This window comes from Lynx canadensis, chromosome D3 (genome assembly GCF_007474595.2).
Source record: "Lynx canadensis isolate LIC74 chromosome D3, mLynCan4.pri.v2, whole genome shotgun sequence".
NCBI classification, from domain to species: Eukaryota; Metazoa; Chordata; class Mammalia; order Carnivora; family Felidae; genus Lynx; species Lynx canadensis.
In genome coordinates, this window is record NC_044314.2 from 28,979,731 (window position 1) to 29,268,088 (window position 288,358).

Consider the following 288,358-nt stretch of genomic DNA (forward strand, 5'->3'; position numbering starts at 1 on the left):
TCTACTCTGGGGATGCAGATCCACGTTTGGTCAAGAGGAAGAGTCAAGAGTATGAGCTCATAAGGCTGAAGAAGTAGCCATGAACTGTGGTTTTATCAACGTGGTGTACACAGAGTAATTGTGGGAGCCAGAGAGCTAAAGGCTGAGGAATCAGGATCACAATGACTCTCAAATTTTTCAGGTTCTTTTGGTCAAAGCAGAAGCTGTGGACATAATCCTCATCAGGCTTCTGTACCAGTTTTGATTTGCCATGGCTCAACAATGGAATGGAGTGTATCTGACATGCAATTACACAGTTACAAAGGCTGTATATTTAAGGCCATGTTAAAATACCTCATGTTAAAACAGCCAAGATGAAAAGTCATATATTTGTTAAGACCTGTTTTAAATTTAAAGAAATTTAAGGGATAATCTATATACATGTTTAAAATATTAAAATGTATTTTTAAATTACAGGCAGAAGTCTCCCACCCTTGCTATATTTGCCCAGTTTTCATTTCTCCCAAAAAGTAACTCCTGTGACTAATTTGCCATTCATTCTTATAAATATTTTGGCATGTGTAAGTCAATGAGGTATATATTTTTTTCCTTTCCTTTTTACACAAAGTATCATACTCTAGGTTTTTTTTCTGTGTATCATTTTTTTAAGTAGGCTTCATACCCAGCATGGAACCCAATGTGGAACTTGAACTCACGACCGTGAGATGAAGACCTGATCTGAAATCAAGAATCAGACACTTAACTGACTGAGCCACCCAGGTGCCCCATTTTCTGTATATCTTATCTTTTTATCAGTATACCTTGCTGGTTTTTCCATATCAGTATAAAGTTTTCTCCTTCAGGAAGACACATTGTTCTCAGAGTAGATGAGATAGGAACACAGGATTTGGCATCAGATAGACCCAGCTTCATAACTTTCTATCCATGTGCCTTGAGTGGGTTTCTTAACTTTCATAAACTTTGAGTTTCTAAATCTATAAAATAAGGGCAAAAAATATTCAGTTTACAAAATTTTTATGAAGACCAAATATATGTGTGGACATCACATATCCTGATTTCAAACTATGTTATAAAGCTATCATAATCAAAATGCCATATTATTGGCATAAAAATGAATGCATAGATCAATGAAAGAGAACAGAGAGCCCAAAAAAAACCACAAACATGGTTAATTATGGCCAAGGAGCCAGGAATATACTCTAGTGAAAGGACGGTTTCTTCAACAAATAGTGCTGGGAAAACTGTACAGCTACATGTCAGAGAATGAAACTGGACCACTCTCTTATGTCACACATAGAAATCAATTCAAAGTGGATTAAAGACTTGAACATAAGACTTGAAACCATAAAACTCCTAGAAGAAAAAACAGGGGGTAAGCTTTGACATTGGTGTTGGCAATGATTTTTTGGATTGGAGATCAAAAGCAAAGGCAACAAAAGCAAAATAAACAAGAGGAATTCTATCAAGCTAAAAACCTTCTTCACAGCAAAGGAAGCCATGAACACAACAAAAAAGCAACCTGTGGAATGAGAGAAAATATTTGCAAGCTGTATATCTGATAAGGGGTTAATATCCAAAATGTATAAAGAACTCATACAACTCAATAGCAAACAAACAAGCAAATTATCTGCCTAAAAAATGGACAAAGGAACTGAATACTCTTTTTTCCCCAAAGAAGAAATACAAATGGTCAACAGGTATATGAAAAGGTGCTCAACAAGAAAATGTAAATCGAAACTACAATGAGATACCACTCACATCTGGTAGAATGGCTATTATTGAAAAGATAAGAAATAACAAGTGTTGGCAAGAATATGAAGAAAAAGGAAATCCTCATATACTGTTAGTGGAATGTAAATTGGTGCAGCCACTGTGGGAAACGATATGGAAATTCCTCAGAAAAGTAAAAATAAAACTAACATATGATCCTACAATCCCACTTTTGGGTATATACCAGGAAGTGGAAATAGGGTATCAAAGAGATCTCTGCATTCTCATGTTCACTGCAGCATTATTCACAATAGCTAAGGTATGGAAATAACAGAAGTATCCATCAGTGGATGAATGAATAAAGAAAATGTGATACACACACACACACACACACACACCCCTACATACACAATGGAATATTATTTAGCCATGAGAAAGAAGGAAACCCTACCATTTGCAACAGCATTGATATACCTTGAGGACATTATACTAAATGAAATGAGCCAGACAGAGAAAGACAAATACCACCATATATATGTGTGTGGTGGGAGTAAAACTTAAAGAAAGAGTAGAAAAGTGGTTGCAAAGGCTGGGGGGAGGGGGAAATAAGGATAGGTTAGTAAAGGGTACAAACTTTCAAAAACCAGATAGATGATAGGTAGGTAGGTAGGTATATAGGTAGGTAGGTAGATAGATATGATAGATAGATAGACAGAGTGGAGCCTTAATTACAACATTAGGGACATGAACATTGAGAGGGAAGAGAGAAAGGAAGAAAAAAAGTAGAAGGAAAGGGAGAGGATGAAGGAAAAATATCCCATATTAGCCTAATTTCCAGGTTCCTGCAATTTAGCCAATTGGGCACTAGACAGGTCAGTTCCCTCCAGTGGACTCCAGTTTTCTCATTAGTGGATGGTTTACAAAGTTTTGTTTGTACAATTAAGTTAGAATTTGGTACTATGAAAGAATTCATTAAACTTCCCAATTTTTAAATATTTATTTAACGTGTTTTATTGTGAGCCTACTTTGTACAAAGGGATTAGGAAAACAAACGTAAGACATGTTAGACATGTTTCTTTTCCTCAGAATAATCTACAGGCTAGATATGGACAGAGAAAATACAAAGAAGGGAGCCAAGAAGAGGAGAGAGAATGCAAGTTTTCCCTCAATTCTTTATCTGAAGGAAGCATACAGAAAGAAGGTTCCACTAGGAACAATGAGGTTGGCCATGAAACTTGTGCTAATGGTATGGCCAATGTCAGTTAATCACCATAGCTAGTATGTGTAGCTGGCAGTAAAGAAGGCCTAGTGAATGCGATTTTAATTTTTATCTTAGTGACATGTTGGGTAGGAGGGATCATCTTGGATCTAAAGCAGTGCAAATAGTAACACATACTCTGAGAAAATCTGGCTCAGTTCATCCTTGAACTAACAATTCAGTTCAATCCCATGGTTTCACATGCATGAGGCATTGGCACATACAAGCTGTGTAAAACTTGGTTAAGTTGCTTAGTTTCTTTCTTTTTTTTAATTTTTTTTAATGTTTATTTTCTTGAGAGAGATACAGAGCGGGAGCAGCGGAGGATCAGAGAGAAAGGGAAACACAGAATCCAAAGCAGGCTCCAGGCTCTGAGCTGTCAGCCCAGAGTCAGATGCAGGGCCTGAACTCACAAACTGTGAGATCATGACCTGAGCCAGAGTTGGACACATAACCAACTGAGCCACCCGGGAGCCACTAAGTTGCTTAGTTTCTTAATGCCTCAATTCCCTTATCTGCAAAATGGGAACACTAATAGAAGCCTACTTTCTAGGACTGTCCATAAGATTAAATTAGCTACTATGTGCAAAGTACTTAGAATAACACCCAGCACATAGTAGGTAAGTCTTGTAAAAAATACCTACCATCACCATAGCTATTGTTACTTAAAGCCAGAAACTGTGCTAATTGCTAGAGGTTATATGAAGATCTAGAAGGTAGCATCCTTGCTCTCAGAGAGAACGACCTATACAAAGGCTGAAGCCGCTGTCCTTTAGACTTAACATTTATTATGTAGGCCTGGGGTCCACTTGTGTTCTCTTAGATAAAGTACTTTTGATTTTTCCAGGCAACAAGTGCTCCCAGGTGATTAGGCTCTCTATATCCTTCCTGACTTTAGACTAACTTAAATCTTTTATATTGTATGTCAATCAGCTACTGTCCACGGGAGGTAGAGAAAGCTGATCAGCACTTTCTAAACTGACTGAAGAACCCCTAGACAAAATGATTAGATGTTCCTTGGTTTGATGCCAAAATGCTATTATTGTATCTTCACTTGGGAATCCAGGAAGATGAAACATTCAGTACATTCTTTCCAGGATGATACAATCCATACCAAGATGGGCACTGGCACACTCCTGTAGTTTTGAGTCATTTATAAATACCACCCCACAAAATTGAAAAGGGTAGTGACTATTCTCCTCAGGCAAACATTTTTTTAAGACTACTTTTTATGGCAATATTAGATTCACAGCAGAATTAAGAGGAAGGTATAGAGATTTCTCATATATTCCCACACATGCATAGCCTACCATGTGATCAACATCCCCCCCCCCCATCCCATCAGAGTGGTACATTTGTTACAACTAATGAACTTAAATTGACAGATTATAATCACCCAAAGTCCATAGTTGATATTTGGGTCACTCTTGGTGTTGGACATTCTATGGGTTTGGACAAATGTATAATGACATGTATCCATTATTACACATGTGTCTGTATATCCATGTACCCATTTTCACTGCCCTAAAAAGCCTCTTACTCTGTTGGGCAAATTCTTGATGGGTCCTTTCTTGTAGATGAAATAAAATCACTTTTTGACCAACTCTAAGACAAATTGCCAATATCCCAACTCATAAATTTTTGTTCCTTCCTTTCTTACTATCTTCAGACATTTTTCCTAAAAATAAACAACAAGAAAAATGGACAGTTCTACATGTTATACATTCTAGAGCCCCTTTCAACTTCCACCTTCCCCAAAAACCATTAGAAACACAAAAATGATCAGGAGTCAACGAGAGCAAAACCAGCTGAAAGTGGTTGATTTGCAGTTGGGTTTTGGGGACCAATTGCTATGATAAATGTCCTTTTAAGTAGCCAGTTCTGCAAAGGATATAGACTGTTTACATATGATTAATTAAGAAATAATTATCTTTGACTGGGGGAATATGAGACAATAAATGGACCATAAAAACTAAATAAATACTCAGGCTGCTGCCTTTAGTTTCAATTGGTGCCAGGAATATTTATGACTTTTATAAAAGACATGATAAACTCTCCCCCCCATCCACCCATCATTTCCAAAATCCAAAGGCATTGTGAAATCACTCTTGATAATTCTGTTTTTCCCATGTTCTCTGCCTGTGGATGTGTCACATCAAGAGCGTGTATTATTGCACAATCATTATAATATTTCCACTCTTTTTCTCTTGGTGAATGCCGTTGACCTAGGGGTCATCACCAATGATCTCCTCCACCTTATCTTCATCTCTTACTGGCATATAGAAATGGCCCAGTAAAGTTTCCTCAGTGCCTAGCTCTCCCCATTACAACCCTTCTTATACATTGCTGTCAGTTGAATCTGCCTTGGGCATGGCATTCTCATGCTCAAAAATAAGCAAATGCCCCCAGAAGTTCAGTCTTTTTCCTTTTTCTTTTTTCTCTAGGGAATAAGATCCAGACTGTTTAGTCTGGCCTTCAAATTGCTATCTTTCATGAATTCAAGCATTTATCATTGAATCCTCACATATGAGAAGCACTGTCTTAAGAATGTAAATACAAGTAATATGTGTTCCTTGATCCATGAACCTTATTGTTCCAGTAGAGTGGGGAAGGACATGTAAATAAACAAATGAGTGCAGCAGTGTTGGGTTCAACCAAAGAAATATGTACTGAGCATGGTGGATGCACACACATGAAAGAGCATGTAGCTGCATTGTTTTTGAAAGAATAGAAAAGTTTCCACCAGGAGGTTGAAACTTTCAATGAGAATGTTAAGCTGAAGCATATTGAATGGTGGTGGGTGATTCTCCAGAACACAAGGCAGGAAGGGGGACCTCAAGTGGAGGGTGTAGTGTGAAATAAGAAAATAACTTTGGGAGTGGCCCAAAGCTTAATGTGTGGAGTAGATGGGATAAGACAAGAAAATAAGTTGGAGACAAAAGCAGATCACAAAGGAGACTATCTAAAGAGGTGTGAATTACCCTAGCGTAGCAAAGGCAATCCAAAGACAAGTTTTAAGCCAGGAAGTAACATGATTGAATTTTCATTTTATATACATTCTCTGACTACAGGTGTGAGAGAGGGATTAGCAGAGGACAAGGAGGATTGTAGGAAGACTGGTTAGAGAAACTTTTCAAGGGGCACCTGGGTGGCTCAGTAGGTTGAGTGTCTGACTTTTGGTTTCAGGTCAGGTCATGATCCCAGGGTCGTGGGATCAAGCCTGACATCGGGTTCCATGCTGACGGTGTAGCCTGCTTGAGGTTCTCTGTCCCCCTCTGCCCTTCTCCCCAGTTCTCTCTATCTCTCTAAAATATAAAAAGAAAAGAAAACAAAAAAACTTTTCAAGAGTCCATATGCTAAGAGCTCAAACAGTAAATTGCAACAGTGCATTTGAAAGAATATTGATTTAGGGACTCGATGGACCTGAGATACTACTTAGAAACTATGTGACCCATGCCAAGTTATTTAGCCTAGTCATGCCTTAAGTATCCTCAGCTATAAAACAGAAATAAGGTTGTCTACCTCCTAAGATTTTGTGAAAATAAACTGAAATAATTTTCAAAAGATGTTTAATACAATGTCTCACATACAAAGGGACTGAATAAAACATAGCCATTATAAATGCATAGCAATGAGGATGAAAGGTGTAAGGATGTATATAAGCACTAAAGAAGCAGAATCTACTGGATAGGTCTTGGTCCCTGATTTCATGTTGAGAGTTAAAGAAAGAGGAATCAAGAATTATATTTCTTTTTTTACAAAAATTGATAGGTAGATAACAAAGGGAAAGGGGAGATTTTGGGGAAAAGTGATTAATTCAAGTGGAAATATCCAAGAGGTGGCTTGATATAAGCCTATGGAATTCACTTTCAAAGCATTAATTTATAGTAAATATTTGAGAACCCAGAGTATACTGATGGCAATGGAAATTTCAGAATTGGGTGAGATTGCCTAAGGAGACAATATAAAGTGAAGGGAGAAGATGACCTCAGAAGAAACTCTTAAGAACTCCAGCATTTAAAGAATTGAGTGGGCTAGAGAGCCCAAGAGTGGCTAGAGGGATGGGAGAAATCTGGAAATAGGGAGGACATCAAACTAGGAGATGAGAGCATTTGAGGAAGAAGAAGGGCATCATGGATAACATCAAATGTAAAAAAAAAAAAAAAAAGAGAGAGATTACATAAGAAAATCATGGATTTGCATTCATTTGGGTCAGAAAGCTAGGAAGTTATTAATGACACATGGTGGAGAAGTTTCCTTTGGCTGTTGTTATGGTGATTGAGATGTGAGCAGATGAAGGAATAATAGAGACAAGTACAGAATATTATTTGGAGGAGAATGTGAAAAAAGATAAAGAGATAAAGCATTGAGAAAGGATTTCAAAAGATGGGGGTAATAGAAAATTCATACAGGCTTAAGGAATGAACTATGAGGAAACAGCTTAAGAATACATGCTAAAGAGAAAATAACTGATGGATGAAGGCAGGAGAGGAAGAATCCAGATCACACACAGGTGAAGGGATGAGCTCTGAGCAGGTGGTGGAATAGTTCTTCATGTTGAAAAAAATATGCCTGTATGCATGCTAGCTATAGCAGTCAGAATAATCTCCCCACAGAGGTCCAGGCCCTAATCTCCAGAACATGTATGTCATGGTACCTGGCAAAAGGGACTTTGCAGATGCAGTTAAGGTTACAGACCTTCAGATAGAGAGACTATCTTGATTATCCAGGTGAACACAATATAATCACATGAGCCCTTGAAAGCCGAGAACTTTCTCCGGCTAAAGTGAGAGATATGGAAGTAAAAGAAGTTGGGGAAATTTGAAGCATGAGAGAGGCAACACGGAAAGCATAAGAAGAAATGCAGGCAGCCTTTAGGAGGAAAGACCAGCTCGTGGATGACAACCAGCAAGGAAACAGTGACCTCAGCCCCCAAGTCACAAGGAACTGAATTTGGCCAGGGTTTCAGGAAGGAACACAACCTTGCCAATACTTTAATTTCAGCCTAGTGAGACTACCCAGAGGACCCAAATAAGCCATGCCGTACCCAGGCTGTAACATACCGAACTGACTGCTGAGTTTGTGATAATTTGTTAAGGCAGCAATAGGAAACTAATACATCAGCTGATAGTCTACAAAGGAAAGAGGGAGGGCGGAGGTGGCAATGAATGCCCAAAGATAAACATTCCCTTGCACCTGCTTTTCAGTTATTCAACCAGTGAGACTTTTGACCTGCCCTGGTCATCTGGGTTCTTGTTGCAGATTTATAGCACAAAGGTTCAGGCAGTCATTGCCCAAAGTTGTGCTAACGTAGGGAGAGCAAGAGCAGAATATAACCTTTCCCTCCAATTTTATCCCTCACCGCCCTCTGTAGCTGAGCACGTCCCAATACATCAGTCTCCTGAGGATTCCTCACTTGTGATTGTTATTAGTTCCTAGAATTCATGTTAGCTTCTTGTTTCTACAGCTTTTCAAGAGTTGGTCGGTGGGAGGGAGCCAAGGACTGTCCTATTTCCCTATCCTTGCAGAATGGAATCCTTGGATCTGTTCTACGTGCCTGGATATTCTGATCTCATTTAATCAGATACAAACTTCACACGATAAGCGTTTTACTGCTGTTTAACACACAAGCAAACTAAATCATAATATGTAAGTAATTGCCCGAGGGCCAACAGCTAGTCCTTAACACAGACAGTTGGTCCTGGGCTTTCCTGAATGTGAAACCTGTTCTCTTAGGGTAGCATGCTGCCACAGAAATATTTGCATTTTAAGTCTTCTCATTTAATAAAGACAGAGATGTTGACCCCGGGCGAAGGTATTTCAAGTGTTGGAGATTCTGGAGGACTGACTGAGACGGTCCATCTTGTTAAACAGCTTCCTATTCTGCCAACTCATGGTGCTGGCCCAAAGTGTGCAGAGGAAACACTGACAGTTATGTTAGGAAAGCCAAAGGTGACTACCTCTAGAACTTTCTCAAGCCCAGGGTAAAGAGTAATTCATTGTTGCCTGTAATAGTAACCCTGGATGACTATGGGTAAAAGTTCAAGACAGCTCTCTACTTAGGTTGAAGCCCCGGGTTTGAGCCTTTTGGCCACCACCTGTCAGCTGCATGATCATGACTAACTTGAATTTCTGTGCCTTAGTTTCCTCATCAGGAAATTGAGGATCATAATGATTCTTGGTTTTTGTTTTTGTTTTTTTGTGGGAGATGTCTAAAAAAGGTGATCCTTTGGGGTCCCTCTAGCCCTAAAATATGGAATTCTCTGAATCCCAGTTGATCTTTACCAAGGGTCTGGAACTGTGCCACAGAAGATCTTCCCAGCTGGAAATTAAGCTAACCTGCTTGCATTCTGCATTTGAGTAAATCTCATGTCTTAAACATTTCCCTTTACTTAATGCAGTTTGACAAGCAGCAGTGAACTCCCAAGTTACCTCCCTGTGAATAATGTTCTCTTGCCTATCTATGTTGTTGTTGCATGTCGCAGAGGAACTCCATAAAGCTAACATATGACCCAGGTGTCAAAACACCATTTCAGGAAATAACTTGGAAATGAATTTTGATCACCAGGACACAGTCCATCCATTCAGCCCAGGGAGCCTTCGCGCTTCCTGTGGCTCACTCCAATCTGAAAATAGCATCCTAAAGCAAATGTGGAGGAAGTAATTAATTGTGTAAAATAACACAGAGATTTTACCCTGAACTGCAGAATCGCCTGTATTCCAACCCTGCCGGGACTTTCTTAAGAGCTATCTTTTCCCATAGTGAGGAAATTTAAGCCAACCATGAAAATGACCACTGGCCAAACTGCTCCTGGCCTAGGGAAGTGGAGCAGGCAGGTCCTAATGAGACATTAAATATCATCTTTCTTTCTTCTTTTCTTCTCCCAGAGCTTCTAAGTCTAGGAAAATGTTCTCTTTTTCCTCTGTCTTGGCCTCTCTCTTTCCTTCCTTTTACTTTTTTTCTTCTCTAGGTTTAGGATCCTTGTTCTACTACTTTTACCATCAGGTTTTATTGACTGAGATCAGATCATTCCCTAAAAGCAGGTTTGGATGGGGGAGAATATGGAAGAGGATAGGAAGACACTAGTTTTACTTCAGTGAATGCCCTAGAGAAAACAGAATGGAAGAAGCATATAAAATAGTAATTATGATAATGAAGTTAATAGGTAATACAGTATTATATTTGGTGAGAAATTGGTCTTTTCTGACTCCAAGACTCTGGGATTCTATAAAGACCACTGCTACTCAGGTCACTACTGCTGCTACTACCAATACAAATACTATTATTGCTACTAACAGTAATAATGAAAACCCATCTGAATTACTGTAACATTACATTTGTCACAGTGCCTTTCTATTTTTGTTTTATTTGACCCTCACAAGTATATAAGGCAGGTAGGGAAACTATGGAATTATTATCCCTCACTTTATTGACACTGGAAGCAGCTGGGCCTCAAAGAAGGCAAATGGTGCCACTCAAATGCACAATGGAAGACTCAGAACTGAACCCTAGCCTCTTAAATCACTGTTTGGGCTCATTGAATTATACATTACTCTAAGGCCTAATTAATGATAATAGGATCTTTCATGCAAACAAATTTTGAGGGCCCACAGGAGAGAGAACAATGGTTAAAGAGGTAGAGGAGGGAAAAGGCACACAGGGAAAATCTGTAACTGTATTGCAGTTGAACTTTCCCCACCAAAGGCTGCTTCTGCTGGGAGATACTTGTGGAGAGGTTTGGGGAAGACAACAGGCCAAACTTTGCAACCATTTCTCCTGGCTCAGCATTCCTTCTGTGTGCTGTCAGCAAAAAAGGAACAGACAGAGGTGATGTTTTCATTGAAAATCAATTTGCCCAATGTGCACAAGATCGCCACAACATGGCACCCAAATGGTCCAATTCTCTGTGATTTTCCGCAGAATTACCCTCCATTCGTCTTCACGGTCAACTAAGCTTATCTCTTGGAGAGAACAGAGTCCAGGGTGGCTGAGTTACACTCTGATGCCAACTCTAAAATTTCCTGTTGTCCTGACAGCTTGTGAGACATACAGGAAAATGCAGCATGTGCTGGTTATGCTAACAAGAGCGTCTGACATCAAAGCATCTGAAATCTAGTGCCAGGTAAAGAAAAGGATGTGTGTGCCAGGCCTGTATCAGGCCAACTATCAGTTTACCAGGAAAAATTTAAAGACTTTGGGGAGAGAAATAAAACAAAACTGACCAAAAACAACAAAATTCAGTTCTTCCTTAGAAAGAAATTGCACACTTTTTGGTTGGTGCTGGCTGCAAACCTAGATGTCTCCTGTCAGAATTTAAAAAGTCCTGATGTCTGAATAGTGCTTAAAGTCTACATAGTACTTCCTCCTTGGGTTCTACAATATCCCTAGGAGCAAGTTATAAGACACTTTATCACTATCTTCTTTGTGAGTAAACTAAATCAGAGTCTAGAAGGTTTTTCCAAAGCCACAAATGAGTTGGTTATGGAGTTAGGCCTTGAACCAGGCCCCCTGACAGCTGTCCATTGGCTTCCTTTTCCTCCCATGCCCTGGATGTTTTGTGTCATGCAAGCTGGTTCTTTATTTGATCTCTGTAATGTATGTAGTTCAGTGACTTCTCAAAGGGCACTGGACTAGGCACTGGCAGGAAGTCACAATTCTTGGTTTTCAGGCATCCACTGCCAGACTACAGTGCAGGGAACATGGCACTGTTTTAAGAATGCATTCTGAAGGAAGTAAGGCCAGGGGCCATGAAGCATAAATCCTGACCATCCAGGGGCAACTCACTCTTATGTGTTCCAGGCCCATATTTACCAGTCCCAGGTCTATTCTCAGGGCTGCATGTCCTCCTCTGTTTTGGATGTGGGCATACTCTTGAATTTTTGAATCTTGAACTTGTGCCCTTTATAGCACTGTTTTCTCTCTTCACAATCTAGAACCTCTCTACCAGTTTGATATTTCTAGCCTCCCTGTCACTACTTTTAATATTTTATGGTTACTTCTCTGACTTTTGATTATTTGACTGTCCAAATGCTTTCCCTGGACCAATATTTTTGGCTCTACCTTAGACCTACCACACAGTTTCTCTACCCCTGTTCTCTCTAGTTCTTAATAAATGCCTGACTTTTAACTAGTTAGACCCAGGGACTCTAATTCATTCAACAAATCCTCATGGTACACCTACCAGGAATAGCTGCACAAGCCTGTGCTGTCTCAGCAATGTTTGTAGGGACTAGTGTCTTCTTGGTCTAGTGAAGAGAGAAGATACTGAGGCATTTCATCTTAACATCTTGTCCCTATTTCAGCATTTCCAAGGCAGAATAAATGGAGCTGGATAGCATTCCCCACTTGGAAGGATGTTGGTATGACTGCTTAATAGATTTGGAAGGAGGGCTCTGTTGCAATTCTTCATTTCCTTTGTCTATTATTGCAGGTTTTCATTAACCTTTGAGGTTTCTTCATTTTGTGGTTTGCATTTTAAGCATTTTCTGGTTTTGAAACTGCCTAGCAAATAATTCCTTTTGATCCAACTGCTTCCCTCAATTACTATTATATTTAACTCTTTTGTAAAATAGCAAACTCCACACCCCCTGGATATCTCAAACTACCATCCCACCCATCTGTAGCCCTTATGGTTCAGGGTTTCATTTAAGAACTGAGCTTCATGCACTTGAGGAAATGGTCCACGAATGCTAGATTCTGCTCCTCTCCCCAGCTGTTCAGTCCTCTTGCTTCTCTAATCCTGCCTGAAAGGAAGAAGAAGAAACAAGGAAGGAAGGAAGGAAGGAAGGAAGGAAGGAAGGAAGGAAGGAAGGGGGAGAGAGGGTGGGAAAGAAGATAGATGAATGAATAGATACTTTGGATGTTTGCCATGTGGTTTCATAAACATGATGGCATACATCTCAGTAGTATACATCCTCCCCTCTACAAATCCTGCCTCACATGAGATTTCTGCATTTACTGTCCAATTCAGGATGATCTTTGATTCCCTCAGTCATTCAAATACTAGCACTTTATAAATTTTACTCAAAGACAACCCTGGACAAAAATATAAATGAGGCAATTTTGTATTGTAGTATTGGTAAAGTAGTTACTAACATTGATGGAGTACTGTGTCTTAGCAATTACAAAAAATCACTCATTATCTCATTTAATTTTTACCACAAGAGTATGCGGTAAGCCTGTTATGTCCATCTTACAGAAGAGGAAGCTGTGGTTTTGAGAGATGATGTAAGTTGCCTTCTCAAGGTGGCAGCATCAGGAAATGGCAGAATGAGACTGAATCCAGGTGTCTCTGATTCCAGGGTCTGTGGTTTCTCAGTACACTAATGAAAATGGTACTCAACTCCTGTGAGCTACCTCCTTAACTTTGTAAATACTTCAGGAGCCCCAAGTAACCCCTGACAATCAGACAAAAGGACTGGATAAGGACCCTCTGTTGATCTGTACGTTGCTACTATCTAAAGATTAATTTTCCTGTTTTTTAGAGAAATATATTCATGGAAGTTATAGTATTTCCTTCCCAGGGTCCTGGTCCTTTAAAGACCATGGTCTCAGCAACAGGGAGCCACTGAAGGTTAATCAATGAGTGGCAGGCTGTGAAGAAGGAGACTGTCATGGAGGTTTCATTCACAGGAGGGATAAGAGGGTTTATAGTGGGGAGGGCAGAAGGCTGTTGCAGCTGTTTAGATAAGATGTGGAGAGGCAGAGGTGATATGGAGGGAGAAGGAGATGGCCAGATGAGATTTTTGGAGGGTGAATTTTAGAACTGCTGGCTGCTTGAATGCAGGCAGTACTGTGTACTCCTGTCAGGAATATTTGCATTTTAAGAGAGGCTGCCTGGGGGAATTGCAGGCTACCTCCAGGGCAAGAGGAGATGTGTTTTAGGCAGGGGAGAGTTGCATCATCCTGTCTGCTGTCACCCCTGCCTGGGTGCAAGAACCTTGCTGCTCACCTTGCAGAAGCTCCAAGAGGTCTTGGAAGCTTATAAGTCCAGCTCCCAGGATAGCCAGATCCTGAAATTCACTGGGAAAGTACAGCCAATTCTCAGCCAAGGAATGCTGCTCAGTTAGGGAAAGGATTCACAGGGATTTAGAGGCTCCTTCCATGACCATTCTCTACTTCCAGAGCTAGGCTGAAGGGAGAATCTACATGCAAGTCAAAAACAGATTGATTGTCCCCTTCTGTCCTCTTAATTGCACACCTGTGAAATCATAGTATTCTAGAAGACTCAGAATGATGGAAGCAATAAGAAATGACAGCCATGGCATAGCATCCAACCTCTACCCAATGCTCTAATCTAATCTAATCTAATCTAATCTAAGAGAGCACCTAAAGCACTGCCTGCCATTCAGTGGGCCATCCAGAGAGATTGTTGCATAAGTAATAGTCTTTCCATAGAGATGTTCATTTCTTTCCACCTCAACATTTCCAAAGACAATGCCTTCACCATGTCCCAAGGTGGTATTTTGCATTGTTTGACAATTATATTAAGAGTAAATTCTTCTTGTCCTTTAATAAAATATTTCTCCTCTTAATTCTCCATTGTCTTGAGTTTTCACTGGAGGCACTCAGAACAAGGTTACCTCCCTTTCTACATGGCAAAGCTTCAGATCCTTGAAGACAGTTATTTTCCCACTGAGATTTCTGCTTGTGCCAACTCCAGCTGGTTTATTCAACTGTTCCTCTCAGGTATGATGTGGTTTCCAGATTCTTTACCCTTGTTATCCAGCCCTTCAATGAAAATCACTGGTAGTATTAGCAAGACAAGAAGTCATAGTGGTAGCAAGTTTAACAGTAGCAGCTTACATAATATTGCCAGGCATACTAATAATGTTTTCCACTTGTATTGTGGTTAATGAAAGATTTTCACAGCTATTGTCTTATTTTACTCTCATGGTAACACTGAGAGATCGATACTACAGTCTCTCATTTTACAGAAGAGGGAACTGACTATATTGCTTGCCCAAGTTCTCATATCTAGCACTCTGCCTTCAAGCCAGTATATAATACTCTGTCTGCTACATGTCTTTTTTAATGTGTAGCCAAACATTAAATGCTCCAGATGTGGCCAGGAACACCACAAATCTTGATGGCAAAAGAAGCAGAAGAGAAGGCAGAACCAAAACCAAAGAGCTGCCTGGTGTCAGGCGTGGGTAGTGTGTGAAGGAGTGTTGAGCAAGACTGATGCTGATGGCTGATGGTGTGTGCACATGTGTATGCATGTGTGTGCGTGTGTGTGAATGAGACAGATGGCAGGGGTGGGGGAGGAGAACAAGAACCCCAGGGAGTTTTCACTTAACTCCTCCCTTCACCCTCCCTCCACCTCCAGGCTGTGCACCAGACTTTCTTCCCCTTGGCAGCCAGGGGAGAGCCCTCAAAGCAGCCAGCTGGAGAGGTGCTCACCTAGGGCCCACTACAGATTCTTCAGGTTTGACCTGGGCCCTCCCTGGGCACTCGGTCTTCCCCACTTGCTCTCTTGAGTCACCAGTTTATGTTAGCCCCTGGGAAACACTTTCCTGGGTTTTCTCCCGGAAAATTTAACTTAATAAATTCATAATACATACTTCAGTTCACCAAACATACCACTGAACAGTGTTGGGCCATTGAATTTTTCTGCAGATTTCCAAAAGGCCAGAGCTTAGGAAGCATAAAGCACATATGACTTAACCGGCCGGCCCAGCCTACCTGCACTGGGAGAAATCAGCCCACAGTGGGCCTGGATGTGCAGAAACACAATGTTCCCTTTTGATGGGGGTTTCAAAGTGTTTGTTTCCTGGAATGGGGGCCAGCGGCCCAAGTGCTGCGGCTGGAAAAGGCCCTCAGGATTTATGAGCCTGCAGAAACTCTGTGTGCTGCTCATGTAATAAGAGGGAGACAGAACGTTCTGTCACCACGTCAGGTTCTCATGCACCAGGCCTTCTGGAAATGTTTCCCCAGTCTGAGAATTGAAGGCAGATGGAGGCAAGTGAGTTCTTTGGTTCACGTGCACCATCTTCTCTCCTTCTCAAATGCTATTCAAATCCAGCAAACCCAGAAGAACTCCAGGGAGAAAAAGCACAAAACAAACATTGCCCAAGGCAAAGTGTTCATACAAAGGCTTTTCTGATCCCTCTGTTACCCCAGGCTGACACCTCAATGGCTCAACTGCTCAGTCAATCGGTCAGTTAGTCAATCAACAAATACATATTGATCATCTCCAAAGGGGCTGTGACTAGCATTTGATAGAAGGGATAGAACAAAATCCTCAACAGAGGCTGTTGCTTCTAAGGAGGTGTTTACCTTAGGCACGAGTACTTACCCCAAGAGTGGAAATAATAAGAGACAGTTAATTATTAATCAGAACTAGATTACCTGGCTTTAGTGCCTAAAGGCTCCACAAGGGCAGAGAGGCGCCTGCTATCATCTGGTAGAACACAGGAAGGAATTCCGGAGGCCAGGAGGCTTTAACTGGACTGGAAACCTAGACACAATGGAAGTATCAAAGGGCCAGTAAGAACTCTCCAAATATAGTTATCTCTTGCTTTTCAAAAGTTTGTGTTATACCACTTCACTTTTATGAAAGACCTACATTAGTACCTGTTTTTGCTAGCCAAAAGAAATTCGAAGAGGATATTTGCTTTTCTTAAAAAAAAAAAAAAAAGAAATGCAAACAAGCATTCACTGTTTGTTCTGCAGCCAGCAGTTATGGTTCCAGAGGCAGCGCAAACCCTGAGCAGTGCAAGCCACCCCAGGAACCACAGTCAGCATCTTGGCATCAACCTCCAGAGCTTCACACTGTGCCCAAATGTTTTATCTCAATGGATTTTTGTGCATCCATTAGCAAGATGTGTCCTAAGGTATCAGAAAACCCTAAGAGAGGTTATTTTTGGGGTCTGGGAATGCTCAAACATTTTTCCATATAAATTAATGGTAGCAGCTTCTTCACTTTACGCCGTTTTGGCTTATGAAAGGTTTGAAAGGAACGTGCTGCTTTCAGATAGTGGGAAACCTGTACATACAGCCTAATCTAGGAACTAGAAGCCCCAGTGATTAAGGGCCCCTGAAGCATGGGATGAAAGTGACTGGGGTAGGAAGTTATAAAAATGAGATGAGATTATTGTTCCCTCTCTGGAGCTGAGTAAAATGCTACAAGGCAACGTTCCTAATGAGCTGAATCACGTGCAGACAATGTGTTTTAACTTCCTGGTGACCAATAGTTAGGTTAGCATGCCAGAGGCCAGCACGCGTTTTCTTATAGGGTCAGGCAGTAAACATCGCAGGCTTTGTGGGCTGTATATTCTCTGTTGTAAGTACTCAGCTCTGTGGTAGTGGGAATGCAGCCACAGACAATATGTTAATGAATGAGTGGAGCTCAGTTTAAATAAAACTTTATAGATAGACACTAAAATTTAAATTCCATGTAATTTTCATGGGACATGGAATATTATTCTTCTTTTGAATTTTTTTCCCAACCATTTGAAAATGTAAAAACCATTCTTAGCTTGTAGGTCATACAAAAACAGGCAGCAGGCAGGATTTGGCCATGGGCTGTAGTTTGCCACCTCCTGGTCTAGGAGAAGCAGCATTGTACTTGTGGTAGAAAAGGAAGGAAGGAAAGGAAGATGGAGAAAAATAGCACTTTTTAAGTACTGACATTTACCTCTATGTGAGTTTAAAGTCATTTGCTCCTTGCTTTCTTCACATAAGTAAGTCCTTGAAAATGATGTTCTTGAAAAGAACATCTCTTAAAAATATTAAAAAGGAGAGTATTGTTTTATTTTGTTTTGTTTTAATTGAGGGATGGTAATTCATAGCCACACTGGTTTGTGAATAGTTTATCTCAATTATGTTAGCCATCATTGGATATACTTTCCTTGAGGGCCAGCACCTGTGTTATGGCCACTGTATTTATATTGGCTCCCACAGACTTTTTTATGGAGTGGGCCTATGGTAATTTATTATTGTGTTGAATCAGCAAATTTGAGAGTATTCTATGTGCATAGTACTAAGCATTAAAGGGAGCACATAATGAAAATATAAGACTTGGGCCATAAACCATAAACCAATCTCTCTGGAATTTTGAATCCTGGTTTATTGTTTTTAAAATGTATCATAAATGCTCAGCAATTTCAGCCCCAATTTTCTTTCTTTTTAACATTATGATGCTTTCCTATTTATTCACTTCTATTCCCCACTGATCCTTTCTTCCTTTTCTGTGATGCCTTCCCCCACCATCCAGTTTGATCTCTCTGTTCTATGATCATAGCATATACATAACCTGCAGCATGTTTGCTTATATTTTCTTCCTCCTGTTTATGACACATGCCAGGGGATGCCTCTTTGCCCTTTCCAGAAGCCTACATCCTCACTTTAGGGTCAGGCTGGGGTCTTATTTTCACTGAGATACATTCTTTTTCTCTTTTTAACTCCTCAAATACTGGTATCCTAGACCAATCATTTTCTTTCATTTTGCATATCAGATCCATAGACAAAGGTGGAGACTACCTTAACTTGTGAGCACAGATGGCCTATAGGCCCCTTAAATTCTAGCCAGTAGTTAGCATGTGGCCACCGAGAATACACTTGTAAATATACTCATGTCAAATCCTTATGTCATTTAAAATGACATTAGAGGGGTGCCTGGCTGGCTCAGTTGGTAGAACATGCAACTTTTGATCTTGGGGTTGTAAGTTTGAGCCCCACCTTGGGTATAGAGATTACTTTAAAAAAATTTTACAATACATATGCAATACAATATATGCAGGTGTTATATGTAAGTGATGAATTACTGGGCTCTACTCCTGAAGCTAAGACAACACTCTATGTTAGCTAAGTTGAGGAAAAAAAGAGAGAGAGAGAAAACATGTATAAATAAAAAATAAAACGACACTAGAGAGGATAGGGATAATAAAGAGGATGGAGAAAGAAGGTTCAGAGAAGAGTGGTTGAGGGAAACGGGCAGAATATCGTAGAACATGAACCAACACTATTAACATGATAGGGAAACAGAAGATAGAGTGATGTGGAATTAGAAAAACTGTCCTCACCCTCCTCTCTTTCTCTTTCTAAAAGTTTAGGAAAACTAATTTGAAATAAAAATTAGAAACAGAAAAGTATCAACTTTTAAATCCTTTAAAATCTGTTAAAGTAAAAAGAGAATTAAGAGGTAGAATAAAATATACTTCAGCCTACCATTTCAAAATAAACTAAAAGATATGAAGTAAATGTTAAAACACACAAAAGAAGAATAGCATGAATTAGAAAATCTCAGAAATGAAGTGACAGGGACAGATTTGAAATCAATGAAAATATGTCACAAGTGAAAATGAAAGCAAAAGGAATACCAGAGTGAATAAACACAAAACAAAAATACTTGCAGAGAAATTGAAGGTTAAGTGGAGGAAACAAATTTTAGATAAAAAAGAAGTAAAATCAAGAGAGAAAAAGGGTATGTGATATTGTGACTAAAATTGGAGCTACACAAAGAAAATCCTGGAAGGTAACAGGAGTCCCTGAAGAAGAAAAACAAAGAAACAGAATAAATACTAAAAAATATGATTCAGAAAAATTTTAAAAATTTAAGTCACATAAAAAAAAATTTAAGTCACATATTTAAAGAAAATATTGACAAACACCAAAACATATTCTAGAAAAACGATTGGATTTTAAGGAAAAAGAAAAAGCAAGTGACTTCCAAGGAAAGAACATTAGATCATAATTTTCAAAAACAGCATTTCATTTCAGAGGAGATCTATTTCAAAGACAGAAAGAAGATTTGAGACAAGGATTTTATAAACAACCAATGGACTTGCAAGTGTAAAGGGCATCGATCCATTTACCTGCAAGAACTGAGGAAATTATACTCCCAAGAACCTTTTCTTAGGAATTTACTTGATTTTGAGCTTCAGACACCAAAATGACTAGAGATATTGACTGAGTTCTGGTGGTAAGTACTAAATAGTCAGCTACTTTTTAGAACTAAGATTAAATGTATGTCAAAAGGAAGCAAGTATATGTGCTCCTTATGTTCTAATAATGTGGACATAGAACAGCTATAAAGATGAGAGGAGGAAAGCTCATGTTATTTTTCCCCCACCTTTTAGAAATCATATTGATGATGGTTTTAGGTTATTCCACTGACCTTGTTGTATACATGATGTGGAGTAGAAAAAAATGAATAATTACGGTTATTCTATTTCATTTGCCTTTAATGTCCTTAAGATTCTTGATATGAAGGAAAAACATGGACATAAGTTTTAATAAAATCTCTTCCACTTCACATTTAGGAATTTGAAATGAATTTGATTTAGAAGCATCAGTATGAACATACACCACACACACACACACACACACACACACACACACGCACCACATGCCAAGACCAAGTTCATACTGATATTTTCAGTTCAAATTTATTTCAGATTATCTATCTATCCCTAGCGCTCATATTTTGGTCTTGAAATACCGTTTCCCACTTAAAAATGAAACCAGACAAAACAAGAGATCCTAGAGAAATGGCCCATTTAAGGCCTGAACAGAAAAAATTACAAGATAAGCTTAGAACATCTTGTCACATCAGATAGCCAAGAAGCTATCAAAGCCTACTAGGTTATATGAAACTGCTGGGGTTATACAAAAAAGGATTCAGGAGCCAACTTGAAGAGACTCCAATTGGCCACAGATGGGCTAATTTGAGCTTTAATAATGATAATAATTGGAATGGAATGAAACCCTTTAAATAAGTTTAAGTCCCTGAGTTCAAAATAATATTAAAAAAGATTAGTTGGTCACTTTTGGAGGGTGGTAGAGAACTAATTCATTTTCCTTAAAATAAAAGGAAGACTCAAATATTTATTTTTTTCTTTTCTTGTATAAACTGTACCATGAGGTAACTGAAAAGGAGACAAGGGAAAGCACCTCTTTATAAAACCATGCCAACTAATCAGTGAAAAGTAATGACAGTATTAAAATGTCACCACTCTTCAATCCCTAAAATTTAAACTCCAGGCATCAAGCATCAGTAGCTGTTAACATTACAGAGAGATAACCAGACAGTATGTGCCTCTTGATAAATGGATACATTTCCACCTACAATCTGTCCTAAGGGATCAGACCTGAATCCACCTATTTCTGGAATCAGCTCTGGATCTAGTTGCCAATTTGCAGGGGACTCTGAAGACAGAGGAACATGTTGAAGTACACCTGGAGTGTGCAGCATCCACACCATGGGCATCTCTGCAGGACAAATAGCCAAAATTCTTCAACATGAGCATGTAAAGAAGAGTAAGGGATGAAGGGGAGACATGTGGATTCAAAGAGACCTAAAAGACATACCAAATTAAAAAAAAATGGGTAAGACTAACTGTTCATGTCCAGGGATATACACTTGGATGATAAACCATAAAGAAGTGCACTGAAGTGATTTCTGTAAAAGTCCGGAGAATTTTGGAGGAAGAATTGGCTGAGTTGGGATGAGGAACATGGAAGCACTTCTGGGGTAACCTAATAGTTTCTATTTTTTGACCTGGGTGGTGCTTATAGAGGATTTACCTTACAATGATTCAAGAAACCATATTTTGTGTGGTTTCTGTATTGGTGTTGTATTTTACAATACAAAGTTTTTTAAAAAATGAAATGTCCCCAGGGACCCAGAGTGTTTAGAAAGCCTTTGGGGTTTTCATGGTTATTTCAAATCATGTACATTTCCTTGGTCACCAAGAACACAACGTATAACTGACACTCTCCTAAGCCAAAGGCTCTAACTCTGGCAGAAAGAAAAACAGAGCCTCTTTCCTAGCTATTTGGGTCATCACTACTCCACCCCAGCCTACATTAAGATGTGTGTGTGTGCCTACAGGGTGCCTGGGTGGCTCAGTTGGTTAAGCATCCGACTTTGGCTCAGGTCATGATCTCGTGGTTTGTGAGTTCGAGCTCTATGTCGGGCTCTGTGCTGACAGCTCAGAGCCTAGAGCCTGCTCTGGATTCTCTGTCCCCCTCTCTCTCTGTCCCTGGCCTGCTCACATTCTGTCTCTGTCGCTGTCTCTCAAAAGTAAATAAACATTAACAAAATCTTTTTAAAAAGATGGGTGTGAGAGGGTAGAGGGTGGTGATAGAGCAATGGAATATATATACACATAAACTGCTGCACTGAGGAAAATCTACTTATTTAAGAAAAATATATTTTAGTATTTTGAATCAAGAGAACAATAAACTATTAGGCACAAACAGCCTCTTTTAAGATTGTCACAGATATTTCAGGGAAATAAATATCTATTTGGGGATGCAGTGATAACATTCACAGGCCCCATCAGTCCCCTTGCATTCTCATAGGTGAAGCTTCCAAGGCTTCTCATGTGCCCACATCACTGCCTTTGGTGCCATTCATTTTCTAGGACACTTCTCCACTTTCCCTCACCCATCCCAGGTGAAGAGCTCCTTTCTGAGCTCTAAGGTCATTTGTTTTCCCTCCCCCTAAGCTCTTAAGATGTGAACATAACAATGGAGAGACTTGAGGAGTACCAAGGGAAGGTATGGTAGGACAGGGAAAAGATCAGACTGGGAGTCCAAGTCCTGGGCTCTAGGCTGGGTTCCATTATTAATTAGTAAACATGTGACTACGTCTGATTCATTTCATCTCCCTGTGCTCAGTTTTATCATTTGTAAATGGCAGGACTTGAGCTATAATCTTTCTCAGGTTTCTTTCAAAATAACAGTCTATTATTAATTGAAAGAGTCTTTGGCATGAAGAAAGGGAAACACATTACCAAGTGTGACATCACCAAGATTATGGTCTATTATAGAAAAGTACTTGGCTAAGAGTTAGCATGTACAAGTTCTAATCCCAGCTATGCCCTTAATAACTCTGTATTTAAAAAACAAGTCCTTTGTCTTGTTGAGCCTGTTTCCTCATGCTAAAATGTGAATAGCACTCATGTTTTAAGACTTTAAATATAAGTGAAAAGACAAATTACAGACTAGGAAAAAAATATTTGCAAGTCACATACTCAATAAAGCCTTATATGTAGAATATATAAAACATTCCCAAAACTCAGCATTAAAACAAATCTAATTAGAAAAGGGGAAAAATTCGTCCATAGACATTTCACTAAAGAGGATATACAGCTGGCAAACACATGAAAAGACATTCAGCATTTTTCGCCATTATAGAAATTCAATTTAAACCACAGTGAGTTATTACCATGTACCTGTCAGAATGGCTAAAATGGAAGGTAGTGATAACAAGCATCGAATGCCTACGAGGATGCAGAAAAACTGGATCATTCATACATGCTGGTGGGAATGTAAAATGGTATAACCACTCTAGAAAACAATGTATCTGTTCCATTCAAAACTAAAAATGGAGGGTACCTGGGTGGCTCAGTCAGTTAAGCATCCGACTTGATTTTTTGGCCCAGGTCATAATCCCATGTTCCTGAGTTCTAGTCCTGCATCAGCACAGAGTCTGCCTGGGATTCTCTCTCACTCTTTCTCTGCCCCTCAGCTGCTTGCATGTATTTTTTTTTCTCTCTCTCTCTCTCTCTCCAATAAATAAATAAAGTTAAAAATTAAAAAAAAAAAAACCCTAAAAATGGATTTACCACATATCCAGCAATTGATGCTTGGGGCAATTTTCCCAGATAAATTAAAGTGTATTTTCACCTAGTTATTTATATATCAATGTTGATAGCAAATTTATTTATAATAGATCCAAATTAGAAACTACCCAAACATCCTTCAATGGGTGAATAGTTGAAAAACCCAGTATATCCATGCAATAGAATACTACTCAGCAATGAGATGAAACCCACTACTAAAACACACAACTTGGACAAATCTCAAAAAAATTATGCTATGTGGAAGACAAAAAGCCAGTTTTAAAGGATAGGTGTAAGTCAACCACTTTGATACTGGTGTACTGGAGTTAAACAGAAGAGTAAATGAATGGCACATAACATGAACCAGGTTTTTCACTGTTGGAGTAGAAGGGTAGAGATGAACAAGGGAAGAAAACTAGAATGCTTCTGTGGTGACATATTAGACTTAGAGATACCGGTTTAGACTCATGTTTTGCTTAATGCAGATGGTTGCATATAAAAATATTTATACATAGTCTACATACACTGGTTGGTATACACATATAGATTTCTTTGTTTTGCCAGATAAGAGGCCCAAGAAGTTATGACACACCAATAGCAATATGCAAACCTAGTGCCGATATCTTGGCTTCTAATACCATTCTTTAATAAAAGGAGCTTAGATCCTTAGAGAAAAGATTAATTCTAGGACTGGCATAGGAAATACACAAGATGAGCCTGGAGCATCTTATAATGCCAGAAGATAAAATAGTGCTGCCAACCCCCACAAAAAAAAAAAAAATTGTGCACACGTAATGATGGGGATAATTCAAAGGAATATAGGAGCCAATTGAAAGAACTCCCAATGGTTATGATTCTAATAATGTAAGCAACAACAACAAAAAATGGTGGTATTAGAATATAACCCAGAATGTAAAGTCAATATCCATGAGTCCATATCAATAGAAATAAATCACTGAGTAACTGAATAAATGGGTATAAAAGACAAATTCAGTATGATTCCACCTATAAGAGATATCTAGAGTAGTCAGACGCAGAGAAACAGAAGGTAGAAGGGTGGTTGTCACGGGCTGGGGGGTAGGGAGAATGGAGAGTTGTTTAATGGGTACAGAGTTTCATTTTTGCAAGATGAAAAAAGTTTTAGAGATTATTTGCACAACAGTGTGAATATACGTAACACTACTGAAGTGTGCAGTTAAAAATGGTTGAGGGGCACCTGGGTGGCTCAATCTGTTAAGTGTCCAACTTCAGCTCAGGTCACGATCTCCTGGTTTGTGAGCTCAAGCCCCATGTCTCGAGTCGGGCTCTGTGCTAACAGCTCAGAGCCTGGAGACTGCTTCAGATTATGCGTCTCCCCCTCTCTCTGCTGCTGCTGCTCTCTCTCTCTCTCTCTCTCTCAAAAATAAATAAACATTAAAAAATTATTTTAAAAAATGGTTAAAATGATAAATGTTATGTGTATTTTACCACAATTAAAATTTTTTTAAAGATTTTAAAGGACATTTTCGGAAAAACTGATGAAATCTCAAGTCTATTTCAGCTAATAATACTATTTAAAAGTTAATTTCTTAATTTTGATAATTATACTATGGCTATGTAAGATATTAACATTAGGGGAAGCTGAGTGGAGGCATTAAATAGAATCCTGTACAGTTTTAGCAACTTTTCTGTAAGCCTGAATTATTTCTTTTTATTTTTTATTTTGTTAATGTTTATTCATTTTTGAAAGAGAGAGGCAGAATGCGAGAGGGGTAGGGGCAGAGAGAGAGGGAGACATAGAATCCAAGGCAGGCTCCAGGCTTTGAGTTGTCAGCACAGAGCCCGACATGGGGCTCGAACCCACAAACTGGGAGATCATGACCTGAGCAGAAGTTGGACACTCAACCAACCGAGCCACCTGCGTGCCCAGGACTAAAATTATCTCAGAATAAAAAGTATAAAAAACTCTCTCCTCTGTGCATAAGAATTTCAAATAATATATGTAGATACCCAGCCCTGAAGGAGAGAAGCATAATTCTTCATTTCTTTTTTTTTTTTGTCCATTTTAAAGTAGGCTCCACACCCAGTGTAGGGCTCCAGCTCATTACCCTGAGATCAAGAGTCACATGTTCTACCAACTAAACCAGGCAAAAGTCCCCATAACTCTCTGTATCTTAAATGTGGGTTCTATGTAGTGAATTCCTTCCAAAGAACAAAGTGTGAAAAACAGTGGGGAAACTGGACCAATACTTCCTCAGCCAGGTGGTCAAGGTTAAACTCAGCAGGGATAAGTCTTGATAGTATGTACACTTTACATCTGTGATCATCTTGTCAAAAACTTATGATCCCAGTCTAATGAGAAATGACATCAGACAAACCCAACTGAGGGACATACATGGCCAATACTCCTCAAAATGGTCAAGGTTATTAAAAACAAGGAAAGTCTGAGAAACTGTCCCAGCTAAGAGGAGCCTAAAGAGACATGACTAAATGTGATGTGGTATTCTGGAAGGGATTCCAGAACATAAAAATGGACATTCGCTAAAATCTAAAGACATCTGAATAATACATAGTCAATAATAGTGTAATAATTTGTTTTATTAACTATGACATAGATGCCATACCATAATGTAAGATATTAATAATAAGGAAATTGGCCTTGTTACAGGGTTTATGGGAACTCTGTACTATCTTCACAACTTTTTGTAAATCTAAAGCTGTTCTAAAAATAGACTTTATTTTAAAAAGGCCACATATTGCACGATTCCATTTATGTAACATTCTTGAAAGAAGAAAATTATCGAGATGGAGCACACATTAGTGGTTGCCAGGGATTAGGATGGTGAGGGAGGGAGTGGTTAGCAGAGGGAAATCTTTGTGGTGATGGTGCTACTGACTGAATGTGGGGGTGGTTACGCAGGGCTGTACATGTGATAACACTGCAGAGATCTGTGCGCGCACACAAGCACACGCGAGTTCGTGCATAATTGGTGACATCTGAATGAGCTCTGCTAATTGTGCCAATGTTAGTTTCCTGGCTTTGTTATTGAACTGGGGCTACATGGCATGTTCATGTGGGGTGGGGGGTGGGTTGCACCGGACATATTTCTGAGCATCCTCCCCTGAATCTAAAATTCTTTCCAAATAAAAGTTCCAAAAGTCTTTGGCATATTAGAAACCTTCTGAGACATCAGACGTCTACTAGTTTAGCAAATTATATTCATGGGGATGTGACTCGGAAACCACCTGACATGTTTGCACAAAGCTGTTGTCTGGTATATTAGTCAGGGTTCTGCACAGGAGGAATAGAACCGATAGGAGATTATATTTATATATAGACACAGGGAGAGAGAGAGAGAGAAATTGATTTATTATAGGAATTGGCTTACATGGTAATGGAGGCAGGGGAGTCCCACAGTCTGCTGTCTGCAAGGTGGAGGCCCAGGAGAGCCAGTGGTATAATGCAGTCCACATTCGAAGGCCTGAGAACCAGGGCAGCTGGTGGTGTGCATCCCCATCCTCTGACCGCAGAAGATATGCACTGAGGTGTTCATCTCGGCAGTGAGTCAGGAAAAAAAGAGGTGAATTCCCCCTTCCTCCTCCCCCTCTTGTTCTATTCAGGCCCTGGAGGCACCGGATGAGGCCCACCCACACCTGGGAGGGCCATCCACTTAACTCAGTCGACTGATTCAAACACTAATCTCACCTGGAAACACCCTCATAGACACACTGGAAAACAATGTTTCATCTAGGCCAGTCAAGCTGTGGCCAGTCAAGCTGACACATAAAATTAACCATCACGTCTGGTTTCACTGTTTTCTTCCAATTGTTTAGTTTGGGGATGGATTTGGGGTCTTCTGGAGTACAGGGGGAAATCGTGGGAGACTGGTCTTGGGGGTCTCAGGGGCAAGGGCAGCATAGATGGTCTGAGAAGGAGCAACAGAGATCATGTCTACCTTCCAGAGATATACAGAGCTCGAATTTCTTTTTAAGTTTTTGTTTTCACAAAATCACTTTTGTGAGAATGAGGAGATGTCGATCTGGGGTGCAGATGCCACACCGAGGGTGCACAGCTTGACAAGGAATGTGCAGGATGGATTTCAGCCCCCACTTCCTTTCTCAGCCAGGTCTGCTTGTGCAGGGAACAACCTGCCCAACCTGACATGGCAGCCCTGGCTGAGGATTATACTCTGTCACATTCGATATTATTAAGAACAGTAACCCAAAGAGTGGTTTTACAGTTTGTGGGTTGTGGCCATGAGACTTCCCAGAGGAGGTGTGGTTTCAATTGAACTTTAAAAGACAAGGAAAGAGATGAATCACTGGGTTCTACTCCTGAAGCCAAGACTATACCGTATGTTAACTAACTTGAATTTAAATTAGAAAGGAATAAAAATAAATAAAAAGTCGAGAAGTTGGACAGGCAGAGAATGGGAGCAGGAAGTTCACGATCAGGATTTGCTTAAATAAAGCTCAGCGAGACCTTGTCTTCCTTGCTCATCCTTACATTTTTGATGCTTGGCACTGTGTATAGGGAAGGAATTACGGAAGAAAGGAAGAAAAAAACGTGATTATATGTCCTCATGATTCTACTTTTTTTTCCCACTAATTTCTTTGATACCTCATGCCCTTCAATCAGATTAGCCTAGAATAGACTATGTTGAGGTGATGACCCCGACATATGACCATTACACAATGGTGGGGGTAAAAATGGAAAATAAAGGTGGGAGCTGTTTGGAAGGCACAAAATGACAGCATTGGAGACTTTAGACTTGGAAGGCACTGCAGATGTCCTTGATAGTTTAACCTCCCATTTGAGAGTAAGCAAGTGAAATGCCAATAAGTTTTGCACCTGGGCATAAAATTCCTTAGTGACCAAGCAGAAATACATCCCAGGTCTCTTGACTCTTATGTTACTGCTCTATTCACTAAAAACAGAATTACATTTTAAAATATCAAGCTTAATAATGAAAAGAATATGTGTGATTTCTAACTCTTTTGAGGTTTTACTATTTCTAATTTGTTACTTTCCAATTTTAGCATATATAAATGTCAATTACACTTTGAACTAGTCTTCTCTTTAATTAATTCTGTAAACAAAAGCCGTTGTGACACTTTAGGGAAGTGTACCACCACCACCGCCTAACAATTAAAACCCCAGATACGGGCTTTTCCCATAAAAGTGAAAGCATTAGTAGTAACAATGGAGGTGCACACCACTGTCTGCCTCCTTCTCAATCCCTTTCACACCCAGTCATTATCTCATATGACCTATAAAGAGCTTTCTATGACCTTGGGCAAATCCTTTAGCTTTTCCTATCCCATTGTCCTCACTCCCGATCACGTGTGTGACAGGTTAAATTTTTTGAAGTCGTAACTGATTTCCAATATCCTCGCTCTGCTACTGGTGTCCTCCCCCCATACAGGCAACTAGGCTGGTTTGTGCTCATTCCCTCAGGGCATGTATCTGACAGCAGAAAGCAAAGGGGAGACCAAAATTAAAAAGACTTTTTCCCCTGGCTTTTCAGTTTCAAATGCCTGGAAACTAGGAAAATAGAAAGAACTTGGGGCACAGAGAAACAATTTGGAAGGAAGTTGGAGCAAGGTTTTCATAGCGACCGTTCCTTTCTTTCCCTCTAGGTTAGAAGAGGGACCCTTAGGTCTGTAACTAAGGTTCTGCTATGCTGGTGGAATGGGGGCTTAAAAATTAATAATGTTGAGCTGCAGAGAAATTTAAAAATGTATATTCCTTCCACCCATCTATTTGTAGACTGAGGTTCATACCAGCCCCACGTGTGAACACATCTGACTTTCCCAAGAATCATTGTCAGCACATTGCTATTCTGTGGGCTGATTAAAACCCCCAAAGATGGGCCAATCCATTCCAAGGCAACTGCTTTGTCCCTGCTGGCGGGAAGAGATTAGGGACACTCTGGGAAGTCATTGCTGATTTCAGAAATACCACCAGCCTAATGAACCCGAGTTAGAAAGAGGACTATATAATGCTTTAAATTTTCCTGGTTCAGTGCAAGATAGTTGGCAAAGAGGGAAAAGAGGGCAAATTCTACTTTGTTAGAAGTGCTGACTAAATTCTCTGAGTCTCAGGAGGCTACCCAAAGCACTAGTGCTCTGACCATCCTGAGGCTTCCCTAATAATCTACTCCTGAAGACTTCCATTCATTCCACCAGACTTCGTTATTCCACTGTGGGTGCTCCACATACCGAAAGTCCTAATAAATGTCACGGCGGGACGGATTGATAGGGATGAGAGCTGCTCCTGACACTTCCTACATACCTTGTTGGATTTTGAAAGGAGTGCTCTGGAAGACTGCATAAAGAAAGAGAGTGAAAAATACATAAATATATGTATGTTTACATATTCTCAATGTACAATGTGCAAATTATACTTTAAAAGGGCTTTATAAACCAACTTGACTCTAAAAGCAAAACTGGAACAGAGTGGGAAGAGAAGAAAGTGCCAGCGTGGGGGCTCCTCGCTTTTTCGGAGGCCCCATCACTCTTACCACTTGCCACATTTGGAACTGCTAGCTCATTTTTCAAACACAGGCCTTGTACATTCCTCCAGAGCAAGGACTTCTTACTCCTGGCCCTTGTCCTCAGGGTCTTGTTCAGACTGGTAGACTTTGGCTAGGTGATCCATAACTGTCTACGGTTGATTAAGTGCCCTTTCCTATCACTCCAAACTTTAAATCCAGCCGGGGATCTATCCTTGAGATATCTGACATCATGGGATATTTAGTAAGAAAGCTTAATCCCCATCCATAATGTTGTAAAAATTTAGGACAGGATGGGTCTCCAACATTATCCAACATACTTTGATTGCTTTCAGCAGAGGTCTGACTGGTTCTTTGAATCTAGCCCTTGGCTTTACATCCAGGTGTAACATATTCTGAACAGTAACCCAGTAAATCAGACTCAAATCTTGCCCAAGATGTACTTCCCAGATTTCTACAAAAGGCAGAAGTTTGGTTAGAATTTTCTCAATGATTCTATATCCAGTTGGTGTGAGCAAAGACCCCCCAAATACTATTAAACTCCTTAGTGATGTGAACCAGATGGAAAATAAAACAAAAGAATTCACAACTCATGTTAGACTGAATTGAATGTCTTTAATTTCACACAATGAATAACATATGAATAGGATTAACTTTTTTTTTTTTTTTAATAGTTAAGTGCTCTATACTGTGCTAACCTGATCTGGTAGCGAAAAAGACTGAGCTTTCTTTTAGAAAAAATGTTTAAAACCCAACATCTAAGACCATGGAGGAGCATGACAGTAAAGCATGCCAGATGTATCTACGCCTCAAATAACAGCAAGTCCGTGTTCATTTTAAATGTACAAAAATGCTTTATGAATAAAAACTGTTACAAAAAGAACATTTCAAACAATGTACAATTTTCTTGCCTCTATATTCAATAAAATACAAATACATTTTTTGTTCTAAAATATGTTTACATACAATCAAAGTAGAACATGCAAATTACACTTTAAAAAAGGCTTTTAAAAACCACTTATGAATACAAACTAAAAATTAGCCAGCACGACTTGTAAGACAATCTTGTGCCCCATTTTTTCTTTTGAAATATATATATACATATTTAACACATCATGTGCATTTATTATTATTTAAGAAATAGATTTTTTAAAAAAGGAAGAAAAAGAAAGACACCAACCTAGGTTGGAACTGCCCTTCTGTGTTGACCAGTGGCAGCTCTTTTCAATTTTTCCCCCCTTTAGTGTTTATTATACCTGGGGAAGTGGGCAATAGATATCCAGGAAGTTTCTTCCTTGGTTGATATGTGCTTCTAAGACTGTTCCCCAAATGACTGAGTCCCACCAGAAGGAAGACTCATTAGTGGGGCAAACTCTCCAAGAAACAAGAGGCAGAGGGAGCCTTGTATTGTGGAAAGAAACTTTAAAAAACACCAAGAAAATGCTACGGTATATTACAGTTCGAGTTTCTAGGCACTGTGATGACATTATCTGTAAGCTCTGGCATTTGGACCATTGTGATACTATAGGGTAGTGTTGAGAATAATGTCTATATTTATCTACTTTTACATAATGAGAAGACTGAAAATCCTGCAATGTAACACTTAAATGGCTTTTGAGGCATTTCGGCTTCTGCCACCCCGTCTCTCTCCATGCTACAGTTGGCATTTAAAGGCTTTGGAAATATATGTATAGACTTTAGACAGTTCCCAGGTAAATCTTCCTAGTGGTAGGGAAAAAATATTCTCCAAAAACTCATTATCTGAATATTGTTGGGTAATAAGCTGTAGGAGTGGGATTTTCTACTAAAGTACTAAAACCAAATCCTTTATGATGTGCATGTAGTACATCACCTTATACTATAATTCTGTCACCACTTGCTTATCATATTTATAGAGCCAGCCCTGTGCAGAACACAAATTCCGACTGCCATCCAACATGGCCTCCCACTCCGAACAGCAGCCAAGTTAACATGCTAATCCTCTGTCAGCCCTTAGTCACCTACTCTGGGCTGTCAGTGGCTGTTGAGTCCCGGTCCTGCCAAGTCACAAACCAGCTCCTGACATGCTCTCCTTTCTTTTGACCTGTCTTCCTTGGGTTGTAGCCAGAGCCATGCTATTAGAGAAAGTTAAACTTCTCTTTCACATGAGATGAGGGGTTGAAAAGCAAGTGGCTCCTCAGCCACTTAGGAAGTGGATCAGAGACCCATCATCACCTTCAAGGAGAGGCTTTTACATCTCGATTTCATCCTTTGCTCACCTCTAATCAGATTCCCTGTAAGTGGGTTCATGCCTGCTTGCTGAAGGAAAGTATTCCATAAAAACAAAAACAAAGAACCAAGAGATTTCTTTATGAAATAATTGCTGGAGGTGTTTATGGAGTCCCATGCATACCAAATGACATCTTCTCTAAATAAAAATGCAGCCTCCAGAAGGCAGTGTTGGCTGGCTAGAGACTCCTCAGTCCGGGTCAAGATTGCTGAGTTCTCATCCTGGTTCTGCATCCAATGAGGTGAAACTAGGCTGGCCCAGTGTTGAGCCAGGACAGGAGAGGAGAGACTAATGGAAAGGGGTTACTTAGAAAATAAGAAAATGGTTGTACCAATGAGATGAGTTAAGTTAATGGAAAGTATAAGAAAAAAAAAAAAAGTAACATGATACTGAGCGGGGAGCTGGGCAGGGGAGAGAGACTGGCTTCCACCTTCCAATGGCTATTTAGCATGTCTCAGTTTGGGTCCTCTGTGGTTTTCTAATCTATTCTTAGGGTCATAAATGTAGAGGATTTGCATTTAAGTCACATGGCAACTGTAGAACTGAATTTATGTAGTTACAACCCTGCTATATCCCCCCTGGAATACCTTACGCTGGTTTGGAAATTCTAATGTATCCTTAAGTTATTTGACATTTCTCTCCAACTAGAAGTTAATGTCAATTAGAGTTTGGGTCCTTCTTTAAGAAGCTTAGAGAGTGCCAGCTCATTCTCTTCTGCAGGAAGACTGAGTCTACTCACAGACCTGTTTGGGTAAATGGTACAACACCAGAAGGAAGAAGGGCAAAAGAAAGAATGAAGGAAATGATTTTCAAAGTCTGGCAGGAGAGAAACCCCTTTATGGTTTAATTGGAATGAAAATGGTTGCTCTTTCATAGCCATGGTGGGGTGAACGGGGCTAATTTAAATCTTCCTCTCCGGTGACTTTGGAACCACTCAGACATGGCTTGGGAATGACAGATTGAAAGTGGCTGGTTTGATTTTGCTGTTCAACTTCTGTGAAATGCCAAAGGTGCACCTAGGTCACAAACGGAGTATCTATGATATAAGCTTTAAAGTACAGGAGGATGCATTCCTTTAAACTTACATATTGCTAGGATTAAATGTGACTGACCTAGTGGGTAGCAAATGATGTTAAGTCCAAGGTGACAGTGCAGAATAGGATGACTCTGTGGGTAATTTCAACCATTGTTGGTGCCATGACAGAGCAGTGATGTTGGCAAGCATATTAACTTGGGATTTTTAAATTTACTCCCATAGATACCCCATCCCTTATTCTCCTGTGTTCCCAGCAAAAATCCATCTCTCTCTAAGGAAACAGTGTTGTGTTTTGAAGTGATAATACAATTTCCAGCCAGTCCCAACTTCCTGTAAAGAAACTTAATTTGGAGGTAAACCAGATATTCTAATTCCCATTAGAAAATTGAATTCTGTCTCTCAGTGTCTCTCTTTTTATAATCTACCATGCCAGGTGTTTGATGTCTTGGGGAAGGTAAGGGGAGGAGGAAGGGAGAAAATTGAAAATACTTATTTGAAATTTCCACATCTGACTTTTAGAAAACATCTACGGCAATGGAATAACTTCATATTCATTCTGAGTCTTCTTAACATGTTTTACTTGAGCTGTGGAAATGGGTGATAGAGATGGAATATTTGTCCACGCTAAACCAATGGCTAGAGTACAACTTGGATGAGAAATGTACAGTTGAAATTGACCATTTAAAAGACGATTTGTCACACACAGTTTGCATCCATGCAGACTGATAGATTTATAATTACATTATGTACAAAAATGTTTTAGTTTATTAAGGCAACCACAATTTGGATACTTTGTCCAAGGTGGCTTGATACAATTGGAGTGGTGATACCCTTTGAGCATTTTCTTTTCTTTCTTTTTTTTTTTTTTTTTCAGATAAGAACACTTACTCCCATTTGCTTTTAACAAACAATTATCAAGAGATAATGGACTTATTCTATTGTCTTTTTGTTTCTTTTTTTTTTTTTTTTTCCAACAATCTATGATAGCTACTTGTATGAAGGTTCACATACCAAGGCATTGCCAGACATTTGTCTTTCTGGTGGGTCTGGGGTTTCAATTTTTGGTGATTTGTCAGTTATTCCATTTGCTGTGGGTTATTAAAACCGTTCTGTTCTGCCTATTCTCTGCTGATATGTTTTAAGTATAAAAATAACCTGATTGACACCCCGGCCAACATATCCTTGGCTGCTCTAAATCACTTATTAAAAAGGCTCTATCAATACTGAGTATCTGTTTCACAACGATTGGGATTCGAAGCCAAGTTCCTTGGGACAGCATGCCAAGGGTGAACATTACAACACACATAAAGTTTACATTATTTAGGTGTGTACCAAGGAAAAGAAGGCAGCAAGTAAGTTAATGAAAAGGTATATGGAAGTACAATGGGCAAAGGAAAGGTAGGAACAGACTATGCTAAGTATCAGTGTGTGATATAGCAGAGGCATACAGAAGAATATGAATCCATGTCTAAGGTTGCCTATCACTAGAATTCCACCTTCTGATGACGAATCCATCTGAGAAACTGTATGGTTAATGGAAAGATTCAGGTCACCTGAAGATGATGTTGGTGCCCCAAAGCCTAGCCAAGCTTGGAAAAACCAAAATAAAAGTAAAAACCAATTAAATGGAAATGGGTTACAACAAAGCCAGTTGAGAAATTTGCAGCTTTTCTCCCCTTGGAATGTTTCCTAATTGAGGGTGCTTCCCTTTCAATTTTCCTGGCCAGCAAATGCAATGGAATCAAAGGCGCACCTTGGATGCAGGAGGCCCGGTGGCTGTCAAAGAGCACCACCACCGGCTTTCTCCTCCTCGATGGGTCTTCTCGCCTGCAAAGGATCTAGCCATACTGAAGTGCCGCTTGGTTTGGAACTGCTGTAAAGCACAGACCAGCTTCTGTTGAAGGCGTCCCCCTGCTTTGCTTTCCCAAGAGCTACGGATGGCTCAACCCCGTCATCGGGCGCGATTCTGCCTGCCCAGCTTCTGGAGAGAAGGGCATCGGTGTCCCTGCAGCGTGGGATTCCGCCCCCACCCCGGCTCACTGCACTTCCAAGTGTCAGTTCCCCCAGCCCCAGGTTCAGACGCCCAGACCCACCCTAGGGAAGGCCATCGCTCTCACTCCCTCGGGATTTCCTCTGCCTTTTGGCCTTCACCTCCTCTTCCTGGGGCAGGGGCTGCTGCGGGGGCGGCTGCTGCGGGGGCTGGGCAGGAGGCTGAGGTTTGTGTTTCCTCTTCCCTCCTCCTCTGGGGGTCTTGGGCAGGGGTGGGGGCGGGGGCGGCGGCGGCGGCGGCGGGGGCGGGAGGGGCGGTGGCGGGGGCGGGGGCAGGGGCGGCGTCTCCCGGGCCATGTGGATGACCGCCTCGATGGTGGCCATGATGGTGTCTTGGGTGGCGGCCGGCTCCAAGACGAGCGGGCTCAGGCTCGGCTTCTGCCCCCTCTTGCTGGGAAGGTCGATGCATTTTTCCAGCACCGGCATTTGGTCTCTGGAGTCCTCATCGAACTGGGTGGGCTGCTTTCGGGGACGCCCTCTCCTCTTCTTGACGAAGTTGTTGCCTGTCTTTGATTGTCTCTGCAGCCGCTTGGCCTTCAGGATCTTGTTCACGTGGTCCAGGTTCTTCTTGGTGGACAGGATCTTCGTGTAGTTGCACATCTTGCGCACCTCGCACTGGATGGCCTCGATCTCCCGCCGCTTGAATCGCTTCTTCAGGGAGGAGCTGGCTGCAGGAGGGGAAGAGAGAAGATTGAGCACCAGATGCAAGCTGCCCTGAACCCAGCTATCGCACTGACAACTGGCATTATATTTGGCCAGGAAGATTCTGGAGGAGCGATGCTATGGATGTGACCCAGTATTCTAGTCTTCCTTTTCCTTGATGGAAACTGAAAATAGTACAAGTCAACATTGGTTGGCTATCTTCTGTGCACACAGCAATTCTATTTATACTATTTCTTGTTTACAACAATTCTGTGGAATGCTCTTGTTCCCCATTTTTAGGATTTAGAAACAGGCTTACTCCATGTAGGAAGATCTACCCTGGGAGTGAATGTCAGAATCAATATTCGCATTACCTGTTCCTATTATAACTTTTATTTTTTATTTAGCCCTTTGACATTTGATGTGATTCAATTTAGGATTAGGTTATGCTTTTTCTTTTTGTAGAAGATGTTGAATGAAAAAAAATGACAGTCCTTTATAACAAGCAATCTGGATCATTCACATGTACTATCGACCTCAAAAAAGAGATGCCTTGACCTCATGGGGAGCATGTATGTAAGTGTGCCTATTTATTTCTAACCCTCCTCTACTGACAGGAGGAAGGATTATTTTCTGGGACACCATCTCTCTGATTTCCCCCCCACCCTGCTCCCGCCCCGCCAATGTTCTAGACTTGTCTAGTTGCCTGATAGTGTCCAGTTGACCAAGTCCTTCTTAACCAATTCATCCTCCGAAAACCTCAAGGGAAACCAGCCAGGTGTTTCTGAATCACTCCCACTATTCCACTACTTGGCTGTGTTGTTTGTAAAGAGCTCCTTTCAGGTTCTGGTGGCCAGATGGACCTGTACTGTATGAGTCAAACCTCTAATCTCCAGAAGTCAGGTACTGCTACCGCTAAATAGCCTTCAGAACTGCTTTGTTTTGACGTTCAGACACTGTAAAGTGTGAATGGCTTCAAGAAGTAGCAGACCTTTCCTCCTTTAGGTTACTCTTTCTCCCTGTGCTGTTCATGAGCAGGCATGCATGTACGTCCATGTGTACACACACACACACACACACACACACACACACACTCAGGCACTCACACATACTCTTCTGCCCCATCTTCACACCATCCCCTCCCTTTTTATGAACATAAGAAGTGTGTCCTCACTTAGTTTTTTGCTGCTGTGATATACCCTAGATGCTCAACCCCAAAGATGCCTATGGAGAAGATGCTGACCCTACTAAACATTACAGGACCATGTATTACGGTTTTAGCATCATAGTTTCTTGTGTTATCCCATGTTTTTTCAACTATGTCCTAAGGAAATAAGGAGAGGGGGCACCTGGGTGGCTCAGTTGGTTGAGCATCTGACTCTTGATTTTGGCTCAGGTCATGATCCAAGGGTCGTAGGATTGAGCCCCTGCATTGGGCTCTGTGCCAAGCATGGAGCCTGCTTAAGATTCTCTCTCCCTCTCCTTTTGCCCCTCTTCCCTGCTCACGTGTACTCTCTCTCTCTCTCTAAAAAAATAATTAAGGGAAATGAGGGAAAAATGCTGAAAACATGGATACCATTCTCACTTATTCTTGGGCACTCCCACTTTATTCCTTTCCCTGCTTCACCCCATTTCTCTTTCATGCTGTGGCTGGCACCGAACTCCAGGAGGGTATTATTTGAAGTTATTTACGCCACTAGCTTTATGGAGTGGGAATCTCTGAGTTCCATAGGACAGGTCAAAATGTTACTGCTTTTGGCCCAAGGTCATTGTAAGACTTACTGAGCAATGAATAACTACTGAACAATCTTTAAAATAAGTTATAAAGATCAAAATAGAACAAAGCCAGAGTGAGGTTCTGAGTACAAAAATAAAATGTTTGTAGTTAGTGTTGTGAAAGAAAAGCGTTGCTCAATTGTAAGTTCTCAGATGCAGGGATCAATTTTTGTACATCTTTATGTCCCTCACAGAGCATAGCGTGGTGCCTTGTCCATGGACAGGATTTAAAAATTGTTTTTGGACTGATGAATCACACTAATCATTGTGCCTTGTAGTCAGAGTCTTCTCTAAAGGAGTTCAAGTTTGGATTTCTAAAGCATCCGCTACAAAAATAGGGACAGTAGGAGCTAGCAGGTCTCCATGTCCGAGCCAGGTGATCTATCTTGTCCACAAAGTTCATGAGTATTGAGAAGAAGTCAGAAAGACTCCACAAAACCTTTGGCATTATTCCAAGTACAAGTTTCATGTGAAGTTAACCCTTTCTTTGTATCATCTTTGGGGGAAAGAAAACGCTGTGTAGTATATAATACAGCATATATAGGTAGAAAGTAAAACATTTAGGAAATTAGTTGTCAACATCTGACTGACTAAAGATTGACTGGAAAACTCCATGAACTGCAGGTCATTTGGGAGAAATACAAGCATTGGTTTTGTTTCTCTCAGTGTTTTCTTTTTAGCATGAAGTGACAAAAAACAAACAAACAAAAGGAACCTGGTAGATAATACCGTATTCAGTAATTCATTGTATGCTGCATAATATGTTATTAAGCCCTTGTACTGAAAAAATGATTATGAAATAAGTTAATTCTGAGTCATGTAAACATACCTTTACTAAAAATATCATAACCAATTCCTTTGCACCCACTGTTCACATTTAATAAATGTTAACTTTTGCCATATATATTTTAATGTTTATTTATTTTTGAGAAAGAGGGAGACAGAGTGTGAGCAGGGAGAGGCAGAGAGAGAGGGAGACACAGAATCTGAAGTAGGCTTCAGGCTCTGAGCTGTCAGCACAGAGCCCAACATGGGGCTTGAACTCACGAACCTTGAGATCATGACATGAGCTGAAGCTGGACACTTAACCGACTAAGCCACCCAGGTGCCCCATACATTATTATATTTTTTTAACAGTTTATTTGTTTTTGAGAGACTGAGAGAGCGCAAGTGGGGGAGGGGCAGAGAGAGAGGGAGACACAGAATCTGAAGCAGGCTCCAGGCTCTGAGCTGTCACCACAGAACCTGACATGGTTCTCGAACCCATGAACCACGAGATCATGACCTGAGCCAAAGTCAGATGCTGAGCCACCCAGGCGCTCCCTATACATTATTTTTTTAAAGAAAGAAAATATAGATTCAGCTAAGTCAGACTCCCCTCTCAATTCCATTCCAGTCCTTTCCTTTTCCATGCTTTTATTTATATTTTTACTGCATATGCATGAACCCATATTAGTAAAAATTACAGAGCTGAAACTACCTAATGTTGGTGGTACTGTAAGGAAGTGGGGGTCCTTGTACACTGTTGGTAGGAGTGTAAACTCAACTAATCATATTGGTGAGCAGCTGGGCACTGACCACTAGCACTGAAGATGGGCTTGCTCAATGCCCCAGAGAACCTGTGTCCAGGCTGGCCCCTTTACTTATCTGTAGTGGGAGGCTAAGGATGTGCAAGGATGTTCCCTGAAGCCCAGAATACTGAAAACAGTCTAAATGTTAAGGAGATAATCCGTTACAATAGATAGACTTAATCTATTGGTTTAATCCGTAAACAATAGAATATTATAGATCTGTTGAAAGGAATAAGCAACATATATCAACATGGTTAAATCTAAAAACAAAACAAAGTTGGTAACAAAAGTGAATACAAGTACTTGCAAATATACCATTTGAAAAAGTGTAAAAACACTTTTCAAGTCCCTTGAATTCAAGATCCCTTGAATTTTTTTTTTAATTTTTTTTTAATGTTTATTTATTTTTGAGACAGAGAGAGAGCATGAATGGGGGAGGGTCAGAGAGAGAGGAAGATACAGAATCCGAAGCAGGCTCCAGGCTCTGAGCGGTCAGCACAGAGCCCGATGCGGGGCTCGAACTCACGGACCGCGAGATCATGACTTGAGCCGAAGTCGGCCGCTTAACCGACTGAGCCACCCAGGCGCCCCAGATCCCTTGAATTTTTATTTCATTTTCAGTGTGCAAATGTGGAGGTTTAAAGTGACAACAATGTGGAAGCTCAATTGTGAGTTAAGGATTAGGAGGATGAGATTTCACTCTCCTCTCCAAAGCTACCTCATACCGCATAAGCTTCTAGAGGAGTACCGTCCAGTAGGGTTTTCTGCCATGGTGGAAATGTTCTATATCTGTGCTGTCCCATTTGGTAGTCCTTAGACACATGTGGCTACTAAGCGCTTGAAATGTGGCTAGCATGACTGAGAAACTACATTTTTAATTTGACTTAAATTTAAATAGCTCCATGTGGCTGGTGGCTACTGTACTGGGCAGCTCAGTTCTAGTCCTAACCACCATGAAATACACTGGGTTCATTCAGTAAAATACAGACTGTGGGAAACTCTGGGCAAACCACCTGGTGCCTTTGACAAATAAGATGCAAGTAGAGAAAGGCAGGGGAGGTGGTGGGACTGTAAATTAAAAAAAGATGTAAGGGGGCGCCTGGGTGGCGCAGTCGGTTAAGCGTCCGACTTCAGCCAGGTCACGATCTCGCGGTCCGTGAGTTCGAGCCCCGCGTCAGGCTCTGGGCTGATGGCTTGGAGCCTGGAGCCTGTTTCCGATTCTGTGTCTCCCTCTCTCTCTGCCCCTCCCCCGCTCATGCTCTGTCTCTCTCTGTCCCAAAAATAAATAAACGTTGAAAAAAAAAATTAAAAAAAAAATAAATAAAAAAAATAAACAAACTGTCAAAAGAGATCTTATTTCGTGAATTCATGGACATTTGAATAGTGTCTGGGCATTGCATGATATTATTTAATTCCTGTTTATTTACTTAGGTGTGATAACTGCATTATGACAATGTTTTAAAGTACTAAGCTTTTAGAAATACTTGCTATTTCTTTTTTAAAGTAGGCTTCACGTCCAGCGTGGAACCCAATGTGGGGCTTGAATTCATGACCCTGAGATCAAGACTTCAGCTGAGATCAAGAGTAGGATGCCCAACCAACTGAGCCACCCAGGTGCCCCTAAAATATTTATAGATGAAGTCACATGATATCCTCTGGAATTGGCTTCAAAATAATGAGGAATAGAGGAGATAAGTAGAAGTACTGATGAAATAAGATTGACTCTTGAGTTAATATTACTGAAGCTGGGTGATGGGTACACTGTGGTTTATTATGCTATTCTGCCTACTTTGGTATATACTTGATAATTCCATAATACCTGGTTGAAAACATATACATGGCAAGTGGCAATAAAACATCTTTCTTTACATCTTAGGACTGTAGGGTGGTCTGGTTTTTCACGCTTTTGGGCTCTGTCACCAAAATAATTTTTGAAAGATAAGAAATGTCCTCAGCAAAAGGCGTGTATCATCACCCTAGAAAATTCCTGCTGGTAGCTACCCTCCTGGCTTCATGGGCTGGGAGAATGATTAAGTGCTCTGGCTTTTATGCTGTGACCAACTGAATAAACATATCAGGGCCCAATCTCCATTGATGCCATCAGGGGCTAAGACTTAATATGCCTCTTTCTTTTTCACATTGTAAACTTTGGAGGTGGGGGGGGGAGGTATCCACATCTACTGAACATCTGAATTGTATTTTGCCCGTATATGTATAATCCAAATATTTCAGTTCAGGTTTGTTACCCCTGCATGAGAACTGCAGCAGAGGGCAGGGGAGTGGGAAGGACTCTGCAGGGGCAGCTAGAAACAAATCTGAACTAGGATGAACATCTTAGCCTCTCTGGATCTCTCCTCATCTATTACATTGGGCAGTTATACTAGATACTCTCAAAATTCCCTTCTAGATTTAAAGATTGCTGTAATTCTTTCCTATTCTCATTATCAGTTGGCTTCCCAAATGTGAGGTGGAATAATTTCAAATTATTTTGAAATCCTAGTGGTGGTGGAGGGGGGGTGAGGACTTTGGTTTTGGCAGGATTCGATATTCACAAATCTTTCTCCTTATTGCTTATGATTTCATTGTCCCTCTAAATGTTTTCAGATTTTTCTCTCTTCAAATTGTTTCATTATTAGACAGTAATTTCTGGGCTCTTGCAGCAAAGATTGATTCCATATTTGCTCTCCTTCTTATAATGGGCCCATATCTTGCCTGCTCTTTGTTAGTTTTAAAAAATAATTATGAGTGGCCAAGGCAAAATGAAAATTCATGTCTTCATAACTGCAAAGCAAATCATCTTCTAGACCTTTCTCTGTATTTAAAATTGTCATGCAAATGGTTGACTTGGTTTTGGGCCCAGATGTAGCTTTTCTGTCTTTTAGTTCCCATTATCAGAGGATTGGCTCATCAGCATTTGTTGATTTGGTCACGTCTTTTATGATAATCAAAGACTGGACTTAGCACTGTGTTTTGCACACTGACTTTGCAGATGTAGGATAGGCACTGTGAGCAAGAGAGAGGCTAACAAGGCTTAGTTATATGTAAAGTTCCTCCAAAATAGGTGCTAATGATTTGGAGACTATACTTTGTCCATGTGCAAGACACATCTTAATTTGAGAAGAAAGTTCTGGGTGTGTCAGAAAGGGAAGCAAATTCATCTCTAGATTCGTTAGAATATTTCTTGCTGTTTAAATATCCCTGCAGGGAGGGAGGTAATACTGGGAGGACTGTTGAACTGCCTGGAGTTGCCTTCCAGGGTGGAAAGGGCTGGAACACTCTTTCCCTCAATCAAGGCAGACAGCTGCAGTATGAATTACATTGTATGGTGATCCAAGTTAAGATCCTTCGAAGGCAGAAGCCATGTCATTTCTTCGTACTCCCAGGATCCCCAGTCCAGGCTCATTCACACAGTAGCACATGGAACTGGCATATAGCAACACATGGTCAGCAAATACAAGCTCAAGGGAATTCACTTGTTTAATGTTCTCCCATGAAATTGTGCATTTTTTTTTTTTTGGTACTTTGTACTTAACTCAGTAATGATCTCTTGTTTTCCTAATGCAGCCTTTTATTTTTTAATGGGATGTATGAAGCAACTTGCCTTGGCATGCAAACGTTCTTCCTTTTTCCCTAGAATTTAAATTAACCTTATACAATCCTGGCCTTAAAGGCTCTTTTTAAAAAAGATGGCAAGTTGCCTCTGTTGGTGAGGCTTCTGCAAGGCAGGGCACATCTGAGTTGCTGTTGGTCATCAGCATAAGTGCCGTAGTACTGCTTTACAATTTCAAAGCTGTAATTTAGAATTAAGGGTTAGCAGATGTGGGAGATTTGTCATGATATAAAGGTGTCTCCATTCTATTTTTAAAGGCATAATACAGTTTGGGGTTTCTTTGAAAATGTGACTGGCTTGTGTGAAGCACACAGTACCTGCTTGATTCTTCCAGGGCACCTCCCACTTAGGGGTTTAAGGTAAAGCAACATCCTATCTTGGCTGCAGTGCCTTGGTGGTTGGGGGGAGCGGGGGGAAGGTGGGGATCCTGGTTTTGTTTTGCTCTTATTTCTCATTCTCCCTGGGACAAGTGAGGGTTGGAGGCAAAGTGGGCCTTTTGGCTGATGGAGAAAATGAAGCAGCGGGATGTACATGTTCACAAGGAGAGCTCTGAAGCAGCAAGGGCCATCAGGGTGCCTCCCCTACATTTTCTGGGAGACAGTATGGCATTAGGGATCCAGGAACTTGTCTCACATTGTCCTGCTGCCTCTGCAACTCTGCCCACATCACTCATAGCCTCTGTGCCTCTCCAGCTCTGATCACCTCTTAATTCAGCCACTTTCTTAGTGGGGTGCATGTTCCCATGGAGGAAGCAGGACTATCTACCTGGCTACAAGAAAAACATATTAATAGTTTTTATTTATATTACTTATATTTGATCTAAAAAGTAAGAACTAAGCTAAGCATTCTAATGCTTAATGTTTGGGGTAACTGTGATGCCCTTATTTGGGCTGTACATCAGATGTGTCACCTGTCACCGCTGGGCAGGAGGTACCTAGGAGAAGGGGGAGAGGTCACGTTCATTTAAGGGGGTTGGCGGGCATATCCATCAGTTTCTTACTTTTGGGAAGGGCACGTCCTATATTCAACACGCTATAATAGGTCAGCCCTTATGGTTCTTTTTAGGAAATTAAGATCTTTGAAAAGAAAAAAAGTCAAACTACTTAGTCATAAGATCAGGAATATCCATGAAATATGTCACATGCCGTGCAGTTTTATTGGTTTCTCTTAGCAAACTATACAAGAGTTGCCATTTTCAGAGGATGAATTTTGGCAGTTTCTTGTATAAAAAGACAAGGGTTCTAAATGTTCTCACCTTTGCTGTGCTGTCCATGGGCTGTCAGTGAAAAATACAAACAACTTAATGTCTCTTTAGGGTAAAATGGGAAATAATTTAACCGCTTTTAGGAAGAAACTCATACTTGAGACAGCATTTTTGACAACTGATTGAAAATGTTTCCATTGGCAATTTTGTTACTGAAAATGATATATTATAACCTATAAGATTCCTTAGATCTGCAAATTAAAAAATCTTGTAAACAGAGTTAACCTCCAAATGAAGAGTTTCAGAGATTTGAACTCATGAAACAATGCAATGCCTTTTGACATGAAAGACCATCTGATTGTCAAGGAAGTTGGTTAGACCAATTTCAACCACCTTTGCTTAACTGATGGATGGGACTGAAAAAAACAGTACATAAAACCTTGGATTGCAAGTAAGTAACTTGTTTTGGGAGTGTTCCACAAGACAAGCAAACACTTCTAATACACTTTAACTTGATAAACAAGCTATGTCTTGCAGTAGGAGTAGTACAATGTGAGGGTGAATGTCATGAGCCCATGGTTCTTTAAATTAGCTTTGATACACAAGTGCTTTGGATTACAAGCATGTTTCTGGTACAAATTATGCTCACAAACCAAGGTTTGTTATGCTCATAAAAACAAGGTTTTACTGTATTCTGATGTAAGCAAAATGCTGCACTTTGTCCTCTTGGATATATGTTTATGTGAAATACCCTTTCAATCTACAACATCTACTAATGAGTATTGAAACAAACTAAATTTGGAATCAGAGCTTCAAATTGGTTTATCACAAGTGTTAAAAAAAAAAACACACAAGGTTTTCAAAAGGAAATATTCAAACTCATTTAGTTGGCCCTCCCAAAACATTTTTAGAAAGAAATATTAAAATGAGTGTAAAATTTTGACAACAGTGAAAATATTTTTGTTTCCTTAATACAAAGTTAAATGAAATTTAAAATTATTTTAACAATATGATTTCAGATTTAGCTCAACATTTCAAAGTTTATATTTAAAATTTTTTTTAATGTTTACTTACTTTTGAGAGGGAGAGAGAGACAGAGAGTGAGCAGGGAAGGGGTGCAGAGAGAGGGACACACAGAATCCGAAGCAGGCTCCAGGCTCTAAGCTGGCAACACAGAGCCCAACACGGGGCTCCAACTCACCAATGGTGAGATCATGACCTGAGCCGCAAGTTGGACACTTAACTGACTGAGCCACCCAGAAGCCCCCAAAGTTCATATTTTAAAATATGAGTGTGTATATTCTGAATAGTGTTTACATGGAATTAACTGTTCAAAAGTATGTTAGTGATATCACCACATGATCAAAAATTTGGGCTGCTTTAAAGTCGCCCTTTCTGTTTCTAAACCCCTGAAGAGTTTATTCACTCAGTATTTAATTCTAGAAGATCTTAACTTTCCATGTGCGTAAGAAGCATTGAAACTTCTCAAAGACAGACCACACGTGTTCTTCATACACCTTGTGACAAAGAGCGTGGTGTCTTTTTCACAGTAGATTCTTGCTTAATATATCTTGCTGGATTATTTCACATCATAAGCTCCTAGAGACTAAAGTCTGGGTATCAATAATCTTTATATTCCCTGGAGCAGCTTTAATTGAATTGCATGTAATTCCATGGCAGTTGGAACAGTGTCCTATCCATGGAGAGCTTCTACAGTAAGGTTGGAGGCAGACCTGGATGCCTCTTGGTTAGTCATTTCTGAGCTCCTGCTCCCTAGGTTTTCAGCATCCTTGACTTCTCTGACCACAGGGAAATAACGCCAGTCATTTCATGAGGTGAGCTTTGGGAGAACCACTTGTGGCTTTGGACAGATAAAGGCAGTGGTAACTCATCTCCAGAGAGAAAAGTGCACAGAGGAAGAATGCAGCTAGGTCCCTCAGGGAGCCTCTAGGGGAGGTAACCAGGACTTGGTCAGAAAGCTAAGAAAGCTAGGTGAAGGGAGAGAGCTCACTGGCATATTCGTTAGTAGGAACTGCCCCGGAAGGGGTCACAGAAGAGTTTCAAAGCTGGGAGTCTTTCTGGGCATGATGCTTATTAGGGCCACAGTGGCTTCCCAGGCTTTTGGCGAGGAATGAACTGTAAGTGGTGGCACTCTTAAACTGGGAAATATGAGGGCCATTTAGGCTTACTCTGTTTCTTTCAATTAACTTTGGCTTTTGTCTGTTGCATGTGGCTCAAGCCCCAGCAGACTGAGTAGACAACTTGAGAGGCTGGATAGAAATGCAGTTAACGCCAAAAAGTTTGACGCTACATCTGCTGAGTCTCACAGCATGCCAGGTGGTCACACGGCGGGGGTGGTCACACCCTCTCAAAGGCCTCTTTATATTTCTTTTTCCCTTCCTCTCCAACGTGGCATAACTGTATCCTTAACCATAAATACCATCCCTTATATAATACACCAATTATTGTAGCTGTGTGTTCATACTTGATTGTGAGAGATTTTCTCGTTTAAATTTTGAAAAAAAAACAAGAAAAACAGGGAACAAAGAATAATGTGGCAAATATGATTTCATGAAAACATTTACATTTTTAATATTTAGGCTCAGATAAAATAAATCCTGTTGACCATGCTAGAGCTTTAGGAATTCTGTCAAATAGTAGTGCTTTATTTTTCTTCCTAGTTTTAATAATTGCATTTGTTTACTTAAATCCTCAGGCTTGTTATTTATGATCTGATAGAAAACACTGCCTGGGATGTTGTAAGAATAAGGTTCTAGTCTAGACTTTGCACTCCTCAGTTCTGTGTTTCTAGACAAATTCTTGACTCCTTGGCAGGACCCTTACTTGTAAAAAAAAAATTAAAAAGTCATATACCTCCAAGTCTTCTCTGTTCCAGGTAAGACATCCTTACTTCCTTCATCTGCGTTTCATATGAAATGAATTCTAGACTATGTTCCATTTTGATCCTGTTCCTCTGGAGATTTTAGTGTCTGTCAAATCTCATCTTAAATTTTGGTGCCTGGGATTGAACTGATTTTCCAAGTATGAAATGATTATGCAGAAAGATTGGGGTGATTAATTTCTGTGATCAAGGCACTACTATACTTCCGTTAATGAGAACTACATAAAAAATAAATAAATAAAACCTGCAAAGTTGTTTTTTCTCCCCCAGCAACATCACACTGTTGGCTCATATTAAATAGAAGCTCAATTAACTCCCTTAAATGCTTCCATATAAACTGCTACCAAACCTGGCCATTGCTGTGTGGAATGGGTTTTTGAGCTTAAATACAAGCTTTCTATTTAAATCTGCAAAGTTTTATTTTATTGGTTTTCGTCCAGTGTTCTAGTCTGTTGTGAAAGTTTTGAGTCTTAATTTTGTTTTCTCAGAGACTGCCCAGATTTGTAAAATTTACAGAGGGTTTGAATACCCTCAGAGTTAATAACTGTCCCTTTATCTCCTTCTGGGCATGATTCGTGTGACCCAAATATACGCTATTGCTTTTCTCTTTAAGTTTTTCAAGAAAAAAATGGTAATTTACACACACACACATTCACACACACACACACACACACACACACACACACACACAAATCCCTGTATTCATCATAAAAACAACAAGGAATTTATACCCATTGCTTTAGACTTTCACGTATTTTTGTGTCTGTCTGGTCAGTAGATGATGGATGTGCTACAGAAACAATGAATTTGCATTGCCTACAGGTGTGTGCCCAACTCTATTATTTCTGAGAGAGAGGATATTGCATCTGATGTTGGATTGGGTGGGGATGGGGAGTCTTACATTTTTCTTTTATCCACAGGCAATTCTCCTGCCCTAGTGAGAAAAGAAAAGAAAGGAAAAGAAAAAAGAAGAAACAAAACAATAGTCAGTATGCATCCAGTGCCTTCTAATTTCTGCTGGAATTCAGTTTAATTGGATATTCCTCTAAAAGCCACCGAGGACTCTCATTTCAATATTAATCTTTTTGGTCCCCTCTACATTGCTTGTATCTCTCTGACAGCATTTCATATAGTCTGTCCTGTGTTAAGATTATGGGATCAATCTGCATTTCTCTCTCCTTTTAAATTATGTTTTCTTAAGGAACAAGGGCCATGCCTTATCCGTTCTCATTCATTCTTGGAAGAAGCATTGACTAAGCCCACTCTGTGCCAGGCTCTGTGTTAGACACGCCATTCCGTGGCTTCCTCCCCCATGTGACCAGTACAGAGTTCAGCTGACTTACTTGAATTGAAATCAATCTATGTGACTTGACCTAAACCAACACTTACTGTCTGTTTTGTAAAGGCTGTGTGTGAAATATGAAAGGATTTATTGAAGGGGATCCAAATCACTGTAAATTAAATTAGATCTTCACATATTTCAGCTGTCCCCTACTCTCCTCAGAGCACCATTAACTGTCTGAAGGATCTAAGCTATGACCATAGCACTGAAGTACTGTGAAATATAGACTGATATCCAAACCACTCCATAGACATGCAGATTCAATGACAAAAATAAGTTTGGAATTTATTAAGTGCCTTTAAGAAAAGCAGCTTGAACATTTAAGCCCACAGATTGATTAAAATGATGGGGCTCCTGAAAAAGGGAGACATTTTTACATATTATATTTTACTTAGCTACCATCAAAAATAGGAGCCAGAGACAGAGAGGAACAGAGAGACAAGAGAGACAGAGAGACAGGAAGAGAGAGGATGAATGGTCTTTTCATTGCTGAACATTTGGATCAGAATTAAATGGTATATTGTGGGGGAGTGGTCATATGCTGTCTTGGCAAATACCTATACATTCAAGTTCTAAGCACTATGCCAGTAGTGTGTTTTTTTTTTTTTAATTTTTGCATTACCTTTTTTTTTTTTTTTTTTTCCCAAATATAAGCTTGGACAGACTCAAGACAGCAAATACTTCTTCCTCAGTTTAAGATTTGACAATTTAAGAGGAAAAGGCTCATTCATCATCTTTCCCTTTTAGAGACCATAAATTATTGGCTCATATACCATGTGGCTTGGATTCTAGGAAAAGTTAGTGTAAACAAACCCAAGTTACAATGCGCGGAGTAAGAGAGTGAGTCATAAACAGAACACAGACATATGCTCTCATATAAATAAGGGCTTGGATCATCAGCTTCCCAAAGTCTGCTTCCCATTAATTACACAACAAAATGAACTTTCCATATGTAAAGCCCAAATCACTTAACTCTGGCAACACGCATGAGACAAAGACCAGGATTGTGGCTTAATATTTAGGCACTAACAAACCTGGATTTTCAAAATAAGAAAAGTCCTCTCAAAATATCTTCAGGTATTGGAAGGCAAGAAAATTCCTTGGAGGAGTGTTTTTGAACATTGAAACTATACCTCGCAACCCAGGAACACTGCATGAGGCTGGCCTGCATCCCCCGCTGAATTTAAAGGTAATATCAGGCTTACTCTCTTTTGTTCTCAGCTCTCTCATCTTTATGGGGCAAGCCCTGGGTCCAGGCCACACAGGGTGTTCAGACATTGCTGGGATCATTGAACAGTTGAAATTCCCTCCATTAGTACCTTCTCTCTGTCTTTTGAAACTGCACATGGCGTGTTTCCTCATTATTGTGAGAAGGCTATCTGGTCTCTCTTAGTTGAAAGCACTATCAAGGAAACATGTAACAATTGCTGGGGAAGAGGATTCAACAGGTGGAAGCCACTGAGTTCTCTCCTTGTGTTCCTTTCAAAAGCAGACATCATAAAAAAAAAAAAAAAAAAAAAAAAAAAAAAAACTAACAGAGTTAGTTACAAAGGACATTTAAGTAACAGATGTCACATTGTAGGAGCCCTGGGTGGGGGAGGGGAGGGGAGAACAAGGACTTTCATTCTTTGCTGGGGAGGTGTGCAGCGTCTTTGATTATTCATTTACTCAACATTTACTTTGGTAACAACAACTTTGTATCATACCATGGAGTTTACAGGTAAGATGATACAAGGTAACATTCCTGCTATCATGTGAAAGAGAAAGGGGAAGAAATGAACATTTTGGGGGAAACTACAGTGCAGTTTGCAGTATCTCACATGCATCCTCATTTAATTGTGGTCGCAACCACATGAGAACATTACTGCCTCTGCTGTACAGAGATGAAAACCGGGACCTCAGAGGTTAAATCGTTTTCCCAAGGGCACACATCTTAGAAGTGATGGACTGAAGGATGCAAGCAAGCAAGGGCTGCCCTATTTCAAAGCCAGTTTCAAACCATATTTCCTTAAGAAAGTGAAGAAGACAGGGAGCTAGATAGAGTGAGAAAGCCTGGGTTTCCCTGTTACTTTTCTACTATTGACTGCATCAGAGTGCCAAATTTCTCTGAATTTCACAATCTCAAAGGCCTCCTCCAACCTCCAAATTCCATAGTTAAATAACACAAGATGTTACTACAGACTATTCCTGCTACTTCTGCTAGATTAGGAGTTCCTGCACATTGTTTTGATCCTGTTACTTTGTCCAGTCCAAATGCCTTTGATGGCTCCCTGTAGGGGGCCAGGCTGCCAGTATAATGAGTGAAGTTGGTCAGGACCCTGAAGGAAGATCGGGGAAAGCGTGGGGTGGGCCAGGGGAATAAGAAATGAAAGAGAATATAGCCCATCTAACGGGGCTGAGGTTATTTTGTATCAATCAGTTGTTGCCAGGTAGGAACCTGAGCCCAAAGTTAACCAGATAGTCTGAATTTCAAAAAGCCAAAACTCTTGATTATTAGGTAAATCCGTTGTTCACAAACTGAGTTTTTAAAAATGTATAACCCCCTGTAAGCCAATCAGAGTACAACTGCAGATAGCTATTGGCCCATGGCTGCTATTTTGCGATCACTGCCTCTCAGAAGGTTTACTGTGCCTCATTCTAGAATTTCAGGTTCTCCATATTCTGACCCCAAATCTCTCTTCCAGCCTCACTGGTCATTATTTCCACACATACTCCTATCTCAGAGACATTGTAAACCTGTCCCTCTGCTCCCATCTGCTTATTTAATTCAATCCATCCCCAGAAAGCTCTTTCAGTCCTTCTCTTCCCAGATTATTTTACCATATCCCCCAATCTCCTCTAGTACCATTTGGTTGGAAATTCATAACTTATCCATTGCTCAGTGATATCTCTGTTAGGATCTGAGATTGTTATTCAGCCTCTTCACTTGTTAATATTATTTGGTCATCTCATGTTTTAGAGTCTGGCCTTCCCAAATAGCATGAAAGTTCCCTAGGGCAGGGGTTAATCGTATATGTATCAGTGTGGCAGATACTTAAAAAAATATTTGACAATTGTAACAAAGCCTTACAAAAGTTCCAGTAAGATGAACTTGATATAGCATTTAACACCCTCATGGGTGTTTTGGGAGGCTTTGACTGTGCCCTGAGATATAAAGGTACTTGGAGCAGTGAGTGAGGAAAAAAATTCTAAAGATAGTTAATGGATGTTATGATTTGAATCATAACATGACTAAATTATGACTTAATATGCTTAAATCATTACAGGGCATGACTTCATTCTTGACATGAGAGGGGTCAAGATATAGTGATATATTGTTTCAAATATGTGATTGGTGTTTTCATCTGCTATTTCATTTCTTTTGCACCATGGCCTAAAGGTCAGAAATCACTTTTCCCATTTCACTGATGGGGAAACTGAGACTCACAAGTCTCAGAAGGCTCAGCGACTTAACTAAGAGAATTAGTAAGTTCTGAAAAGCTGTATGATAACCCTGGTCCTTGAATTCCAAATCCACTTTCCACTACATATCCATGTGGTGGCCAGGAGTCCAGGTTTCCTAATTCCTACTCAGGCCAGATCTGTAGTTCAGTTCACCTCTCTGGGTTCAATTTTCTTATCTCTGCCATGAAGGGATTAGTGGAAAGCCCTTCCATGCGGTCTAACCCAGTCTTGTTTGGTCGGACTCCAGTTTATGCAACAAGAGAAGGAGATTCCCTGGGAGGATGCTGGGGCATTATTCTAGTTGCTCCCAAAGGTGGAATGGAGGGGGCTGACCGGTGAGGGATAGTGCGGTCAGCCTGTCTGTCCGTCTGCCACGTCTGTTTTATAATCCTTACTCTCTTTTCCCTCACTGCCTCCTTTCTCCCTATCCCTCTTTCTCTGTCTCTTCTCTGCTGTAGACAGACTATAGCCTGCCTGGACCACTAAAGATCATTCTTAATGACAGTCATTACACAGTTCTTCTACGTTGCCTGAGGCCATTTCCACAGCAATGAGCAGGAAAGACCTCGCCTCCGTTCTCAACAGCTGGGCACAGTATGCCAACTTCACTGGAACCAAGAAGTTTTTCAAAAACTCTCCATTAATTACAGGAAACCCAAAGCACTGTCCCCCCTTCTCATTAACACAGTTGCTTTCGGTGGCCACTAAATTATCTCGCCACCATTAAACCAACAATCTAATTAGACCTGTGGAAATGGAAAGAGCCCGTGAATGAGGCAGGCACACCACTTTCATCTCAAAACTGATCATAAAATATTTGTGCCCTTTCGTTCTTGGCCACATAAAATCTCCCCCTAGAAGAGTCTCTTTTCACTCTCTTCGATTTATAAAGAGGAGCTTGAATATTTGATATAAAATGAGTATCTTAATAGAAATCGCTTCATGTATGGGAGGTTTTCTTTCCCGCATTTCGCTGAGCACGGTGTCCTCATTACAATAATCGCACCTGACTCCCCCTGCGTGTGATGCCTCACAGCCAAACCTCCCACTGGGCTTCAATGGAGGTGTGAATGATACCATCACTGGGAAGAAGATAAAATGTATTATTATCATTACTCTATTTTTAAGAGGGTCTGACTGTGGCAAGAGGTGGTTGGGAAGCATAATCTGTACGAAGCATTCAGAGAAGATAAATTGAGTTAAGTTCCTCACAGACACAGCACTTTCAAACCTGTTATTACACCTTCAGTCTTTCCTAAAATCTCAACTCTGGAGGGGGAAAAAAATAGTTAAATCAAGTCCAGGCATGTTTATTGAGTATTTACGATGTACCCAGCACCTTGCAAGGTTCTTGACACCCAAATATGATTATAAGTTGCTCAACAGCCTGGCTTTTGCTTCTCTTATTTTCATCCCATATAACAACACAAGGTTTTGGGGATTTGTGAGATACTTGATACTCACTGAAGGGGGCAAACCTGAAATAGGAAATATGATTGTTGCTCTTGGGAAGCCAACACTCTGGGCACAATGCAAGACTATTATATATAAAATAATTAAATTACAGCCTAGCTTTCCATTGAGTGGCTCATCCCCCAAATATCATAGAAGAACTGAATGAAGGGAGACACGTGTACAAGTCCCTCCTTCTCCTCTCGGAATAAAAACACACTCGTGTATTATGTATACTGTGCCATATAGGCTGACTCTTTAACTTGAAAATAATCTTGCCTTGTGAATATCCTGGTGGCATTATCCAGGACCTGGTCTGCCATTACTGAACAAAAGATTCTGGAGGCCCTGGAGGTCCCTTTCAGGTAGCTGCTTCTGCTGACCATTCTTTGGATGGTTTGCGGTTTCTGGTACTAATGGAAAATAAAGGCAAATCATTGTCTCTCAACTTGAATGAATATAATTCTGAGGTATGTATTTTCATGCACCAGATGGTTTTATGCAGGAAAAAGTTGTTGTTCTGTTCATTTTGACTAATATTTAATGATTATCTATTGTTTGCCCACCTGGGTGCTAGGTACTGGGATTTTAAAGTTGAGTAGGATCTGACAATAGGGGAAGGGACAGTCCAGCATGGGGCACAGGCATGAGCACAGACACCATATTAAATACAGGAGTCAATTATCAATGGGCTTATAATAGGGGGTCATGGAATATAGAAAATGTGGCATAGGGAAGGATTCGTAGAGTTGAAGTCACCATGCTCTGTATTGAAGAATGGTAATGAATTAGCCATCTGTATGGCTTGAAGGGTGGGTGAAGGGAGAGGGGAACATCCCGCATGGAAAACAGATAATCACTTAATGGCAATGACAATAATAACCACAGCAGTGGCAACAGTGCTCATTTGCTAAACTCTTGTTATGTGCCAGGCACTCTGCTAAGATTTTCACAAGGGCTATCTCATTTATTCCTCACCACAATCCTCTTACACTAGGTAGTATGCTTTCCTCCATTTTACAGATGTGAGCATTGAGGACCAAGATCAGTCAGCTGTTAAGTGTAGCACTGAGATCTCAGTGTAGATGATCTGAAGCAAGGATATATGCATTCCAGTAGAGCAGTGCATGGCCCACGTGTGGTGTGAAGAAAAATGGGCCAAACGTAGAAACAAGGCAAATGGAAGGGTGCATGTCTTTCTGGATTCCTAGAGTACCATTTTACAGGCCTGCCCCCATGATTAATTACCTAGGGAAATGTAGCTTTGTTGCATTTGCTACCCATTACTGATTACAGGCCCAGACTCTGCCAGGAAATATGTTAACTTGAAGATTTTTGCTCAAAAAATATGCAAATGATTTCTGACTGGTAGCAAAGATAAGCCCAGAGGTTATGGTTTTATTGCCCATTAGGACATTAACTGAGCCATCTCGCTTGATGTTCTTTCTTCAGTGCTTACATTCCTATAATGTCCTGTCCCTCTAATTCTTCTCTGGATCAGCTTTATCACCATGTTGGTTTCCTCATTAAAGAGTTGAGTGAATTTTTGACCTGAGTTTTTAGTTTTTTGAAAATCACACTCTTACTGTAGGATTCCCAAGGAGTTTGGTGCTGGCTAACATTTAAGGAGATGTGGTTGGAGCAGAAGAGGCAGGGGGTAGATTCTGGAGTGTTTGGTGCTTCTCTAGGACGCTTGTAGCTTTGGCCATGGGGACAGCTCAGCTGCTCTAGAGGTCTGTATCAAATCAGAAAAGGGCTTGTTTCTTCCTTATGGGGCAAAAATAAAAATAATTTTTGGAGGTTTTTCGGAAGGCCTTTGGTGTGATGGGATCTTCAAGGAAGCGCAGAAGTTTCCAATCCTACTGGGTCTCTTCATGGCCCAGAGCCAAGGGGAGGGGGCTTTTCATGAGCCTCACATTCAGTAGAGGTCTCCAGGCAAACAGACTCATTCTGTGCTGCTTCAACATGGGCCCATAGGCAGCACTTTTCAGGCAATTTGAAGAATTCATTTTTTAATGACATTTAAATGTTTAAATGTCATTTAATTAATTTTTATGTTTATTTTTGACAGAGAGAGAGAGAGAGAGAGCGCGTGCACAAGCATGAGTGGGGGAGGGGCAGAGAGAGAGGGAGACAGAATCCCAAGCAGATTCCACACTGAGAGCACAAAGCCAGATGCTGGGCTCAAACTCATGAACTGCGAGATCAAGACCTGAGCCGAGGTCAGGAATCAAACGCTTAAACGGACTGCACCACCCAGGTGCCCCCGAACAATTGATTTTTAAAAATAAAGCTTTATTTTCTCTACATCTTTTCTGAAGTTTTTCTACTGTATATTTTAAGTGATTAATCTGGCCTTATAGGAATTTGTTTTACAATTTGAAGACTTCTTCAGTTTGTATACTTATAGCCCTTAGATGTTCCAAATCCTATTAACTTGCATATTTATTTGCTCTGTTTTGGTTGTTTGAAAGACAAGGCTTTTGGCTGAATTGATTCGCTATTTTGGCTAGGAGCGTCAGAGGATGATTCCACGTAGGTTCAAAGCACATAAAAGAAATAATTTTACAATTCTTGCAAAGGAATTTGTTGCTTTTTGCATCTGAATATTATTTCATTACTCTGGGACCCTCTCCATTGATAGCAGTTGGTTAACTACAAAGTCAGAAATGCTAGAATTTGGTGGTCAGAAGCAATTTTCATGATTATTTTGCTCCAGCCACTAGAATACTGGATTTCTTTCTAATTCCATTAGAATTAAGAATGTATTCTTTTATTTGTGAATGTAACTTTTCTTTTTTTTTTAAGATCTATTTATTTATTTAGTTTGAGAGAGAGAGAAAGAGGGAGTGTGAGCAAGATAGGGGCAGAGACAGAGGGAGAGAGAGAGAATCCCAAACAGGCTCCATACTACCAGCACAGAGCTCAACGCGGGGCTCAGTCTCAAGAACTGCCAGATCATGACCTGAGCCAAAATCAAGAGTCAGGGGGCGCCTGGGTGGCTCGGTCGGTTAAGCGTCCGACTTCGGCTCAGGTCATGATCTCGCGGTCCATGAGTTCGAGCCCCGCATTGGGCTCTGTGCTGACAGCTCAGAGCCTGGAGCCTGCTTCGGATTCTGTGTCTCCCTCTCTCTCTGCCCCTCCCCTGTTCATGCTCTGTCTCAAAAATAAATAAATGTTAAAAGAAATTAAAAAAAAAAAGAGTCAGATGCTTAGCCGACTGAGACACCCAGGTGCCCCTATGAAGGTAACTTTTCAGTCTTAAGGTTTTGCATCTTGATTACAGGTATCTGTCAGTTCTGATGGGGCTGATAGTTGGTTAAACGGCTTGCCTAATATCAGTCTTTGCCTTCAGAAGCAAAATGTCTAAGCATTTAATACACTTGTGAAATTTATTTATTTTTTTGTCTTTTACAGGTAGTTTATTTTTTAATTTTGTAATTATTATTAAAGTTTTTATTTAAATTCCAGTTAGATAACAGTGTAATATTAGTTTCAAGTGTACAATATAGTGATTCAACACTTCCATACAACACCTGGTGCTCATCATGGCAATCGTACTCCTCTTTAACCCCCTCACCTATTTTACCCATCCTCCCACCTGATATTTCTGCTTAGGTTTTGGTAGGTTTTTTTTTTTCTTAATTTCTAAAGGCTTATTCATTTTTCAGAGACAGAGACAGACAGAGCATGAATGGGGGAGGGGCAGAGAGAGAGGGAGACACAGGACCTGAAGCAGGTTCCAGGCTCTGAGCTGTCAGCACAGAGCCCAATGCAGGGCTGGAACCCATGAAGTCGGATGCTTCACTGACTGAGCCACCCAGGTGCCCCTAGGTTTTGGTACTTTTAAACAAAGATCACACAGTTTTAGAGAATAATGGATTAGGCTTGATAGGAAACAGATACAAACCAGGAGCTTTGCTCCTCTGCTTTCTTCTGTTAGCTCTAGCCCAGCCACACCTTGAACAGTTAAGATTTGATGATAACAACCGTGATAACAACACATCTTTTTTTTCTCCTGGGATTTAAGATGAGAGGATATCTAGTGTGAATCAGTGTGTGTGTGTGTGTGTGTGTGTGTGTGTGTGTGTGTGTGAAAGAGAAAGAGAGAGAAGGGCACAATGGATATGCTTGCGCATTTTTCCATCATTATGACTAGTCTTTCAGGTGCAGGACTACAGAGAATTTATTGGTGTTTTACTGAGTTTATAAATAGAGTTTATAAATAGATTATAATCTATTTAATAATATAGTCTCATGTTAAATACAAAGGTGGGGGAGTGTGTTTCAGTAGTGAAATCACACATTTTCTACACGTTGCATGACCTTCCTGAGAAGTTAGTTCAATATGTAGGAAAACAGAAAAATTAGCCTGACTTATTGAGGTACGGATTATCTGATATGGTTATTAAATCATGATTGGGACAGTGCAATAGAAGTTATTTCAAATTATGCATCACTTTGAACAAACTTTATTGAAGCCTTTACTGCATTAGCCCTAATTACTCACAATAATGACGCAGTGCTCCCTTGAATCAGACCCTTCACTGTGGCAGGGGACTGTGGCTGATCGATAGCTATTGAGCAGTTTGATCACGAAGGCTGACCTGCCAGAGCACCGGTGGCAGCCACGGCCATCCCTCCTTCCCGGTAGCTCACAAACTGACATGTTCTCAGTCTGGCCTCCCTCTCCCGCAGCTCGTCTTCTGCCTCTTCCTCCAAATCAATAACTTCATAATCAGCATGCTTCCCAGACTCCGAGAAGCTAAAAATTGCCTTAAACAAAACACACCCTCCCCCTTAACCCCCACCCCCATCCACCCACACACACACACTTGAGCTAGAAAAGACATGTTTTTTAACTTCTGACCATATGCATTTCTCCCACATTATAATGTTGATAAAATAAGGTGAGAAATGTTCCCCCCCCCCTTTTTTTTTTAACAAAGATCACCTATTTGAAAAAATACTGTTAGGACTATAGACTGATTAATTATTTGGCAAGTATTTACCAACAGCCTACCACATGTCCGTCAAATGTTTTCCATTTGGTTGTTAACTTCCAAGATGGAGCATGTTTTTCTCAGATGTCTCCCACCATGTTTAGTGCTATGTAAGTACACAGCTACCGTCTCACAATGATTCATTTCACTCAGTGATTACTTATTCAGTGTCTACTATGTGTCAGGGGCCTGTACTAGATAGGTTAGTATTTATTGTTATTATTTTTATTTCAGAGAGAGGCAGAGGGAGGGAGAGAGAGAGAGAGAGAGAGAGAGAGAGAGAGAGAGAGAGAATCCCAAGCAGGCTCTATGCTCAGTGCAGAGCCTGATGTGGGCTCAATCCCACTACCTTGGGATCAGGACCTGAGTTGAAAGCAAGAGTTGGATGCTTTACTGACCCAGCCAAGCACCCTGTAGCATTCATTCATTCTTTTAAAAGGAAAGGAATTTCTAATTAATTGAATTCTTTCAGTATATATATTTTTTATCTCAATACAGGATTTCTCAAATTAGTTTTTTTTTCTAAGACACTTAGTTTTATTCTATTTTCCTTTCTCCTCCCTCAGCCCTTGTCTGGATCTTCAAAACCATTCTGTGAAAAGGATGACCTATTGAAAACAGGCCAGAAGTACTTCTAAGTTTCCTTGCTTATGGCCAAAGATGAAAAAGGGATTCTAAAGAAAACAAAAATGAATTGTCTCATCACAAATATATATGACTAATGCAGAAGCATACAACTAAATGAAATCAAACCAAGATACTATTTACTGCCTTTCTACTGTGTGCTTTCCCATAGTTAAAACATCAAATGATGAGTTTTTCCTCACTATTCCCTAAAAGAAGTAGGGATCCATAATTAGGGAGAAAGAAATCTGCCTTTTCTAATGTTGAGCCTGTGATAGAAGTGAGATTCCACTGGAAATCAGGCAGTAAATCAAGAAGTTTGGGTTCTAATCCAATTGCATGACCTCAGGCAGATCTCTGAATCTCGGGAGCAATCATGTGTGAATCACATGTGAAACAGGGTATTGGACATGAGCCCAGGCTATGTGACCCTAACTCTCTCAGGTTTGTGGGAATCCATTTATCTGTGGGGAGTGGAATCTCAGGAAGGTCTGGCCTCCAGCACCTGGGGAAATCTCTGGCTGGTTTTCTCCCCAAAGTTCTGCATCACAGCCTGAGACCCGGAAATGGACCAAATCTGTGAAATTCTCACGAGGGTCTCATTTTAGCACTGCCAAAAATAAACAGCCCATTCCCGCATCCTGAAACATGAGAGCTTTGGCTCAGCTCTGATTACCAGAGAGGCAGGTTTAAAAGTTTAATACCCACCTGGTTTCTACGCCTTTTTGGCATATTTGTAAACAACTGAATGCAAACAGAGGAGGCAAGCCCGTGGAAGCAGGAGGTCCCAAGAACACATTCTCTCACTCTGGATGGAAAGAGCTGAGGGGAGAAAAATGGCGGACCACCTGTCTTTTGCCCCTGGGAAATATCTGTGCTTGGCAAGCAAAGGCGGAAACATACAGGCTAATTTCTAAATCCATGAAGGGAGGTCTCCAGAGCTTAGCCAACAAGGTTGCATAAGTAATTATCTGCGTGGATAGTGCAGACCCCAACCCAAATCTTTCACTCCAGCCAAGTGATCCCTTCTCAGAGTTCCATGCTTGACACCAGCTCCCGTGTCCTGGACTATGTCCACATCACTCCCTCTGCCTGGACGCTTTCCTGCAAAGGTAGCACCATCTGTCAAGTCTCAGATAACTTCTTCCTCATTCACCTACAACTTTCCCTCTGACCTCTTCCTGTTTCACTGCAGCCATCATTTACCTGGCATTTCCACCAAGAACTTTTCACTTCACACCTAGCCTGTGAAAGGTGGGTAGATTCATGATCACACTTAAGAGACTATCCCATTCCTTCTAAGCGATATTTCTCAAACGGCTGAGGAGAACAGCTCTTCCAAGAGATATTAAGAGCTCTTGCCAGAAAAATGGGTTTTGTGGTCAGACAAGATTGTGAAATTTGGTGTCTCTCCCTCCTGGAACCTCAGAGTACACACTGATCAATTAAAGATCTGAAAAGCCCTATGGAAGAGAAGCAGGTATAAAGCAGCATTCCCTATATTCGCTTAACTATAAATATAGCTTTTACCGCAAAACACCTACTAATACTTTGCAGAACTCAATTTGGGAAATGTCACTCCAAATATTTCCTACTGCTATTTCAACTGGGTGCATTTTCTAATTACCAATAATTTCCATGAAGGAGGTAGGTATGAAGACAAGTTGAGTTCTCTGTTCAAAGCAACCTGGTCACTTAGAAGATGAGTTTAGAATGAATATCACTAAAGAGTCTCCTTTTGGGCTTCTAAGTATAATAGGCATTTCTAAATACTATGATATGCTTAACATTTACCAATGCATTAATTCCACAATGTGCCATCATTCTGTGTGCCACGAAGATAGCAAGAACCTAAATCATGGCTTCTACCTCTGAGGTATGTACAATTTCATTGTGAGGGAGAAGAAGTTAATGGAAGACAGTTCTGCAGTCTCTGAGTAGGTAGCAAATGCATGGTGCAGACACTGGGTGCTGTGTGCATTCAGAGGAGGCTGGGCTTTGAAGTTCTGTGGGATGGGGAGATGGGGATGGGAGTTGAGGAAGCCTGTCCTCAAAAAAAGGTGTTAAGCCAAGTCCAAGGCCTGCCTTCTTGGAACAGGGAGGCGCTGCCAGGAGATTATGTGGGGAGCAGAGGAAGGCAGAGCATCTGGGATGCCTGAATAAAGATTTTATATTTTATCAACTGCTAGTGAGGAGTCTGGTGGCTAATGAGGAATTCATGACATCACGGGGTAGGATGAATCAAGGCCTTGGGGAAACTCTGGTTGCCATCTCTCAACCCCAGTGAGCCAGGGAGCAAATAAAATGCAGTGGTGAAGAGCATGGCTACTAGACCGAAGTTGGAATCCTAACTGCCCACAGGTGTCTGGGGGCAAGGTTCTTGACTCTTAGCTTCCTCTTCTGAAATGAGGACATAGGTATTTATTTCACAGACTTATTTCATGAGTTACATGAGATAACATATAAAGCCCTTGATGTGGAGATTAGGAATTACTAAGGCTTGATAAAAAATAATTAATACTGCTATCATTCAGTTGCCACTCACAGGCCTCTGCCCCCAGGTCCTGAGCTCATCTCCTTCCTTTCCTTCCACTTGAAATCCAGTGCTGAAGCATTCTCAGTGTCTGTGGGAGGTTGACTACACAGAGAACCTATATGCAACAGCACACGCCCAGTGGGCCTTCCTTCTCCATGCCCACCATCACGGGGATGAACCAAAAGCATTTGAGAAGTGCTCACCTGCATCGGACGTTGCTGCAGAAGCAGCAAGGAGAGATAACACTGGGGTTGGTGGGATTGCAACACTGTCAACTGCGGCTGGCTTCTTCCTGGTCATCATGGTGGACGCAGAGCCCTCGTTCTTACTATGTGGTGCCGTTTGGTCCACTTTTAGGTGGGGACTTGGCATTCCTAAAAGATAATAACCCCAAAGCTTTCAGTTACTTGAAAGGAACAGGAAAACAGACAACAGAAAACCTGAAAGTGAGTTGAGGAAATGGTTAAATCATCTGACCTCCTTCTGGTCCAACAAGAATGAAATTTTAGAACGTGTAAAAAAAATGTTAGCAGCATGACTGGTTTTGGTTTTGTGGCTGAGATTAGTGGTGACAACATTCCAGTTTGGCTGCCTGGAAGTGGGGGCACAGGTCCAACGAAGCAGTAGGATTTAGCAGGTACCCTTTGTCTTCCATGGGTCAAGGAGCGCGTCTTCACAGAGGCTGTGCTGTGTGCGGGGTGTGAAGGGGAGAAGCAGGCCCCACCCTAGCTTCTCATTGCACCTGGCTGGGGAGGCCAGACTAAAGGAGAAGGAAAAATTGGGTAACACATAAAGGCAGGCTTGTGGGTTGTTCATCCTTGGTGCTTGGGGAGTGCTAAGGGGTTAGGGATTAGTGTGGGGAGAAGTTCCAGAGCTCACGCTAAAGCACAAGGAAGAGGGAATGGCTTTCTCAGTGCCGAGAAGAGCATATGCTAAGTTATGGCTGGGGAGGAAGTTGACTCAGATGAGAGGTCAGTCTGCTACAGCAGAAGATGCCCTATGGGGTCTGGTGTGTGACGACAGTCAGCAGGCTGAGTGAAAGTTGATTTGGGGGCTTTTCGGGGTCTCTGGTCCTAATAAGCATCATAAGTCATGTCTTTGTGATGCTGAAAAGAACCCCTGTGAGGTGCCTCTGTAAAAGGGCCTGGACATTTACTCTACAACAAACTGTAAGAGCTATTCTGGAACCTTGCTTCCTGGGATCGAATCCAGGCTCTCTTATTTCTTAGCTGTGCGATCACAAGTGAGTTACTTAACCTCTCTAAGCTTTAAGATTCCTTACCTGTACAAACGGGGCAGAACAGTATAACCTCACAGGGGTGGTTGAGAGCATCCCTGAGTCAATTAATGTAGGGTGCTTACCACAGTGCCTGGCACACAGTCCATGACATAGAAGTGCTTCCTGCTACTATTTATTATTCCTATAATTACTACGGCCAGTACTGTAGCCTGCTGCTTCCTCAGGGCAACTGAAATCAGCTGGCAAATCTGCTCTCTTCTCTGACTTGACCAAGGATCTCTGGGCACCTTCAATAGCGCTGGCTGCCGAAAGGTGACTCTCCAACTCATCCAAGCCTAAGTCCAGAGGCTAGGGGTATCTGATCCAATGGTCATCTACACAGAGTTTCTTCATTTCTAGGCTACCTGCCACCCACAGCACCAGCAACAAATGAGGCTTTATCACAAGAGTTCTTGACCCTTTGGTTCCAACCCAACCAGCTTGAGTTGTTCAGTCCCTCTCCCAGAGAAACATTCTGTCACCACCATAGTAAGGCCAGCTCAGGTAGGCCTGATGGCAGCCCAGTGAAGTGTGTAGCACAGAAGTTACTATTTGCTTAATTTGGCAGGTGAGGAAAACACATTTCTGAGTGCTTAAGAGAAAACTGAATAAACCGACACAGCCCTAATGTCAGAGCTGGGATTTTGCAAGCAGCCAGATGCTAAATCCTGGACCCATGGATCATCCTGGCCCAGCTGGTCGTCTTCTAACACCTGTCCACCGCACCACCCTAGTCTGCCGACAGCATAGTTCACATTGAGGGTGCACAGGCCCTAGTATCACACCTGGAAAAAGCACCCACCTGTAACCATCTGAGGAAGAAAGTCATGTGACATTTTCATTTACCCTACTACTACCGTCCTCCTATTCTCCATCCCGCCCTCTGAAACTCCCCCTCTTGTGCTGCAAATAACAATACCATTTATGCTTCCTTGGATTTTATATTTCATAGCATTTTGACAGTGGAGGTAGACAGACATCAAATCCTATGACAGGAAGATTGCAAGGCATGACCATCAAGAAATCAGGAAGGGCACCAAACGTGTATAGTATGCCCATCTGAGAGAAATGCAGGCATGTCAGGGATAGGTTAGACACACACATATAACCCAGGTAAAATACATACAGAGTCACCCACAAGGGGATGTACGCAAACAGTTAACAGTGGTTATTCTCAGGAAGGAGGGCACAGGCAAGATTGGTGAGGAAGAAGAAGGAGTTTTTACTTTTACTCCCTAGCCTTCTTTATTGTTAATGTTTTTTAAACCACAAACATCTTTTTTTTTTTAATATTTAAAAAAAATTTAAGGTTTATTTTTGAGAGAGAGAGAGACAGAGCATGAGCAGGGGAGGGGCAGAGAGAGAGAGGGAGACACTGGATATGAAGCAGGCTCCAGACTCTGAGCTGTCAGCACAGAGCCCAACGTGGGGCTCAAAATCACAAACAGTGGAATCACAACCTGAGCCAAAGTCAGACGTTTAATGGCCCCTAAACCACACACAACTTAAATTCTTTTTCCTTTGAGAAAATAAAAAGACTTTGGGCGAAAATCTAGAAGTCTACCAGAGCATGGGCTTTGGGGTAGAATGATATGCTTGACCAACTGGCAGCTAACAATCTGAACTGGGGACAGCACACCCGGTCTGATGGGGATCCCCCATTTCGGTGCTCTCTACCACCAATGTCATGCTCCCATTCAACAGATGCAGGTGTGCCTTTCCATAGCACACCTCTGGAATGCTGAGCCATCAGAGGTCTGTTGGATAACAGGTCCTTTGGAAAAACCCACTGATATGTCGTCTTTGTACCTGTGGACACAGGGTGGGCAGGTAATTCTTTGCTCAAATTATGACATGCTCAGGGAACAAGCCATAAACAGGATTAGCAAGTGGATATTTAACTATCACCTGGGAACAAACTGATTTCAAGTCATTTTCGTTGTACCCATTTTCATGCAAATGTTCACAATCCAAATTAGTCTCAGTCCACATCATTTCATTAAAGTTCATTCGATCATACCTCTATTGGGCATACTTTGCTACTCAAGTGTTTATGTTAAAAGTAATAAAATGACACTTAGAAACTCTATAATTCAAATTGTCACTATTTAGCTGTCTTGAAAACCCTAGATAATTCAGGATTTTCTAGATTATAGTACTGTTTGTTAGTTGCCATCCAATGAATTTGAAAACCAATTAGGAAAAAAAAAAGAAAGAAAAAGAAAAAAGAGCCATGACGTTTTCTCAGACATTTTTGGGTTTTGAGAGGATTATGGAAACAATCCCAGAAATAGCATACATGAGCAAGTATATTAGATAAGCTTTCAACAAAGACTAATCTAGCAGCATTTGTAATCCACAAAACCTGCCTGAAAGCACAGGGCTTCGGGGACTGGAATGGGTGACCCCTCATGGGAGAGAGCATTGGGCAGGCAGGCCACCCCACATCTTTGTTTCCCTTCATTCCAGGTGGCAGCTGATGCCCCATGGAGAGGTGCCTAAATGTCCAGACAGGTGTTAAATAGTTCAGAACCAAGTTCTCAGAGATATGGGGTGAGGGCAGAGTGCTGGGGCATTTGGAAAGCTTCTTTTCAGCATGGGCTGGCTTCCTTCTCTCCATGGGAGGGAGATGTCTGAAGCTGGAGGTTCACCATTAAGGAAACCCAGATATTTGCACTGTGCTGACTGAGCCATTGAGACATGTCACTGCGACTTACCCTGGGACCTGAGTAAAGGTGGGCATGGCTTTGATCTGGGGAGGGATTGCTTTTCAATCCTGGACAGCAGACTGTATAGAGAGCACACGTGGTGGATGTGTGTTCAGAACCTCCCTAAACCCCAACACGGGACAAAGTGTACTGAGGCTCGCACATTTGGAGGCCAGTACGTTTTTAAAGGAGGAAGTAACAATGCTAATAACTGTGGATCCAACATCTGTTCATAATTAAAAGACAGAGCCAAGAGGAAATTTTTTTAAAAAGTTAAACCTATAGGAAAACATTCTGCTAATAACCTGTTGACCTCTATTGATACATTTTTTAAAAAGTCTTTGAAACTGTGCTGTAGTGTATCGAGGGACAGTCACTCATTTTCAAAGGTAATTTCTCATAGACTACTTATCCCCTCAAACCTCTACCTGCACACCGTGTTTGCATTAGGGACTTGATTTATGGATTCCCACTCCTCCGATGCAGAAGCTGACTTCCTGTTGCCTTGGTTACTTGGAGCTTAGTTCAAGGTTAAAGTACTCCCGAATCAGAATCAGTGGCAGGCGCTGCATCTAGCGGCCAGGTTATTGACTGCCCCAGGATGCGAAAAGGTCAGAGACCAAAGCACTGTTTACTGCCTTAAGGGTGAGTCAATAGCTTCAATATTTTGATTCTGTTTCCTCCAAAGTAGTAGTTGCTGTTCAATTACCTCTTCCCCAGGTTGTTCAAGGTCACTGGGGTCATGGACGAAAAGCAGGGTCTATGGTGGCTGACTTTCCCAGGATCCCTTTAATGAGCTCTGTGACCTTGGATAATAAAAAGCAGCTTCACCTTAGAGGAATTTGTATGTTGCTCTAGGTTTATAAAGCTACTTTATCTTATTTTCTTTTGGGGAAAACAAACAAACAAACAAACAAACACAAATCTTAGTAGGATGAGTACAGTACAGTCCCCTTTTCTAGATGAGAAAATGGAGGTTTAGAGAGGTTGCGTCACTTCCCTAAAATCACACAGCCAGTAAGAAGTGTTAAGAACTAGATTCTGACTTCTAGAAAGGTTCTCATCTCACAATTTCTTTAAAATAAGGGGGTTAATGGAATTATCACCTAGGGATTATATGTAATTCATTTTGTAACATCCACTGCAGACAGCAGTAGATCTAGAAAATGCTATGTGATTAATATGGTCTTGTTGAACACCTTCATTCATTTTTTTAATTATCTGATTTGCAGATGCAGATGTTTCTTGGTGACAAAGCTTAGCCTGGAACAGCAGGAAAGCCTGACACCACTGAGATGGTGGTTGGATTCTTCAGTCACCTCCCTGGCCCCCTTCATGCTGCAGAATGCAGCTCTTGGCATGCAGTGGGAGGTACATGATATTGAGCAGTCATCGGCTTTTCTTCTTACAAAGAGCTTTGACATAGATAATGCTAGTTGCCCCCTGAAGCATCTCTGAAGATGACAAAAGGCAGGTGGTAAAACTCCAAACACACAAATATGGAAACTGAGCCACAGAGGACCAGATGATTTGCCCAAATGCACATATCACGTGTGCAGGCATGCACACAAGGCATGTGTGCAGAAGTGGAAAATCTTGCCTCTTGACTCAGTTCAATGTTCTTTTTTTTTTCCCTTTTGGGTAAACCAGTAAATAATGCATTTTTCATAAGACAAAACTCTTGAAAACTTGATAATAATTCCCATTCTCATAACTGGTTGTTGGATTATTCCATTGCTCTTTTTTCTTGCTTACAAATGGACTTTACTCATGGTGCAAAGAGGGATATATGTTACAGAAGAAAATGAACCAAACACTACTTAATACCTGGAGCACCTGGGTGGCTCAGTCGGTTAAGTGTCCAACTTTGGCTCAGATCATGACCTCACAGTGAGTTCAAGCCCTACATTGGTCTCTGAGCTGACAGCATAAGTCTGCTTTGGATCCTCTGTCTCCCTCTCTTTCTGCCCATTCCCCCCTCATGCACGAGGGCTCTTTCTCACTGTCTTTCATAAATAAATAAAAATAAGAAACAAAATTAAAGAAAAACCACTACATGATACCTTTAGTATTGGGGGAAATATTTTTCTGTGCCAAAGTCAATAAAAATGTTATTTTCCTATTTGCATTATCATATTCATTAATTCAGCAAGTATTTATTGCATGTTTACCATACCAGGGACACAGCACTGGTCAAAACAGTTGAAATCCCTGTTTTCTAATAATTACATTCTAATAACCTTGGCATAGCATAAGGGTAATTGTTACTTTTTATAAGGACACAGAAAGATCTTAAGGTGTTTTGTTTTGTTTTGTTTTGTTTTAATCATCAAAAGGCAGTGCCTCTACTACTCACTCATACAGTATCTTTGGGATAGAGTTCTAATGACCCAAATCTCAGCAAAGAGAGGGCAACCCTGTGAACATTAGAAACAGACATGGCTTCCTGTGCACACATGCATCTTCATTGCTTAAGGTTTGGAGGCAGAAGCATGGGCTGGATTTCAGCCCTCCCCTCCCCTTGAGCCAGTGCACTGGACAGTGAACAGCCTGTTCAGTCATAGTGACTCTATCAACATGTGTTTTATGTCAAATGAGTTTTACATTGTTCTAGGACCTTGTGAGGTGAAATTCAGGCAAGGTCACTCTTAAATGGAATGCTATTCAGTGAGTCTAGACTTAATAGTTTTAAAATTCACAATTATTTGAGTGCCTACTAGCACAACTTGGAAGATGTAAACCCTGTATTTGCAGAGAAAGTTTAGAAGTGGAGAGTGACATAGGACAGAAAGACTTATGAAACTGAAAACCAAACAAGACAGGAAACCAAATGAGTCCCTCAGGAATTAGGAGGAAGGTGAGATCTTGGTGGGATCTGAGGTGGTCTTGTGTTCATCCATTTATTTATTCAATATTCATTAAGGACCTGTGTGGGCCAGGCACCATTAAGCACGGGGAACATGAACACTCATCCACTCAGGAAGACAGACACAGATACAACAACCCAAGTGTTGAGGGTCAGAATCCATCATTTGAAGTGGAGGGAGGCTCTGCCAGGGCTGGGAAATGACAAGAGTGGAAGCAGGAATAATAAGCCGATATAAGAATGGTTGGGGATGTGTCATAAAAACCAAATACTGGGAGATATGTTTGGAAAGGCAGTTGGGAAAAATGAAACCCACAGCTCGTTGTTGGGTAGAGTTGGTGCCTCTCTCCTCTATGTCTTATCATGCTGGACAGACTTCTGGCTTCTCGTATCATTATTTGTTCATTTTTCTGACAATCTTGTAGGCAATTGCAACATTGCCTAGAGGTCAGGAACCATATCTTTGTTTTAATTCCCCAGCAGTTAGCTTGATAGATACTAGATACTCAACAGTGTAGGATGGATGAATGAACAGAGAAAAAACACCTCTATCCTTCTAGTCCCAAAGCTTCAGTCCACACATAGCCTTCTTTTCTAAATCTCCTACTTCTGTGTAGTAGAGAGTTGACATGAAGGATATGTTTTGTGCAAATAAGACTACCTGCTTCGCTAGCTGTGTGATTCAGGGGAACTTATATCAACTCTCTGTGGCTCAGCTTTCTCATCTGTTAAATGAAGCTCTTCTGAGGATTGAATGAGATTACACATTGTGGTAGACCCAAAATAGTACCTCAACTCCCCAAAGATGTCCATATCCAAATTCCTAGAACCTGTGAATGTGTTATGCAACATGGCAAAGGAGAATTGAAGTTGAAGATGGAATTAATGTTGCCAATCAGCTGCCCTAACAGAGGGAGAGTATCCTTGATTACCAAATGGTCAAAATGTAATAATAATAATAAAAAGTCCTTTAAAGTGGAAGAGGGAGGTGGAAGAGAAGAGTTCCAGAAAAAGATGTGGTGTTGGAAGCACTAGAGACGTTACATTGGTGGCCTTGAAGATGGAGGAGGAAGGTTATATATTAAGGAATGCACATGGTCTCTAGAAGCTGGAAAAAGCAAGGAAATGGACTCTACCCTACAGTTTCCAGAAAGGAATGCAGCCCTGTTGATACTTTGACTTTAGTCCAGTGAGGCCCATTTTGCACTTCTGAGCTCCAAGTGTAAAGTAATATATTTGTGTTGTTTAAGCCACTAAGTTTGTGGAAATTTGGTACAGTAGTGATAGAAACTAACACACATATAAAAGTCCTTACTAAGGAGCCTAGCTGTATAAGCACTCACCTGTATTAACTATTATCATTATTTCTAAGCACTATACTGTCTTAGCACTAATTTGCTCATTATAAACTTATTTCATATGTTCAAGTTATGTGTGTCCTTGTAAGATTTAAATTCTTTAGGAAGCAGAGACTTTCCATTCTTTTCTTGTATTTTCCTAGTATATATCTGATACAAAGAAACTGTTCAATAAATACAGTCAATAAATTATATCAGGGACAAATAATTTGTTGATATAAAAGTTAAGAGACAAAAGTTCTGAGACCCTGAACTGTTGCAGGATCTACCCCACACTCACTGCATGAACTTGAACAAGACTTGGAATCTCACTGAACTTTGTTTTCCTCCTGGCCGGAATCTCTTCTGGCTCCACTATTCTGCTTCTAAGCTTTCCAGATTCAGAGACACTGCTAAACAATTGGATTCATTCTTGCTTCTCTTAATTCAAGGGTGTAGAAATGGGCTGAGAGGATGATATTTTGTCCACTGGAACCTCACAGAGATTTATAACTTCACAGAGCCTTTATGCAGTAAATTCTAATGCTGCATAAGTCAGTCTCTCCTGATCCTATATGTGAAAAGTTCATGCCAGATGAAAGGTGTTTTCTAGAAGCACCCAATGACATCGTCCAGAATGGACATATATCAGATATCAAAATTGCAAAGAGGAGACATACTGAGTAAGAGGTTTTTAACCTTCCTGCATTTATCTCAGACACCAAAACCTCTTCTTAGGGGGAAAAAAAGTACATATATACACAAACATACACAGAGAGAACACATTTTGTAAACAGCTTCATAGGTACTTATAAGCTCAGGTTAGAGCCTTACCTGCCTAAGTTGATTCCTACACACACACACACACACACACACACGTGCGCACACCATAGAAGGACAAAGGGCAGACAGACAGAACCAAACAGAATGCTGATGTAACTGTTCCCATGCTTTAAAAAATGCAGAGACAATAGAGTAGTAGCTGTTCTCTGACAAATATAACAAAGGGACTTTCAAGATGTATTAACTAGGGAAAAAACAATGCATACATGTAATTAAAACCAACTTAATGCTCTGATGCACCAAGTATGCTCTTGTTACATCCTTGGAGATCAGGTAGTTTAAGAATTTGCTACTGTAATGTACATAAGCATGTCTCAGGTTTCATCAACAGATAAACAAAATGAAGCTTCAGTACAGTAAAATCAAGGCAGTTCGAGTTAGTCTGGTTCTTCCGGGGCAACTCATCCCAGACAGCAATGAGATTTGCCTTTGTCTAGTGTTGCACAGAGAGAATGGCAAAGCCGTGACTCTGAGCCTGGCCTTATTCTTGACCTGTCTCAGGCTGGCATGTTGGCATTGAGCTGCCAGGGTTCCATTCTGAGACTTTCCAGAAGCCATCTTCTTGCTCTTCTGGTGCATGCCTGTTATTCTGCACTCACAGGGCAGCTTAAAAACAGATCACGCCAAAACCAGAGATTTGATCCAAGCTATAAGACCATCAACCCTGGGAGTGTCTTCCCTAGATTCTCCCTAATAGCAAGGGCTTAGTAGTCAAGGCTGGTTAATCTAAGCATCTTTTGTAGTGTCTTCCTTTTTACCGTAATAGTGCAGAGTCGCAGAGCACATCTGCATGGTAATACAGATCTCGATGCTAACTGGGTCACCTTATTTGCATTTTGATTACTGCTTATTTAGAAGCCACACTGAGAAAAGAGCTTGATATCAGGAGCTTAAGTGCATGTGTGTCTATAAATATGTGTATAAATAGATAAATGCATAGTTACTGGTTTGTGAAAGATCAGTCCAATATGTACTCGTTTCTCGTGGACATGTCTGTAGGAGTTTGACCATGTGTGGATGTTAGGATTATAATGTAGTTATAGAATCAAATTATTCTCCTCAATGCAGTATCGCCCACTGTATAGACACACTGTGTCAGCTAGAGAAGTCAGTTTCGCATATATCCCTTTTTAAGTAGTGATCGCTTTATGTATGGCAAAGTTGTATTGTTTCAAGACAATTGGGTGTCTTCCTCAAACCACCTACTTTGTTCCACTATTTAAATCCATCCTATAGAATGCAAATGCACTGAGATTGTGTGCAGGCATACACATATGGACACAAAATGTGTGCTGGAAAAGCTCTCTTCTTTGCAATAGAAGAAAAAAATCACAGAAACTCAGACCCATCATTAGATAGATCTCCTAATCTTTATCTCTAGTAGTTCAGTCAGACGAGCTAATACCATGATGATGGCTTTGAAATCTCTTAGGAATTGGATGAGGAGAAGTGATAGTGATGAACTCCCAGCTAATAAACACAGAGTGCTTATTTCGGCAGAATGATCAATTTCTAGATGTCCTGAGGCTTGTCTGATACAGTTGATTTACTCATCCTCGCTTACCTCACTAATAAAGCCAAAGTCTGCCATCAGATTACAGAGGTGCCGAGGATTTCTTAAAGGGGCAGAAGAGAGAGCTAAGGTAGCATTCATCACATCCCTATAAACATCCCTCCCGCCCACAGTCCTTGAAACTTCAACTGCTTCCTCACTGATACTCTGCACTCAATAGACTTTGGGCTAGTACAGTAATACAGACAATTAATTTGTTACCTTGTTAGTGGAAATTTAATGCAATGATCTAAAAGGATTCTTACATATTGTGATAAACTTTAGTGCCTCCGGGCGGCTCCCCTCGCATTGGGCTCATTTCACATCTCATCCATTATGTAAATGAGATTTGGAAATAGTTGAGTTTCACTAATGTAGCTCAATTCTGATGGATTGGAGAGAGTCAGTCCTACTGAAACTAATGAGGTTAAATGCACCTCAACATTTCTTTCTACTTGGTTGATTATGCAAGCCTCTGTTTAAGAGATGGGATGCACTGTACTTTTTTCAACCATCCTCTAAGGAAATTTCACTGTTGCCAGACTCCAAAGTGGCTCAGAATATGTCTGGGTTGGGTAATGCCTGTGTTGGCACCAGTGTGTGGTGCATATACAGAGCTAATGGACATGCCATTACATGCAGCAAGACTGATAATATGATTTAAAATCAAAGAGGGGTATTTGGAGGCGCCTGGGTGGCTCTGTCGGTTGAGCATCCGACTTCGGCTCAAGTCATGACCTCACGGCTCGTGAGTTCGAGCCCTGTGTCGGGGCTGTGCTGACAGCTCAGAGCTTGGAGCATACTTTGGATTCTGTGTCTCCCTCTCTCTCTGCCCCTCCCTCACTCATGCTCTGTCTCTCTCTGTCTCTCAAAAATAAATAAACATTAAAAAAAATCAAAGAGGGGTATTTTAATAGTGTATCCGAGAGGTCTCTTGGTCATCCAAAGAAGAGTGGGGGGAAATTTACAGAAGTGGACAGTGGGGATGAAGAGCCCTGGGTGGGGCTTGAGATCAGAGAAGGAAAGTTAGTCATTGGGGAGGTTTGGAACTGGCTAAGAGACTACTGCTTTTGATTCAAAGACTCACAGGCAGTCAATCAAGTTACTGAGGACTAGTGTTTAGATGGAGATAAAGAATAAGGGCTTCTGCATTGTGCATTTCATTTGGAGGGCCAAGAAATGGGAGTTGCAAAGACTGAAAACTGCAGGATGCTATTAAAAAATCAAATAAAATAATAAGGAACCTGCATTTCTGAAGAAGCTGCCTCACATTATCCAGGGTCATGGAATCAGGAAGGTGAGGATGGACATGCTAGTTCAGAACCAAAAACATCTGTGGACTTTTTTTAGCTTTTATTTAAAAAGGGGGAGATGCTGAATTAGGAAAGTAAAATAAAGACATGGAGGCAGAAACATTCTATATAAGAGGGAATCAGAATCCAAATGTAAAAGCCAGTAATCGTGCAATATATTACTTTCAAGGAAAAGAGTTTTAAGCTAATGAATAAGGCTGTGACCTTGGAGTCAGAAGACCCTTGGTTTAAATCCCAGCTTTGTTGCTTAACTAGGTATTTGACCTTGTTCAAGTTACTTAACCTCTCAAAGTTTCAATTACCTTATTAAAAAAATAGTTTAATGAACCACCTACCTCAGAGGGCTATCATGGGGATTAAATGAGATAACATGTGTAAGATGCTTAGTACAGTGGCTGACACTGAGAATGTGCTCCCAACAAGCCAGCCAGGAACAAGAACAGAAAACGTGGGACATGTACAAGGTGATTGGGAAGGAGGCTACCAGACACCTGAGCGAATGACTAGCGATTTGGAGAAGATGTCGCTGGTCAAGTCATTGCTCCATTTCCAACATCCCAACTAACTCCCAACTCTCTCTCTTAAAGCTGGGATCCCAGTGAGAAAGTTTCTCAACTCAAATATTCCACCCAATGACACATTCTCAATATGTTGGTGGTGGCTGGCAGAAAGGAAGCAGTTTTGTTCCTGTGTTAATTAGTTCAGCAGAAGTTTCAGTGCCTACTGTGAGCACAGCAACTCCAGATCCTTTGGGGGACCCTTAAAATATAAAAAAAAAAAACAGTCCAGTCTTTGGGTAGTCAAATAGTTAGTTAAAAAAAACACCAAGACACAGGAACAAGAAATTTAAATAAAAATAACAATCTCCCCTGAGCTGAAAAGACCACCTATATTATCTTCTATTGTACCTGGGACCATACTAGAGATTTATTGGGGATATTTTAACTAGCATATATTCTAGAACGATAGTTTAAGATGGAATGTATTACTTGTATAGTTCATATACAAATGTAAATAATTGATCAGGTTGATTAATAATAATAATTTACATTAATATAGACACCATAGTAAAAGTAACAAGGTAATCAGCATGATCATTTTTATGGAAAAAAAGGGCGAGCTATGAGCCCATATTTCCTGTGTTCAAATCATAGTTCTACAAGCTACTGGTTGTCGGAAACTGGGCAACTTAGTTAACCTTTTCTGTGCTTTGGTTTTCTCATCAATAATAGAATTAATAAGAGTAGCTATCCCTCCATCCCTCCCCCCCAAGGTTCAATGTGAGGAGACAAAGACAATCTCCATTCTCAGAGAGCTGGAGGCAAACATGTAAATATTAATTTTTAACATTCTGTGATAAGAACAATAGGATCAGGTATAAGAGCCATGACTAAGCAGGGGAACGAGTGACTTCCCTGCTGGGTCAGAAGGGACTTCACTGAGGAGGTTAACATTTGATTTGGGTCTTTAATAGTTTGGAAGTATTGGCTGAAAGGGGATGAAAAGAATCCCAGGAAGGAAGAGCAGCAGGTGCAAAGGCTCAAAGCATAAGATTGAATGGCGTGTTTGGGGAAGGGCAAGAGTTCTCACATGGCTACAGTGTAGTGTCTAGGGTGGGCGGGGAAAGTATAATAGAAGAGACGGGGCTGGGTCAGGCTGGGAATGGTGCCAGGGGTCTGGATTTCACCTGAAGGTAGAAGAGGGTCATGAAGAAGACTTCATGCAGACACACAACACCCAACCATGGAGAAGAGGTGGCTTGTTCTCTACCACAGCTTGGATTAGAGCAAAAGAAGCTGCTCCCAGGGAGTTTCTGAGCAGAGCGCCAACAGAAGATAAGATATTTTAAAATCAAGGGTGGAAACTGAGGCTTTGATACAGAATAGTTAACCAGTGTGCTCTAGTGTATACAATTCCTGCTTGCCCTCCCTCTGTTTCTTTTTCCCTTCCTCAACCTTTATTGGGCAAATTCTTCATTAGACATTCCTTTCAAGGCACTATGGGGGAAAGAGACACTGATAAGTAGGTCATGAAGACAGCCAAAGCCATGTTTAAATCATATTTTTGTAAATAAAATCTTGCTTTGTTCATTTGGACAGCTGGAGGTGAGGGCTTTGAGAAAGTTATAAAATGTTTTCCAGAAGCTAAGTCCCCACCTAATGGATGTGTTCTGCAAGTGTGGATTTTTCTACACCTGCACTGAAGTTTCACTTTTTCTTCCAGTCTTCATGGGCTGGGTATTCAATATTCATTTATGTTTTTTGAGAGAGAGAGTGCATGTGCACACGCATGAGCAGGAGGAGATGGGCAGAGGGAGACCGAGAGAGAATCTTAAGCAGGCTCCATGCTCCACACAGAGACTGACACACAGCTGGATCTCACAACCCTGGGATCATGACTTGGGTCAAAATCAAGAGTGGGACGCTCAACTGACTGAGCCACCTAGGTGCCCCTGATACGCTTTTTGAAGGATTTTATTCCCAATACAAAAATCTCCTACTGATACTCAGATCTCAGACCAGTAAAGAAGCTTTGAACATGGGAAAGAAAATGGGAGGTTGGGAGAGAGAAGAGGAAATAACAGGAAGGACTAGGAGTGGACAGTTCATCAGCACAAGAAGACAGGAAACCTGTTAGTTTAACCAGGAGAGCAGAGATGGCCAGGCAAAAGCACAAAACCATGCTGGGTGACTGGTGTCAGTTCCTGAAGAAGCAGGTATATTACAGCTTTAAACCGTGGCATCCTAACAACTTGTTAAACCACAGTCAAGATAGTTATTAGTTGGCATAGAGACCTCTAAAAATTCTTTTACTAAATTCAAATTTCATGGCTTGTTTAATTTGTAAACTGAAGTCAGTCTAGCAAGTTATAAATACCACTGGATTGATATGTGCTGGGAATATTCATGTATTTATTCATTTACCCATTTGTTCATTCAAAAAAAAAAACACAAAAACTATTGAGCCTCTACAATAAAGAAGGAACTTTGCCAGACTTTGGTAAAAATGCCAGCACTGTACAGCATAAAGATGGGCAAGAATTAGTACAATAATTGAGAAAGGGCAGTGACAATTATCACCCTAACTGAAGGCAAGCCATACAAGTTGAAACTCTGAGCATAAAGACACAGGAATAGTGAGCAGTGGGGGTGAGTTTAACATGGAAACAGCCCACATTTGTGGGCGCACATGCAATAGATAATGTGCCATGTTATTGTCTGGAACATTTTGCACACTGGCTCAGCGATTCATTTAGAACCATGCTGGGTGGGAGGTCTCCATATATGTGCTCACTTAAAGGATTCTGGTCACAAAGGAAATCTGGAGGGTGTGGAGGGGGAAGGCCACAGAAGCTCCGAGGTGGGATTCCCAGGGCATGCCACTTCTTTTGGTCCTGAGTTTCTTTATGGTCTCTAAGTCCCTCCGATTATGCATCTTGGGTAGATAGAAGGGTTTCCTGTGCCTTCCTTCCTTCCTTCCTTCCTTCCTTCCTTCCTTCCTTCCTTCCTTCCTTTCTTTTCAAATTTTTAAGTTTATTTATTTATTTTGAGAGAAAGAGAGACAGCATGAGTGGGGGAGAGGCAGAGAGACAGAGAGGGAGAGAATCCCAAGCAGGCTCTGTGCTGCCAGCATAGAACCTGATGTGGGGCTTGAACTCCCAAAACTGTGAGATCATGACCTGAGCTGAAACCAACAGTCAGACGCTTAACCGACTGAGCAACCCTGTGATTTTCAACAGGAGGGAAATCATTTGGCCATTGTAAGGAAAGATCTAAGAGCCAACAGTGGGAATCATTTCCATTTTTGAGAAGACAACAGAGATCTCATTTCCATCGGATAAACTAAATAAAATTCAATAGTAACTGGACATGAAAAGGCCTGGGAAACAGTCAGGACCAGGCTCATCTGGGTGTTTGTGTCATGGGCTGTGGGTGCCCCAAGGTAACAGTAACTCTGGAGGGCCTACCTTAGAGCCACCTTGCAGGGAAGCTGCTTTTTAATGAAGTCCTTTTGGTTACCTCAGAACTGACTAACTGCCCTTAGCTGAAGATTAATTACATGTGTCACTTCTAACCTAAACCTCCCCATAACCCTATGAAGTAAATACTATTAACCTCATTTTATATGCAAGGAAAATGAAGCCCAGAGATGTTAAACGACACATCCAGGGTCTCACAACAATTAATGTTAGAAGGAATTTGAACTCTCTGTCAAGGGCTTTTCCTTAAACAGCCTGCCTTTCCCATGGCTATTAGGAATACAGATTGACACTTCAGTGTCTGGGCTCCCCAAAGTGACAGAAACAGTGAGAAGTTTTCTTTAGGCAAAGACTGAAGAAAAGAACTCTTGTTAGCAAATGGTTCCTTCTTAATTTTGTCTAGCTAGCCCTGGGTACAAGCAGATAATGGCCCAATGTGGGATTAAGAAGTCACAGAACCTATTGGAAAAAAAAATCCGGAATGAATGTGCAATGAGGCTACACCTGTGAAAAATATCCATGAACTCAGAGCTAAAAAATAGACATAAACATGAGAATTAAGCTTCCCTAAGAAGAGACTGGAGGCTAAAATCAGGATTCAGGGAGCAAATGGAGCCAAGAAGGGCCAACGAAGCAAATGCAAGGCTTTTAACAAAAGTTAAAAAAAAATTCCCAGACTGTATTTCTCAAACTTGGAAATTATTACATTTCCCAACTAATAAAACTGACAGTAAAACATTATTTTTCCAGCCTTGGTTATATAATAAGTGGAATGTGTTTGTTTTTATAAGCACCGTTTTTAAAATAATCAAAGTTATCTGGGGGCAGGTCTTTGTCAAGCCAGGAATTTGCTTGAAGGACATCCAGCATAAAAAGTGAGTGGGGTCCAGGCTTGGGCAGGTGGAGGCTGTCTCTTCCCAACAGTCTCATCATAAGCTTGCCTGTTGTTTAAGAGGATGGCAGGTAGCAAAGCAGGGCTCCTTTTAACATGTACGAAGGGTCCATATTCTCCTTCTCACCTCTGGACAGATGCCTTCTCCCCAGAGCCCAGGGTTAGCTCCTGCTTATACCTTTCAGTAAGAAGTCAAGTGGCAGGGGGGCACCTGGGTGGCTCAGTTGGTTAAGAGTCTGACTTCGGCTCAGGTCATGATCTCACAGTCAGTGAGTTCGAGTCCCACATCGGACTCTGTGCTGACAGCTGAGTCTGGAGCCTGCTTTGGATTCTGTGTGTCTCTCTCTCTCTCTGCCCCTCCCCCATTCATGCTCGCTCTTGCTCTCTCTCTCTCTCTCTCTCTCTCTCCCCCCTTCAAAAAGAAATAAACATTAAAAATACTAAAAAAATAAAAAATAAGTCAAGTGGCAGGTAACCTTCCTTACTCAGAACTTCCACATCCCTAGTCTAGCAGGGGGCACTCCACCTATACCACGGTTCTGTCAACCTTGCTTACATTCAGTTTGACACATAGTTATAGGACATCTGGAACGCATAGAACCAGTCAGGTACATCTTCAATCACTGCTCAGTTTTGGGCAAATGAATTAATTGAATCCTTACATTCCTTGTGGGTAAAATGGAAATAAAAGTAAGATACCTTATGAAAATTACTGAGGCTTCAGGGAAGTCAAGTTCCATCAAGTATCTAGAAGGCTGCCTGGCTCCCAACAGGCACACTGTTGTTAACATTGTTATTATTATTATTATTATTATTATGCTGCACAGTAATCCTGACCTCCCAATAAGATAATTAGTAAGCCGAGAAAAGAGTCTGTGTCCTATATTTCTCATATGTTTCTAACAGTGCTTACCCAGCAAAGGGCTAGTAAGAGATCATGTGATCAATGAATCTGTGTTTAATGGAGCTGCATCCGTGCTTGTTAAGGGCATGAAAGAGACACACACAGGACCACACCACTAATACTACTACTTGAAGTAGAAACAAGATTTTTTTTTTCTGGTCTACATAAGAAGATCTATAATTCTTTGAATATTATAAATAAGAGGATGCAATTTTTATGATTTGAAGAATCACAGCAGAAATAAGAGCTATTATTGCATTTCCAGAAAGTGAAACACAGAGAAGGAGGTGTTTAACTGTAAGTGTCTTTAATTCTTAAATACGGTGAGGGTAAAGGATGTTAAGGGGAAACCACTCAAAGTCTGCAATCCGGAAGTCAGAGTCACAGAATATCGGGGCTGGAAAGATCACTTAATGGATTCTATCATTGCTTTGATGAGGAAATGGAGGCTCCCAGAACTCATGCTGTGTGCTCTTGGTGATGCTCTTCCAGCCTGGACCTCTGGACCCTGGTCTTCATCCCGGGTCAGTAAGGGCAGCCAGGCATTTCATGCTATTGACTTCCAAGCTTCTTTGCTTCTTTTGCCTAATGACTGTGAAGGTCCCATCAGGGAATGTGATGAAATGAGATGAGGATGGAGTGAGGTGGGCAGACTCTCATACAACAATCTGTAATTTGCTTTTGACAGTAACTTCAAGAGAGTAAAAGCAAACGTGGGCTGCTGACATCAGTGAAAGTCACTGGTATTAATAGATCAGACTATGGTTGATTCTTTGAAAGGAGAAATAGGTGGTGGTGTTCTTAGCAACGAGGCAGCATCTGGCCACCACATTAACAGATGATGGCTTTGGAGTCACCTGTTTGTCTCTGTCACTAGTGGGAAACCATGACCCAGAGCCTAAAATCACCCCTCCCTACAATAGGCCCCCCCTTCTGAGGGGGTTCCTGGATTCCTACCCATAAAGGCCCTAGGTGTTCATTTTGACATCACACTTTGGAGTTTCAGGTTTTCGAAGCTGGAGGAGGTCCTGGTGGTCATCTGCCTGCAGAGAGAGGAGGCTGTGGTCCCCAAGTGGGGCCCATTTTGCAGATTCCTCAGTTTTACCCTCGATTGCCCATATTTCCTGGCAGGTGGGGTCTGGGAGATGTGTGACTCATGTCTGCTCATTCTCTTCCCCTTCATTCTGAAAAAGGTTGCCCTGCCTGGGACTACTTTTGTGGGTGTCCCTCTTCCTGTTTCCTCCCATCTCTCAAAAGCATGATGCACAGACAGGTTGTGTTGAAAATCAATTCAGAGTCCTTTTGTCTCCACTTAATTAAGCCCCCATATCCAAGCTCTTTGAAATGGAAGCCCTCCCAGGCTGGACCTGGTCTAGTGACCATTTGCAAAGAAACAAAGGAAGAGAGACAAGGCTCATGATGGCAGCTTTTGGTGGTGGGTACAGCAATTTCAACAGGGGGGAAAGAATTAAAAGATGGCATTTCCATGCAGCCGTGAAAGGAGATGAAGGAATCCTTCCTCTCCTTGAACAATAAAGGCTCCTGCTAATTTTAACCAGAGTCGGCTCTGAAAAACCTGTAGTTGACTGTGAGTCACTGGCCCTCCAGGGAACAGGAGGTGGGGACGTGTGTGTGCACGAGAGTGCACGAGCACGCACACCAGTGTGTATAATCTCACAGTGCCCAGAGCCCTGGAGATCCTGGAACACTTCAGTAGCACAGGCCAGATTCATTAAAAACCCTGGCTACAGGCCAGCAGTTAAAATTGAAGCAGCATATTTATTGCATTTTGTTCAAATAAATCTGAAAACGTGTGAATCATATTCCTTGGAGAGATTGGGAGAAGAAGTAAACAACATCAGGCTAATACTTACAAGCCATGGCGGAGAGAGAACAAAGGTACAGAAGGCTCCGCCGCTCCAGGAACTCTGCTAGATGCTCTGTGAGATGGGGGGGTGGGGGGGGGTGGGGCGGGGTGCTGGGGAGGGCCACACTCTCCCGCCACTTTCTGCACCGGCTCCATGCTGCCTTTGGTACCACTTTAGGGCAGGTGGCTCTGCTCTCTGCCCTGGGATTCTCAGTTGCACCCGGCATTTTCCACCCTGCTCTGTGGGCTTCTGTTGTCCCCCAGATGCTGCTGCTGCCCGTCCTGCTTTCGAACGGCAGCTGCAGAAATTAGATTCAATTTTGGGCTTTCCTAAAATAGTATATGTAAGGGAAAATCTCCCCCATCCCCACCAGCCCAGTTCAGAGGAAGCTCGGCAAGAGCTCAAGCTAATTATTTGCCTCCACAAAGCAAAATAAGTAGCTGGTCAGCTTTATCATGCCTGGGCTGTATTTTCTTTTGTTGTTTGATATCTTCTGGTAATGCTCTGAGGCATTACTAAACCTGTCTGTTTTAGGGAGGAACTTCCTAGTGGGTGGACGCTGTGGGTTGGGCTGTGGGCTCCTTAAGTGTAAGTGATAATAATTCCTTTTCTATGGTAATTATGAAAACTGAATGAAAAATGCCTTATAAAGACATCTAACTCAAGGATATAATATTCCCGGGACCAAATGTCAAATCTCTTTACTTTCTCTCTGTTAAAGAGATGATTTATGGGCATAAGTATGTATATGTATACCGATCTATTGTTCTCTGTTCAACCCAAGATTGTTTCTATAGCATAATTTGGCAAACCAACTCCCTCCCTCATTGCCTTTCATTACACATGTACTCACTGGTGGGAAACATTGATAAATGTAGAGGGACACGTGTCAGTGTTGTCTAATACTCCTCCTTTACTTCACACAAACATGACTGTTAATATATCTTCAAAAGCCCTCTGAGTCTTCTGATAATTCTAGACACTTCTGAAGGCCTGGAGCATGGATGGGTTGGTTGGAGGCATGCTGTGATCACCCAGAGAAAATAAGGTATGTGTCTGTTATAGTTTAAGGCCTTGGGAAAGGCAAGAGTGCTTCTGAACACCATGTAAGGGTAGATGCTTAGGTAAAGGTTTCATGGTGATCGTGGTGAAGGTAGATCAAAACCCAGGCATCAGTTTCTAGTATGTACAGCTGGGAGAGGGGGCAGGCTTCTGAACTGGGGCCAAAATGTCAGACGACCTGATACACCCACTTAAACATCCTATCTGGCTCAAACCCTCGAGACAGTGGAAATGACTTTTGAGAAGTTCATCTAATTCAAGCACTTGAATGTCTGCTCCATCGTAGTGCTGGGGCTCACATCGCTCCTTCTCTTTTGGTCTGGCCAGATTCTGAGCCATTCCTTTCCATTCACTCTCTGTATCCTGAACCCTGCAAAACCTGCAGGGAGGTTTACCTTCCAAAAGCTTCCTCTTCATGTCCTAGAATGCTCAGGTACTGATCAGGGAACCCTTGAAGCCAAGGCAGAGAGGCCAGAGAAGGCTTGCCCCTAGTTGTTTGAGGCACACATTCCAGTTTCTGAAACTCTTTTCTCACAACTGTGCTATAATAGTAATAGCAAATACTTAAATTGAACATGCACTTTACTAGAACACTCTCCAAGACCTTTACATGTATTAATTCATCTCACATTTACAACAAACCTATGTGGAAGAGATGTTATATTTATTCCCATTTTACAGAGGAGGAAACTGAGACAGAGAGGGTAAGCAATCCGCCTTCTGTTATTACCACAACTAACAGGTGGGTAGGGTCAGAATTTGAAAGCATGCAAGCTGGCTTCAAAGACTTAACCACTAAACAATGCCATACAATCCTGGTTTCTTGGATACTTGGATACTTGACCCTCTTAAGAACTAGACAACTGGATTCCCTTTATATTTTGCTTTCCTGCGTGTGTGCAAGGAGAAAATTCAGCCAGTAGGTACTAGGCCAGATAGTAACAGGAAGCTAAACCAACTTTGCCAGTTCAATAAGAGCGTTATTTATTAATTTATTCCTAAGTATATGAACTATGCCTTTGCCTGGGTGGGCTTAAATTGAAATGTGCTGCCCTGACCCAGCAGCAGGAAGAACTACCCTGAATTACTTGCACTGTGATGTGGCGGATACGCCCTGGCTCATCAGCACGCCGCCTCCTTTGCTCTTTCGCACAGAACGGCGGTCAGTGTGAGGCGATGACAATGGCCGGTGAAGCTGACCAGAACTAACAGGGTGACATGGGAATGAAACCAATTTCTTTGAGCCTTTAAACCTCCAACTCCCTGCCCTGGACTGTATGAAGTCCAGTGGTTGCTTAATAGATGGATAACAGGCTATCTTTACTAACTCCCTCAGCCTACATTCTCCCTGCTTATTGTACAGCAGACATTGGCTCTGCATGCCCCTCCCACTTTGGAGAATTTGAGTCTCAAAGCTCAGTGATTCATTTTGCTGTGCTGCCTGGGAATTCAGGAAAAAAAAAAAAATCTGCCAAACATCATTTGCTTGTTGAATGAAAGGATGAATGGATTATTGAATTAAGGCAGAACCTGAGAAGAAACCAAGTTGTTTAAACACATCTGTGTATTCCCAAGTGTTTTGGACACCACATGCCTTTTTCTGAAGGCAAATTTAAAAACAGAGCAGGGAGAAACCTAGTGGGTGAGTTGTCTGTCAACTACAACCATTATAGCTTCAGACTACACCAGGGATGCCTAGTGACCAGCACAAGGGCAAGGGCATCCAGGGGCCGCTACTCCTAATCAGATACTATCCTAATGAGGTGTGTCAGTGGATCCAGATCCAGAAACACATCTCTCAAAACACTCATTGGGCTGAGGCAACCAGATTTTCATAGGACTGTCATGAAATGAGTTATCTAAGGTAAAACAGGTAGGGAAGGTTGAAGGCCAAAGGGGTGAGCTCTTGGGTCTCCCCAAGCCATCTTGACCACTGGAGATGGTAGTAGGGTCAGGGCACCATGGCTAACACCAACCAAGCATCCTACTCCCTACTATGGAGATACCATGGTATTCCTTAATCTAGAAGCTGAGTTGGCTGTGAGCTTGACAAAAGCCATCATCATGCCTTTGTTAAATACCAACCCTATTGTTACTATCCAGGATCGCAGTGCCACTTGTAATAATCATGTTTTTTATTTTCCTTATTTTGTTTTTATATTTTTAAATGTTTACTTATTTATTTTGAGAGAGAGAGAGTGTACACTGGGTGGGGGGCGGGGGCAGGAGGGCAGAAAGGGAGAGAGAGAATCCCAGGCAGGATCTGTGCCGTCAGTGCAGAGCCCAGATGTGGAGCTCAAACTCAGAAACCGTGAGATCCTGATCTGAGCTGAAGTCAAGATGCTTAACTGACTGAGCCACCCAGGTACCCCTATTTTCCCTATTTTATGATGCTTTGACATTTGGGGCCTTACTGACCCTGGAAGGCTGCCTCTCCAGGGCTAGCTAATTCTTAGAGATAGCAAATGACTTCCCGGACAGCATGGCTTTCATGTGCAAATCTGTCCATCAGAAGCTGGTCTCCTCCAATTGCATCCTATATGGAGCTTCCACAGGTTGAGCCACTCTCCCCCTGCCCTAATAGTACCCTTGAACTAGGTACCAGACAACTAGGGGCAATTTCTACACCTCAAAGTCTGCTGAAATCATTCAAAGTAGCCAATACCAAATCTGCTTACCCTGCCTTGACTGTTCCTTCCCATGAAGACCACAGTAATGGCTTTTGCTCTTTTGTTTCATGACACATGGCCCTGCATGCCACAGGCATGGCATGATGTACCTCCTGTTTCTAGAGATAGTGAATATAAACTTCTTCCTTCATGACAGTCATTTTCCTGTCTCTGTGTCTTACCAAACCCAATGAAAACAAATCTTGCGTGCATTTTCATACACTAAGATTCGTGCGTATCCCTAAACCTCTCAACTCCCCTGGATTAAGCTGGGGAATTAAAAAGAAGTCACTCTCTTACCATTCCTGGATCCCTTAATATAAGCTGGGAGCTTTATTTTATTTAATTTTTTTTTAAATTTATTTATTTTTGAGAGAGACAGAGATGGAGTGCGAATGGGGGAGGGGCAGAGAGAGAAGACACAGAATGTGAAGCAGGCTCCAGGCTCTGAGCTGTCAGCAGGGAACTCGGCAAGGGGCTGGTACCTCTGGACCGTGAGATCATGACCTGAGCCGAAGTCGGACGCTTAACCAACTGAGCCACCCAAGCGCACCTGGTATCTTTATCTTTTATTGTGTGCTAGGATATTTATTTTACTGGGAGCTTTTTTTTTTTTTTACTTTATTTATTTATTTATTTATTTATTTATTTATTTAGAGCATCAGAAAGGAAGGGGCAGACAGAGAGGGGGAGAGAATCCCAAGCTGGCTCTGCACTGTCAGCACAGACCCTAACATGGGTCCCAACCCCATGAACCACGAGATCGCCACCTGAGCCGAAATCAAGAGTGGGCCACTTTACCAACCGAGACACCCAGGTGCCCCTGGGAGCTTAATTTTTTTTTTTAAAGTTTACAAGTGTTTCTAACCACATTATCTGAAGCTGCAGCAACAAGAACTAACAGGTATAAAGCATTACTATGTGTTAGGAATTTTCCACGGATTACTTTTTTTAATTCATTCAATCTCCATCTGTGGTCTCTGGAGAATAACTGACTGCCCAAGATGACACAGCTGGAGCTGGACAGAGGTGGCATGCAGAACTCCGCACTCTGACTCCTGAGGCCACACACCAGGCCAGTGCATACTGAGCGGCACCGTGCCCGGGGAAGCAGCGTTTCGGGAAAGCACTGGGACCTCAAACGTAGGGCTCTAGAATGGAGCTGAGCAAAGAATGGTCTGCGAACCAGCTGTTGGTCACTAGGCTATTTGTTACCTGGCTCCTGAGAGAGAAAGAGATTGTCACGTGTATATAAATCAAGTATGACACTGAACATACTGTTTAGTTCAGCCTGTGTTTTTCTTTTTTCCAAGTAAGACTTTGTGGATGAAGGCAGCCACTTTGTGGTGATTTCCTTGTCTTGCTGCTGTGCGGTGGCACTGTGAATGCAGTCCCCGCCAGAAAATGGAACATGTGCCCCCACTGTCTGAGGCACTGGGGTTGCAGCTGTGAGTATTCCTGCACTAGAGAGATTCGTCTATATGGTCTTGCTGGTATATAACTTAACCATTGACCAAATCTTTATCGGGTACTGACACCATGGTGCACAGTAGGGTCACAACATACGTTCCTCTTCTACACTGGAACTCCGTGTCTCTAACAACACAGCCCTGTTCTAACCAAGCGAGAATCCTCACTTGTGATTTATGTTTCCACGTGTGCATATCTTACCACCAGCAGACCACAGAGCCTCTAATCCTAGGACTGGGCTGCACATTTCTGTGGCATCCCCAGATGCCACAACATTCGTGTCAGTAGAGTGTTTGACTTGACTTGGTCACGTGAATTAAGTTTTCTTATTGGGGATATGTACTTCTTTAGCCTCCAGTTCTAAAATTAACATTTTCTTTTAAAATTATAGCCCTGCCAACACTACTGTATTGTATACCTAAAATTTTCAAAGAAGGGTAAACCTTATGTTAAGCATTCTTATAACAACAACAAAATAATGGCAAAGGGGGAAGGAGGAATTTGGGGAGCTGGTGTATAAGTCTGTGGCCTTGATGATCACAGTGGTTTCACTGGTATACACTTATCTCCAAACACAGTGAGTTGTATACATTGAATTTGTATGTTTTTTTTTTTTTGCATGTATACATTATACCTGAATAAAGTGGTAAAAACAAATAAATGAACAACAACTTGCTGTGAAGCTAAAAAACAAAACAAAACAAAACAAAACAACTAGAGCTTTGCCTTCCTTCAGATCCTAGCCTGAGTCCCCACCAGCTAGGTCACACGTGAGTTTTCATTTGTGAAAGTTAGTGGCAACCAAATCTAGGGGGTTGCTGTGAGGAAGAAATAAGTCATACACGCATTGGATTTAGCACAATGTCCGGCACATGGCAAATGCTCACCTAGTATTTGATGGTATTATTGCTCTTGTTGTTATTTTCAGTAGTTCATTGGGAACTAAAGTAGAGGGGACGAGTCCCAGGAACTGCTTTTCTTGGTAACGCCCATGAGAACCATCAGGGATGCCTGCCGTCTTAGGTCTGTGTTTCGATAAGCTTCTGGGCTGCTTTCGTGTGTACTCAGTTATATGTTTAAGGAATGACAACACGTTTGAACTTCTGCCTAAGGCAAAAAATGTCCTGACACATATCACTGTCAAGTTCCTAAAAGGTTACAGAAAAAAGTTACAGGAAGTGCATGCACGTGTGTGTATGTGTGTGTACATATGTAATTTGGGGATTATCAGCTTTTATGGATTTCTCAGGCTCAGGCTTCATCCTATATTGAGAAGAATTAGGAGTGAGCAGTCCACTAGAATGTGAATTTACCAACATGGTGGGGAACCAGATGATCTTTTTTTGTTAATTTTTTTAATGTTTATTTATCGTTGAGAGAAAGAGAGACAGAGTGTGAGTGGGGGAGGGGAAGAGACAGAGGGAGACACAGAATCTGAAGCAGGCTCCAGGCTCCGAGCTGTCAGCACAGAGCCCGATGCAGGGCTCAAACCCACGAACCTCCAGGTCATGACCTGAGCCAAAGTTGGACACTCAAGCGACTATGCCACCCAGGCGCCTCAGCACCAGACGACCTTTAGCCAAAGTGTTTTGGGGCCCAGGTTACTCCTCCCTGGATGCCCCACTTAGCCTGAATCTCCAAGAGGTACGGCAGGCAGCTCATGACCAAACAAGTGGCTACAAGCAGGGAGATGGGGGCCTGCGTGCAAGGAGAGAAGCCCACAGAGAAGGTGAGTGTGGTGCAGGGGACAGGATGCTTTTATAACTTGGGATTTTTCCTTTCCTCTTCCTCCCGCCGTGCTCAGTAACAGAGCCTCAGAGGCAGGCGACTGTGGTTAGCAGGCATTGATCTGTGTACCAAAGGAAAGACCACAACCGATCGGAGGAAAAGACATGTGATTAAACAGTTCACTAGCAACTGGAAACAGAAACACAGGGGCCAGCAGGAGGCCGGAATAGCGGGCTGGCTGCAAAGGATGTGGCAGGCAACTCAGAAGACCTGAATGGAGGTCCCAGCTCTGTGACACGTGGTATATAACCGGGAGAGTCACTCTCTGGGCCTTGGTTCCCACACCAAAAGACCAGGTTAGTAATCCCTAATCTATCTCACTCATGATTTCCTAGACAGCCCCAAATAAGATCCTGGATGTGAACATTTCTGAAAAGCGTACAGCAACTTGAATTATCATGTGACTGGAAGCAAGCCCTCCTGGAGTCGTAAACATATTAGCCAAGGGCCTGAGCAAATCCGTGAATGATAATGAACGGGGCCGAATAACGACAACAGAAACAAACAAACAAAATCCCTCAAACAAGAAACAGCAACAAGCGTGTTGCAATCTTCCATACCCTCTAAAAACCACTGCTACCACTGAGCCACCCACCGAGGTGATATTATGCCCCATAAAAACCAGCACCATCATTATCTTCCCACCGTGGGGGGACACAGCTCCAGTCCATGCTCCGGGCCACATGCATCCGAGATGGAGGCCATTTCTCCGAGGCAGAGCTGCTAACCTGGCAGACACCTGGGTTGCCACGGGGAACCTGGCAGCAGGCACCTGCTGCTGCAGCTGCAGACCGAGCCTCCCCGTTGGCAAACACCAAAAAGCATTTTGTGAGGTTGGCTGCGGGGCCCAGTGTGCAGAGCTAAACTCCTTCTGGTGCCCTGTGGGCACGGTTGGCAGCTGTGAGGAAACACTGTTCTTCCTGCGTCCTCCCTTCTGAGAACATGACTTCTGAGGAGCCCTCATTAAAAGGAGTGTTGCCACCACAGCGCAAGGTGGCAATCGCTTCCCCTGTCTCCTCCAGTTTTGCATCTGTGGAAGCGGATTCTGGAGCGAGGCGTCACATCCTGCCCCAAAGCCAAGGAGACACTGGCTGTTCTGCTGCCTCGCCTTTACTGTTCTGCTATCAGAGCCGCTGCGAACACGCGTGACTCGTGAGCTGCAAACCCAACCTGGACAGTGAAGGGGGAAGCGCGCCTGGCCGCCTCCTCCACGCCTGGCTGACCAGCAAGCCTCCTCAAGGGTCGGGGTCTGCGATTTGTAGCTTAGAGGACAGTCAGAACCTTGCCTTCGGCTGGGAGAAGGAGAACCGGGGAGTCAGGGCGTCTGTTTCTGTTTCCCTTTTCGTATCTTAAGGTGTTCATTATTTTTCCCATTTCTCTGAAGGGGAAATTTGAGGCTTAGCTCTTTCAAATATTCTGCCTGGGGTCAGGGCTAGTAAACAGTTGGAGCCCAAGCCTGATTTATCAAACTCCAAAGTCTTTGCTCTTTGAACAAAATCTTTGCTCCTCAAGCTGGGCTTTTGGGAAAGAAACAGGATGTGATTGATCTTTAGCATCATCACTTCCCTGACAACAGATTCTGAGCGATCCTTCTGGGAAGTACATCTGGATTTAATCCTGACAGGTGGATGGGGGGTGGGGAGGAGAGAGGCAAACGATGATGAAAAATGTCCATTTGACCCCTAATGAGCATACCTGGCCCATGATCAAGGATACACATCATTTTCAGAGCAGGCTTTAGGCTAGACTCGTCCCCATCTCTGTGAGATATATATATATATATATACATATATATATATATATATATATACATACATATCTGTATATATCTATTCAACTGTCAAATTAATTAAACAATGAAGCCATAAGACTGAGGTGGCTTTAATGCCTTAGAAGCCTATGTAAGCAAACAGAAACCTAACCCTAAAATGCCTTGGGGCACCTGGGGGGCTCATTCAGTCCAGCCTCCAACTTTGGTTCAGGTCCGGTATATGGGTTCGAGTGCATGTTGGGCTCTGTGCTGACAGCACAGAGCCTGCTTCAGATTCTGTGTGTGTGTGTCTCTCTCTCTGCCCCCCCCATTCTCTCTCTCTCTCTCTCTCTCAAAAATAAATAAATAAATAAATAAATAAATAAATAAATAAACAAATTCAAAAAATGCCTCAAGATGAAGAAGAAATCAAAACCTAAGGACAACCAACTGCCAACAGCCAACTAGGCTTTCCCAAATAAGGAAACCACTTAAACTAGAACCAATCTTGCTTTCTTTGCTTCTGTTTCTTCTCTATAAAAGTCGTTCCCAAGGTCCTGTTGGTGGAGTGTCCCTAACCACTTCCGGTTTGGTACTACTCAATTAGAATTGATTTTTGCTCAAATAAACACTTAAAAATTCAATAAGCCTCAGTTTATCTTTTCACCCACTCAACACCCAAGAGGTCGATGAAGAAAACTAGAGATGAGATATAATTTGGTTTATGTTGCTCAAACCATAAGAAAAAGGGGGAAAAACACAACACAATCAAATACTGATGCCCAGAGAGCTACCCTGATCTCTCTCTGAGCCTTCCTTCTTGCTTGCACAAATGAGGAACTGTGGGTTTCTCACGAATTCATAGGGAGATTCAAGGTCCAGTTGCTGGGATAATGTGGAGTTTTGATAACTTAGGAACTCTAAAAGAGCCCTTGACATCCCCTCAGGAAGGTGTGGAGAGATTGCTGGATCCTCTCTAGAGAAAATCTGGGCAAACATTTGCCTTTCAGGACTTATGAACTCTGAATTGACAGATTTGCTCTGATCTTAGGAGGTCCAGCCATGGTTCAACCTGGATGCCTTTTGTATCCTCAGAATAGTTTCAGACTGTACTGGATCTTGTTGGATTCAAGCAACAGCTTGGCCTTAATAAAGAGTTCATGGCCAGCCAACTTAATTTAGAAGATGGAATTCCTCATTTTTTAGTGTCTTTAATGATCAATATCTCCAAGCTAAATATATGAATAAATCCTAATAATGGCAGGAAAAATGGCAAAAAAAAAAAATCATACCTGTGATGTGGGAAAGACTGGATGGGAGAGATCAGGAGACCATGTCCTGATGCAAAAAATGTATGTAAGGACAGAAGGCAAGATGGCTGACAAGGAGTGCAGAAACATCATCTTGATGTTCAAGGTAAGGAACGTAGGCTTTGTCTGGTAGGCTCTCTGAAGTCGATAAACAGGAGAAAAATAATCAAAGTGGGATTTTAAGCATTAGTGGACATCTTTTCTTCCTTCTCATCAATAAGCCCTCAAAATGGGTATTGTTTTCTAGTAAGCATATTTAGAGGAAGGCAGAAGAAGACAAATGGAAACGAACAGTCATCTACTATAGTTTACACTATATAGGGTAAATTGAAGAGATAACAACAACTGTATAAAACGAGTGTGATCCATTGACTGGGATCAGCTGGAACTAGAAATATTCGAGAAAAGATAATGTGGAGCAGGATAGCTGTATGCTCGGGAATGGGTTGACTGGGATGGAACGCTAACTCTTCTACTAACAGCATGGTTAAGTCACAGAGTTTTCTCAACTTTGCACTTTATAAGCGAGGAGATACATAACTGGTGGAAGTAGGACATGTTTTGGTGAAACTTTTTAAGTGACTTCTTCCCACAAAGCACCCTCCACCAATCCTCCAGAGACCAGACCCTGGACAGACCATGTATTCATGACTCACACTGCATCTCTGATCAACCAAAAAATTGGCTCTGTGCTGCACAGTTAGCCTGGTGTAATAGAGCCACACGAATATGACAATTCCTGTCTTCAAGACCTTAAGGTTTAGTTGCTATTGTGGGCTGAATTGTGTCTCCCACCCCCCAGAAAAAGACATGTTGGAGTCCTAACTAATCCCAGCGCCTCAGAATATAACCTTATTTGCAGATAGTCTATATCAAGTTAAAATAAGGTCATTAGGGTGGACTGTAATCTAGTATGACTGAAGTCCTTATAAAACGGGGAAATTTGGACACAGATACGAACACAGGGAGAACTCCGTATGAATGTGAAGGCAGATATCAGGGCAAAAGGAGTACAGAAGTTTGCCAGAAAACCACTGGAAGCGAGGAGAGGCACGGAACAGATTCTCCCTCATTGTCCTCAGAAGGAACCAATCCTGCCAACATGTTGGTCTTGGACTTGTATTCTCCAGGACCATGAGACAGTACATTCCTCTTGTTTAAGCCATCCAGCTGACGGCACTCTCTTACTCTGTTACATTTGTTGCCCCAGCAAACTAATGCAGTGGCAGAGACTGAACAAACCTACAAAAAAAAAAAAAAAAAAAAAAAAAAAACAGCTGAAAGGCACAGTAGCAGCTTAGTCCCTGATTTGGTGAGTCTCCAAGTGGTTTTGTATTTTGTCCCCTCGGGACCATGTTTATGGTACTTGCATCCCTTTCCCTCAGTTTTATTTCACACTCTTCTTTTACCTACCTTAGCCCAGATCCAGTGTACATTTACTGGGAGCTTGTCTGAGTGGTCTAGAAGTTCTTTCTCAATTTTAAGAGTCTATTGGCCCTATAACCAGAACTCTATTAGGGGCCTCCTCTTAAAACAGGCCCATCTGCTGGCAGGTGTGCTGGAGATTCTTCTGCTCAGTCTTCCCACCATCAGAAATACCACTATTATGCTTCCTTTCACTTACTTGATGGTGAGCCTAAGAATGTTTTGACAAGCACCTTAATTTGGGGGATTTTCAAAGGGTTGACCGGGGCGCCTGGGTGGCTCAGTCGGCTAAGCGTCCAACTTCGGCTCAGGTCATGATCTCACAGTTTGTGAGTTCGAGCCCCACATCGGGCTCTGTGCTGACAGCTCAGAGCCTGGAGCCTGCTTCAAATTCTATGTCTCCCTCTCTCTCTGCTCCTCCCCTGATCACGCTCAGTCTCTCTCTCCTTCAAAAATAAATAAAAACATTAAAAAAAAAATAAAAAATAAACGGTTGACCATCAAGACTTTAGTTTTAGCAAATTTCAAAGACAAAATGTAATTAATTAATATCCTGAGGTTGTGCACTCTCATTATAATTTTTTTGTTTTCTTTAAAACATTTTTTTAATGTTTGGTTATATATTTATACATATATTTATTTACTTAAAGAGAGAGTACAAGTGGGGGAGGGGCAGAGGGGGAGGGGACAGAGGATCTAAAGTAGGCTCCAGGCTCTGAGCTGTCAGCACAGAGCCCGTTGCAGTGCTACAACTCACAAACTGGGAGACTGTGACCTGAGCTGAAGTCAGACGCTTAGCCAACTGAGCCACCCAGGTGCCGCCAAATTTTTCTTTGTATAGTGATAATGGTTGGCGTCTGTCTTGTCAACATCAGGTTTCATTCCTTTACTGAGATTTTGTGGCAAAACCCTTACAGTACTTTGCAGATGACAGGTCTTCTACTGATTTACCTTTAAGTTTTTTTAAATGTTTATTTACTTTTGAGAGAGAGAGAGAGAGAGAGAGAGAGAGAGTGAGAGAATGGGCAAGGGGCAGAGAGAGAGGGAGACACAGAATCTGAAGCAGGCTCCAGACTCTAAGCTGTGAGCACAGAGCCCCACGCGGGACTCGAACTCACGAACTGTGAGATCATAACCTGAGCTGAAGTCGGATGCTTAACCAACTGAGCCACCCAGAAGCCCCAACTTATTTACCTGTAAAATAGCAATCACAACCCGCGAAATTCCTCTGTCTCATATCAGTTATATTCCTGATTTGTTCTCTGGTTATAATGATGGAGAAGCTTATCAGGATTGTTCCCACTATCAATTAGTGATGTTTTAAACATGACATGGGGAGCGAGCTGAAGAAAGAGAACTATTCTCTAAATCTCAGCAGAAAAGTCAGAGAATTGAACTTTACAGTTCAGAGACTCTGCAGGGTCCAGCGGCAGAGAGAAATATGTTCTCACCCTTGAGTGGAGTCCCTGATTTCACTGCCCGGACATGTAAAGAAATCTGTTACAAGCTGGGTACAACTGATCTGGGGCTGCCGCTCTTTATGCCTACAAGAAGGAAGTGCGGTAAAAAATAAGGTGGTGAGATAAACCCCAGGTTGGATCTCAGGAGACCCGATTCTCATCTTGGCTCAGTTTCTATCTACCAGAAGAATTGGCTGAATTCTCGAGATTTCTGTTTCCTCACAGGTAAGAAAACCAGAAGATATTTTTCAGTCCAAATATTCTTTGATTCTATAACAGGCATCTGGTTACACGACAGAAGATGGAGTGGAACAAAAGCATGGGTGGCAGAGATGTCCCGTGCCTTCTGCACAGTGCATGGAACAGGATGTGCCGTGGCAGGGTAAAATGAGGGTCTTGTTCACACCAGATACGGGGACAGAAAAGATGAATTCAGAACGCCGAGAGCAACATCTATTTGGAACAGTCTGATTTTCATGGCATGAATGGAAAAGAACCGTTGTAAGCCCCTCTACTGAATCTTGCTCAAAGAAGAAGACAGCGTACATGGTATTTTGCCAGGGCTATGTTCATGCTTATGTCATGTGCTGCTTGATTCACTAGGTGAAACTGTTCCAGTGCAGGGTTCCTCAACTTCAGAACTCTAGATGTTTTTGAGTCAAGTGTGTGTGTGCGTGTGTGTGTGTGTGTGTGTGTGTGTGTGAAGGGAGATGGGTGTCCTGTGCCTTGCAGGGTATTTAGCAGTGTCCCTGGCCTCTACTCTTTAGATGTCAGCAGAAACCCTTCCCCATAGTATGACAATAAAAAATGTTTCCACGCATTGCCAAATGTCTTCTGGGGGACAAAATCGTGCCAAGGTGAGAACCATTTCTCTAGTAGGATATAATCTTTCCCAAAGATTATCCACACCCAAATCACAGAACACAACTTTAAGAAAGGTCACCTCTCCTGATTTTTCAAGGAGAGCCACAGCATTAAACTCTTCTTGTCAATAGACATTGGAGTCCCTGTAACTAAGTGCTGTGTTAAGATTTAAAAAGTGTGACTTTCAGATTATTGCTATTTTATTTTTCATGACATTGCTTATTCCTCAGGCATCTAATGTGGATGAGGAGGCAGGATCTTTGGCGAACTCAGGTGAGGATGCTTTGATGGTGAGGATGTGGGTGGTCCCTGTTTACAGGGAGAAGCACTTGTTCTGAAGCTGGGCTCAAGGCAGACATTGCCAGGGTATTGGACTCATGATGGAGCTGGAAGTCTTTGGATTGCCATGCTCCTTGAATACGGCAACAGCTCGCTGAGGAGGCCTTGACTCATACATAGATGGCTTGTGATGGAAGGGAATCATCACGGAAGGCAAATAATACATCCCAACAATACTGCCATTGTTCAAATGTTGCTCAAAGTTTGGAACCATTCGAACTAGATTGTGAGGCAACCAACAAAATCAGTCTCAGGATCCTGTGATAATCATGAATTGGGAACTAAAAACATATACTGATTCACTAGTGCTGTGGACAGAGGATGAAGGTTTTCCCTGATTCAGTATATGTAAAAGAAAATGCACCAAAGTCTCTAGAAGCAAGTCCAGGAATATTCCAAAAATTCTTTGAGGAATAGCAGCTTTATGGAATGGATATATCCTCTTAAGACAAAGACCTTTCATTTGACTTGGTACATATCCTTATATTTCTTAAATGGTTTAATCTAATTACTTAATACTGATCCCTCATATATACCAAAGTAGGCATCCCACCTCACCCCTAAAACCCAAGTCCTTAACTACCAATCAATGTCCAAAGAAGTAGTGAGAATTAAGGCCCCCACAGCTCTGGTCTTCAGCCAAGTTTGTATGGTCCCCTGAGGATCACATTTCCAACTGACCCCTGACAACTGGCCTGAAAAGGTGAAAAGAAACAAAAGAAGGAAAAGAAAAGGAAAGAAGCTCGGTACTGTCTTCTCAAGTGGGGTCCTTGCTGAGGTCTGAGCACTCTGGAGAAAGAACCACAACATACCAGCAAAAACTGGAGCCTACAGGTACAAGGGTAAAACCACCCACACAACGTAATAACAAGCAGCACTTAAAATTTGGCAGTGTCCTTGGAAACGTTTACAGGCTTACAAACATAATTATAAAAGAGAGAGGGTGTGGAGGGAGAGATGAGGGAAAAGAGGGGATGAATAAAAGAGCTGTTCCATTCCTGGCCGCCATTAATAGCACCGAGTTATAATAAATCCCAAGGGATAGGAAGAACAGTATTGAGACAAACACTAAATTCCAGGGGAGACCAGACCTGTGTTTTAAAAACAGGGCCATGTGCTTCGGAAGGAATGTTGTGTGCTTAGTCTTGTTTATAACATGGCAGAGGATTCAAGAATGTAATCTGTTTCTCTTGACAAAAAAAAGAAAAAAAAAAATCCTCTCAACCCTCACCCTCCACCACCCTTTCCACCCCTTACCACGTTCCGATCCCAGATCTGACAGATGGGATTCTATAGTGAATTTCTGGAATGCTTGGTTTGGGCCTGTCTTTCATCAGTGTAGCTAGGTGATGGAGTGGCTTTGTTTTTTCAGAAAGAGATCAATGTGCGGAAGTGAGGATTTTCTGAGGGAGTTTTTCAGACTTGCTGTATCTGAGGTATTTTTAGGCAAGGTTTTTGTTTTGTTTTGTTTTGGTTTGGTTTTTGGAGGCAGGGGCTTTGGCCGATGCACCAGATCTAGAGACGGAGGGAGGGGCATCACCCTCGAACTCTGTGGGGACAAAATCCCGCTCTGACTTCATTCTCTTACAAGTTTCCTGAGGATTCTCAGAACGAGTTAACTCAGAGTGAGTGTAGTACAGTCAAAGAGCATGGACCTGGGGTCTAATGTCTTTTCTAACTCTCCTTGGTTGCACCATCTTGGGCATGTTACTAGGCCCTTCTAAACCTCAATTTCCCTAATGCAAAAGGCGAGTAGCAAGATCTTCATTGCAGAGAGTTTGTGAGGCTCAAATCGGAACATAACTGTAAAGCAACTAGCGGTGGGCCAGCACACAGGGTGCAATCTGAAATGTTACTTCCTGTCCCCCTGAGGTTCCCTTGGAGAATGATGGGATGGAGAGGGCAGAGTTGGAAGAGCCTGTAAAGCACATCTGTCCCAGCCTCCTCCTCAGACAGGGATCCCTTCTACCACATCCCCAACAGATGGGAAATCCATGCTCTGCTTGGCAGGGATGAACACAGCAGGCAGGGTGAAATGAGAGGCCCACCACCTCCCGAGGGGTCCATCCTGTGTGGACGCGCTCTCACTGTTGGGAAGCTCTTCCTGTGAGTCAGCATTTGCTTCCCTCCACTTTCTACTCACTTAGAATACTGACATTTAAAAGCAACAACAAGACCACTAACAGTTCTTGTGCACCTACTTCACATCATGCACTGGCCTAGGGGTTTTTCAGGCATTACTGGATTTGATCCTCACAGTTCCCAATGAAGCAGAAATTAATATTGCCCTCCTAATGCAGATGAGGAAACCAAGGCTTTGAGAGGAGATGCAACCTTCCGGAAATGTCTTACATAGCAAGTGGAAGAGCTGAGACTTGAACCCAAGTCAGTCTGACTCCAGATTCATGCAGTGATCCTTAGACTACATGGCTGCCCTCGGCAACTTGAGCATGTAGTGTTGTGTTAGATTCAGAGGAAGTGCTCAGCAAATGCAGAATGAGTGAATGAATGAACAAATGAACATGTGCTAAAGAAGCATCCTATTGCATGGGGCGCCTGGGTGGCTCAGTCGGTTAAGTGTCCGACTTCGGCTCAGGTCATGATCTCGGGGTCCGTGAGTTCGAGCCCCATGTCGGGCTCTGTGCTGACCACTCAGAGCCTGGAGCCTGTTTCAGATTCTGTATCTCCCTCTCTCTCTGACCCTCCACCATTCATGCTCTGTCTCTCTCTGTCTCAAAAATAAATAAACGTTAAAAAAAAATTAAAAAAAAAGAAGCATCCTATTGCAAAGTAGTCAGGAGCTGCAGTGCTACAAACTATGTTCTGTTGGGTCCTTCGGTACCTACTGGCTCATGCTGTCTTTGGAATTTAGCATCACGTTTAAGCAGACACAAATATAAAGTATGCACTCTGTCTAGTGTAACGTTTCCTAGGTGTGTGTGTGTGTGTGTGTGTGTGTGTGTGTGTGAGTGTGTGTGTATGTGCACGCGCATTTTCAGTGGTGCACCCTGGATCTAGTTGTATAGATTTTTAGCAGCATATTAGTTACTGTTTAAGGTCCTTTATTATATTCCTAAAAACTACTCTGCTTTATCTTTTTTTTCAGTGAGAAAATCATAAAATGGAAAAGATATAGAAATCTGAGAGATTTGCTTATCATGTCTAAAACATACATGTATATTTTTAATTTTAAAATTGCATTTAATAAGATTTAGATACATTTTGAATTTTTTTAAATGTTTATTCTTTTTTGAGAGAGAGAGGGAGAGTGCAAGCAGGGAAGGGCAGAGACAGAGAGGGAGACACAGAATCTGAAGCAGGCTCCAGGCTCTGAGCTGTCAGCACAGAGCCTGATGCAGGGCTCGAACTCACGGGAACCACGAGATCATGACCTGAGCTGACCTTGGAAGCTTAACAGACTGAGCCACCCAGGTGCCCCTAGACAGATACATTTTGAACAGATTTTGTGGCAGGTGGGGGAAGCTTTGTAACGATACACAGGGCTCTACCCAATCTCCAACCCTATTCCATATCTTCTCTCCCCACCTCCCCAAACCCCTACTGTTTTCAGTCAGGAGCATGTACACAAAACCTCTGGATGACACATAGGCTGCCCAGCATCCTGGCTGCCCACTGCAGCCCCTGCTTTGCCCCTGGGCCTGGTTCTCATCTCTGGCTCCTGCTTCTCCCTTGTGACTGTGGACTCTGCCTTGTGACTTGATTCTACTGATCCAAGTGTGCACTTCTCTGTCCAAGTCCAGTGTCTGCACTGGTTCCCTAATGACCAAGACCAGCCTCCTGTTTCATCCTCTACTAGGGATGGGAGTTTTGTCTCAGAAGCCCAGTGTAGGCGTCCTTATGCCAAATCAGATCCCTGTTGTGTAAACACCATCTGAGGCCCATTGTTGGCCTTCGCGAGGAAGTCAGAATCCAATGCTAGTAGGGGAGGCAGGCATGCAAACATAGCATTGTGATATAACATAACATCGGACTATGGACAAAGGAATGGTGGCAACTATAATCTTTGGTTAAGTAAAGAAGGACTAACAATCCTTTTGTGTTTTGCTTTTTTCTCTCTCTTGGTTAAACATTGTAACTCAGCTATATTTAATTTCACTGTGATCAGTCACAAACGCTTGATAAGAAAACTTGCAGACTGTAAGCGACTAGTGGCAGGGAGTAACTATTATCTTATTAGTTTCATTGTCAATTATTCAGCATTTCATGATGTGCAATTATGTCCTCAAAATTACTTGTGTGTCATGTTGAGGGCTGAGCATACATAGACAATTTGAATCAACCACCATGAAATGGATTAACCAGGTCAGCTAATTTTAGCAATGCAGGAAAACTCATAGCTATTATATTCCCCTTTACTATGAAGCATTGGTAAGAGGGTTTGTCACGAGTTAGGTTGTTCTAAGTCTCTATCCCATTGTGTATAAGTATAGACAAAGCCCTACGTTCATAACCCATTAATGTCAGATAAAATATGCAAGTCATATAGATACACACTGAACATATCCCAGAGTTCTTTCCAGCTATCGTTTAGCAGGTAATATCAAGACTACAGACTTCTCACATTCCCACCCACTCATAATACAAATTAAAATAGTGAGAATATAAGAATAATGAAAATTTTATTTTTGGACTTTTAAAGTGTCATTCTTATGCTGTGTTCTGGATGCTTTTTAAAAAAAAAAGTTTGTTTATGGGGGGGTGGGTGGGTGGGAGGGGCGGAGAGAGAGGGAGAGAGAATCCCAAGCAGGCTCCACACCATCAGTGCAGAGCCTGATGTGGGGCTTGATCTCATGAGCTGTGAGATCATGACCTGAGCCGAAATCCAGAATTGGATGCCTAACTGACTGAGCCTCCCAGGTAACCCTGGATGCTCTTTTAAATTTTTACATAATCAGTGAATCAGAGCTTATTGGGAACTTTTGGTTCTCAGCCTGAGTTAGCCCCTATAGGGCTCACAAGTAGGATGGCACCTGAGGACTGTTCTGCTCTTGTATAATCAAGAGTCTGGTTAGGGAGACCAAACTTGCCTAGAGGATTCTCCTCAAACAACTTGCAACCATGCATAAGTAGGTCTCATTGATAATCAGAGCTATAGGAGTTAAAAAAAATGATTTTTATGAACTAGAATAAATAGGAGGAGCTCCTTTATTTAGGAGTAAGACCTTAGTGGAGGCTAGATGGATGCTCAGGACAATTGACTGTTTATTGCATAAGAACCAGAAGATTCTATCCCCAAATATATAAGGTGGATGTTAATAGCTTACGGCATCATTAGCTCTGTTTCAGCTGGAACTGGAACTGTCCTGTCCTGTCTTTTTTCTCATCAAGCCATCAAGCTTGAGAAGTCCCAGTTGTCAATTAACAAGTGTTTTCTGTTAGGATTATTTTAGAACTACTTCTCACAAAACAGCAATAAATAATATTGTTACGGCATTCTGGTACTGTAGGTGGGCACACCATAAACCGACGTGCCATGTCCAGCCCTCCCATCATTATCCCCACTGCTTGACTTTAGATTGCTCACAGCATGGAGAGGAGGGTGAGAGATACATTGGGGGGTGAGTGTATTTCTCAGCATCTTTCCAATGAGGCCTCGAGAGCTATCTACAGATCTAGCTGTATATGGAAAAGGAACGGCAGCCGTTTAGATCAGCGCTGGAAGCTGTGAATACAGTCAATATGTCTACTGAATGGTACATATGTTTGACTAGAAACAGACACATGGGTTTATGTGTATACAATTTCAGTCTGTGCAGGGCAAGTGAATTCTCTGGGGTCCTTGATGCTCACCACTCAACCTTGAAGAGAAAAGCTCTAAAACTGTCCCAAAATAAGGGAGAGGTAGCCATAGATTAGTGAAGACCAGGGCGAGTTCCTAGAGTAACTAGACTCCCCTGTAAGTGGGCCACCAACCCCACTCACATGTTTTCCTTATATGCGGGTGCTGCTGGAAATGCCCCAGTGAAGGCACAGCACAGCCTCGGGTTCCATGTCCCCTCTCTGCCCCTGAAATACCACACACACTTGCTCACCACGGTGCCCACCCACTACTGGCCTGGCTTCTTCAAAGCCCTGAAGAACTGTAAAGATCCCAATCTCCCTTCCCTTTAACTAGAGCAGGGGCTGCTAAACGGCCTCTTGCTGCCTTTTGCGTGTGGTGCTAATTAACACGATCCAAGTTACAATATGTGTTAAAGATTCCAGTTTTGTTACTTATTTAATGAGCTTTGTGGGATTTGAACATGAGGCTCGAAGTAGCAGGGGAAACCTCATAATTAGTTTCAATTACAAGAAGTTCCTACGCATTAAGACTATTTGATGAACTGCAGAGGGAAGGAACTACCGACCAGATACAAATCACTAATTTTGTTGCATTTATTATTATACTTATTTTCTTCCTAATTAGTACTGATTGGCTTATGATCCTAATTAATGCAAAGGAATTTGGAATGGTATACAATGGTATGGATTAGAAGACGCCAGCATGCACAACTGCTACATTATTGCTAATTGTTATTTACACGAGGCCTGGAAGACTAAGTAATGCAATGCCTAATTAGCATTAAAGATATGGTATCCATTTCCAATTTACACTAAAGCAATGGAGATCAAATTGTTAGTTTAAAAAGCTCAATCTTTAGATTCCAAGAATTGCACCATGGCATAGTGACCTCCACCTGAGGGGAGACTGTTTTTTCTTGTCTTCAACTGCATCTTGCCAGGGCTTGGCTAGAACTTTGCAAAAAAAAAGTTACACTGGAATACTCAGCATCACACTGGCAATGGGCTGTGGTGCTTAAGGATTAGAGCTGGGAGCCAACTGGCAAAGAGGCCAAGCATAAGGCCTCTGTTTACTGCAAGTGGAGGTGTGTGTGCTTGCTGGAGAGTGGGGTCTTGTGATGGTAGGCTTCTGGGAAGACCTCAGCCCATCGTGGCGTCATGGTGACTGTGAGTGATGCCCATGGAATACTAGGGATGCCTGTTCTGGGGAGCCGGATGATCAGCCAGGATCAGAGGGGGCAGATGCGGCCTGCCTGATGCAGCTTGCTGAGAACAAAGAGAAGGCCTTGGAACAGACAGACTTAAATTTCAACTCTCACCCAAACACCCTCACGCAGCCCTGTTCATCTCTGATTACACCACTTTTCTTATGGCAAATGCTGGCCCCCAATCTAATCATCTGCACTCCCCTGGTGAGTGACAGGGCTCAAAGTAAACATGCCAGGTATATACCCTTTGGCTGAGACCTGCCCCTACTTCCTGTCACTGCTTCTGCATGGAAGTTTCTATCTACTTTGCCAGTTCCCTCTGCACCTTTCTTCAATCAGCCCCTAATCTTTCCCCCTTTTCTGTCTGTCTTCTCCTTTGCTTCTGCCTTAACCAATCCCCTTTGGGATGAAAAGGAAGGATATTGAAGGAGCCAGGAGGCCTGCCTGACTTGACCTTACAAGAGTCATTTCCCATCTCAGGATTTGAGGTTCTCTGTTGTATGAGGCAGAAATGCTAACATCTGCTGTTCTGTCCCTTCCTGACTGCAGTGCCTAGAACCTCGAACAGATAACACAGGTGAAAGCCCTTTAGAAGTTATAAAGTTGTAGATATGTGGGAAGGATTCTTAGAATCAGTTCAACCATTTTATCTTCACTGGGAGAGCTATCAGTGCCCCACGGAGTGAAGGTTAAGGCGAGAAGGTTAAGGCCACGGTGCTTCCCTTTCTCACTGTGGTGCTGACACAGCAAAGAGGCACTTCCCAAAGGTGACCTTAGAGCTGAACTGAGTCAAGGAGGGAAGGAGAAGGCCCTTAACTCCACACGGAAGTTCCTTTTCTCCACAGGTGCTGAGTGTGTTATACACTGATGGTCCCATGACACTGAAAATCTGGGCCAGTGTGAGCAGACTCTAGTTTATGTAATTCTCTGAGGGATTGTTTCGAGAAGACTTTTCATATTCCAGGTAAACATCCTTCCTGGCCATTAGGCTTTATTTAAAGATGCTATCCTCTGGAGCCTTGTCAGTATTTTACATAACATAAGCTCTGTATTGGGTTTGGGGGATCGCCTCATTCAAAGTTCACAATGGTCCTGTTGAGTTTTGATTTCTTAAATTTGGGAAAAGACATTTTCCTGACAAAGATCAAAAAAATTCATTTGCCAAAGTTACACGCCTGATATAAGTATATAATATAAAATATATACCATTTCCCCCCAAGACAAATAGTTATGGCCATAGGAAATTCATTATTTACTCCATTTTTAATTAGTTAATAAAATAACCATGTTAAGAAAACTTAATGTCACACACTTTACACAAATTTTTGAAATTGTATGATATGTCACACCTCATACATACTAAGCATATACACATACAGTATGCATGTATTCTATACATGTATACAAATTTGGACTGCAGACATTATATATAATTATCCATGTATGTTGTATATATTTGTATGTATATGTACATTTAAAAATGTGCTCTTCACATGTGTGCTTACAAAATATAAACAACATGGCCAGTTATGTATTTACTACCATGTAGCTTAAGACACAGGATATTGCCAATACCTGTGACCCTCCCATGTATGTTACCTTCACTCCCGACACAGTACCTTTGACTAAACTTGAAAAAGGTGACCCCCTTCCTTCGAGTTGAGATGCATTGTTCACACTAGGGTAAAAAGCTTGGGAGTAGCTTTCAAAGGTCTAGATTTTAGCTTCAATCACTCTCTTGGCTGGATATCCTTGTGTGATGTACAGAAATCCATAGGCAACCCTGCCCAACCTCCCTTTCCTTGTAGTTTTATCATATATACGCAGACACATGGACCATGAATGCCATATTGCTTCTTTTTTTATACTTTTGAACCTGATAGAAATAGTCATATGTTCTTCTTGGTCAACATCCTATTTCTGAGATTCATCCAGGCTAATACATGTAGTTGTGGCTGGGTTGCTAATTTTCTTTGCTAATAGCATTCATTTGTGTAAATAACCTACAATTTACTGATCCATTTACCTGTCAGTGGACACCCAAGTTGTGCCCAGTATTTTGTTAATGTTTTTTTTAAAATGTTTTTTAAAATTTATTTCTGAGGGGGAGGGGCAGAGAGGGAAACACAGAATCTGAAGCAGGCTCCAGGTTCTGAGCTGTCAGCGCAAGCCCGATGCTGGGCTCAAACCCATGAACCATGAAATCATGACCTGAGCTGAAGTCAGACACTTAACTGACTGAGCCACCCAGGTGCCCCCAGTATTTTGTTATTAAAAAAAAAATGAGTGTTTGGCATATCTTTCCTCATGCATGTGTGCACGAATTCCTCTACAGGAGATACTTAGGAATGGAGCAGCTGCGATTTTACCAAATGATGTCAAATTGTTCTTCAAAATGATTGTAGCAACTGATACTCTCAATGGCAGTATTGCTGTATAACCTCTCCAACCCTGGGTCTTATCAGATTTTAATTGTTGCCAATGTGGTGGACATGGCTTTCACTTGCATTTTCCTGATTACAAATGAAGCTGACAATGTTTCTGGTGTCCTCTTATGTGAAATGCCCTTGCATGTCTTTCATCCAGGTTGTTTTGTTTGTTTGTTTTTGTTTTGTTTTTTGTTACCAGGTTGCTTGCCTTTTCTTAGTAAACTGTAGGAATGCTGTAAATATTCAGAATCCTTCACCTTTGTTGGTTATATGCAAAGCAAATACTTTCCCAGTTGGTAGTTTATCTTTACAATGTCGTTTGATAAACACTTTTTATTAAGAGAGATTTATCAATTCTTTATAGTTTTCACTTTTTTTTTTTTGCCTTAAGAAATACTTTCTCATCCTGAGGTCATAAAGTGTTTTCTAAAATTTTAAAGTTTCAGCTATCTCATTTAATTATGCACCTGAAAATGTATTTTAATACATGGTGTTTTGTGTATTTGGATACATGGTGGGGTAAGTCTCTCCATCTTTTTTTCTTTAGGAGGACGTTACTTATTTATGAATCTGCCATTTATGCCCTTCATATGAGTTTTAGATTTATCTTATAAAGTTAAAAAAAAATCTTCTTGTTGAAATTTTGACTGGAATTCCATCAAACCTATAGGTCAGTTGGAGAGAATTGATACCTTTATGATAATGAGTCTATCCATCAATAAATAGCTTCCCAATTTCATTTTTTGTGTACTTCAGTAAGTCTCAATTTTAAAAATGAAATCATGCACATATTCTTTTTATCTGTTTGTAGGTAACTTATTTTTGTTATTATGAATCTGCATTTCTAAATACCAGCAATAAATAGAAATATACACCAAAAAGGCTTTTCTGTATTTATTTAGTAATTTTATCTTATTATACTTTTATCAATTTTGATAACTTGTACATGTATTGTTTCTGGATTTAAATGTAATCATTTCATAAGCTATTCTCTTTTTACTTTTCCAAACCTTATACCATTTATTTCTTTGACTCTCCTTATCTTGCTGGCTGAGACCTTTAATGCAACTTTGAATACAAGTGTTTACAGAGGGCATCCTTGCCTTCTTCTGATATTAAAGGGGAGGCTTCTAATGTTTCACTGTTAGATATGAGGCCTACTGGAGGCTTTTCTCTTGATATCCTTTACCAGGATAAGGAAGTTTCTTTTTTAGATTGCAGAAAGCTTTTGTCACAAATGAATGTTGACTTTTATTGGATGACTTCTGTATCAATTGAGATAATCATCTGGCTTTTTCCTTTTGTTCTGTTAATATGGGGAATCACATTAATATATTTTCTAATGTCAAATCAAAATTGTATTCCTGAGTTAAATCAAATTTTCTCAGAATGTATCCTTTAAAATTCATGGCTACGTTAGTTTTTCCATTATTTTGTTTGGAATGTTTACATCTATGTTTATGTGTGGGATTGACCGTCTATTTGTTTGTTTTTCTTATTCTGTGTTCATCTGATAGTGATCTAGACTGCATCTTGGGGAGAGTTCCCTCTTCTCTGCTATGGGCAAGTTTGTGCAATAATGGAATTCTTGGTAAAGCTAAATACAATTCTTTTGGACTGGGTTTTACTGAGAAGATTTTAAACTATTGACTTTATTTAACGATTAAAGGGAAATTTGGTTTTTTGATTTCTTCTTAAATCAATTTTGGTAAGTTATATTCTTCTCTAAAACTGTGCCTGTTTCATCTATGTTTTCAAATATGTTGGCATCTAGTTGTTCATAACGGATTAGTCTCTTCATCTTAAATGCTTTTGCAGCTGTACACCCTCCATAACTGGTTTTCATCTTTCCTTCTTTCTCTATTACATATATTTTTGCCTTCTGTCCTTCCCTACCTCCCTCAATTTTCTTGTCATACATTCATTAGTTTTAGCAGTCTTTTCAAACAAATGTCTGCCTTTGTTGACCTTCTCTGTTATATCTGTGTTTTGTATGTTATTGATTTCTGCTTTTATTTTTCTGATTTCCTCTCTTCTACTTTCTTTGGGTGTATTCATTTAAAAATAATTTCTAATTTCTCAAGTTGCATAGTAAGCTTTTCTTGTTTTAGTCTTTCATCGAGCCTTTTTTATTTTCTAAAATAAATCATTAAACTTCTAAAATTTTTCTCTAAGAACCAAGCTAGCCGCACTCTACAAGTTTTGATATGCTGTATTTCCGCTAATATTTAATTCTAAATATTTTGACCCGTGAGTTAATTAGAAGTGTGTTTTCTAATTTCCAGCAATTTGAGGTTTTTAAAATTGCCTTTTCATTATTGGGTTTTAATCTAATTGCCTTTTGTTAGAGAATATGAACTCTGACATGATTCTGTGAAATTTGTTAGCTGTGCTCTATAGTGTGTCATCAATTTTCATTATTGTTCTATGTGTGCTTTGTTGTATTTTCTATTAGTTGGAGGTGGCATTTATGTATATTTATTAAAATTAGATTTGCAAGTTGTTTTTCTGCAATTTCCTATATCCTTTCTCAATGTGTTTTTGTTTGCTTGATCCATTACCGGGAACGATTGGTTGAAATGTTCCATTCTGAGATTGTCAATTTCTTTCTGTCTTCTTTGCTTTATATAGTCTTTATCTATGTTATTATATACATACAAGTTAGAGATTTTATTATTTTGGAATTTTTATTTATTTATTTATCTTATATAATTTATTGTCAAGTTAGCTAACATACAGTGTATACAGTGTCCTCTTGGCTTTGGGGGTAGATTCCTGTGATACATGACTTACACACAATACCCAGTTCTCATCCCAGCCAGTGCCCTCCTCAACACCAACCCTCAGTTTGTTCTCTGTATTTAAGAGTCTCTTATGGTTTGCCTCCCTCTGTTTGTAACTATTTTTTTTACTTCCCCTCCCCCATGGTCCTCTGTTAAATTCATGTTAGAGATTTTAAATCCTCTTGGTTTTAACTGAACAATAAATCATCAAGGTTGTGTGATGATCCTTTTGACCACCAAAAACTTTTTATAGGCAAAAGTCATTAAAGGCTATTGTGGCTTTTATTAAAGGCTATTATTATATCAGTATATCAGCTTTCTATTACTATTTATGTGGTATATTTTTCCTATACCTTTATTCTCAGTCATATGTTTTCATGTATTTTAGGTGTATGTCTTATAACCAGCATATTTCTGGATTATGAATTTGAGGATCCAATCTGATCTTTTTTTTTCTTTTTAAAATTTGTTAATGTTTACTTATTTTTGAGAGAGAGAGAGAGAGTGAGCAGGGGAGGAGTAGATAGAGAGGGGGACATAGAGAGAGAGAGGGAGATACAAAGCAGGCTCCAGGCTCTGAGCTGTCAACACAGAGTCCAACGTGGGGCTCAAACCCTCGAACTGTGAAATCATGACCTGAGCTGAATTCGCATGCCCAACCGACTGATCCACCCGGCACTCCGGAATCTGATCTTTACAAAAACTTTATGTTTGCTGCGATTATTAATATATTTGGATTTGTTCTTTATATTGTAGAATCTTCAGTTTCTTATGTTTCTTCCTTTTTTGACTTATTTATTTTTTGCCATTCATTCTCCCTCCCCTGACCCTCCTTTACTGGTTTGTAAATTATACCTTTAATTCTACCTGTTTATGGCTACCCTAGACATTCTGAAATCCATATTTAATAATGTTGAAAATTAGTTATTATTAGCCTTTTCCAAAACAATAAACTTGGAGTATTTTAATCTTATTACTCCTAGGCATTTATACTATAATTATTTAGTATTTTCACTTCTATCTTTTTCTTAGCATTGAAAACTAGACATTATTTTTATTGTTTTGTATAGCCAATATTTGTATATTTAAATTTATCCACCTTTTCCCCCATTCTCTTTGTTCACTATATTTTCTCACAACTCAGATCTTCTTTCTGGGAATATGTAATATCTAATATATTTTTATTTTATTTATGTATTTTGAAGTACATACTCTGGAAATCTCTTTTGGGAGAGTCTATCAGTAGTAAACATTCTCAGTTTTGTCAGACTTAAAATACCTTTATTTTTGTTTTTGGAAGATTGTATTGCTGTTAACATTTTTCCAGCCTGACAATTTATTTTTCTCTCAGCATTTGGAAGGTAGTTTGCAACTGTCTACTGGATTTCATTATTCCTGTAGAGAAGTCAGCCAAAAAGCCTAATGGTTGTTTTTTTGAAGGTCATTTATTTTTTCCTCCTGGCTGCTTTCTGATTACACATATCCTGTTAAATTTCTTGGGCTTTCTAATTTTGGGGGTCCTTGCCTTTAATCAATCCTGTACATTCTTAAGAATAATTCTTTTCCTTATTCCTTCTATGATGTCTTTTTTTGGACCTTCAATAACATATGTGAAAAATGTGCTCTTTAGCCTATGATTCTCTAAACCTTTGTTTATTACTTTCCACTGTTTCTATGTTACACATATTTTCTTTGGACCTGTCTTCCAGTTCAACAATTCTCTCTTCAGTTATGACTAATTTGTTTTATCATCTGCCACTGCATTTCTAATTTAAATTACTACACATTTCATTTTTAGAATTATATTTGGGTAGATTTTAAATATATTTGTCCTATTTCACAGTCCATTGTACAGATTTTAAATATATTTGTCCTATTTCACGGTACATTGGATTTATTCTTCTCTTGATGCCCTCCTTTATGGTATCAAACATATCAAGCTTGCTTAGTTTATATTTGAGAGTGATTCACATTTTGTAGACTCGGTGGGTCTAATTGTACACTTTCTTGTTTCTGCTATTATAAAAGCTTGGTCCTTCATTCATTTTGGATATTTTATTATCATTCATGTTTTGAGCATTTTATGTGTGAGAATTCTTTGAGTCCATGGTTTCTACCAAGACAGGAGCATTTTATTTTTATTTACTTATTTACTTATTTATTTATTTATTTATTTATTCATTCATTTATTTAAAAGTTTATTTATATATTTTGAGAGAGAGAGAGAGAGAGAGCACAAGTGGGGAAGAGGCGGGGGGGGGGAGAGAGAGAGAGAGAGAGAGAGAGAGAGAGAGAGAGAGAGAGAATCCCAAGAAGGCTCCACACCACCAGCACAGAGCCCAATGTAGGGCTTGAACCCATGAACCATGAGATTATGACCTGAGTCAAAGTTGGATGCTTAACCAACTGAGCCACTTAGGCATCCCAAGACAAGAGCATTTTAAACTAAAATTTGGCACAATTGTTTCCACATAACACACAAAAAGGTTTTTATTTTGGCTCTTATTCATGTGAGAAATGTCTTGTGGTTAAGATTTCTCAGAGGTGACTGGTCCCTCCAACCAGAGCAGGGGCAGACAAGATTCCTTTCTCTCTTTGTGAGGTCAGTTATATTAGTTATTGTTTCACTGAGAGTTTTATGTGTAAACTCTAGTCTTTATGAAGGGATTTTTGGCCCATACCTCCTGTATTGCGTGGGTGCTACATTTGTCTTCTATTCCCTACATGCAGCCTGATAAACCAAAAAGTTTGCACATCGAGGCATAAGCTGATGCCCCTTAAAATCCGTCAAATTTAAGATTACTTACCTCTTTGTATTAGTGTTTTTTAATCAGTTTTAGCTTCTCAGACCACCCCTTCCCCCAACAAACATATAAACCTAGGCATGTATTTAAAAAGATGCCTTGTGGGGACGCCTGGGTGGCTCAGTCAGTTAAGCGTCTGACTTCAGCTCAGGTCATGATCTCACAGTCCATGAGTTCGAGCCCTGTGTCAGGCTCTGTGCTGACAGCTCAGAGCCTGGAGCCTGCTTCGGATTCTGTGTCTCCCTCTCTCTCTGCCCCTCCCCCGCTCATGCTCTGTCTCTCTCTGTCTCAAAAATAAATAAACATTAAAAAAATAATAAAAATTAAAAAATAAAAAGATGCCTTTTGCACTTTATCCAGTTTTTAAAGATTTTTCTATCAAAAGATTTTTAAAGAATGTCTTGTCCACTCTATCTTGAAAATAGAAACGTGTTTGTGATTTTAATTTCAAATGTTGATACAACGTGACCTACTAACTTCTCTCCTTAATATCATAACTAATTTTTTTGAGTTTATTTCTTTATTAAAAGAGAGAGAGCATGGGAGGGGCAGAGAGAGAATCCCAAGCAGGCTCTGCACTGTCAGTGTGGAGCCCCATGCGGGGCTCAAACTTATGAACCACTAGATCATGACTAAACTGAAATCAAGAGCTGGGTGCTTAAGTGACTGAGCCACCTGGGTGCCCTTTATCACTACTATTGATTATTTTTTTTCTTAGCCTTATTCAGACAATCTGAAATTCAGTTAATTAAGTGAAGATGCTATACAATAAATAAATTGCAGCTTCCTTTTGAAAAGTAATGTTTGACTTGTTCGTATAACTATATTCTATGATGCGGAATTTTAAGCCATTTTTCTTTCCAAATCCTAAAACAAAACTTGGGAATGTGGCATCCACATCTCTTCCTTCCCAAATCTCCTGAATGTGTGTACATTTCTATTTTTTTCTACAAAAGAGTCTATAACTTTTAGCATAACCTAAAATAAGTATATAAACTTAAAAAAAGGTTAAGAATTGCTTATCTTAGAGGAATATCAACAATGAAAAAGGTTCACATTTATAGGAGAATTCTGGAAACTATGTCTGGGAAAAGGGAATAAAAAATATCCCATGAGAAACAGCATATATAGCTATATCTATCTGTACATGTTTGTTTGTCTAACTAGAGACTGATTTGCCTATTTACACAGAATCAACACACATGCCCACACTATATATGCCTGTACGTGCTACTCTGCTAAAATGAAACAGTAAATTGGAATAATGAATGGAGTTACTGATAATAAATTTACTTTAATTATGTATGTTTTTCTACCACAAGCTTAAGGATAGTAAAGATTTTCACTGAGAGAACCAAATCAGTCATTGCTGGGAAAACCTGGACAGGACTTCCAACTAAAATGGGTAATTCTAGACTAACATTACCCATCTTGACCTCCCCGCCAGGCTTGGCACCAAGTGACGGCTGTTTCCATAAATCACATCTTCCTCCCAAAGACGAAGATATTTCAGATATTCAAAAGAATGTGGCGGGGCTTTGAAAGCATTTCGAAGAGAGCTCCAAAACATTTTGAGCAGAGGCAGCTGCACGAGAAGCTGTGTCGTCTAGTCACTGCCGGGCAGGCAATAATCCTCGTGCAAGGGTTTGGCTGCCAGTGGCTCAGTGAGTCTCGTTATTCCCGTATATCTCTAACATCATACGTGACTGGAGAATGGTCCACAAAATAATTCAGAAGGCTGTTATGCAGAAGGATCTTTAAATATATTAGTCTATGATTATGTCTCTGGGATAAGGTGACACATTGCCATCTCAAGGGGCAATGCCCACGGGGATGGAGATGTCTGCTAATGACACTAGTAGAAGCAATATCGCTTTACAATTGGTCCTAGGCTACGCTGTGCTTAATGTGTGTGTTTCTTCCTCACATTAAAACCAAAATCCTAGAAATTGCCTGTTCCTTTCCTCCGGCAATAAGACTCTACTGGAGTATTATATACTCTAGTTTTCTGTTCCAAATATTGTTTTTTAAAACAGAAAGTCTTCTGTAGTTTCCCCTGCAGGATCTCTGTGCCCATTATTGTAAATCTGGGAGGGAATCATGGTACTTTGAAAATGCATCTGGTTAAAGGTTGAACCCTGAAAGGAACACTGAAAATGAACAGTAGTCCTATAAGCTGATTAAACGTAACCCTGAGGATACAAAATGGTGGATTATAGAGTGATTACTGAACAACTCATAGGGCAACTACACACTATAAAAACAGAACAGTAGTAATGTAGATTTAAATTAAGGCCATTTAGAGAAGATGAGGAAGAATCATCACACAAGTCACTGTGGCCTTGGGTGAGGTTCATACAAAATAAATATGACTATGCTTCTTGATGGATTCCACGGCTTGATCAACATTAATCAATGCATGAGTCCAGAATTATTATTATTATTACTATTATAGTGTTAAATGCAGGGTTGTCTGGGCCACTTACAAGACAGGAACAGCAAACACAGCTCTAGAGAAGCAAAATCTGGCCAATGTGAGACTCTAATGAAGTTAGAAGTTATTTGAAAGTGAAAGCAATGGTACCTGATGCTTATCTCAGAGTTGGTGAACATTCTCTGCAAACTGAGCGTGGACTTTTGAGCCTCCTACGTAAACTTTAAATCACCACAGGCTACATTAGTAATGACAACAATTAATAACGTAATAACCAACATGTGCCCAGTATGTGTCAGGCACTGTTAGAGCAAAGTACTTTAGATGTAGGACCTCCTAAATCTACTCCACACATTTATGGTGTATAATCATAATCATAGCCATGACCACAACACTGCCTTATCATTGTACGCCATTTTGTAGTTATATCATATATGGTCTTGTGGTTCCATACCTCTTATAAGACAGGCAGGCAGGAAACAATCATCTTTTGATAAGTGACAAAGCCTAAAATCAGAAAAGATGGGTCCCCTGAGCAAAGAAACAGGGATTTACTGTTGTGGTTCTTCCCGTGGTTTCATACCATCACAATCCATTGGCAAAGGGTAAACAGTAAGGGGTTACTTAACCAGGCTGACAGCTTACAGCTGTCACTAAGCCCAGAAGAAGCCACTCAAGCTGGCTTGGGCGGATGGCTGTTTCTGGTGTTACTTGGCAAGAGGAACAAGGGCTGCTGTTGCAGCAGGAAGGATTGAAATTACATGTGCCAAACTGCTCCAACCGGAAGGGCCATGGGATGGTGTCTGTGAAGAGCACGGACTCTGGAGTCGGGCTGGCTTAGGGCAAATCTTTGTTCTACTCCCTGTGAGCTCTATGTCCTTAAAAGTCTACCTCACTTCTCTGGGTCTCAGTTCCCTGATCTGTGTAATGGGGATAACAGTAATATCTATTTCTTAGGGCTGCTCAGAGGAAAGATGAAGTTATACATATAAAACACTTAGAATAGCACCTAACACTTAATAAGCCCTTAATGGTTACTTATTATTTAAAAAATTATTTCATACCTTTTAAATTCTCTAATCTTGCTTTGATATGTACAAAAAAATACAATCCTATTATTCTATAAACTAAAATGACTTTATTCACATACTCCCTCTCCTCATTTTACTGTGTTCCTAATCGGGATTTATTCACTAAGCCTGACTCCCACCCAATAAGTTCTTTTTTTTTTTTTAATTTTTTTTTTTAACGTTTATTTATTTTTGAGACAGAGAGAGACAGAGCATGAATGGGGGAGGGGCAGAGAGAGAGGGAGACACAGAATCCGAAGCAGGCTCCAGGTTCTGAGCTGTCAGCACAGAGCCCGACGCGGGGCTCGAACTCACGAGCTGTGAGATCATGACCTGAGCCGAAGTCAGATGCTCAACCGACTGAACCACCCAGGCGCCCCCCAGTAAGTTCTTCACGAGGCTTGGGAGTTTAAAGGCTGAGTGTCCACAGGAAATATTTGACAGGGGTTTTCAGTAACCCCTCAGAGAGCACACATACTGTCACTGCAACTATATAGTTGGCTGAAGTGAATCCATCCTGTGACCTTGGACAAGTCTCTCAATTGCTCTAGAACTTGGTGTTGCCATCTATAACATCAGATGCAGAAACAAAAAAGGCGTCCTTAGTATGTGGACTGGGTTTGCAGAGGACACTGCTACAGGAGCCCCTGACTCCTCACTAAGACTTGGATGCCCTCCGCCCACCTCACCCTTGTCCCACCAACGATGCCACACTCACTTCCAAAGCCTTTAAAAGTGGAGGTTACAAAAGTCTTTCAAAGTAGCCTTCATAAGCCTGCAGGGAATTAAATGACACACTGGGAACAGGAATAAAATAAGAGGAAGAGGCAAATATTCAGCTAGAGGGGAAATACATAAAACATAGCACTTTCAGTCTCTATAATTACCTATACAGAGAATAATTTACCTTTTGCTCAGGAAACTTGATATTTTACTCGCATGGATACAACCAAAAAGTTGCATTGTTACTTGGTCAAATAGGCTTTTCAACAACTCATGCAAACTCAGAAGAGTTGGTGGGAGGGTGGGGTGGGTAAAGCCAGAGCCGCAAATAAAGAAAAAAAGACTCTAGGCAGGGAATACCCTAAATGATCTAATAATCACAGAATCATCTAAATTAGATGTGGAGGGATGGAGCTTGTGCACCAGCCCCCTGAGAGGACTGCTCTAGAAAGCCAAGGTATGTGGATCCTCCAGCCCAAGTCCCCTGCCTCCCCAGGCCGGCTCCCTGCCATATGCTTGCTTCCCAGGCTTTCTGCTTTTATGCATTTCAATGATGCTACCATTTTCCTCACCCGATTTGTGTATTTTACACCTGTATAGGAGAATGTTATTGGAAGTGTCATTTATTCCAGAGCCGTGAAGCCACAAATGGCGATTCGCTCCAACAGGAACTTCAATTCACACAATCAAGCAATTGAGGGGCTTTTACTACCTTTAACTCCACCCCACCTTCCTCAAACTTCCGCTTTATGGGGAGCTCTTTTTATGCTTCCTACAATAAGCCCGCTCTGAATATAAATGCACATTTCCGACGTATATGGCACTTTCGAACAGCGTGAATAGAAAATCTTGGAAAGATGCTACAGTGAAGCAGCCGCAAACGTAATACCCTGTTGTTTTTATTGCTAATTAGAAACAAAACACAAGTTCGACCTTATTGCAGGCTAATCAGCTATTACAACTAAGCGCTTCTTTAAAAAACAAAAATCAAACTTGGTTGCCTCCTTTAGATGCATGAAAAGAAAAAAAAAAAGCATCTCTGCGCTGATGCAAATTCACTGAATAGTTCCTGTGTACAGTGTGAAACGTGGGCAAGGCAGTCAGTAATCTCCGGGCAAAGTACACGGCTGCCGTCATAACCCCTAGATGCTCGTCTCTTGGAAAGTCCTGCTATTGTCAGAAAGATGAATTCTAAAACAACTCTATATTGTGCCATCTGCAGATTTTATTGACAAAGGTGTCAAGTCCTGCAGAACTGAAAGTTGTTTCCCTTGTCATGAGATAAATAAGCAGGTTTGCTCGAGCTCTCAGCTTTATTCAATTTGCTTAGATACAAGGTGACTGTAAGCATTGATTCCATGTAAGACCGGATATAGATTTTTTAAGGGAGGTACATGTCCTGAGAGTTAGATTCACCTCTTGAAGCCGATGGCTTTGCAGCTTGGCTCACAGATCCAAGGAGAGAGAGAGCAAAGCCACTGGAACCTGAGAGATTATGATGAGACCCAGCAAACCGGGTTGACCAGCTTTCATTGCTGGGCCTTGGGGATTCACAGCCTGCTGCAGCTGGAATTGAGAGGCTTAAAGATCATCCAGGACAGTGGTTCTCTAACTTGAGCATGTGTTAGAATCTGGGGGGGCTTTTTGGATCACAGGTTCCCAGTACCAGAGGTCCTAATTCAGCCCTTTGGGGCTGAGGCCTGAGAATCTGCATTCCAAACAAGTTCTTAACTGAGGCTACTGCTTTCTGTCAGGGGGCCTGGTCTAACACAATGCTCTTGCTTTACAGGTGAATGAATACACCGAGGTCCTGAGAAAAAAAATACAGAGTTGTAGAGGTTGCACCCACACAGGCCTAGAAACCCAGTGTTCCCTGCCTTCATATTCAGGGTCCTTGGCATTTCCCTAAACCATGCTTGCAGCCCTTCTGCCTGCTACACACAAACATAACCTCCATCTAGAGATGAAGAAGCAGTTTCTGAAGCTGGAGGCGGGAGTGGAGTGCTTTCTTCCTGCCAGAGACGTCTATGCGTTCATTCAAGGTAACAGCCTCCATGCTTGAGAAAAAAGGAAAAGGCCTTTGGAAATTCCTCTCTATACTCCTACTGGTCAGAGGAGAGGAGGAGCCAGGGAGGCGTGGGGCTCTTCAGAAATGGGACTTGGTTGTCTTACACAGTAATGAGTTTCCAAAGACTAGAATTCTTTCCTTAGCAGAGGAATGTGGCAGAAGGTATTTGTGAATCAGAAAAGCTATTTGGGGTTGGGTGACCTCTCAGGTACCTTCTCACTCTGAGATTCTATGATCTATGAAATTGTCTTTTTTAATACACGTTGTAGTAAAATGTCCTCATTTCTACCTTACTAAACCATAGTTTGCAACGAGATGCAAGCTGTAATCGAATAATGCTGACCCCTGAACACTGTCAACTGTGCAAACTACTATTTCCTGAGTCTTATTTTGGCAATTTAGAAAATACGTGTCCTGACACTTGTATTAAAACACACCCAGTCACTGTACATCCGCTTAACTACTTTATTGTCTTCTCAGCTTTTCTCACTATCTGAGATTATATTATAGACTTAATGCCTTGTTTATTGTCTGGGCCCATGGAGACCAGAATGCAAGCTCTGTGAGAACAAAACTTCATGTCTCTTGGCCACTGCTCTAAACCCAGTGCTCACCTGTGTTCAGTGCCGGGCACACAGTGACACTGGATCAGTATCAGCTCGGGGAATGAAGTCTGAAGGTTGCTTATGTCCAAATTAGCCTCTACAGAGGTTTCCAGCAACGTTGAGTTTAGTAACCAGGAAGGAACTCCTATATTTACAAATGTATTAAATAAAGAACATGAATGGAGAAACAAGATGGTTTCCTATGTCTTCCCTGACAGTTGGTATACATATGTACACGTACAGTAGGTGGTGTTAAGAAAAATAACGAATATTCGATTGTCTCAACTGTGTTTTCTCGAAACCTAGACCATGTTTTGTTCCTCTTAAAGCCTCTCCATGTAAGAGCCCCATCATCAGCTCTATCAGTATGGCTCAAAGTTTCAGATTTGGTCAACACATATACAAGGAATCACCCCATATCACCTATATGTAGTGGCATCGTGTAGCTTTGTAATCACTGCCATGGACCAAACTTTACTAAGTTGTTTTTGAAATCATGGAAGATAACGGCATTGAGAAATTTTCACTGATTTGCATTTTGTTTCAAGACTGTGCACTGAGCCTCAGGCTGAGTCAAAGTTCTAATAGTCATGCCAATAGTATGCTGAATTTGATGAAACTAAGGCAACTTCTTTGAAGTCGTCCTAGAACAAAGGGCCAAACAAATATGAAAGGCTTATGGATAAAGTTAAAAACAGGCAGTTTCCAGGAATACAGTTCCAAACAGAAAAATACTGAACAGACCGGAGTTGACTTCTTGGATTGCTAAGGGAGGCAAATGCAGATTTGGGTTGGGTCTGTAAGGTCAGAATTGTTTCATGGAGTTGTCCAGGTAGCATTCACCAGATGGGAGCTCAGCCCTGCTCTGTGCTCACCTTCTAGCCCAGGAGACCACAGGTGAGAGAAAAAGCCCACCTCGGGGGGCCTCACAGGCAACTCCAGTCAAAAATTGTAGAACAAGTGAGTTGTTCAAATCAGCACCTTGGCAGGTAAAGAAAAGCACTAACTCTGAAGTCAGACAGATTTGGGTTCAGCCACTTATTATATACATGACATTAGACAAATTATTCATTTCTTGAGGATCATCGTCCTCAACTATATAACTGGGATAGTTCTGGGGGAGGTAACACACAGCACAGTGACTATAGTTAACAACACTCTATTGCATATTTGAAAGTTGCTAAGAGAGTAGATTTTAAAACTTCTCATCATAAGAAAAAAAAATTGTAGCCATGTGAGATAATGGATGTTAACGAAACTTCTTGTGCTAATCATTTTGCAATACATACATACATCAAATCATTATGTTGTATACCTTAAACTAATACAAAGTTGTACATCAATAAAACTGGAAAATATTGGCATAATAGTACTTATTATCAAGAGATCTGGGATAATTAAGGATATTTTATGAAAAATGTCAAATGGCATAGCATCCTAGAGCTTAAACAAATGTCAACCAACAGCTCTAATTCACTGAGTGCCATCACGGGCGGGCACATGGGACTGAACGAGGCTTGGTAAACATGGATCACCATATCCACCTACAAAGATTCACGATGCTTGGTTTTGTTCACTTTGTACAGTTTTCTATTTTGACATTCAATAATGGTCCTCCTTTGAAATTTTGTCTCCTCATCTGTTAAATGGGACTAATCATAGTTAGCCCTACCCACATCAGGGAAACATTTTCAAGATCATAGCAGATAAAGGAGATGAAGGGCACTGTAAATACTGAGTGGTATGAGGCTGCTAGGATTAGATTTCCTAATGCTCATCCTTTTGGGCTTTAGTATTTGGGGGCTTTATGATTATTATCACTACAATATGTAAGATAAAGTGACACTGTTTCCTCTGCAGAGACAGACACCTTATTACAAAGCCGAGCTTCTGGTTTCTCTCTTGCCCCCTTCTGCAGTGGGAACGGAAAAGAGTCTGGCTTGCAATAAACGTTGATACGATGCCTCTAGAAATCGGGACCTCTGAGGGTGAAGTTTGTATTGACACTCTTAAAATATGAGCCTGTCTCAGTGTTTTATGTCATCAATTGTGACTGTCAGTTTCCTTTGCAAGGGAAGGAATAATGGAGCTATTTTGTCCCTTGCTCTTTTCAAACTAGTGTTGGCCCACGGGCTGAGTGCAGCCTGGCTGTGGTGGGGGGTGGGAGGAGGGATGTGTTTTAGGGGTATGGAAGGTTTTTTGCTGCTGTGTCCTTAATCCCAGACTCAAGAATAGGGAGAGTGAGAGCATATGGCCCTTACACTGAAAGGTGTCCCATGCCACTGAGCTTTTTGGTATCTGAAGACTGTCCTCTAGAAGCTGGGGAAGATTTTTACCAGCTCACCAACACTTTTCGTTTGCAGTGGCAATATGTGGCTCCCTGGGACAGCCTCCTATTAGCTGGGCAGGCACTGGCCTGAAGCTTCAGTAACTAGTGTTTTCAGGCTGGAGTGGCCCCTGTGAATTGAGCCTGGCTGCTGTAAGATCTGCCCCAGGTTACAGGATCTTTCTGGGAAGTCAGGTTTAAACTTCTATGAGGGAGACGTAAAAAAACACAGCTATCTACTAATAAATCAGAAGACAATTAAAGTTAAAAAGTCAATGTTCAGGAAACATCAAGGATCTGAATTAAATCAACATATCAGGGTAATTCAAAGGCTGGTGCCTGGAAGGCAGCATTTTATTCACAATCCAATTCATCTATCAAGCAGCATTTCCCCACTTGTGGGGCCTCCTTCTACAGAATGATTTGGGACATTTGCCAGCTACAGCCAGTTTTTCTGGCTGGTGCTCATTCCTGATTGAACACTGGCCAGAGTTTCTAACCAAACTCAGATTAAGCTTATCTGCTGTCCCTCCCTTCTTTGCTCCTTTTTTCCCCTCCCTTTCTCTTTCCCCAGAATATCAGTCATGTACATACACTTCCTCTATTTCTTTTCCTATATCCAACCAAAACAGACCAGAACACGTCCAAAAGATATTTCTGCGGGCTCTTTCTATCTGGGATCTGAAAGAACATGACAAGCACCTTCTTTTCTTTTCTAGTACCTCCTTGAAGGAACAATTTTAGAACCATTTCACTTGATGATTACAGGACATTTTCAATGTCCTGAGTTGGCCCCACAGTGAAAGCAAAGGAATCATTTCAGGGTTTGAGATAGGAGAAGTCTCAGAGATAATAAGAGTTGCCTGTAGTAGTGATTTACTACAGATTAGAAACCCTCATTCATTCTGTAAACACATCAGCCCTTTTAATCCTGACAGGAAGTTCTCACATAAACACTATTTACCCCCATTTTACAGACAAAAAAAACTGAGGCTCGGAGAGGTTAAATTTTATGGTAGCTATCAGAGGTAGTTAAGTTAGAGAGCTGGAAGTCAATTCTGTAAATTGAGGTTGCAGATATGTCTGAATCCAAAGGCCATATTTTCTATTTCAACCTCAGAGTCCACGAGCTCCAGAATAAAACAGCAACAACAAATACAGAGGTAGTTTTTGAGCACCTGCTATGTGGTAGGCTCTGTTTTAAGCATCTCACACGAGGTCACTCCCTTCACCCTCATGGTACATCTCTGATGCACTGTATCATTATCCACATATTGCAGATGTAAGAGACAGACAGGACATGAACTACAGAGGAGTGTGCAATCACCTGGACTACTCAGCTGGTAAGCGACAGAGCTGGGGCCCCTGACATCTACTTATCATAATGGTGATGGATCATTTCCCTACTTATCCTGAACAGTACACCTTAGCCCTGAGGACATGTACCTCTCTCACCATCCTTCGTCCACACACACACACACACACACACACACACACACACACACGTGATGGCTCACTAGTGCTCTGGATGCATTCTGGTGCCCAGATGAGGCATAGAGGGGCAGGTAAAGGCCAGATTGCTTCTCTGCAGTCTGGCTTTCTGGAGTTTACACCAGATCACTAACATTTTTTTCAATACTGGCTTTTGTGTGTGTGTGGTTTAATTATTTACTCACTCAGGTTCATTTGCTTTGGAGCTTCTTGAATGTCAGAGCTTCAGATCTCAAATGCGAGCCAAGCTTTGGCCTTTGCAACAACCCAAGGTTAATGCAGACTGCAAACAAGGGACCTCCCAACCCACTGTGGTGTGGTCTGCTGTTCCCTGCACCTGCTTCCTGCTCCAGTGCACTTCCTGGGTTTGTGTGAAAGGAGCCTTGATGCTCCCAGGAGCTGTGGTGTATATGCATGTGTGAATATATATACATAACGCCTGCTCTTCCCCTAAAGCTGGACTCACTGCTGACTGGTACGCACACCCAGTCTACTGAAGGTGGCAGCAGGGACTTGGGCAAATAATTCCTCAAGGTAGTGGGAAAGTGGAAAAAGCTCGGGCTTGGCATCAGTAGACCTGTGTTCCAGTCCCAGCTTGGTCACTACTGCTTGACCTCAGCCAGGACCCTTGACCCTCTGAGCCTTGGTTCTGCATTTTTAATTTTAGGGGATTAAACTAGATTCATATTTTCCAAACTATTTCTTCAGAATGTTAGTATCCCTTGATATATGAGTGGGTGGATTTGGAAAAATAGGAGTTGTACCATCAGATACAATGGGAAAAAGTGACTTTTCTTCTATGGATGGATTCACATTGCCCACAAGTATGTTAAAAGTGATGAGATGTTATGTTGTAGATAATTATATGTTTTTGTCTATTTTGAAATTTAATAAACGTATTTGATAATCAAACTTTTTTTTTACAGAATACTTATGGCTATTTCTTGGGGTGCTGGCCAATGCCAAGAACTAGTTTTAGGACATCAAGCAGTCTCAAGCACATATTCCACATGCAAACTTTAGTAACAATAAATAGTTAATGCATTTGTCAAATGATTGGATAGCTAACATGAGGAAAAACTGTAAATGGTATTTAAAAGTGAATTTATTTTTGTGCAAGGCAATCAATGGCAAGATAGTAGAACTGAATCTAAAATCCATCTCTATGGTAAATGGTAAATGAATGGTACCCACAGGTGAAGTGGTGACAGGTTCTTTATGATAGATTTATTTTTAGTACAGGAGGTCTCTCAGGCTCAGAGAAATTCTAATGTTTGAAAGGAAGAGAGCTTCTTTCTTTGGATCTGAAGACTTCCAATCCTATTTATGTACCCCTTACTGATTTTAATACACCTTATGACACTGATAACAGAGCTACACACCTGACGTTAATAAATAGGTATTGGTCAAATCAGATTTCCACAAGTGCATTCGTGAGGTATATGTGCTCACGAGGGGCAAAAAGAATGTAATTTTTAAGGAGAGCCACTCACACACTAATTTAGCCTTTTGACTTAGGTATCTTTTCTTGCTTTCTTTTTTCTCCACATAACATAGTTTATATTTAAATGAAAAATGAAATTTATAAAAGGTCTGTGTTATTTAGATGAAACTGATCTACTCTTGACTCATCTTGCTCCTACTTGTGATGGTTTTGATTTTACATTTTATTTTAAAAAGATAAGGTACTACCCCTCTCCTTTTCTATGTATTTGTTGTTTGGTTGTGTTTTGTTTAACCAGACTTTGGTAGATCTAATCACTTCACCTGAGCTGGGCTCACGAGGTCACATCAGTCACTCGGAGCAGTGTACCAGATCTGAATCAGTGGAGAATCTCTCTGGGTCTTATTTTAAAACCTTAAAGCCTTTTATGTAGTGAAAGCACCATAGTATGCAAGGTGAAGAAATCTAGACACCTCTTTCTTCCTCCCTTTCTCTCTACACTTCTGGAGTCCTATAGTCCTTGACCACAGATAGGTTGAAAAGCCTGTTCTAAAGTATGACTCTGAGAATATCAATCACCTCACCCTCTACCCCCTGCCAACTTAAAACCTTTGGTGGTACCCTAAAGTGCAGGGCCAACAGTCCAAAGCCCTCTGCCTGGTGGAGCGGCGCCTCCTCTTTGTCTGCCTCTCCATATCACTCCTGGCCCTCCCTCACCTCTCACCCCAGCAGCCTCCTGTCCCTAACAAGGCAGGCTGTGTGACGAATCCAGTCTTTATCTCACTGCTGCCAACGCTTGGATCTGCTCTTCCTCTCTCTCCAGCCACCAGACCCTCAACGCTTCATTCAAATGCCACCTTTTCTGCCCTCCAGGGAGTACCGGCGACTGTCTTCATTTGCCCCACTGAACCCTGGGCACAAACTATCTCAGCACCAAAAATATCCCAATACCCTTCTCAGTCTCCTTGCGCATCTCTCTCTTGGGACAGAGACCCCTGAGGAGCAGTGACTGGGTCATATGAGTCTTTGTGTATTAAGAGTCTCTGAAACAAAGTAGGTAGATGCTTAATACACTTGTTTAAAAACAATCACATTTATTTGGAATTATAGCAACAGTATATAATCTATGATTGAAAACCAACTGGAATCATTGTATACAAAATATGAAATAAAGGTCGACATACCATAAGTGCCTAATACATGCTTAATAATAACAATAATTATAACCACCAATATTTATTGCATTTTTTCTATGAGTCAGACACTATGGTACAACTTTATAAGTGGACATACCCTATGAGGTGGAATCTATTATTATCCCTGTTTGAACTTGAGAAATCAGAGGCAGAGTTCTCTCTTTGGCCAGCCTCTTTCTTTTCCCAGTTCCTTCCAATGATTGCTCATTGCTCTAAATCAGAAGGTGCCTGTCACTTTCTGGCCTGAGTTCCTAAGCATATCTGCTGGGTCTGTTCCCTGAGGACATAATATGAGTTCTTAGCATATGGGGCTGTGATGATCAGGGAAAGGGCACAAATATACTTTGCAAACTGTGAGTCACTGTTCCAAGGTGCAAAATAACCAGATGTGGAGAATTAGGATTCTCTGACTCAAGGCATCAGCATATTCAGGGCATCTGCCCGCCTATCTGAACCCAAATGGACACTATTTGGGACTCCTCCAGGTACAGCTACCCCCGAGGCCACACACATCTGCCTGCTGCAATGATGAGGAAGGGAGCATTGTGTAGGCAGAATCGGGAGGCCTGCTGTAAACAGAAGATGAGGAAGTGCAAGGTGGCGATGGGGTTACCTTCAGAGCAATTTCATTTTCTAAACAATCAGGAGGATGTTATGAGGGGTTGGGTAAGACTTCCTCTGGGCACAGAGCTATTAAATCACAGCTTCCCAGAGTAGGGACTTGGTGTAGGAGGGACAAATGGGATTTCACAAGTGAAGTCAAACGAGCTAAGTATGCCTGCTTTTCTTGGGACCGTCTCTCCAGCAGGTAGCCAGCAGAAACGATGCCAAGGGGCCCAACCTAAAGTCCATACTTTATTTGAATAAAAGAGTCTCTACATGCTGAGATTTATAACTTCACAGGAAAGGTTTGGGAGGCGGGAAAAGCTTAAAAGAACATTCTGTGTGTGTAGCATTCTGATACTGCCAACAGTTTGCGGGTTGGACAGGGCCCTGCGTTCCTAAAGATTAGACATAACTGAGGGTTTCTTCTTCTTCTCATTTAATAGCAAGGAAATACAAATCCTCCCCTCATGTCAGAGTCTCAAATCTTCAGACTTTTTGTACAATTTTCCCCATTCAGGAGTAACATTTAGCTGAAGGGAAATCAGAAAAACTGTAGCTTTTTTTTTTCTCTTGAAACCAAAAGAATTTAAAGATATCAAGTTTAGCTTTCTAATTTAATTTCTGAACTTTCTTTTTTTTTTTAATGAGAGAAAGAATTTTAGTGGATATAAGGAGAAAGCACACGTTTTTGTGATTACTAGAATTTTGGTGGTTGGTATTTTATGAAAATGCCACAGAGCTGTACTATGAGGAACAGTAAGCATTCATAACAACCCCCCCCCCACACACACATACACTCCTGACCTCCGCCAAAGAGAAATGTCAGCAAGAAATCCAAGCAAGAGAGTTATTTTCCTTTTCACATGGAATAAAACACAGATTCTGAACTGTGAAAAGAAATTAAGAGTGAGAAATAGTTTGATTTAATACATGTTCTGAGCTACCTCCTCCTAGCGGGCAAGCTATGCCTGGATTACAAACTGAGGTTTTGGTTGCTGGTTAGCCCACCAAGGCACCCTCAAAGTGCAAGTCATTATAACTCAATCGTTCAGGCAGGGATTAGCGGGAGAGCCATCGTTGCCTGCTTATGAAGAAAGGGTTTGTTAAGCTATTCAGACATATCACAGAATTGCAAGATGGCCTGGAACTACTTAAATGATCAAGGTCAGTCCTATCATGGCCAGACTAATCTGCAGAAGACACAGTGATTGCCATGACATTTCTTTGATCCTGGACGTCCCCTCTTGCTGGTGGCACCTAATTGAAAACTAGCACAAGACAAGAAGCTCTCTGATAAGACCACACCTACCCAGGCAGGCCTCTTCCCTAGCCCTCCACAAGGACGAGCAATCAAATCAAGCTGACCGTCATGTTTGTTCTCTCTAAATGATCACATTATTCTTTAATTATTTTATTTCTTTTTTTTCTCTTCCACATCAACCAGTTGACTATAAACTTTACAAATACAGGAGCCTTGTGGCACCTGAGTGGCTCGGTCCATTGACTCTTGATTTCAGCTAAAGTCATGATCCCAGGGTCATGGGACCCAGCCCTGTGTCGGGCTCCATGCTGAACATGGAGCCCACTTGGGATTCTCTCTCTCTCTCTCTCTCTCTCTCTCTCTCTCTCTCTCTCTCTCCCCCCCTCTGTCCCTCTCCCCTGCTCGCATGCTGAATCTCTCTCTCAAATTAAAAAACAAACAAACAAATACAGGAGCCTTATCTTATTCATTCTTATATTCTCAAAAGTTTTAAAATATATATGTAATGACTGAATGCAATATTCTTTTGAAGAATACTACATATATATTTGTATTTCCCCCTAAGCTGTTCCTCTCTGTTCCCCATCTATCTAAATCCAGCCAATTCTTCCAGGCCCCAGTATGACAACACCTCTTTCATGAAGCATTGCATGTGCTACTGCAGACTAAAAATGAATGGTCTCCCTTCTGAGTTCTTTACCATTCAGTTTAGCAATATGAGGTTTGATAACTGACTTTATAAAAATCGTGTTTCCAAATTTATCCATGAGATAAACCTTTATCAGATCATAAGGAGAAATATACAAAGAACACAGGTAGTCAGTCATGAAGCAAATGTCAGTATCTTCCCCTCTGAAGGGTGTCCTGGGAGAAAGAAAGAGCATGTGAAGTCAGAAGGCATGGGAGCATGCGGTGCCTGTGTCCAGGGAAAGGCAGGAGGGCATAAGGGGAGAGCCATGTCCAGGGGTCAGAGAGATGAGGAAGAAGAGAAAGTCAGAGGGATTGGACCCTCTGCTGATGGACAAGCCACATAAAAAGCATAAGGGGGGGGCGCCTGGGTGGCGCAGTCGGTTAAGCGTCCGACTTCAGCCAGGTCATGATCTCGCGGTCCGTGAGTTCGAGCCCCGCGTCGGGCTCTGGGCTGATGGCTCAGAGCCTGGAGCCTGTTTCCGATTCTGTGTCTCCCTCTCTCTCTGCCCCTCCCCCGTTCATGCTCTGTCTCTCTCTGTCCCAAAAATAAATAATAAAAATGTTGAAAACAAAAATTAAAAAAAAAAAAACAAAACATTTCAGTTTGGGGGGCGCCTGGGTGGCGCAGTCGGTTAAGCGTCCGACTTCAGCCAGGTCACGATCTCGCGGTCCGTGAGTTCGAGCCCCGCGTCGGGCTCTGGGCTGATGGCTCAGAGCCTGGAGCCTGCTTCCGATTCTGTGTCTCCCTCTCTCTCTGCCCCTCCCCCGTTCATGCTCTGTCTCTCTCTGTCCCAAAAATAAATAATAAAAACGTTGAAAACAAAAATTAAAAAAAAAAAAAACAAAACATTTCAGTTTGGGGGGCGCCTGGGTGGCGCAGTCGGTTAAGCGTCCGACTTTAGCCAGGTCACGATCTCGCGGTCTGTGAGTTCGAGCCCCGCGTCGGGCTCTGGGCTGATGGCTCAGAGCCTGGAGCCTGCTTCCGATTCTGTGTCTCCCTCTCTCTCTGCCCCTCCCCCGTTCATGCTCTGTCTCTCTCTGTCCCAAAAATAAATAATAAAAACGTTGAAAACAAAAATTAAAAAAAAAAAAAAAAAAACATTTCAGTTTGGGGGGCGCCTGGGTGGCGCAGTCGGTTAAGCGTCCGACTTCAGCCAGGTCACGATCTCGCGGTCCGTGAGTTCGAGCCCCGCGTCGGGCTCTGGGCTGATGGCTCCGAGCCTGGGGCCTGTTTCCGATTCTGTGTCTCCCTCTCTCTCTGCCCCTCCCCCGTTCATGCTCTGTCTCTCTCTGTCCCCAAAATAAATAAAAAAAAAAAGTTGAAAAAAAAATAAAAAAAAAAAAAAAAAAAAAAAAAGCATAAGGGAGGTGGGTAGCTTCCAGAAGCAAAGATCAGCCCCTGGAACAGCCAGCAGGGGCCATAGTCCTAAAAGCACAAGGAACTGAATGGATCAGCAACCTGAATGAGATGGCAGTTGGTCCTACTCCAGAACCTTCAGTAAGGAACAGAGCCCTGCCCACACCTTGATTTCAGCTCAGTAAGACTCTAAGCAGCGGACCCAGCTGAGTCCCTGGACCAACAGCCTACAGAAACTGTGAAATAATAAATCTGTGTTGTTTCGAGCTGCTCAATTTGTGATAAATTGTTACAGCAACAATAGAAGACGAATACAAATCTCACTCTCTCTCACTGCATTTTTATGTCTGGGGTTAGTAGATAAATTGGTCTACAAAACAGGTGCTACTGAATGGCACTAACAAACTCTCACCGTGACAGACCAAATGCCAGAGGATTGAAATTGCCACCCCTTTCAAGAGAACTTTGGGTGAAATGTGTATATTGTTACTTATTCACCATAACTGTATAATCCTGACACCTTATCTTTGTCATCAAATACAACTGTCGTCCAGCTGATGTCTGCCCCTCTGTGTGTGTATGTGTATTCGGAGAGGGATTTAACTGATCCCAGTAAGAGCATAATTGGGAGGGAAAGCCTGCTGTTTAAAGAAGACTTCTATAGCAATCTGCTGGCTTGTATTTTCTGTGCTTGAATACATTATCCAAAGTGGAAGTGAAAGGAAATGAACATTATTAACAATCATGTAGTAAGCAGTGTGCTGGATGCTCCTGTGTGTATTCTGCTTTTATTTAGTTCTCAAAAAACTCTGCCAGGTAGGTATTAATAGCCTCATTTTTCAGATGAGGAAAAGGAAGATCAAAAATGCTAAGTTGCCCAAGGTCACACTACCAGTAAGTGGGGGATTTAGCATCCAAATCTACATCTGAGAGCCTTTAACTCCTGAGAGTTTTTTTTTTTTTTTTTTTTTTTTTTTGGCTCTACTAGGCTGCCTTAGAAGCTGCTGCATTCATTCTTAAGCTGGTGCTCCTCAAAGCGTGTGCCAGGAGCCTGTGGAGGTCTGCAAGATCAAGCTAGCCAATCGGTCCCTTAGTAAGATCTATGTATGCTCAGTACCATCTGAATGTCGTATAAGCTACAAACAGAGAAGATGGCATGATCCTGATCCCTGGCCCCCAACTCAAATTTTCTTTGGGTGAGTCAAGACATCCTTACCTAAAATAAAGGTAAATAATACAAGGCCATATATAAATAAGAGAAATGAAACTGAAGACTTTAGGATTGGTTATATTAGAGAAGAAGGAGACGCCAGAACGGCTAAGAAAATGACTCGGTAAGATCAGAAGCCAGAGAGAAAAGAAGAGGATGTTCTGCGGAAAGGAGACAACGTGGTGGTTGGAGACTCAGATGAAGGGCTAATTATGGTATTTTCTGTAGGATAAGGAGGAGATTTAGCAGAACTCACAGCAAGGGAATAAGATGAAAATGATCAGGAGTCAAGGCGAGGCTGGGACAGTAGATAATGGAGGCTCTTTAAAGCCAGATAAAGAATTTTGGATTTCATGCAATAAGATTTTATGTTTCTACATCTGGCATCAATTATTCATTTACCTATGGTTGCCTTCCCAGATACTTCATGAGAAACTATTCCTTTCTTCTTTTTCTATTTCAATAATTAATATATTTACTTAGAGCTGTAAGGGGAGGATAGATGAAATTAGAGTTTTTCTCTGAGTTGATTATTGCCAAAAGGATCAACAAAATGAAAAATGAAGTAGAGGAAAAGTGCTAGAGACCAAGATGGTGCAAATGGCCAGAGGCCAGTGGAAAGCCAGCCCCTATGAGTGAAGCATTTCTGGGGTCTGAGTGACTTCCCTGTGCAGGTGGCACAGACGTGCTATGCTGGTGGACTTCCTGGAAGGAGTCAAGGCTTAGAGTCCTCACCAGAAGAAGATGAAGAAGAAACCCAGAAACAAGATTATCCTCTCTAAGACCACTGGGACAGTTTCCACTATTATAATTATTATCAACTGGATAATAATTGTGTCCTATAATTAATTGCTGGCTCCTTCCCATTAAATCTCAGTATAAGTGACAGCAACACTGACCAATAAGAGCAGCTCTAGTTGGAGTTGTTCTGTGTGTGTCTGTGTGTAAAGTGGGCATGGTATTTGTAACCCACCCCGACTGGCAGCAGTCCTCGTTGTGGTGTGGAGTCCCGGACCTCAAGCTTTGGAAAAATTACTGCACCCCTCCCCCTTGTCAGATTCCAATCTGAGAAGAAACACTCAAAACTCAGTGATTGTTAGGAAAACATTTTGGCAAGCATCTTCAGCCATGACTAATGTGTCCCTTCCTGGTTGTTGTCCTAGCACTTGGATTCTTGTGGAGATATTAAATAGGATAGTGTGGAAATATGGATGGTTTTCATGCCCAATTGCTGCTGCATTTATTTAAAAAAATATATATATATATATAGTCTTTGGGCAATGATGTAGAATGCAGAAGGAAAAGTTATCGTGGTCAATTCTGGGAAAGGTACTTGAGAGAAAGTTGAAACAATCAGGCAACCAAAGTGGTGGTGGGGACAATGGAGAAAAAGGAGGGACACGAGGGGAGTATGGGTTGGCTTTCTCTAGCTTCTCCTGAGGAGAGATGGAAAGGGAGGGGGGCAGAAAGGAAAGACCCTAGCTGGCACCTGTGCATTTACATTATCATAATGCTTATTTAGTGAGATTTTAAGTGATTTTTTTCATACATGGTTTCCTAAATTTTCAAAATTTTCTACACTAATAGATATTTGTTTTTAGTAAATGAAAGACACAATAAATGTTTCTCCAAATGCTCATTTGCTTTATGCTATGGGTGGGGAATCCATTTTTATCGTTGTTGTTGTTGGGGTCTCAGAGAGAAAAATAACATCTAGTGTTAAAAGGGTTTGTTGTTTGTAGAAGTCATACTGACACAGAATCCTAGGACTATGACACCTCCACTGAAGGATGACAAGGTGTCCCCTACATACTTACAGTCATAACATCACCCAGTACTAACTATGTCTTATACATTTTAGCTACTTGATACTTTTCAATGGTATAATTAGAGTAGATAAGTTAAGTATAAACATAACTAACAGTACAAAAAGTATATCCTATACAAGAACGCTTCTGGCCTCCTGGTCTTGCTTGGAATATAAGACATGACAAATTGTTTTGGAATGATGGTTCTTTCAGCCCACACCCCAAGTTCTCATGGACATTCAAAAGGGGATGATTAGTCTCCTAACTTAACAATTCTCCAAATTTTTGAGATACAGTCCAATCCCACTGTTTCCTTAAGGCCTTGTTCCACTCTGTTTTCATTTTTAGCATATATCACTCTCAAGATGAAAGTTTCTGTGTGTTTGCTAGGAGATGTATAAAGTCCCTCAAACTGTGTAACACTTTTCCTTAAAACCACAAAGTTTTAATATTAGTTTTAGTGTTTTGTAGTTTAGTGAATAATCACAAAACACTCCTTTGTGATTTTCAGGATATTCATGCTCCATTTGGGGAATCTATTCCCCGGTCTCTACACAGAGAATCAGCCTTACACCGTCTGCCTGGCTGAACCTGTCTCCAAAGAGCTTCTTCTATATAAAAAACTAATTTTAACCAACACCAAACCACTAGTGCTTTATTCTGCGCTCCACCATTTAACCCACTGGCAACGGTTCTTTAAGGATAACTTAGAAGCTGAGTCATATTATTGACCTTGTCAACGACATAGAAAATCTAGTGGAAAAGGGAGTTGATGAGAAAAATCAGGAAACCTGGGAGCCAGCACTTTTTCTGTGCAAAACTGGTTCGGTGACTTTGGACAAAGACTTTTAACCCTCTGGGTTTTGATTTCCTTGCCTGTCAAGTGAGAGAGCAACATCTCTCTGCAAACCTCAGTGGATTCTGGAGATCAAATAAAAGTAAGGAAATGCACTTTGAAGAGCATAGCACCCTGTTCAGATGTAAGGATGACTGGGATGCAGCCTCAGGGAAAGCTTTTCATCTCTGTGTGTCCTTAGATCCTCCATCAACGAGGGGAGCCCCATCTCCACATGGACTTACTCCCCACCTTCCCAGGCTCCCTAACCCCTTCACAGAAGAGTGCAAACACCACAGCAGAGGCTGCCTGAGGGATGTGCTACCGATCCTCTCTTAATGCCTCTGACTTGCTCTGAATCCTTATGTAATGGGGCAAACACCAATACCAACTTGCTTTTACAACATGCAGGTTATTACTCTGAAAGTTATTTTATGGGTCCTTTCTTCCTATAGAATGGGTTTTTATTTCTAGTCATTAAATGTATGGACCCTCACTATTGTGTCTAATTGCTTTGTATATGTGTATATATCCATCTCTTGTCTCCTGATAGCTTTACAAAGTCTTTGAGGATAGGCGTGTTTCCTGGCACTTGATCACTTTACCTGGCACCTAGCACCAAGCTAGCACCAAGCTCAAAACCCTTCATGCCCAGCACCCTTTAATGTCAGTGTGTCCTTCTCAGTGCATCTTCCAGGATGCAGTTTCACATCCTCTGCATGGCAGCTTTGCCTCTTAAAAACCTTTCCCACCCAACTGCAGACTTCAGTCAGCCAGGTGCCTTCCTGTACCCCCCACATATGCCCAACTGCACGTCTTTACCGCATGTGGCCACACTCATCCACTACACTTCCACTCTCCAAGGCTAGGCTCTAGGATTTTGTCTTTTGAATACTATTATCTTTCCTGATCCTGGATCCCTATGGCCCCCACTGTTGGCCACTGAGCATGGATTAAATTTGGTCTGCATTTATTCCCTGGTTGCTTTATGTATGCTAACTTAGCCTCCCTTCAGTATAGTATAAGGAACTTGAAGTAGGAGCCCTTCCTTGCTTTTTTTTCTTCTGGTCTCTCTAACTGCCCCTGGCACTGTGATATATATTAAGTAACTAAAGAGCTCCTGATCATTTTTGTGAATATAGGGTCTTTATGAGACAGCATATATACTTCATTCGGCAAAGTAGTGAAGACCTCTGGAAGAGCAACGATTGGGCTTTAGTCTATAATACTTTGCATATAGTAAATGTTCAATAAAAGATGCATTTGTCAGAACTTGTGACAGCCAGGACTGATCTTCCATATGTTCTCAGGATCACAGCCAACACCCACGGTACCACAGAGAGAGGAGTTTTCAAATAGATATTACCATGATCAAAAATTAAGTGCTCAAGTGTCTGTGGGGCAGGGAAGGGGGAGCTGGCCTAGACTCTTACCTCTTTTCAAATACTATAACCTTTATCTTTTCTATACATGGACTTCACGGGAAGGCAGAATGGCACAGCATAAAAGGTTCTCGCATTGTTTTTATGCCCCCAGATGTGGGGACATTAGGCTTAAGACATACTAAGATTGGGTGCATCACCTCCCATCAAAGGCTGATAAGAAATAAAATCTCCTTAGAAGCTGGAGCATGGCTAGAACCACTTTCACTGTCTGTACCTACAGCCCCAATTTTCTCATTGTCCACTTCATTCTTTAACTTCTTATCACTTGTATTTGGTACATGGCCCACCAAGCCGTAACCATATGAGGCACTGATTACATAATATTTAAAATTTCTGTTGCTTCAGGACCACTGATATGTTCATACATATTCTCATCTCCCATGAACTCTCTGAAGCTTCTGGTCCTAAGGGCGACCCCATTCTTCTTAAATGCATTCTTCTTTGACTCCTTGGTTTCCCTCCAACATTTCCAGCATTTCTTCTCTGCATCTTTCCTGATTCCCTCTTATTCTGCTTCTCTCTTTAAGGTGAGCCACAGGGTCCTCTCTTCCACCCTCTTTTCTTTATTCTCTATAATTCTCTCTCTTGCTCTGCACAGCACTATTGACTTCTGCCTTAGCAACTCAATTTCTTGCACACCAACCAGATTCTTTCTTTGATTTCTGTAATTCTGTTCATATGCTACCACTCTTCCAGTTGTCTGGGGCCAACATATTGGAATCATCTTTGACTTTAGCTAGAGAGGAAAAGAGATGAATTAAGAATGACTCACCTGAGTAATGATATTTTTATGCTACTTATAATGTGGGCGCTAGGGTAGGGAAGGAAAGCAGGGTGGTGGGCACAACCCAAATAAGACATGGCTAATTAGCATATCGTATGGAAAGACCAAAGATGGAGCAGGTTGGCTCAACCCAGACTAGTGGGAAAGAGTGTTCAGGAAAGAAAGACAAAGTATAATTTGGTCATTTCATGACTTTTGCCTATTTAAAAAATGACTTCCCACTGCCTACTTCATTAAGCACAAGCCTCACAGTGTAGGGGAAAAAAAAACCCCTAACTCATGAGGACAACAGTCTTTTCTGGCCTTATCTGTCATGATCCCCAACTGCAGATCCTGTCCTCAACAAAACTGGAGTAAACACCATTTCTCAAATGTTTCTTGGGTACTTCCACCTAAATACCTTTGTTTACATGGCTTCCTTTCCACATTGTGCTTGCTTCCCCACCTCACCTCCACCTCCCTTCAGTCCTCTACCATTTCCACTCTCCAAAGCTTCTTCCATCCATCAAGACCCATCTTAAATAGCAACTACTGCAAAGAAGCATTTCTGATTCCACTGCTGTACTTGTACTGAAAACATGGAGGTGGCTTACCCTCATTTGGGCAGCCCCAGCGCTTCCTCTGTGGCTTCTGATGGCGCTTATAGCCTGTCTTGTAAGATCAGCTTCATCCAGTTTCCTCCTCTGCATTAACAGGAGAGACTTCTGGATTGTAATTTCTTTGAGAGCATAAGCATCCAGTTTATTAATCCTTGAATTCCTCCCCCAGGACTGCACCAAACGTGTGTATGTATATGTGTGTGTGTGTGTGTCTGTGTGTGTGTGTGTGTGTATACCAGCCACCAAAGAAATCCTTTTTTACATTTTCCCTTGTCGTTATCACTCCCTTGAATTCAGCCAATTTGTACTAAGTGTTATACTGACACGAGCCTATGCCACAATCCAAGCAAGTATTCAGTCTCATTACCTTTTCGTTTATAGAGTGAAAGAGATGGGTTTCTGGAAAGTCTTTCTGAAGGCACCATCCTCATCTCTGCCCCAATGACACACCAGTCTTTGGCAAGCATGCTTTATTGATTTCTCTAGGCAAGAAAGGCTCCATGTTGTATCAAAGCCAAGTCTGTTGAAACTGTAAGCTCTCTGCACCCACACCTGAATCTGCATAATTCTCCAAAGCCACAAGGTATAAATAAAAACTTCCAACAGGACAGGGGAGCGTTTGCCAACTGTGGGAAGATAAATGGCCTGGGGACTTCTTGCTCCAAAGGCAGAATGGCTTGATTTCTGATTTTAATGTGGAAAAAGAGATGCTGGGAATCTAAGATTTTTTTCTTTCATTGCCAGAAAGTTATGGGTCACAACATTTAATTTGATTAATTCCTGGTTTCCAAGAGAAAACCTTAGGAGGAACCTTGGGAGGCCCAATAAAATAAGTATGTGCAATTGTTAAGACAGGAAAGGAAAAAAAAATGACTTCCATCAGAGCCCACAAAGATTGTTTCCAGTCCCAAACATGGGTCCCCCGAGACAGCCTGGAAACCAAATTATTGTCAAATAGATGCTTACCTTTTACAACAGCTCACAGCAAAAGAAAACATATAGCTTAACATCACTCCCACAACTCACCTTTCTAGTTTTTTTTCTTTTATTCCCTCTCCCTCTCCTTCCTCTCCCTCTCCCTCTCCTTCCTCTCCCTCTCCCCCTCCCTCTCCCTCTCCCCCTCCCCCTCCCCCTCCCTCTCCCTCTCCCTCTCCCTGATGTTAAGCTTCTGGGTTCGAGCTCTTCTGCCAATTAGGTATGTATCACTGGGTGAGTCACTTGACCTTATTAAGCCTCAATGTACTCATCAGCAAAATGAGGTGTTTATACTACATTGTTAAGATTCTTTTACTTCTGAGTCTAAATACAAATGCAAACATGCTCTGTCTGTTCCTGGGCAATGGGTCACACAAGTGCTCTAATCTTTTTTCGAAGGTGATGACTGTGGGTTCAGCACACAAAAGGAATGAGCTAACTTGTTGGTGGGGGGTCAGGTATGGAGAGTTCCACCTTTTTTGAAAAGTTAAATCAAATGGCTAGAGGAAGTGGCTGGAGCCAAAGATGAATGGTGGTGAGTCATATAATTTAATACATAGACCAGAGGGATCTGTTTGGAAATTTCATTGCACAGCTAGTTAATTGGCCAAGTTGGCCAATAACTTGAGCACTTTCTTCCTAACTATCCAATCTGTATGTTTATGCACATGCATGTGCGTATATGTTTGCATTCAAACTGCACTGTATAAATTTGAGACTTTTAGAATCTGAGACTATGAGATCTGGTCAGAACTTTTCCTACCACAGTCCCACTTGGGAAAACAGAGTGAAAAAGATGAAGAGGTCTTTCAGCTGAATAGTGGAGGAGACAAGACTGGGCCAGGTGCTCATAATCCTGTTAAACCACACAGCAGCCATTAGCTAATTAATCTTTCATTTCCTCCCACAGGATGACCCAGAATTCAACCTGGATTAAGATGAAACAGACTGCACTTCATCATCTTTTTATTTTTCACTTTCTTTTTTCCTGGTCTTAACTTTTTCTCCCATGAGACCTCTTCTTCCTTCTATTCTATTTGTAGAAAACATTCCTCACACATAGTTCTTTTACATAGTTTTCATGACATTTCATCAATGTGGCTAATTTCCTCATCTGGATGCCTGATTGGAGGAGGGTTTTGTATTATTCTTGGCTTGGGCATCTATTTCCTGCCTATGAGTGACAACAGAGACTGCCTCCCACAATGCCCCATGGCGCTGAGAAGAGGAGCTGGCAAAGGGCAAAGCAGAAGCCACAAGGAGAGGTGGAATCATCCAGGCTCAAGGGAATCTACCTACCTACATGGCAAGATTCTGACATCTGAGAGGAGAGCCAGGGATTCATTCTCAGCATCCATTCATTGTGAGGAAAGTACTTGACATCTGTGGACTCAGGATGGCTACCTTGACTAATTAATGGCATTGGATGAAGAGGTAACATAGGTAAATTGACTCTTTTCACTGTTTCTCCAACATCAGATGGGAGCCTGGATAGCAGGGCTCAAGATGTCTGAAGTTCCCAGCATAATATTAGGTCAAAATATGCAAAAATTGTTTCTAAGTGGTATGAATGGGGAGAACATCACTCACACTACAGACCTCTTCCACCACCTAAGGAGAAGTTGGCTTTGAGAGCATGTGGCATCCTTCTGACTATGTGTTATCAAACTTGGACAGGATTGCTCTTCTAGGAATCTGCAGCATGTCAGTACACTAAAGATAGTGATGCCTGGTGGGAGAAAGGTGCACATGAGGGCCCATCAGGCTCCTTCCAGCTTTGGGTATCTGTGGATGGCACCTTCCCAGTGTTTATCCATTATTTGGTCCCAGACAAGCATTTTTATAAATGGAGATTTAGCAGATGGTATCCATTTAGAAAACAGATCAAAAGATCCACTGCCTTCTGAAACAAACAAACAAGCAAACAAACAAAGCAGAAGGAGTAAAATAGAGAAAAATGGTAAAGAGTCCATGTGACTTCTAAGCTCTAGGTGTGTTGTAAGGGGGCTAACAAGACAATGCATCCATCTGCTGGGCCAAGGGGGTTGGAGAAAGAATGATTTTCCAAGCAGGAAAGAGGAAATGGAGTGTGCAACTATTGCTATTGCTAAATGAAGTCTCTAATTTCTGTCTCCATAATGGTAATGACTTCCATTTATATGGTGTCTTCCATCAGCTCTGATCTCAGGGAATGCTCAAAGTCCTCTCTTGACTTAGCTCCTAAATCTGCTCCTCAACAGGCTAAAGAATGGCATCTATATTTATGTCATATCTATTTTAGAAAAGACTAGCTCATGTGAAATAGGACATTGGGATGCTAAGGGAATGAATCCAGAGTGGAGAAAGAAAAGGTAGAGGGAGAGAAATTGTGAGGAATACTGATACTTTTTTCCAAGCAGGACCCTCAGTATCATCCACAGAAGAGACACCTCGACTCAGGTAAAGTCTCTTAAAGGTTTTAATGCCTCCAGTAACCTCAGTCTCACTCCACCTGCCTTCCACCTTTTAATGGGACTTGGTGTTCCTTCAAGTGTGTCACATTAAGGTGAGCACTCTTCAGAGAGTCTTGACAAACTCTGACATTGAATTCCAAGTGCTGCTAAAGGCATTTTGTCCCTGATGCTTTTGGGGTTCAGAAATAGAGGGGACATTTGGAATACAGGTGAGATGAGGCCAAGGTTTGGAAGGGAGGGGAGTGATAGAGAATCTGATCTCCTCCAGTAACATATTCAACAAAATGTGTAGGGACAACAGACATAACTCATAGATATAGAAACCACCAACAACTATGATTCATTAAAAAGCTGAAGAAGAAAAAAATATAACACAGAGTAAGCACAAAGCAGTAGCAAAAATAACTCCAAGAACTGGATTGCAGTAGGAGCAGAGGGTGGAAGCCTGTCCAGGTAGACATTTCCAGGCTAATGTCTAGAAAAGGTTGGGCCATTAGGGGTCCTTTTTCATTGGTTGGGAATTGAATACAGGGATGTGGTCTTTCCTTAATTACTCTCTTCTGTAATTATCACATAATCGCTGTGAAGATGCCTTAGGGAAAGGCATGTAATTGGGGGATGGATGGGTATCTGAGAGGAAGGGCCATAGAGGAATACATGAGTACTGAGCTGAGGACCAGGACCGGTGTTCTAGACTTGGCTTAACTATTGGTGGCATGTGTTCAAGCTGCAATGCGATGGCCAAAGCCCTGGGCTTAAAATCATAAATAATGGCTTTCTAAACCCAAGCAGGTCACTTGATCTCTGAACCTCAATGTATTTGTAAAATAGAAATGAAAATACCTCTCTTCTAAGATTGCAGGGTGTCATCAAGAAATGCATGCGAAATGGCTTTAAGAACTGAAACATACTATATGAAAGAGGTCTGGCCCAACCCTGTCAGATACAGATGAGTAGACACTAACCCAAAGAAACAGAATGCCATGCCTAAGGTCCTACATCACAGAGTACCCAATTAATACCCAATTAGGTTGAACCCAGCTTTCTTTTATGACACTTGTCATAATGCTGGTTTCTTTTCACCTGATGTGGCAGAGTAAAGAATGAATAAGAAGATAGGGAGAGGAAGGGGAATTTTGAAGAAAGTAATGCCATCATGTGAATGCAAACCCAGATAGAACTGTATGGCTAAGAGGGTGGGCACCTTCAGAGACACACAGGCATCAGAAATGGATCTCTATCTGGGAACCTTCATGAAGTCAACCAGCACCTGGAAATGTAGTCCAACCAGAGAAAAATCTTGGTATGACTGCTGAGAAATCTAATGAGCAATGATGGATAGAGATTTTAGCTTCTAAGATCTTGCTTCTCAGGTCTGTTAAGTTAGGATCCTTGCTTGTGGCTTCTTAGTAATAACATGGCAACATTACTGTTTTGCTAAATAATGCCAAGAAAATACAAAAATGAAGAAAACCCTCTGTCCACGGCTGGTGTTGGACCTGTGGATCAATTTCACCATATTGAAAGAGAGCAATAGTTTTTCTCATGTAAAAGTTTAATCTAGCAACTCCGTCCAGGTGGGCTTAATTTGAGCTTTGTGTAGAAAAAAAACAAATACTTTCAACAAAGTCTGATGATGAGAAACAGAGAAACTTAGATGAGAACATCCACTTTGGGCAATTTATCCACTTTGGGCAATTATGAAGTGTGGGCCATTTATCACCTTCAGTAGGAGACATGACTGCTAATTGGTCTCTTCATTAACCAAGGAGAACATCCACCACTACAGCAACTCACAAGCTAGTGGTAATTTGAGGCAATCTTTAAGTGGTTTCCAACTCATAATCATATTTCTTCTGAAGTCTGCTGGCCTAGAAAAATGACTCTAATTCCTCATGAATACACTGCCCTCACCTTCACTCATGATGGACTACCCAGGAGGGAAGAGGTACACATCACAGAGGAGAAACACTACACCCAAACCTGAAATAAAGATGACTAGTCTTTTAAAACCAGACTGTGGCCAGAGTGCTTGTACTATCTGGGGGTAGAGGGAGCATGAGAAATCCTTTTAGCTTCTGTAGCTCCTAGAAAAGGAGCTTCTGCTGTTTTCCTCGTAAACAACTGTTCTGTTCTACAAGAGTCTTATCACTTTCATGATGTCTGGACAGGGACAAAGGGATACTTACGCCGAAGCATCAAGCTTCTGTGGCAAGGAAGGTCTGTGTGGGTGGGAACGTTAGCAAGGAAATTCTGCCAGCAACTGACAAGGAATGAGCTCTTTCTAATAGCAACCAGTACTTTAAGTTTAGCAGTCAGTGGGCAAAATCCCACTCCCAGCAGACATGCCAAGAGATGCAGCAGTAAGTTCCCGTAGGGGCAGGAGGCTTGCAACACCTTTCAGCCAGGCTCCCTCCCCTTCATGCGGGGAAATGATGAGTGGGGTCTCCTCAGGGAAGCTTATCAAATGCCCATGGACAAAATGAGGACAAGATAGCCTGGAGCTATGGCTCCCTCATTAGGTACACTTGAGGATGCACAGGTGGGCAGCTTCCAATGGCTCTGCTGTAGACTTCTCACCTAGGATGTGGGACTTCTGGAGGCAGCATGCCAGATGAACTAGATATCGCTCCCATCCAGCATTGACATTCTTGGGATCTTACTGACATTCTTAGTGAGTTTTAGAGGGTTTATGCCACTAACAAACTGCACCATCAGATTGGATGAGGACCTAAGCATAGCATCTCTAATAGAAAGCATACACATAGTGGGTGTGGTTGTAGTCTAGGTAGCTACTGGGGCTGTCTCTAGGCCCATGGATCCCAAGGCAATGACTCTGAGAGGAAAGGCAGTAAATACCAAGTAACCCGTGTATAAATAGTGCTGCAAAGTCACATGTGAAGAACGCCCATTTCCACCTGGTCCCTACCTCTCTGCAAACTAGTGAATACAATGTGTCAATGATGGCAGACTCCTGACGTGCAAAGCCCAGCAATGAAATAATAAGACAGCCCGGGTCTGAGGAGAAACACAGCCTTACCTGGAGACAGGGAGGAGTCGTAAGAACTTCTCTCCTTGCGGCTCATCTTGAAGGCTTGGATGTCCTTTTCCCTGTATGTCCCAAAGCCCTCATAGCTCCTCCTTTTACTCCCGCTCATGTCACTGTCCCACTTGTCATTTGAAGGGGTCATGTCACTGAACACGTCCAGGCTCTCGGGTCGGGTGCTGCCACCATCCCCACCACTGCCAGAGTACCTCTTTGTGCACGAGTCTGTAGGCTCACTGCTCAAGTCACCTTTGTCCTTGGCCTGTGTCCAATGCTGGGCATCAGAAAGTGACAGTGTAGACAGGGTGTCCACCTCAAAGTTGTTCTTAGAAGCTTTGTGGCCGGCTTCACTGTGCTGGTGCTTCTGCTTCTCCTTATGCTTATTCTTCTCACTCACTAGTGGGAGCTCCTTGTCCGCACTACTCAGCCGCTCGCTCAGGATGTGGCTGGAGAAGCCTGTGGCTTTGCCTGCAAAGAGACCACTCAGGTTGTCATGGGTCCCCAGGATCCGGTCTTCCTTGTGCTTATGCTTGTGTTTGTGTTTTCTCTTGTGGAGCCGACCGCTGGACAGACCGGCACTGCCCGCCTTGGGAGGATTCAGGGATGGCTGCATGTCGCCGAGGCCCATGCCGACAGGTCCCTGCAGGTGCACTCCATGCTTTGCTTTATGCTTAGCTGTACCAGACATCTTCACGTGGGAGCTTGTGTGGAACTGAGGTGGTGGCACTGTTGGCCTCATGAATGGGGAAGCTGCTCCAAGTGTGTGCGACAGGTACAAAGGAGCTGGGTACTGACTGTAATAACCAAGGTTCATCATAGGCATTGATGTGTAAGGCATTCCATAGGGTGCATAGTAACTTCCACTGGGAATAGGGTAGCTGAACCCTTGTAAAAAAGGCACCTTTGTCATGGTGTCATTGGTTTTTGCAGGCCTACCACGCTTCTTCTTTGACTTCAAGTCTGAAGTCCTGCGAAGATAGAGCAACGGGTCATACTGGATATATGGCACCGGGTAATAGTGATCGAAATTAATCCGAAAAATGCTGGGATACGGATTCTCGTGGTAGAAGGTGTAACTCCGGTGGGAGATCCTGAACACCTGGAACTTGGTGATGAGCTCTTCCAGGTCTGCCAGAAACTGAAGGTCATCACGATTTTGCAGGCTTTTCCGTTTCCTCTTGTGCTTTGGCTTCTTGAGGCTTTCATGGGCCAGGAAGTTGTCCACCATGAGATGCTTCTGCCGGTGGCCATGCCGGTTCTTTGTGCTGGTGTCAGACGGAATGGTCTCCGGGTTGTCCAGGGAGCAGAAGTCAAAAGAGTACCTCCGTCGAGATTCTGAACTCTTCTCTGCTTGGTCAGACGTGCTGTTGTTGTCCGTCCCAATGCCGCTGTCGCTTGGGATCGTCTCCTCACTGTGCGACTCGCTCACGGGGGACAGAGTTATTTCCTTGAGTGACCCAATCTCGCAAAGGTGGGAAGGTGAGTTGGCCATCAGCCTGGGGGGAGACAGCTTCCAGGCTCCACTGTGTATTCCCTTTTGGGTTTTGGTTGGAAGAGCACTGATAGGCTGGAGATTTGGCATAGTTTTCAACTCTGAAAAATTGGTTTCAGTGCTGGCGGGGCTCAGGTTGCCATTTGACCCACCTAACTGTGTTGAAAGTGGGTGCATAGCTGCTGGTGAAGACGCCACAAGTGACTGAAAGTTGGAAGGCACGGCTGGAACATCCGGCTGGCTAGAAACAGGCCTTGGGTGCTTGATGGCTGTTTTGGGTTCCTCAGATGGGGGTGGCAGCTCTGCTCTTGGCTTCCTGCCCCTCTTCTTGCCAATGTAGATGGTTCCCCTCTTGCTGACATTAATCTGCTTGCCCAATTTGCTCTCGATGGCTGCTGCCCCAGGGCTGGTCTCTGGGGGAGCTTTAGCCTTCAGAGCAATGTTGCTGGAGCAGGACAAGATCTGGTTCAAGATATTTTTTCTCTTGAGTGTTTTCATCTTATTGATAGTTTTGATGGTCTTCTTATCCAACACCCCAAGCTTTCCAACTTTTTTGTGAAATTTCATCTCGCTCATGGGCTTGTCCTCTCCTGGCACTAGTTGGGCCAACTTAGCTAAACTGCGTCGTCTCTTTCTTTTCTTCGTGCCAGGGAACTCCCGGCTGATGGGACTGACCGGGCTGGTAGAAGTCCCCTCGTGAATCGTCTCAACCGTGAGCAAAGGCTGCTTCTTCGGCCGCCCCCGCTTCTTCTTGACTGGCGTGATCACAGTAAGACTGTCTGTGTTGGTGTACAGAGGGCTGGATGGGGTGATGGGATAGGCAGATGGCGGTTCCACCATCAGTTTATCGGAGGTGGCCATGACTGCCTCCCGAAGCATACTGGTGGGCTTTGGTTTGCTGCACGTCCACCTCCGTTTTGCAGCAAATTTGGGATGCTGGATTTCTGGCAGCTTTCTCGATGGAGAGTGGTCTGTGCACGCTGGAGGCGTCACGATCATGGGTGGCTTCCGCTGCTTAGACAGACCTCCTGGAACGACTTTCTCGGCATTTCCACTTGTTTCAAGGCCAACTGAGGGGGACTCGTTCTCTATCATTTTACTCAACTTAGGGACACGGGGATCTTTCTTATTTCCCTCAGGGTTGGAGAGTATCCTATTAACCACTTCACTGCTCATAGTGATTCCAGAAGCCAGGGCTTTCTCTGGCATGATCTTTTCCACCACTGCTTTGATGGACTGTCTCTTTTTCCTCTTATGGCTGGTTGGATCTAGACAGGGTGCCTTGATAGGGATAGTAATCCGGACATGACTTGAGTCATTTTCAGGATTACTGACAGAACTCGTGTTCTGCCTGGCTGGTGATGCCTCTTGGGCATTATCTGCAGAGTAGCCTTCCCTTTTCCCTTCTGTATTGTCAAATGCTTTCTGGGCATTCTTGACCCAGTCCAGGTCCGGGTTTGATATGGTTTGACTTATCACATCTTTTTTACTGGACTTTTTCTTGCTGCCTATAGTAGGTGGTTCTGGGGGCTCCTTTGCAACTCCGCCATCTTGATCTACCAAGGGCTGAAGCCCATTGCACTCGACAGAGCTGCTGGGTGGGGCTGGTGAGCTGTGGCTGCCTGGGGATGGGACCACGCCTCCCAAGAGCAGATCTTTGCTGCTGTTGGACAACTGACTCCATGTGCTCCCTGCACTGCCTTTCTTACCCTGGGCCTTTGCAAAGGAAGCCACGGGCTCAAGAGCAGGGATCTTGCTGGTGCTTGCAGTTTCTCTGCCAGACTCTGGACTGATGAAGCAATTCTGAGTGGCAGGTCCACTGTCAGAGTTGGTGGACCAGTCCATGTGGTTCTGGCTGCTGCTTTTTTGCTGGTGCTTTGGTTTTAAGGTGTCACTGGTGACGTCCTGTGGGAGGCCTGGGTCATAGTGGAGAGCTGAGTGTTTCTGTGGCCGCTCGTAAGCCTAAAGGTGGGGCAGGTGGAGAAGGAGAGAGAGAGAAACAAAGATGAGCATGTTGGAGATATTTAAAATTCAATGTCATAAGGCTTTATTATTTGAAAGTTGGTAATGGCCACCTTTAATTCCAGAATGGTTTTGAAGGTTTTCTCATTTGCAGAAGTAAAAACATGTGGCACAGATTTGGAACATTAATAAGGATGCTTTGATCACCATCTTTATCCCCCTTAACAATAGGAACTTTTACCGATCTTTTGGTTGAATGCAATCTCAGCATAGAGGACAGGCCCTGCAGGTCACTTAGCTTGGTCACTTAGCTTAGCCCGACTTGTATGCATGAAAAAGCTGAAACTTTTCTAATGGTGAGTCCTGCCTATGGTGGCAGAGCCCAGGAGAGAATGTGAACTTCCCAACTTCCCGGTCCCTTTGCCTAACTCAAGCTGCCTCTTACTTCTGTCCCAGCTTCCCCTCCAACTCATGTCCTTCCTTTGCTTCCTCCTACTGAAGTTCATTTCTGTTTGCACTTTACCTGGGAGTTTAGCATCTCTGTGCTCAAACAAGTAGTTCACTGGGAACCACTGCAACAAGGAAAAACAGCACAAGCTGAGGAACTAAGGGGGGAATTTGAAGACTGTGTGAAGACAAGGGAGCCAGTCAAGGACATGGAGAAGAAGAAATGGAGTAGGAAAGAAACCCAAAAGACCTTCCACCCTTCTGACTTTTAGGAGCGGTGTGGTGTTGGGAGTTAGTATGCTGAGGCATCCTGAAACCCAAGTTAGGCACTGACAGCTTTCTTGAGAAAACTCCTGGACAATCTCAAAAGGAACCTTGAGTCTCGTGGACATAAATGGGTCAAAAAAAAATGCACAGTCACTCAAGATCACTGCTCCCAACTCTGTCAGCTGTGCTTCTCCCAGCATGAATTCTACAGGAAAGTCTCCAGACTTCGGCACCTTCCTGAGGACTGACCCTTCAGTCCGGAAAGGCAGAACCTGTGCTAGAGGCCAGACATAACCAGTGCCTACAAAGTCACAGAGGGAGTAGTTAATGAATGTCTTTTTGAGATATTAAAAGTTTTTTTAAGGTTGATTTATTTTTAATAGAGAGCACAAGCTGGGAAGGGACAGAGAGAGATTGGGACAGAAGATCGGAGGCAGGCTATGTGCTGACAGCAGCGAGTCCAATGAGGGACTTGAACTCATGAACCGTGAGATCATGACCTGAGCTGAAGGTGGATGCTCAACTGGTTGAGCCACCCAGCTTGCCCAAGACATTAACCCAATTTTTTTTTAAATGTAGATACACTAACATTATTGCAGATAGATTTTAAGCCATGCCAGCAGTGTAAAGAAGCATTCTTCAAAGTTTATCGTAAGTACTGTTTTATAAACACAAGCAGTAAACATACAGGATGCATTATCCTAAGATGTGTTAAAGAATGGAAAATACTAGTAAATTGAAGAAAGCTTTGGATAATATCTCCACTGAGAAGTAAATGATGGTTGGCTTAGTGGATTTAGGAAGTTTTAACCTGTAATATGTATCTGTCTTTATCTATGTATCTACCCATGTTTCTATCATCTATCTGTGCCTATTTGCCATTGATGTTCTAGCATTTACGCTTCATTAGAAAACACTGCTTATAGTCCCTATTAAGAATCAAAACACAGGTGTCAGAAAGCATTATGGGTAAAATTCAATGCAGTAAAGCAAGTAGGGTTTTTTTCACAGTGGTTCCTGGAATCCCTAGAGTTATTTTCTGCCTCCCTGATTTTGTGAAATCCTGTTTATACTTCCAGTATTGGACTCTGTTTTTTAAGTATCATGAGACAGTCTCCCCAGGCTAAGCCTATAAGTGCCTAGGAGAAAATTAAGACAAAAATTTACTTTTTTGTATTTACTTTTTCTTCATCTTGCAATGTTTTAGGGGACATCACTAATCATCAACATCTAGACTAATCCTGCACTTGACTTTGCTAGAAATTACTGCTGTGGACATAAGCTGCTGTCCCATTTTTTAAAAAATACGGGAATCTTATTCATGGCATAAAATGTTGAATGCCACTTATCTTTTATGAATCAGGGCTCTGCTAATTTGTCATTTGTACTTTAGATTTTAGTTGGCACTGTGTGTGTACTCACAGGATGACAGGTCTACAAAAGGGCTTGGAAACAAAATTTCTCACTCTTTAGTGCAATAGTATAAGCGGTAACTCATACTAGAACACTTCTGAGAGTTAGTGCTGGCACTTCTTAAACATTACAGTGCAAAAAAAAAGAAAAATCTGAGTTCCTAGTTTGGACTCCAGCAAAGCAGGACTTACAGTCACCGGTTTCCCCTGCCCCCCCTCCCAACTTTCTTGCCACACCTCCCCACACTTTTCTAGATCTGGTCACTGAAGTCCACACTGGGACTTCATAGTGAAACTGGAATTTTTGGTCTCTGATTCCACCAGTTTCCCTCGATTGCTCCGTCTTTTTCTTCTTGGAACCTAGCAGAATCCTTAATTATTACTCTTCACGTTTGAATCTCAGCTCGATTGTAGGGAGGCCCCCTACCTTAGAGAAGTACTCCTGTTAGAAGTTTTCATGAAAACAGGTATGTCATCTTTGTTGTACTTTTATTTTAGTTTTAATTTTACATTTGATTTGTGCATTAATTGAATTAAAGCCCGTTTCCCTTTCTAGCCTGTACACACCATCACACGAGTACCAAGCACAGTACCTGGCAAGTAGTAGGCACTTTTATTGAATAAACATTTATTGAATAAATGAAGAAACACACATTTTGCTATGGGGATATTTTATTTTTTATCAATAGTGAGATTAATGGCCTGTATATTATAACATATTGTCTCAAACACAGTTACCCCCTGCAGCCTAATTCCTTATGCCATTCCCTTCTGCAAACACCATTGTCTCTCATAAAGACATCGATCACAATCCCCATAATGCTTTGTGTCATTTATTTGTGTACTTTTCTGTCTCCCTCTCCTAGACTGTAAGTACTTTGAGGTCGAGACTCATTTATCTTCTTATCCCCTATGCCTACTACAAAGCAAACCACCCAGAAAGTTCCCAATAAATGTTTGTTGAGTGAATAAGCAAAATCATGTTTGAGATGCCTATTGCCATGATAAAATATGTGGCTGCACACAGAAGATAATAAACTGCCAATCATTCATTTGATAATGCTTATAAGGAAATTGGAGCGCTCAAATGCATTAGGTGTTGAACAACAACAAAAAAATCTTTCCCAAATACTTAAGGACTAAAGGCATTTGCAAGGTAACTCCCCTTCAATGCAATTTTTACTTAGTTCTCTCTCATCTCCTGTTAATTATTTCACTTTCCAATTAACTCTGCCTTTGGGGAAGGCCATGTGACTGTCAGGAGGGTGGATTTCACTCCGGCAGTTGAAAGGTGGGGCCTGCTCACTTATACCCAGGGCAGACCGGCTGAAAGTAATGCAGTTAAGTGTGCCTGGTTCCCAGTGCCTCCATCTGGACACTGCCTGATCTCATTGTTTCTACCATTTCAGCTGCAATTTTCCCTGCTGGGAGAGCTGCACAATCAAAGGGCAGGGTGGACAAAAGGGAAGCACAACAAAGGATCAGGACTAATGGGGGGAAATGGTGCTTTAAACCCTGCACTGAGATGGGTTGCAGTGAAGGGGCAAAGAGAACTGAGGAGTGTTCTCTAAGGGGTCCAGGAGAACACGGCTTTTCTCCAGCCTTGGCTGATGGCTATATCCCATTGCATTTCACGGAATCCCATTTCTTCATCTGTCAGCCATGACATATTATATACACAATGGTAAGGCTGTCAGTTCCAATATGTCCTTCACTGTGAATTGAGTACTTACTCCATTGAGACAGAGATGGACGTGGCAAAACAGGCCCCTAGCTCAATGCTGGCTGGGGCAAGCTAGGGGCTCCCCCTCCCACCCTTCCAGCAGTCAGTCTCCCCAGGGGGGTCTTTGACTGAGGGCTTTATTGACCTACTTAGCACATGTTTCCATCTCCCCCTTAGATTCTACATTTTTCTGGGAGTAAGACCTGAATCTTTTAAAGCCTCTTTGCTACCTTTCATCCATGGCAAGGGTGTTGCCTAAAATGGTTACCAAATAAGGCAAGTCCTGATGGAATTCTACATTGGGCTGATTATTTTGTGGAAAACTTTTAGTACCAACTAAGCCCAGCATTTCTCTTGGCTGTTCCCCCGCCCCCGTGAACTGTTTGAAAACATACAGTCACTTTGAAGGTGTGGCTTACTTTTATAAGAAAAATGCTTTCCGGGCCCCTTCAGCCTAGATGCCAAATGCCCATCACTGAACCACCATTCTGAAAACTACACAGATATCTCTTCTAAAGGATGTGTTTATGGAAGCAAGTTCTTCTGCAATGTGAAGAATTATTTTGTGAAGTGGATAACTTCACAATGTATAATAGATCATATACATTTAAATTTTGCGTAAGTTAGATTACCTTGTAAAAAGCACTTGATTTTTGTCTACTTTTAAGAACAAGCATGAGATCACTGCATAAAAACTTGAAAATCCATAAAAATGGGAAGAAAATGAGTCACCCAGTCTTATCTATGGCTTATCTAAAGTAAGGGTTGTCACAATGAGAGAAGAGGGCTATTTGGGTCTGAGAAAAATCATATAACTCATCAAAAATCAAGCATGACTTTGTGGGAGATAAACTACTCTTTTGGGTTAGCTGTGTTTGTGCTACTTTCTGCTGACACTGATAATTTAAATTTACTGTTTGTAAGATATTTTGCTTTACAAGAGTAGGAAAATATGCCTGGGTATGAAGGAATGAGGGGAACTTTTGCTCTTAATTTGGCAATTGATGCTTCTCAAGATGAGATCCTGGGCCACTGTACCAGAATTACCTAAGGTACTGGTTATTAATACAGATCCTTGGGCCCCACTGCAGATCTACTGATTGCAATCTTCTAGAGTGGGACCAAGGAATGTGCGTTTTAACATGCTCTCCAGATAATTCTGAAGCACAATCAAGTTTTAAAAGCACTGATCTAATGTTTCAATACTATAATTCCTCTGGGGTGGGGCTCTTCTGTGGTTGCCATGACATCTGTAGCACATTTTGGTGGTAAATGTGCAGAACAAATCACCATAGGCCTGTTAGGATATGCAATCTGGCACCAGTGAGCATTCTTGTTTTGCTCTCTGAACTCTTTATAACTTACATAGTAAGACACTCTAACATTGTACCCTGTTCAGATATTCCAAGTACACTGCAAGGTGAGGTGGGCAGAAAAGTCAATGGTGTGGGTGGATGAGTATGTTGTCCTCCCAGAAAGACTTTGGAATGCAGATGTTCATGACCTCCCACCCTGGGATTTCTATTTCCCCAACTCATGCAGGCCAATACTCAGAGCCCTGGGGTATCCTGGCATTTATCTCTGAGGCTCAAAGCAAGTGCTCGAGCCTGAGCAAGAACTGAGTGTGGGAGACAAGGAATGTAACCAGAAACTGTCTGATGAAAGCTTCTCAACCCTGGCTGTACGTTAGAATCATCAGGAAGCTTCATAAAGAATACCATGCCTGGGATCTGACCTGGACCAATTAAATCTGCATTCTAGAAGTGGGGTCTGAACAGTAGTACTTTGTTCAAAGCTCTTGGTTATCCCAATGGGCAGACAAAGTTGAGAATCACTGGATTATATCAAAGACAGGGGTCTGGGTTAGGGACTAGGGAGGCTCTGATATTATCAGGATATGTTCTAGTTCAGTGGTTTTCAAATGTGTTCCATAGAGTCCTAGGATTTTGTAAAGACATTTCTGAACTATAGCCAGTGGATGGGGCAAGAGAGATGCTCCACATCATTCTTTTAACCCTCAAATAAACATAACAGCCCTGCAAAGGATTTCATTTATGAGTGTAGGGGTTGGGGAGAGATGGTTCTGTCACTTAAAGAAAGACTTTGAGAATGACCCGTTAGGCTCATGAAGAGGAAAAATGTATATATCAGCTTCCATTGAACTTGACCCCAGAGGATCTCTCCTCAACCCAGTTCATTCCTGCACTTGCTAACAGTAGGTATAGAAGAATGCCACTGAGTACCTTATTTGAACCATGGTCTTATGATCTTCTGATTCCATGGGTGTGATGGACTGAATGTTTATGGCCCTCCAAAATTCATGTGTTGAAATCCTAAGCCCTAATGTGATGGTTTTAGGGAATGTGGTCTTTGGGAACACAGTGTGATTAGGTAATGAGGGCAGAGCTTTCATGAATGGGATTAATGCTCCACCCCAAAGAGACACCCCAAGGAACTCTCTTCTCCTTCTCCATGTGAGGCAAGAGACATATGAGAGCCATCTCTGAACCAGGAAGCAGGTTCTCACCAGACAGTGAATCTGCCAACACCTTGATCTTGGACTTCCTAGCCATCAGAACTATGATAAATAAATTTCTGTTGTTTATAAGCCACCCATCCATGGTATTTCATTATAGCAGCCTGAACAGAAACACTACTCAGCTACTAAACGAACATAAAGTTTTCAATTATGTATATAAAGTGAAAGTGTCCTCATTTCCTGTCACATGAATTACCCTGGGAAGTCACCTTGATTTAGTTCCCATAGGAACTATTCCTGATATGCTGTTTGGGGGCTGTGAGCGATACTAACACACTCCTTTTCCTGGGGGTGATAACAGCTGGTACAAAGACAGAGGCCCCTAACATATGTTTCCTTGAGTACAGGGCAATTCTGAATAATTTAAAATGATCATTGACTTCATTCCAGCCACAATGTTGTAATAGGTATTAGACTTACCCTTTCCCTGGAAACAAATATAAAACTGAACACAATATATGAAGCAACTGTTTTCAGGCACTGGACAAGAGATAATATGGGCTGTGATTCTAGAGATAAGGAAACTCATGAGGCCTCCATATATCCCTATTTTTTTTTGGCTGGGAGCACTTTCTGAACATGGACCCAGAAAAGTAGAAGCCAGAAATCTGTGATCTCACTGCATGGAAGAAACAGAGATCAGAGTATGGGGCTGAGGGAACTGGAATATGAGGGACAGGGTAATTGAGAAGAGGAAGCCATGTAGAAAAGAAATCCTAGAAACCTTTATAGTGATCTTCTTATGTCTTTGGCCAATTTTTAATCTGCACTTGAGGACAAGACTCCATGAACCATCAGAGTGCAGCTACTAGGGGTCCATAAGCTGAACACAGAGTTCTGAGATCACTAATACCTGGCAGTGTTGGATATCTGCTTAGCCAGAGTGGGGTAACTTAAGTAAATATTCCAGATTTAGTTGATATTACAGAAATGGTACTCCTTAAGTGTAGGATTACACTAGCCCCAGAATAGAAACTATGTTAATCCCTCTCTAACAAAGTTTAAAAAGAATCCTCAGTAGAATAAAGCTAATCTGCCAGTAAATTAACTACCTATCATAACAAAGTCAAACTCTTTAAAGGAAAACAACAAAACCCAGAATCTACACAATATAATATCTACAATATCCAGGACAATAAAAGATGTATCAGACAAGCAACAAAATAGGCAAATGTGACCCAAAACCAAGAGAGTAGATACAGATCCAAGGCCCCCAAAACAACCGTTATGAAAATGTTCAAGTGTTGAAAGGAAAAGATGAACATAATCGATGAATATATGGGGAATCTCAGCAGAGAGACAACTCTACCAAAATAACCAAATAAAAATTCTAAATTGGAAAAATATAATATCTGAAATGAAAAATTCAAAGGATGTATTTAACAGCTTATAGGACAATGCAGAAGAGAAGTTCAGTGAACATGAGGGGGAGACAGTAGAAATGATCCAAATTGAAAGAAGGGAGAAAGATGTAAACAAAAAACAAACAAAAATAAACAAACAAAAAACCAAGGCTTCAGTGCCCCGTGGAAAAGTATCAATAAGTCTAACATATATAGTTAGCTTCCCAGAAGTAGAGGAGAATAGTACATATGGATTCACATAGCTAAGATGCTCAACAGACAGAATAAACACACACATAAACCACATATAGGCACATTGTAAACACACTGATGGAAACCAAAGGTAAAAGTTGTTTTTTAAAAAATGTTTATTTTGGGGCGCCTGGGTGGTGCAGTTGGTTAAGCGTCTGACTTCAGCCAGGTCACGATCTCGCGGTCCGTGAGTTCGAGCCCCGCGTCAGGCTCTGGGCTGATGGCTCAGAGCCTGGAGCCTGTTTCCGATTCTGTGTCTCCCTCTCTCTCTGCCCCTCCCCCGTTCATGCTCTGTCTCTCTCTGTCCCAAAAATAAATAAACGTTGAAAAAAAAATTAAAAAAAAAAAATAAAAAATGTTTATTTGTTTCTGAGAGAGAGAGAGTGTATGCTCACACATGAACAGGGGAGAGGCAGAGAGAAAAGAAGACAGAGAAGCTCAAGCAGACTTCATGATGTCAGTGCAGAGCCTGACGTGGGGCTTGAACTCACGGACTGTGAGTTTGTGACCTAAGCTGAAATCAAGAGTCGGACACTTAACCAACTGAGCCACCCAAGCACCCCCCAAAGATAAAAGTTTTAGAAGCAGCCAGAGAATTAAGACATATCATTATAGGGAAACAATGACAAAAATAACGTCTGACTTCTCATCAGTAAAAATCAAGCCAGAAGATAATGAAATAACATCTTCATGTTAATAAAATAAAAACAAAACAGTCAACTTAAATTTCTATAACCAGTGAAAATATCCTTCAAAAATGAAGGTAAAGTATTTTTAGATAAATAAAAACTGAAGGAATCAATTGCTGACAGACCAAAATTATAAGAAATGTAAAAGGAAGTTCTCTACGGTAAAGGGAAATAATACCAAATGTAAACCCAGATCTACATGAACAAATGAAGACTATGGAAATGGAAAATATGTGGGCACACATACAATTTAAAAGGCAAATGATTGCTTAAAGCATAAATAATAACAATAAATCATAGAATTTATGACTTTTATAGAAATAAAATGTAAAACAATAAAACAAGAAACAAGAGAGTTGTATATGGAATATACTTGACCCTCAAAAAACATGGGTTTGAACTACATGGGTTTACTTACATGCAAATTTGTTTCAATAAATACGATACACTACTGTAAATGTATTTGCTTTGCTTTACAATTTTCTCAATAACTCTTTCTTTTTTCTAGCTTACTTTATTGTGATTATACAGTAAACATACAAAATATGTGTTAATAAACTGTTTATGTTATCAGTAAGGCTTCCAATTAATGGTGAGCTATCAGTAGAGTTAAGTTTGGGGAGAGTCACAAGTTATACACAGATTTTCAACCATACAGGGCTCAATGCTCCTAACCCCTTTGTTGTTCAAGGTCCACTGTATATGTTTATTAAAGTTCTTATATTTGAAGGGATGTAATAATAGTTCACAGTAGCTTGGTACTTGGTGCACATTGTAATCTCTAGAGCAACCTCTAAAAATAAAACAAAGTCATGTATCTAAAATGCCAATAGAAGGAAACTTATGGAATACTAAAGAAAGCTTAATTAGTCCAACAGAGGGCAGAAAAGGAGGAAAAAGAATGAAAAGAGGACAAAGAGAAAACATAACATTGTAGATAAACTGAACACTACTGGTAATTACATTGACTCGAAATGTATTAACAACTCCAAAACAACAACAACAACACACAGGATAGATTGTCAGACTGAACAAAAATGTAAGACCCAGTTGTAGGCTGTTTACAAGAAATACTTTTTTTTTTTTTCAACGTTTATTTATTTTTGGGACAGAGAGAGACAGAGCATGAACGGGGGAGGGACAGAGAGAGAGGGAGACACAGAATCGGAAACAGGCTCCAGGCTCTGAGCCATCAGCCCAGAGCCTGACGCGGGGTTCGAACTCACGGACCGCGAGATCGTGACCTGGCTGAAGTCGGACGCTTAACCGACTGCGCCACCCAGGCGCCCCTACAAGAAATACTTTTAAATGTAAGAATGCAGACAGCTTAAAAGTAAAAGGATGGAAAGAGATAAAATACAAAAAACATTAAGAATACTGGAGACAATTAATGCAATGCAAAATAGACACCAGGACAAAAGGTATTCTGATAATTAGGGGCATTTCAAAATGATAAAAAAAAAAGTCAATTCATCAAGAAAAGACAATACTACTAAATTTGTTTGCAACTCAAAGCTTCAAATACTTGAGACAAAAACTAAGAGAATTAAAGAAAGAGACAATTCCACAATAAAAGGATTTTAAGGGGAACCTGGGTGGCTCAGTTGGTTCAGCATCTGGCACAGAGCCTGCTTGGGATTCTCTCTCTCCCTGTCTCTCTGCCGTTCCCCCACTCATGTTCACTCCCTTTCAAAATAAATAAAATTAAAAAAATAAAAGAATGTTGACACTTCCTGCTGGAACAAACTGACCAAAGAAATTGGAAAAAAAAATGTATGGAAGACTGGATCAACATTCAGTCAACTGAACATTACCTACCAGCAAAACACCTTTGCCCAAATATTCTGGGCCAAAAGAAGTAGCAATGATCAGTGAGCACCTGCTGATGTCCTGAAAAATCATTTGTCATCAGGGAAATGCCAATTTAAACAACAACAAGATGCTACTATGTACTTAATAGGATGGCTAAGATTAAAAAGATTGACAAGTGTGAACAAAGATATGCAGCAACTAAAACTCTCATCCATTGCTGGAGCAGGTGTAAAATGGTACAACCACATTGGAATTTGATTTGGCCACACCTTTTAAAGCTAAATATACTCGGTGACTCAGCAATTCCACTCCTACAGATTTACCCAAGAGAGAAGAAATTATTCATCCACAATCAGACTTTCATAGAACCTTCATAGCAACTTAATTCTGAGTAGAAAGCACTTGGAAACAGCCCAGGTGTTGATCAACAGGGGAATATAAAATTCATCAATAAAAATAAAAGTGTAGATATAGTCAACAACATACATAAATCACACACACACAACAATGCTGAGCTAAAGAAGCCAGACTCTCAAAAAGTATATACTGTACAAATCCATTTATATAAAGTTCTAGAATAGGTGGTGGGGTTGTAAAGGGTCAGGAGGGAGGATTCTGGGGATAATGGACATACTTTAAATCACGAGAGGATTTCAAATTACATTTGTCAAAATACATTGTCAAAACTGCTTAAATGTATGCTTCAGATCTGTACATTTCAGTATATGTAAATTTTACCTCAATTACATGAGAGAGAGAGACTATGTCAAACAATGATTAAGAACTCCTTATATCCGACACTCACGTACATGCACCCATACACCCCAAAGCCACTCTGCAGAACTTAGGGACTTTTTTCTCCAATGAACACCTGAGGCAGCCAGTTACTAACTGTTTCCCCTTCCCAGAGTCTTCCCTCTCCCCTTTGCACAAGGACAGCTGATGGAGTTGATCCCTAAACAATGGAGCCTGAATCAAGGAGGCAGGTGCTTGCGGCTTCTGCAGGCCCCATTCTTGGCAACATCCCTGCCCTGGGCCAAAAGGTAGAAAGGTGAAGCCTGCCTCCCTCCCAGCCACAAATCCACCTTGTTTGAGGTAAGGAAGGAAGCCTGACAAAAACCTGCTCACAAATCAAAGTTAGCGCTGCCCCGCCTCCTCTGTAAATCATACGAGATCCATCTGGGTAATGACTCCTCCAGTGTAATTCCCTATTAAGAGGCTTTATCTGGAGAGATAAGCAGCTGGTTTCCGTGTCACTAATTGCTGTCTGCTGTGATTTTAAAACATCTGCACCATTGTGCTCTTCATTTTCATATTCTAATCACCCTGAAACTTGAAAAAGGTACATCATTGATTGTTTCTATGGGTTAATTAGTACACAGTCTCCTTGTAGAGACAATTTAGAGGCAGCCAGAACCTCAATCAGGAAGTTTGTTTTAAAAATTAATAACATCGGCTGTGGCTGGAGGGACTGTCACGTTCAGGGACTAATCTGGACTCTCCTGGTGGGGGAGCCACCTTTTGTTATGCTCCACAGAGAAGGGAAGCAGACAGTGAAGGGAGTGGGGAGTGGGCGAGTGTAGAGTGGTGGTAGGCAGGACCCAGGGACCCAGGATAGGACTTGGTCCCAAGGGGACCGGACCGTTGGTCTCTGCTGCTTCCCTCCCTTCCAACTAGCCTGAGTCCCTTTCCCAGTCAGTAAAAATCAGGACTTTAATGAGGACTGACCAAAATATCTGGAGGTGAGAGCAATTTATCAAAGCAATAAGAGTACGGACATTACTTTAGATTTTAGAGTCTGTTCATTGTTCCCTCTACCTCCCCATCTCAACTATGGGAGGGAGATTAAGGGACAGGGCAGTCAGAGATGAAAAGAACCAGAGCAAACAGGTGATTGACATTGGAATTCAGAACTTCTCAAATTTAAATTGAACAGGATTCACCTGGGTACCCTGTGCAAATGCAGATTCTGATTCAGGAGGTCTGGGGTGGACTGAGATTCTGCATTTCGACCAAGCTACAAGGTGATGCCCAAGGCCAACCATTTGAGATGTGGTCTACTAGACCCTCTATTCCCAGGCCCTTGACCAGAATCACTATTCCTGAGATCCAAAGGACAGCTAAGAGGTGGCAGTGTAGTGAAGGAGCTTGGGCTCTATGCTGGGCTCTTTTTCACAGCCCCACAATTAACAGGGCAAGTCAACGGCCTCTTGTATCTTGTCTTTCTCATCTAGCAATTAACAGCAGTGCCTTTTTCCCTCTTAAAAACATACTCAATTTTTTAAATCTATAAGAAACAACAACAACAACAACAACAACCAACAGTGCAACTATTTCTACCCCCACTGCTTTTTGAAAGCGCAAGTCAGGGACGGGTAGAGAGAGGGACCGAGAGAGAATCCTAAGCAGGCTCCACACTGTCAGCGCATAGCCGGACATGGGGCTCAAACCCATGATCTGTGAGATCATGACCTGAGTCGAAGTCAGACACTTAACCAACTGAGCCACCCAGGCACCTCACTTCTTGCAATCCTGCAACTAATGTGTTCTCTGTATCTATGAGATTGTTTTGTTTTGTTTTCCTTTAAGATCCCATATATAGGATATCCTACAGTATTTGTCTGTCTGATTTACTCACTTAGCATAATGTCCTCCAGGTCCATCCATGTTGTTGTAAGTGGCAAGATTTCATTCCTTTTTGTGGCTAAATAATATTGCACTACAGGGGCGCCTGGGTGGCTCGGTCAGTTAAGCATCCGACTTTGGCTCAGGTCATGATCTTGCGGTCCGTGAGTTCGAGCCCCGTATCGGGCTCTGTGCTGACAGCTCAGAGCCTGAAGCCTGTTTCAGATTCTGTGTCTCCCTCTCTCTGACCCTCCCCCGTTCACGCTCTCTCTGTCTCAAAAATAAATAAACATTAAAAAAAATAATATTGCACTACATATATATACATAAATGTATACATATATATGTGTATACATATACATATACCATATCTTCTTTAGCCATCAATGGACATTTATATTGCTTCCATATCTTGGCTTTTGCAGATAATGCCACAATGAGCATGGGAGTACATACATCTTTTCTAATTAGGGTTTTGTTTTCTTTGCATAAATATCCAGAGGTAAAATTGCTGGATCGTATGGTCATTCTATTTTTTGATTTTTCAGAGTTAACTTCCATACTGCTTTCCATGGCGGCTGCACCAATGTACATTCCCACCAACGGTGAGTAAGGAAGGGTTCCCTTTTCTCCACATCATAGGTATGAGATAACTCGCTGTGGTTTTGATTTGCCCTCCCCTGATGATTACTGATGTTGAGGATCTTTCATGCACCTGTTGGCCATCTGTATGTGTTCTTTGGAGAAATGTCTATTCAGATATTTTGTTCATTTTAAAATTGGATTATGGTTTTATTTTGCTTTTTGTTTTTTGTTTTTGCTATGGAATTGTGTGTGTGTGTATTTAAAATTTTTTAAGTTTATTCATTTTGAGAGAGACAGAACAAGTGAGGGAGGGGCAGAGAGATGGGGAGAGATAGAATCCCAAGCAGGCTCCACACTGCCAACACGGAGCCCAGTGCGGGGCTTGAACACATGAACCATGAGATCATGACCTGAGCCAAAACCAAGAGTCAGGAACTTAACTCATCCAGATGCCCCTATATATTTTTTGTATATTTTGTTCTTTATATATTTTGGATATTAGCCCCTTATCAGATACATGATTTGCAAATATTTTTCTCCCATTTGGTAGGTTGTCTTTTCATTTTGTTGATGGTTTCTTTTGCTGTGAAAGTGCTTTTTAGTTTGATGTAGTCCCACTTGTTTATTTTTGCTCTTGTTGCTTCTGGTGTCAGATTGAAAAAATCATCATCAAGACCTATGTCAAGAAGCTTTACTACCTATTTTCTTCTAGGAGTTTAGTGGTTTCAGGTCTTACGCTCAAGTCTACAATCTGTTTTGAGTTAGTTTTGTGTATGGTGTAAATCTCATTCTTTTGCATGTGGCTGTACAGTTTTCTCAGCACCATTTATTGTCCTTTTCCCATCGTATGTTCCTGGTTCCTTTGTTGTAAATTAGTTGACCATATATACGTGTGTTTATTTCTGGGCTGTATCTGTTCCATTGATCTATGTGTCTTTTTAGTCAATGCCATACATTTTGATTACTATGATTCTGTAGTATAGTTTGAAACCAGGGATTGTGAGGCCTCCAGCTTTGTTCTTCTTTTTCAAGATTGCTTTGGCTATTTGGGATCTTTTGTAGTCTCATACAAATTTTCAGATTGTTTGTTAGCAGTGCCTATCTCAAAGGGGGGGGGGGTTGAAGGATTAAAAGTTGGTGTCAAATATTTAATCTAGTGCCTGGCCAACAGTGGGTATTATATAAATGTGGCTATCATAATTATGTGTTTTTCAGTAAACTGCTTTTCTGAAAAGCAACATCTGGCAGAAATGGAGATTGTGGTGGAAACATTAACCAAGGAGAGCTCATTTAAATTGAGATGGTGCCTTCTTGCAATCACCCATTATAGAGACCCTCTTGGCTAAGTCTATTGCCACTCCTCCTCAAACTAAGCCAATGTTCAGAATTCAAGGTCTTTCTTCATGGCCTCCCTGGGAGCTACTCGACAATATGCAGTTATGGGGAGCTCACTTCTGCACAAAATACATTATTCTCTTAGGCAGTGCTTTCCTATTCTGAGCTGAAGTCTTAGATAGTTCTGGCAAGTCAAGGAGACGAGTATTGCTTCATGCATTGGCCTAGATCTGAAGACCAGGTCCCTGCAACTGAGAGTAAATGTGCCCCTGGAAGGGAGCTCTTGGCGGCCCACTCCCACAACTCCCAGACTTTAAGGGGCTTCCTCTGTGGGTCTGGAAATGTGTTACTAGTACAGGGAAAAATGACAAAAACTGGGATTTCAATTATGTGGCCCACAAAAAACCAGCCTCTCGCCAGAGAACTGTAAGTTGACTTAGAAAATTTAGAGAAATGGAGAAAACGGTATGGAGCTACAGGGCAGCCCCTTCAAAGGCAGTCATGGAACATCCCCAAAGGCAAGGGAATTAAAAGCAAAAATGAACTACTGGGACCCTATGAAGATAAAAAGCTTCTGCACAGCAAAGGAAACAACCAACAAAACTAAAAGGCAACCAACGGAATGGGAAAAGATATTTGCAAATGACATATCGGACAAAGGGCTAGTATCCAAAATCTATAAAGAGCTCACCAAACTCCACACCTGAAAAACAAATATCCCAGTGAAGAAATGGGCAGAAAACATGAATAGACACTTCTCTAAACAAGACATCCGGATGGCCAACAGGCACATTAAAAGATGCTCAATGTCGCTCCTCATCAGGGAAATACAAATCAAAACCACACTCAGATATCACCTCACACCAGTCAGAGTGGCCAAAATGAACAAATCAGGAGACTATAGATGCTGGAGAGGATGTGGAGAAACGGGAACCCTCTTGCACTGTTGGTGGGAATGCAAATAGGTGCAGCCACTCTGGAAAACAGTGTGGAGGTTCCTCAAAAAGTTAAAAATAGACCTATCCTATGACCCAGCAGTAGCACTGCCAGGAATTTACCCAAGGGATTACGGGAGTGCTGATGCACAGGGGCACTTGTACCCCAATTTTTATAACGGCACTTTCAACAATAGCCAAATTATGGAAAGAGCCTAAATGTCCACCAACTGATGAATGGATAAAGAAATTGTGGTTTATATACACAATGGAGTACTACGTGGCAATGAGAAAGAATGAAATATGGCCCTTTGTAGCAACATGGATAGAACTGGAGAGTGTTATGCTAAGTGAAATAAGCCATACAGAGAAAGACAGATACCATATGTTTTCACTATTAGGTGGATCCTGAGAAACTTAACAGAAACCCATGAAGGAGGGGAAGAGAAAAAAAAGGAGGTTAGAGTGGGAGAGAGCCAAAGCATAAGAGACTCTTAAAAACTGAGAACAAACTGAGGGTTGATGGGGGGTGGGAGGGAGGGGAGGGTGGGTGATGGGTATTGAGGAGGGCACCTTTTGGGATGAGCACTGAGTGTTGTATGGAAACCAATTTGACAATAAACTTCACATATTGAAAAAAAACCAAAAAAACAAAAAACAAAAAAACAAAAAAAACCAAAAGGCAGTCATGGAGCAGGCCTGGCAGGACTAATGGGAGAGTATCAAGGTGGCTACATCCTTCCAGAGGGTCCCAGAAGCCTTCTGACTGTGTCATTCAGGAGTTGGGGATCTGCTGAGCTAGAATCCTGCTACCAGCTCCAAGATCTGCCTTGGTCCAGCAGCAGGCTCTGCCCTCCCTGCCCCTGCCTCTCTACACCACCAGCTGGGTTCTGGGAGCCCTGGACTGGGCACCCCGTGCAGAAATCAGGGCTCAGTGCTGGCCTTGGACACATTCTGCAGTGAAGGCACTGAGCAACAATTACAGATGGCCCTAAAGAAGAAGTTATGCAGCAACAGTGAGGTTTTAAAAATTTGTTAGCTATCCTCCCTTGCGGCTTTGCTCTTCATTCCACTCCTTCAAAGGAGGAGGGAGAAGAGTATGTTTTTGCCTCTTCCTTGAAGATTGGTGGCATGTGATTAAGTGGCAGAATTAGCAGGGTGAAGTATTAAGGTCTGAATGCCATATGTATAAGAGAGTAACAACATTTTAAGTGCAACCCAGAGGCAAAGCCAGAATGGCAAAGGAAGAAAGTGCAAGAAAGTTAAATGCAAAAGGGAAATAGGTAGTTAACCTGCCCCTCACTCCCTCAAAAGGCATTTCCCAAAGCCCGGTGGATAAGATTCACCAGTGGTCTATGTTAAATACACAGCTTGCCAAGCCTCTCTTGCAAGTTCAGAGTCATGGTTCTGGGCTGGGACCCAGAGATCCTTACTTCAGCCCAGGCTGGTAAACACGGTGACCTAAGGGTTTCTACAAGGAAGGGGAGTTTAGAATTGCTCATTCTGTTCCAGGGTGGGGAGCAGCAGAGAGACTGATGTGAGGTTGTCAATGCCAGCAAGAGCAAGACAGGGCTCAAAGATGAAGCCCAAAGATGATATCTAGTTTTGCTTCTTGGGTGAAGGGGAGGGGAGGGGAGAAGAGGGGAGGATGGGGGAGGGTGGAGAAAAGGAGAAAAAGAAGTATTTTTTTTTCCTCTTTACCTCATGTTTCCTTTTTTCCTTTTCATAAATGCTTTTTACTGCAAAACTGGTGCTTTTTGCCATTAGAGCTAAAATAACTGTTGATTATAAATTGAGTCTAAAATGTCATGAAGATGCTGAATTTGCCTGAAAATTCAGCTTTTAAAGATTCCCATTCACACTGCAAACTGCGGGCATTCCGCGCATCATTCATCTAGCATGAGTCTGGAAAGATGACAAGGCCTCTCAAAGGCCAGCTAGGGAGAGCGAGGATGGGGGAGCTGGCCTCATGGGTAGGGGCTGACTTGGATTCACTCTTTCCCCTGTCATGCTGCAGGAACAAGCTCATATCCTGGGTGGACAAGTATGGACACAATGATGGTCGTGGTGTGAAAGTCACATGGGTCCCCATGTCAACGCATGTTGACTGCCCTTGGAATGTCCTATTCAAACTGTGCTCTTGAACTTTCTCTAGGAGGCTTCTTGCTGAGGGTAACGTGGCATCTGTCACTTGTGGATTGTCTTCTATCTATTTTCTGAGAGGCAGTGGAACAGAACTGTCTAGCACTTAGAACAGAATCTTGAGCTAAGACAACTGGGTTTGAATCTCAGCTGAGTACAAGTCTTACTAGCTGTGTATCCTTGGGCAAGTGGATTAACCTCTGTGCCCCAGTTTCTTACCTATAAAATGGGGATAATAATATACTTAATACATAAAGTCAAAAGGTAAATCGATTATATCAATCTATGTAGAGCGCATCAAACAGTGCCTGGATCATGGTCAGGGCTATCTCAGTGTTTACTATGCAGTGGAGGATCCTGAGGGCACACTCAGGCTCAGGAATCAGAAGGATCTAAGTTCAAGTCCCAGCCTCACCTCCTACTACCTCTGTGACCTGAGACAAAGGGCTAAAATGGGGGAAAATGGGAGAAGTGACACAGCCTACCTAATAACATTATTTTAAGAATTAAACAAGATGTTGGTAAACATGTTATCACAGAACACATTGTAAGTATTCAACAAATGCCAGTTATTACTAACATTATGATGTCATTATTAATTATTGCTGTTACCACCTATCAGAAACATGGTTCTCTGGTAAGAGGGGTCAGGGGTCACTGCACCCTTTACCCCTCATTATCCCCATGGCCTTTTTGATAAGAGTTTTAGCTAAAATTCCTGGGGTGTGGTGCCAGGTCCGGGAGGAGATCTCTGATAACCACAGTGACACTAACTAATTTGAAGGAGAATCCAGTCCAAGCAAACTCACTGGTCATGATTCTGTGGGGTTATCCTGGGCCAAATGGTTTGGCCCTGGTCTCTCTAGTTGTACCTGATGCTTTCATGGAATAAAAATATCTCAGAGTGTTAGTCAATTGTCTAGACATTGTAAATTGGACACACATTCGCCCACTTGTCTTTGACTGTCATGATTAACTTAATAGGGGTTTTAAGCTCTTTCTACACCAAGAGAGAGAAAGCTAGACATTGTATGGAGTCCTCATCAGGGTACTCTGGGGTGGGGGTGCCGTCATGCTATAAAGTTATGGGGCAAGATGTACCACATATCACCTATGGGTACTGGTGCCTGTCTGTGAGCAGTTGGCATCATTGAATGGTGACAGGGAAGTTTGGACATGGGCTGAAAATCTACATTTGCCTCTAATAGGTAATGGTCAAATGCATCTGACTCAATTCACCCTAGAATTATTCATTAAGCAAGCATATATTTGGTCTCACTATAGATGAGAATATGGTGCTCTCACAAAGTTATAGAATCTTAGAGTAGGAGGGATGTTGGAGACCCTCTTGTCCTTTTGCAGATGAAGATACTGAGTCTTCAAAGACAAATGGATTGTTTAATTTCACATAGATAATCAGGGCCAGGGTTGTTCCACAGTTTCTGGACTTTTTCTATTTCCCTTGTGAGAACCTCTTCCACAGGGAGACGAGGTGCAAGGCACTGTAATGAAACCCTTTGGTCTAACATTATGCTCTGGGTCTCCTGCAAGCCCATGCACTTTGCTGACCCTTTTTGCACCTGCTGGACCTTCTCCCAAAGCTCTGGATTCTTGAACCTGTCTCCAAGGTGATGCCCAGCTGGAGCTTCTGCCCCAGCCTGGTTGCTGCACTATCTCTTTCAGACTTTGTGCCTGCCTTTTTGTCAGCTCCTTGTCAACCCTGGTTAGAGAGTTTGGCCTTGATCATTTCACTTGCTTCTTAAGTGGGGACTCCTGTCTCACCAATAACTGTTCTAACAGCAACACCCCAAGGACTTCCTTCCTTGGCCCATTGGCTTCACCATGCCTCAGGCCAGGTAATTCCAGGCTGGTTTTCAGTAATTCCTTGCATCCAAGAAGAGATGGGGGCTGAGGGAGCCAGGGCTGCCCCTTAGAGACCACGCTGCTATTCAGTGAGCCCACTGAATCTCAGAGAGGACAAGCACCTTGCCCTGGTGCTTCCTGATGATGTGGCATTAACTATCAGATAAAAATCTTATGGTGAAAAGCTTTCTTCTATGGCCTCACGGGTGTTTAGGCATGTTAGGTCATTTTCTCCCTGCCTTTGCTGATTTGCATCAAGACACAAGGCTTTTAAAGTCCAAGGCACATCCCACTGGCATCTGCAGGTCAACAGAAATTCACCTTCTATAACATCTACATTCACACTAATGTCTTAGCCTTACCTAGCCCTCATTTCACTACCCTGACAAATCTCCACTTACAGGTAAGGATTTTATTTCCCTTTTATTTAACCAATCTGGGTTTTGGTTTTTGTTCAACCCTTAACTAGTGGTGTGACCTTGGGCAAGTAACTTAACCCGTTGAGCATCAATCTTTCTTTTTCTAATAGAGAAACGATCACCCCCAGCCTGCTTGTCTCTCCAGGATGCCCTGAGGATCTAATGAAAGTGAAAACATTTTGGAAATCATAAAGCACTATATAAATGCAAGTTACTTCCATTGCGTGGGTGAGAACTCTTCTAATGATTTTGGAAAGTCAAGAACGCTGAATGTAATCCCTGTAATATCAGCCTGAGATGCAGGGATAAGTTAGGATAAGTTTCAGTATCTTTAAAAATCATATTCTTCCTATACACTTACTAAGGACTCCTAAAACCTCACCAACCATCTCTCCCTGTCTTAGCTAAAAGGGAAGGAGGGGAGAAGAAAGGAGGGAAACAGAAAACAAAAACAACAGCCCTCTCCACTCTGGCAATAAACTTCCAGCTCCAAAGCAGGTTTTATTTAGTGTGCTATAAAAACAGTCGTTTCTCCCATCATAAAAGGATCCTGACTACCCAGCCTCATTTCTTTGCAGTGAGTGTACAGCTTGAGTGGGTCCCAGTTCTGGAGCAGGCTATAGCTTGCCCTCTTCTCCTCACCCCTACTCTCCTCCCTCACAGCTCTGCATAGATTGGGAAATGAAAAGCATTTTTAAATATTTTATTATGTGTGAATTTACAGGGGTGGGGGAGGTATACATTCTGGAGATGGAACTAAGATTTAATTGTACCTCTCTTTTATGGTTGCTGCCTCATGGGTATGTACCAGACAGCTTGGGCACTGTGGTTTTGAAAATAAAAAAATCCAGGCAAGATTGTAGCAACTTTCTCAGCCATTAAATGGGCCCTGGAAAGTTTAGGTCATTCTGGTGAAATTAAAAAAAAAAAAAAAAGAAAGAAAAGAAAAAGAAAACCTCACACAGTCTCAAGAAGGAAAAGGAGCTAAGCTGCGCCCACCTTTCCTTGAAGTTCTGTTGCTCTCTTCTCTCATGGTTCTTGAGAGCATACTGTGCTCTTCTGAACCACCTGGGAAAACATTTGATGCCATACATGAGGTGATTTACTAAATGGGTGCTAGATGAATCGATTCTCCTCAAGTGGCACGAGCAATGTATTTTGGGAGTCTGTTTCTCACCAAATGAGCAGAGGAGTTGGCATTGAGACATCCCTGGGATGTGGTGTGTTTGCAGGTTTCTTCTGAATGACCCATGTCCTACTCAGCTGGTGAAGCTGGCTGCTTGCATGCAAGGGAAGTCCGAGCATAGTGGGCATAAAGCATTAGGGTGAGTGTCGGGAACCCTGATTTCTAGTGCATGCACTGCCCTTCTGGGCGTCAGCCTCTACATCCAAACAACAAAATGGATAGTGTGATATAAGATGTTTGAGGTTCATCTGGGCTCTACCATTGTAAACTCTAAAATGAAATTATTCTTTAATGTTTATTTTAGAGAGAGAGAGAGAGAGAATGCACATGAGCAGGGGAGGTACAGAGAGAGGGGGTCAGAGGATCCGAAGCAGGCTTTGCACTGACAGCAGAGAGCCCAATATGGGTTTGAACTCATGATCTGTGAGATCATGACCTGAGCTGAAGTCGGATGCTTAACCAACTGAGCCATCCATGTGCCCCTAAAATGCAGTTAGTCTTAATTTAGGATTAAATCCTAAAGATTCTTGAAAGCCCTAAAAACAGCTGAAGTGATTTTTCTCTCTCTAGCCTTTTCTTATAGGGTTTGTCTGAGCTGATTCTACAAAAACACCCTAGGCTGTGGATGACATTTGACTCCCTGATCCCAAAGCCTGTTTATCAGTGGGAAGGACAGAATGACAAGAGCCTGGGGAACTGGGAGCTCAGAGGTGCCTAACCTCCAACCTGTCATCATTTATTAACTAGATGGCAGTCGCCCTCTTAGCACAGTAGAAAGGAGGCCACAGTCTCAAGGGTCCCACATATATGACTGGGTCATTTTGAAGTTTTCCTGTTTGTGTCTATCTACAACCAAATAAAAAGTAGGCTTATAGGGATTTCCTGAAAAGCAGAAAAATTGGCAGGAGATGGAAAAAAAAATGTCTAGAGAGTGGGTCTCTTTGGCAGGTATAGAGCTTCTATAAACACAACCCAATACCTTAGTTTCTTAACCCTCAAACCATCACCACACTGGCTTATTTCCTTAATGGTATCAAAGATACTTCCTTGTATCTTCTGGATTGCATTAGCTCTTCCAGGAGGCATTACAGCATGGTGGAGAGGCAGTATGGGTTTTAACTTACTTGGTATCTCATCTTCAGTAACAACAAATTCTTGAAACTCTGGCTAATAAGAAGGGGGAGGCTAAGGATTCAATCATGACCATAGAAGAGAAGCAAAGTGGATAACTACTTACTTACTGTTCAATGCTTAGGACTCCATGTTCAATAGTGTGTCAACCAGTTAACTTTACTCAATTCTGCCTCCCAGTGTCAGCTAGCTCACAAATGCATACTCTTGGCCATAAGGATGATTAACTTTAAAGGGCATGATTGGCTCAGGACAAGTGTATCCCAAGTAAATGGCCAAATGATTGTGAGTCAATGCCATGTAAAAACTCAACTGCACCAGGGACGCCTGGGTGGCTCAGTTGGTTGAGTGTCCTGCTTTGGCTCAGGTCATGATCTCACAGTTTGTGGGTTTGAGCCCTGCATCGGGCTCTGTGCTGACAACTTAGAGGCTAGAGCCTGCTTCGAATTCTGTGTCTCCCTCTCTCTCTCTGCTCCTCCCCTGCTCATGCTCTGTCTCTCTCTCTCTCCTTCAAAAATAAATAAGAACATTAAAAAAAAAACCAGCTCAACTGCAGCAGGACATCTCCCTGGTGCAGACTGCAAGCCTAACCCTTTGGTGAGATGGGCATACATATTTCTGAGTTCAGTTGGTTTGCCAGTTAAATAGGAATACTGTCCTTGTCTATTGAGTGCTCAGCCATATTGTGCAGGAGTAAAGGAGTTAATGCCACACAAATAGTACTGAGCTTAAATCTATACTTTTAGGGGAAGTTACATGTCCTCCAGATGCTCATGGTGTCATAACCTTTGACCTTCAGTGACTCACTTCACTTTCCTGTGTGTCCTCCAATATAAAATCATTTGGTGAGATGAATCGATCTCTAAAGTTCTTCCCAGCATCCTAGAAATCTGCAGCATCATGACACCACAGTTCTTGCTACACACTAACCAACATGGCAGCTGGCTTATGGCAATTAGAAAAGTGGCTCTTTTCAAGGCTGAGATAATCCATGGTTTGATGATCAACCTGTGGAGTCTCTGAGCTCTGGGTCAATTACCCTCCAGAGGGATCCCAACACTCTTCTCAATACTCAGAGGACACTATCATCTCTGATAAGTGCCTTCCCTAATGCTTCTGCTCCTCCAACATTTTATAACTGGCAGTACCTTAAGATAGAACATGTGCCATGTAATTAGGCTTCCTTCTTTATGGATACTGTGCCCCTTCAGCTCTAGAGAAGAGAGACACTTTACCTAGTGGTGAGAGCTAAGCAATGCTGTTTGTCTGCTCACAGGGGCTCACTTCAGCTAGGCAAGGAAAACACTGTCATTAAAACAAGGCCTTTGTGCTTTCAATAGCTGTTCCAAAGAACTGGAGAAAAGAGATTTTTAACTGGGCCACACAAAGCCAAGATTCTAGCCCTGGTGGCTTGGGGAGGGGAAAAAGAGATAATTACTCTAACTCTTTATAAAAGTAATTTTTGCAACTTCAACACCTTACATTCCAACAATGGCTGTAGTTCACATGGTAACACTTGATAGAGCAGAAAAAAATTTCTCTTCCTAGGATTTTGGTGGGGGTTCATAGACATGGCCAAGTATGTACTTTACTAAAAAGAGCATCAGTTTTGTGATTCTGCAGGTTCAAGTCCTTGTTTCAGCTCTATAATTAGTATGTGAGGGATTCTGGGCAAGCCACTTACCAGAGTCTCTATTTCTCTATTTGCACATATGGATACAGTGGACATGAGAATGACTTATACAAAGTTATAGTGAGGAAGAAATAAGATAAGATTGCTTATGTTTTCTTTTTTTTCAACTCTTCATATGTATGTGCTCCTTACTATAATAAACTATAAGTTCTTGGAAAACAAGGTTACTTTAAGCTTCTTTCACATAGCAAAGTAACTCCTTATGCTTATAAGTCTTTTCTGGTTACTCTTTGACTCATGAATAGAGTTCAAATTCCTCTGCCAGGCCAATCAGTCCTTCCAAACTGACATCCTGAAACATACGCACCACGGCAGACCCCATCACAAAAGATCCTCCATGTGTGATGCTGGTCACATAGTTCCTTCCACCCTGGAAAGCCATTCTCTGTTCCCCTTGCATGCCTGGTTTCCATCTGGCAAAAGTCAACTCTAATGCCACCTCCCTCATAAAGCCTCACACTGCCATTTATCCCTCTGTCTGCTGGGCTCCCATGATATTTGCTCTGCATATTCTATAGGACTTAGCACAGCTAGCCTTATGGTGTAGTTGCTTGTTACTATTCTCCCTCCTCGACTGTAAATCCTTTGAGGGGATCCCTTACAACATTTAGCACCTGCACTGACTATGACGATAAAAAAAATTGTAGTGACATATCAGAAGTTGTAAGGCACTGTTAAAAGCAAAGCATTTTTGTTCTTTTGATTGCAGGCTTCCCCTAGTGCACAAACCTTAGTTTGGAAGGGCTCGATGTGTGCCTTCTGCTTTTCCTTTAGCCCCTCTAACACAGCTGCTCCAAGACCTGCTGGCACTGGAACCCCTACTCTGTCCCATCAGATATGTCCAGCCCCCTGCTCAAGGCTCACAAGGCCAGCCTCAGAAGAATTTAGCCCTTGATGCCCACCAGCCAGTGATGCTGGGGACCAGCAGTAGGGCAGTCAACTACCTCAACCTTCAAATAGCCTGTACAAATTTTGCTACTAGCTTGGGAACTTACCCATCATTTATTACATTTTAGGTAGTCTTCACAATGGGCCTGATGGTAGTGTTTAGAAATTGCCTTTGTTTATAAGTCAAGGTTTTACTTTAGAATTTGAGGCTTAGTTTGAGAATTAAAGTATCTTAAAATTGTTGTAGGCCAATCACCTCCCTTTAGGAGTAAGGAAACTGAAAACTAGAAAGGTCACCCAGTTAGTTAATGATAGAGCAAGGACTGAAACATAGACCTCAGACTTGTCAGTTCAGCTCAGTCTCCACCAGACCTTATCCCTGTTATTAGCAATGTTCTAGTAGATATATTTTAGTACTTATGAGAACAAAGGGGAAAGTTGAAGAACAATGGGTAAGCAAGCAAGTCATCTGCAAAAAGTTAAGGTGACTCTCTCAATGCTGGGAGCTACTTTCTAGCTAATCTATTATTATATTCTCAAGACCTAAGTTCTAGAGAAGCCTGAGTGGAGGAGTTTTTCAGACTCCCAGTAAGTGGCTGCTGTCCTTGAGGGCCCCAACACATGTGGCAGGGACCTTCACGGATGGTCTTGGCAGAAGCTGCAAACCACATTGGACAACCGCTGACAGCTGTCCGCCACCCACATGATAATAAATAAACACAGATATTATTTTTAAATCACTGGGATCTTGCTATGCTTCTTTTCAATAACCTGCTTTTGATCTTGCCGCCCCTCATGTACACGATTCTCCCTCTCCTGGGGGCTTAGTAAAATTGTAATCAGTTTTTAAGACTCAATCCAAGTCCATCTTGTCTTTTAAACATTCATTTAGTCATCCATCCATCCATCCATCCATTCATTCAAGAGACATTTTTTGAGCAACTACTAGATGCCAGATCCTATTCTAGGATGTAGGGATGAAGCTTGTACTCTAGTGGGGAGAAGGGAGAAGAGAAACTAACAGAAAACTATACAGACATCTATATGTGTTTATACCTACATATACATACACATACATATATCTGATATACACATACACATGTATATTTCCATGCAAGCTCATGTAGTATATATACATACCTGTATATTAATTAATCGATGACATTAATTATTAAGAAAAAATAAAACAAGATATGAAGACAAAGTTTAAAGACAGGAGGATTTGACTGAGACAGGCTGGTCTCTTCTGAGGAAGTGACATGAAAGCAGAGACCTAGCTGAACTGAACACTTTTCTAAATAACTAGTACACATAGAGTCAGACCCCTACTTCTTCATTCTCCTAGTGTATTTTATTTTTATTCAATCAGTGTTTACCTGGCACTAACTCCATGCGAGACTTTGTGGGCTAGATGATGGGTACACAGTGGGGAATGAAGTCAGCATGGCTCTGCTCACGTGGAGGGCAGGGTCTAGTGCAGGGACAGGTGTCATTACACACATGGACACAACAAGGGGTGCTGGTTCCAGCTATGCTGCCTCTGCTGCTTCTTTATCTCGGACAAAATCCAAAGTAGGGCTGGAAGATATCAGGCCCTAGGGGAAGAGTCCAGTGCTAGCTGCCATAATCTCAGCTAATTGATCCAGAAAAAGTGGAGTTTCTGCTAAGACAGAGATGAGGCCATTTGTGGGGTCCTGGCCAGTGGCAATGCACCTCAGATATGAACTTGGGTTTAAAGCTGATAGCTAGAGCACAACCTCACACATTCCCATGCCATGTGACAGTAGTCAGGTATTTTTCTATACATCATTTTGTTTATTCTAACAATTTTGTGGATTAGGTAGAGTTGAAAAAATATCCAGAATGGGAGATGTTCAGTTGGAAAGAACTTTTGAGGCTACTTGGTCCAACCATTTGACTACTGCTGGGTTCCTTTCCTCAGCAATTCTGAGCAGTGGCCAACCATCTCTGCTTCAACATGGCCAATAACAAAGCACCCATGACTCACAGCATCTCTTCCATTTTTTGGCAGCCCAGTGGCTTGTTAGTGGTCAGACGGGTTAAATTCCATTTCTCCTGACTCCCAGTCAAGTGCTCTTTCCACTGGGACCCTCTCACACCAGGATTCACCTCAGGCCAGGGCTGAGAAAGCCTTCCATGGAGGAGCCCTGGCCTAGGGGAAACTGAGCCCCAGGCCATTCCAGCAAAACCTGGGCCCCTATTCCTTAGGCAGAGGCTTTCACTCCACCCTGGTGTTCCCTACCCATAAGTGCATGCCCCCAGGAAGCACAACCAGAACACAATGACCAGATTCAAATGCAAACACACATTATGCAGAGGTACATGGTGTCCCGTGGATTATTATTTTGAAATAGATTGTGTGTGGGGGTTCACTTAATCAAATTCTGACAACTGTTTATTGAGAAGAAAATATGGATGGCTCGGCAGCACTGGGAAGGATTTTTGGCTTTCAAACATCTCATCTACTTTACTAAGCTCTCCAAAAATACAAACCTAGGGCAGAATGTTTCAGGCAGGCCATGGTGAACAAGTCCATGTAAGGGCACGTGAGCAACATGAGGCTTTCTAGGCGAGATGCAAGCCCATAGCAGCAGGGGCTGACATTCAGAACTGCCTTTCCTTTCCTACTTCCCTCTCTACACCTGGCTCCTGGGAGTCCCAAAAGTCATGCTGACTGCTGCAATCATCCTCTGGAAGCACAACACCCCAGAGCCCTCATGTGCACTGGTTTTGAATGCACACAGAGAGAACAAGGAGATCCAGGGCACCTCACAACCTCTGTTGCAGGAGTCAGATGCTAGCAGCCTTGGGAACAAGCAGGAGAGGGTAGGGGGTGTGCTGGGGGACTCAAATCCCTGAAACTAGGAGTCAGAGTCCCAACCCTCCTGCTGGGAGTGGCTGGGGAAAAGTCAGAGCATTGAACCCCTTGCACTTACTGATGGTTAGGGGAAGGGGATCGAAGATAATTCACTCATTAACTGGATTACAGAGCCAGAGTGTTATTAAGGCATTTAAATATCACCTCACTCTATGGTTAAACTTTTGTTTTGTTTTGTTTTGTTTTGTTTTGTTTTGTTTTGTAATTCTTGGTTTATATGAAATCTCAGCTAGAACATAAACAAATAAAGAAGATAAGACCTGAGCCACCCTGGGATCAGAGGGATGGAAATGCTCCCAATTATCCTGCTCTAAACCACCTCTCTCCAGGCAATGGCCCTGAAGTAGATGCTACAGACCCCTTGGAAAGCACCATTCAAGATCACCAAATCAGTTAATCATCCTTCATTTTACAAATAAGAAAACTGAGGCCTAAAGAGAAAGAGCAGGTGCGAAGCCACCTGCCAGATGAACTGGCTTACAGGTATCTTGGTCCAAGTGCTTTCTACCCCACACAGCATCATGAGAAGGGTGTCATTCTCCTGTTGTCCGCTCAGAGGGACATTCAGGAAGTTCTCTGGACAATGGGGCTACCTCCGAGCCATTACTATCTATTAGTTTCTTCCTTTGATAGGGTTCCCTAGAGTCAATTAATAGAGCATGGTGTAGTCAATGAGTTGGCAAGTTGGCCAGTAGCCATGTGTTGATGAAGTCTGGGAACAAGGAAAGCAGCTCATTTGGGAAGTAAGTGTCACTGGGCCCAGGGTGGTCTATACTTTCTGAAACAGTTTTTACCCATACATTATTTCTCATGCCTCCTAACATCCTTGTAAAGTTCAAAAGGGAAGGAAGGAATTCTGAGTCCCATTTTATACTCGAAGCAAGTGCAGCATAAAGGGCTCAAACAACTTCTCTGAGGTAGAGGGAATTCATAGAAAAGTTGAGAGTTAAATATAGATTTCTTGACATAGTTTAGTACTCATTCAACCTCATTATACTGCCTGCTCTGAAAATATGCTCTCTACATCTGGATTGTTTCTTGGGCACTTTATCCCACATTCCCCAAATAGGGCAACATCGATTCATGCTTCATCTTCAGACATGAGGTAGAGTCTCAGTATCAGATTCCCTTGTGACCAGAACTGGAACCATATTTACATTTACATCCAAATTATATTTAGGAAATTTGAATGTTTGAAAAGAACTTAATAAATATTTGTGCAATGAAAAAAGGAGAGAGAGAGGAAGAAAGAGAGGAGAGAGAGAAGGAAAGAAACATCTGGGGGCAGTAGGCAGTGGATTTTTCTTCATGAGAAAACTCTGAGGAATGTTTCATCATGGAATCAGGATTCCTGGTTGCACAATCTTCAGTCAGTCTGGAAATGGGAAATCAGGGGGAAAAAAAACAGGTTTTGTTTGCACTGAGAATAGTACTGATGGGATGACTGGAAGGGGGAAAGAGCATGGCTAGGGGAAACTTCTTGGAGTCATCTAGGCATAGGTTGGAATCTTAACTCTTACATCCTAGTGGGATGATGTGGAACAAGCATCGAGTCTTTTTGCCCATTTCCCCATCTGTAAAATGAGGATCATAATAGCTACCTCATGGGATTATTATGAGGACAGAAGGAGAGGAGACGAGTGAAGTGCCTTGCCCAGGGTGCTCAGTAAATTGAGCAGGTGCTGGTGCATGACTTCCCCCAAGCTTCCCCTTCCTCTGATATAACCACATTCCATTGAAGTAAAACCCAGCTCTGGTGTCTGCCAGAAGCTTACCCTGGATTCTTGTTCAACTATATCTTATCTCATATGTCTAACATATGTCTAACATACTATTATTCAGTACTGAATGTTTGAGCCCTCTGATGGTGAATTTTATGTGTCATCATGACTAGGCTAAGGGATGCCCAGGGAGGTGGTGAAACACTATTTCTGAGTGTGTCTATGAGGATATTTCTAGAAGAGATTAGCATTTGAATCCTTAGACTGAGTAAAAATTGCCCTCACCAATGCGAATGGGCCTCATCCAATCTGTTGGGGGCCCCACTAGAACAAAAAGGCAGAGAAAGGGTGGATTTGCTCTCCGCTTGACCTAGAACATCCATCTTCTCCTGACCTCAGACATCAACACTCCTTGTACTTGCACCTTTGGACTTGTACTCAAACGTACACCATTGGCTTCCCTGGTTCTTGGCCCTTGGGTTTGTACTACAACTCCACCACCAGCTTTCTTAGGTGTCCAGCTTGCAGACGGCAGATTGTGGGACATCTCAGTCTCCACAATCCACATGAGACAATTCCACAGAATACATCTCCTTCTGTATACGATGTATACCTTATTGGTTCTGTTTTTCTGGAAAACCCTGACTAATGCAAACCCTTAATAATCTGTTATTATATTTATGGGTTTATATCTTGTTTTCTTCTAAACAAAGCTCTGAGCCCCTTGAGGTCTGGGGTCATATTCACTCTTAAATTCCCACGGTGTTTAGCATAGGGCTCAGCCCACTATTAAGTACCTGTGTATACTTATTAAATGACTCACTGGTTAGTTAAGTGTCTTGTATCCTCCACGTGATACTGTCCTTTTGACTGGAAAAAAAAGTCATTTTATAATGCTTCCCTGAGTCACCAAATGAAACCCATACATCCTTCAGGGATTGGTCCTTGAGTATATTTCTGAAATTGAGAAGAGCTGCTTGGACAGCAGTCATTTGGTGATTAATGGAATGATGGGGGAAAAAAGTGGGCAAATGTTTCTTGCAAGCTCCTCTGCAGATGCCCCATATATCAAGGATCTTTGGTTGCCAACTTGACGGTGCAGTAGACAGTATTTCTTCATCATGTGTTCCCACAATTATATTCAAATCAATTTAATGCACACATTTACAACGCAGTAATGATATCAGTCACAACCTGAGCAATTTACTTAGTAAACTTTAATATTTTTTTAATGGACTCCTTCACTGTCTATGATCCGTGAAGGAATTAAAATAGGCCTTGATTTCGAAAATCAGAGGCTCATTCCATGAGCCAGGTGCTAAGGCATCTATTCTCAGAATGTGTGGCTGGGTAGTCTTGGCATAATAGTGCTCAGAGAAAGCTTACTGTCAAGATCACTAGTCTGGGAATTGAATCCCAGTTTCTAGTCCTGTTTCTGTCACTAACTACGTTGTCTGTAACATTAAGGGATTGGTCATGATGAAATTTTAGTCTCCTTCCAGATTTCATGTTCTAAAAACAAAACAAAACAAAACAAATAAAAAAAACCTCACCTCAGAAGGTAAACCTCAGTCCTAACTCTGGTCTAATCAATAACATCTGATAGCATCCATTCTTATCTTTCCCTATCACTGCTACCATCATCTGATTACACAGACTCTTAGGGAAAAAAAAAGTCTCTCCTTCTGTTTGAGTCTAGAAGGTGATAGTCATTCAAAGAGCAAAGACAATACCAAATCCATTCATTTACTGCCAACCTTTGCCTGCCATATAGAGAAACTGTGACCTTGATTCTGCCCAGGAAAAACAAACTGAACCAAACTAAAAATCAAACTTCAAGCCTGAGTGTTCAAAAGGCAAAACAAAATATGATGCATGATTTCCCCAGTCACTCAAGTATACTCTGTGTTGCCTAGGAGCAGAATATTTCCTAGAGGGCAGGGCCTTGCTTCATTAGTCAAATTCCTGTTCTAGTCTAATGTTTTCATAATTAACAGCTAATAGTGATGGTCAAGTTTTGAATGACAAATATTCTCATCTCAGGTAACTCATGACACTGCAATTTACTTTGAATTGACATCTGTGTAAAGCATTTACAAGTAGCCAAAGGAAACTATACACAAAGAACATGAAAGAAAGGCATGTCTTGGGCTGGGGTAGGGGAGATGAGAATGGCTTCTGCAGCTCCAGACACTCTATAATGAGCCTACGGTCTGTTCCCCATCTAAGGACAAAAGCTATAGACACCAAAAGGACAGGTCTGGGAACCCGTCCTAAGCCCTGTATTGTTTTGTTAAGCTCACCAAAATGGCATGCAAGTCCTGTATTGCAAAGGTTGAAAAAGGAGCAGAGGGAGGGTGTAAACAGAAAATAAACCAATGGAAACCAAGACTCCTTCCTTAGTAGCTAAAAATGGAATAGGTCCGGCCATAGTGTTATGTCACCTCGACTTTTACATGACCACCTGTGGTTACCATGGGCCATTCAAGGATTTCTGAGAGAGCACACTGGAAACAACATACAGTTCTCGGTTGACCATGGCAGAGACACACATTCCACTTACTATTCCAGCGGCACTATGAGGCTCTAATTTAGATAGGTAGGGGCAGCCAGGGCAAGTTCATGGTCTAGCTCTGACCTTGCTGGAGTGCAGAAAAACACTTTCTTTCCTGCCCTACTCCTTTCCAAGAGCATTCTTCTCTGCTCTCCAGACCCTTCCTTCTCTACATGTTCCAATCACACACACCACCCTCCAGTCCTAACCTACCTCCATCCTTGGTCTTCCATGAAGTTGATACTGCATACTCCCTCCACTTCTCTCTTTTCTCAGAACACCCACAGTGCCAATGGTTTGAATTAGGGAGTTTACACTTGAATCTAACCCTGACATAGCCTTGAGGGCAGGAGTCTCAAGAAGCTCAAGGCAGGAGCCTTGAGACTTGCCTATAAATCTTTGCCTTGTCCATGGCGTCTGTCCCAGTACCTGGCATGTAGTTAGGCACTGGTGAATATTGGTTCATTGTCAATTACAGAAGAGATATGGGAAGCTGAACCGTGTTTTACAGGCCTTTTATGATGAAGAATTTCACTGGAGAGCTCAGACTCATAGTAAAGTCTGGCTGTGCTGGTAGAATTTAAACAGGTGAAGGAGAGCCAGGAGAGCATTACCCCCTAATGGAGGGAGGCCTACAGGGTGGCATTATTTCCACATCTTTAATGAGATGCTGTTCAACTTCTCCAAATCAAACAATGCAATTGCTTTGCTTTAACATTGGGGAGATAAAACTCTTTGTTTCTGAGCCCACTCACAGAAAGGGGCTGAGGGGAAGCTAGCTTTCAGGAAGGAGCCATTGTCAGCCTGAATGAAGGTCTCCTGATCTGTTAAGAATCAAAACTAAACTTGCACGTGCTCTGAAAGCAGTTGGCTGGTAGGCAGCAGAAACATCTTTTGGGTTCTAACCTGGATTCTGTTGAGAGTCTTTGCAAGTCACTTTAATTTTCCTCATTGGAGAACATCATTTGTAGGGCAATAGGGCAGAGCAATGGATCTCTAAAGGCCCTTCAGCTCTCAATTCTCTGCCTGCTCTACACTCTAACACAGGTCCCACTTAAGGAGCTGGGGGTATTTCGGTAATTGCAGCCACAGTGAGATAAAGATACATGAAAGAAAACAGGGGTGATTGTATTAGACCTAATTGCCTCTTGTCACAGTTGCTAAGTTTCCCTCACCCTCACCTCAAATTCAGGGCCAGGGCCAATGGTGCCTTGGTTTTATGGAAACTCTCTTTTTTCTTCTCTTTTCAAAAGAAATCACACCTTTGGATAGACTTGTGTTACAAAGCATTAACACAGGTACACACTCAGGGAAGTGGGGAAACCTAAGTGCCTCATCAATAACCACAACTTGCCCGGACGTCACCTTCCCCATAACTTCAAAGAATGACAAAGGCCAATCGTGCTGAGTGGGTAGGAAGGGGGAAGGGGTGGGGGGAAGGAACCCTGAGGCCTGTAAACTGAAAAAACGCATAGGATTCAGAGGCTAGAATTCTCTGTGAAGAGGCACTAGATGGGATCTAAATGGAGAAATAACCCCTTCTGGCTACCAACAACATCAAATCAAACCATGAGCTCTTGTGTATACTTACAGAACAAAACAAACAAAAACCCTGCCAGTTTTCATTCAGCAAGAGATTTCATTTCCTTTGAGAGAAGAGGGTTGCCAATAAGGACAGGAAGGCTTTGACACTGACCTTGGCAGGACACCTGCCTGTATCACTGATATCTGGGCATTGCGCTTTAATTAACAAACATGGGGCAAAATTTCAATTCAGTTTGGTTCACTTAGGGAGGAAATCAGTCAAGAGGCATGTGCTTTGGATCATCCATGAAACAGCTTCTTTCATCTTCTTGACTCCATCAAAGACACAAAGGTTTGGGAAAAGCAGGTTTGGCCTGAATGAAGCTACAAAGGGAGGAAAAGTGCCCCAAGGGCATCTCCCCTTCCCTGGCCTTCCCTTCCTCTCCTCAACTCATTGCTGTCTCTTGAATCAGCCCTTCACCATTAGTCACCATGGTGGGTGTCCTGTGATTCTAAAACAGTAATGGTGTTGATGGCAGGTTATATCATGAAGGCCATAGAATGAAGTCTGCTCATCTTTATTGAGAGCCTACTGCTCAACATAGTAAACATTCTTGGAGAAGATGAGGCATTGTCAGCAACCAGAAAGCAGGTGGGTCATAGTCTCCAGACAAACTCGTTCAATGGTTATAAAATCAGTGCTAACCTGCTAGGAATTTACCCAAGGGATACAGGAGTACTGATGCATAGGGGCACTTGTACCCCAATGTTTATAGCAGCACTCTCAACAATAGCCAAATTATGGAAAGAGCCTAAATATCCATCAACTGATGAATGGATAAAGAAATTGTGGTTTATATACACAATGGAGTACTACGTGGCAATGAGAAAGAATGAAATATGGCCCTTTGTAGCAACATGGATGGAACGGGAGAGTGTTATGCTAAGTGAAATAAGCCATACAGAGAAAGACAGATACCATATGGTTTCACTCTTATGTGGATCCTGAGAAATTTAACAGAAACCCGTGGGGGAGGGGAAGGGGGGGGGGAAAGAGGTTAGAGTGGGAGAGATCCAAAGCATAAGAGACTCTTAAAAACTGAGAACAAACTGAGGGTTGATGGGGGGTGGGAGGGAGGGGAGGGTGGGTGATGGGTATTGAGGAGGGCACCTTTTTGGATGAGCACTGGGTGTTGTATGGAAACCAATTTGACAATAAAATTCATATATTGAAAAAAAATAAAATCAGTGCTAACTTTTTATAAATACAACAGGAATTTAGAGAAAGGAGAGCATAGTGTGGTCTGGAGGAGAATTGGAACATGCTTCTTTGGAGCAATGGGATTTCTTTTCTTTTCTTTTTTCTTTCTTTTTTTTTTTATAATTGAAGTACAATATACTATGTTATGTAAGTTTTGGGTACACAACATAATGACTCAAAAATTCTATCCATTACTCACTGCTCATCATGGTAAGTACTTGATCCTCTTCACCTATATTACCCCACTCATCTCCCCACTGGTAACCACTAGCTTATTCTCTTTGAGTGTTTTTTGTTTTTCTTTCTTTTTTTTTTATTCATTCGTGTTGTTTCTTCAACTCTGCATATGAGTGGAATCATATGCTATTTCTAATGTATTTCACTTAGCACTATATCTTCTAGGTCCATCCATGTTGTTACAAATGGCAAGATTTAATTCTTTTTTATGGTTGTGTAGTATTCCGTGTGTGTGTGTGTGTGTGTGTGTGTGTGTGTGCCCATTTACCTATGCATGGACACCTGGGTTGCTTCTCTATCTTGGCTATTGTAAGTAATGCTGCAATACACACAGGGGTGCATATATCTGTGTGAATTAGTGTTTTCATTTTCTTTGGGTAATACCCACTAGTGGAATTACTGGATCATATGGTAATTCTCTGAAGGAGCACATTTTTCAAGTGCTAAATTGAAATATCTGTCAATCCAGTGGAAATATATTTTTTAATAATTTATTGTCAAATTGGCTAACATACAGTGTGTAAAGTGTGCTCTTGGTTTTTGGGGTAGATTCCCGTAGTTCATTGCTTACATACAATACCCAGGGAGCAATGGGATTTCGACCTTCGGAGTCTTGTAATTTCTGAGAGCTGAAAGTTGACTCTGATCACCATATATAGATAAACTGATAAAATTTCATTTGAACCAAAAGAGACATGAAAAAGAAGAATTCCTGGCAGACTATAACATAGTGTCTTTCATATCAATCCCAGACATGCCTCCTTTAAATCTCTATAATGTTGACATAAGATATAACCTGGCTGTGCCTTAGTTTTGTCATCTGTAAAATGGGGATAATAATAACTGTGCTGACTTTATAGAGCTGTGGTCATAATTAAACAGTATATTGCATACAAAACACATAGCATAATGTCTTACCTTCAATAAACTTCATTAATATAACTGTAATGGTAACATTAGTGACTCTAAATAGTAGAAAGGGGAAAGGAGAATGAAGAGCTGTTGGGATTGCTGTCTGCTTCAGGCCACTCTGAGCCCAGCCCCAAAGCAGGAAGGCTATGCTACTCCATCCCAAGTTCAGAAGGGCAGTCTGCATGAGAAAACCTCATGGCTGCAGACGTTGACCAAGATGGTCTCCCTTGTCTCATTGCTCTGGGTTGCATTTAGGAGCCCACAATTAAAATGAAAGGCAGCCAAGCACACGCACACACAAACTGGATCCCTGGATTTGGATCAACTCCAATAATGGGCTTTCCCACCAGAGGTGGGGTGGAGTCTGCAGGGAGTAGAGAAATACTCTGTCCTCAGACCTGCCCTCCAGATACTAACCTCTCAAGAGACAGACCACTTGTGGTCTAATTCTCTATGCACTGCCAGCAGCCAAAGAATCTCTCCATTTCTTTTTATTTTTCTTTCCCTCCAATTGCTTCTCCCTTGTCTCTTCTGAAAGTAACCCTATCCCACCTTCAGATAGGTGAGGCCATTTTCCTTTATGGACTCAGAATTTTGTGATTCTAACACAGGGACCCAGCAGCATTCTGGCCCCTGTGTAAACTCGAAAGCCTCATTGTTTCCATGGAGTCCAGAAGCAGGACAACGATAATACTCGTCATGACTTAGCAAAGCTAGGATAACAAAAAGGGCAAAAGAAGATGAGGATTTAAATTAGTTTAGTGTTTTTTTAATTAGTTAATTTTTTTAAGTTTGTTTATTTTGAGAGAAAGAGTGCACGTGTAGGCATGAGCAGGGGAGGGGCAGAGAGAGAGAGAGAGAGGGAGAGAGAGAATCCCAAGCAGGCTCCATGCTCTTAGTGGGGAGCCCAATGTGGGGCTCAATCTTATAAACCGTGAGATCATGACCTGAGCTGAAATCACAAGTTGGACGCTTAACTGACTGAGCCACCCAGTCACACCTAATAGTTTAGTTTTTATTTTTTTTAATTTTTATTTTTTTAACATTTAAAGCAAGTTTATGTCCTTCATGGCTACACAAAAACTCCACAGTGCACATATCATCAATCTTTTTAAACAGATGAGAAAACAGAGGCCTAAAAGATGTAGGACGGTCCTTTTCTTGCAGAAATTGACAAGCTGATCCTAAAATTCCTGGCAAAATGCCAGGGACCCAGCATAGCTAAAGCAATCTTGAAAAATAACAAAGTTGGAAGTCTCATACTTCTTGATTTCAAAATTTACTACAACTACAGAAATCAAGAAAGAACGGTATTGACATAAAGACAGACTCATAGATCAAAAAAACAGAATTGGCTGTCCAGAAATAAACCCTTACATTTATTACACATTGACTTTACATAAGCGGCTAAGATAATACATTGGGGAAGAAAAGTCTTTTCAGTGAATGGTGCTGGACAACTGTATATACTGTCTACAGAGGAGAAGTAGTAGGATCCCTACTTCACACCATATACAAAAGTTAACTCAAAATGGAGCATAGACCTAAATGTAACAGCAAAACTGTAAATCTCTTAGAAGAAAGCACAGGAGTACATTTTCCTGATCTTTGGTTAGGCAAAGCCTTCTTAGGCATAGCACTAAAACACAAGCAACAAGAGAAAAAGGAAATAAATTGGGCTTCATCAAAATTAAAAATTTTGGTGTTTCAAAGGTTACCATCAAGAGAATAAAAGGATGACCCACAGTGACAGAAAATATTTGCAACTCATATCTGACAAGGGACTTGTATTCAGAATGTTTAAATAATTCCCACAAAATAGTAAAAAGACAAGTAACTGAATTTAAAAATGGGCAAAAATTTGGGATGCCTGGGTGATGCAGTAGGTTGAGTGTCTGACTTTGGCTCTGGTCATGATCTTCCGTTCATGAGCTCAAGCGCCGCATTGGGCCCGCTGCTGTCAGTGCTGTCCTCTATCCCCCTCTTTCTCTGCCCCTCCCAACTTGTACTCTCTGTCTCTCAAAAATGAATAAAAACACTTTAAAAAATGGGTAAAAATTTGAATAGGCATTCCTCTCCCTAAAATACGCACGCAGCTAAAAGCAAATGAAAGGATGCTCAACATCATTAGCAATTAGGAAAATGCGTATCAAAATCACAACAAAATGCTACATAATATCTATTAGGGTGGCTATAATAAAGAAGATGAACAATAGCAAATGTCGGTGAGGATATGGAGAAAATGAAATCCTCATACATTACTATTGAGACCGTGCAATGCTACATCCACTTTAGAAAATAATTTGGAGCTTCTTTAAAAGCTACACATAGTTAGCATACGACCTAGCAGTTCCACTTCAAGGTACATATCCAAGAAAGCTGAACACACGTGTTCGCATAAAAACTTGTACATAAATGCTTACAGCAGCATTTTTAATAAAAGCCCAAAGTGAAAACAACCAAATGTCCATCAGCTGATGAATGAATAAAATGTGGAGCACCCATATGATGGAATATTATTCAGTCATAAAAAAGAATGAGATACCAATACATACGACAGCACACACACAAAAAAAACCTTGAAAACATAATGCTAAGTGAAAGAAACCAGACACAAAAGGCCACATACTGTGTGCTTCCATTCATGTGAATTGTCCAGAATAGGCTAACTTAGAAACAGAAAGTAGGTTAGTAGCTGTGAGGGACTGGAGACAGTAGAGAAGGAAGAGTAATGGGTTTTATGAATATAGGATTTGGGGGCGGGGGAAATTATAAAAATGTTCTGGAATTAGTGGTGTTGACTGCACAAATCTGCAAATATACTAACAATCACTGAATTGTACACTTCAAAAGGGTGAATGTTATGGTGTGTAATTATACTTCATTAAATCTGTTATTAAAAGCAAAATAAGAGCTTAAGAGAATTACCAAGGTCACAGAATCATTGACCTGACAACCCAAACAGGATTAGATTAGTCACTTAAATTAATTTATGTCCCCATTTTCCTTTTCCTTTTCTGTGTCTTTTCATTTTTCCTACCTTGTTAAGTTTTGCCTGTCATCGAAACCATTTACAATCAAGTCTAGAATAAAAACAGTTGTAAATAAACATATAAAACTAACCAAATTTTACTTTCAAACACAACTTGGGGCATTTATTATATTGCATTTCTTCATTCTTATAAAAAAAGGAGGCCATTTCTTTCTGTGCTCTGGCAGTTTCTCTCTTGATGCAAGTGAGATCTGAAGAGTAGTTTGTCTAAAATTGTATCTTTGTGAAAGTATTTTCTCCCTTCAAATCTTTAAAAAAGTCACTAAGAACAAGAAGAATACTAAGATAAGACAGAGTGGATGCCAGTCACTTCAGTTGTTGCTGAGGCCATTATTGGAAGAGGGAGAAGGTGGCTCCTCGCCACTTCCCTGGAGCCTTCTTAAGAGTACAATTCTGGTGATCCAGGCTCTGTTTTGTTCCACGGATCACAACCAATCTCCAGACTCAGCTGGAAAGGCAAAGATTTCTAGTGTCTCCTGGAATCTTGGTGCTAGTGACCCCATCTACACAAAGCCTGGCTATTTCCTAAGTAGGATTCAGAGGTTTCATCATGCAGTGACTGACCTTTCTGGTCCACAGGATTGCAGCAAAGGCACGTGAAAAGGAAAGGGTGGCCAACTGCAGATTCTGACCACTGGCTGTGAGTGTTCCTATGGTGAAGCAAAAGTCTGTACTTTCCTAAAACTACTGCCTCTCTTACATATTTCTGCTCTAATATTTCTGCTCATGGGGCTTACATTTTCCTTTTATCCTTTTCATTTTGAAGTCACCTAAAACAGTGTCAAAGATTGCTAGCTCTTCATTAAAAATCCATCTCTTTCTTGGGCATGCTGCTAGATTATATTTTCCAGATTCCTCTTAGTTAGATTAACGACCAGAATGAATTCTAGCAAGTGGCATATGAGTGGAAGACATGTGTGCCATTTCACAAACAAGTCCTTGGTGAAATGATGCCCTCTGCCACGCCCCTTTTCCTGTCTTTCTAATTTGAATCAAGAGACAAGACTCTAGCAAATTGCAGAGCCACAGATGGGAAGAGCTTGCGCCCCTGAATCACTATATGGAGAGGTACTAATCACTGACCAAAAACATTTGGCCTTGAACTAGCACAGACTTGTTAAGTCCATTTATCCTATTCTAACTAATATAACCAGGTCTTCTTTCAGATTCACAGTCATCAAGTCAGACCCATTCCAACCTGTGCTTCTGCACCTAGCTTATTTCAAATAATTATAAGATTTTGCATTGCTAAGTTTGTACAAATGAGTTTAAATTTGGGGAAGATTTTTTTGTAATATAAACGTCATTTATAATTCAATATTGGCATCTTTGAACATGATGAAAACGCTTTAAGGAGGGCATTTAAACCAACAGCATTACACCTGCAAAAGTCAGGTATTCAAGGCAAAATGAATAGAAGCTACAAATGCCTGGACAAGAAGAGGTAAGCGCTGACCCCCAGGCATGGAACAACAGGTAGCTTTGTGTTTATGTTGTGTTTTGTGTACACATGTTGTCAGAAGTCCAGAAATCTTATGCATGAACAAAAAATTAGTCACAGAGGGGCTATTCATTATACCCTTATCTTTTAAAAAGAGATAGTATCATAGATTTCATAGCATGGATCCACACTAAACCCAGTCTCTAAAGTAATTATATTTCCTGTTGGTAAAATTCAATTCTGCTTAATTCATTCATTTATTCATCCATCCATTCATCCATTCTGTAAATGTGTAAGGATAGTCTGCTGTAGACTTAGCACTGTAGCAGGTTTTATGTAGGGTAATAAGAATTAGAAGATATGGCTCCTGGCCCAACAGACCTTATAATTTAATGTGGAGGCAAGCTATATATAAGGAAAAATAAATGAAATGTCAAGGATTAAATAACAACTTCAGACCATCAAATGAGAAGTACAGGTATTAAGTGTCAAAGAGTTTTCAGAAAGGAGATTGATAAATCAATTCAATTAAACTAATATATTCATTGGGCATCTAACAGGTGACATTAGATGAATTTGTTCTGATGGCTATTTTAAGATTTTAATTTTAATAAGCATTTATTTTGTTTCTAGTTTGTGCTAAGCACTGAGGATAAGGATGATGCAGGAAGCTGACTGAAGAGAAAAAGAAAGGGCATGAAGTGTTATGATAATCATGGCAATGATATTTGTCCACTTCAAAAGCCAGGCCTATTTCATAAAGTCTTTGAGGGCAAGTGTTGCTCCTTACATTTCTTCATTTCGCCCTCTCATTACCTGAGTTATCTCCCTCAAGCCTCCCCTTGGGCTGGCTCCCTGTCGCTTGGTTTACAAGCTCTCTCACAGGATGGCCAGTAAGTGAAGGGGATCCGCGTTGCTGGCAACATCAGATAGTGATGTATTTATTCACCTTCTCCTTGACATCTAGGGGCAACCAAGGGAAGAGAAAATCCTCTGGTCTCCTTGAGTGAGACAGCAGGTGTATACATATCAGATAGGCACTGCCCAGAGCAGAAGGGAAACAAAATCCTCATTCTGCACCCAAAATTCATTTCTCACTTGGGAAAGAATGGATACAATGGAAGTATTTACTGTGTGTAAATGTTTAACTGATGCGGAATTAGTGTTCATTTTGTGTGTGTGGTGATGGTAACATGGTTATATATGGGAATGCCCTTCCTATTCAGAGATGCATGCCGAAGTAGGGTAGCAGTAATTGGGCATGCTGCCTGCAATCTACTTTTCAAACAGGTCATCAAATTTGATAAATTTTGATGGTAAACAATATATGAATGTTCATTGTATTATTCTTTCAAATTTTCTGTATTTTCCAACATTTTCCAAGGAAAACATTGGTTAGAAAATGCCTGTCTATCATGTGTGATTTGGGGCAACTCCAAGGCCGGGTTGAATGCTCCCCACCTCCCTCTGCCCACTTCTAGTCCACTCTGCCTCTGCCTACGCTTTCTCTGGCTCCAACCCAATTTAGCTGAAGGGTTTTATTCATATTAAAATGCACACATAGCAAACAGTGTTAGTAATTAGTCAGACTATATTATGTACAAATGAATATCTAATACACACGCTGGTTAGAGGTGAAGGGAGGAAAGAACATGAGAGTTTACATGGGATTCCTGAGAGAGAGAGAGAGAGAGAGAGAGAGAGAGAGAGAGAGAGAGAGATGGTAGAGGTAAAAACACAGCAAGAGGGAGACGGATGGGGGTGAGGGCACTGCTGTTCAATAGAACTTTCCACAGTGATATAAATATTATGCATCTACACTATCCAATGTGGTAGCCATTAGCCACATCTAACTACTGGGTACTTTAAGTATGTCTGGTGTGACTAAAAACTGAACCATAGCTGACCCTTGAACAGCACAAGTTTTAACTGCATGGGTTCACTTATGCACATATTTTTTTTTGCAATAAATACAGTACATTACTGTAAATGTATTTTTATTCCTTTTGATTTTCTTAATGTTTTCTTTTCTCTATCTTTATTGTAAGAATACAGAACATAATACATATAACATACAAAATATGTGTTAATTGTCTTTATGTTATCTGTAAGACTTCTGGTCAACAGTAGGCTATTTGTTGTTAAGTTTTGGGAAGTCAAAGACTATATGTGGATTTCTGACCATGTGGGGATTAAGTACCCTTAACCCTTTGTTGTTCAAGGTCAACTGAAATTTTATTTAATTTTGATTAATTCAAATTTAAATGGCCACATGTGGCTAGTGGCCACCGTAGTGAACTATTGAGCTCCAGAGGGACATGAGCCCATGAAAGGGATGAGAGTCAGGATAACTGGCTTTTACGAGTGAGTTGGTAGCTGGAGAATGAACATTTCCTAAGAGAATTAAAAAGATATGTTAAGATATATAATCGGTGGGGAAAGATTGAAAGTGGAAAAGTGGTGATTCTTAATGTATTTACTATTAGGAATGCTTGTCCTTGGGTACTATTTTTAACTGGTCAAGTCACAATTACTGCAGAGCAGATCCGCTCAGTATGAAATCGCTCCATATTGTTTATACATACAGTATGTTTATGCATCAAGTATAGTAAATGATAGGCTATTACGACAGGAAAGGTGGATTCTAGAAGGTGGGGTACATCAAATCCCCAGGATCTTTCTAGGCCCATTGAGTGGGTTAAATGCCATGGCAAGGGGTCATGTCACCCACTTCTCTACCTTCCTTACTCCCATCTCCACCAAAAGCTTCAGCCAAGAGGAAAAGGCTGCTTCCCACATAAAGGTGAGCTAAAGTGCTGACCCTCCTGGGCACAGAAGTCACTCCCCTGCAGCAAAGATGATGCTAGAAACACAAAGAACCAGGAAAAGACTCAATTCATGAGACAGGGCTGTTTGGCCTCGAAAGCTAGAATATCTGAAGATTATCTCCCGTAGACTTTATGTACTAATTTTTTTCAGCTTTGCAATGTCATGGCTTCTGCCTGAACAAAGGACAAGAAGGTCCAGTCTCATCCCAGCACAGACAGAAGAGCACAGAACAGTCAGTGCTGCAACAGACCCAGGGATGATTCCTCATGCTGGGAGGGCGAAGGAGGGGACCTATCAAAGTGAGAGGCAGCTAATTCCCCCAAAAGAAAGAGAATTAAACTAAAATAACGTTATTAGCTCAAGTGAATTAGAGGAATCTTCTCAGGGTGTCAGATGTAACAGTTTTACTCGGTTTTATATATTTAAGACCCATGTGCAGTTTATGGCCTTTGTGGAGTTAAGTAGATTCATATGTTAAATTAGAAGGTGGGGGCGGAGGGGGGATTTTGTTTGTTTCTAGTGTTACTTGGCAGAGTACAAGGGGCCCTGGACTCACAATGGGAAGGCCTGGCCTCAAGTCCACACCCTTCCTAGTACTGTCCAAGTGCCTGGAGCAGCCACTGGGTGGTTGTGGCTGCCCTTTGTAAGCAGGGTTGGGAATTAAGCCTTAATGTGATAACCTAGTGGCTCTCCAACTTGAGTGTGCTCAGAATCACCTGAAGGGTCAGTTACAACTCCCACAGTGGGCCTGGAGTGGAACCCAAGGATGTGCATTTCTAACAAGTTCCCAGGTTACTGCTCGTCTGGGGACCACTCTTTGAAAGCAAATGCTCCACGGCATTCATTGTATGTACTATATTAATTTTTCTCCTAAGCTGTGTAATATCTTTGGGAGAATGGAGAAAAATCAAATCATTTTCTGTAAGACTTTATTCTCATTCTCTTTATTCTCTTATGAATCCCAGGCTGGTTGTGATATTGGAGTTGTGTTCAACACCATAGTGCAGCATCAGGATACATGCCTTTGTGATAATCAATAATCTGTTGCTGGGGTCTTCTTACATTTGTTCTTTGCTGTATATTTGGACTATTGGATTTCTTTATTTTAGGAGAAGTGGTTCTCAAACATGAGCCATGCATCAATATCAACTGTAATATTTGTTAAACACAAATTTCTGGATTCCTGGGCCCCATTCCCACATACAGCATCTGGGGTAAGACCCAAGAACGGGCATTTCTAACAGGTGGTAGTGATGCTTCATGTCCTGGGACCACACTCTGAAAGGCCTGGTCTATTCGTCTCGGCTTTCTTTGTCTTCTACTTCCCTAGCCTCTAGTCCAGAGGTCAGCAAATTATGACCATCTGTTTTACTAAATAAAGTCTTATTGCAACACAGCTGCTCCCATTCATTTATGTATTGTCTGTGGCTGCTTTCAAACTACAATGGCAGAGTTGAGCACTTGCAACAGAGACAGAATAGCCTGCAAAGCCTAAAATATTTACTATCTAGCCTGTTATAGAAAAAGCCGGCCATCCCCAGTTCTAGTCTTCTTTCTTTCCCTTGCACGTAACATTTATTAATCATCTTCCATAAACAAGGCACTTAATATACATTTTTGTATTTTACCTTCACAATCATATAGATGGATTCTGGGTCCCTTCTAGATCACAGGGTCGAGTAATTTCCCCAAAAGCACACAGAATCTGAATCAAGACCAGCTATGTGGTTCACGGAGCTTAATGCATAACGAAATTATGCAGCTTCTTAAATATTTGTGACGAATTTCAGGATGATGAGAGCAGAGCATCCAACCAAGTGTGGGGCTTTCTCAGTGCGGAGCCCCGTGTGACCACATATGCCACATGCCTATGACTTCAGCAAGTGTCCAGTCCTGACCTGGCCAGCTCTGAGGTTTGGAACTGTCTCCCACATGGCTGATCCACCAGGCTCATACACCATGGCCAACATGCACTGCCACAGCCAAGTACTGAAGTTATCCTTTGGAGATGGAATCTTCTTTCTTGAAAAACCACACCAAGTCTATTTCCAACATCCCTATACTATGTTGTCCCTTAGACCCCATTATCTTCTTTTTTTAAAAAAATAATGTTTTATTTTATTTTATTTTATTTTATTTTATTTCATTTTATTTTTTTTAAATAATTTCAGGGTTGACCTTTGCTTTTTTATTTTTTATTTTATTTTTTTTTCAACGTTTATTTATTTTTGGGACAGAGAGAGACAGAGCATGAACAGGGGAGGGGCAGAGAGAGAGGGAGACACAGAATCGGAAACAGGCTCCAGGCTCCGAGCCATCAGCCCAGAGCCTGACGCGGGGCTCGAACTCCCGGACCGCGAGATCGTGACCTGGCTGAAGTCGGACGCTTAACCGACTGCGCCACCCAGGCGCCCCTCTTTTATTTTATTTTTTGAGAGATGGAGCGTGAGCAGGGGAGGGACAGAGAATCCAAAGCAGGCTCCAAGTTCTGAGCTTTCAGCACAGAGCCCGATGTGGGCTTGAACCCACAAATGTGAGATCATGACCTGAGCCAAAGTCAGACACTTAACCAACTGAGCCACCCGGGTGCCCCAGTCCCCATTGTCTTCTTGAGGGTGAAATGCATTTCTGTATTCCCAAAAAAGCTTGGCATGTGGAAGCCACTCAATAAATGTGATTATTTATATAAAAACATTGCTCCTCTTGTCCTAGAAAGGCTTTAAAATAGCTTTTCAACAAATTATTGTTGAATTAGTGGATATCAATAGAGGCTAAAAGGAAGCCAAACATTGCAGGGATTACTGTTGTAATTCTACCAAGGAGAAAACAGAGCAAAGAGACAATATGCCTTAATTTGCCACCGCCCAAAATTTAGTGGAGGACCCCAAACTAGAACCCAGTGTCTCCCAGCATGAAACCTGGGGCTGTTTCCCCAAATTTGCAGCAGAGAGCATTTCCTTTCGGGCATTCATTCCCTCAGTATTGAGGAGTGACAGCAGTTCAACAACACGTGCAAAGCCAAGCCAGTGATCATTTTAAAGAATGCAGCATCTCATGTTATTTGATCACTATATTCTCTGAGCGTTTAATCCTTTCAAATATTTTGCAATCACTTCCTCTAATTACAGAGAAAACACATTGGAGTGATGTGCGTGCTCGGGAGCATCCCCTCCTGTTTCCTTCTCTCTGTTTAATCAAGAATTTGAATCACCTTTCAGCTTCCTAATCCTATAATCCTAAAAGGAATTTACTCTGCTCCAAACTCTGCTCGGCAAGATTCTGTACAGTAGAACCTGGAGCATTTTCACAGACTGTGAGAAGGGGAGATGAATCCCAGAGGCAGGTTTCCTTCCAGAAACTCAGGAAACTGGAGCCCCTGGAGACAGCCCTCTTCTAGCTAATATTCTGAAGATGTGGACCTTGGAGCCCTGCAGCAGATTTACCTGGAGGGCTCATTAAAATCCTAACTTTCTGAGTCTCATTCCAGCCATAGTAAATTGGAGTTTGGAGACATGGAATCAATCTATCATCTACCTATATTTTCCCAAGTGATTCTCATGTGTACCAAAAGTGAGAATCAAGTCGCTAGCTAGCCACATCCTTAATGTATGTTCATTGTATTTCTCTGTTACTTCTAGAAAACTCACCAGTAGTTACTACTATACCCCACTTTAAAGATTATGATTTATAAATATATAAACTCAATTAATGGTGTAGCTGAAAAGGCCTTTGATCACTATGGGTTATTGCTGTTGGACCCAGAAAGAATGTGAAGGGACGATAAAATGGGCATCTCTAGACTTCTAGCCAGGCCAGGGAACAGGCAAAGGTGCCTTGAATTAGTAGCTCATCTGAGTTTACAGTCAGGATGTCCACTCCTCAGAAGTCTGGGCACTCTGACTAGGGTTTATCCACTAGCTTTCCTACAACAGCCTGTACTTCCAATGTTCTCACTATCTCCAAATACCACTGGCAGATACTAAAAATCTCAATGTTTTAATATCCAGATTATACTAATTCACCACATCCTTTCTCAGGCCATGGGTCTGTGTTTCTTGTTCAGTGAATATGGTCACCACAACTCAGAGGAAAAGCTCACAGCTCAGGACTAGACTGTCTTCCCGCATTACCTCCGTCTAAAAAGATGACCTTGTTTTACTACCGCACATCTGCTCTTGTTCATCTGCTGCCAGTTACACGTCTGCTCACTCTCTTCTATTTACCTATTCTCTGAGAGCAGGAACAGTGTTTCCTCTTTTTCTCCCTCTCACAGATGCACCTGCAGTGTTTCTCACACAACTCAATTAATGCCATAAACTGGTAAGAGATGATGGCCCCTGCTTGATTCGAGGAACTCATCAGTAAAATGAGTCGATGTGTCCCAGACCACATGCTGGGAGGAATACGGATTTGTAACACACCTTCTCATCAGCCCCGGGTCGCTAAATAGGGCAGACTTTTTTTCTCGGAGCCTCCATATGTTCAACTCACATGGATCAATAGAAACACCATATTGTCTCCACAAAAGCTTTAGATCTTCACCCTTTCTAATATACAGAAAGTCCCAGATTGTTTTTTCTCAGATGCAGTGATGCCCTGAAGCTTCAGCTTACATTTTGGGAGCGGGAAGCAGCCCACAGTGAGGTTCATGGCCACAAACTGGGATATAACTCAACAATTTGGGTTTCAAATAGCCCCAAATGGACTTTGTAGAACTTAAAAGTAGAGAAATGCAGCAACTCTGGAGCTCAAACACAATCTCAACCTCTGCAGCTCTCTTCTGCAAAAGGCAGAAAATCAGAAGTTAGGAGTGCACAGCTGCCCAGGCAGAAGTGAAGCAGAGTCCCAACAGGAGTGAGCCAACACGCTCTGAGCGACAGCTGGTTAAACATTTCTGATAAAGCCTCACAGTTTTGATAGAACCTTGTGTGTGTGCGTGTGTGTGTGTGTGTGTGTGTCTGTGCGCGCGCACGCGCGCGTGTGTGGTGATACATTCAGGTGGATTGATAGCTGCTTAAATATCTGTAACCAAAAGAGTGTTGAGTAAGGACACTGACAAACCAGATAAGAGGAGGAGACGTACAAATAGGGATGGTGATGGAAGTGGTACGATGCAACAGGAGGAAGAACATGGATATTCAGCCTGGAGAATCAAAGTTTGGATGTAGAGTGGGGACAATGGAGGATGACAGTTCTCTTCACATATATCAAAGACCAAGGCGTGGAAGGATTGGACTTACCCTGTTTGTTTCAGTGGGCAGAAAGAAGTCAATAGGTGAAAGGTACCAGGAGGCAGATTTCAGCTAAACATGAAGTGTTTTGTTTTTTTTTTCCTGAAAATCAGAATGGTTCAGAAATGGAAGAAGCTACTGGAAATTTTAGAAGAGGCAGACTGTCCTTTTGTCACAGGGAGTTCTTCATTAGATGGAAAGTCGGAACAGGGGATCTCCCAGATACATTTCAACTCTGATTCAAAGATTCCATGTGCTGAGAGCCTGCTCCCATCATCTCTCCCACACCACCCTGTTCATCCCACCTGCCAGGAGTGGTCAGTGAAGTACAATAAGCCATGGTAAGAGGATCAAATGTTCCAGGAATGTGGTATCCACAATATTAAGTACTACACCAAATCTCTTTAAAAAGGTCTTTGAATTTGCCACTTGATATTAATAAATAGCTTATAATGCATCTCGAATGTTTTTTTTTCTCATTGGCTGAAATAAATAAAACTAAATATTTTAGTTTCCCTGGAGAGAAGTCATTTGGTCCCCAAATGATATGGTAAACACTACGTTGTTAAGTTTAGAAGTCATCCTAAAATTCTTAGCCACTTGTCCAGTTGGAATAAAAAATGGCGATTAATGGAGTGATTACATCCTAACACCACTGCCACCTTCCCACTTGGAGGCAGCATGGGGTTGTGGAAAGAGCACTCATGTGTGAGTCCAAATACCTTCTCCAACAACTTGCTGTGACACCTCGGGCAGCCATTTCACTTCTGTCAAAGGTTATTGCCATTTCGTACCCCAACCATAATCAGAGAAGACTGAACACCACTTGAATAATACCTAATTATATTTGAGGACAAAACTCAGAGAGGGAGTATAGATTCAAAATTCATGATACTTTCTTCAGGTCTTAATTTTTCAAAATTCTCCATGACTCAGTTAAAGACTTCTATCTACAGTGTTTGTTGTGAAATCATAATTATTCACTTATGTTTTCAATGGTGAATTGGGTCTAAATGATCTGTTCTCAGTAGCTGAAATCCATTTAGATTCTCTTGATGGCCCTTTGTTGATTCATAGAGATTTGAATACTGCACTTGCTTCATTCCTACACATTATTTAATTGAATGAAATGGGAGAATGTGTTTTTTCAAATGCCTAAGATGACTCTGGAAACAACCATGGAGAGTTAATACATTTAAGTCTACAATCTACATATCACTGTGGACATAGCTGACAGAAATTCTATGTGCCTATAATTAATCAACATAATAATTTTCTTTTCCTCCTTATGATTCGTAACTGAGCATCAAGGGGGTCTTTTACGCATACAAATGAAACTTCATGACAATCCAACAAGCTCAGTATTACTACCTCAATTAAGGACAGCGCTATACAAAGAGGTAAAAAAGAAAAAAAAAAGAAAAAGCGATCCAAGTAAAGTCACCAGGGATATGAGGAGTCTAGGCATCCCCTGCTTGCTAGGGAGGCAAACTGGAGGTCTCCTCTGGGAGGAATATGTAAAATACATTTATATTTACAATTGCTTCCTGCATGGCTGGATAAATTAATGTCATTTTGCCAAGCTTCACAAAGGAAAAGAATAGCATTTCCTGAATTCTCTGGCTGGTTCTGGCAAACAGCTTGTGGAGAGAAGTGACTTACTTGAGGTGATGAGTTAGGAATGTATGTGGCTACTGAATGGAAACTCAATTGTCATTAGAACAACTTTTTATTTTTAATTTCAGTCCCCAATCACCTCTTTGCTCTCCAAGGTTCTTTGCTTAAACTTTCAGCTTAGTTTCAACTTTACGTTCTCACTGGCTGCAGATCTAAAACTTAGGTGTGCCCTATTGTCTGCTTGACCTTGGAATAAAGAAATGGGCAGTCTGGCATATATAATACATAGGTGGCACCTCCCTAACTGCTTTGACCATAGGAAACAATAAAAACTACATTTTTTTATTGTGACTCTATATACACATAGCAGTGTATATTTGTGTGTGTTTCATGTACAATAAAATTTTTATGAAACAAAATTTCCTTAGTATGATGCATTTTGATATCTCCCGTCCCCCACCTCTCTCCATCCCCCTCTCCTTCTCTTTCTCTCTTTCTCCCTTTCTCTTTCTTTCCTTTCTTTTCCTTCCTTCCTTCCTTCTTCTCTTCCCTCCTTTCACAACAAGTAACCCACTAAGTTGAATTCACAATCTGCTAATGGATCATGAGTCTCCATTTGGAAAAAAAAAAATCTAGTATAAGGAACAAAAGTGAGAGACTTTTGCCACTACAGGAAGGCAACTTTGGGGTGAGGAAAGAACATAGCTCTAGTAGCCAGGAGACTGAGGGTCTATTTCCGTTGACCACCAACTGTGCACCAACGAGAGAGCAGGATGAAGGCTCTAGGCCAGTCTGTTTGAATCTCACCTCCCCTAGTCAGAGGTTGTATGAACTCGGGCAAATTACTGAGCCTCTCCATGCTTTAGTCTCCACATCTTTCAAATAGAGCCTTCACAGTACCTACTCTCAGGGGTTATTTTGAGGATTTGGTGAGTTAATATAGGAAAAGTTCTTAGAATAGTACCAATGCCTAGGTTTAGTAAGCAGTCAGTAAGGTTATCTAATCCTTCTAAAATCGAAGTGATAGCATCTGTTCTAACTACCAAATTGTTCAGTGAGGTTTTTTTTTTTATTTGTTTTTTAAGAAGATGGAAGGAATTGAATGGGGAGAAATGACTCCAAGTTGTTCTGGGAACAAGACTGGTGATGTCATCTGACCACAAGCTCTTTCTGAGTTAGCAATGGTTCCTGAAATAGTCATGATAATCCTAGATGGCAGAAGTTTTAAGTAGAAAATTTCACTGGATACTGCTAACAATCACATAACATTGGCCAGAGTCCATTTAAAATAATGTGCCAAATTCTGAGGACCTTGTTTTAGAGTCACAGAGACACCAGAAGAGTCTATTCTAGGGAAAGGTGAACTGGACTGAGGAGGAGATGGAGACTGTATCATTTAAGCCTTGCCTGAAAAAAACAAGAGGTATTTAGCTTGAAGATGGGAAGATTTAGGGGAACCTTGATAACTGCTTTCAAATGGCTGAAAAATTATTGTGTGGCTGAAGAAGACAAATTAGTGTGTAGGAGTTACGATAGAACAGTAGATAGAAGTTCCAATGAAATAGACTTGAACTCTATATAGAGACTAATTTCCAAACAATAAAAGCTGTCTAGCCACAAAACAAGTTGCCTGGCCCAACAGGAAGTTCTTCATCACTGGAAACAGTCAAGCAGAAATGAGATGACCTAGTAGGTGTGCCTAGTTGAATTCCTGAATTAGTAGAAAGATCAAATCAGATAGAGCCTCTTTAGAGCTAAAATTCTATTATGATGCCACAGATAAATGGGCTTTAAAAGAACCAAAGCTACACACATATGCCAAGTGACGTTATTTCAATGCTGCCTGCACCTGTCTACACAACCCAGAAAGTCTGTGTAGGTGTCCAGAAGACATTTTGCTTCCCATCCTTAATTCCTATACATGGCCATTCCTAAAGCTCCCCACAAAATCAAAACTTGGGCAGCCATATAACTCTTCACTGACAAAACAGCTTGGTCTTTGTGCAGTAGAACTTCTTCTTGTCTACAGCGAAGAGACAGGGGAGTTTTGTTTTGCTTCATTTTGTTTTAGCTATTTAATAGTAAACAAACAATTTGGAGATAATTTGGGCTCCATGTAAACTGCTCACTCCCTCTCATGCCTAAAAACTGTCAAAATGTTTGAATGTAAAAGGATTATTCAGGACTCATTTTATGAGACATTTGAGCTTAATTTCTGCTGGTTTTTTTCTCGCACTGGAGTACCCAGGGTTTCCCCCTCCCCTCAGCTTTGAGTCTGGGTTTCTCATCTCGTAGGTGGGTTTGATTAATATGTCTTTGTCGATCATGTGCAAACTCCTTTGAGAAAATGAAAAGCAATGTTCAAATGTTCAAAAATAATGTCTTTTACAGTTCCCATCTCATGATGTCTAAGACAAAAATTGCTGTGAAAAAACATGTGACCTAAAGAAGAAAAAAATGCCTCCATTATACAGAACCAAGATCTTTTGGCATTTCTGAAGTAGGACTCTTAATCGGTCAGGTAAACAGGGGGAAGAAAAAACAAAACAGAAGCCTAAGCAGTAGCCCATGAAATCTGATAAATACTTACAGTCAATTGGGATCACAGAGGCTTCAGACATATAATTTGGTCTCAGGAATAGGACATTCATAGCTTGTGTTAACTGCACAGTTATAGGAACCTTGGCTCACTTAGGTAGAATAGACCCACTCAGGACAAGTCAGGAAACTGCAGTTGGAACAAAACCCCACTATATGACTTCCTCTCAAGCCGAGGTTGGGTTATGTTATAATGATACCCTATCCCACTCCTGCCTTATGCTCACAGGTATCTGGATAGGAGGAGGAAGACAGGTGGGAAGAAAGGATTATGAGGAAAAGGATCAGGAAGTGCTTGGCAAGAAGTAGTGCAATGAACACTACATTTATACTTGCGTGTTTCATGTCTGTCTCTGACCCCAGTATTAATGTCTGTTCTGCTCTGGGAGGCCAGGCATCACATTAGAATATTAAAAGTCCACCATAGTGTCCAGACCAGAGAAGATACAACACGTATTTGTTATAAATCTCTCCTCCTCATCTCACTCTCCCTTTCCATTAGAATCCTGCTCTATCTTCAAGATCCAACTCATCCTGCTTTGCTTCTGCACACCTTTGCTCTGACCTGGCAGACCCAAGGGCATTGCCTATAGTGTAGGATTGTGTCCACATCTGTAAAGAGAATAGGATATAGAAATGAGCATTTCTACCTGCAACTAAGTCTACGGAAAGAAAACAAATAAATCAGGACTCCATTCAACTGAAGGTCTATTTCTCGAACCGGTTTCCTTGAATGCCTCACAAACAGCAGGCACTTAATAGAATTTGCTGACTGAATATGTGTGATAAAGTGTAGATCAAACACAGATGACCAAATGAATGAGTACATACAGTGCTTTTGTTTTATTTCATTTGCATTAATGTGCTTCTCCTTCTTTTCAACATGTTGGCATTTTGTGTTTGCCAAGAACTCTAGCCTTGGAATCAGAAGACCCATGTAAATTCCAAGCTGGTAGGGTTGCTAACCAATACTGGAAGCTCAGGAGAATCTTTTAATCTCTTGATTTTCAGTTCTTCAGTGTTAAAATTTGGATAAATAATTACCCTAACTAGGCTGTGGGTTTGATGTGAAAACTAAATGCAACAATCATTAGGAAAGTGGCTTTTTTAAGTTTTTTAATGTTTATTTATTTTAGAGAGAGAGAGAGAGACAGAGCTCCAGAGGGGAAGGGCCAGAGGGAGAGGGAGACACAGAATCTGAAGCAGGCTCCAGGCTCTGAGCTGTCAGCACAGAGCCCGATGCGGGGCTCGAACCCACGAACCACGAGTTCATGACCTGAGCTGAAGTCGGACACTTAACCGACTGAGCCACCCAGGCGCCCCGGAAAGTGTTTTTTTAAGCAACAAAGAACTATCAAATGTAAGATAGGATGGATAAGTTACAGTCTAAAGGTCACCCCTTCACTTTTCTTTTCCTAGCTTCAGGTTTAGGTTACTTTGGGGAATTCCCTAAACTAAAGAACAGAGAAAAATGGGCAAATGTGTCCTAATAACAACTTGTTAATGTATCATTTTTAACAGGATCTACACAAACATCTCAGAGTGCTCTAAGATTCCTGTGGAAGTAGTTTCCACATCTTGCTAAAATTTCCTCACTGGGCAGAGAGTAACAGAATAATCTCTTAGATGGAGCAAAATCCAGAAAGAAGAAGAATCTGGTAACATATAGAAGTAATAACCATTCTATGTTTTACAAAAGTGTTCTCCTCCTGCTTTCCACATAAAAAACTACTGGAATAAGAACACATAAAACAACAAATCCTTTATTAAATGCTGGGGGAAATTATACTACCCAATAAAGAGGGAGAAGATTTTCAAAGAAATTGGAATTTTAGAAGAGTTTCTAATGACCAGTTATTTGTCAAAATTGTGGAATAAGGCTTCTCTACATAGACAGCAATGAATTATTGACACCTATCTGTCCCTTCTATGTGTACCTAGACACACACACACACACACACACACACACACACACAGATTTCATTTATATATGAAATCTGTCATGTGTCCCGGATTAATTGTATACCACAAGGCCCCACTTCAACAGTTTAAAGTAGCAATCTGCTAAGATCTTCACAGCAGAATGTAACAAATGAGGACCTCAGTTTCATCACCTTCAAGTGAAGAGTCAGTGCTTTCGTATCTTGGGGTCACTCTTGCCACCCCTTAGTGATGCTTGGTGGTCTCTGGGACAGACAATGACTTGAGCATCTATAGACAGCGTTTCTTAGGTACACTCACCACATGACTGGGGCCAAACTGAGCTCTGCAGAGAATCAAAACAGTCTAAGTTAACTGATCAAGTCATTTTTTGGTTGTTTACTGGTTTTCAGGGCAAGCATGAGTAGGGGTGATAAATTAGGCTTTTAATGACAGCTCTTAAACTTTTAGAGGAAGAACGAACATCTCTGTACAAAGTTAACTTCCTCTTTTGATTCTTTTCCTCCTAGTTTGGCAAGAAAATGGAACATTTTTAAAGCCTTTAGAGACCTATTGTTGTCCCTGGAGATTAATGAAAGAATCAGAGAAATCCTAAAAGCATCAGCAGAATTGTTTATCTCTGTTTTGAAATGCTAAAGGGAAAAAAGGTGGGAAAGATGCAGCTTTACAATAATAGGAAAAAAATCAGAAGTTTGTTAGGGAAGATATTCAACTTTCAAGTCAATTAAGGCCTACAGGCAAATGAAATCAGCGGCTGTTCTACTTCTAGAATAAAAAAGTACGAGAGAGAAACGCTTCCACTGGTTGACAAGTGGCCACGGGTGTTATTTGGGACTCCTTACACATTGGGAGAGAATGGGTGGGCATCACTTGGGACATGGATCAAGCCATCTCCCTAGTCCCCAAGGAGAAAGTTTCGAAACTAAAGCAGTCAGCTGATTTGACTCCCAGGAAGGATTGGTTGTCAACTATTTCCAAACCCTCTTTCTTTGTATCTGTTTCTTGGACCTCCAATTTACTATCAATCAGTTTCTATGCTACAAACCCCTGGGCAAGCTGTCAGTGGCATTGATGTTATTAATCTTCAGTGGCCATGTCAATGACAGTCACTGCTCATATAAGTCAACATGAGGGATAAACATAATAGAGGGGCATTAGGCCTTGAGTAGACAAGTTAAGTCTGAGGAAATGAACAGGCTGATTGTCACCATTTTAATAAAAGCACAAAGCTCCTTTATCTGCTCTATAACTTTTTATTTTGCACCAATGGGAAGCCTATTCCTTCTGGTATGAATTCAATTCATAAAGCTTTAGGGAAGATAAATCTTTAGCTAAAGAACAGAGAGAACTGTATCAGCTTCGAAACACTATTTCAGGGGGATCCAGTAAAAATATCCCTCCAAGCACTGGCCCGAACCAAACAAAACCCCTGAGTGTGTTCTAAAAGTGGCCGATATGTGACATTTGAAGAGCTGCTAAGAACACACCTTCACGCAGGCAGAGCTAACTCGCTCACAAGGGGATGAAATCCTTGGTTTGGGTTTCATTAGCTCTACTTCTCATCAACTGAAGTGCATGGCTGCAATGTCAACCTATACAACTCAACTCCCTGGGAGCTTGGTGTAGAAACTGATCGTTTTCCCTGGCAGAGAATATGACCAGTACTCTGGACTACTCCATGAACGAAGAGGCTAGGGCTGCCTGTCATCTAGAATGGAGACCAGATGTCCCTTTAGTGTGTAAGTTCCTCATTAAGCCCAGAAAATGATTTTATTTGTTGGTTAAGATATATTCTAGTTTGGCTTTCCTATCTTGCACCCAAGAAACCTACCTTCTTCCTACTGAGCCCTTATATTTCTTGGAGCATATGTTCTTGATATTTGCAATTGGATGTCCTGCTGCCATTACTCTATGTGATCTATGTTTGACCACCTTGGATTAGGCCTTTGACGTCCACCTATTTTTCCCAAACTTGGTTAAGTCCTGGACATCCTGGAGAGGGTTGGCTACTGGCTCATTGTGTTTTTTGCCTATGACTCCTCTTGTAGTTAGCAGTCCAATAATTTTACCCACCCTGGGTGTTCACCCTAGAATAAACGATCCTAGCCAGTACTTGCTACTGTCTTCTTATCCTGGAGACCTGACACAGCCCTTGGCCTCAGTCTTTGCACACTCCACCTTGCTTTCCCATACTTGAGCCCTAGGTGAGAACAGAGAAAAGTCCTCTGTTCTGTCATCTTATGGGAGCTGCTTTTACTGCCCTAAAAGTAGGAGTCTCTAGTCTTTTCAAGAAGGGAAACCCCAGGTAATCTTTTTCATGCTCAGGATAGACAGAGAACTATAAACACATGGTTGGTTTGACTGATGTGCCAATCAGGAGACTGGGGACTTCCCCAACTGAGAATAGCATCCCAGTTGATGAAGGAGGTGTGACTTCTGTATGCCGATGACTCATGGCCTCAGATGAATGGTGCTAGGCTCTCTTCAGTCATCAAACACTTCCTAAAGGCTCACTGGGTGCCAAGCACTGCATGAGGTAGGAGAGTTTAAAAAGCCTTCTTTAAATGGCATCTCCCTTGTATCAGGCAGTTTACATTGGTTGTTTCTAATCCTTCTAGTAACACTCAAAGGGAGTTCATGTCCCCACTTGACAAAGGAGCAAACCAAAGTTAAGTCATTTTCTCAAGATCATACACCTACTAAAAGGAAGAACAAAGTTCAGACCCAATTGTATCTCATACCAACTCCAAATTCTTCCCAAATACCACATCTTGACACTACTCACTCATTCTCCAATTTATTTATTTATTTATTTACTTATTTATTCATTCATTCATTCATTCATTCATTCAGCAAATGTTCCTGAGAGTCTACTGCAAACCAAGGGTCTTTGCTAAGTTCAGTGTGGAAAATCTTTCACCAGGAATTAGAGGGTCACTTTGGAGGTGCTTAATGGGAACTCTTTGGGAGTTTTAGAAAGCTGTCACTTATATGTGGCATTAAACAGAATAGCTGGCATCCTTTGAATTAACAACAGTAGTAAAATGTACAGTCCAGTATTTTCAAAAGGAGAAGAGGTTGCCAAGCTAATGAAACTCCCAAAGATGAGGTTTTCTCCATATTTGGAAAGGATGTTTCAAGCTTAAGAGGAATCAAATACACCTGAAAAGTGATAGGACTCTTCCCACAAAAGGCATCTATGCAGACCCAAGGGCTACAGATTCTAATTTTAAATTGAAACCACGTCTACATATGAATATAAAAGTTCATTTAAAAAAGTACTGGGAAAAATATGCAGGCATCAAAAAGTAAACAGGAAAGGTTTTGATCCACGTGGGTCAAGGAACATCTTGGACAGAGGAAATAAAAATATAAGTAGTCAGTGCTCCCAAGCAGTGAGCTATAGAAGAGCTATACTTATTCTTAAAAACGTTCATTTATACTCTTTATAGTCTCTGGAAGTCTGACCTCTTAAAGGCTGGGATGGGATGGAAAGGGATAGAATGCAATGGGATAGAATGGAAAAGGGTAAAATAATAGAGCTGGAGGGAAGAATTCTAAAGCATCACACTCTTTCATTTGGCAAGGAAACTGAGACATGGGGCCTAACTAACAGCTGGAGTGGAAGCTGTATCTGTGGCTGCTGGGGGTGCAGATGAAGAGGTGAAGGTTGATTTGATTCCACCTGTGCTCAGTTGTCATCTGGAGGCTACAAAGAAACTGAGACACAACATACTAAGAGGCAATGAACTCACAACATACTAAGAGACTCAGATTACCCACATCATGTATGTTTGTAAAGACTTCTTCAAGATGCCAGCAGCATCTAGCATAATGGACTGGAAGAAGTTTTATTTGAACAACAGTATCTCCACTAACACATTTTCCATGTATCATCCTTTGGCACACATATAAACTATTTTCTTAATGGTACACTTTGAATTACTCAGAATTTCTGGAGATTCCAGTTCCATTTTCCAATGACCTTCTGGTTTCTGAGTCTAAAGTGAATTTAAAAAGGTTCTGAGCCCCGATCTAGGAGTGGGGCCTGTGGCCTGTAGGCTCTCAATGCTGCCACTGGAAGGACCTCCCAGCGCTGATGTTCCTCACCTTGCAGTGCATGTTTTCTTGGAAAGGGTGGCAGGGAAAGAGACACATAGGATGCAATGACTTGGGGAAATTCCAAGCTGGAGAGGTCTCATAATCACATGTACTGAAAAAATACTTTATCCCAGACAAAGTGCTAGGTCCCTTACATGTGTACTTAAACATTCTTAAAGCCAGGTAGGTGAGCGTTACTCCCACCATTGTACACGTAAACAAACAAACAAACAAACAAACAACTGAGGCTCAGAGAGGTCAGCTAAGATCACAAAGCTAGGAGGTGATGAAGCTGAGATTCAGTCTCAGGTCTCAAACCTGGATCTGGACATGTAGAACCGCCCTGCTACACTGCCTTCCTTTCAGATGTCACTCAAAAGCATCTGGAGATGAGGCACTAACTGGGCACAATGGGTTAAGCTCCTTCCCTTGCTGGGAAATTCTTCCTAAGTAAACCAGAAATATGCCTCTTTCAACAAACTCCCATTGGGTTCTAGGTTTTCTGTTGGGAAACAATTAGTTTAGCAGAAATTCTAAATATCTTCTTTATATAAAACAGAAATGCATAGAAATGCACTTATGGGTAAACAATACCAGCTGCCCTACCATCTTATGTCTGTGGACAAGAGGGCAAAGAACAAAGGGGTTTCAGAATCTGAAGGTCTTGGTAAATCCTTGGTGTCACTTTACCACTAAACAACTGAAGACTTTCAGCAAATCTCTTCACCTGCCTCAGCCTCTACTTTTTTCTTCTGTAAAGTGGAGTTCGTTATCCTTGCCTGTTTCACAGGATTCTGGTGCTCAAGAAGGTCTATAGAATGTCAACATACATAGATACAAGCTTTTTTTTATTGTTTCATATCCTATATATGGGTTTAGAGCCTAACTCCCTTAATTTCACAAGAGTGAGGAATTAAATATCTTTTTAAAAAGTCTCTCTGGCCACAGCTTTTGGTAAGATGGTCCTGTACCTAGTGAGAATGAGTTCAAACATCAACAGACATCCTGATGAGCTAATCTAGACAGATTCAGGTTTAAGCAAAAGTAGAATCACTAAGACTGGCACAAGAGCCAAGTTCTTTACCACGCTGGATTGTTTATGGCATTGAAAAAACAAAGATATTCTAGACGAAGATGGGAGATGATTATTTGCTGCAAGAGGAGAGTTTAGTTTCTTGGCTGAGCTATGTTAGTGACTCTGAGACTAGCTCAGGCTCAAGGGGGCAGACACACAATCACACCCCCACTGAGATAACTTTTGATGAAGTACGTCTTGGAGCACCCTGCCCATGGGGGAGGCTGTGTCACCAAGCCAGAGCTGTCCTCTGAGTTCCCTTGTGAATAAACAATCTCCCCAAAGACAAACAGATTCCTGAATACTTTCCAAGTTGTGCTGATGAGGAGGCCGGACATGGCAGCTTTCTTTGCCATCGGGTTGTAGTGTAGCTGAGGCTGCGTACGCATGGCATGATTTGATGCCCTCACCTCCATTTAATGCTTTGTATGTTATCTCCTAATTTCCAAGGGCCATTGCCATCCCCAGGGGGTTGCGGGAGACAAGCTCTGTCTCTTATCTGAGAGCCAGGGACGTTATCTAAATAGCTGCCACCTGCAGAAAGGCTGGTGTCAAACCAAATGCACTGGTTCAAGTACTGTTTTTAGGGGAAACAAACATGTGTACACACATGTGTCCATGTGTGTACATGCATACACACACGCACGCTCTCTCTCTCTTTCTCCTGGAATGAATTATCTGCAAGGCTGCCGAAGCCCATAGCATAAGCCATGCCATGCAAACCTGACATCCTACGGACCCATCCCCTGTCCCCGCCTGATCCCATGTCTGCCTTCCTATCTGAAATAGGAACTGCCCCAATGCTGGTATTGTGGGCAGGGAGCCTTCAGCAGCAGCTGGGAGAGGGAGGGTTTGGTGAGCTCAGAATCACTCTCTTGGAGTCAATGGCAGCAGTCTTTGAATTCAGGAGAATCCTTACTTCCCCAGGCAAGGGAACCTTTATCATAGTTAGGAAGGAGGAAGAGGCAGGTTTAAAAAAAAAAAAAAAAAAAAAAAACAAAAAACACCAAGATGACACAAAGGTTGCTTGTCACAAAGCAGAGGGAAGAGAATAGCTTCCCATTCTCCTCCAGGCTCTGGCCTCAGATGACAGCTGAGCACAAGTGGAATCAAATCAGCCTTTAGCTCTTCGTCTGCACCCCCAGCAGCCACAGATACAGCTTCCACTCCAGCTGCCAGTCAGGCCAAAGCGCTCAGTAAATGCCCATGATTAGCGCCTTCCTCAATTGGGAGTGTAAATGGAGAATCACAGCTCACTCCCCAAAGTAGCTGGAGCCACACACCCATTAATTTCTATGGAGCCAAATGTAAATAGAAAATCAATGTTCCTGTACACTCTCCAAATTTTATTTCCCTTGCTAAAATGCTGCAGGGAGGAGGGATATCTTCCTCTCTGACAATCTCTTCTCATATTTGAAATGATCTGTATGTTTGACATCCAACCAAATGATTCTCAAAGGGAGACAATGAAAGCCCCCGCACCCCCATTTGTCAGTATTTAAGGCTTAATGAACTCTTGGCGAGTTCTCTCCTCCCAGAGCTTCACGTTTGTTATTACTGTTTAATGGTGATCTGTCCAACATTCCAACATGCCAAGAAGCCTCGCTTGTAATCAGAAAAAATTTATTTATTTACTGGTTTCATAATCTAAACAGGTTTTCTGGAGATCGCCACGCCACACTCACTAAGAATTACCACACCCAGCTGTGCTCTTTGTATTTAAATCCAGGCATTTTCCGGTGAGAGGGGCACTGGGTCCAGCCTGACCAGCCTGCTCCTGCCTCCATCTCAGAGATAATCTCCCTCAGCTGTGTATGAATCTGACCGAGAGGAGTAAGTACATTCAGAGCTCGAAGCCTTTGGGTGCACAAGATTCACTACAAATGCACATTCACAGTAAACAAAACCCATCAGGCCCCTGCAAGAGTCCGACGCCTGATTGCACTAAACACATCACGGTGGAATCTGCAATTGGCAAAGTAATTGGCGTTATTACAGCTGATGGGGAATTTCTGATGCTGCCCGAGCTCTCCTTTGAAATAATACTCAGCCATTTAATTTGTCCAGCTCTCGTTTGGCTGATTGCTCTTTTCTGCTGGAGTTTATCAAGAATGAAATGCGCTGTCTCTCCAGACGCCTGCAGGCTGAGATTTTACAGGCATTTCTTTTTTCTACACTGTCCCCACTTCTCTCATGGGCCCCTGGCCTTAGTCTCTTGTCACAAGACACCAGTACTGCAGGAGGTTGGAGGTGGAGCGGGATCAAACTTCGCTTTAATTCAAAGCTGCGTACTTCTGGTCCCAATTCCAGAGGTGCCTGAACACTCCTGTTAGACCATAAAGCAACGGTGAAAGAAGAGCAAACCTCCAACGATTTGGTTGTACTAAAGAAGGCTCATGAAATCTGTTAGCTCCAAAAATCAAATAATAGAAGACATCTTCACTATAACCACAAAGTTAGATGGCATTAGAGGAATATACAAATTTGGATGCATGAATTTTTGTTTGAGTGATCTCTTTACACCCTTGGGGTGCACACATGCATACCTAGAATGGGTTCTACAGATACTGAGCGTGGAATTTTTTGTTAGAAGCATGTGGATTCTTTGCTTTACACAATACTCATCCCCCACCCCAGTCCTCACTTTGGCATTTCTGCTGCTATCCAGAAGAAGGGCAGGAAAGGCAAATTTAGCCAGCTGTGTTTTCTCACAGTACAGACAAGGCTGGAGTCTGGGCACAGACCTCTCATTTCCATCAGCAAGCTACTTGCCCTGTCAGCGATAGACTGCTTACCAGAGACAGGAGTCCTGTGGCCAGGGTGGCTCTCTTCTGCAGGTGCTGTGTCAGTCTGAAGGCCCACAAGATCTAGAACCCACATGCTGCTTGAATCACCCCATGCCACACTTTTAATATAGAAACAATGGAATTTATAGGTATGAAAGGCTACACATAAAATCCTCCCAAATCCCCAAGCCCTAACACAGTCTCTCTGAACAGCCCCCATCCAAATGCCTTTTGGTACAGTTCCTCACTGCCTTTTCCAGGCAATAAGTCACTGTGTCTATGATTCTTCTACAGGGTGAGAGCCAAAGTGGACATCCAGAATTGTGCTGAGGATCACTAAACCCAAGGGAGTGGGTTCAGATGAGGCAATACTCTGGTGGCTGAAAAACCTCTTGAGACATTTGTTTAAGATCATTTTAATAATTTCTGGCTGGCTATTACTTCAACAGGGGGAAGAGAGAAAATGTTAATTCAGAAAGTGTCATGGGTGGTAAGAGAAGGAAGCAATCAATGAAGGCACTTCTGGGTGTTCTCATCTCCTAGCAATGGTCCCTCGCCATCCCTTGTCCATTCCTGTCCATCTCTATCCTCCTCCCTCCCCTGTGAGGGTCACTCATTCAGGGCCAGAGTGCCTACCATTGCTCACTTGGATTGGCAAGCATCATGAACAAATTAGTGAAAAGATTAAGAGAGATCCACATTTTTTGTTTTTGTTGTTGTTGTTGATGTTTTTTGATTCTTTGGTAATCCCAAATTGTAGCCTACAGCTGCAATTTGTGCTCGAACCTGACTTCAGAAGTCCAGGTTCCATTCCAAGTATGTAACTTATGAGAGTAATAAGTACTATAGCACACACTGATGAAGTGCTTACCAGATGCCAGACATGGTCCTTTGGGTCTATCTATTCAGTCCTCCCCAAAATGCTATTGGATAGGTACGCTTCTTTCACTAGTGAGGAATCTGGGCCACACAACAGTAACATAACTTGTGGAGGTCACCCAGCTAGTAGACAGCAGACCTGTGATTCTACCTTAATCAGTTTGGGCCCAGCATTGGTGCTCTTAACTATTAAATGATAAACTGATAGGAAATGTTCTCTGTGTTAGATATTACAGAAGGGGAGGTTTACGTTCTGTTTTTAAATAAGCACCCCCTTTTACTATTTATAATAATAAAGATTATAGCAACATCATATCAGGTTTTTCTGTCACATGCATCATTGGCCTGGGATACCTATTGGTGGTTTTCCCAGAGGTTCTGATAAATATTTCCAGGAAGGTGGAAGATGCGGAAGGAAGCTCATGTGCAGAGCTAAAGTGGGGGAAGGAGATGGTCATTATCAGGGAAATATCAGAAAACTGTGGTGGAGGTTGTTTGCAGACTTAATACAGCCTCCAAACACAAGCCAGCAGATGGCTGGAAGGCACCGCTTGAGGACTGCAAGCTGTTCCACTAGGAGGGGCCCTTCTCCTGCAGGGTAGGGGGAGTCTCCCCAAGCCTCTCAGTGGATCCCTTTTGTTCCGAACAAGGTGGTAGGAAAGGGGTTGGGTAGATGGGTGACAGGATAAGAGGGTTGAAATGTGAGCCATGCAGTATGGTTGGAAAGCATTTAAAAAAGGAGTTGGAGGGCTGGGCCTTCTTTCTCATGAGCCTGGCTTGAAAATATCCTGCTAAAGTAAATATGAAGAGGACATCTTCTTTCAAGTTCTAAGGTGGTCTGTGAATTTGCATTTCCTGCATGTGAGTCATTTCTAGACCTAAAAATATAAAGAACAAAATGATGCATGATTTTAAAATCTAGACTCAGGGAAATCTGATGCTGTGACTCAATCCACTAATAAACACAGATATTTAAGATACATCGTCAAACATCAATGAACCCCCGGCCTTAAGTGATTAGAGCTACAGGGCAATTTTTAAGAAGCTCACATTGAGGCCCCATAGCCAAAGGACTGGAGAGAAAAAAAAAATTGAAAACCAGAAACATGAAGACAGTGGAAAAAGTCACAGAGTGATTAATGGCTTCAGTCTCAAGGGAGGATAGAAATCATCCAATCCTACACCTATGTTGCGAAGTTTTTTGTTTTGTTTTGTTTTGTTTTGTTTTGTTTTGTTTTTAGATGAGAATACTACAATTGAAAGAGAAGAGAGTCATTTTCAAAGTTAATCCCCACTGGTTGGCTTCACTTTGTTTATATTTCTATTCTGAAAAGTTGAGCTTAAATCAGATTTTAAAAGGCTCAATCATTTTTTAATATACTAGCAGGGATAACTTATGTTGATTCCTCTAACAAAATGGGAAAACTTGCTGCATATGAATAACCCCTCCTTTCCCAACACCCACCTGCCATCTATCAATTTCCTGGTGTGAACTTCTGCATATTAGGTTTGTTTTAAGTTCAGCCCACCTGTGTGAGGCCTTCAGATGGTCAGAGCATCTCGGGAGAAACAAAATATTCACTAAAGAGATTTAGTATCCCAAGAGAACTTATTAAGACTTCAGAATATTCCACTGAAATGCCAGACACTCTGGAAACACCTGGAGAACTTCCCTGTCCAGGACCAAATGCCAATGCTGGTTTTTGTTTGTTTGTTTGTTTTTTAACGAAACAAAGACAGTGCAAAAAAGGTATACCTATAGTATGAAGCTGCTTATTTCATGTAAGAAAAGTTTTAACAGTGTCAGCTGAGTACAGGGTAGGCATATGCACGTGAGCAAAAACTGTTAAAAATGCTCTCTTATTGTCATAGATATCCATGGCTAGTAAGATAAATAATTAAGTGGGTTGTCTTAGGAATTATGGGAAAAGATCCATGTTTTGTGTAAGTATCCTACAAACAGAAAGACAGCTTTACAGGCAAAGCCATTTTGCGGGGAGGATGGGGAAACATTACTCATAATATAAATATATTCACATGAGCTCACAGAAAAAGGCAAAGATAAAAAGAGTCTTAGATCGTACACTTTTGATAAAATTAGAAACTGCATAATTAGAACAGAGCTTCTCAAACATTTATTGATTAATGACCAGATGTTTTTACCCTGACCCATATTTTTGTACGGTTACTTTGGTAAAATACTGTGAAGATAAATTAGTAGGCAAATGATCACATGCTTGGATATCATGGAACCATCAAGTGGCTATAAAAGTTTCTAAATATTCTGTTTCTAGATGTATCTCATGGTGTGCCAGTAACACACACTGGCCAGCACTGTTCTGTAGCCCATGCTCTGAATAGTACTGAACCAAGGAGAAAAGGTCCACAGCAGCTGACAGGAGGCAAGCCAGAAGAAAGGCCTTGAGAAAAAGGCATCCATTTATCAAACAAGAATCTGAGCAATGAGGACTTGTGGTGTCAGCCTCGCTGCTGATGCCAGGGGATGTGGTGTGCTGGTCACCTAAATGCATTCTCTCCTGGGGTAGTGTTATAGAGCCAGATCTGTTTAGATATCTTTTTTGAGTTCAGAAAGAATGTCCAGGTAGCAGAGGAGACCATAAACCCAACACTATAACTAACTAGTTTAAAATACTGGTCAAATCTCAACTATTGAATGGAAATAGCAGAGGATGAGCAAAGGCATAGGCTTTACAGAACCCACGGTTAGCTCTACTTCCTCTGCCTGGGCCTCGGTTTCTTCCTGGTTAAAGGGGAAGAGTGAGATGGCTGATAAGGGGCCTGATGTGGAGATTAGGTGCCAGGGGCCAAGTGAAGCACATGGCACCTTTCTGACACAGGGGAAACACTATTGGAATTTGGGGCCTTTACCTTCTCTCCTCTTCAAGACTTCCTCTGTGATGCAGCCTTGTCTAGAAAATGAGGAGGTTGATTTGGATCCTGGTGGGCTTCTGAAAACACCAATATCTAGACTCCACCCAGACTAATTGATGGGGTGAGGCCTGGCTCCTGTAGTTCTTACAAGCGCCACCCCCGCCCCCCCATTACTCCCACCTGCAGTTAAGATGGAGAGCCCCTCCTCTAGGTGCTCACTAGTGTGTCTTTCAGTTTTGCAATGGAGGAAGGGAGTCAGCACCACTTGTGGGACTTCCTTATGTATCGTCTTGCTTTGGAAGGACTCTTCCACAAATGGCAGAGCAGATATTACGTGGTGAACTCAAAACAAGCCAACCTGTTTTCCCATTGCTGTGTGTCTGTGATGAGAGACTACACTGTCTCCTTCTGCCTCAAATCAGTTTCCATCTCTGTAAAAGGGGCAACAGCCACCACAATTCTGTACTTGGGAGTTTGTGAAGGATGTGGATGAGAACAACAGAATTCTTTGCCTAGATGGAAGGGTTCACAATGCTCTGTAGCGATTCCCTCTACTACTCTGAGATGTGTAAATTTTTTTTTTCCTGGAACCTGGTGAAGTTTAAGAAAACTCAACACAATGTACCAAAAGTAAAGATGAGGCTGCTTATCCTTGTATTATCAGTGGTCAGTCTGGGTTTGACTTACCTTAACAGCATGGATAAGCTCTGATTCAAGGTGGCATAGCAGAAGTGGTTTAGGACTACTGATCTAGACTGCTTGGGTTCAAATCCCAATTCTGCCACCTATGGGCTTTGTGACTTTACCTTCTCTATGCTTGTTTGTAAAGTGAGGATGTTATTACTAATTTCACAAAGATACTGTAAAGATTAAATGAAATAATACATGTAAAGTTCAAAGGACACTTTCTGGCATATAGTATACTCTTCCTAAGTCCTCATCATATGTACACTTAACCAAAGGCAGTGTGAACATGTATTAACACCAACTCCTGTTGAGTCAAACATGAGCTGGATGCTCTGGATTTTCCAAAGCTTCCATTTTAATCTTTAGAACTTTTGGTGCTGAACTTGTAGGCAGCGGGTATTCATTGGAATAGAGTCAGGTCATTGTGATTCTGTTGCGAAACACACAATCACATGAAACAACAAGCAACTCAGGAACTCAGTAATTTCATGCCAACAAGAAAGTACCTGGGAGGAAGGTCTAATTCTCCAACCTGCCCTGCTACTTCTCAGTGTGGGGCACCCATTCATAACAATCAAAAACACGGAACATCATGGAGCCATAGACTACTGTCATGGCTCCTTCTCTGGAGAGATGCAGATGTAGGATAGATGTAGGATATCTATCTACTCAGAAACTCCAAAACCACACCTTCCTAGAAAGCAGCTTTTCCTCACAAAATATTTGGGGTTCTTGCATTAAAAACTTCTGAAGCCCAGGATGTTATGCAGATGATTCTACATCCCCTGATGACGTATGAGCAGAAATGACTATGGGGCCTGAGGAAAATGGAGTAAAGTTTGTTTAAGGATGAAAAAGCTCTTCTCTTTTGAATACTGGGCCATACTTATTCTCAATCCAGGGATGAACACAGCAGCTTCTCAGCCTGCACTTCCTTCTCGGCCCCCATTTTGCTTAATGGTACTGCTATTTCTCTAATCACCCAACTATTTGCCAGGTCCACTGATTGTGCCTCCATAATTTCTTTGGAATTCCATCCCTCAGCAACAGTCCCACTAACCCCAGTCCAGCTGTATTCCCTGTGTCTCAAATGGACCCATGGCACAGGCTCATTACTGGATCCCTTCTTCACTTCATTCCACCTATTACCTATGTCAGCATCATCTCTGCCACAGCACCAGCTCCTCCCCATCCTCAAACCTTCAATGGCTCCACCTTCAGGTGGATTTTAAGATCTAAACTCTGGATCCCGATTCAAACAAACCAACTGTAAGACAACATGTTAGGGTAATCAGAGAAATCGGAATATGGACTTGGTATCAGAAAATACAAAGGAATTACTGTTACTTTTGGTAGGTGTGATAATGGCATTGTGACTGTATTATTTTTTAAAAAAAACTATTTGTTTCTTCTTACTGAAGAATTTATGAGTGAAATAACTGGGAGTTTTAAAAAAATACTCCCCCCCAAAAATTAAAATTAAAATTATAGTTATATACATATAAAATCTATATGCATATATAAAATTACATATATGTGTGTATATATTTATATATATCCATAGATATCTATATACATATCTATATCTTGCAGTATAAAGTAAGATTGGCAAATAGTAATTATTATTGAAGCTGGCCCAGCAGTGTGCTGGGAACCAATCATATCAGCTTCAGAAAGCTGACTGTCAAGGACTTTGCAAAGAGTTTGTTAAACCATTGGCAGCTTAGAATTGGTCATGATGGGGATATTTAAACCACAGAAATTAGCAAATGCTACAAACCAGGGCTTTGGTGGAAACAAACCACTGAAGTTGGATAATAGATAATAACAGTTGGGTAATATATGGAGGTTTATTATACTTTTATGCCTACTTTTGTATGAGTTTGAAAACTTCAATAACTGCTCATTTTAAAAAAAAATCCAACTATTTCCCCAGATATTTAAGACGTTCTTGCAATTTGGTTCCAACCTAATTTGCAACTATTATCTTCACTCCAAGTCTCCAGAACATTCCCAAGCATCTCCACCCTTCTTTTGGTCTTCATCTGGGCTTCCCCTGACCTGGAATAAGTTCACTACTTCACTATCACTCATTTGGCCCAGGTACAATGACACCTCCACTTGGAAGACTTCCCAGCTTACTCTATATAGGTAAATTTTCTCCTTCTCCTGAATTCTTAAATAACTTAACCAGTAGTTCTCTAATGGAAGAAAAAAATTTAATTCACTAGGCTGGCAGTCATCACAGTAGGCTGCTTTCACAACATTGTATCATTTGATCCTTACAATTATCTGTGAGATTAGCTACACAACTTTTGTTCTTTAATAAGGAAAATGAGGACTAAAGACATTAGGAAACTTTCCCAGGGTTGCAAAGTTGGTATCAGTGGCAGAACATTACAGAACTGAGGAATTCTGGGAAAGACTTTGCACAGCAGGGAGTGCCACATAAAGGTCCCCATGGGTGCCTTTGAATAAAATGGCAACTTGATGACAGAAAGCCCTGTTTTCTTGACACTGAAAAATGTCTTCCTATATGTTCTTGACTTACTTCCTTCTTGCCTTTCACTACATTGTACCCTTAACCATAATAGCAATGGACCTTTTAGAAGTTCCTTACACATGGCTACCCCTGATAGGACAACTATTACACCTGCCCCACAAAATTCTGTCATGAGGCACACTTGAAGTAAAACTCCATTTTTTCCACAGGAAGTATCCTCCTCTCTTCTAAGACCATGGGGAGTGTATAAAATAGGTGAGGAACAAGCCCTTTAGTGGGCTCTTTCCTCTGGAAAGAATGGGTTTTTTCAAGGTCACTTTCCCAGCATAGACGCTGGGCATGTGAAGCCCTGCATCTGAGTCTGGACCCTATACTATGGTTATTTCTTTACCACATCCCCCACCCCTTGTAAGTGTGCACACAAATGCCCATGGGCACATTCACATGGACACCTTGCTGGAAAGTTTAACAAGTCTTCACATCCCTGCAGGAACTGAGAAACAAAAAAACTAAATGCCAAGTAGCCTTGGACACTAGATTGAGGGCAGTGGAGTTAGCACTTGCATTTGCTCCTGGAGATCTCAGTCTACAAAAGTAATGTGATGTCTAGCAAGGGGGAGGTGGTAAATATATGATGGGACCAGCAACTAGATCAAAAGAGCCAGCTGCTAGAAGATTCTTCAGTGACATGGAAAGCATGCAAAGAGGGTAACAAAAAGCATATAAAATATGGTTATCACATTTTTAAAAATCCAACAGATGCATATTTATTGACATACAACAAAGACTGTAAGACTATCTCCCAAAATGTCATTATCTATATTTCTGGGGTGGAGTTAGAGGAGATTTTTTCTGTTTTTTTCTGTACTTTTGAGATTTATTTTTTAAGTTATATATTTTCAAGGTTTTTTTTTTTTTTTTTTAATTTTGAGAGAGAGAATCTCAGGTAGGCTCCACTCTGCAGTGTGGAGCCCGACACGGGGCTCGAACCCAGGAACCATGAGATCACAATCTGAGCCAAAATCAAGAGTCAGACGCTCAACTGACTGAGGCACCCAGGAACCAAACTATGTTTTTTAACAGTTAATGCCCATCACTGCACAGGTTACAAATATTTTTCTCATGGTAAGAACTTTTAAGACCTAGTCATCTTAGCAACTTTCAAATATACTGTATTATTAATTATAGTCACCATACTGTACATTATATCCCTAAGACTTATTTATTTTATAACTGGAAGTTTGTACCTTTTGACATCCTTCACACATTCGAAAGTTTCTACAGTGAATACTTACACCTTTTATATTGGGGGTGGGGTGGGGAGAATAAAAAGAAAATCAGAGAAGAAAGCATTTGATTGGTGGATTTTGCTAAAGGGAATGAGATGCCTGCTTTTATTCTCATGAAGGGTGGAGAGGTATAGTCTGGCAAAAGGGAATGAGGGTCCCCATTTCCAACTATCCAAAGACAAGAAGAAAAGGAAACTCAGTGCATCTGTTTCTTCAAAAAAGCAAAAGAACAAGATAATGGAAAATAAAAATGCCTGGGGCTGGAACTAAATGGAAGGGAAGGGTCTGGGGGGGCTTCAAGTGTGGATTTCAGAAGCTTTTCTGAAAAACCCATGCCTTTAAAACTAGCTAAGAATGGCAGCCACCTGTCAGCCCAGGCCTGACTCTAGGAGACAGTTCCATCCTGTGCAGTCCAGAGGCCAAGTACACCAGTCCAGGAAGAACACTCATCATTATCCTCCCAGACTTAGAACCTTAGCATCCATCATCAGGCTCGTCCTTGGAAGTAATGTGTTTGTTTCCAGGAATGAGTATGGTGTCTTTACAAACCGATAATTGTGGGGAGAAAGACAGTCACTTCCTTACCCTCCTTTATCTGGACGCAAAAAGGACAGAGACAAAGAGACAGAACAGTTTAGTTCAATACAGTTGCTGCCCCACACTTTCAACACTGAGAGCCATCAAAGATTACGGAGGGAATTGTGGCTATTTTCCTTACACAGTTGCAGCAGGAACAGGCACCAAGGAAAAGAAAACCCTTTACATGCATGTGATAAGTGTGAATCCTGTGAAAGCTGACAGCCTGTCAATGCAACTGGGGGGTGGGGGGTCCTAGATGTCTTAGTGAGGTCCCCTCCTGAAAGTCCCCCACAGTTCCTGCAAGGGAACGTGTCTGTGAATTATTGCAGACATCAGGATGCATGGGGCTCAGTTTCATCTGAAACAAAAAGAGGAAAATAACAACAGAAACCGACAATTTGGTGCAGTGGGGCTGGGAGAAGGCAGCCCAAAGCACGTGGGCAGCATTTGGTTTCTGTTCGGAAGAGCACCCAAAAGGTGGTGTTGACTTGAGACACATCCGGGCCTTTTTGATTTAGGAATAACACTGGAGAATTAACTTTGATCTGGGCATTACACTCTGCCCACAAGATTCCCAGGGCTTCCTGGCCTCAGGAACACACATCCTGAGGAGTGAAAAATATGCATTTATGTCTCCAGCCTCAGGGGATGTCACACAAATGGAATAATGTGGAAAGGTCAGACAGAACCAGGAGAGTGAGCCATCTGCACCAGCTAGTGTGGGGTTATCCATGGGAGCACAGAAGCAGCCTTTCTAGAATCACAGCCTCAAATATTATGGACATACCCCAGATATATCTAACCTTTCCTTTCCTTAATAGTTCACTTTAAATCTAATATCTAGAAATGTAGCTCAAAAAACGTGGCAAGAATATGACCACCTCAGAAAGAATCAGTGCCAAAATCATAGAGGCAAACATATACACACACCCCTTCCGTAAACTCAGTCTCTACTACGTGCCTTTCCAAGCCATGAAACATCACAGAGGCCTTTTTTACCCTGTTTATTTCTATAAATTTTCAGATAAAAATGAACCTTTAACTGGGATGCCACTGCGTGTGAGTGTAGCCATGGATGGGGTATGGGTAAATGTTGATTTTCTTTCGTCTTTGTTTCACATCCCTTAGCTCACCTGGAAGTTTGTATGAATATGTGAACGAGTGATTATCAGTTTTCAATAGTTGTCAAAAGGCTTGCTGGTTATCTACTTTTAAGACTTCATGCATCAACAATGGATAACAAGGATCAACAGAAGGGCACCAAATCCCAAACCAGTGCAAGGATTCATCTTTGACTCTCACCCATGGAGCTCTTCGTTTTGTTCCATCTCCTTCTCAAGCCTCTCATTTTCTACTCTTGGCTCTTGTCCCCAGCTCTCTGTGTGATCTGGGGCCATTTCTTATCAAGACCCCCATCCTTGGTTCCCTTGCAGGATGAGGGGACATAGGATGTACCACATGTAGAAGTATAGTGAGGGCATGGTGAGCTCTTGGATATGAAACAGATTTAAAGAAGAAAACATTACCAAATATATGGAATTCTTGCTACTAGAAAATTACTTGCTCTGTCCCAGATGTTCTCTTCTGTGAGCTACGGTGTCTCCCCACAGAGGTACAGAACAATGGGGATCTTAGGAAGGACATTGGTTGGGTAGTGACAGAAAGGTTTATATTAAAAGAGGGATAGGGGCAGGGATGGAGGACCACAGCTGTCACTCTTGGCTTTACCTCTCTTTGTATACATGTTGCATCTCCACTGGGGTCTGTGGAGGAACAAAAGGATCTCAGCGTGTCTGCTCTGTATATGTGTGTATGTGTGTTGATGCTTATGTGTTCCTGTGGTACCAGTAATACTCTTCCAGGGACAGGGAGGGTGATTTTCCATCTTTACCGCTGCCAAGGGGGTTTTCAGAGAGCCCTTGCCTGCTCCCTTGTGTGTTCTGCCTGTGATGACCTCCAAACAGCACTCTGGCCAGAGAGAATGGTGGCCTATTTCCTGCCCATGGTCAGCAAAACGCAACCATCTCTCTGTGCACGAGTCTGAGATGACCTGGCCACCAGCCCATGACTCCAAGTCATATTCGCACAACGTTTTCAGAAATGTGAGTATCGTGTCCCCAAAAAGGGAAATCCATGGGAGAAAGCCAGCCCCACCCCATCCTCTACCTCCCTGGTTTTAGCCTTTTCCTGTGCTAGACTGTGCACCACCAAGCATTACTGCCATCTTGGCCTATGTTTTTTCCCTGCTATAAAATATTAAGAAAGATAGCAGAAAAAGATACTTTTGTTTGCAATGACATGAAGCAGGAGCTCATTGTCAAGGGTGACAGAGTCAGTCTGATGGAGAAAATGTAAATCCAAGATGGGGGTTTCTGCCCTGGCCCCAACTTCATGTGGTCATGACCAAACTAGAACACTTCACTTTCCTGAGCTTCATAAAAGGATTGGTGGACTTACCTGTGGCTGAAATCCTTTGAGGTCACTGGCTGCAAGGTCACTGGCTGTGAGGAGCTGGAAAAGAACAGAGGGGTTTTCTGAGTTTGCACAAGTTTGCACACACTGTCCTCAGGACAACTTATCAGTGATGGACTTACCACCATCTAGATCTGGAGCTAAATGTGGTATTTCTGGGCCAGGAACCTGGACCCAACAGCCTTCTCACCTGGTGTCCACCAGAGCTCTGACTTCTTCACCTCGCTCTGCAGCCCCCTGTCCATGTACCTCCAATTTTACAAAGGGTCTTACATTACAGATGGGATTATGTATGCCCTTCAGCAGGTCCACAGCCTCCTGAAATTGTCAGTACAATTATGTGTGAATTTATAGATGTAGAACACTTCCTTAGGGAGAGGGTCCCTGTCTTCCTACTATCAAAGTAGTCTGTGATATCATAAGCTAAAGACACAGTTAAAGACTGTCTCCTCCGGGAGGGCTGCTTCTTCCTCTTCCTCTTCCTCTTCCTCTTCCTCTTCCTCTTCTTCTTCCTCTTCCTTTCCCTCTCCTTCTCCCTTCCCCCTTCTTCTCTTTCTTCCTCTTCTACTTCTTCTCCTTCAGTTAGACCAGTAAAAAATAACCCTCCCTTTACCCACCTACATGTGACTCAGTTTCCCTTCATCATATATTACCTTTGATCTTATATACTATGTAGGTATTCACAGCTTATGCCTCAAACTGCCATGCACAGTATTAGAAGATAAGAGTCAGGTTTATATAGTTTCTGTGTTTAATCAATATTAAAGGGTCAAGTTCATGTTTTGATATTTTTGCATCCTCTCCAGAAAGCACCAAATAAAAGCGTACGATTAATTGCTAAAATAATCACATTCTTTATTGTTGCACAAAAATGCTGGGAAATTGTAGGATAAAGAGAAAAAGGGCAGATGCTTATTTTGATTCAAGGAGTGTGACTGCTAGCTTTGTTAGGCCTGGAGAGCATCTGTGAAAAAGAGGAAAGATTTCATGTTTGCTGTAACAATATTTTGTTCGGTTCAAGAAAGAGAGGGAGTCATGCTGGGCTCCAATGCCTCTAGCCTTCAGGAAAGCTCAACTGGGCTGCTTAGCTTCTCTAAACCACTTTGCCAAAAGTGATACATAAAGTGGTGTTAACTCCGGAATAGAGCAGAAAGGAGGTAGACAGTGTACACACTGTACCTTTCTCCCCACACCCAGTCCTGAGGGCTAGATTCCTCATGCTGAAGGTGCCTGGAGAAGGTGGCATCAGTCCTGACAGACAGACAGTCTGGCCCCTCTGTTTGTTATGAAACAACCAAGCAACAAGCCATTAGGGACCTGACTAGACACCGAGGGCCAAACCTAATCATAAGACTTGTTAGTCCCTGCCTTTAAGGAACCTACAGATTGGTCAAAGGATGAGATGTGTTTATGTCAGTGCAAGCAGAGGGTAGTAGAGTGTAAGCATCAGACTGTGTGCATAAAGCAAGAGAGGTCAGGGCAGGGTTGCTTTAGGAAGATGGAGATGGAACTGAGCCTTGCAAACGCAAAGGTGGCAGGGCAAGGGGCTTCGGATGGGCAGGTGGAAGAAGAAAGACATGGACGAGGGATGTGCCAGTCCCAGCCCAGCTCCCTTTGCATGTGCTCATTGCCAGCCACGGTGTACAATAAGGAGAAAGGAGGGAATTAGGAGACACCGAGGGTAGAGAATAGCCTAGGTAGCCAGCAGTGTGGTCCCTGCCTTACATACTTTATTAAGCTTCATGACTGTCACGTGAGATCAAAAGTATCTCCACTTTATGAATGGGAAAACCGAGACTCAATGGAGGTTAAATAACATTTTCTAGGTCATGCAGGTAGTACATGTATGTATCCAAAACTATATTTTCCCAAAGCTCGTCCTCTCCCTTCTATGCTATGATGCCTCCGGATTATAGCACATTGGAGATAATTTGTGGAGGTGGAGTAGGAAAAAAAAAACGAGTGTTACTTTATTAGTCAATGAGCCACAGGCAGTAACATAAAGCATATCCCTATGAATGACCCTTCACTGACCCTTCTTCCAGACATTCTTTCATTTAATTGGTAATGACCATCTACTCTTCAGAGCTTATCAGTGCAGTCTAAGCCTTTAACTTGAGCTGAGCAAAGGTTAGGGTAGAGTTGGGGAGGAGTGACAGAAAGTCTGGAGTGAGGTATGGGCATGGGAGTGACCTTTGCAAGGACAGAGCCACCAACATGTGTTAACACGTAGGATCAAACCTCGAATTCTCTAGGCCTTGGGAATCCAACAGGCAGGGATCTTTCTTTCCCTCTTTTAACAGGGTTCGGCAGAGAGAAAGCATGAGACAAAACATCTACTTCCTCCTATCATGAAATGCTTCATCTAGAGTCAACCACACGGGTGTTCACAGCATCATAACATATGCACTATTCCCTCGTGTCAATGGTTTTGGGATTGAGAAGTTACCAGATCCATTTGTTTGGTTGGATATAGAGATAATGGCATCTTTGGTTATTACTTGTTATGTCCCTAGCTCAACAAAATTAGGATCTATCCCACCTTCCTGGAAGCCTTAATATCTTCCTTCCTTCTCTTCAAAGGAAATCAGATGCATGTAACTTAGTTCTTAATTATTTAAGGCTCTGTTTTGTGTTGCCGTGTGTATTTTTTGTTTTATTTTTTCACTTAACGAGACCAGGCCCAACAAGACATGATTTATATCTTATGTAACTTCTGCATTCCTCAAAGTGATGAGAAGAGTCTAAACAGGTGATTAGTCAATAAATACCTGTTGGCCAAATGACTTAAAAGGTAAGTGGTGAATATTGTCAACCTAGAGGTGAAGACTAGAACGGCTAAGTTGCTGAGCCTGGAGAAAAGAAGTGTGAGAGACAGCTTATGACACCCTTCAAGTCGACAAGAGGAAAGGGCACTCAACATCTAGAGCATTTCCTGCATGAAGTAGGCACTCAGATATTTGAATGAATTAATTAACTTACATGATGAGAGCAAGCTCTTCTCTCCTTGCTGTAGGTTTTATGAGTGAACACTTCAGTGTAGGAGTCAAAGTTAAATTGAAGGAAAGCCGGTATGAAAGAGAAAGTGGTTGAAAAGTGAATGAACCCACTACCAGAAAGAGAAGGCAAGCTCCCTTGCCTGTGGATGAAACAACACAGTGAGCCCATGGCCATTCAGATGTGGTCGTTTATCTGAGCTGGGTTTGGGGGAGGCAGGAGGAGGTGTCGGGTATGGTTACCAAGTACTTCCAGAACTTCTGAATGTTTTACCTTTGAAATTCTGAACTATTTCCATCACAATCTAGCACAGAGATAATCTAGGTGTTATCTGACATGGAAACAGCCAAAGGCAAGCTTTGAGACTTCCTCCCTCAATGGTTCCAGAATGAACAGTGTGCAGAAGTCTGCTTTTCCCAAAACATCCAGCTAGGACTCCCTGCCTGCCTGGCTCCTGGATTCTACCTTTGCTCTAACCCAAATACATGAACTCTTTGGCAAAACACAGACCCTGCTCCTTGGCCACTCCCATTTACAAAACTGATTATTTCCTAAATGTCTACACATTCCACACGCAGGAAAGGAGAAAGGACTGGTCCTCAGCACTGAAGCCTGGTGCTCAGATGTAGATTAGAAACACAGGATAGGAAGTCCTCCTGCATTCTGAAATTGCAGCCCACCCAGATCTGTACCCCAAAAGAGTTCCAGTCTTAAAGACTATCAGAACCTGAAGGAGACAGCTGAAGCTCTCTGGGTGGATAAGAAAAATCACCATGTCTACAGTGGGGTCAGGAGCCACTTCTGTTAGGGAACTGGAGCAAGGGAAGGTAGTATAGTCAGAGAGCTCCTACTGTGTCCACCTCTCCCTCCCTTCAACCAGAGTGGTTCTGTTTTTCTTTCTTTCATGTACACAAATTAATTTAGAGTCAAATGTTCTGCCACTGAAATGAATTTCAACCTTCCAGACTAAGTCCTTATTTTGCAGAAGAAGTTGGTAAGTGACTTCTTTAAAAAAATTTTTTTTTAATGTTTATTTATTTTTAGACAGAGGGAGACAGAGTGTGAGTGGGGGAGGGTCAGAGAGAGAGGGAGACACAGAATCTGAAACAGGTTCCAGGCTCTGAGCTGTCAGAGCAGAGCTCGATGCGGGGCTTGAACCCACGAACTGTGAGATCATGACCTGAGCCGAAGTCGGAGGCTTCACTGACTGAGCCACCCAGGTGCCCCAATAAGTGACTTCTTCAAGATCACATGGCTGGTTAACAAGAAGCCCGGGTGAGTCCTGTAATCCCCAGTCCCTCTGCAGAAACCCCCACTAGTGACCATCTCAGTCCAGTCCAACCCTAAGTCCAGACACAGCTGGCTGCCTGCTCTGTGCTGAAAGAGAGGTGCATATGCTCAGAACACAGGAGAAACTGAGGCCTGGGCAAGAAGACATTCAGGTGTCCCTCCACAAAGTCAAAGCCACTGCCCTGAAAAGCATTGATCTAGACCCTCTCCAGACCATCCCCCTACTCAGAGACTGGCCTCATTCTGTCCCACTGGAAAACCGTTCACTGCCCAGAGCAGCCTGGCTGTGCGGGGAGGCATCCAAGACAGGCAGGCAGAGAGGGAGGAAAATGCAATCTGCTATGGCTCTGGGGACTTCAATCAGGCTGAAGTTAATGAAAAGGATCCTGCCTTTTCCCAGGACTGCTAAATGTCTGCACTGCTCCCAGTGAGAGGGTTGAGCGGGTGTTGGGGGAGAAGGGCAGACAGAATTACATTTAAAAGGCAAAGGAAGGAGAAAATTCTTTCATCTCCCTGGTGGAGTGGGCAGTGTTCCTGGGGCCCTGTCTCAGACCATTCTCATTCCTGACACGTCTTGCTGTTCTCTGGAACAGTCCACATTCAAAATATTAGGATGATGACCCTGCTTTCCATTTTTGAGGAGCTGCAATTTCTCTCTTGGCACAAGTTCTTTTTTTTTTTTTTTTTTTTTTTTTTTTTTTTTTTTTTTTTTTTTTTTTTTTTTGTCTCTCCAAGCCTGAGGGGTGGGTTACGGAGCAGGTAGGAGGGTGAAGGAAGCTGTGAAGCTCTGAGGGGGCGAGAGAAGAGTCTCTTCACCTTCGGGTGCAGAGGCATTCTGCTCTCTGCTCTCCTGCCACCCAGCTCTCTGCATGAGGGTCTCCCTCTGCTTCCCTCACCAAAAGTCACCTCCATCCAGCTGCAGCCAGCCTCACCTTGTGCCCTCTAGGACTGTCCCTCAAGCAGCTGCCCTCCCACCCACTAACTTCCACAGTGTCTAAAGCTTCCCTCAGAAGAGGACAGGAGGCTACTCCCTTTTCCTCCCTGTACCCTCCTTCCCCAGAAACAGTATTTCCCTTCTGCTGGCCCTTTACCAAAAGGACACACCTCATTTGGGAAGAGTGGGGCCTAATATATCCCCACTGATCCCCCAGGGGATCATGACCTGGGGTACATGTACCTGGGAAGGGAGTCACTGACACAAAAGGGAGGGATGTGGGTCACCCTGGACATCTATCCAGAAGGATCTCAACCTTACAGACATGCAGCTGGACACACTGAAGCCTCACTGTACTGAGGACCTTCTAGGTCATTTTCTCTTTACAGATATTTCTTCCCTTGTGGGCCTGGGAAATAAATGATGGCATGGGAGATGGATGGATGGATGGATGGATGGATGGATGAGTAGGCTGATACATAAAAGAACAGAGCAAAGATGGCTTTGGGGTAGTAAATGCTCCAGTTTGAAACTGTCCTTAAATATATCATCCTTTCATTAAATAAAACTTCTAATTAACCCCCTTCATACACACACACACACACACACACACACACACACACACACAACTTTTCGATCTGTTCCCCTTTTCTCTTTCCTATTTTGTAGGAAATGGATCAGTTTCTCCCTCTTTACTTTGTAAAGTGTCATTTGCTTCTTCCTTTGGCTACAGGATGGAATCTGAAACCCATCCCAATCCAGGCCCTCAATCCACAAAGTTCAGGACAGCCTTTATGGAAGGCAATGTCCCAGCAAGCCAAGACAAAAACAAAATCAAATGTGTGACTGGGGTTGTTGAAAACTGACTAGGCCCACTCTTTAACTTGGCAGAAAGGAAACAGACTCAGAAAGATTGTGAGTCACCCAATGGATAATCTGGAACAAAGCCAACCATATGTATGCAACTGAAAGAAAGTTTTAGATGCCCTAACACAGAGGACTGGGAGATTCTGAAAGGGCCGCAGAGAGGTGCAAGGTAAGTCAGGGGTTAAGACAGAGAAAAAGGAAGAAGCTGAAGGTGATTTCCACCAAGCAGCAGGCTCTGGAAGCACCCACCATAAGTGAGCTCACTACTTCACCAGGACCACAAAAGACAATGTGCAAATTGGAATAGGGAGGTGAAATGGTACCATTAGGTTCCTGCTCCTAACAGGGCTGGTCAATGGCCATTGTTATACAAAAGGGCATTAGTTAGACTTGGAGGGAGAAAACTCATGTCCTAGCCCTCATTCTAGCTCAACTCACTATAGGATCTGTCACAAGCTCACTTCACCGGTCCAGGTCTTCTTTTACCGCCTATAGAATGACTTCTACGCTCTCTCTGGCCATACACTTCTAGCTCCCTAACGTGTCCTTCTCACCTCAGGGACCAAAAAGAGATGGAGCAGACTCTTTCTAGTTTTCTCCCCTCTTCTCTTTTCCAGCAACTCTCCTCCCAAATACATACCTTTAAGAGACTGTCTACACTATCTGGAAGTATCCCTAATCAGAAAGACAAAAAGGAGGGCAGTGGGATGGTCTTGTACTGGTGTCTCCATTACTGGACTGGTGTGCAATCAGGAACTTAGACAGATGGTCACTCAGATTGCTACATGGGTTCATATCCCAGTAAGCCTGCAGTCACATCCACATCTGAGCTCAAGGTAAAAAACCTTACAATTCCAAAAGCATTAGTCTAGCTGCCAAGACATTTGGAGTGTGTGGTATAGAAGACAAGCACCTGGCTTCCCACCAGCCAAAGAAGCAAGTTACACACTTAAAGCTGCCATTCTGGTTGGGCTGAGTGTCCTTTTGCTAAATCCTTTCAGCCTTCATGGAATTTTAAAGGTTGAATCTGAAACCACTGACAACTCCAGTCTTAGCTATGGAATCCATTCCAAAGAGCAACAAGGATGACTAATAATAACTGAATATAACTGCAAGCAAGCCTGGTCTTGCAGTAATATATATATACGTGTATATATATATATATATATATATATATATATATACATATATATGTATATATATATATATATATATACGTGTGCATATATATATACACATGCATATATATGTATATATATGTTTATATGTGTATATATGTGTATATATACATACACACACACATATATACACATACATATATATATATTATTTTAATGAAGGGGGTTCTAATATTTACAGGTGAGATTTCTAATAAAATGCCCTAGGTATGCAGCCAAAAGAGCTCTACTTTTTTTTTTTTAAGCTTCCATGTGTAACCTTGCACGTACAACCTATGTTCTAACGGTGGTATTCATATTTGTTGCCCAAATCACAACTGTTTCAACTTTTGAGTGGAAATGTCTTTAATCCTTCTTCTTGTAGATTAGAGCTATTACTACAGAGACCTAATGACAGAAAAGGACTCTTATGCCTTAATCTGGAACTCACTGAGACAATGAGTTTTGTTTTATGTTACTTCAAATTGGTGAGCTTATAGAAGCTTGTCCCACCCTTTTTGAAATACCCATTAGAATTATTTTTAAATTCCTTGTTCCTTAGACCAAAAAAAAATGGATTTCACAGACAGCATCTTGTGTGGTATTGGGTGGGAAGTTAACAAAGGTACACCTGGTATACACGGGGACGTGGATGTTCACATCCCCATTTATTATTTCGGTAAAAAGCAGCTCAAGTAGGTTAAGTCATTTCTGAAGGTATACAACAAGTGAGTGGTAGAATGGCATCAGAGCCTCGTTTGGCTGACTCATCTTCTTTTTTCACTACATCATGATATTCTATGAGCCATGCTATTTTTGGAATATGCATGATCAGGTTCTAGCACATCCTCTTATGATGCTTCTGACACCTCGGAATGAACCATGCATAACAAACTTAGAGAACAGTGGTTTTCAAACTGTGCCCTATGGAGCCCTAGATTCCACAGAAGGGTCCTGGCGACTGTGAGTAGATGAGAGGAGGGAGCTGAGTTCCAACCCCAACGCCCTTTATTCAGGGCAGCACAACTTCTATTGTTATTTCATATTGGACTTCTCTGTGAAGATGATTTAAAGCTTTACAGAATAGAAATTTTGGAAATTCATACCTTAAAAGAGAAGACCCTTAGACAGGTGAACATGCCATTCACAGTGCTAACTGAATATACCTGGGGAAAGGAGAATTAACCTTTACAACTCATTTTAGGAACACATTAGACCTCGTTTTAGGAACACAGACTTTAATACTTGCTATGAGTTACTCATCAGGAAAATCCTTTCTCTTCCTTTCTTTATACTTTCTGTAGGCAGTGATGTCTGCTCTCTTCTCCTGAAGTTCAGCAAGCTACACGCTTAAGGAAGCATAACTAATTTACCAGGAAAGGAAGGAGCTAAAGATGCGTTGCTTCTCAGGAGCACAATCTGGGCTGTAGGTCCTTTCCTTTGAACAAAATGAAGAAATCACATTGCAAGCATCTGTGGGCTGTTTCCAAAGTCCGTAAAAGGCCAATAAAGGAGGTTCCCCTCATTGAACATATGCCAAGCAAGGCTGGATGCTGAGGGGAGGGGAGGAACCCATTCTTATCTCTCTCTTCTCATCATTTTCTGAGTTTCTGCTTAGAACTGACCAGATGATCGGCTCACTTGGCTCTACAAATCATATTAAAGCTTTTAAATGCATCCCCTTGGTGAACCCCAGAAAATTGATTCGCACCCTTAGGCTCACTCTCAGCAGAAAATGGAAAAGTCAGAAGGTACTTGCTTCAGAGAGGGTCTGAGCACTGGAGTCAAAAGCTCTGCTCCTCACCTCAGTGAAACCAGTTTGGCTGGTAATCTGGGTCCCGTAGGCTAAATCTGGAGCAATTAATCACAATTACAGGTGAATATCTAAAAGGGATAAAGTCAAGCTGGACCTTGCAGGTGCCAGCAGCCATAGCTTTTCTAAGCCTCAGGTAAAATAGAAGGATCTCCTCCAGGAAGCCTACCCTAAACTCTTGGAAATTATAATATGAAAATCAGTTTATTTTTCAGGAGCCTTTTGCTTGTCATTGTACCAGGTAGATGCTTTAACTTCATTATCCCTCTTCATGCTCACATTACCAATGCAGGGTAGTATTATTTTCAACAATTTATAGTTGAGCAATCTGAGGCTCCAATTGGTTGAATAATTCAGGGTTATGGAGGCAAAAAGTGACAGAACTGGGATGTGACCATGACTCTGAATCACGACAAGTCCAGACCTCTGTCTAAGCCATCCATGACCCCCTCAGTCATCCCTAAATGGATTGGTGCTTTCTCCCTTCCTACAGTGCCAGGGAGTCAGTCCTGGCTCCAGGGACATTTTTATCACTGCCAGCTGTGCCCCAAATGACTTGCCATGCAGGTAGGAGCCAGGCTTCTCATCAGCCCCAGGTGGCCTCACAGTGCAGGTATCTAAGGTAATGCCCACTCTCTTGATCTTCTCCTCAAATTTCTCTGAACTCAAGATAACTTTTTCCCAAGGAACTTTGTTCATGAATTCTAGCTGACCAAGGACTCACTAAAGTCTGCACTGTACATTTACACGGCCATAAACTTCCTAACCAAGTTTATACTCTCTCCCCACCTCCCACCTTTCTCTCCTCCATTCCTTTTTCCTTCCCAGCTAATCAGGGCATGCTAAGTTCCAGGCATGTCACAGATGCTGGGAGTCCCCATGAACTACTAAATGCTTTCCAGGGATCAGCTCATATCATTACATTTTCTCAAGAACCTCGTGAAGCAGTACCATGAGTACACCCATCCTACAAATGAGAAAGCAGAAACTTAGCTACAGGAAATTATTTATTCAAAGTTGCAAGACAGCAATTGACAGATCCAGAGAATATACTCAATTCCACCTGAAACCATGGCCTATGTTCATTCTTAACTACTCCATATGTGTGGGGCTGGCAGGCAATCTAAATGCTGTCACAGGTCATCTCATCCCAGTTAGAAAAGATCTCTGTCTTTTAGAGATGCTAACTAAGACACAATGAGGAAGGCATTTATTTAAAAAAATAAATAAAAGGTAACCAATAATGGGAAGTGGGTAGTTGCATCCCAAGAAAGAATAATATCATTATGACCATAAAAGTGGGCACTTTAGATAACACACAAAAATGGGAAATCCCAAGTACTCCATCTCTGTTACAACAGGCATGAAACATGGTTTATGTCCTCCTTGAATTCAACATAGGATGAGGACTAGGAGGAATAAGTAGTAAAGACAGTTTTGCACCTGACGGAGTGATGAAAATGGACAGCAGTAGGTACAATCTTCAGGAGAGACAGGCAACCATCTTTATCAAAGATAAGAGATATGAAACTGGAGTTCTTCTCATTTGCAAGAAACAGCCTTCACAAACTAAAATTTGAAAGATAGCCTTTGTTTACCAAATACCTCTGCTTGCAGTTTTCATCAGAAAGATTAGTTAAGTATTTTTAAGGAAGTAAGATCTGGTTATTTGCTTATTCATTTTATTTAATTAACCAAGTAGAACTTGCTTGTTTATATGCTTTGCTTTCAGTTGAAATGAAAATCTCTTTGAACTGCTGTTTGAAAACTGCACAACCAGTGTGCAGTCTCTTTCACAAATGGCCCTGCTTTTGCATTAGTGTTACAGGCCTTGCAAAAGTGCTGAGTACTCACTTGGTCCTGCCACTCCCTGGGATGGGAGTTCTCTGAGGACCAAGACATCTGGCTGTTTCCAGAGTGGTTCTTCACCATTGAAGATATTCTACAGGGTCTACCACAGCTTGTAAAGATGTCCCCCAATATATTAAGGTAGTAAAACACCTTCAGAAAATAGGACTAGACTCTAGCATGACAACTTTGAAGGATGCATGGTTCCTTGACATATACACACACACCTGGGTACTGTGTTAAAAATCTGTCCCTCTTATATTTTATACAGGATTTCTGGAAACAGTTGATTCAGCTGTTCGCTGGGGTGTGCATATACCTGTTTTGTGTTTCAGGCAGTCCTTACTTGACTACAGTTTGCTAAAAAAAAAAATGTTCTCTTATGATTTCACTCTAAAGAACAAGATCATCTCACAGGAGCATCTCAAAAATGGAGGTTTCCTATTTATCAAAATGGCTCAGTCAAATGTTGATTATATCTCCCTGGACCTCTTCTCCAAATAAAGTGTCCTTTAATTGTTCTCCCTGAAATCTCCTGTATGCCTGACTCACAGTCCACCCATTTTTGGACACACTTGCCCATGATTTCTGGCTGGCCCAGTTGGAGATGCCTCTATATATACTGCCCACTGAGACTGAACAAAATGAATGAACAACACAGATGCTACATCAGCAGGACTGGATGTAGCTGCTAACTAAGTCTGAGGCCCCTTTAGTAATCATATGCCCAAGCCATTTATTTATAGCACAAATACAAAGGGCCCACCACAGGGACTGGTGATGTTCACTTTTGCAGCCATATTTGGCAATTCATTGGTAGTGTGACCTCTCACAAGTAACATCTCTACCTGGCTCTTAGGTAGTTCCCCGCCTCTGACGTGAGGAACTCTGCAAGATCACCTCATGATCAGACAGCCTGTGAATCTGGGAAAGGCTATGCATAGCCCCACCACTCACCTGGGCATTATCAGGCTTCATACAAACTATTACTAAAGGTACTCAGGGGTGGGATATCATAGAAAATGATGGAGTGGTAGGATGATAAGGAGAAGCAGGGCCCTTGGCACAACTGAGGAGTTAGTGAAACCTAAGTTTGTCTCCAGAATAATCCATGCCCTCCATCTCTCACTCACCGTGTAACTATTCTCAGGATAGCTGTCTGCTGTGTTTCACTTCTAACCAGAGAAGAAAAATCAGAGCCTCCATGTCTTTTGGTAAAAACAAATTCCATATCTAAGGAATTGTAGTTAAGAACAGAGATGAGAGAGGCCCGTAATTTGGGGGGCAAAGGACCCATTGCTACATGGCTATGTGAAGAAAGCCTGACTCTGGGTTAGAAGAGGGGCAAGAGGGCAGGGAGGCCACAGCTAGCTGTGCCCAGCTGCTCACCTTTGCTGTAGCTATGGGAGAGGCATGTCATGTCAACAGCAGGGCCTGATCTCTCCAGTCACCCTATGGCTTTCCTTGACCTCATGCGATATTAACAATAATCTCAATTCTGAGACACACAGCTTATTTCCACAAAGAATTTAAGAGTTTGACAATAGTGCTGTCTTTTAATTATTCGCTCTATAATTGACTAGATGAAAAATGGTGGGTATTCTTCATAGCCAAGTCATAGGGAATGTTATCCTATTTCAAGATATAAAGTGTTTCTATTATAACAAGAAGGAAGTAGGAGATGACAAAATACCTTTACTCCCTAGACCTAAAAAATTTCAAATGATGATCTCACTTAATCATCCCAATAGCAGCACAAAACAGAAAGGGGCAGAGACTATCCTGCTTGTTTGACAGATGGAGGAAATGAGGCAAAAAAATCGGTCAGTGACTTGCCCAGGGACATGTTCTTGGCTGTAGAAGACTTAGTGTGGAAGGGATCTTGGGGGGTGATTATCCAGATCAGCCTCCCTCCAATGCAGGAATCCCCTTCTCTAACTTCTCTGACAGATGGACACCCGGCTTGAACACTTTGGAGGAAGTGGCACTTGCTATTTTAGGGCCACAGCAGTAGTCTTTAGCAAGTTCTACCCTTATGCAGTTGAAATGTGCCTCACTGAAACTCATCCCCTGAGTCCTGAGAACAGAAACTAACTGCTTGCTTTTTTAAACCATCATTATCTTCCTATTAAATAGGGAATGGGAACCCCATTTTACAGATGAGGAAACAGATGGACTAATCAACCCACCGCAGACCCCGTATCTCAAGTTAGAGCCATACACCAAACCCAAAGGATTTTAGACTCCTCTCTTCCCCTATGCATTCTCCAGCTCTGCCCATGTGCACAGACTACATTAAGCTTAGTCCTCCTGCCACGGGCCTCCCTTGGTACTTTCGGTTACAGGTATCAGATCTGTACATCTCCAGGTGGGATATCCCAGTGCTTTCAATTCGTCTTCTCTGTATATGGTTCCCAATGTCATCACCAGGTAGCTTATATTAGTTTTTCTTTTTTTTATGTTTATTTATTTTTGAGAGTGAGAGAGACAGAGAGTGAGTGGGGGAGGGGCAGAGAGAGAGGGAGACACAGAATCTGAGGCAGGCTCCAGGCTCTGAGCTGTCAGCACAGAGCCCGACATGGGGCTCGAACCCATGGACCATGAGATCATGACCTGAGCTGAAGTCGGACGCTTAACTCACTGAACCACCCAGGTGCCCCATCACTATGTAGCTTATAAATGCCTCTCTCTTACTGGCTTTCAGATCCTAGCACACTGTATCAGTGGGAAGAGAAATTGTTACTAGTCTTGTGCTGACTAGTACCTTTAATACTAGTGCCTTAATACCTGACTCTTGGAGGCAGGGTAGCAAAGCCCCATTGTAAGGCATTTGGCAATTAATTCCCATAAGCACTCCTGCTGTTTCAAGCTACCAAGTTGAAGATGCTGATTGCAGAGTTGGGAATAGATGTGCCTAGCTGACTCATGCTACCATAATCTGGCTCCATCCAGCACACTGCTGGTGTGCCCATGAACCCATCTACTAAAGACCACTGGCAGCTGGACTGGACCTCAGGCCAGGCAACTGGTATGGCATGGCACATTCCAATAAGCTCAGGAGTTAATATGTCCTCTGTGCAAATCTCAGTGTGCAGTAAACCAGGCTAATGAATGGAGTAAATGTGAAGGGTGCCAAAACTCATCTAATGATTTCAGGCAATAAATATTTATTTTTCTAGGAACTGAGGATATAATAATGACAATATAAAACAAGTCCTTATTTTCACTGAGGCAGACAATACAGTAAAATGATAACAATAAGAATATTAATAATGATGTAACCTGCTGATTGTAATAAAAGACAAAACTAAAAAAAAAAGAAAGGGGATGGGGAATGAAAGACTAGGGATGTACTGCTTTAAATAAGCTGGTCAGAGAAGTTTTCTCTGACCAGAGGATATTTGAGTAGAGACCCAAATTAAGTAAGAAAGTGAGCCATGGGGTATTCAGGAGAATTCCAAACAGAGGAAACATGATGGGCACAGCTACGGACATGAGCGTGTGCTCACTGTGTTGGTGGAACAGCAAGGGGACCAGTACAGCTAGAGCAGAGTAAGCCAGGGGGACAGTGGCTAGAGGTTAGTGTGGAGTCAGGCCATGTCACATAAAGCCATTAAATAGTAGTCTCGAGGTTTAGGCCACAGTAGATTGCTGTGTGGAGAACAGCCGATAGTATTTGCTGATGGGTTAGCCATGGGGTGAGAGGGAAAGACACAAGTAAAGGATGATGCCAAGGGTTTTGGCCTAAGAAGTTGGAAGAATGGAGCTATCATTCGTGAAGACTGGAATGCATGGTGTGGGTGATGGTGTAGGTGTGTTCAGTAGCCCAGGAACATCTTGGTGTGGCTGGGGACTGAGAGCTTCAATGCAGAACAGGAGGCACACGGTGGATTTGTGGGCTAATGTGCAGCTGGTCCTGCAACACTAGGTATGCTGAGGGTGTCCTGGGCAAGGAGATTTGAGAGCACTTTGGGGTTTATCCACGTGTAGGCCATGTTGAGAAATCTCCACTATGCAGAACTCCAGATGTACCTGAGGAAATCCTAGATAAATGCAGTAAATCTACTTGCTAAGGACTGAATACTCGTGTGCACCAAAATTCATATGCTAATTCCTAACCCACAATGGGACAGCATTTGAAGATGGGCCTTTGGAAGGTGATTAGGCCATAAGGGTGCAGCCGTCATGCACGGGATGAGTGCCCTTATCAAAGAGACCCCAGAATACTCCCTCAACCCTTTCCACGAGAGGACACAGTAAGAAGACAGCCGTCTATAAACCAGGTAGCAGACACTGAGCTAGCCAGTGCCTTGACCTTGGGCTTTTCAGCCTCCAGGATTATGAGAAATAAATTTGTGTTGTTTATAAACCACCTAGTTTATGATATTTTGGTATAGCAGCTGAACAGACAAGGCAGTGTTGAACCTGGACTTACTTCATCTCTTAATTTTGTTAGGTGTGAATTTGTTCAGACCAGTAGACTTCTTGTCTGTTCATTCTACTCATGTCTAAATTTTAATTTTGTCTTATTGAAACCACGTGAATGCTAAATACCCTGCATTCTACAGATACTGTAATGAACAAGTAAGATAACGTCCCTGCCTTCACGGAACTTGAGAGTCTAACTGGGGAAGGCAGCACTACCGCTGAACAACAAAAATAAATGTAATTTAGAGTCATGATACGTTCAAGGAAAAAGAAATATGAGAGAAAAGCATGGGTATGACAAGAGAGTCAATGGAGACCTGATTTACAAGATGGAGCTAGTCAAGGAAGGCTTTCCAGAGGAGGCAACTATAAGCTGAGCCCTGAAGGATGAGCAGACATTGCTAAACAGACACCTGTAAAAATGGCACTTTAGGGAGACAGAACATCAGACTCAAAGGCCTAAAGCAGGAAAATAGCTTGCAAATCAGAATGGCCCCTACAATCTATAATGTGAAAAGAAAGACTGAGATTAGGACTCCTGAATTCGAAGCCGAAGCCTGGCATTACTTAGCGCTAGGAGCTTGTTCCAGTCACACATCATCCCTAGAGCTGAGTTACTCATCTGTGAAGTGGGATTGTAGATGAGGCAATGACTGCTGCGAAGTAACACATGCCTGATGGTCAGCCAGGGTCAAGTTCAGCTATTAATTCTTCCATGCAGCTTACTCCTGAGCCTCTGTTTTCTTACCCATAAAAAGTGGATAACATTAGCCACCTCCCAGGGATGTTTAGATGATGAAATAAATGCCTGTCAGGAGCACAGAAAGGCAATGCTTCATAAAGATGAGTTGCTCCCTCTTCCTTAGATCTTTCAGAGGCATGGTGAGGCTAAACCTGGGCCACTCAAGTGGGAGAATGGGGAGAGTATCCTGTGCCACATCAACAGACGGGATAGCTGGCATTAAACTTTGAACCCCTTCTTCTCCCTTCCCTGCCCTCAAGACTATGATCCTCCAAAATTCTCTCACATGAGAGGGTTGTGGGTACTGTGGAGGGATTTGGCCGTGGCTCTGCTGTGGCCAGGTTTTAAGTAGACACCTCAGCATGATACTGACACTGTGCCTTCCTGGCCTGAGGGCAAGGGTGGGTGAGAGGTGGTTAGAAATGCTGCCTCTTCTCTGGAAGCTTTTATTAGAAACCGGGGATTCCCCATTCCTCTTTCAAACTCTTTTGGCCAAACATGAAATGCCCCAAGGTCAAATTTATTAGTGCATCTTATAGCCCTGAGAACTTTTGGCTTCGGTGCCGAATCCCTCTTATCTCCCTTCCCTCCCTGGAGCCTCGTAATTTAGCCAAAGCAGCTGCTCATACCCCACCAACCCCAGAGTGGTTCAATCTGTATACAAAAATAGACACACAGGCGGTCACTGCTGTCATGGGGCCATGATCAGAAACTAGATATACCCAGGACATTCTCCAGTGAGGGGAAAGAGGAGCTGGTAGATGATTACATGGCAAAATGACAGATCTTGGGCTGGTCCCCAAAGATCCAGAACGGGTACACGAAGGCACCCGAGAAAAGGTCTGAATTTTACCTGTCTGAAATTCCGCTTCCTTATTTCTGAAAGAGGTCCAAAAACTCCTGGCCAGCTCACAGGATTTGTGGGAAAATAAAATGGGATGGGGGGCTATGAATGTCTACCTCCGTCCTTCCTGTTCTACATGTGAAGGGTACTACCGAGGACATCATTATTTATGATAGTAGAAACGATACTCTGTCTTTCATTCAGCTCTCAGCAGACACTTGTTATGGGTCTCTATCTGAGGGCTGTGCTGGTCCCCGATATACCAGTGGCCACATAAGGGACATACTTAGGGGCAGGGGAAGAGTCACTGGACCCTTTGTGGATCTGACTGTTCCTGAATTGGACTTGGGATTCTTCTCAGTAGAGCGGCTGCTGTGTAACCTGTGGTTCCATACCTTGCCCGGTGGGAATGCAGAGGGAACAGGCTGGGCTTCCTGCAGGTGAGGAACATGGCTGAACAAGTGGCAAGGAGCACAGCCTGCAGGGAGGCTACAAGGATAGCTTGAATGAAGCTGAGGGCACCACTGAGGCTAGTGGAATTGCCTTTGTTTCCCCTGTGTCTGTGAACAGTGCCCCCTGCCCAGAGGTGGCCCTGAAGGATGCGGAATGGGGGTTGGGCAGGACCCGTGGCTACAGCCTCCTAGCCTGTGCCTATGCATCTCATTATTGAGCAGGCCTGAATCAAAGCAGCTCTGTGCAGCTGCTGTCCTGTTTAATCCATTTGTAATCAAAAGTGATTAGCATGGATGCCTCAGTGCTGAGGTTATTGTGTGTGTGATCAAAGCCATGGCTCCTGCCTGCTTCCCAGAGCTGCCTGCACCTGGGAGGGCATGGCAGGCCATGAGCCTGGGCCACGGGGCAGGCAGCCCCTGGCAGTCTGAAGGAGGGTGGGTACCCTGAGTAGAACCAGGGGCAGCAAGTGCAGCCTCGCCTATGTGAGGCTCAGCAGCCTTGGGGAAGGCTGGCATTCCCAGTCCAGAGGCTTGGGGGAGCAGGTGGGCCCAGGGGTGGACCGAGGACAAGCAGAGCTCATTCAGCATTAGTTACACTCCTAAAAAATTCTTAAACTCTGTCACTTTATAGGAAAGGACACTGAGGCCCAGAACAAGGAACGCATAACATGCCTGGCAGGCACTTGCATGTGTGTGTGGAGGGAAGGAATGAGACTGGGAAGAGGGAAGGGGCCAGGAGAGAGGATGAGACAAAGGAGGTTTGCCCCAAGTGATGCACAGCTGGGAAGGAGACACAGATGCCAACAGAAGAAAGAATGCAACTGCTAAAGAGGCAAAGTGGGAACAGCTAAGGAGTCAAGATGTTCTGGGCCTTTCATAGTTTACGTATTCCTTGCCACATGTCAGCTCCAGTAACTTCCTGAGCCACATCTCCCTAAAAACAGCGAAATCCCAGACCCACCCTTCCCTCTATTTATAAATTCTGCCTGAGTAAAGCTTGATATCCACGTCTCTCTGGTAGTCCAGACTATGAACATCATTAAGATCCAAATGGAGACTCAACTCCTTCAAGAAGCTTTTCCAGAACCCCCTACCCTAAAGTCTTCTACCACGTTCTCTGTACCACTCATGTGACACGTAGCATGCGTTGTCCTGATAGCTCCTGGGTTGACAGGGGACATAATTCCTTTGAGTATTGGAAGAGGATGAGTATATGAGTCCTGCTCCATCATCCAGATTGAAGCTCCCAAGGGCATCTATTGTGTGGTACCCTCGAGGACACCCCTCCACACCCGCTTGGGTGGAACAGTTCCTGAGTCTTTGACAGGAGACTGGGGAGCTCCATGAAGTCAGAGTTGGACCTTCAGACTTTGCATCTGCCTCCAGACCAAGTACAGTCCTTGGACAGAGACCTGTAGCAAATGCCTGCTGAAGGCTGAATGAAAGACACAGTGAGTGTTGCATAAACATGTGTTTCATTTTGACCTGGTCAGTGAGATTGCCTCTATTTCCACCTAAACTTGAGCACCATTCTCAAGGGGCAGAAGAGAGGAAAAGACCTGGGGTTGGTGGGGAGGGGGAGTGGACAAAGTGAGGAGAACAGGCCAAGAAGCTGCTTTTTCACAAAAAAAGTTTTTCCTAGAGAATCTGAGGGCTCCTCACTTTCGTTGGGGATACAAGGAATTAATGGTTCTAATTAATGGTTTGCACATATGACCATTTGCACAGTAATGCTGGATGGGACTGGCCCCTTGAGTTAGGGCAGATTCTAATCTCCCAGCATGGAGAAAAGTCTTTGGGAGTTTCATGCATTTTTAAAGATCGCAATGGGTGCCCAGGATACAAATTCCATGGTATGTCTTGAGTTAATGCCACAGTTTTGGGGAATAAAGGAACACTCCAGATCCAACTTATGTACACTATTGTGGGGTCCTTCACACCAAGAATGATCAAGTTTGGGAGGGGAACGCTAAGTGGGAAGATCCAGAGGCAATTTGGAAACGTTTACAACAGACCCAAATACTAGGAGAATGGATCTTTCTATTGCTGAGTTCTTCATCACTGTGGGAAGATAACCTCATTCTTCAAAAGGATGAGTAATCAATAATTACCCAGTACAGAATAGGTGACCGATGGTAACAGTCAGCCTTTCTGTGATAGGCTCTCGTGTGTTCTGGGTGCTCCATACAAATCTCATTTGTTTCTCAACAACTTTCCTGAGGAGGCATCAGTTATCCCATGTTGAAGATAAGGAATCTGAGGTTAAGTCATTTGCCCGAGACCACACCTCGGAAAGTGGCTGAACTGAGGGCTGACTTCCCTCTCAATTCCACTCTCTCTGCCTCCGAGCCTGTGCACTCTTCTCTGTGGCCTTCTGCATGGCTGGCTCAGCCCCACTCCAGAGAGGCTGTAGCTGAGGTCCTGCAGCTGTGTAACAGGCAGAACCAAGGCACCACCACACCCTCCTCACCTCTTTGCCCACTCACACTTCAGTGCCTCGCCAGATAGGCAAACCATCCCAGATTCATGCCATTGGGAGATTCAAATAGAATCCTCTCATTTTACAGATTAGTGAGTTGAAGCTCTAAAAGGTTAATCACCTGCTCAACACCACAATGCTAGCTTGTGATAGGCCCAGGCTTAAAAACCAGCTCTCTGACTCCCAGTTCAGTGCCATTTTAGTTGAATTGCGGTATCTGAGAAGAGAACAATGGCTGGGGAATGGGGGCATGGGGACACAGGGGTGGCTGTCTTTTTGGCACTGGTGTTGCAAGGGGACAAAGCTCTACTTAAAATGCTCAGAGGTATTTTACTAATATGTTGCCAACAGGGACACATGGGCCCCATGCCAATCTCCCCGCCCAACAGCAGATCAGGGTGGCTCTGGCACAGGCAACCAATCAGGTCACAGTGTGTTGCATCCATGGGGCCTTTACAAACTGCAGAGGCCTCAATGAATGCAGGAGACTGGGGAGAGCAGGTGGAGATTTTCTTCCCTGATTTTTGAGAATCCACAATTTCAGCTTAATTTGTAATAGATAGTGAGCGTAAAGAAAGTGACAACAGGGCCATCAGCTATTCTGTGAGCAACACTTGAGGCCATGGTGCTTCAATATGACTGGAGCCAGCTGTCCAATGCACAGAATGACCTTTGGCCCCATCCTTGGAGAAATGTAATTCTCTTCATGTCTCTTTCTGTCCGTGGGGAGTTAGGAACCAGAGCTGCCAGAATAATCAGAAGGCTTCCTAATGACAACGCTCAAACAAGCAGAGATTACGCATTGTCAGAAATGTAATCTGCAACTCTTCTCATCTTGTTTCATTGTATTTGCATTTTTTAAACCACCTCTTCAGGAAGAAATGAGACAGTTGGAGGCCCTCCTTGTTCGTGTACCTAGAGATGCATTTATCTTCTTCATCTTATGTGCCAGGGGAAAAATTAGAGTGTGGTGAGTTCAGAGGCCTTCTAGTTTTGAGACTACTAGCCTATAATGTGGGTAATACATGTCTTTTCTAGACATATAACCAAACGTGGATTAACTGTGTGTACAGTCTCTGTGAGCAAAGCCAGCTTCTCTGTGTGCTACTTCCCAGGCTTTGGTGAGAACTCCATACAGAGAACACTTGTCCCATGTGTGCTGATCTGCCAAGGGCAGGGGTGATGTTCACTGTTCCCTCTGCTCCAACACTGTCTGGTGGCTTTCCATTGTTTGTGATAACACCTACAATCCTTACCGTGGCCTCAAGGCTCCTCACGAACTGGCTGAGCTCTGCCTACCTCTTCACGCTAAACCCCCAACCCCTACACTGTTGGCTCACTCAGCTCTAAGCCACAATGGCTTCTGACACTCCTTTTATACAGTGGTTCACAATTCCAATTGTACTACAGAATCACCTGGTGCATTTTACACACACATACACACACACGTTAGAGATTTTAATTTAATCTCTCCAGGGTAAGGTATGACTCTAGAGAATATTTTAGAGTTGCCAGAGTGATCATGTTGAGCCATGGTTGAGGACTGAGGCTTTAGTGCTCATTTTTTGCTATTCTTAGAATTCTCTTTCCTCGAATGCCTGCCTGCTATCCCTCTAACTTCATGCAGGTCATGATGTGTATCAGAAGCCTTCTCTGGCTCGTCTCTCTGCATCAGCACCTCCTTCTTTCCTCTGTCACTCTCCATCCTCTGGGCCTGTTATCTTTCTTTGTGCATTTATCTCTGACATTTTATTATGCACGTTAACTGGTTTATTATCTATCTTCTCCCACCCCCTATCCCATCCTCCTTCACTGTAAACCCCCAAAGTGCAGAGACTGGTCTTGTTTTAGTCACTGCTTTATCCCAACTTTGCCTGGCACACTGTAGGAAGTCAACAAGAATCTGCTGAACAAAGCACTGCATGGATCTCTCTCTGTGCCGCTACTAGAAGGGCTCTGCTTTATGTTCCCAGCACTGGAGATGGGTTTGCAGTAAATCATTCCCACTTTGTCACACAACTACAGGCCAAATTTGGACTTTCAGCCAATGGCCCTGTGTACCCACTGAGAGGGTAACCCTGGACTACTTAGCTCAGTGCTGTCATCCCAGAAGGCACAGAGCTGAGCGTGCAGATGCTGAGTGATAAATGACCATACAGGCACCATAACAGAACTGAGTAAGGCACTATGCAAACAGGAGTGGCCTGAGTGGCCTCTGGCTACGGCAGGCTCCTTTGGAAAACAGGACTTGGAAGTAGGGAAGCAGGACTCATATTGCTCAATAGTCCCCACAAACATCATCTAGACTGGGACCCTAACAGGGTTGTAACCACAGTGGTGTCACGTCTGTTCTTTTATTTTATTTTTTTTTTAACATTTATTTTTGAGACAGAGAGAGACAGAGCATGAACAGGGGAGGGTCAGAGAGAGAGGAAGACACAGAATCTGAGCTCAGGCTCCAGGCTCTGAGCTGTCAGCACAGAGCCCAACACAGGGCTCAAACTCACAGACCGCGAGATCATGACCTAAGCTGAAGTCAGATGCTTAACTGACTGAGCCACCCAGGGGCCCCTCACGTCTGTTCTTAACTTCCCTCCCCACAGTGCTGCCAACTTGGTATCTGTTATAGGCTGTGTCTCATCTCCTCTGTGTAATATCCATCTAGCTTTCTTCTGAGGCATTCATCAGAACCTAGGATGGCCATTTCAGTTAAGTTCTTCTGAGTGACCAGGACTACCCTGTTAGAGTTCTCTGGAAAGGACAGAACCTCTCATGAGCTCCCAGCCACAGCCCCAGGAAGGAAAGTTCTACACAAGTTGGGGAGATGGTAACAGTCATTGAGACCTATTCAACTTATTGATTTGGGTAAGTAGACAAGAGAGTGGATTCCGGCTGAGATTTCCAAGCAGTAATGATGGAACTGTTAACTGCAGAAGTTAGGACTAACCAGTGACTTTGGGGAAAGACATCCTAATCACACTGGTTTGTGAGAGATTCCTCTAGAATGTGGGGGCTTGGTCATTCAACAACCATTTCCAAAGCAGTTACTATTAAAGCCAGTGGGGTGCTCTTGGTCAGGGCACTTAACCATTTCTTGGCCAGGGTCCTCAACCCTGGCTGTGCCTCATCATCTGAGGTTTTTTTGTTTGTTTGTTTTTTCTTTTTTTACAGATAATGCTCACATATTTCCATTCACAAGGTTCAGAATGAGGTGGGGCACATATTATATTCCATTTATAAGAAATGTTTGGAATAGGTAAGTCCATAGAGACAGAAAATCATCTCTAGTGCTACGCCTGGTGGTGATGGTTAGTGGGTAGAGAGTGACTGCTAATAGGTATGAGTTTCTTTTTGGGAGTGACGAAAATATTCTGGGATTTGATAATGGTGATGGTTGCACAACTCTGTAATATACTGAAAAATCACTGAACTGTTCACTTTAAAAGGGTGAATTTGGGGCGCCTGGTTGGCTCAGTTGGTTAAGCGTCTGACTCTTGATTTCGGCTCAGGTCATGATCTCATGGTTTGTGAGTTTGAGCCCTGTGTCAGGCTCTGCGCTGACAGTGTGGAACCTGCTTAGGATTCTCTGTCTCTCCTTCTCTCTCTGCCCCTCCCTTGTACTCTCTCTTTCAAAAATAAATAAATCTAAAAAAATAAAAATAAAAGGGTGAATTTTAAAGTATATGAATTATATCTCAATTATTAAAAAGATGCAATGGGAACATTATATTTTAGAATATGAAGGAATAGGACTGGGCATCTGAATTCCACAAGCCACTGGGAAGCACAGGTAGGGTTGAGAATCACTGTACTCACTCCCTGATCCATCTCAAAAGACACTGCAGCGAACTAAGAGTTAAGCTCTCCCCGGGTCACAGGCAAGACTCTTTCTGTAAATCCTGAACCTGCCCCTGAGTTTCTAGGAGGAGGCTCAGAGAGGCTCATGCTCTCAGGCACCTCCAGGAGATCCCTCTGCTAGGCACTGGGACACAAGGAAAACCAAATTCAGATGCAGCTTTGAACAAAGCTAGATGCTGTCTTCTCATTTAGCCTGGGAAGAAGTATTGCTGCCAACAACAGGCTGTGCTAGCTGAAGATCTTGATTGAATTTCTACATGTATCCCCCCACCCTCCCCCAAGCCGGCTTCCCTCTTGAGTGTAGAGGGTAGATGGTAATTAATTAGAGCTGGGTTCCCTGGTGAATATAGATAAATGAGAAAGCAGCGGCTGGGGGGCTGGCCTTGCCTGGAATGAGCCTAAGAGGGAGCAATGAGCCAGCTGCCGCGGGGAAGGTCCCCAGAGGTCCACACAGTGCTGGGTGTGTGAAATGGGCCATTCCTAAGGGGGCCTATGGTCCTGGAGACCCCCAGCTACAGTCTTCCTCCTCCATATTCAGCGCACTGTGCAAACTAACAGGGGAATTAATCACCCAGAGACCAAAGCCTATCTGCTGAAGAACATCAGAACATCTTGGGGCCTTGAATGGGAATTCAGCTCACGGGTGCCCATGTAGGTTAATGAGATGAAGTGTGAAGCCTCCTGCTTCTTGGAAAGTTCTGTGTGTGTAAATGACTGCAATCAGGCAGCTCTGAGGGGCCAAGGGTAATGAGGAGAGTAAAAGAGGTTGGATGGCTGCCTGAGACTCCTGGAGGTGTCCCAGGCCTCTGAAAAACCATGGTCCAGAGAGGCTATTTAACTGTGGGTGGGAAAACCAACACAGTTAGAAGCAGCACCATGTAGTACAATAACCACACTCAATCAAACGTCCTCAGTTCTGGGTTTTAAAGAGAATGGGGTATTTGTCTCTTTTCTAATCACTACAGCTGAACTTTCTGGCAATTGCCCTATAGTAAAAGAAAACAGCCAGGTATAACTCTTTTCTACCAGTCAGAGAAAACTCTCCCTCACGTGATCAGATCTTATCCATCACAGATTCATATCAAGACTCTTCTTCCCACAATGCCAACCTCCTTCCTGGCCCTACGCATAACTGTGACTGTTACATAATGGTAGAAAGCAAACTTTTCCTAGGCCGTATCCATCAGCCCTTCTGACAACCTTAGCCCTCCACATAACCATCCTGATTGTCTGGTTCTGGGAGCTTCCATGTGCCTTGTAAGGCTTCCCCCGCCATCAAGACCCTTCAGCAACTGCCCCTTCTGAACATCTAAACTCCCATTACTGAGCAGCCTTATGGAAATACTCAGTGTCTATGCCTTGTTGAGTTGGTTAACTGAGTCATATTTTTACCTGCCCCTCCAGCGGGATGATAAGAGCCTACAGGACAAAGCCCATGGTTTCTCTCCCCTTGCTGTGTGATGAGTGGAACAGATCTACCTGGCTTCAAATCTCAGTTCTGGACTTATTAACTGTGCACACTTGAGCAAGTAGGAAAACTTCTGCCAGTTTACCCTCTCCCACACAGACTGAGGTTCCACACATCTCATGGCTGCCAGAAGCAGAGGCCACCGTGTGAGAAAGTAAGAAGCAGAAAATGTGTCCCTCTAACTGAAGTCACAGCAATGCAGCAGCAGCTTAACAGTTTTCAGTGTGTGCGTGTGCGTATGCGTGTGTGTGTGTACGTGTGTGTGTGTGTGTGTGTGTGTGTGCATGTGAGAGAGAGAAAGAGAGAGGGAAGGAGAGGGACACAGAGAGAGTAAGGGGAAGGACAAATCCACCAAAGAGAGGGAGAGAACTATATTTGGATGGGGGAGGCTGATGTTCCTGACAGAACTTAGACAAACTATAAATCAAACAGCACATAACTGCTGATATCAAATATACTCTCTTTCTGTACTACATCAAAAAGCTTTAATTAACAACTCATTTATTTCAGTGAGAAATTCCCTTATCACAAATAAGTGTATTATAAGTCAAAGAATAGAATCACACACACACATAGGGAAAAAAAAAGGAGTGAAAATTGAACCTTTGGAAAGAGAATACAGAAGAATCTGGATCAAAGACGAAAAGTGTTTGTGGACTTTGGAGGTCAGCAGGGCCAAAATGGAGACTTAATCTGTGGAAAATAACATCCTATCTCTGTCTGCTATGGGGACACTCTAATGGAGGTGCTTGTGAAGATGAATTGTTCCTGAATTTATGAATGACCGTCAAGGAGGATGCACTGAGCCTCTCCATGTACAAATTTGCTGCTCATTTCTGAAGTCCCACTGTGTGCCCAGACTCACATGAAGCACCATGATGGATAAACAATCAATCCTCCTCCTTGTCCCCACGACAATACCTTTGAAAGACTTGCCCTCTGGCAGCAGAGATATGTGACCTTTGGCAAAGTACCAAGGAGAGACACATGCCATAGAAGTGTGTGGACGCTGAGGACTGTGGCTGGCTCCAGTAGGCAGGGTTTTCAAGCAGGATCTTGAAAAATGGCTATCAGGAGAATTCTGCTCTGGTCCCTGCTCTGCCACTAACTTCGTTTGTGCCTTCATGGATGAGACTCAGTTTTCCCATGTGTAAAATGGGAGAGGCTACAAATTCAAACAAGTCATGTGAGTGTAGTGGGTCATCTGAGGAGCGAGGAGTGAACCCGAGTACCAAAGCCGGGACTACTTTACAGCAGAAGCCCAAATTCTCACATTGATGTGGTATGTGTGGATATGCATGTTTGTGCATGTGAGAATGTGGTATGTGTGGATCTAACATGCATCTAACATTGATACATGTATGTGCATGTGAGAAATGTCCTTACTTTCAAATGTTGGCCAATTTTGGTCAAAATTTGACCGAAATATTTGGATCAAAAAAGATGTCTGTGGGATGAATCTGTCCTGTCCCCCACCCCCACCCCATCTCCCCCCATTGTGTGAAGCCTCTGGGCAAAATGTTATCAGAAGCCCCTTCCATTTCTCACATCATGTGACTGCCTAGTGAGATGCTCTCCTACCTCTCTCCTTCTCAAATTCCTGATACAGATATACCACTTCTGAATAAGAGAAGTGAACCAGCGAATGAAGGGTGGGCTCACCAGGGCTCCCTTGCGTTTGGAAACAGCTCTGGCCTGAGTGACCTGGCTGCTGTCAGTTTCCTTGGTAAATCAGTTGGTGGACCCTGGGTCCTCATGTATAGAATGAAGGGGCTGTCCTAGGAGGCCTCCAGGGTCCCTACCAGCTCAAAGGTCATGGCTGATGACTTCAGCATCTTCAGGTGGTTTTGAATAAACAGCCAATGGGAATCCACATGAGAGATCAGGGCCTACCCTATCTATACTGGTTCCCTGATTCAGATGGGAAATGAGGACAACAGATGAGCAGGGCAGCCAGACCAAAGCACGCTCATAGAATGGGGAAATGTTTATTTTGTGGTCTTTCCTTCCAGCTTCTTTCTCTACCCATCCTGTCTCTGCTACCCAGAAGGCATCCTCACCATTAGAGGCCTAACCTCCACAATCCATGTGATAACTTGGTAAACTGAAGACAACTTCCTTTTGGGAATTCATAGTCTGTGCAGTCTTCCGAATCAAAAAAGTTGGCTCTTAAATGATATTTCAGGCACCCTGAGGGTGACTGTGAGATATTGTTAGGGGAGGGCCCCATGCTGGTGCCCTTCAGATCCTATGACTGAGGTAGTCACCTGCTCCACCTGGTAGTAAACCTGTCCCCAGAGAGCAGTGTTGTGAGGAGTGAAGCTATAGGGCTTTCCTGTTCCAATAAAAATCGACAATTTACTGTAATTTGGTTGTGATTTAACAATGCTTTTAAAAGAGGAAGTAAATGGCTCATAAAGTCTGGTGACCTATTCACTCTTGTGTGCTTCATCAGGCCCTCCCTCTGAGCTGGTGCCCTTCATACCCCAGCCCTCCCAGGGAAAGAACAGGGATGAGTGAGCTCCAAGTGCAGGGAGCCTGATTTCCACAGTCCAGGTGGCGACCTGCAACATTCTTCATCCCTCCCTCTGTCTTTCTGTCCCTCTCTTTCTTTCCTTTCCTTTCTCCCACTCCCTTGCTCTTTTCTTTCCTTTTCTTTTTTCTGAACAATGAAAGTTGAATGGCAATGCAAATCTCAGTCTCTCCTTAAAAACCCCGGCCAGGGAGGCAGCGTGTCACCCATATTTATGAGCTTTAAATGGCTTTTATCAAAGTGAGGTCGCACTAAATCACGCCCGAGCTGTCATAAATACAAATGAGTCGACATAGGCTGCAACAAGCCTTCGGGGAAAATTATATGATGTGCTGTTGCAGTTATGGTATATCACACAGGGAGCTCATATATTTCCACTGGCAAGGTAATCCGATCCTCCAGAGGACTCTAATGGGTGAAAAGAGGCAGCAAGTGGGAGTGAATCTCACAAGGGATGGGATGGTCGCATGCCTGATGAGTGAGAGACCTTTCTCTGGATGCTGATACTTTAAAGAACCAGCCTGTTCACAGGAAGGAGGTAATGGATGGAATCTTAAATATTTTATGGGAATTTCCTTATTTAGAATCAACCAATTAATTATAAGACTAGTGGAGGGGGGCCATGGACTAGCAGTCAAGAGACTTGTAGCTCTGGCACTAAACGTAGTTACCTCACTTTGGCCATGGGTGGTTTTAAAATACACCCGTGAATTCTTTGATACTCTTCCTTTCAAAAGATGAAACCTAATCCCACTTTCCTTCAGGGTGGGCTGGTTTTAATGACTCATTCTTAATGAACAGACTGTAGCAGAAGCGAGGTGTGTGACTGCCAAGGCTAGGCCATAGAAGGTATTGTGTCTTCCTCCTTGAATCACTTACTCTAAGAAAAGCCAGCTGCCATGTTGTGAGGACACTCAAGCAGCTCAATGGAGAGTCCACATGGTGAAGAACTGAGGCCTCCTGCCAAGAGCCAGTGCTAGCTTGCCAAGCATGTAAATGAGCCCCATCAACAGCCCCATCCAGCCATCAGATGACTACGGTCATGGCCAACATCTTTCTTGACAGCAACCTCATGAAACTGAGCCGGAATGATGTAGCTAGGCTGCTTCTAGAGTCTTGACCCACAGAAAATCTGAGAGGTAATAAATTTTTATTGTTTTAAGCTATTAAATATTGGGGTAATTTTTATACAACAATTGATAACTAACACAAGGGAATAAACTAAAACTCTCTAGGTATCAAGTTCCCTATTTTTATGTAAACGATGGACTAAATCAGAGGTTCTAAACCCTGGCTACATATCATCTGTTTAAAAAGCATTTGATGCTCAGGTTCTATACAGACCAACTGGAACTAAGTCCCTCGGCCTGGTGAGGCCCCAGCATTGGCATTTTATAAAGCTCTCCAGGTGATTCTAAATGTACTGCCAGGATTGAGTTCCACTGAACTAGATGCATTTTATGTTCTAAAATACTTTTTACAATTTTACAAAATCTCTTGGCAGGTCTGGGAACTGGGAATGTGAGAGTTGGTCTGTTTCTTCATTCCCAACTCCCTCCCATTATTCCAGATGCCTGGACACTGTCCAGGAGAGCCAAAGACAATTCCCTTACTCCAGCTGGTGAAGCCTGGCCTGAGACAAAGAAGTATATTTTAAGATGTAAAATGTCATTACGATAAGAATGAATCCTGGGGAACAGGATGCATCCTGGGGAATATGAAACAGCCCACATTTGAGGAGAGCAGGCATTGATCAATTCCCTCAGCCCACTGCATGAAGAGAGTCAAAGGTGGGCCATGCTTGGCTTAGCAGAGTCCTTCTGAAAGAGAGGAGTGCTGTAAAGCATGAATCCCTCTTGGTGGAGTACCATGTCACTGCTGGTCTAGCAAGGGTGCCTGCGGTGCTGAGAAGCAGTAACACACTGGAATTTGAGCCAAAAGACTTACTGCTCATTGGCTGCAAGACCTTGGATGGGTCAGTTCATGTCTGTGACTCAGGGTCTGCATCTGTAAAAATGGAAATTATATACCTGCCATATGGACCTTGTCCTATGGAGTAATGAGACAATAGAGGCGAAAAGCCTTCTAGATAGTAGTGTACAGGTGTCAGAGTGCTATATTCCTGAATCATGGAAATCCATGGGCAGAATTCCACTACCAGCCCAGGTCTCCTTCTCTGAGGAAAAATAAACACTAAATCCATTAATAAATAACAATATGGATCCAGAGGGTAATTTGCCCTCAAATGGCCAGAGACCTTCTCATAGTCTACTAATAGTCACATGTTAACATGATTGTTCTTCACCTGTTCTTCCTAAGGACGCTTCAACACAATCTTCTATGCCATTCCTGGGTATCTAGCAAAATGTCAAGTCTGAGTCCCTCCTTCAGTCCTCCATCTGTTCACTTAGTGTTTGCAGGTACCTTAAAAGCCATATGGGCAAAGAATGCTCATCACATCTACTTTTATCTCGCATCTCCACTAATCTGGATGCTCCACTTTGGTCCTCAACCCCTTGCTATGGCCTCAGACAGCCTGGCCATCATACTGCACATTTGCCTCAGCCTTGGTGTTATTTCTAGTGGTGGAGACTCATTTTGGAAACTTAGGGCTGGGCTCCCATGAGAATGGATGATGCTTATGGGTAGGACCACCCCCCACATTCTCTGTATCACCAATAACAGTAGCTGAGAGCTGGCAGGTGCTCAAAAAGCCAGTGTAGGCTGATAGGCAGTGCCACAGTGGCACTGCCAGGTTAGCCAGGTATCTGAATCAATCTCCTCCTTCCATATCACAGCAGCCTGCCCATCCCCTGAGGAGAGAGGGGATTAGACTTGCTGGGTGAGTGGAATGTCTCCCACCTTGCTGGTAGCCTCTTTACCCTGGCTTCTCACTTCTGGAGCACAATTGCTGTGGCCCATTCGCATGCCTGAAGATGCTGCCAGATGAGTATTCCAGGCTCCCCAGAAGTCCTTCCCAGGTCTCTCATCTGTCTACTCTGTAATACTTAATTCTTTGGAAAGAAGCAAAAATAAGGCTGGGTTTTTTTTTAAGATATTAAGAAAATCATTCATTGCTGGGAAGTCACATCAGGGTCTCATCCTTCAAACCGACAGTTGAGTGTGTATCAGCCTGAGAGAGAGCCTGATTATTAGTTTTAAAGAGCTTATTTCATTCTCTTAAAAATGGGATCAGTTCATCTTCGTCACATCTGTCTGTGCGTGGCTCCTGCATGCCACAACAACTGTCAGCTCCAGGCATTATGTTATTAAGGTGTTAGGGGGGTGGGGTCTGCCTGGGTATGTGTGTATGTGTGTTTTCCAAAGAAGCAAACAATGAGACTTAGAGTAGGAGTAATTAATGGGGTTGGTTTGCTCATTTGCATTCAGGAAGGGGCTGGAAAGACAATCACCATCCAGCCCACTCCAAACCCCAGTGGCCAAAGATAGAAGAGGAACCATAGAAGACAGCTAGGGCTTACTTACCTAAGCAGCAACAGTAAGGCCTTGTAGTAAATCACATTATGAAGGGATGTGGCAAAGGCAGTGCAACTGTTGCAAGCGTGCGTTTCCCTCACACCCCAAGGGCCACCTAATTTCAGCCAGGTGAGACCCATCACAACTGCAGGAACGGTTCCAGATATCCCCAACACCTGTTCAAAACTTTTTGTGGTGCCCAGACTCCTTCCCATTTTGTTAGAAATGAAGGCAAGAGCTAAGTGAAAACATCAGAAGAAAGAAAGAGTAGATTCTTCTAGTGTTTTGCTCTATATTGAAGTCTACCATTCTTAACAATGGGGAGAAACTGCACAGTGTCTGCAGTGAGGGTAGCATAGTCCTAAATGTCAGTACAAGAGGAAGAGATAAGTAGGGAGAGACTTGTATGTTGAAATACATGGTGGCTAACATGGGGCAGATAATGAAATGCCAAACTGAATGCAGCTGCGTGTTAAACATGGCTCACAAAATATGTTTCACGGATGACTAAGAGAGCCGAAGGGCACAGCCAGGCACGGGACGCTTCTAGCAGAGGAGACCTGAAAGAACCCTCCAGACTGAGAGCATCTTCATTATAGAAGGGAGAAGGGAGGGCCCACCAGGCACAAGCCAGCAAGAGGAAACAAGTACAGGCAGCAAAGAGACTTGAGGATTCTGGAAACGTGAGGCACACAACCTATAACAGGGAATGGTGAGCAATTCAGCGGAACAGATACTAACTGGGTGTGCCTAGAGAAAGACGTGTGTTTGCATATGTCTCTGTGCACTCTGAGGACTCTAGGGCAGATAATCTGAAATGACAGATAATCAAAACATCATTTAGCATGTATCTATGTCCTGGAGTTGATATGGATGTGTGAGGAGATACAGGGCTTGCAACACTTTCCATGAAACAATAAAATGCCTCAAAAGATGTGGGTCTGCTGTCTACTAGTCCTATGAATGCATCTGTTTCTCCTAGTTCCAGCCTCCAGCAAACAGACAGCATCACCTTTCAGGCTGAGGCAAAACATCCATCTGCACTGTCCAGTGTGCTTGAGGCCAGGCCTTTCCTCTGCGTCCCCATCTTAAGGCAAGGAAGCCAGTTAAGTGATGATTATGGACAAAAGGCACATTCTCTTAAGTTTCTGCAGAACTGAATGTATAATAACCCCATAGTTATTATCAAGTAAAAGATAGGCTATACTGAATAAAATATATACTGTGTTAATAAGTGACTAACAATGAAATAAACCTGCTGTGGATCACAATGCTGATAATTTACCTGCAGATAATTGAGTTCCCATGCAGGGGGAAGGCCTGTCTCCTCCAAGAAGCCTGGTTGACACTTTTTGAGCCACAATGAAGCACTGCTGCTCTCTCCTCAGATCATAATTTCTAGTTCTCTTGTGCAGTCAGTGTTGGTTGAAGGAAGAAGTGCATATCAAAGACCGCCCTAGTTTAACAGGGACCTATATCCAGGGCACTTACACAGTGACCTGCTAGTACTGCTGGTTTCCAAGACATCAAACAAGGTTCTTAGCCTGTGGAGGAGAGCTTGTCATGCCCTCTGGCAATCCTTTGCGGGGGCTGGGGGTTGGAGAGTACAAACAACTCAAAAATTAATATGGAAAGATCCTTAAAGGAGAAATGGAAATGGACAGTGAGAAAATCCTGGCCACATATAGTTACTGGAAAATAGGGATATAAGTGACAGGGCCAAACAACTGCAAGTGGCTCGTTATATATAGGGACACAACAAGAATTCCATGGTCCTCACAGGCTGGGTGTGACTAGAAAACCTTCCAGAGACAGATCACAGTGAAAACTAAACTGGGCAGGAGTTGGAAGAGCCAAGGACAGTGGGATCTGTCACATACTGCCCTTCCCTTGGGAAGTTCATAAACCTGGTCTTTCTTTTTCTCATCTGCCAAACTGACAATTATAAATCTGTACTAGCCTAGAACTACCCAGACTAATATTGAGAAGCAAGAAAAAATATGACAAAGAAACAGAGGGCAAGCCATGGCTATCAAAGCATTGTTTTAAAACAGGAAAGAGGGCCTATAAGAATCCTAAAAAAAGAATGGGGTAGAGTGGACAGGGGAGGACTAGAGTGGAGTACAATGAAGTGGAGTGGAGTGGAGTGGAGTGGAGTGGAGTGGAGTGGAGTGGAGTGGAATGGAGTGGAATGGAGTGGAATGGAGTGAAATGGAATGGGGTGGGGTGGGGTGGAATACAGTGGAATGGAATGGAGTGGAAGAAAAGTTGAGTAGAATGGAATGGAGTGGAGTGAAATCGGGTAGAGTGGAATGGAGTGGAGTGGAATGGATTGGAATGGAGTAGACTGGAGTGGAGTGGAGTGGAGTGAAGTGGAGTGGAGTGGGGTCAGGTAGAGTGGGGAGGAATGAAGTGGAGTGGAATGGAATGGAATGGAGTAGGATGGAGTGGAGTAGAAAGAAATGGAGTGGAGTGGAGTGGAATGGAGTGGAGTGGAGTGGAGTGGAGTGGAATGAAATGGAGTAGAGTGGAGTGAAATGGAATGGAATGGAATGAAATGGAGTAGAGTGGGGTGGGGTGGAATGCAGTGGAATGGAATGGAGTGGGGAAAAAGTAGAGTAGAATGGAGTAGAGTGGAATGGAGTGGAGTGGAGTGGAATGGAGTTGAATAGAGTAGAATGGAGTGGAATTGAGTGGGGTCAGGTAGAGTGGGGTGGAATGGAGTAGAGTGGAGTGGGATGGAATAGAGTAGGATGGGATGGAGCGGAACGAAGTAGGGTAAAGTGGAATGCAGTAGAATGGAGTGGAGTGGAGTCGAATGGGGTGGAGTGGAATAGATTAGAATGGAGTGGAGTGGAGTGGAATCAAGTAGAGTGGAGTGTAATGGAGTGGAGTGGAAGTGGAATGGAATACAGCAGAATGGAGTGGAGCGAGATGGATTGAAGTGGAATGGAGTGGAGTGGAAGTGGAATGGAGTAGAATGGAGTGAGTGGAATGGAGTGGAATGGATTAGAATGGAGTGGAGTAGAATAGAATGGACTGGAGTGGAATGGATTAGAATGGAGTGTAGTAGAGTGGAATGGAGTAGAACAGAATGGAGTGGAATGGAATGGAGCTGAGTGAAATGGAGTGGAGTAGAATGCAGTGGAGAGGAGAGGAGTGGAGTGGAGTGGAGTGGAGTGGCATAGAGTGGATGGGAATGGAATGGAGTAGCATGGAGCAGAGTGGAGTGAACTGGAGTGGAATAGAATGGAGTAAAATGAAGTGGAGTGGAGAGGAGGAGAATGGAATGGAGTGGAGGGAGTGGAGTGGGATGGAGTAGAATGGAGTGGGGTGGAGTGGAGTAGAATGGAATGGAGTAGAATGGAGTGGAGTAGAGTAGAATGGAATGGGGTGGAATGGAGTAAAGTGGAGTAGAATAGAAGGGAGTAGAGTGGAGTGGAGTAGAGTTGAACGGAATGGAGTGGAGTGGAGTGGGATCAAAAACAGTGAGGTGGGGCGGAATGAAGCAGAGTGGAATGGAGTGTGGTGGAGAAGCCTGCGGACTCCACACCTGTGAGCTCCATCATTAACATGACCTGGTTGGGCCCAAGTACACTTCCAGCTCTTCCATTTCCTGAATTTGACAACCCAACACCCTTTCTTGGATAGCAGAAATACTGAAGCTGAAGTGTGCTGTTAAACAAGACCAAACCAAGGAGAAGCTATGGCATTCTTAAAAAATGAAATTGGGTGGGGGGTGGCAGGGGGAGGAAAAGAATGAAAATTTGACTGCAGTGTTTATAAAAAGCTGGTATGTAATTCAGTGTTTGTGGAAACTTTTCTGGTTTGTTTGGTGGCAGAAACAAAATTGGAAACATGTAAAGTACATAAATATCATTTACAATTAAAAAAAAAAAAACTTGTAAAGATTAAGCAAAATGATGCCTGTGATTGTGCTCTGAGAAGTGTGGGGTATTATTCCAATAGAAGGGATTGTTGTCCATGGCCAAATATTTCACATGGTTATTTGTTGGATCAGAGGCCAGAAGGGCTCCACATGGGCTCCCCTGACTACCAGAGCAGACAGTGAGAGGCACTCGCTGAATTCCAAGAAGGAACCAGGACCAGAATGCCTTCCCACACATCTATTGTTTAAGACCTGCATTTACATTCTTAAAGATTCACACTCTTGGAGTTTTTGCCCTAGGCCTTCTTTTAAAATGCAAATACCTCTGGGAAGGCTGACACTTTTAACTAATTCATTCCTAGGTGTGGAGAAGAGGTTGTGAAGTGGACAGCTGGCTGGTCTGAAGTCACAATTTGGGGGAGCCTAAGGGTGGTATGAACTTGGCAAATAAGCCACTTGACCTTTTAGGCCCTCAGCACCTTCATAGGAGAAAGGGACACAGGGCAGGTAAATAAGATGGACCCCGCTAAACCCTAAAATGAAATTACGTGATGTACGAGATGCAGTGTTGCCAGATAAAAGGGCAAGCAGTTACATTTCAATTTTGGACACAAGACAAATACTTTTTAGTGTAAGTATGTCCCATGTATACTTATACTAAAAAAGATATTTGTGGGAGTCCTATATTTTTATCCGCTAAATCTGGCAACTTTAATTAGATAGGCTTTTCTCTCCAGGGGGGGAGAATTTGAGAGAGAGCAGGGCAGTGAATGGAAAGGCAGGGAACAAGGAGACAGGGGAAGTAGGGAAGCAGTTCCAAGCATAATGCTGTCCCCCTCACAATTCTTTGAGGGCTGACCTAGCATGATGACATTCACAAAATGATCCTCACCCATGGGCTTCAGTGAGATGCTGGGACTGTCATCCCTTGGAAGGCAGTGGGCCCCAGGGAGAGCTGTCCTGAGCAATGAGTGACCAGTTCTCTGCCTGTGCCCTGAGCCTCCACTGCTCCTTCCAACACAATGACCTTCCTAAAACACAATTTTTCTCACCTCCTTCCTCCATTGATACTCTTCCATGGCTCCTTTTAGTTGATCAGTGAAATCCAAGCTCCCTAGAAGCTCCCAGATGGTCCCCATCTGACCTGCTATAGATTGTCCCCCAGCCCCAACCCAGGCTGTTCTCTGGTCTCTCTGCCTTCTACTTTCTAAGCCAGCCATACCCCTTCCTCCATCACCTGCCTGCAAAAATGCTTGTCTCTCCAGAGACTGTACCCTTTCCAAAGAACTGGCCCTGGCTCCCAGCTCTCTCCTTTGGATTTAGCTCATCACCTTCCACTCTCCAGTCTGCCGGGGCGGGGGGGGGGGGGGGGCACTCTGGTAAGCAGGGAACAGCATGGTATTCCCACTGTGCACTCCCACTGTGGGTCACTTCCTACACAACTCCTTGAAGGCAAGCACTGCTGTCTTGTTTCATCTCTGAAACTCTTGTCCCTGCCACAGCACCTGGCATTTGATGAGTAATTATTTGATTATTACATTAGGACAGTTGCTGAAGAAATGATAAGTCCCTTTCTCTCCACCTCTGTGCCTCTCCTCTAACTCCTGGGGGGTCACAAATCATCTCTGGAACTAGCCACTTTCTACCCATCCCCATATTCCCCATCTGCACTCTGGTGAGACTGAGCAAGTCTTCCTTTGAATTCACAGTTTTGAGCTAGCATTTACCATTTTATAACCTATGCTCTCAGTCTAGCTTGTATTTATGTAGCAATTAACCATCAATCTCCTTGTGCCACTTCTTGAACTATTTTCTGTATTGCCATTCCCATCAACAATTATGTCCTCAGAGCTTTCTCTAAGCAAGGCCTAGTATCATGTTCTTGGTGAGGAAGGAAGCCAGAAAATGAGGTCCCAGCCTTCTGGGAGCTTCTATGTATATGGTAAAATGCAAGGTGACCCACAGGTCAGCTGAATCATCCTAGAAGACCTGTAGACAATGGGTGCAGTCCCATTACTTTATGTTAAATGAGAAGTCTGATGCCTGCCTCAAGTTTCTACAAATTCTTGGAGTCCAATCTGTATTCCTATTTTTCATTTTCTATTCTGATATGAATCAAGATCTTCCCCCCCCACCCCGCCCCCTGCGGCCCAGCCCTGCACATACCTGTTTTTCCACTTCCTACTCTGGTCTCTTTACACATTTTCTTTTCTCTTTTCTTTTCTTCTCTTTTTTTCTTTTTCTTTTCTTTCTTTTTTTTTTTTTTTTTTTTTTGGCAGAACAATCAGTTTCCTTTCATGCCAAGCCTTGGAGGCCTCACCTTTCATACCCCAAACCGAATTATTTGTTAACAAAAAACCCACGCACTGTCTCAGAGACAGAATCAAAGGCAAATCTCATAATTTGAAAGATTCGTCTTTCCCCTTTTCTAACTATAGTAAGTAATACACAGAGTGTAAGCTATACGCCAGGAGAGCTTGGAGTAAAAAGTGACCATTTTCGATAGAGAAAATGTAACCTTGGTTAAACCATGCTCTCGGGATTGAACGAGACTAACTCATGCGTGCATGTCACCCTGGTGGGCAGGAACACAGGGCTCACTATCCTTCCTTCCTGGGAGCTGCCCTGTGACCTGTTACTGCCTGGGCTCTGAGTGCTCGGTCCTATTTTCGTGCCACTGCCCATCCAGTTCCAAGGCGGACCTGACCCAGGCAGACCATGGCACATGTGGGCTCTGGTGCCCACACCTGCTCTCCTGGTCTTCCAGACTCTTGTCTAGCTTATTCATCACCCTCCCAGCTCTCTGGCCACAGCAAACTGCCATGCTCTCATTTCTTAGAACACTGGAGGAAAACTAACCTCTGCTAGGCTCTCAGCAAGTTTTCCTCTCTCCAGAAAGATATGCCTAGCCCAAACTCAATTGCTGCTTAACTTCAAAGACTCTAGAAGCAAAGGTTCTCAAACTGGAATATGTATCAGAAACATCTAGGTTGCTGAGCCCCATGTTCTGAGCTGAGGCCCAAGATTTTGTATTTCCCATAAGCTCCCAGGTGCTGGTGGTGCCTAAGTAAGTATTGGCCCAGACCCTGACTTCCAGCATGCCCAGCTTGACTGCTCTTAGACATAAGGCCCAGCATCATGGGCCCCTGATCAGAGCCAACGCTTCCCTTCCACCCTGAGGGCCCCCAGGAACACATGGCAGTGATGAGTTGGGAAGGAGACTGTTCTAAGGGGCGGCCCTAGCCTGCTGCAGCCATTTGTCCGATGTGATTAAAAAACAAATATGACATGCTTCAGAGGCCAGAGAACTGGGAGAGCTGGGACCTGGCTTGCAGAACAGCGTGTATTTTGTGCAACCAGCCTAAACAGAGTGGGGGAGGGGCGGGGCAGACAGCTGTTTCTCATTCAGGGACCAGCAGGGCCCAGGGAGTGGGAAGCCTAGCACAGCACGGCCCCACCAGGCCCCTGTAATCAGAACCCAGAGGGCACGAGAGCAGTTCCTCAGAGGGGCAGGGTGAGGGGAGGGAGCCCTGGGAGGACAACCCAGGAGACAGTGAGTTTGCAGACATAGGCTGAATCCAGCAAATGTCCTGATGTTTAAGGGAATGGGTGACGACTGCTATCTAGTTCTGTCATGACTCATTTGCATCCTGGGATTCTGAGAAATTCAGCCTTACCAGAGAAAGGGCTGGAGGGGGCTCTGTGATGGGGCTTTTTCTCTGATGAGGTGTTTTTCAGAGAGCGGTCAGAAAACGGGGGTGGGGGGCATTAGGATCTCCTGAGCACTTAGGGAATGTCTAGATTCCCAGACACTCTGAGATTTGCAGAGTCAGCATCCCTGGGGGTAGACCCAGATCTGGCCTGGGCATCTGCATGCTACACAACCTCCCCAGTAACTGTTGTGTTCGCATGTGTTCCAGCAGAACAAGAACAGCTTGGGCTGCAAGTGCACCGGAAGCTGAGGGCCTCTCCAGTTCTTTGTCATCAAATCCATAAAGGGTGTCCAACTTCACCTAAAAGCTCTGGCAGTCAGGGAGCCCCTGGACCAGAAGGAGGGCTCCCTTCTATACACTGTCCCCCAAAGACCACATTTCTCCAGAGCCAAGGGGAGCACTTCGTTTCTAGTTCTTGGCATTTTCTAATCTATTTAGTAATCAATAAATACTTATTAAATACCAATTTTGTTCTTATTACCCCACCAGGGAAATACAAAGAAGTATGAGCCACAGTCCCTGACAGCCTGAGAGGAAGTGCAGACAGATCAAAACGGCAACTCAGCTCCAACGGACACTCTTAGGAGGCAGAAAGCACAGCACAGTGACTGGAAGAGATGGGGGGTGGGGGGAGGTGGTGGTTATTTTAAAATCTGTTACAACCAGTATCACAATCACCTAGATGTTATTAGTTTTAATTCAGAAAACCCCTATGCCTGTATAATCTAAAACCAATAATAACAAAACCCTCCATTTATGGAATACCTACATAGTACCAGGCACAGTGCAAACTTAATCCTCTCTGAAACCTGATGAGGGAGGTACAATTATTTTTCAATTATAAATGAGGATTCTGAGCCTTGTGGTTATTAGCTACTTGCCCAAGTTCACACAGCTAGCAAGAAGTGGAGTTAGAATGTAGGGTCAGGTCTGCCTGGCTCCAACAACCTGTGTCAGCCTCTGGCATATCCATTGTGAATAATCTAGATATAAGGTAACTTAAGTGTCAGAAATGGACAGGATAATTAAAAGACATAATGACACTCAAAGAAAGAAAAGGTCAGAGAAGTTGGTAAAAGGAGTAAACTTCATGGAAGAGACAGACCTTTGGAAGGGAGAATCTGAAACTTTGTGAACCGAGAGATCTCCCCTGACCACATGCTTTTCTACAGAAAGGAGAGAGTCAGTAAAGCCTTGGGCATCCCTGCACGACAGGTTAGGTCTAAGATGATCCACCAAAACAGGTGAAACTGAGCTGGCTTTCCTCTGTGTGTGATCCTGCACCAGGTGAGGCCAGGATCAGAGAAGCACATCTCTGACAATGTTCACAAACAGCCCTCTGCTGCATTCAGAAAATGTGCAACTAGCCTTGCTCTTCATTTTCTTTATTTTTCTTTTCTTTTTTTCTCTTTTTTTTAAGGAGGTTTGGGAATAAAAACAAAAAAGGAAAGACGACTCTATACAAGGCCTTACCAAATAAGCACTCTGGAAAGTCACTGAGCAGAAAATTGAATTTAAGTTACCCCAAACGATACATATTCCCTATCCTCCCCATGCTTTGTGGAATGATCCACTCCCTCTATAAGAGACTCATGAAACCAAGGAAACATTTCAAACTGGAAAAAACACAATGTACTGTTTTGTGAATCCAGACTTATGGAATCAATTCAAATTCTCCATGTATAAGGTTTCTTCCCCTCTCCTCCCTCAAAAGTACACAGTAACCCCAATCTTTTTGCAACAGCATGTTTTAAAATTTGTGCATGGTTTTCCTGTATTCACTGCTTACAGAGGGATGGGAATAAAACTGTAGTAGGGTCAGTAAAGCAGAGGAGTAGTCCTAGTAACTGTTCTCTGACCACTGCTCTGCCCAGGGCCCATCTGATCACATCCCCAAAGTTGGCAACACACTGATGATAAGCAGAAACACCCTCCTTTGTATAAGCAAAATGGAGGTGGGGAACTTCAGTGTGATTGGAGAAGAGCAAAACATTTTTACACGACTTCCCTTCATCTGAAATTCTCCCCTTAGAGATGCCTCTAAGGTTTTTTTTTTTATAATAAGAGAGGTATAAAATTGCAATCTGGGGAAAGCCTTTGCATCAGCTAGGCCAGTCCCCAAATTTTACAGTGGGGTAAAAGAGTACCTGCATAAGGTTACTGCCTTGCATAAGAATTCAAGTTTTAGGGGCCACTGGGTGGCTCAGTCGGTTAAATGTCCGACTTCGGCTCAGGTCATGATCTCGCAGTTTGTGGGTACAAGTCTCGCATCATCGGGCTCTGTGCTGATGAATCAGAGCCTGAAGCCTGATTAATTCTGTGTCTCCCTCTCTCTCTGCTTTCCCCCGCTCATGCTCTGTCTCTCTCTCTCTCTCTCTCTCTCTCAAAAATAAACGTTAAAAAAAAAAAGGATTCAGGTTTTAAATTGCAGAAGCATTTCCCAAATGTGAATTTGTTTTGTATAATGTTGATCCATTCTGACCTTGGGTCAAAATAAATGTCCCATGGTCAAATCAGTTTGGGAAATGCTACACATATTACATCACCTCCTCTGTCCTCCCTTCTGTAGATTCGCAATGTGGACTTAAGTGCTGTATTAAAGATTCCAAGAGGTTCTACCATTAAGCACCCAGCTGTTTTCCCCCCAAAACTGATTGAGCTATCTAAAATTTTTACCATATGATTTCTACTAACGTGCAGGCAAATGAGTGTCCCGGTGTGAGCCATATGGGGAATACTGCATGATTTCATAGTATGTTCTCTTCTTTAAAAGGAAGATAACTCAGAGATAATATTTCATAATAATTTATATTCAGTTATTTAGGGCATATCCAGTCTCAATTCCCTTTTGACAAGATGGGCTAAGCAGTAGTAAGAATTTGGACACACAGAAGGATCTGAGATATTCTAAACTTTGACCAAAAAAATGACATTGGGCATGTCCAAATTTTACAGGGGGGACTGTGTCAGGCCAAAGGGATCAAAGCCAAGGACAAAACCAACTGACCACCTTACTCTTCTGCCATAGAAATTCACTCTAGTTTAATCTTTAGGACTCTTGTTTGCTCAAGACAACTACTTTCTACTACAAGACAATGTTCCCACAATTCTGGAACTCACTTGTCATAACAATGGCAGACACACAGTAGGCATCTTAATGATGGTGTGAAATCTAAAATGGCATGTTGCCAAAACAGAAATCTGATGGTGGTGATTCTTCTTTCAGCAGAATGGAAATTGGGGTATGAATAGCTGCAGAATTTCACTTTACTAATTATTTCTCCTATGCAGTTAAAAGAAAAGCTAAAATATTTTCACTTGTTTGATTGACTTAACAAGTTAAATAAACTCAGTGTAGATCCATTTTATCAGCAGAATCCAGTCTGATCAGTAGAATTATACCTGACCAAAAAGGAAAAAAAAAAATCATTAAGAGGTGCCAGTGCAATAGAGCAAATCAGTAACATTTGTAAGACGTGCTGAATTGGCGATCACGAGCAATGAGAAGGTGCACTGGCAACCAAGTTTGTAATAACACCTTAATGTCTCATCCACAGCTTCAAAAATCCCAAATGGATCCAAACTGGGCCTTGTAGTGGGAGCCATTTCCATTCTTTCTCTAGGTTAAATTAAATGAAGATTCAGCCTTCTTCAAGAAGTTAGGAAAGAAACTTCCACTATTGTTCATTATTTTTTTTCACTTATCATAGATGTCACTGGATATAGGGTTTGTCAGCCCAGTCAGCTCCAGCTGCCATACAAGATACCAAACACTGGGTGACTAAAATGGCAGACATTTCCTTTCCCATAGTGCTGGAGACCCCAAAGTCAAACATCCAGATTCTAAGAGAGTTCTGCTTCTGGTTCAAGTTCCCTTCCTGACTTGCACATGGGCACCTTCTCAAGGTGACCTCACATGATGGAGAGAGTGAGCCAGCAAGCTCTCTGGTGTCTCTTCATAGAAGGGAACTAATCCTATTGGCTCAGGGACTCAAACTTGTGACCATTTTTCAACCTTATATAGTTTCTTTCTCCAAATATAGTTACATCGTGGGCTAGGGTTTTGATATACAAATTATGAGGGGACACAATTCAATCCATAGCAGGTCTGAAAATGCAAAGCATAAGTTTGTGGAGGCCTCCTTTCTTTCTCTCGTCATCTTCTCTCTCTTTCTATCCACCTCCTTTCTGTCAAACTCTTCCAATTACACAGACTAGGAAAAACAGTCAATGCTCAAGAAAGAATTTTCAAAGTGACTGAAAACAAATCAGAATGAATCAAAAACACCTCATCTCCTCAGCTGCTGCTGGAATCCCCATACGCAAGGATGTACCCAGTTCAGTGGTATCTGAGGGCTCATCCACTACATTGATGAAGACTTATGATTCAAGAGCCAGGATCGGCAAGTCAGGACTTGCGGTAGCTCACAGACATTGAGCCCCACTGTTTTCACTGCCATGTTACAAGGCCATGCTCCACCACATTTCAGCATAATGGAACTTCCTAAGTATAGATCCCTCGGGCCCTGTTGGGAAAAGTCAGCTATGTAAGTTACAAACTGCTGCGATGATCTCTTTTTTTTAAAACCAGTGACTTGAAGACAACAAAGAGATATTTCAAATGTATTGTGAACAATGACAATATTTAGTGCATAGCCTCTTTAGAAGAATATTTTGAGAGGTGACTACACTTACTTGGAAGTATAATAAGGCCCAGTTTGTGTTTTGAAAAGTTACTCTCTTACTGTTTCATGCTCTGGATGGCAGCATGCCCATCCTCCTTCATTTGGGGCCATTGATAAAAAGTGCTAAGCTTAACTAGGGCTGAATTTGCACCGCTTTGTCGAATTTCCACTATTCTTCCTGCTCTCCATCTCCCTCCTATTAAACCTCAGAGAAAGTGGGCACACTCATGGAGGAGCCAATTGAGGCTCACAAATATGGCACACAGGGCGTGTAATGCTCAACTCAAGGATGTGCCATTCACATGAACTATATTGTAATGATAATGTTTGGTTCCCCCAAGGCCTCTATTAACTGTGCGGTTACTCTTTGTGGTATGAACGTATGGACTTAGTTGCCCAGGAGAGGAATAGTTTGTTATGTCCTGTTGAAAATGCTGGTCATCCATGGATTGATAGGCTAGGCTAAGACCCAAGATACCTGTATCTTCCCAAACCCTTGCATGGGGCTGGGCCACAAGGGGACTTTAGTGGAGAGTTGAGATATATATGCTGCAACGAAGAAATGTGTGAATGAGCTATCATTGAGATCTCTGGCTGCTCAGCCCTCACTGATTTATCTATTCCAAAGTCTGATTTGATCAATTATTTAATTATAAAGTCCTTGATTTCCTACCATAGAATCCAGGCAAGATTTTCACAAATTTCTTCTCTACAAAAACAAAACAAAACAAAACAAACCCAGGAATTTGTCACCAAACAGAAGATGCCATCACCACTGGTTAGCCCCATGCTTAGGTCATCATACTATTGTACTATGAACTGAGCTTATCAATAAGTATCTCCAGGGCCAATGAAGTAAGAGAGAGAAGCTCTCCCAAAAGCATTCTCAGCCTGCAGTGGATATAAAGAAGAAAGCTCAAGAAACTGTAGTTTCCCTCCTTGGCCCTTTTGTGAGTCCAAAGCAGCTATTAGGGAGCATTGGTGTTCCTGGATTCTGTGCTAAACAAACCAATATTTGAGCCCCAGAAGGGCCGGGCTGGGGCTGGGCTCGTCTACAGGGGCCTCCTTTGTCTGGGGTTTGGAATCATTCCTTGGTTCCTTTTCACTAGTCCTCCCCACCCCCAGCTCCTGCCCCTCTCCCAATTCACTCTTTAAGAATTTATCCTGCTGCTTCTTTAACTCAGCATGTGTCTGGGCAGATGTCCAAGAACGCTGGCTTCAACAACGACAACAACAGGACCAGGAAAAAAAAAATCCTCTACTTCAATTCAGTCCTCCCTGCTCTCCTAGCCCTCCCGCTCTCTCCTGGTTTTTCACAGCTCATGATTGATAATGTCCTCCTCTCTCTCACCCTGGGACTCCACATGCCTTTCTATTGGACAACACGGCCTCTGTGAGGCGACCTGGGAGTCCAGCCACTGGGCCCTGGGACCCCCTTGGGGTCTTTTGAGAGAGGAAAAAAGAAAGGCCAAAAGGGCCCCTGGATGGGGGCAGGCCCAACAGGTACAAAGCAACTGGAGAGCTGAATGCAGTGAACCTTTGTGCCAGGGCCAGGGCCTGGCAGCTCAGAGAGAGGGTGGCAAGGGGGTACCTCCTTGTCATCCTTTTCTTTGCCCTGTAAGAAAGGCAACAACACTGAGATTCCAAAGGACCAAGTATATTTTGAACCAGTGAAAATCCCTCTACCAGAACTTTCCTTTTGGACTCTTATTGGCTTCCCTTGAAATTCCTTAAGAGAAGATATCACATATTTGATTGTATTTTGATACAACAAGTTTAACTAACAATTATTGAGCACCTATGAAATTCCAGGTACTATGCTAGTTGTTTGTTTATGTGTAATTCCATTTAATCCTTGAAACAAGGTAATAGTGATTCCTTATTAACAGGTGAAGAAACGAGGCACAAAGAGATTAATTCCCTTGTCCTGGGTCACACACCTAATATGTAGCAGTATTGTAAGTTAGGCTCAGGTCCTGTGATCCCAAGGGCCATGCTATTCCTATTCTATTCTGCTGTCCTAGTAACCTTTGAGAAATGAAAGAATGACTGAATATGACTGAATAAAAAGTTCCTAGAAAAGGTGGGGACATTATTATTATTATTATTATTATTATTATTATTATTATTTGCATCATCCAGTAAATCTGCGTCAGGAAATCTGTAGCAGCCAGGAAATTATTTTATTCCTTATGACTGTCTTGGGATAAATGGGTCAGATGAGGGTTACCCCAAAGTTGATGAACTATATCATCTTATTCTACTTTGGAAATGTTTTCCTGGATTTCCAATTTAACTTTATATCCTCTACATTTCAAGGAGGTCAGTTTGAAAGCCAGCTTGCTTGATTAGTGTTTATCTTTTCTAAAACTGGACCTGAAAATACTGTCTACTACATAAGAAACAATTCTTGTTTAAAGATACTTTGGGAAATATTCTGCAGGTAAATGTGTGCGTTTTGTTAAATGGAAGTGGTCATATAAAATATTTCCCTGTTCCTTGTAGCTTCCAGCAAACCTACAGCCCAAGTCAGTCACCCAAGGTAGATGATCAGAACTTTGAAGGAACCAGATAGCTATCACTCTGTTCAGATGATTTCTGCTTTGCCCTTCCCATAATAGCTGGATTTTGTATTATGCTTGTAAACCTCTGAAATTCCTTTAGAAACAGACAAGGTATAACTTCTTGATAAGTAAACAACCGATATGCATTCCTATCCCAGGCTATCACCATAATATGAAAAAATCTTACCTAATGTCCACACCTAGAGATCAAGCAGAGTAAGACAGAGCAAGTTTCTGAATAAAAGATAAAAAATAACTCTATGACTGGGTAAGCAATGTCCTGGAGAGGCTGTGCCCCTCTCTCCTGGGAGAAGAGCTGAGAAGCCACTAACCCAAGTCCAAGTAGAACAGAGGAACAGTGTCCATGCAGAAGAGTGCAGTCCCCATGTCTCCAGCAAGACCAAGACTCTTCTTTGCTCCTTTTTCTCCTAGCACTGGGGCCAGGACCCTTTACCTACTGTCCATAGTGATCCACCCCATTCTCCATTGGATTCCTAGCCACTATGTCCCTTTCTCATTGCCCCCTCCTCCTTCTTCTCTCCCCTCTTCTTTTTATGAATTGCCTCAAAACGGCAATGCTCTTGGGGGAAAAAAAGGAGGAGAGATAGGAGATAGCCCAAAGCTGTAACTTCTCATTTAGAAAAATATTTTGCTAGTGTTAAATATTTAGTGGGTTCTTTAGAATAAAAGCTAAGGGCATACCCATGGAAATGTTTTGTGAAACCTTCAGAAATATAGAAGAGCAATCAAGAAATCCATCAACAAATACCTACAGAGCACTGACTTTAGGCAGGCACTGGGTCAGTAGGGTATGACAATAAAAAACAAATGTGAATGGAGAAACCTCCCTTAGAAAGGATATAATCTAGTGTACCTGCCACATTAAAAAGCCATACAAGTGAATCACACAAATCATACAAAACCCTTTACATGATGTTGTATGAAGCGAATGACCAGGTATCAGGCAGAGTGTACCAGAGATGAGACGTGTACTGGCTCTTAGAGACAGGATGCTCTGTGAGGGACCCAGCAGAGGGGAGGCTTGAGACGAACACTGAAGGATGGGTGGACTGTAAGAGCAGCCAAGAGGCAGGGGGGCTGCCATCTTCAGATCCATACTCTCCTCCCCTATCCCCCACCCCCCACCTTCCAAGGCACCACAACTAGTCTCAGGATTTGTGCAGGGGTGTAGAGATGGGACCTGGGTGGAGTTTGGGATGACACAGACATTGTCAGGACACTGGAGAGTCATCCCCTCAGCCACTTGGAATTATTGCCATGGTTGTTCTTTTTTTTTTTAATTTTTTTAATGTTTTATTTATTTTTGAGACAGAGAGAGAGACAGAGCATGAGCAGGGGAGAGGCCGAGAGAGAGGGAGACACAGAATCGGAAGCAGGCTCCAGGCTCTGAGCTGTCAGCACACAGCCCGATGCGGGGCTTGAACTCACGAACCGTGAGATCATGACCTGAGCCGAAGTCGGATGCTCAACCGACTGAGACACCCAGGTGCCCGAGCCATGGTTGCTCTTAAGCCAAAGTGCTTTTGCACTGAAGATTCATCAAGTATTGTTCTCTTTTGCATTCAACTAATCCCATTGCTCACCTCAAGAACATGTAACAACTAAGCAGTATGATGAAGAGAAAAGTCAAATTGCTTCTTACTTGTGAATCAAGGGCACTGGCCTCCAAGATCGTTTTGGTTCTCATACTTAACATTATCTGCATTTCTACTTCTTTGGCACTTGGCTAATAAAGATCATTCCTATTTCCCTTTTGCACAAAAGCCCCCATTTGAAAAGCAATGAATCTGTGCTTTTGCAAGGTTTTAACTTCCTTGACCTAAGAGTGACCTCTTAGGCCCTTCTGTATTGCTGTTGCATGTTCTAGAATGCCTTCCTGTCGGTATGTGGTACTGACACCTCCAACTCATAAGCCTTAGTGGATGCAAGTCCTGATCACAAAGCAAATGTTTTCAGCACCAAATAATAAGGCTAGGCATAAAAAAAAAAAAAAATGCCATCTATGTCCTGCTAAATAAAAGATGTGTTCTTCAGTTATTCATTTTCTTAAAATAGAACCACAATTACTAGAACAGGGAGGGAGAACCTAGCATTGGTTTTGTTTTGTTAGGTATTCTCCCCCAGATGGATGGAAGCATGTATCTTTTTCATTAATATCACCTGCAAGAAAACAAAGCCAGGAATGTTTATTTCTTTTTAGGCTATTAAATGCTAACAGCTTTCAGGTAACCAATATCTACTCTAGGATTTAGAGTCTGCTTGATATTTTGTGTAGGCAGCCATATATTCTAATGAATAACTCATAAGGAGCTAAGCAAAGGTAAAGTCTTTTTTATTTCTATAACTCAAACTGGAAACAATTGCATAGTTGGTGACTCTGGGCCTAGCCATGCATGTACCTGTGAGGGAAGAGCATTGGGGGACATCTCATTCAGAGACCTAGGTTTTCAATGATAGACCAGCCATTGTCATGCAACACCTCTGTCACAGTAGGGAGTGAGCTAGAGTCCAGTTCTCCAGACTGACACCTGTAATATCTTCAGTGGGGGCAGCTGGAGGGTGAGGCTGGTTGGACAGGAGGGTTATTAGTAAAGGAGGTTGCAAAGAATTGCAGTCTCGCAGCCTAAATGTAACCTAGTCACTTTTTTCCACAGCAGGTGGTGGATTCTACAAGGAATTAGGGAATCGATACCTGAAGAACTGAAACACCTATGACATTTTGATTGCAATTTGTTTGCTAATCAGTGGTTTAGTATCAACTGTCAATTATTTTAGGATGCAAATTGAAATTGGTAAGTATTCATATTAAAGACACTGCAAGAAGCTATGAAAACATGCTAGAAGATAAAAAAGGGAGTACAACATGATTGTTTTTCTTAAGAAGCTATAATTTTCCAGATTACAATTCATCACCTGGACTGCCTGGTGATGAAGAAGTTGGGGATAGGTAGCCCTGAACTTAAATAACTCTTCTCACACTCCCTATAAGAAAAAAAGGGATGCTAGGTCAAACTAAAGGTCCACAAAAGCAAATTTTCTCCCCAAATCAGTCATGCTTCAACCTGGATCACTCCACTCTGCAGAGCCTAAGTCACTGTCATACTGATAAATGCAGTTACTCAACCGGCAAACAATGATTGAACAGTTACAAGGAAATCAAAGAAATAAAAGGAGAGATAGTGGGTTTTAATCAGTAGAGGTATATCCTTTGTATAGTGGTTCCAGAGAACCACAGCCCATTCTGCCTTCGGCTCTAGACAGAGCCACACCAGAATGAGCTGTGCATCCACAGATGTCGGTACAGCTCCCCAAGGCAGTGTCCTAGCGAGGAACAACACACAAATCCCCAGATATGCCAATGGGATCCATATCCTTGATGATCAGCCCTGATTCTGAGGACATTCTTTTGAACGCTCAACTGAAATATGCTTCTTTTTATTTCCCCCATGGCTCTTCCCCACCCACTGCTGTGAAAGACCAGGAGCCAGTCTATTCCAATATTCAACAATACTACAAGCACTTACTTACACAGCCATGTGTCAGGAACAGAGGAGTAGGAGGGGAGTCCAAGCCTTTAAGAAACCAAAGGAGAAGAAGACAGGTGCATAAACAGGAAAGGGAAACAGGAAAAATGAATTCTTTATTAGAAGGATGGCTTGAAGGAGCATGGGAGCAGCTATAGGTGAGGATGGCAAATCTTCTTCTGGAGAAAGCAGGGAAAGCTGAGCTTGGAAAGTCTCTGAATAGGTCAATTCTAGACAGAGGGAGCACTGCATACAAATGCACAGGGGTAGAGAAAGATAAAGAATGTCTGAGGAAAATTCAGGACAATGCCAGGTGCAAAGGAAAGAGAGGTAAGATTGTAAGAGCTTGGATTCTGCTTTACAGAGTTTGGATTTTATTCTGTAGGTGTTGTGGAGCCAGTAGGGGTTTTTAAGCAACACCTTTCTGGGAGGTGGGCAAAGAAGGAATAAATGTCCTGATTTTATATATGAAAACAATTGCAGCACATAGAGATTATGTCTGAGGGCAGTCAGACAGTGACGTTTGGAACACAGGTCTCCCTATTCCTAACCCAGACTGCTTTCCACCAACACAGGCTGTTTCCAGAGTCAATGTATCTTTGTGGGAAGCAATATATCTCTCCGGACATCCTGTGGGAAGCAGAATCCTTACCTGCCAATAAGAAATTGTAATCCTCTTACTTCTATGAAAGGAAATGTTACTTTGATGGCTCCCAAGCTACCAGTATACATTCTCTCAAGTCACTTACCAGAATGTCACTGTGACGATACATCCATCTGTCTTACTGTACTAAATCGTGAGCTCCTTGAAATCGGAGACTGTGTCTTCAGTCAGTCTCTGAGACAAGTGTTAACTGAGCAATCACCATGTCCCAGGCACTGTGCTAGACACGCAGTATTTCCCTCTAAGTGAACTAGACATGGCATCTGTCCACCAGAGCCATTTCATCCCCGTATTTCCAGTGCTTGGGCATGGGGGTCGATGAAAAAAGTGTGTGAATGATGGAGTGGGTAGAGCAGGGAGTGCTATTTTTTTTCCCTCACATCACAGAGGTTTCCTGAAGTTGTGCCCTGTGTGTGCACAGCTTGCAGAGGACAAAAAGCCTGAGTGTAACCCCTGCCCACATCCCGCCCCCGCCCCTGCCTCCCCCACCATTCAGAAACGCTGGGCTGAGGATGGACGCACACACCAGGCTAGACTTCACAGGCCCAGGCCAGATAGAGGATAAGCAGGTGCCAGAACTCCTTCTGTCTGGTGGCCAGGAAAACACCGCATCAGAAGCTCCAAGACTTAGGAAAGTAAGGAGCGGATGCCTTCACTGCCTTCCAGTGTCTTCCCCTGGTCCATTTATGATTCTTACCTACCTTGCGTGACCGAGGAAGAAACTAAAGCCCTGAAACAGGGAAACCACTGGGCTGTAGGTTGAGCACTGGGCTCCAGAACCCAAGCTCCAGCCATGTTGCTGCCCACCTGCCACGTGGCGCTCGGCTGGGTGGCTCTAAGCCCAGCTGGGGCTGGCCTGGTGAGGAATGCTCTCCTGCTGAGCAAGCCAGAAAGAGCCGCCAGCAACTGCTGCCACTCCCCCACGAACCAGCCAGCCTCCTTAAGCCCCATGGACTAGCAGGCCTCGTACAGCTTCCAGCTGCCAGCCACTCCACCACCAGCAGTGACTGGCAAGTACCACAGGGCACCCCTTTTTGTGAAAGAGTGAGCCTGCCTGCCCAGACCTGGCCACGGTCTTCACCTTTTGCTGTTGCTTGGGATCAGCTCAATTTTCCTCGTCCTCAGGGTGTACACGTGGGATACGGGCAAACCTACTTCATTCTGGAACAATCTTTCTCAGTGGAAATTCTTAGTATCCACTTCCTACCTGCTGGCTGTATTTTAACCCGAGTGCAGCATGATCACCTGAGCCAAGGCAGATCCAGGCAGTTTCCACTTTCTTTTTCTTGTTTTGTATCCATATGAGATGATGGATGCTAACTCAACTCACTGTGAAAATCATTTCACAATACACACAAGTCAAATCATTACACTGTACACCTTAAATTTAAACAGTGCTTATATCCTAATCATATCTCAGGAAAACTAGGGAAATAAAAGAAAAACACTGGATCCCCAGTACAAGGTTCTGACTGTGAGTCTCACTTCTGCAGCCTGCCCAGTACCTTGAGTAGGCTATTAACCTCTGGACTATAGTGTCCTACTACAATACAGGGGTGCCCTCTGTTACCACTCAGGAGGCTGTAAAGATTGAGAGAAAGGGCTTCCATTTCTGTTTGCACCTCCACCTACTTCCAAAAATGTTTGTGTGACTGTCTGAAAAGAAGGAAACATAAGCTAGTAAGACTTACTATAAAAAGAAAAGCTCCACTGCCATGCAGAGGAAGGATGAGAAGGGAAAATTATACCCACACTCTCAGATGACGGAGTGGTGGGTAAGTGTTCCTCAGTTCTCATGGGAGAGGGCATGAGCTCTGGCCGTATCTGGTGCTTGATCTTGGTGATCAAAGGAAACCAGGTGATCGCCCACCCCCAACTAAAGGTGACATTTTGATTCATCTTTGGAAAACTAACATGACACAAATATCAAGAGGTAAAAGGGACGTCTATTTCTCACTCTCAAGTATCTGTCCTAATGAAACAATCCCAGAGAATAAAAAGCTACCTACAAAATTATTTGCCTGCTTTCAAAAGTCCAATAATAGCAGACTATTAAAACAAATGTGGGGCATGTGTGTGTGTGTGTGTATGTGTATGTGTGTGCTCAGTGAAATATTATCTAGTCACTAAAATCACTAACAACAAATGGAGAAGTATTTGTGACAATATTTTTTGAAAATTTTTTATGTTTTTATTTTATTTTTGAGAGAGAGAGAGAGAGAGAAGTCGGGGCCGGGGGGAGGGAGGGAGGGGCTGAGAGAGACACACAGAATCCAAAGCAGGCTCCAGACTCTGAGCTGTCAGCACAGAGCCTGATGCGGGGCTCGAACTCACTGACTATGAGATCATGACCTGAGCTGAAGTGGGACGCTCAACCGACTGAGGCACCCAGGTGCCCTGTACTTGTGACAATATTAAGTGAAAGCAAATTCACAGGGATAGAAACAATGACTGGAGCACTGAAGCATGTTTTCACAGACAGAGATAGTTAGAAGGGCACTGTAACAACTGAACATAGTCCCATTAAATGTGTGAGTGTGTGTGTGTGTGTGTGTGTGTATTTCTTTTCTTTTCATGAAAAGAACTCTCAGAATGTTCTTATAAATGCCTTTGTGAAAATAACAAACATCAAAGAAATAATCCTTCATGTCCCCTGGGTCTCTGTGTAGGCCACCTTTAACTTTGCAAGAGGTAGGCAGGTATGATTTCAATCTTCTCAAAAGTGATTCACATCAGTGGAATGGGGGCAGGAGTTAAGACACTAAATGAAACCCACTAAGGACACTTGTCACCTTGGCAACCTTTGGTCACTACCCCAATGGCCATGGACACCAGCTGTAAACCAAAGGAGTCCGTGCATTAGAGTGGAAAGCACGCTGTTCTGAGGGTCTTGGGCTCACTACTGCCTGACCTTGGCCAAAGTCATTTCATAGTTCTAGCCTCATTTCCTCATCTGCAAAACAAGGAGGCTGAGATCAACAAAGTCTGAAGTCCTTCTTTTTTTAAGGTTCAGTGATTTTATGATCCTCTGCATTGCCACTGGAATAAATTTCTTTTTTATATATGAAACAGTTTGTAATGAAATATCTCTATGATTAAAAAAACAAACACCTGCCTCTCAAAAGACAACACAGACTAACAAGAGTGTGTAACATGGTGTTAGACAAGGTTTCAAATCCAGGCCTGCCACTTCCTGTTTAGGAGATCACTTAACACTGGGGTGAAAGAGGATTAAATGTGATAATTTACAAAACTCAACATGGATGCAGAGTGATGGAGACACCTGCTTGAAACAGGTAAGTCTGCAGCCAATAAACAGCAAGATATAGAAGTCCTATGCATAATCCACCTATTCTTGGAAGATCTGAAGATGCTCTGAAAGGTTGTAGATTTCCCAGAACCATAAAGGTTATAGATTTCCAAGAACCAGAAGAAAGGTCATAGATTTTTCAACACAGTTCGGATTTCTCAGTTCACATAATCTGATGGCTCACTGTCCCCAGGACACACATGTCCCAGGTTTTGTTCGGAAGTGTGGCTGCCCACAGTGCACCTCCTGGCTCCGCAGAGACCCACAATCATCCCAGACCAAGATGACTGATTTTAAAGTGGTTATAGTCACCACACACTTTCCCCACGCAGGTATAACGCTCAAGTGCAATGCTCATTATTTGGCCAGATTCTTGCCTGGGTTCTGCGTTAGGGTGGTCAAATGGACAATGACAGAGACTGGACATTATATTTTTGAGTCCCCAGTATTTAACCATGTGACCCTAGGAAAGTCACTTGCCCAGTCTGGGCTGTGGTTGCCTGGTGAGGAGGCTGGTCTGCAACATAATTAAGCCTCCAGCTTTCAAATGCAATGTTTCTTTCTTACCAGCCTGCACTCCTAGCAAAGTCTCTTGGCTCTCCCCTTACCCCTACACTAAGTCATTTGGATCCATGGCCTCTTGGTTTTACCCTCAAGGATGCAGCTGGGCTGGTGCTGTGTGCAGATTTGCTACTTGTCAATTGAGGGAATGCACAAAATGAGCCCGAAGATTCCTAAATGCTGTCTGGATTTAATCCAGGGCAAGATTATTATCTGACCCCAAACAGAACAAGCCCTGGGGGATGGTCAATTTCCTTAAGTCGGTGGCTGGATCCATGTTTAATGTGTTCTTGTCAGCTCAAAGCAAGACACACAGTATTCTGGGTCAGAAAGAGGTGAAAGGACCCATTGGGGAAGAAGGGAGTGTGGAGAGTGTGGAGAGGATATTTTGTAAAAAATCCTAAGTGCTTTTTTTGTTAAAAGTCTAGAAGAATAAAAACTTAAAGGGGAGGGGGACAATGTGGGTGATGAGCTGAGGGGCCCTATTGCACTGAACACAGGCCTCTGACAGACTGTAAAAGCAGGCAGCTGAGGACTCATTCAGAGAAAGGCTGTACTTCTCTCTGCAACGCCCTGGTGTCCACAGAGGGGCTGTGTCTTGTCTTGATAACTGGACATCGATGGGAAAATTCCCTTCCAGTAAAGGTAGGCAAAGAGGTATCACTGAAGTACAAAACTCACCACTGGCCTTTTCTAGAATTTGGCCAGCCCCTCCCCAGAGGGCTCCCTCCTTCCTCCTTCTGCACCTTCTCCCCTCAGCCAGCTGCAGACCTCTCTCCACATTTTCCCAAGATAATGTTTTCACAACTGCCCCTGAAGTCTGGCCCCTGGGTCCTTCCCAAGTATTTGCAATGTAACCTTGGCCTGCACCTGCTACACAGCCCCTCTCCTTCTCAACCCCTCCAGGGGTCTGCCCTAACCCCTCTCCCCTCACCCCTATCCCCACCCCCACCCCCCATTAGCGGGTTCCCAGGCAAGTGACACCACAGAATGAAAAAGGCCAGTGAAGGCTGCAATCTCCTGGCCTGCCTGCCCTGCCTGCCCCTGCCTGCCCTGCTCTGGCTTTTGCAGTAAGCTCCCTGGGAGCCCCTCCCACTTCTCCCCTCTCTAGGCCAGGCCTTCTCTCATCTGTTGTCCCTCGGTTCCCAGGCTCTCTCTCTACTGTTTCTCTAATTTGTTTATTGATTTGGGGAATCAAATCACTTTTGTTCAGCCAAAGAAACAGCCTGGTGTTACAGAGAGTGCATTCACTTGGAATCAGGGAAGCTGTATTAGACACAGACTCAGGCCACTGGGCTGGAGGGTCCTCCCAGATCATGTCTTTCAAGCCTGTCACTTCACAGATGAAGAAACAGAAGGCCCAGAGAGGCTACAGCCCCGTCACTAAGCATGTGTGTGTCCTGAGGCTGTCATTTTGCCTGTCTGGGTCTCAGGGTCCTCACCTGCCTGGCAACAGAAACATATGTTTCAGCTTCAAAGAAAATCTGGAAGACTGCAATCATATCGGTTGACCAAAGTGGTAAATGTGTAATCCTGGCTCCACCTTCATTCTTTCCAGTAGGGTTCTATCTGTCACCCTGCTGACTCCACAAGCTTGTAAGACAGGGATACAAGAGACAGACACAGACTAGAAGCTACCAGACGCCCATATCACACAGGGATGTTAAACATGGGTATTAGTAGCAAAAGGCAGTGTCAACCATAACATCAGCAACCAAAAAATGGTGCTTATGGGAGGTAAGTATGTGTTAACTAATCTTACCATGCTAAACATTTCAGAATATGTATGTGCAGCAAATTATCACATTGTACACCTTAATGACACAATGTGTATACATCACGGTATCTCAATAAAATGGAGGGGGTGCTATCAAAAAACCTCAAATTTCTGGAACCCCAGCCCCAAGAAAATGACCAAAGTAAACATGGCAATACGTCTTAATTGGATAATCTGAATTTCTATTGCCCATGTCTGCCTTCTTTGACCCTAGGAAACAGGTGTGGACCCATCCTTAGAGCACTCCCTCAAATCTGACTCACAGTGTCAAGTTCAATTCAAACCCCTGCTAACAGCTCCCATCTCTGAATTCTGAAGCCTCGATGACTTTTACCACACACCTGAGTGTCAGATTGTGCGGTCTAACTTTTGTGTCTTCATCCAGACAGAGATGCGTCCTCAAGGACCGGAATTACATACTCCCCTATCATACCTCAGTACCTGACACTGGGCACATGGTAAAATCTTAGCAAGTATCAGCTGACTGATTTCCAAACTGAGGAGAGAACAGGAATCCAAGTACACACTGAGCTCCTGGCACTTTCCATGTCAGCCCAAGAGCTCCGCATCTTTCCACCCAGTCCTCCCTGGCCAAAAGATACTTCCGATGCCAGCAGCAGAACACATAGCCCAATTTACAAGATTTCAATTCACATTAAGTGCCTAAACAGGATTCGACGTCCCTGAATTCCATAGGTTCTTGTTCGTAAGCCACCCTCACACACCTGTATTCCTGCTATATCACCAATCAGGTGAACCTTTTCTACAAATATGATTGTCAAATGCAATCCATTAAAAAATTCTGCTCATATTTTTACCTCCTGAATACCATGCACAGCTGCACAAGTTGTACACTGCACAATATCAGGGGCAATAGTTCACAATGCAGCAAGCTTGCATCTGTCTCCTCCCTGAAGCTTCAAGTACTTCTGCTCAGAGGGTCTGACTCTAAAGGACTTAGCATTGGGTCCACTAATCAAACATCCAGTTAAATAGGAAGGAAATTTTATTTAATCTCTGCTTGCCACTGGAGCCTCCTACTTCCTAGGCCGCCTAAAATTTGCCATCATTAAGCTAATAGATAATATTTCTGCTTTGCCAATTCTGAGTGTGTAAGAAGCCACAGAGAACTCTTACCCTCTTTATTGTAATAAATTAACCTTTACGGAACCAGAGGCATTTGACTTCACCCTTGGGCTGGGATTTTTATTAAATTTCTTCTGATTCCTTTGAGCCAAAGGTCCTCACAACTGTACACAGCAACCTCCACTTCCACTTGCACTACCTTGAGCCTGAAGAGAAAGGAAATCTTAGCCTCTTCTCCATCCTCTGCCTCCTGTGCTCCCTATCTCAACCCGGCAGGAGGGCAAATGCAAGACTTATGGCTAAATAAAGAACGAGAAGCCTTGGGGCACCTGGTGGCTCAGTCCATTAAGTATCTGACTCTTGATTTCGGCTCAGGTCATGATCCCACAATTCGTAGGTTCGAGCCCCACATCAGGCTCCATGCTGACAGTGAGAAGCCTGCTCGGAATTCTCTCTCCCTCCGTCTCTGCCCCTCCTTTGCTCATGCCAATGCACACATGTTCTCTCTCTCTTTCACTCTCAAAATAAATAAACATTAGAAGAAGAAGAAGAAGAAGAAGAAGCAGCTTTACAACTGGTGTGTCCGTGGAACCCCTTCTAGAACTCAGACACAGAAGGAGTGTTTAATCCGGACCCTCACCGATGAGGGTGAGCAAAGTGTGCTGAGAGAGCGAGGGGGAAGGAAGAGAGGACAAAGCTTGGGGTGGCCTTCATACCAGGAAAGGCCCTAGCTCCAGAGAGGGATCAGTCTACCTTAAGTCGAGCATATCGTCCGGAAAAACGTTCACCCATATCTGAGGATGAAGGACTGACTCTTGGTGTGTGGAATCCAACCATCATCTAACCTGAGACAGAGCCACTCCAATGAGCCCCTCCACCTCCACATCACTAGAACTCAAGTCTCATACCAACTTCAAGAGGCAAGAGTGCCCTCCCTTACTTTACATGTAAGGAAATGGAAGTTTGAAGACTTTCTGTTCTCAGCTAGAGACCTCAGAACAGAACTAAACTCAAGTCTCAGTGGCTCTAAAGTCATTTCCTTTTACCTCATTCTGTGGTCAAATGCTTTATTTTCCTGACCATCTGAAGAATCTGCTATCAAAGTCATCACTTTTCTCTTGACTACCTTCACTCTTGTGCATGTCTCCATTTTGGACGAAGAACCTGCCTCTCCAACGAAAGGGCATGAGTCCCGAGGGCAGAAAACAGGTCACTACATGCTATGGGGCCAGTCTGATCTCTGAAGCTGATCTCCTCTCCCCACACAGAAACCTCTATTTCCACAAGAACTATCTTGCGTCTGGTGCAGGTTTAACATGAGGCAGATTCTGGACGTATTTTTATAGAACTCTGCCCAAACCAAATAAGGCAGAGGTAGCTTCTGGAAGATGCTATCCTCTCCTTTTGTGTGAGGTTCTCTGTTCCCACTTTCCCCACTACCCCTATACTCGCATGGGGTTAGGTGCCCCTTCTTTGCTCCTTCAGGCTTTGCCTCAGGCTACTTTCTGCCTCGATCTCCTGTAAGGCGGAGGGTTCCTGGAGAACAAGGAACCTTGACCTTACTCATCATTCTACGTCTAGCCTATGGGACTTGGAAACTTTAGCACCTGATCAGGGGTGTTTCTAAAGTCCATAAGGGAACCTGACCAAAAGGACTTATGGATCTGACTGGCAGAGAAGGCCACCAGCACTATTCTAACACCCCAGCAGATCTTGGGGGCCCAGGTTAACCTGTGAGCTGAAAACCCATTAGCATCCCCATGTCCAGAAACAGATACAGACTATTTGGGTGTAAGCTCTCAGATGACCCTGAGGTTATGACTAAAATCTTAAAATCCACAGATCCCAGAACAGAGTGTCTGGCACACTGTAGAATTACTATGTGTTTATGGAACAAATTAATTACTAAATACAAGTTGGATCGATCCCCACGTACTCTCTCTTTCCTCAGAAGGCAAAGCTGTGTAGTTTCCCTTTTTAATGATTGGCAACATTGTAGACATGTAGAGCCTGATAGAGCTGGGGGCTGATTCCAGTTTCTCGTCTACAGATGGGACCACTGAGGTCCAAGATCTCACAGAAGGCTTTCTGCTCTCTGTCTAGTACACTGTCAGTGAGGCCACACTGTCATGCTCTGTAGGAAATCCGAGAGCCTGTGAGGCCTGTGGCTGAGACACGAAGCTCTTGGCTTCTTTCCTTGCATCTCCATCCAGCGCTTGTCTCTGGATAGAGAAGAAGAGCTTCCTCTAGGAAAGAGAAGAAAAGGCTTTCCCCCGCCCAGGCAGCAGCCAGAACTTTTTACATACTCTGACATTCTAGGAGAGAAGCCATCTTCATAGGGTATCTTCCAATGGTAACGCCTCAATTTCAAAGACAGTCTGAAAGGACACAGCGACAGAATGGACTGTTCAAGTTGAGTTTTGTTTGACTGTAGGGAACATCAGTGGGAAAGGATTCTCAGAGAAGCAGTTTAGTGCCTTCCTCCCCTTTTACAGCATGTCCCCTCTCTGTTCTCTGGGTATCTGATGCTCGAAATGAACACATCATTGACATGGGCCCAAAGAGACCTCCTGGAGTCACCCACTGTTAATGCCACAGAAGTGACAGTCTGAGCACCACCCCTGGCCAGTGGGATTTTCACATTAAAGAAAACAGTCTCAAAACAAGGGAAAGCCTAGGCCTGCTGAGTGTGGCATCCCCACACGCTAAGGCTCTCCTCCAGCTATAAATGTTTAGAAACACTGCCCCATGACTTGTCATTTTCCAGCTCACATGTTGGATTCATTGCAACTCACCTCTAGAAACTTGGTTTTCAAGGTGTTGGCAAGAGGCAATTCAAAGTGCGGCTGGGGACAAGCATCAATGTTGCCAAGGAAGAGGCAACTGTCCTGAGTCCAAGAAAAGGTGCTCAACCAGGCACCAGCAGACCGCTCTGGGCACCATGCCAAGCTGATGTGAAAAGCCAAATACAATGATTGGGAGAATAAAAAGTAGTGCTCATTTAATGAAACAATTCACCCCACAGGGGTGTTACAGACAATTTCTTCTTGCTCACCTGTTTTCTAGAGGAAGCAAGGACTAAAAATCAATCAGAATTCTAACCAAATCATAGATGTCCAATGGGATCCTGTGTATCAATACAAAATGATTGAATCTGGGGGAAAAAAAAAAAAACAAACTTATTCAAGTATTTTTAGGAATGAGACCAGTATCACTGTGGTACAAGGCACAACCTCTGCAGGTGTGTGTGTGTGTGTGTGTGTGTGTGTCTCCATCTGTGTGTTTGTATGTTGGGGAAGGAGGAGTTTGAGAATCGAGGCAAAGAGTGATGTCGGCAAAGGCTCACACAGAGGCTTCCTCTCACGATCCTCATGACAACACTGCCCTCCATTCTGTGCCTCCCACAGTCCTTAACCCTACAAGCCCTGGGTGCATTGATGGGGCACCTGTCAGGCTGCCCAGTTAGGTATTCCTGGGCCTCCTAGAGCTCATTTCTATGGGGAACAAGACCAAGCTGTTATTCTCTGCTGAGCTAGCCGGTCATCCTGCTCAGAAAAGTCACCACACCAGCCTTAAGGAGCATGAGAAACCAATGATGTCTATGTGTGTCAGCTCTTGGACCAGCCATCCCAAGAATGCCCATCTCTGTTGGGACCCCCACCGACAGACAGTGACTGAAGGTCTCTTGCATACTGCAAGCCATGATAGGTTTGCACCACCGTATGGGGGCATGAGCTTCTGTGTTGCTTTAATCCTCCTCATGGCAGAAGGAAGAAAGACAAAGGCTGATATTCGGTGTCAATGCAAGGTTTAACTGCAACTGTAAATAAAATTACTTTCTGTCCCCATCCTCCTTAGATCTGTTGGTTTCTTCAGCAGTCATGGTAAATGTTACATTTCAAAAATACAAACTCTACTTGGTAAGGTACGCTCCAAACACAGTGGGTAGAAGTTAGTATCACAGTCACATGACCGCACGCAGAGGGAGGTAAAAAATGATCAGGCTGACCGGAAAACTGTAACCTTTTTTTTGTTAGCCAGTTAAAAAAACGCACCATTTTCACTGGTGTCTCCCTCTTTCCACAAAGCATGTGAGCCACTGCCACAGGACATACGTGAATAACACATGTGCATGTCCACACATGTGAATGCGTACATGCATGTATTATTTAAACATCTGTCTGGATGAGTGTCCAGAGAGACATGGGGCTAGATGGGTGGATGAGTTAGAGTTGCAGCCCGGAAAATCTCTTGCTAGATGGGTTTTGTCTCTTCATAAGTAAATGCAGTATGCTACCTTTTCAAAGAATTTAAAATTTAAGGCATGGTCTAAAATGCTGATAGCAAGTTGTCTGCAACAGACCCAAACAAATAAGCAGAAAGTAGAATCTATGTGTAAGCCCTGGCTCTGAGATAGACCATGAGCTATCGGGCACTTCCCCTTGGGGTCTCAGCTTTCTAACCTATAAAATGAGAAAGGTGGAAATTTGCTGGGGCGAGGACCCCTGCTCACAATTTTTTTTTAATTTCATATGTCCTCTCTTCAGAAATACGTATATTCACATTTGAATACAATTCTGCACAACATTCCAAGAGATTTATCACTTGAAGCCTCTCCTGAATTAGATGATACCCAGGATCCCTTCCGGCTTTAAAAAATTATTCTTTATATTTCTGAGCAAAAAAAAAGGGGGGGGAGGGGCCTATAGGCTTCCATTCAAATGTTTCTTTTCTTCAATCTCTCAACACAGTGATCTACATGCAAAGTTACATCAAATGTTCTAAAGTTCTATAAAACTGCTTCCCAAATCCAATGGACATGACATGTTAGGAAGCAAAAGATATTACAGTTAAGGTTTCCAATCCCTAAATCAAACCTTATTCACTCAGCTGTGAAAGTGATGGTCTGTAAAGCCTTGGGAACTGGCATCTCCTATTCGACTCAGTTGGGGGGGGGGGTCTCCTAACTGAAGTGTTGCTTGAATCTGATTGTGAATGGACACCAGGAAACCATGAAGACAGGGGCACATTTCTTTCACCCCGATATTATAAAGTTAGTCTCCCTCCATCTTTGTAAAGGGGTTCTAGATACTTTTCATTTCCACCTTTACATAATTTTAGAATTTGGAAGGCACCTTGTACATTATCTAGTTCAGTATCTCCCTTGCAGATGAATGCTCAGAAAGGAGGACACTCACCAGATAGGGCTGGGACTCAAACTCAGTTCTATTGACTCTCAAATCTTTATTTTTTCCTTCCCTCGTCCCTTGCTGCCTATTTCAGAGGCCTCACACACGAAAATAAAGCAGGTGAATATGTGTTGGGAGGAGAGGAAAGGTGGAGATATTTTGTGAAATGAAGAAAAGGGTACCCAGGATAAGAGCTCTCCCGCTGTTTTCCTTTCCAACAAATGCAGTGATAAATCCATTAAATCCATGGGGACCTGTACAAATGGGGGAGAAAATAACCCTTGCAGGAGGCTCTAAGGGCAATTTCCCTTTGCACAGCAGATGGGAGCCTGGAGGACTGTGTCAGTCCCAACACTGGCTGTTCTAACAGAGCATAGGGACTCTTGCTTTCTGCATTAGATCTTTCCTGAAAAGGGTTATTCTGAGTGTTCTATTTTATAACCTGCTTATTATCCCCTGACCCACAGGCTCCAGAGATTCTCTTGTCCATTTGGCCAGATCTTTCATGAATCATGCCTCCTAACACTTGGGTTTGAGTTTCCTCCACTCCGCCCACCCCTCAGCTTTCCCCCCAACTTTTGGACACCAGGGTAAGAGCTGTGGCCAATGAGAGACAAAGCTCTTGTTTAAAGGAACAATATTATCTGTATGTGAGACTTCATTAAGGACAAATTGCCTGACGGAGCCTCTTCCCTAGATCCAGCAAAATGCTGGAGGCCATGGGTTAACCCTGACCCATTTTTATGGGCGGTTCCCTTTATATCCATTTCTCCTCATAGAGCCAAGGAGTCTTTCAGGATGGCAGATTAATTTTCCTTTTAAAGTCTGAGATTAGGAACCACACACACACACATTACTCTTCCCTGAAACGTGTTAATTCCAGACTGGGACACAAAGGTAATGTGTATTTATGGGATTCATATTTTGAACTTTTGGTTTTTCCTGGAGCTGCCTTTGTAGGAGAATGAAGAGAAGTCTCATGTTTCTAGGGTCATCTAATTGCAGTTTTGAAAGTCAGATTACCCAGCGTCATCCAAACATTTCTTGCACACTCCTTCAGTCTGGTTCCCCAAACTCCTGCTAAATCCTCCTGAATGTCCCCATCTGAACCTTCCAGTGCCTCAAAAGAAAAGCACAATATTCTCACTGGGGCAAGTGGAAACCTTCATGCCAAAAACTGTCTTTCAGGATTCTGCTGCCAGCAATTAAAACAGAGAAGCAACCGGCCCCACAGTTATATACTACCACAGGGCACCTAATCCTACTGGCCTAGGATTGCATCCTACTGGTGTTTAGGATGGGGAAATAAAGGATTTGTATGGATCCACAGTCACAAAAAGCTGGTTAGTGACAATTTATTAATTTATTTATTTTTTAAGGTTTCTTCTGTGGTCAGTTTCTGAAACTTCTTTCCAGTCTTAATGCAGCAAATGATCAGGGTCAGCAAAATCATGTTAAGATTTGCTGGGGTCAAATGTAATTAGAAAGGGAAATAACTTGGGAAAGGAAACAGGGTTTTTCAAATGTACTTCCTGTTGATTCTCCACACAGCCCACCACTGCGTTCTAGGAAAGTCGATCTTCTCTGTGGTCCCTGTAAGGATCTTTCCTGCTTTCCTGTTAATACATGTGCTCATGTTCTTCTTAGAACTGCCCTCAGTTTCTCTCCATATATCCCAACCAGCAGATCCATCCCCATTGGTTCACTTCAAGTCTCCCCTTTGAAAGCTTCCCTGAGCTAACCTGTTTGACCCTGACCTTTTCTGCCTCTGAAATTCTTGTTTCAAACAAAACTTAGTTAGCAAATGACATATTTCAGTCGAAACGGTGAAAACTTCAAAATGAATGACACATGGCCGCCCTCTGCATTTCAGATGCTCACAGGCCAGTGGGGAGATAAACATAGATACAAGCAATTATAAGGAAGTGTGAAGAAGGGTGTATCAGCCAGAGTCTTCATAGGAAACAGATGGTGTACCCAAACCGGGGCAGTTAAGGGGAATTAATTTACAATGATGTAGATGGATGCAAGAGGAGCACAAACAGTGATTAATGGAGAAGCTGTTACTACCTCTAAACTTAAGGTACAGTAAGGGAATGACTTTACTGGAACCACAAAAACTTCCAGGGGGTTGGGGGTTTTCAATGTCTTCTACCTCTGATCTAGTCTCCATTCTGTCACTGGAAAGGAACGTAATTTCTTTTTTTTTTTTTCTAACGTTTATTTATTTTTGAGACAGAGAGAGACAGAGCATGAACGGGGGAGGGTCAGAGAGAGAGAGGAAGACACAGAATCTGAAACAGGCTCCAGGCTCTGAGCTGTTAGCACAGAGCCCGACGCGGGGCTCAAACTCACGGACCGCGAGATCATGACCTGAGCCAAAGTCGGCCGCTAAACCGACTGAGCCACCCAGGCGCCCCAGGAACGTAATTTCTAAGGGGCAGATCTGAAGATCCAACTGCCTTATTTCTAAGCTCTGATGGCTTCTGTTTGCCCTGAGGGTAAAGTCCAAACTCCTTGCTTCTCTAGGCTATTCGGCATCAAGACCCAGCCACCATTATGCAGCTCACCACTTCCCCACTCCAGAGCTGTCATCCTCCATAGTGCCAGGCCCCAACTGGAATGCCATCTCCAACTAGCCAAGGCCTACTTGTCCCTCTTCCCCTTACACCTTGCCTAACCCTCCTGAGTGAAATTGCTGATTTCTTCAGCCTCCAAGTCATGATCCCCTGTATCTCTGATCAGTGCCAAAACAGTGAATGCCAAAGAAGTTCTGAGTTTAGGCAGAGACAGAGGGACAGGGCCAACTAGACATGTATTCTGTCTTAATCTTGGACTTCTTCCACATTACCATGTGGTCACATCCAAAGGACCCATTTCTTCTTTTTGTGATCAGAAGGTCAAGATAATTCAGGAAGGATTCAGAAATAACATTTGTTGCTTCCAAAATTGGTTATATCCATACACAAAAAATTTGGAAAGCAACTTAACTATCACGAGGCTAGCTCAATGAGAAGAAATAATTATAATAATGAAAATGACTTCAAGTCCTCTTCTGAGGGGCTGCCCTGACCTCATGCCCTTTTGGACCAGGAGCCCCTGTGGATCCAGAGAGTGCTAAGTTCCAGCAGGTACAGAACACCCTAAATCAGCAATATAAACCTTTTAGAAAGGAGTGATGCCATTAGTTCCCCAACATCAGGAATCATTGGAAAATTAATCAAGAAGGTATAAAGGGCTTTCGGCAAATAAATTCACAATGATAAAATGTTGACTCGCCCAGGGGATTCTGGATGTTATTACCATTTGGGGGTTTTTTGGCTTTCAAAGTAAAAGTGAAACTGCCAAGTACTCTTGGCTTGAAGTGTCTCAAAGGAAAAAAAAAGACACCAAATATGATGGAAATGTCTCTATGATGGTGCATGGATAATTTAAGATAGATGGAAAAGGTTCCATGATTCTAAATTGAGTAAAACAAATTTAAAATGCTTCTTGGTAGAGTAACTACTAAGATCTTAACAGAAAACAACAAAAAATAAACTCGTAAGATGGAAAGATGAAATCCGTGGACATAAACTTAAGATCTACAACATAAGTATGCAATCAAGAAACAAACTCTATGTAGAAGCTTAAAATGTGGTTTTAATATATACTTTTCCCTGTGTCGTGAGCCTTGATCAGTCTCAGCTCACATTATACTGCCAAGACCATGCTATGCAAAGTTGTTGTCACAGAAAACATACAAGATTCCTATCCTTGCCTTGCAGAGCACACAGTGTAATCAGGGGGTAAAAACTAACACACTTGCAATGGTTTTGTGCCCAGTTCTGCACTGGCTGCAGAGAGCCTACTGGAAGTGATAGTGGAATCCCTAGATGGAAGCTGTCAGTTTGGATGGGTAAAGCTTCAGGTAGGAGTTAAGATATAAAAAGATGGGATGCCACTGCCAAGGTGGCAAGGAGGAGGGAAACTGAGTCCTCCCACTGTAAGGTCCCTGCATTAAAGCACCACTACCAGAAAGGAAAGCTTCCTGTCATGAACATGGTGCAAGCACAAAACTTACTAGAAGATGTAGGCTTGTTTTCAGCATGTTTAGAATTTAGGTGTTACTACTAGTCACATAGGTGGCAAAACCCAAGCAAACTGGGATATCAATACGTTTAGATAGATATACAGAGATCATTGTGATATCAGAGAGAAACACCCTTGACACGCAGACACACACACACACACACACACGCACACACGCACACACGCACATACAGAACTCAGAAATAACTTTTCCCCAAAAGGGAGCAGAAGAAGACAGTATTGCATGGAGACTCAGACATGATGCAAGGGACAAGCTTTTGTGATCATTTCTGCTGCTAGAAGACAGATTTGCAGTTTAAAAAAAAGTACCATTTGAAAGGTATCCATAAGGAAAACAATTTTAAAAAATTAATGAAGCTCTCTTGCTTTTCTCACAGGTACATCAGTATTCCTTCCACATTTTTATTTTTCTTTGGCTCCCTAATGTGGCATCTTTCTCATTCGACATTCTGCATGCATTTATGTGTGGAAAGATATGACACTTCAGAATAACGGAGATATCTACAAGTATGTAACCGGGCAAAGAAAAAAGGAAAGTTTGAGGCATGATTTCAAGACTGCCCACTACATTCTTCAGACAAGCATGGAGGACCTGCCAGCCTTCTGCTTGGATATCTGGTTCAGACACTTGTATTTGAGTATAGAGGGATAAGACTAGGTGAGCTGGTTCTCTTCCCAGCCCTATCATTGCTTCATCTGGTTGACCTTGGCAAGTGGAGTAAATGTTCAGCAACTTATTTGTTGAATGAACAAGTTGGGCCAGTCAATGTCTTTTTGGATTCCCAAACGCAAGATGTTCTAACCCTACAATCTCAGAGCTGAGCTCAGGGTCTTGCTGAAGCTGTGGGGAAACCCAAAAGAAGGACAACTCATACCTTCAAGCAGCAAGCAGTCTTGCTCTCCAACATGAGAAGAAAAGTAAATGCCCAACATGAAGTCAGAACAGTTCGAACAGAGCATGCAAATGCATAAAGGGTAATAAGGACAACAGAACAGCATGAAAGAAGTGCCTCCACCCTGTCCAGGTGATTAAGAAGACCATGATGGAGTAGGCTAATATGACTTTAGGAAGGGGGGTGGATTTGAGTAAGAAACTGAAGAACTGGTAGGCTGTGAAATACTGAAGGAAGAGGAGTATGCACACACACATGCACACACATGCTCTTATACACATGCACACACATGGACCCACAATCAACCCACAGGTGCCTGGCAGCTGTTATATACACAAAGCCTCAGGTACACAGCTGATAAGTAAAGATCAGGTTTTCCACCTAAGTTTCCAGTACCAACTTATAGTATCCTGAAAATGCTTCTATTGCTCTTAATCTATTATTTCATTCCTCAAGGGCTTGAGGGATGTTGATGTTCAAATTATTCTATACATTAAAATCCCTGGAGAGAGGAAATGTCCTATATTAGTTGTCCCCAAACTTTAGTTCTTTTTTTAAATTTTTTTTTAACATTTATTCACTTATGAGAGACAGAGAGCACAAGCAGGGTAGGGGCAGAGAGAAAGAGGGAGACACAGAACTGAAGCAGGCTCCAGGCTCCGAGCTGTCAGCACAGAGCCCGACACAGGGCTCGAACTCACAGACTGTGAGATCATGACCTGAGCCGAAGTCGGACGCTTAACCGACTGAGCCACCTAGGCGCCCTAAAACTTTAGTTCTGTGGGTCTTGAGGGAATACTACGTCCAAGAGTCAAAGTACATACAGCATGACCTCCAGGGAAGGCCAGGATTCCAGAGCAGCCTTGTGTCAAATGCCTACCAAAGGGATATCCAGTCTTTAATTATGTCTCACTCTATTTTCCTAGGAAAAGCAAGTCATGCAAACCAGTAAGTAGCAAGGTCTGGAGAAGCTCAGACTGGGCCACATAAGAACATCCCATAATAGGACTCTAATGAGGGTAGAGTGGATGAGGCTCACTAAGTCAGAGACCACTGTTCCACGTTCAGGTCAGTTTCTTCACTTACAAGGAAGGTTGAATTTCAAGGTCCCCACGGTCCTTTCTATACTCAAGTTCTGTGTCTGTATGTTTGGGGCAAGTTGAATCATAATTGTGGGCTTTTGCTTTCCTCACAATGGATAGAACTGAAGATTCTCTCACAGACCATGAGAGTTACAAAAATACTTGAGATCCATTAGCAAAAACATTGAGTTTTTTTAAGGTAACCATTAAAAGGGGAAAAGATATCAGACACAAAAACCAGTCCTTATAAAATAAGTTCGCCACAGGATTGCTTTTAAGCAGCTGTCTTACCCCATTTTACATGTAATGGTCTTCCACAATGTTCTTCCTCAGGCTCTCCACTGACTCTGTAGTTCAATTAACAAAAATGCACTTTATGTATCTCTTCAGGAAAATATCTGCTGCTTGAAATGAGGTACACCAGATTTTGAAGCATAGTACAATACTCCATGATGAGGAACCTAGAATATATTGGTTTGTATCATCCACTGGTCCAAGCCAACTTATTTATTCTTTTCTTTCTTACCCACAACACGCTGCTTCTTAGACTCACACAAACATGTGCACAGTACATCCCTCACTTTAAGGCATATGAGGTTTAGCCCTTGAATTCTATACCAGCTTGGTCCATTTGCTTGCTTCAAGTGTCTCTATTCCTTCAAAATCATGCATATCTGCGCAACTTGTTCCCCAAGAGATACAAATAGCAGAAGGCAATCTACCTATCCCAGATTTTGTCTCTTTTCTTTTCCAGAATAAGTTATTAGTCAAAAGAGTGGTGCATGGAAAAGGAAAAGGGAAAAAAAAAAAATTGTTCCAATAACACGACATCATTTTCCCACATTCTTCTCTGTCATCTTCCAAAAATCATGAGAAGATATCACGACTTAAGGAAACAATGAATAATTGTCTAAATCTGTGAAGAGTTTTCTCTCTGAAAACAGTAAATCATATCTAGGATATAAGGAGGCTTCATTTAATGAATTACCCTGTTTAGACATGGATAAGATGAAGGAGTTCTGGAGAAAAATACAGGAATGTAAAGAATGAGAACAAGTAGAGGGCAAAAGAGGTGAAGAAGAAAGACGAAGTAAGCAGAAGGGGAATTTAAGAAGGTTAGGAAAGAGTTGTCCAACTCCTTGTTTTCACTGTGGAGGAAAGTGAGACCTAAAGGGAAAGGCAGGAATTGGAAAGTCACAAGAGGAAAGAGGGAAAGAAAGAGAAGAGATGGAGGAGGGGAGGGAGCATCTGAATCTGAAAGCAGCCCCTGTGGAGACATGGTCTAAGAAGTCCACAGCCCTGAGGAGCACATTCCTGTCTGCCTGTCACATGTGATCTTGTGTACATGACAGCACCTGCTATTTTTAGTTCCAGTGTAACTCAAGTCACTAGTGTTCCATTGGGGTAGTTGCCACGCAGTCCTGAAGAGATGTTTTACTACTTACTCCGGAATAGCCGTGCCAAGGGCCTGGGCCTTCACAGCTACAGAACTCCGCTGTGTTTATTTACAAAAGAGCAGCATTTTGAACATAGCCAATATGACTATTAACACAGTTCAATGGTCTGCTGTATAACAAAACACCATTTTCAGAAGACCAAAGTCATTAATTCTGGTTCCTAATGATGCCCCTTACCCCTGACCCCTGCAAGAAAATTGTGTCCTCTTTTATGGTGT

General features: G+C 42.4%; 1 protein-coding gene across 1 annotated transcript; it reads right to left on the reverse strand.

The window, feature by feature from the left end:
- Positions 1–30,631: 30,631 nt before the first annotated feature.
- SETBP1 (SET binding protein 1) lies at positions 30,632–218,574 on the reverse strand. Its single transcript, XM_032595326.1, has 5 exons — positions 218,569–218,574; positions 218,432–218,485; positions 140,621–144,080; positions 61,700–61,870; positions 30,632–36,058 (listed from the first exon to the last, which is right to left on the reverse strand). The coding sequence occupies exons 1-5, from the start codon at positions 218,572–218,574 to the stop codon at positions 35,436–35,438; spliced, it is 4,314 nt and encodes a 1,437-aa protein (XP_032451217.1). The 3' UTR covers positions 30,632–35,435.
- Positions 218,575–288,358: the final 69,784 nt, after the last annotated feature.

Bases quoted from the DNA above. Each gene is read 5' to 3' on its own strand.
- SETBP1 (XM_032595326.1), bottom strand. The intron at 144,081-218,431 runs GTAAGTCCACCA...CCCCACCTTTAG, and splicing joins TCAAAGGATTTCAGCCACAG to GCTTACGAGCGGCCACAGAA. The intron at 61,871-140,620 runs GTAAGGCTGTGT...ATTATCTTTTAG, and splicing joins CGACTCCTCCCTGTCTCCAG to GAATGCCAAGTCCCCACCTA.